Raw genomic sequence first — 229,904 nt, 5'->3', positions numbered from 1 at the left:
TTTGTTTTTATGAAAGTTATTTTAGTTTTTATTTTTGGAGTAAAGCGTTTTCATTTGTGATGGGAGTAGGTGTGTGTAATGTATGAACGTAATTGAGTCCAATTTAACGTCCCCACCAAAACACTCTTTTAATTTCATTTTTGTTTTTCTTATTTTGATATTTTTCGATCTTGTTAAAACCTTTTATTTTTGTTTTTGTCATTTTGGATATCATTTTAAATTTGATAAGGAAGGGTTTTTTTTTTTGTATTCATTTTAATTATTGTGTTTCTTATTTGTACTTTTCCGAAGTTGTAATAATTCGATTGACTTTTTTAAGTATTGACTTTGTTTTAAAGTGACTCTTTTTACACATTTTCTTTTGTTTATTTTGAGTACAGTTTATATGCACATTTAAATGATTATTTAACTCGGGGAAAAAACTTAATTTTAATGGGTTTTTTTCTGCAAAATATCTCCAAAACAACTAATCTGTACTTTTACTTTTTATTTTTGAAAACCTGCATGCCAATCTCGTGTTTTCAAAAGTAATATATATGCAATGTAATTTTTTTTATCACCACCGTCAATTTTGTAAAATTCTGATAATTTGTCTCATTCTATTCATGACAAAGAATCAGATTTCATACTTGGAACTTTTTAAAAAAAAATTCTTAATGTATATAACCATAAAATTCTTCAAATATATATTCATATATGACATTTATATGTGTATTAATTTTGAGTGAGTCAGTCACACTGTATTTTTTAAGGTAGATAGTAAAATTGTAAATAAGAGCAATTTGAGAGTTTTTTTTTTTCTTTTCTCCCTTTGCAGACAGCCCTTTTTGATTAAATGCTATAGGTATTAGGTGCAAGCAATCATTAGGTGAAAACTGAGAAATTGAAAGTAAGAAGTAAATAAATATTTAAAGCATGCATATATAGCAAAGTTTGATACGTAAAAGTTTCATAATTAGTAATGTCTTGATAGATAGAAGAAATGTACATGTTTAGTTGATTTTGTAATTGAGAAAGATAGATAATTATTGCGTGGATAGCTAGATTGCAAACGATAATACTCACGCGATTATAAGATTCTCAATAGGAGCCGAGTGACGCAACACGCCGTTTGCATGACAAAAGCAAATGTCATTTATATATAATTAATTACAACCCCCATTTTCGTATCTTATCCTAAGTTCATGAAACTATAAATATAAGCACAGATTATTTTATAGTGGACTTTAATGACTTATAATCAGTTTACAAAAAAAAAAAACTTAGAGTTAAGTGTTTATGATTTTTTTATTTTTCTTTTATGATTTACTATTCAAGGAGTATATTGTTATCTTATGTCATTCTTGTCAAACCAAGCATGGAACCATAAGCTAATAATTAAAGTATGAATTCATCATCAAACTCCATTCTTTGAATTAAACGCGTTATATTAATCGAAATGAGAAAATGTAATAGTCATAATCAGTGTCGAAACAAAAGAATAATAGAAACCAATGACCCGAAGGGAGTGCATGGTTGGTCGCAATGATATGGGTGGAACAGGAGAAATGGTGGGTCGTTGTTTAGGCAAGGCAGGCGCCTTCATTGAAACATTTGCATGTGCATGTAAGTTTCCTCCATCGTAGCAGCCTACGCCTAGCAAGCGAAAGTCTCCTATTTATATATTTTTATTATCAAAGGTTAATTATAATTTCGTTGTTTTATACTATATTTTGTTCTGTGTTGACTTCTTCCTCGGGGGAATGACTCAAAACACTGAAGAGTTAACTTGTGGTTTCCTTTTATAATTGACTTTGAGTTTGATTTCGGTTTATAATTTGTAAACTGTTTTGTTTCAAAGATAAGGGTCCAAATGAAAGCAAGAGGAAAGGAGCTTAGCTTCAAAGTGGACGGACTGTATTATAATATACAAGTAAATTTATTTGAAAATGCAGGTGGATTTGGGTCAATGTGAAAGGGAAACTTATGTCAAATATCCGATTTTTGGGTTGGTCAATTTATCCGGTTTACTCTATCTCTCTCTTTCTAGGCTTCTAGCTTAACTTTTTAAGATTTTGCTGTATATCTCTAACTCTTTTAGTGTTGATAAGAGATTAATCGACGTTTCTTCAGTTTTTTTTTTTAGAATAACAAATCGATCATCAAACAAAGATGGATACACGGAGATAGAGTAAAAATGTATGTAGAGTCCACAAATGATTATGGTCGGACGTTTTCTATTCTCCTCCTTGGAACTCGTTAAGGAATAAACCATCATCTCCACTACCCATTTCCTTACCAATAAAGGTGACTGAACATTTCTTCTGGTCGTTGCTTTGCCACTCCCGATCACATGCCAAATTTGCATTATTGGAGAAAACCAGTATATAGAGTTCAAATACAATGATAATGCATGATTTCGTTTCTTAGCTGAAAATGACGAATCCAATACCTTAGCCTTTAGTTGATTATGGGGCAGGTGTCTAGAAAAATTAATGTTTCATTACTATAAGATAGAGAGAGTGCATTCCATGCATGAAAATTGGGATATTTTGCTTTTCACTGTTGAAAACAAATGTGTGGGAGCGTTTGATCAGAGAGCTGTTGTCATTACGATTCACGACTCAACTAGTGTTTTAGAAATTTTCATAAATGCAGTTTCCTATTCTATTATTCATATTTTCTAAGAAACCAGATAAATCAAATAAAAAATTATATGACTTATGTCTTTATGTGTCTTCATTAAAATTAATTAATGATTCAAAGGAGTTTTTTATTTATTTGAAAAGGTTATTTTATTTGTTTATTAAACTGTATCGTTTCTACGTTATGTTTGTGGATTTTACAATCTTTTAAGCTATAATATGTAAGTCCTATGGGCTATGGTGAATTCTATCATAGGCTTTTCAGAACAAATATTTTTTCTAGTGCTAAGTTTGAAAAAAGCTGGAGTCGATCTTTGTCTTCGGTTTTAATGTTAAAGGTCTTTTAATGAACATATTGGTTTCTGTACAGGTTTCATTAATTTTTTTTTTTTTTTTTGAATATTTAAGAAGGTGGTAAGTACAATATATATAAGCAAAACATTTATTATAGAACATGGCGGGCCGATATAATTAAATACGTTATTTATCAGACTGATCTAATCAGAATGGTTTTCATATAGACACCAACCACACGTAAGTAAATCATGAATATATTATTTACATAATGCATTTTTCTCTTTGTGCCTGATCTAGCCAATCGTCTTTCACGAATGATATTGATATTGTTAATGGTTTATCGTATTCTTTACCGGGACAAAACATAAACATGGAAACTTTGTTTCATATCTAAGGATTCCTACATGAAACTATATAATATATATAGAAAACGTCAAGAAAGAATATTTGTAATCGGGAAAAGACAATATCTCTAGGGAACACATATACAGAATTAAAGTTGTTAAGCGAATTATTTGGTCGAAAATATTGTTATTTTAGTGGATTTTTTAGGATGTCATCATCTACATTAAGAAATGACTAATAATTTTTACTTTTTTAAATGGAGAAAAGGGAATGACTAGAATTAGGCCACCAAACAAACAAAGAGAAATGGAGAAAAGAGGGGTAACAACAACCATAGTCGCGAGGATCCATCGGACACCACTCGTCTCACCAAACCCTCTTTTTTTCTTGATCAGACTTCATCATTAGGTCCCACTTTCACATTTTCACCAAACCCCTTTCCTCTTTGCTGTCCAAATCATACTCAACTTACAACACCCCAAACCTAATCAATATGTACACGTCATATATCGAGTTATATCAATACATATATATTACTAATTAAGGAAGTTTAGAAAAGAAGATGGATCCAGTTCAATCATTTGAGTTTCAGGTATTACCCATATATATTCTCAAAACATGTGGTGATTAAGGCCCTCGTCGTTTCATCATTTGATATTTCCATCCAAATGTCCATCTAAATAATGCATCTGAATAATGCACCTGGATGTCAAATGGTCTAACGAACAAAAAAAAGTATAAATCATCTAGATAATGCATTTGAATGATGATGTGTTTGTTTGGTATAGTTTTATATCCATCTAGATGACTTTAATAAGAAAAATGATTAAAATACCTATGTTTTTCATGTTTTAAAATTTTCATCTCAACCATATTAATTCAGTTATTAATCTAAAATAGATTTACAACTACATAAATTATAAATTATTATTTTGACACTAATAAATTTTAATTCCTTTTTTTTTGTCAAAACCTTGTGCCCTTTTTCATTCAATATAAGTAGTAATTACAAGTACAGAGAAGAGGCAAGAGGCAAAGTTTGCAACAATACAAAAAGGGCATTCCCCAATGCCAACAAGTGATATAAAGTGTGATAAAAGGAACTCATTGATTGTAGAATCCAAGAGAGCTGTGAGCCACAGGCTTGGGAACCTAATGGTACATCGAAGGACTATCCTCGAAAGCTTCAAAGGACAGTTGAATGGTCACGGTCATCTGACGCTGTGACGTTGACAAAAGTATCAGTGCCTCAATGTCCACCGGGGCGATAGGAGCCCATAGTAACAGGACGGCAAAGAAACTGGAGACTATGGTGATGTAGTCGGTTAGGGATTGCTTTGAGACCCAAAGCATGAGGATTGGATCACTTTGTGAACTCGCGATAAGGACTGTTTGGTACAGGATCCATGATGTGGAGATGGTTGGGGGGTGATGCTTGGAATCATCAAGAAGCCAGCTTTGTTGGTATCCGTCAATGAACAAAATATGTTCAAGATCAAGGGTGCCAAATTTACTAGTGCAGTTTACAGAGCGAGGGCCATATAACCGTATACTTTTATAACCAAATCTCAATACCCTAGAAGCAGCTAAAGCCAGGTTTCGTGCAAGAGGAGTGAATAAAAAAAGCAATACTGTCATTACCTTTCTCCAATGGAGTCTTCGACCAAGGAGCAAAGGGAAACGAAGCAGAACTTGACAGTGGTGATCCATGAGCGATGAAAGGGCGGGCCCTGGCTTACTAGATTGACCAACCTAGAGAAATAGATGGATTTGATTTGATTTTGTACTAATGGGCTTGTTTTGAGGCCTAGGTCCACTAAGGGAAACCCTAGGTTTCCAAGAAGGCGCCACACATGAGGGTCTGAAAGTCGGCCACCCGAGACTGACGGAGGGATCTGCACTGCAGAAAGAGTCTCCGATAAGTGGGAGGACAGCGGGTTCAAATACTGGCTGTGGCAGGAGTCATCGTTGGTTAGTAAGTCCACTGGGGAGAATCCTAGTATCAAAACCGATTGCCGAGATGAAGTCTGGTTGCAGCGGCTGTCCGAAAAATACCAGAAGCGTTCTCGAAGCAGGAAACATCTCCGGTGAAAGGAAGTTCGGCGGAAGCAGTCGGTAGCCTCGATTTGAATCGATGACGGAAGATAAGTCCACTGGGGAGAATCCTATATTCACAATAATCTGCCATGGTGAGGGATGAGAATAACGGTTTCCCGAGATAAGCGAAGAGAAACTCTACGGTGGAGTGGGGGTCGGCGGGAGCATACAGCGGTTTTGGTTTAGATCTGGGGGAAATTTTTATTAAGGTTGGGGTAGGGTTAAACAAAAGGAAAAAACGGGGAAAAGCTTGAAAAGAGATCTACTAAAAAGAGCAAATAGTAATTGAGCAGGTAAATAAACAGATGGATCCCGACGCCGGCGAGCAGGAGTCTCACCAGCGCCAGAAGGATTGGTTGGAAAGGCCTCCTCGATAATCGTGTCTGAGAGAAAGCTTGAATCCAATTATACTTCCAAGTTTTGAAGAAGTTGGCTAGAATTGATTTGTTAGCAAACAAGGTAATTCGATTTTGACCTAAAACCAAATTGTTCTCAATCTGCTCTATGTATTTAATAAATTTTAATTCCATGATTTTTTTTTTGTGGTTTTAACTAAAATGTGGTTTTGTAGTTTTGGCGATTTTGCAATTTTCACTCAAATGTATATTTGCAATTTTAATGGAAAAATTGATTTTATATTTTAGGCGGGAAAATTGTAATTTCACAGGTCCGGTGAAAAAAATATGATTTTACGGTTTTGGTGGAAGATGCTAACGAACGAACTTGTACGGAAAGAAATGATCTTGCTATGACTTTTCTTTTTTGAGTTAACTTTTCATGGTGGATCCAAATTATTATCGTCCATAAACTTGTACACCCATCAAAGAGTGGAATGAGAAGCTTTAAACTTGTTGAAAGTTTATAGGATTGGACATATCTGACCTCTCTAGATAGATTACAATTGATTGACGCCCTAGAGATTTTTTCTTAGTTTAATATAGTAGGTGGTAGATAAGAATGAGACGTACGTAAAATTTTAATAGACTACTACTTGTCGTACTGGTATATATATATTTGATATAAGAACACAAACTAGTTAACTTTAAAGTTAATGTATAATGTATCTAAAAAAAAAAATTGAGCGAGGCGATTTTGGTTCTCGTACCGGTTCATAATTTCTTCGTGTCTCTTCTCTTTTGAGCGTCGATTTCGCCGGTTACCGGCAGTTTCTTCAGGGGTTGGTAACGGTAAAACGGTTACCAATGTTGTAACCGCCCTTCATCGAAACCTATATAAACCTTGCGTTGGTCTCTGGTTTCCACAGGTTGATCAGAGTGAAATTAATCCTTTTCCTTTGTTCATATTACAAATGGCGGATCGCATCAGACGCCAAATGCAAGAAATTGCTTTGGGTATTGAGGATACTAAGATTACTCTCCCCGCTGATCTATGTGCGAAAGCGATCCAAGCGACACAATTTAGTCTTATTGTGAAGCCGGTCAATCTCAAGAAGCAGAACCTGAGTGCGATGCTGAACACTCTACCCAGACTCTGGGGGAGTAATGATGATGTCTCTGGTCGAATTCTAGAGAATAAGAAGATTCAATTCCTGTTTCCTTCTGAGGAATCCATGGCTGCGATAGAGAGGAGGGGACCTTGGTCTTTTAACGAATGGATGTGTGTCACCAAGCATTGGCATCCTAATCTTTCTGATGAGGATTTGAATTCAATTCCCTTTTGGATTCAAATCCGAGGAATCCCGGTTCACTTTCTCACTCTCCGTATGATCACTTTCATAGGAGAAACCCTTGGCAACTTCATAGAGACTGATTTCGGTGGTGATGGAGCGGTCCTGGTAGATTATGTACGCATCCGTCTCCTCTGGAATGTCAATACTCCACTAAAGTTTCAACGTCAATTTCAGTTTGGAAATCAAACTTGTGTCCTTAAGTTTCGATATGAAAAACTTCGAAATTTTTGTACACATTGCGGTTTGATGTCCCATGATGTTGCTGATTGTCCTGCTGGGAATAACCCTCCCCCATCACCAGCGGATGAAGATGACGATGACCCTGATTACAATCCAGAAGATCAACCGGGAGACCGCAATAAAGATTTGCCAGAGCAAACAAGTGTAAATGTTAATGCCCAAAAGGAGTCTGACAACAACCCTTCTGCATCAAAGAAGCGTAAGACTGAGTCATCGTCTACTTCTGAATACACTGTGATGTATCCTATCTGCTATGATACACGTCACACCTTTGCTTCTGAGGACACACAACAATGTTATGCAAAGCGAAACAGACGACAATCTGAGACACTTGAGACTCGCAACTGGTTTTTGGTACAAACGGTACCAACAGAGCAGGAATCTGAAGACACACAGGGAGGAGTCCCGATCAACCAAGGTGAAGATACGGTGGGCCATAAGCCACCGGAGGCGCCATGAATACAGCCTTTTGGAACTGCCGGGGCTTGAAAGGGTCCCTGGTAGTTCGACGCCTCAAAGGGATTAAGGCAACTTACTCCCCGAACATACTCTTTCTGATCGGGACGAAGAACCCTGATGATGTAATCCGCGACGTTGCAGCTCAGCTGGGATATGAAGGTGTGAAGTGTGTATCTCCTTTAGGTATAGGAGGTGGTTTAGCTATGTTATGGATGAAGACTGTTTCTGTTTGTTTTTATGATGTAAACAAAAGGATCATTGACTGCAAAATCAATAATAAAGATGTTTCTTTCTACTTCTCTTGTGTCTATGGGCATCCAATACGCAAATTGAGACACCATCTTTGGGAACGTTTACAACGCATATCAATAAACAGAAATGGTCCTTGGTTAATGTGTGGTGATTTTAACGAGATATTACACAACAGTGAAAAAAGAGGAGGTCGTGTAAGAGAGAATTGGAGTTTTACAGATTTTAGAAACATGGTTAATATCTGCAAAGTCTCTGATCTTCCTTTTAAAGGTAGCAATATGACTTGGTCTGGTAAACGAAGGAAACATAGAGTTCACTGTTGGCTTGACCGTGCCCTTGCTAATGATCAATGGAAGGCTACATTCCTAGCATCTGAAGTTGAATACCTAGAAATGGTTGAATCTGATCATCGCCCTGCGATAATCAAGATTAAAAGAACAACAGACAGGGGTATGAAACCTTTTCAGTTTGATACAAGACTATGTAAGATTCAAGAATTCCAAGATGTAGTGCAGCAAAGCTGGAATGGTGCAGACTCAACAGATATGTCTCTCTATGAGCGAATCCGTCACTGTAGGAAAGATATCTCAGCCTGGAAACGGAATCACAATACAAACTCTGCTATTCAGATCAAGGAACTGACACAAGAAATTGATGCAGCTCATTCAAACCCGTCCATATCCACAGATCAAATTCACGAACTACAAAGACGTCTCAGTGCTGCCTACAGAGAGGAAGAAAGATACTGGCAATTGAAAAGTCGAAATCAGTGGCTACACCATGGAGATCGTAACACTCGATATTTTCATGCGTCCACAAAAAATCGCATAGCAAGGAATCGATAGACATCAATTCTTGATGAAGATGGCACAAGAATATATGGACATCGTCAGATTGCAACAGAGGCAACTAGATATTTCAGCAATCTGTTCACTAGTACTCCTACAACAGACATCTCCAAGACGATACAGAACATCAAACCTATTGTAACTGCAGAGATGAATAAACTACTTGTGTCAGACGTCACTGATGAAGAAATACGGTCAGCTCTGTTCTCTATTGGTGCAACACGAGCCCCAGGTCCTGATGGGTTTAACGCAGCATTTTATCAACACTACTGGGACGTCGTTGGTCCTGCAATAATATCAGAAGTCAAGAATTTTTTTACTACAGGTGAGATGCAGCAAGAATGGAATCATACTAATCTTTGTTTAATTCCTAAGAATGACCCTAAAACGATGAAAGACTTCCGTCCTATCGCTCTATGCAACGTCACATATAAGATTATTTCGAAAATTTTAACCAAACGACTGAAGCAAGTCCTATCCGAGGTGGTTTCTGAAACACAAGCTGCATTTATCCCAGGCCGATTCATCACAGACAATGTATTAATTGCCCATGAAGTACTACACTCCCTCAAGGTCAGACAAAGATGTGCTAATTCATACATGGCTGTGAAAACTGATATTAGTAAAGCCTATGACCGAGTTGAATGGCGGTTTTTGGAAGCAGTGTTGATAAAAAAAGGGTTCCACCCAACCTGGATCAAATGGATCATGGGATGTGTTGAGACAGTCTCTTTCTCTGTACTGATCAATGGTAGTACATATGGTTACTTTCGACCAAGCAGAGGAATACGTCAAGGAGATCCTTTATCTCCCTCATTATTCATTCTCTGTGCGGATGTACTCAGTTCTTTATTATCTCAAGCTACACGAGAAGGACGCATCCAAGGAATTCAAATTAGCAATGGTGGTCCAAGAGTGTCCCATCTGTTATTTGCTGATGACTCATTGTTTTTTCTCAAAGCGAATTACCGCAATAGTGTCAATCTATTACAGATTTTCAAAGATTATGGAGATGCGTCAGGGCAGATTATCAACTTTGAAAAATCTTCAATCACATTTGGGAGCAGAGTATATCAACAAACAAGAGATCGAATCAAACATATATTGAGCATTCCCAATGTGGGAGGAGGTGGTAAGTATTTGGGACTTCCAAAACAATTTGGAAGAAGAAAAAAGGAGATGCTACAATATATTCATACTCATGTTAAACAGAAAACAGATGGATGGCAAACAAGGTTCCTCAACACAGCAGGTAAAGAAACACTTATAAAATCTGTGGCATTTGCTATGCCTGTATACTCGATGAATTGCTTCGAGCTACCAAAGAAACTATGTTCTGAATTGGACAGTCTGATAGCCAGATTCTGGTGGGGTTCAACACAAGAAAAAAAGAAAATCTCATGGGTTGCATGGAAAAAACTGGTTACGTCAAAGAATGAAGGAGGTCTGGGTTTCAGGGATTTTCATCTCTTTAACCAAGCTTTGTTAGCAAATCAAGCATGGAAAATTCTCCAGCGCCCTGACAATCTGATTTACCGTTTGCTTAAAGCACGATATTTTAGAGATACGTCCTTCTTTTCAGCATCGTGGGGAACTAAACCGTCGTACAGTTGGAATTCACTTAGATTTGGACGTGAATTATTAAAGAGTGGCATACAATACAGTATAGGAGATGGACGATTAACAAAGCTGGGTGTGGATCCATGGCTACCAACTAATCCTCCTCGACCTCCTCTGTTGATCCGGGCAGAAGATGCTGAGATGCCAGTGAGTACTATAATTGATCCAGTTTCTTTTCATTGGGATGAACTTCAGGTCCAACGGTTTATTGATCCAAGGGATCACCATCTGATCTATAAGACATATCTCCCACAAATTCCAGCGTTGGACTCTTATATTTGGAGCGGAACAAAACATGGGATGTATACTGTTAAATCTGGTTATTGGAAGGCATTAAGTTTGGATAGAGATGATGACGCTCCTGTAGCGCCGCTTAAATCCAACCCAGATATAGCCGCTCAGATATGGAGATTAAATATAACACCAAAGCTTCAACATTTCCTATGGCGCCTTGCATCACACGCAATTGGTGTGGCTGATAATCTAAGACGACGTAATATCAATGTATATCCTTATTGCTCCCGCTGCTGTATGTCTTTTGAATCCAGTGATCATACATTTTTCTTCTGTCCTCAAGTGATACCGATATGGAGACTGATTGGTATACCTACCACCTTGATTGGAGACCCACATATAACCATTGAGGATAAACTGAGGTATTTGTTCCAGCTTCACCAAGATAATACTATTGGTCTGATACATCGTTACGCTCCATTTTGGTTAATGTGGAGAATCTGGAAAAGCAGAAATGATCTAGTCTTTAACTATAGATTGATAGAAATCACTGATATAGCCAAGAATGCGCTCACTGATACAGAAGAATGGTTAAATTGCATGGTAACAGAGGAACAACCTTCAGCAGGACAATCAACTGGTCAACAATGCCCTCGACCACGAAGAATTCAATGGAAAAAACCGAATGATGGTTGGGTAAAATGTAATTATGATGTTTCACATTACGAAGGAGACAGACACTCTGGCCTAGGATGGTTAATTCGGAACACCAATGGCATATTTCTTGATGGAGGGATGGGCAAATATCAAGGCCGAGCAACTATAGAGGAAGCAGAATGTACAGCGTTAATATGGGCTATCCAATCAGCTTGGGGTTTGGGATATCGTTCGGTGGAATTTGAAGGAGACAATGAAGTGGTGAATAAAATTATTAATAACCATGGATCCTATTCTCGACTGCAACATTATTTGGAGACAATCCGGGGCTGGTGCACAAAGTTTACTAACATCCGTTTTACATTTCAACGTCGAGAACACAATATCTGTGCAGACCTACTTGCAAAAACAGCTATTACTAGCTCTCATATGTATGCTCTTTATCATTCATGCCCACAATTTTTACTTGCTGCTGTAAACAATGATTGTGACTATGATTCTTAACAAAGTTCTTGGAAGGAAAAAAAAAAAAAAGTTAACTTTAAAGTTGTGCATTTATCGCGATACATTCCTTACCATAAAATGGATACTAGTTGTCGTCTTTTGTAGTATTCTATCCACCCTGCTCCCACATGCTGTCGCAATTTTGAACATTAATTATTAAATATTCGTTTAAGAACCTAAACGATGCGACCTTTCTATTTCGTTCGTTAGAGGTTGTACCGTTGTAGAGTTCTCAGTTTATTGGGCTTAGTTTAGTTATTCTTTTATTCCATGGGCTCTTTTTTGTAGATGGGTTTTTAAAGGTACACACCATTTTCTAATTGCCTTGCTTGTAAATCCAAGTTGATTTCTACTCTTATCACATGATTCTTAAAATTTCATCATAGGTCGCTAATCTAACTCAGGCAACAGGCAATAAACAAAGTAAAATTATGCTTCAGTTATAAATTTTATGTTGCCAATGTATATTCATTCGACGTTCATGAATATCATTTGTCACTTTATTATGATTATAAAATTTCTATTCTATCTCAAAAGACAAAAAGATTTGCTGTTAAATTATGGAGTTCATGTTGATTGACAAATATTGGCAACGGCCTGGAACTAGAAATGGCCAGGGAGGGAATCACTACGTCTCCACTGGGATCGTTCTTTTGAGATGCATCACTTTTAGATTAGAATGAGGCAATAAAAAAAAAAGTCAGATAAGAGAAAAAAGATAATAATGAGAATATTATCTTTATGAATACAAAAAGTTGGAGTTTGCTAAAGTCGATACACAAGGAGGCGATAAAGGAATTCGTCATTTGTCCACATTTTATACATAATAAGACCCATTTAGTCATCTTCCCATACAGATCATTTCTATTTATGCTAAGACTTGTTTTTAAAGTCTTTAAACTAAAATGATTAAACTAATTAAAGTTTCTTTTACTTTATCTACCAAAATCGAAATTAGAAAATTAGAATCCAACATTTTTGTTTTACAAACATGAAGAAAATGTGAAATTGGTAGGAATGTAGTGTTCGATCACGCTGTAAAGAAGACTAGAGAAGACTCTTGTCATGTTGTTTTGTCTCGTGACAAAATATACAAATAGATGATCCAAAGGAGAAAATACAATAACTGTAAGGAAAATAAAATAAAATAAGCATATTGATGATAACTAGGATACGAAAGAAACTAAACAAAAAAGAAGATGATATTGGAAAAGGCAAAGAAGAAGAATAATCCATTTTAATAAAGCAATAGAAGAGATTGATTCAAAAGCTCATTAGCCGATGCGATGATCGATGTTTTTAGGAAGACGATAAAACAGTAAAACAACACTCAGATCTCTAGTTTTTGTCTGCTCTCCCAAAACCCGATTATGTTTTCTTCTCAACGTTTTGACCGTTTCTCATCTTTGCCATAGTACAACTTAAGTTAAGTATAAACTAGTACTATATTTTGGTTATTAAAACACTATTTAGTACAGTATTTACTAATAAAATCTAATGAACATAGATGTTGTGGAGACCGAAGAAATATGTACTGTAACAATAAATTTTCATTAACAAGATCAGATCAATCAAACTGTATGTCATTAAACATTTGAAAACGATATTTTTGCGGAACTCTTGATCTTAATTTTGTTGAACTTATCTCTAAACCTTTAATAACTCTATATATTAAAATTTAACAACTCTAGACTATATCCATGCAACTTGAAACATAGTTATCTAATTATTTAAAGCTATCTCTACTCGAGAAAAATCTTTTTACAACTTTTATCCTCCACTTTATTTTGTTAACGCAATTTGAATTACCAATTTCCCACTATAATTATGATAAGATGTACACTTTCTTTTTGGGGTACAATATCGCTAACATTTTTTCTTCTTGAAAACAAATTACAAGTATCTTACTCTAATTACATTCAACATATCAACAAATAGTAACATGTGTAGATGCACACTAAAACACATAGACAAAAGCGTACGTGGTGGACTTATTTTGGGAATTTTGTCACATGTGTACAACTCGATTTATTTATTTAACGATTTTTTTTCCCCGGGTATATTTATGTGACATCCCTATATTAGTAAAAAAAAAGTACAACTTCTCCTTTGGACGAAAATGACCCTGAGACCAACGACCAAAAACAACTAAGCAAAGGTTAAATGTGACAATATATCTTATTGAGTCGGGTATAATTTTTGAATTAACCCGAAATTTTGCAATCGGATTTGCAATCGGATCTTTTAGTTAGATGACACGCGCGGATCCATTTGATATCCGATATATATGAATTCGGATCAGGTCTTGCTATTCGGATCTGGAATCGATACTCGGATCCAAACAGATTCCAAATCTGCAAAACAATTTACACAAAAAAAAGTTAATATAATCAATTAAGGAAATCTTAGTCCAAAAAAAACATTTAAGGAAATCAAAACCAAAACAGTATTCCTAACTTTTAGCTGAGAGATTCCAAATACTAATTTACCTCCCTATCACGAAAACTAAGCCAATAATTACGCTAATCAATCTCATCAATATACTAAAAAAGATAGCAATCTCTGAAGCAAAATTGGAAAACAACCAAAATCGCTTTCTTAGATTCCCTAATTCGAATTATACTGAAAATCGACCATTAACTATATCTATAAACAATATCAATATTGTCATTAATTGAATATCTGAAGAATATACTCTAGAATATACAAATAATATTTTACCTAATTCTTGATAGGTAAACTCTTCCTATAAATATGATTGTGCTATTCAAAGATGCAATTAACATACCTATTTTTAGCTTCATCCCTCTCCCTATTACCAAACCTTCTCCGATGGCTCCCACAATCACTCCTATCAGAGAGATATTGTCAAACCATTCAAAACTGGGTGGAGAATACAAGAGAAAATCATTCATTCTTGGAAGCAATATACCGTCTTTTCCGGATGGTCATTTAACAATCTTCTCTTCAGCTTCTGGATGGTCATTTAGATGAGGTATACTATCCATCCTATCATGATAGTTATACGAAAAACCAATTTATACAATATAACTGTTTTATATCATCTGTAGATCCAAGATCCAACAAACATCCCTAAAGGATTGAAGTCTTTGGTAGGCAAGACTTTTCAGTTTGTAGTGAGTATTGAGAAAGATAACATCAAAGATGGGAGTGATGTCTACAAGGTTGCTCATGCATGACTCCATCTAGCCATCTCAAGGTGCCGATAATTTAACTACTATTGTGAGTTTTGATCAGGTATAATCAGGTTTTAAAATCATTCTAAATTTGTCATCCTTATTTATCAAATGTATTTACATGTGAATAAACCTATTTTGGTTGAATATGTTAACAGGAAACAATAATGTTAACCAACTGTGCTGGACAACATGATGCATTATCACCACCTACCACTACTCCATCTTCTAAAAGGAAAGGAAAATGATGTCTTTGATCATTCCTCTTCTTCGAATATTTTCACATTTACTTTAGGCTTCTATAATACTTTAAGAAATCACAATTCAAAACGTTAAAATGCATGGCATCAAAAAAGTAAAAAGATTAGAAGCTAACCTTACTGTTTGTCGCTTCGTCTACAGGAAAGTACATCTCATTTGATATCCTGAATATCCTGAAGTCTAAAGGGAAACAAATTAAGCAATAAGTTTATATTCTTCATAATAAAACAATCTAATATTTTTTTTTAAAAACCACTACTCATCTTATCGATATTATGATGTCTTCGTATATATGCTTCGGTTTGATTGTATAGGCTTGCACATGTAATGCAAAAAATATATAATATATCAATTAATCATATACGGTATTGCTAATCAAAAGCCAAATCAATTTGGAATTCAAAAGAAAAAGGGAAAGTATTTGGAATTCGGGTTTGGTAATGAGTATAGACCTATAAAATTAAAACAATATAAACGAAAGCAATTCAAAATCAAAATCAACTTACCAACCTAATTGAATTGATTAATCAGTTCGAAAAACTCATGGGTCAAAACTGAATCATAAGATTGAGAATTTTATCAACCCCATTTACACACCGAATTGCTTCGACTAGCAGCTTCTCCCCTTTTCGGATTTAACAGTTTTCTCAAAAAGATTTTGTGTAAAGAAAAAGTAATGAATTTAATTATACCCTGTAATTCGAGAGTCAAAACTCACGAAGTAACTTAGATCGAATCAAAGATGGAGATGAATCGATGGTAGATGTTTTCTTGGATGGAAGAAATGAAAAAGAAAAAAACGATTCATTTTTCAGATATCAAGATAGAGGTTAAAAATAAAACTTACTTAGAAGGCCAACAAAGCCCAAATCGGAAATCTCCAAAAAATTAAACACAAACCCAATTGTTTTAAGTGTAGCAATTAAAAATATAGCCCAATTTCTGTTACTCAAAAATAATAATACATTTTGCAAAACCACAATTAAAAGTCATAAACTACAAATTAATTATATATACTATGATCAATACATTGGAGGAATATATTTCCCATGTATATGATGCATAGAAATATAAATACATATTATTATTATATATATTAGTATAAATAAACACAAACTTTTAAAATAATATTCAACTACTCATGTTTTGACAACCCCGTCTTAAATAAATTATTATTTAATTCTATTTATATACTGTCTCATTATATATTTCACTCATCTTTGTTCCTTTTAATAAAGTAAAATCTTTTTTTTTTTTAAATAGTGTACATAATCTCAAATATTGACGAAGACAAGATTGCTCTATTTTAATCTATTTTTTATAACAATAGCAAATAGGACGAACAGAAACAGTATAATAACCAGATATTATAACATCTTATTTATTTTTATCCGCTTTAATAATATCAAAATATTCCCCCACGCTATAGCGCGGGTCCGGTCCTAGTTAAATGTGGAACTTCCTTTTTTCGTTGGGTTCATTATGTTTGTTTCATAGTGTACACGTTATTGCCTAAATATAAATATAAAAAAGTAAATAAAAATATTAATAAATATTTATCTTTTCTATTGACAAAATAAAACCAAGTAAAGTATCTCCGAATAACACTTAACTGAATCTCGAATATAATAATTTAGGGATGAAAAACAGAAGCTCGAATATAGTTAAGATATTACCAGATTTATGTTTAGCATATACTAGAACTAGATCATTTAAGAACGTTATCGTGATCATCAATTTTCAAATTTCCTACTTGATTTCATTATCTTTTAAGTATTTTTCTTTTCAATAATAATAACAATGAGAACTTTCATGGGATGTATTTAACTTGATATCTTAAAGTGATTTGTGTAAAATTTACAAATCATAAATTTTTAAAAGTTAATTAAAATCTACTGTTATTAACTGATGATTTAAAAATCTACTTAAAAATCTATTGTTATTCAAAAACAGTGGGTAAATTTGGATTTTAATGATTTTGAAAGATTTGAAAGGATTTCTTTAGTTAAAAACACAGAAATCCAAATCTCATGGTTTCATGTGAGATTTGAAAGAATTTTACAATAAATCATATAAATTTCTCTAAAATCTATCAAAATTTTAAATTTTCTAATTAACATAAAATCTTCCAAAATCATTGTTTCAGTACACCCCTTAATCCCTTTATATCTTTCATGAAATTGTATTAATTTTCCATAAAAGATAAACATGCGGATGTAACTATAAATAATTAAATATTCTCAAGAAACAGAAGAGAATGTCACTGAATTAAACCTGAAAATATCATTATTAACTAAAATGGCACCGTTTCGCTGGAGACTGCGGGGGTGTGAGAATCCCCTACGACAACGCTAAAGGTGGACCACAAATGATCTGGACCATTAAATTAAACGTGAAAAGCCATACGAACGGTTTAGATGTAAGTAGTAGAGTCCAGGACTTGTTAAAAGGGTACATATGGACCCAACAATTGCAACTTTACCACTTACCTCCACTGCCTTTGAAGCTCCTTCTCTCTCTGCTCTCTTCTCTCACATCAGGCAAAAAAGCAAACACTTAACGAGGAAGAAACACACTCATTTCTCTCTCACGTTCCCCTAAATTTTTTAACTTTTTTGGTTTTGTGGTTAAACCATTTTCTCTCCTTAGATCTCTCTGTTGGGGAAAGTAATTATATTTTAGGTTGGACTACTCTGTTTCTGTGAATTTTCATTTCTTTTTTTTGCTTTCTTTCACTTTTTTTTCTTTCTGGGATCACATTTTGCTTTATCTCTTTTGGCTCTTTTATTTTGTAACGCCATTTATGTGTTGAAACTGTTACCAAGTGTTTGGTCTCTGAGTAGGAGATGGTGAGAATCTCGCTGCTTTTGTTGTGTCTACTGGTTTCTTCTACTTGTCTTTTCCATACTTCATCAGCACAAACTCCAGGTAAATTCACTGCTTCTCAGTACTTTTTTTTTGTTGGTTGTTTCCTTTTTTGAATTAGGATTACAGTTTTATGTGATGCAGTAGAGTAACAAGGGTTTTTTAAAAGTTTTGCCTTTTTGTTAGAGCTCTGGTGTTTGAGATTTGTGTGTATGTTTAGTTGGACTGTAGTAGGCAAAAAGTTTGAGTCTTTGTGGTATTTGAAGTGAGTTCTTGTTTTTGGGGTAAGAGCAGGTTTTGTAAGCTTGGATTGTGGAGGTGCAGAGCCATTTACTGATGAGCTTGGACTTAAATGGTCACCTGATAACCATCTTATATACGGGGAAACCGCTAAGATATCGTCCCTTAACGAAACTAGAGCTCAGTACACGACTTTGAGGCATTTCCCTGCTGATTCAAGAAAGTATTGCTACACACTCAATGTCACTAGTAGGAATCGTTATCTCCTTAGAGCTACTTTCTTGTATGGTGATTTCGACAACAGCAGCAATGTGTATCCCAAATTCGATATCTCCCTCGGTGCGACTCATTGGGCGACCATTGCTATCTCTGAAACCTATACAATCGAGACAGCAGAACTGGTGTTTCTGGCTTCTACTCCTACTGTCAGCGTTTGTTTGTCCAATGCCACAACTGGGAAGCCGTTTATATCTACCCTTGAGCTTAGGCAGTTGAATGGTCCAATGTATGGCACCGACTTTGAAGAGCGGTTTTACCTGAGTGTTGCAGCTCGGATTAATTTTGGTGCTGAAAGTGAAGCTCCCGTGAGGTCAGTATATATAGTTCATGTTCTGTTAGTTGTGTGAACAACATTGTGATTTTATCAGGATGAGTTAAGAAAACACTAAGTTGTTGGTATTGCAGGTACCCGGATGATCCGTATGATAGAATATGGGAATCTGATTTGTTAAAGAAGCCTAATTATCTTGTGGATGTTGCTGCTGGGACTGCACGAGTGTCGACTACATTGCCTATTGAAAGCAGTGTCCCTGAGAAACCGCCTCAGAAGGTTATGCAGACGGCTGTGGTTGGAACGAACGGGTCCTTAACTTACAGGATTAATCTGGAGGGCTTCCCTGGTTCTGGTTGGGCATTTACTTACTTTTCTGAAATCGAGGATTTGGCTGAGGACGAGTCAAGGAAGTTCAGATTAGTTCTACCTGATCAGCCTGACATTAGCAAAGCCATTGTTAACATCAAGGAAAATGCGCTGGGACCATATCGTGTTTATGAACCTGGCTATCCTAACATAACCCTTCCATATGTGTTCAACTTCCGGTTTGCCAAAACGGCTGATTCTTCTAGAGGACCCCTTCTGAATGCCATGGAGATCAGCAAATATCTGCGGAAAAGCGATGGTTCAGTAGACGGTGAGCACAACAACTAGCCCTTCCTCTTAGAGTTTGTGTCTTCTTCACATTTGATTCTAAGATGATTGCTTGTGTTGCAGCAACCATTATGGCTAATGTGGCATCTCTCTATTCTTCCACTGAGTGGGCTCAAGAAGGCGGAGACCCATGTTCACCTTCACCATGGTCGTGGGTGGAATGCAATTCGGATCCACAACCAAGGGTTGTTGCTGTGTAAGGATGTCTATCTTTTGTAGCTTTATTTTGCTATCGGTTGTTTGTGTATGTGCTTATATGTCATGCCTGTTATAACTGCAGCAAGCTTTCGAATATGAACTTGACGGGAAATATACCTTCTGACCTGGTGAAATTGACTGGATTGGTTGAGTTGTAAGTTGCTTTTCTTTAGACTTTTTGAATTTAGGAGTATACAACTGATGTTCTCATTATTGACGTTGCAAATTTTGTCAATGGTAGATGGCTTGATGGGAATAACTTTACAGGTCCAATACCGGATTTCTCTCGGTGCCCTAACCTGGAGATAATGTAAAATCACCTTCTTTGAAGTTTAAGTTTCTTTTCTTGCCTTCATTTAACTATAAATATATAATGAACTATTTGCAGACACTTTGAGAACAACCGACTAACTGGAAAGATCCCTTCCTCGTTGGCGAAACTCCCAAACCTGAAGGAACTGTAAGCTTTTTGAACATTAATTCATGTGGTGAGAACTATTTTATAATCTACATTCTTATGCACCTGACCTGCTTTATGTTTCCAGGTACCTGCAGAACAATTTTTTAACAGGAACAATACCATCAGACCTTACCAAAGATGTGATCTCAAAGTAAGTATTTTGTCCTATCCAACTACGGATTTAAAGTGCTTTCGCATGAATAGTTCCTAGCTAGAGTGTCTTAAACGTGCTCAATAACACTCATGCATTCTTACTTTTTGGTGGGTTTCAGCTTTTCTGGAAACCTTAATCTTGAAAAAAGTGGAGATGAAGGGAAGAAGCTCGGTGTTATCATCGGTGCATCAGTTGGTGCGGCTGTTCTGCTAATCGCAACCATCATTTCTTGCATCTTTATGTGCAAAAGCAAGAAGAATAACAAGATGAGGAAAACTTCAGGTATGTTATTTTTTCTGCTAGTATACCGGTTTCATAGTGTATCTTGATTCTAGTGTTTGGATGAATGTGCTTACCTTTCTTTCTTGGATTAAATTTCAGCGGAGTTAACTAATCGTCCCTTGCCGATTCAGAGAGTGTCATCTACCTTGAGTGAAGCTCATGGAGACGCCGCACATTGCTTCACACTTTATGAGATCGAGGAAGCCACCAAAAAATTTGAGAAGAGAATTGGGTCCGGAGGTTTTGGAATCGTATATTATGGGAAAACAAGAGAGGGTAAAGAGATTGCTGTTAAAGTTCTTGCAAATAATTCATATCAGGGAAAGAGAGAGTTTGCAAACGAGGTAAATATCAATATGCACCCTCAAGTACGAGTTTTTTATTTTCTATTTAGGAGATAATCCAAGTGATTGTGGTTTGTTCAGGTTACATTACTCTCAAGGATACATCACCGGAACCTTGTGCAGTTTCTTGGTTATTGTCAAGAAGAGGGGAAAAACATGCTTGTGTATGAGTTCATGCACAATGGGACTTTGAAGGAGCATCTTTATGGTAACATGTCTTTTTAAGATAGGAATGGTGTATTTTGCAGCGTTTTGGTTTAATGTTATGTTAAACAAGCGTATTTTAATCCAGGTGTGGTACCCCGTGACCGAAGAATCAGCTGGATTAAACGACTGGAGATAGCTGAAGATGCAGCCCGAGGTCAGTGAATCATACTAAACAAAACTGAAAGAGCTCTTGACCTCTGATCCTGAGGCCACTTCAATATTTCATTTTGCTGGTTTTGATTGTTTTTTGTAGGGATCGAGTATCTTCACACAGGGTGTGTTCCAGCAATCATACACAGGGATCTCAAGACGAGTAACATCCTCATCGATAAACACATGAGGGCAAAGGTTTCAGATTTCGGATTGTCTAAATTCGCTGTTGATGGGACCTCACATGTCTCTAGCATTGTCCGTGGCACAGTTGGATATCTTGATCCCGAGTAAGCTAGACTTAGCCAAGAACTTAACCCCACATGTCTTTATCGATAGTAACATAAATGTCAAGAACTCACATTTTTTTATTGTTTGATATTAAAGGTACTACATATCGCAGCAGTTAACAGAGAAGAGTGATGTATATAGCTTCGGAGTCATTCTTCTTGAGCTTATGTCCGGTCAAGAAGCCATATCAAATGAAAGCTTTGGTGTCAACTGCCGGAACATAGTCCAATGGGTTAGTTCATTTTCTTTTAGTTGTTGCTACTCTTTTTTTGGGGGTATATATAGATCATTCCTTTGATACCTTTTCTGTAGGCCAAGATGCATATAGACAACGGGGACATCAGAGGGATCATCGATCCAGCACTGGCAGAAGACGATTACAGTCTCCAGTCAATGTGGAAGATCGCTGAGAAAGCATTGTTGTGTGTGAAACCGCATGGGAACATGAGACCCTCGATGTCCGAGGTGCAAAAGGATATCCAAGACGCGATTAGGATCGAGAAAGAAGCATTGGCCGCAAGAGGTGGAGTATCGGACGAGTTTTCTAGGAGCTCGGCGCATTCGTCATCACTCAACATGGGAATGCTTGACCTGGCTGGATCGCAGAATTATGTCTCCATTGATGAATCTGTTTTGCAGCCAACAGCTCGGTAGTAGTAGATTTTGGCTTTTGTTTGTACAGATGCATGCACCACTTCCTTGTGTTTTTTTTTGACCGTTCACGTTGTCTGGTCTTTTTTACTTCATTAGGTTTTGAGCTTAACAGCACTTTTGTTTTAGTCTTTTCTTTTGGACTCGAGCTTACAAGAACTGTGCTTCGAGTTTGTTTGTTTTTATTTTTAACTTTTATTGTTTCTAGACTAACTCGGTGATCTATCTGGGGATTGTGATATTTATGTTTTCACATTTTCAACACATTTTGTGATCATATCACTTTTTATTACGTTCTCGTGGAAATGGTTCTATTGACACCTTTGAGAGGTGTAGTTTTTGTTTGCCTCTCCCAGTGGTTGAGTTTTTGTTTGCCTCTCCCAGTGGTTGAACGACTCTCACCAATCGCCCAAAGTAAAAGTCTCTTTAAAAGTTGTTTTAGATCAAATTGTCAGCACGATCAATAGTTGCTTCTTCCATTGAGGGGAAAAAGAAACTACAAGGCAGCAGAAGAGCAGAGCTAGCTGATACTTACTCTGAGGACGACCGATGCGTAGCCCGTTTTGGCGTTTTGCTACTGCTATTATTAGTCACAGAGATCATCATGACCGTTGTAATAACAACATATCGGATCTGGACAAGGACTAATGACATGGATTTCTATCTTTCTCAGTTTTATTTAAAATTTCTATTTGCGTAGACACGAGTCTTTCATGTTATTATTTATATATCAAATCTTCTCTAAATGTGAATTCGATTTTTTTTTTTTTAACATATCAAACCTATCCAATTGTGAATTCATTCATTTTAAAAATGTTTATGTTTCAATACAACTTTTAATTAATACAGTCTTTAAAACCTTATAAAAAATGTTTTTAAAAACCTGAAATCTACCCAAATATGTGTAACCTTGTAATCATACATAATTGTTTTTATACATGTGTAAAACTTTATAAACTTTATAAAGACTTGGATCGAGTCTCCGAACTCCGAGAAAAAGTTACCATCGAGAAGTACCTTACTTATTTGATATAAATTTTTTAGATTTAACGAGAGTGCGATATTTTTGAAAATATACAGCTAAGAGATGCATTTAAAAAAAAGACGCACCAAAAAGAATATTTCTAAAAATGTTCTATAAATAATATAATGCGTGTTTCACAAGAAAAATTAGTTATATTTGAAAAAAATTAGATATATGTTGTGTATTGAAAAACACATTATATGAGTAAATTATTTTGTCTCTTTGAATTATCACAATCTATATATTCTTGGCCCTTGGTATAGACAAGGTATTTAAAATATTAAAAATATCATAAATATTTTATAAAAAAAACTTTTACAAGTTACTATATTTCAGAGATATACATTTCTTTTGCATTTTTTGGTTGAAAAATTACAAATGGTAAAATTCAAAATAATCTTAGTTAATTAATTTCTTCTCTGGGTTTAATACAAAAATAAACTTTTAAAAAGAAAAAATTCCCTACTATTGAATAACAAGTACCACTAATCAAAATCAAAATCAAATTATAATGATTAGAAGTGAATTAATAATACATACTATATGTACCCTTGATAATAAAGATAAGAAGAACACGTGGCGAATCTGGATTTGGTAAAATAAGAACCAGAGAGAATAATAAAAAAAAAAAAAAAAACGAACGGTGATGATAAAAAGCTCATTAAAAGTGAAAAACCTAATCTCTCAAATCGCAGACGTCTCTCTTCTCTCTTCTTTTCTCAAGCGTCCGATCAATCTCTCCTCTCCCCTCGCTGCCTCCCTCCCCCAATCTCTTCCTCCAATCAACGACACCTCTCTGTTTTCTCACTCCCGCCCTTTTTTCGAATTCATCTCTGGTAAAATCATATCTTCTCTCTGATTTCATCTTCGATTTCTGTTTTTTCTAATTGTGATGTGTTTATGTTGATGGGTTTTGTCTGTTACGTGTTTGTTGTTGGGAAAGTTAGGTTTTTTTTTTGTTTGGGGTCTTGAGATGACGGAGTCACAGGCCAAGAGTCCCGGAGGCGGTGGAAGACATGAGAGTGGTGGAGATCAAAGTCCGAGGTCTGTACACGTTCGTGAGCAGGATAGGTTTCTTCCTATTGCTAACATAAGCCGTATTATGAAACGAGGTCTTCCTGCTAATGGCAAAATCGCTAAAGATGCTAAGGAGATTGTTCAGGAATGTGTTTCTGAGTTTATCAGCTTCATCACCAGCGAGTATGTCTTCTTTTTTTTTTTTATAACCTTGTCAACATTTTGATTTGCTAGACCTGTTTAGAGGGGAACATGTATGTTCACCACAATTTTCAAAAGTCTTAAACTTTAAGGTGATTAAAGTCCACTTGGGTAGTTTGAGATTGTTGGGTTTTCTTAATGTCTGCTGCTTTGGTTGGTTGGTTAAAATTTGATGTCTTTTAAGTCTTGACATTAGTTGGATTTGATGTAGCATATTGGATCATCCAGGTTAGGTTTCTAGTTTTACAAAGATCCTTTTGGTAATGGTGCAATGGGTTTTTATGACTTTGATGAGCAGAGCGAGTGATAAGTGTCAAAGAGAGAAAAGGAAAACCATTAATGGAGATGATTTGCTTTGGGCAATGGCCACTTTAGGATTTGAAGAATACATTGAACCCCTGAAGCTTTACCTGATGAGATATAGAGAGGTATGTTCTGGTGTCCCCATTTTCAGCTTCCATCTTATCGATTACCTAACTTTTTCCAGACCACGGAACAAAAGATACAATTTTGATTACGATGTTAATTAGTTCTGCTGGAAGTTTTTGGAGTTCACTCACTTACTCTGTTTTCTCCTTTTCTTGTTTCTTTTGCTACTACCTGAACTGGAAAAATCTCAGATGGAGGTCAGTAGCTTCTCATCTTTTATTTCTTGTTCATTCCTAATACTTGCAACAAACTTGATAGTCTTCGAGAATCATCTATTGTATATTTATCTTTTAGGCAACTAGTGTATAAAATTATTGATGCTTCCCTTATCCTTGTTAATGATCAATAGGGTGATACAAAGGGATCAGCAAAAGGTGGGGATGCAAATGCAAAGAAAGATGGACAATCAAGCCAAAATGGCCAGGTAGATAGATGTCTCAATACTTTATGCCTCATGTCTTTCCATTTATCTGCGCGTCTTGTCTCTTTCGGTTTAGCTATGAAGCGAGTTAGTCTTGACAGTAACGGGGTTTGTTTACCATTTGGCAGTTCTCGCAGCTTCCTAACCAAGGCTCTTTCTCACAAGGTCCTTATGGGAACTCTCAAGTAAAGTTTCCTCTCTTCTCTTTTCTTTCACACTCATTGCACGATACACATCCTTCTCTTCTTTGCTTAGTATACCTCCTTGAACCCTTGAGTGTTGTGGATACCGATAGGCATAAACAGAACTGAAAACTATTAGCTTAAGCAGAATCCCAAAACGTTACAGATGAGTGATTATTTCTCAGTTAACACAAATCCGATCAGTCATTTAACTGATGGATCATCTTTCTGAATCCCCTCCTTGAACCCTTGAGTGTTGTGGATACCCATAAGCATAAACACAACTGAAAACTAATTGTTACACATGACTCTTGGTATAATGTAGGCGCAGCAGCATATGATGGTTCCAATGCCGGGAACAGACTAGTGATGAGGATTTTATTAAACTGTGGTACCAAAAAGGGTTTTATCTTTTATCTGTATATTATTTGTGAGTAAGAGTTTTGCTATATTATATATGCAGAACTTGTGACAATCATCATCTCATTGTTTATTTCTTTTTTTTTTTTTTCTATGAATTTGTTCTGAATATGTTAAAAAGAAGTCATTTTTATATTTGGTTTTGTGGATTTTTATTGCATAAATTGATTCAAAATTTCAACATGTTCAAAGAATGATTTCTGATTCATTCAACCAATCAATACACAGCAAATGACAAAAATGAATACTTCATATCAAAAAACCTCGATGCCTAGTGCTCTACAGCAAAATGTTCACATAAAGTAGTGATTTTGTAATTTGTGAATTTAACCTTTTTTTTTTTCCTCGAGAAAATTTAGATGCTTATTGTTACATGTTGGTTACAGTTGTTTTTTTTTTTAAACACGGCGTTATCTGTTAAACCAAATTAGAGAGATCCTTTTCTACGAGAAGAAAAATAAAAAATAATAAAATCCAACGGTCACAAATTGAGAAATCAACGGATCACGTTTATCTCGAGAACGCACTTCGGTTATAGAAGAATTAAGACAAAACAAATAAAAAATGATTTATTATTGTAATTAAATAAGCAAATTAACAAAACCGCCGATTTGTTTCGTTTCAAATTCTTTGACATCTTTTTTTTGCTAAATCCTTTAGATTGGTAAAGGTACTTTCGTTTCTTTCTATGGGAGGAGGAGACAACAACAACAAGGAGAACTGGAGAAGCGAGGAGCTTGGAGACATCGATGGTCTTGCTCTCATTGATGTCTCCACCGAGGATGATAACCTCCTTTTCTTCTCTTCTTCCCTCCTCGATCCATCCACCTACGATAAATTCTCTGGTAATTTTATATCAATTCTCTTGCTTACAACATTAGATCTCTCAATCGGATTCTCAAAATTGTATCAATTCTGAATTGTCATTTTATGGTTCATGATTGTGTTCATTGTTGTTGTTATTGATTCTTAGATAAGGAAGACAGAGGTCTTTGTTTGTTTGGAGATACACATGATTGTTGTGATAATGATGAGGTTGTGGTGTCTTCTACTACTACTTTAGAAGAGAAGGAACCTCATACGATGATGAAGACTCATCTACGCAAGAGTCTTGCTTGGGATAAAGCCTTTTTCACCAATCCAGGCATGTCTTCTTTTTCTTTTTTGTTGCTGTTGTGTTTCTAATTCAGTTAGTGTGTGTGTTGTTTAGTTTTGATTGAAGATGCGTTGTTGCTGTTGTCGAATTTAGGTGTTTTGGAACCGGATGAATTGTGTAGCATGATGGAGAGGAAGAATTTACCAACCATTCGAGAGGATTTGCATAGATCAACAGAGTCCATATCTACATTGAAAAGTGACTGCACTGTTGAGGAGACTGGTTTGTTTGAAGATGTAAGAGCTTCAATCCAAAGGTCTGATATATCGTCTGATCCAGCAACACCTGACAAGACTAAAGAATTGGGAGCTAATGAGGCAACAACACCTAGCCCAAAAAGTAAGTTAAGTCTTTATATTTGGTTAAGACAAGAAAAGGAAAAAGCTTTACAATTCTAAGCATTTGCATCTCTGGCTATGATTATATTCTATTTGTTTTGGTGTAGATGGAGCTTTTAGTCTAACAAAATGGTTCTTCTTCTTTTTTTTTTTTATCTAACAGAAGAACTTATGGGAAGTGTTGTTTGAAACTGTATATAGTTAATTTCTGCTATCTATGAATCTCTAATTGACCGTCTTTTTAAAATTTGTAGCTACAAGTACAGTAGAGGATCCTGGCTCTGAGGAAAAGGTAAGTGCCAATAACAAATTTAAGCTATGGTTTGAGTTTTGCACTCTTTCCTTGATTAACCATGTCTTTGTTTTGTTTGTTTTCTCAGATGAAACTCAATCCTATTCGTAAAAGGCCAAGTATTAGGACACAAGGATTAGTAAAGGCGACAAAGCAGGTATGTTTATGACTCTCTCTATATGTGCTTGTCTTGTTATAGCATCTGACAGGATAAGTAAGAGAGATAGAAAATCTTGAGCTGTACTAATGAATGTTGTGATACATTTTCTACAGCCCATTGCTTCAAAAGAACATAATACATCCATTTCCAGGCCATCAACTGGACTCAGCAGAACTACAAGAGGTTCGGTAGATACTAACAAAGCCAAACAAGAAACGAATCCTAAATTATCTGGCTGTTAGTCATAACTCTTTCTTAAAGATGTCTTTAAATGTCTTTTACAAACTATCTCTTTCTTTACTTCTGCATCTTACTGTGATCTTACAGGTAAAGAGCCTTTCGCTTCCAGAGTTCCAGTTTCAAGAAGAACTCGACCATCAACACCTGTAGTGCCTTTTAAATCTGCTTTACGTTCTTCAGCTGCCTCCAAGAATGAACTGACATCTTCTTGCTCTTCACTTGAGAGCTGTCTCAGTGTTTCCTCAATCGCTTCTACCAACTCTGCTCTAAATTCAGTAAAGCAGAAGAAAGATCAGAGTTTAAGAATAGCTTCCCATTCTTTGGCAAGTAGACCAACATCCAGAGCTGGATCTAGAATTATTGGACAGCCTAAAGTGTCACCGCTCTCAGCCAGTAAGACATACAAGTCCAAGCTTAATGTATCACGTCTTAGTGCTAGCGTTGACTGGTCATTCGAATCACCGCGAGCTTCAACACCTAATAAAATGGCTAAAGGTATCAAGAAAACAGTCTCTGGTGAAAGCAGCCCTGCAGTTAATGGTACAACTCGGACTTTGAAGCCTTTTAACAATTCTAAAGATGCATCTGCTGTCCAAAACGACCCTAAGTTGGAGAAACGTGTTTCACTTGTCAATGGTGGCTCTATGCCTTCTGCTTCCGTGATGAAACCAACAGGACTCCGCGTGCCGTCACCCAAAATAGGCTACTTTGACGGAGTAAGTTCCCAAATTCAGAGTAACGTTGACAAAGAAATGTATCTAAGCCATTAAGTATATGAATGTTTTGTTGTTAACAGGCGAGGAGTAACATTGCACGAACACCCACTGGATCTTGTACTGGTATGGTAAGTGGCTTGGCAAAACATGGAGCTCGTACTCCCAATGGATCAACTGCTAGTAGAACCACGTCTGCAAAGTCCCAACCTACAATGTCTAAAGCAAAGGCCAGTCCTCTTTCAAGGAGTTCAAGGCTGAGTGTCTCGGCTTCACCAAAGGTTACCAACAAAATGTATTCAAAAGTCAGTGCAGAGGAACAACTTGGATAATATAGGTACGGTGATGAAGCCAAATCATTTGCAACTTGCTATAATTTACAGCTTTTAAGTAAAGAACAGATGGACAACAGGACAAGTGCTGTCATGTATAGTTTTGATTTGTACTTGCAGTCTGGTTTGTTATGGATTTTATAAAGTAAAAATATCAACTTGTATATCAAGTTATATTACCTTCTTTTGAGTAATACAGTATATTTCCATTATCATGATGTAGTAGCTTTAATATTTTCGAGCCTGTCAAATAGCAAGATGTGCAATCACGGGAAGAACAAGAGGAGAGGAGGTAGAAAGAGCTATGGAAAAAAGATAGGAGCTGGTTAGAGGAAAAAGCAAGCAATAGCAGTAGATGTGGAACAACTTTAGGAGCAATATTTTCTGTATTGGAAACAACCAAGCTCAGCTTCATAAATGTTGATCAGAGAGTTTCAGCTACGTCAATAGAAAAGAAAAGCAAAAGTAGTTCACAATACAACTTTCTTAGCAACAAAAACATGTCTACACATAGAAACTTATGAAAAAACAAGCGAATATTACAGACAGACAATGGTGGTTTCTTGTTTCCTGAACTTTCAAAGATCACTTCTGACTTTTCTTCAGTAACACACCAATTTTCTTCAGCATACTCCCATTCTTCTTCTTTGGTGATGACAATTCATCATCCGTTTCATCCATATAAGGCGACATGTTCACGTTCCTCCTCCTTAAAGGACTCTCTAGCGATCCTGTTCTCTCCACGTACTTCCCGTTACTGTTATTGTTGTTGTTACCACCAGAGAGCATAGTAGCTGCGGCTTCAGCTGCTTTCCTCCATTGATCACACTGAACCTTGAGTCTTCTCAGCTCAGCTTCTAGTTCTGTGTTGGTGACTTGTGCTGCCCCTAGCTGTTCTGTTGCATTTTCCGCTCTCTTCCCGCTCTTATCTGCTTCCTCTGTCAGACTCCTGAGCTTCTCTAAGGCCTCATTGATAGCCTTGTTCTTCTCGCTCTGCATTGTCTCCATTTCGCTCTTGAGACTCTCATTCTGCGACATTACGCTCTGCAGCTCCATCTCCTTGTCCATAAGATTCGCTCTCAACTCCATCACATCGGATTCTAGCTTCTTGAGTTCGTCCGTGTGCTCAGGCTCTTTCTCGTTCAAGCTATTCTCCAAGTTTAAGTTCACTTCTTCTTTTTCTTTGATTTTCAAGTTCAGTAACTCGTTTTCATCGATGAGTATCCTCAGCTTAGCTTCCTTATCCATCAACCGTTCATGCAAAGACTCTCTTTCAGCTTTGGTTCTCTTCAGTTCTTCCCCCAACTCAGCCTCTCTCTCCGCATATCCGGATTTTACTACCTCGACTTGTTCATAAGCTGTTCTTATCTGCAACGTGCTCTGGATATACTCTTCATGGTACCTTCTCTCAGTTACTTCTACTGCAGATTTCAATTGGCTAATCTCTTGCTTTGCAGCATTTATCTCTTCTTTGAGTTGTTCCACTGATGATGAGTCCTCGATGGTGTTTCCTCGGGATTCATTATCTTCCTCAAGCTGTCTCACAAGTTGCTCTAGTGACTTTACTTCAGATTTAGACTGCTCTAGCTCGGTTGTAAGGGAATTACAAGCTTCAGACATCTTCATCCCATCTGAGCGTAACATCTCAAGCGTCAAGTTCGCTATTTCTAATTGCTTTTCAGTTCCCGACACAATTTCATGTGCCCGAGCTTCCCCTTCCTTTGCATCCAACAGCTCACCTCGGAGTTCCTCAACTAGAGACAGTGTCTCGTTAAGTTCCATCCTCAAGTTTTCAATAGACTCAGATTCAGACAGCTGTGCTTTCAGTTTCTGGACCTCGTTCATGCTAGAAGCTAAAGCAGCAGAATCCATAGCGTGCTGTCTCTGCATTGCTTCAAGTTCAGACTGCCATGCTTTGTCTCGTTCTTGAGAGAGCTTACGAAGCTCATCAATTCTGGAATCCTCAGAGTCATTGATCTCCATCAAATGCTGCTTTGTCTCCTCTGCTTCATCTTGAGCTTCCTTCTTCAACGCTTCTGAAGCACTTAGCTGTTCCTTTGCCCTCTTTAGCTCCTCTTGCAGCTGAGATATCTGAGATGCCACTTCGGCTGTTCTCCCTGTCCGCTTCTTCTGAATCTTGCATACAGAAGCAACGAATATAAACAACTCAATTACGAAATGGATGCATTACATATCACATATACACATATCAGTTATTGCAAAGAGTCCAGATTCAACAACTTTCAGGTTTAATTAGTTGTTGTAAGATACAATACATAGACCAACTTCATACACCAAGAATAAGTACCAGGTTCTCGACAACACAACCAAGAATACACTTAACTGAGACCAGTAGGAGTCAAATCAAATAGGCATTGATTTACAAAGCATTGAACAAAGCTAGTAATACCTCATTTACAGGAGTTCTTGGAGAGCGGCGATCAGCAACTACTTTTGGGCTTTGAGTTTTAGGTGTCCTGATTTTCGGGTTGGGAGACGAAACAGGATCGGATTCTGAAGTTTTGAGCTTACGAGCAGTTTTAGGAGTTGCTGTAGGAGATTTCTTTTGAGGCACCTCCAACGATCCCGGCCTATCATAATCACAATGACTCTAAAACTTAGTCAAACAAACCAAGGAAGAATGACTAAGCCACCCCCAAGTACCATTGAAACAAATCAAGACTTCAAAAACTACAACCAAAAATCTCCAATGACCACATCAACAAAGACTCTAAAAGACACACAAAAAGAGAAAGCTTTGGACAAGAGTGAGGGGATTATCACCTAGGTTTTGGAGTCTGCATTGCTAGGGATTAGAGTTCTAAAAACACCTCCTCTTCTTTTGGGTCCTCTGAAGAAAGAACCTGACAAAAAGAACATGAAGAGAAACTGTGTGTGTAAGAAAGAAGTAACAAACACCAGTCCAGTATTATAAGAATATCATAAGCATATACAACAAACTCAACGGAAGTACAAAGCTTAAGCAAGTGTACAATAAAAACAAAAAAAACCCTAACAAACTAAACAATACAAATACATTAGCTTCAAAGAGACTCCATTTGAAACTACTACCACTACCACCAAACCAAGGCGGCAACAAGAGACAAACATTAAAAAGAAAGAAACTGTTCACAGTCAAAGCAAATAAAAAAGGAGAAGTTTTTATCAAATTGTAATTCAAACTAATGACAGAGATAAACCCAATTACAAGCAAAGAAAGTACAAATTAATATTCCACATAAAATCTTTTTTTAGTTGTCAAGTCATCAATCTTAGTTTTGTTTTCTCTATAAAAAAAATTTGGAATCTATTGAAGAGGAAGAAAATAACAAATTTCAATATATGTCATTTAGTTAACGTGGGTTCTGGTTTTATTAGGTGGATCTTTCCCTAAAATAGACAACAGATCTTAAAAGAAACTAACCAACTTACAAATTTTCAATTTAAACCTAAAACTAGAAAAAAATCAAAATTTTAAAAAACCCTTTGTTTTTAGAAAAAAAAACAACAACAACTATATTAATTTCTTTGGCTGAATCTTCAACTTGAATAACAACACAAAAAAAAAGAGAGTAAACAGAACAATTATAACCCAAAACCCTCAAAGATTTAATCTTTCTCCAATATAATAATGCATAAATAAATAAAAAAACCCAGAAACATAAGGAAAAGTTTAGGGCTTTTTCGAACCCATCAAAGGAACATCTTCTAAGAAACAGAGTTAAAAAAAAACCCATTTTTAAGTATTTCAAACAGATAAAGAAGAGAGAGAGAGAGAGAAGTGGTGTTGGGGGTGTTCTTCACCTGCACAGTGTGCTTTAGCTTTTTCTCTTTTGGTCTGAAATGTTTCTTAGAACAGAGCGATCGGAGTAACTAAGAAACGAAACGGAGAAAAAATGAAAGATTTTTAGAAGCTAAACCAATGGAGCTTCTTCGAACATCAGCTTCTTCCTCTCTCTTTGTCCCTAGTGTTGTTCTCTTACTGACTCTGCTCGTTTCCCAAGTCCTTTTTTTTTGTGTGTACCAGTGAACTGTCTATTTGTTTACACATTTAATATCCAGAAAGAGAAAAGAGAGAGACTGCGAACAAATTGAGAATTTAGGAGAAATCATGATTTTGCCCCGTTACTTTTTGTTTTATTTCAATTTAGTCCCTATTTTATTTACCACCTCTTTCCGACCAGGTAGGTCAGGTGATGTTCGTTATCTTAAGAAATAGTAATATTTGTTAATAGAATTTTTTTGAAAAGTTTAATGCCAACACCAATATATAGCATAATCAAGTTAAATACGCCAAAATTTGTATAAGTAAAATTCACACTATTAATGGTGTTTACAATCATTAACTCCATTAACCATAACTATGTTGTTTTAACATGTACCCACCCACCATTCAAAGCCTAAAAAGAAATGTAACGTCTACCTCTTTCTTTAATTCCAACTCACTACCTTACAACACAAATAAAACAAAAGTCTTATTGTAATTAAGAGTGATTTACAACAGTAATAATCAGTTACTATTTTCTTACGGCTTTGTGCTTGACACGTGCTAGCATGCATTGACACTCTTAAGAAGTTACTATTAGAAACTAAAAAAAACTAAAAAAAAACATTCAATAGACGTTCTAAATGTTGTTACTATTTGGCTGAAAAACATTATATGCACTACCAATACAATTCTAATCTAAAACATGACGGAAAATATTTTTACACCTTCACCATTAACCTTCTTCTATACTACGTACTGTTACTTTAAAATATAATTACTTCGAAAGGAAACAAATTTCTTGGGACTGGTAATTGCATCAAGTTGAGGAAACGAGAGAGAGGATCCTTGTACAATACAAACAAGAAAAGAAATGATAAAAGGCGTCGCTCTTGTTGACGCGCCAGTAGAGTCACGTGCCATTGTTCTGCCTCATGTTGCTGCTAGCTCTACTTAATTTCTAACGGTAATATATGCTAAGTTGCTAACGGTTATCTTTTTATTGTTTAAGTAAGTGAAGAAGAAGATACTAAGCATGCATTTATCTGTATACTTAAAACAGTACTTTATACTCCCTCCATTTCAAAATATAAGATGTTTTAAAGAAATTTTTTGTTTCATAATATAAGATGTTTTCAAGTTTCTATGCAACTTTTAGATTAGTTTAGTATTTTATATTATGCAGTATTGTTTTTGATTGGTTGAATTTGTTAAAAGTAAAGATTTCTTAATCTGCGTGTTTTAGTTAAAACATCATATATTTTGAAACGGAGGGAGTATATTTTAATTCCCATACTCCACCTTTTTTAACCCTCAGTACAGTTTCTTTCTCTATAATTAAACAAGAGTTTCTTTGAATTGCTTTTTCTCATCATATATGTATATTATATAGCTAGAGTTTCCTGAAAATACTTATATGTATCTTCTCTGATTTTTTTTGTTATTAGACAGAGACATCATTTTGAGTTTACTATTGGAATTAAAGTAGAGTAAGTAACGCATAATATAGACCTAGTCATCACGCAGGATTGGTAGAAAGTAAAAAAGTAGAAAACCATCTCAAACACACACGAATAAGTGAAAGATTATTCTACAAACTTGATTAGGTGAGTAATGGTATTCGAAATGGTGATTTTGAAAGCTCTTTTTTAGGTGGTAAACAAGTATCATCAGTAAAGATCAGCTATTGACATCAACCTTAGAACTGCACCAATTGAAACTATATATGATGCCGAAGTATTCGAGTAAGTCACTACTAATTCAAGTCCACTCTTCGAAAACCATTTTATCTCACGATTGAAAAAGCTGAGTCGACCTCCTAATGTCAAACTACTAAGTCAAAATAGACTATACTACCACTGACCAGCTAACAACCACATATAACTGCCGTTGAAAAAACAAAAAGTGGACTCCTATGTATATAGTATTAGCTAAAAAATGAGGTTAGATGTAAAAAAAAAAAATACCTAAAAGGTTCATCGAGTATGTTTTGGTTCTTTTGTTTTTGAATTATACTCATAGTTAATAATAGAGTTTGTGACTTTGTGTGGCCATTATTGTTTTTCTGTTTTCGGGGATCCTAGGAATTCCCAGTTGCCACCGCAATAGGTTACCGGGAGTTAAATGCAACCTGCATATTTATTATTTAATACATATACTATATGGTCGGATTATGTAATTAGATTTATGGACATTGATATCCCAAAATTTTGGTCGGTCCATGTCCCTTGCACTACATTTAATCAAAGAGTTTTATCGGGACTATTATTCCATGTGCACAAGCTAATCTGACGCTATTGACCTTGACAGGTCGTTTCAAACTATATCGGCTAGTAGATGCTACTTAGTTACAAAAACTATATATACTAGTTATGTTAATTGCATATAATAAATTTATTTTATTTAAATGTACTTTTGGCATTTAAAAATCTACACTTTAGATGGCTGTTTTGAAAAATGTGTTTGTATCTTGGTTAATATAAACGACTATTATTTTGTGATCTGTCTGGCGTTAGTCGTAAGTCTTAACACAAACAATATTTTAGAAAACATGTAATTTCGTAACATGGCTAGACTAAAATATAGGAACATGTATCATGTATGGATGATCTAGTGGTAAATGGTGTTCAATTTAGTTGTTGAACATCCATCTTGTTACCACTGCATGAAATATACAAACTTCTTAACCTTACAATGCCCTAATTCAATTTTTTTTTTTTGGTAGGATCATCCGGTTATCAAAAAGAAGACTTGTCTAAATATATTACCCTTAAATTGAATACATGAAAATATGTTTCAGTACTCGTAACTAAAACTTTTTGATAGTGGATGTAAAAATGTTACCTGATTATGTTACATGTAATGGATACCAAATTGATACCTTACTAAAATAATTTTTACAGTACTTACACAAATCCAACAAAATCATAAAAAAGGGGTCATATAATAAGAAGTTGTTCTTCGAGTTCTTTTAGGATCAGGATCCCATCCAAATCATTTTAGCACTCCAATACTTGAAAAATATATGGACACCGATCCACGAATGGTCGCCCTATGAACTCGTCAGGATCTTCATGACCAAACACTAGTGCATGCATGTGTCTTATTAAGATTAGACTAATGTACTTGTTGCTTCGCTTGGAAGATTCATATTCATGATTATATAAGATTATCCTTATCAATTGCATGTGATTAGCAATTGTTCAGACTAACAAACTAAAACAATTTAAACAAACACACGGTTTCAGAAATTTGGCTAAGGAAAGTATACCAAACTTATTAACATTATTTTGTCTCTGAATTTTTTTCGTTTAAGAGCCTTTGGAATACATGAATTAGGATTTGCTTATCTTCCCATTGTGTAGTAGATTCTGAATTCCTTTTGTGTTCTCAATTCTTTGTAAGTTCTAGCTTTAACTATTACTATAGACAGACGAAAATTCTTCAAGCTCTGTTTCATGACAGATCCAAATCCATTTTTTTTGTGGTTCCCTCTATAAGTGTTTCTTTTTCTGTGATGTATAAATCCGAAAAAGAAAAGGAAAAGGTCTAATTTGGATTAGAGAACAAAAAATAAAGCAAATCAGGTGCTTAAACGTGTTCTTGTGGGAAAATTGAGACGCCAAAGCATAATCTTGGAACAGTCTTGTGCCGGAAGCCCTTTCAACTTTGTATCGTCCTCCAAAACTACTTGCTTCACATATTTTATCGAATCCTATGCAAAATATAAAAAAAACACAATATACAGTATAAAAAATGTTACTTCAAATGAAAATAAATGTGAAATACAATGTTTATATACAGGCTATGAAATGCTATGTCTTTATAGACAAAACTTTCTCGGTAACGATCACAAATAAGGGGTAGCTTGTACTTCGTAGGTTTTAGTAGCTATTCACTGTGGATGGAAGACAGAAAGACGTAACAACCCTTCTGTTAAATGGACATGGGATGTTTCTGCTAAAGACAAATGCTATGTGTAATGTGTTTAATAAGCCTATTTCAATGATTAACCGAATCAATTGGTTATAGAATACTTTAAGACCGAACAACACTTACCAACCCATTCCACTTCCACATTTACGTCTATCTTCAACCTCAGTTTTTACACATTCATCACAAGCAAAAAGTTTGAATAGATATTAAACTTGGGGTTGAAGCTCAAATTACCTGTTTGGTGCCTTCAACAGAAGAAGGACGACCCCATCTCTCAGGGTCCCAAAGTATGGAACTATTGAAAGCAAAGCTTGATATATGAATCGGAGGCTTTGTCTCCGTCTCGTTATTAATTTTCCTCAAATGCCACCCCAATACTTGTGAAGATTCACAAACTGGCCCTTCTACTACAACTCGTTTCCTATTAGCCGATAGTAACGCCATTGGCCAAGTACCGAATACCCTACAAAACAAGAAAACATTTTTAAAAAAATCTCTTTATAATTTAATGGTTAAAGAAAATGTCGTTTAGTTTTTACGTACTCAATCTCTCTTATCTTGTCGAAAAAGTCAAGATCATATATGTTGTTTAGTCCCGCGAAATGAACTATCCCGCTTAATTTGTGATGCTCGATGTGTCTCAAAGCTAGATTCCTCTGATGATCAAGCTCTGATTCCATGCTAGTGAAATTCTCTTTAAAGACTATACGTCTATACATGATACCAGTCTTTCTTAACATTGTAGAGGAAGATTTTTCGTCGGAGTCCGAGTGTTTCTCCACAACTATCCACAATAACGGAGGTGGGACTAGTCTCAAGGTGTTGGCCATTCTCCTAAGAAGAACGTTTTTGTAGCGTTCTTTTGTCATTATCGGAGTTACAACAATCACTAGTCCTCTTGGTGTCACTTTAACTTGGCTCTCATCTTTTGTAGTCTCGGAGAGAGATCTGGTTTCTGCTTCGGCTTCTCGCGATTCTGCAGGAGCCGGGGCTTGGACTTGGGAATTGATCAAGGTTGTATTGAGGAGGGAATGGCGTGTGTAGGTAGAGTTTTCAAAAGGTTGGGGTGGATTCTGAGATTTTGTAGAAGTATAGGGTGTGGTTTCGGAATTAGAGAAAAATGAGGCCTTACCGGCAGGAGCAAAGCCAGTGAAGAAACCCATCACAAAACAAAGAGAGAAATGGATCACAGCTTTCTTCCATACTTGAGCTTTCTTCTTTGATCTCTCTAGAGATCCCATAATAAAAATTTTGTTTAAAGGAAGATGGTTTCTTGAATGAGTTCCTTTCTTGTTTTTGGGGAAAACAATATGTCAAGTTAGTGATATATAATTAAGAACTTTTATGAGAATTGTGTAGTTTTGGTGTGTGATTGAAACCGGTGAGCTACGGTAAGAGTATTTTGATGTTTGATGATTGCTTGTTTTGGTTGTCTTTTGCAACAACCAGTTGTTGGGATTGGAACACATTAACTGAAACATATTTCAGAAATTAATCAAAATCATTGCTAATATCAAATATATATTATAATAATCGATCGTTGCTTACTAATGAATCTTAATCCCATGGATTGTTTGCCATTTTGGCGGTGGATGTATATAGTAGTAGAGTAGATTGCTAATAATAAGTACTATATATAACCTTTGATGATTTCATTAACTAAGTAACTTACTTTAATCTTTTATCAGGTTTCACATTGTTAACGGTTTTGTACGAGTTATCACAATTAAGATATGTTATTTTATATATATGATATCACGTCATTTTATTCGGTAACACATTGTTCTACATGTAGTAGATTCATTGATTTGCAAATATTATTTTACTCGATGATTTTTTTTTTTTTTAAACTATCTGATCTACCTATTTTCTTAACCCTTGATTGAGAGTACCTAACGGGGACAATAGTCTTGAATGGTGAAACCGAGAAAGTGATGGGAAAAAATAAATTAAGAAACTATGCAAGGTCATACAACTTAGTAACATTTTTGGTCCTAAAAGTAAAGATAAAAATTGATGTTAGCTAGTCTTTGTTAGACGTAGAATAGAACTATAGATAAATTAATGACCTATTAATTCTACTAATTAAATGTAGACAGAAGCTCTGAATAAATTTATGGAGACCCCATTCTGAATAAACATATGGAATTTAGTACACTCTCCTAACGAAAAGGAGGTTTTGTCAAAAGATCTTAAATCGAGAACAAATTCTTTAACTTACAAAGATTTCTGTGGATATATAGAAACTTGTTAAAAGCTTTGAAACTGAAGTTTTCAACCTACTTTGGTTTAAAACCTGGCAATGGATCACATTGCTGTATTCTATATGATTCATGTTCATGGGCATATATATATTGGCTTTCTTGATTGATGAGCAAGGTCTCTAACTCAGTTTGAAAGTCCATTTGTATTTCAAATATCTCATATAGTCGCTTCACTTATAAGTTTTAACCTAGAGCCATATGCTTTTCTTATATGCAGTTTAATTTAATTGTTTGATTTTTGTGTATACTATCAAACATGTAATCTATCCACTACTGCATTGTTAAAAGGTGATGGTTTCCAATTTTAAATCACTTGTAAATGTATTAGCGCATGTTATTTATATTTTATATTCATTATGATAGTATTGCTAGCAAAAGCCTGGGTTCGGGAGAGTTTATGGCTTCACTTCAACAAAAGCTTAAACTCAAAGAGAAATAAAGGACTTCTTAGTTCTTATCATGTTTTAAATTTCATTGAGATGATGATGCTTATTGTTCATTTCAAACGAAATATTATTTGACAATTAGCAATACCCTAGGAATCTCTTAAGGTGTATCTAACATATCATATGATTATAAGATCAAAGAACATGGATCTTGCCTCGCTCCTAAGATCCATACCATATAAAGACATTACACAGCTTTCCAATGTAATGAAACAATAACTAAAAAATGGAAAAAGAAAACAACCAAAAAATTTACATGTTATAGATAACTGAGTAAACAAGTTGTAAGCAGACAGAGCAAAGACATCCATAAGGAGATTTAAGCTTGGTAGTCTTTTAGTTTTAAAGTAATTAGCACAATGCCAAGATACTTGACAATTAGAGAAGCACTAGCTAGTTAGAGACCAAAAACATTTATAGCGAAGAATTTGTTGTTTTTCCAAATGAAAAGAACTGATAAAGAGATAACAACATGTGATATATGTATATGCAAATTAGTTGGTGCCAAAGTTATTGCCGTATCACATACGAAGGTGAAGCTCAGATTTTAGTGGAAGCAATTTAGATTTTTAAACTGATATTTTCATTTGCTAGTCCACATACCTTTTGGGCGTCCAAGTGATGGGTAGATTTGTTTAAACGTCAGACTGAAGCAAGTTAAGCTGATATAGTAGTTTAGAAAAAAAATATACATACAAATCTCAAGTTTCTTGGCATATTTGTTTTTTTTTTTTTTTTGACAATCATTTCTTGGCATATTTGTTTATCAGTCTATCAGTCTATAAAATCACCATGTATTTGATAGATTCATTATGGAATATACCACTGTAGTACTATTAGCACTCTTTATTACTTTTTCTTCTTTTGACTCAAGTTCTCTTTATTATACTTAAAAGTTCTAGATCTATTAACTATATAGCTTCAAACATAAAAAGCAAGATGTCCCGAAAAGAGAATCCAGCAAGAGACAAAAAGTACAAATATAAAACTTCTTTGTAAAAAAGGATTCAGCCAAGCAGAACCGCCGATTTCCTCTTATAGAAAAGATCTCAGCCGTCAAATTTTCTGAACCCAACGTGTGAACAATTAACAAAACATAAAATAATAATAAAAACACAGTCTTCGATCTGAATCATATAGGGAGAGGGACCAGAATCACCAAAATAAGAGTGAGAGCTTCAAAAATCTTCACTACTGAAAAAAAAGATGAGGTTTTCTTCATCAAGACCCGTTTCAAGTCCGGGTCGAACCGAAAACCCGCCTCTACTGATGCGGTTCTTGCGGACCAAAAGCAGAAGCAGAAGCAGAAGCCGTTCTCGTTCAAGAAGACCAATCTTTTTCCGGCGGAAGAACGCGGCGGCGACGACTGAGACACAAGAACCGACTTCACCTAAAGTCACTTGCATGGGTCAAGTTAGGATAAACCGGTCAAAGAAAACCAAACCCGGAACTAATCGGGTCGTCGTCGGAGGCAGTGCAACAGGTCAAAGCCGTCGGTGCGGGTGGGTCAAGAACGCTTTTTCTTGTCATCCTTTCACCGGAATAATCAAACCTACTTGCTTTAGTCCCGTGTGGCGCAAATGGAAATCGTTTTCTAATGTAAGTTTCTCGAGAAAATCAGAAAAGAGATCAAGTTCGTCGCGAAGTGAACCTATCTTTGGCCGCTCCACGGTGGAGCCAGAAGAAACAGAGGAGACTCGTACAAAAGAAAACGAAGAAGAAGAAGCAAGTTCATGCAAATCTTTAACAGCTACACCACCAAGAAACGCATTTTTACTAACTCGATGCAGATCTGCACCATATAGATCTCCTTCATTGGCTAATAAAACTAGCTTCTTTGAAGATCAAGAAGAACAGAGCAGTGAAGTAAAAGAAGACCCTTTCAGACGACACGCATCGCCGGGAAATGTATTAGTATTGGTTTCATCAGGAGACTCAACGACTACGAGCGTTACAGAAACAACAACAGATGAGAGATTGGATGGTTCAAGAAGAGAATCAGCTGCGAGTGATGAACTACCAAAACGAATACACTGTGTGATCCTCACGCGCAGTAACTCGGAGCCAGCTAGAATCGGAGAGAAACTCGTTCCCGAGATGAGTTATCGACAGAACCGAAGGTTTGGATTTACGTAATCGGTTTACTATTATTATATTTATTTCTTTGTATTTTTACGAGAAATTTTATACAGTAATGAAATTACTACAGTATTGTTGGATTTACTTTGGGAAGTTTCACTGAAATTGATATAGAGCTTTAAAAGTTTTATTCACCCTAGAGAATCTTTATGGTTCCCTGACCATGTAATAATATTTTTCAATTGTAATAATTAAACAAAGGGAACCAGTTTCGTTCGTACACTTAATAATAGATTCGTGTTTATAGAATCCTAGATCTCTTCAGACAGATATTTTTCCGAGATTCATTAAAAAAACAAAAAAAGTCTACTCATAAATTGATGAGTAATGGGCTTTACAAGAATAAATATTTATGGGCCTTTATGAGGCCCAGATATTAATGAAGTAAAATAATTATTTTAAGGAAATGGGGATGAAGGTGTCTTTTTGACTATCTCTATTAGTTAATTATCTAAACGCGTACGAGACGCTCATTAAATTGGTTAAAGTCTCTCTCTTTCTTCTTTCGTCTCGAACCTTTTTTGCTTCCTCCTTAAGATCAATCAAAAGAGATCGTTTTTGTTCCAGAATTTGACCTTTGCGTTAAATAATTTCTTATCACAATATGGCGGGAGAAGATAACCGTGAAGCTCAAAGAGAGGAATCGAGTCCTCTCTTGCAAGGGAACGAGAACGACAGCAAGATCTGCTCGAAAGGGGATGATGATGTTAAGGTTAAGGCGGCGTCGGTTGTTGTGCCTCCTCCTGCGGCGACGGAGGAATACGGTTGGACGGCGGATGGGTTGCCTGTGAGTCATGGTAGCGTGATTGGCGAGCCTATTAGGAGAAACCAGTGGAATTCTGGTCTTTTCACCTGTCTTGGTCGTAATGATGAGTTTTGCAGCAGCGATCTCGAAGTTTGTGAGTAATTTTGAATGATTTGGTTTTTGAAATTTTGGGGTAATGGGTATGTTAATTTGGTTTAGATTGAATTGATTTCTGATTGAAAAATTTAATCTTTAGATCTGATTGAGTTAAGAGATAAATGGGTAAAGATGAGATATTTAATTGGGGTTTGTTATGTGTTTGATGGAACTTTTTAGTAATGAGGTTATTGGTTTTTGTAGGTCTTCTTGGAAGTGTGGCTCCATGTGTGTTGTATGGAACTAATGCAGAGAGGCTTGGTTCTGCTCCGGGAACATTTTCAAACCACTGCTTGACTTATTTGGGATTGTACTTTGTTGGTAATTCTTTGTTTGGTTGGAACTGTCTTGCTCCATGGTTCTCTTATTCTAGCCGTTCTGCTATTCGCCGAAAGTTTAACCTTGAGGTAATGGTTTATGTTTCCTTCATTTGAAATAGACAAGTGAACTTGGGATAATTAAAGATGAAATTGATCACCTCTCTGTCTTTATCTCATGATGATGAGTGGGGGACATAGCCCCAAGAGATTGTAGTTTGCCACTTCCACCAATTCCCTAGTATTTAGCACCCATAGAAGGGCTGGCTTGGTCTCGTAGATCTCCATTTTACAATAGTCTCGTTTCACAACCTTATTGCCGTTTTCGTTCTATATTTTGCCACTTTGTAAGGGCAAATTCCATCATCTTCTGACCTTATCTTTCATTTTGGTTTGGGTAAAAACAGGGAAGTTTTGAGGCAATGAACAGGTCGTGTGGCTGCTGCGGTAGCTGCATAGAGGATGAGATGCAAAGGGAACACTTGGAGACGACTTGTGACTTTGTGACGCATGTCCTTTGCCATACATGTGCCCTTTGCCAAGAAGGACGTGAGCTACGCAGGAAGGTTCTTCACCCAGGTTTCAATGCTCAGTCCACCGTGGTTGTGATGCCACCAAGAGAGCAAACCATGGCTCGTAAATGAAGCTTGCTTTCGAGTCGAGTGGTCTAAGTAGCACTTGTATTGTTGTGTACACGTTGGTGAAACAAGTGTCTTGTGTGGAACACGAACCATGATGTCTCTTTTGCTTACTTTTTTGTTGTTGAATAAAACCTAATCTGGATGTAACCTGTCGTGTGTCTTATCTTTTCTCTTGAAAACGAACGTATGTATATCTTTATTGTTACGAACTTGTTTTGATATGGTCTGAAATGTTCAATTGTTTCACAGTTCGCAGAACCTATAAATAACGAAAACTGGATTGGTTTGACGTAAGCAATTGGATCAACAAAGCCAACAATATATGGACAAATAATGTTAAAGTGATCATGAGAGACTCTAATGACAACTTCTACCAAATTTGTGAAGGGCAAACCAAAAAAAAAGCTGAGATTTAAATCTTGAAGTCTAACGAAAGCAAAACAGAGGTCGTTTGTACGGTCCCATATAAAAGTTTCATTGACATTTTTTTTCAATACAAAAAAAGAAAAGTAATCTGGTACTGACACAGTCGAAGAAGTAAGAAGTTGGAAATCTATTCACCGGGCACGGGAACTCCCTGCTTGAGCTTCTCGCGCTTGAGCTTCTTTTTGGAGACGGGCTTCTTCTTCTTTGGGGGTAGATTCTTCTGAGCATACATGTACATCACGTAATTGGCTATCAGCAATGTCACAAGCAAACCTCCAACAACAAGCAACACTATCAATCCCGGATTCAACCCTTTGGCTTCAACAGCCGCCTGTCAATACATACCAAAAGTGAGATTTATGGTAGCATGCAAACGAAACAAACACTATTAGTAATTCCAAGGGCAAAAGCTTTTGATTTTTTGATACACATTAGCATAATCATGTACAAGTTGTGAAATCTATCACGGAGAATTTGGGCATTGTGAAAGCTTAACACTTTTGACACTAATCCATGAGTAGTACACAATTGAAATTCTCTGTAGAATTCCAGATCATGTTTCAAAATAAACAAGGATCAACATGATCAAGACAATACAACAAGCTAACAGCGAAATTCAGATAATCAATATAAATTAGATCTAAACCAATTATGGATCATAAACACACACACAGCTCGATTTCACTGAAATTACAAAAAAAAAAAAAAATGGAGACGTACCTTTCCGGCGGAACCTTGACTACTCATACCTACGATCCGAATCTACGAGACCCGATGTGGCAAAGAAACGAGTCGGAGATTCTATAAGAAACTGAGATCTGTGTTTCCGACAAGAAGAGATTCAGACATAAGACAAAAAAAAAACAAAAAAAAAAAACATGTACACAGAAACAGACAAATATAATAAAATATAGTATTAATTCATTTGCATCCAAGTAAAGTAAATAGAGAGGCCCAATAAATAACAATCAGGCCACAATTGTAATGGATATAGCTAACCGACAAAAAAAATTACTAAAAAACAGTCAATTCAAAAGAGTTATTAATAAAAAGTACGAAGTTTGAATTCTTATTACAAATATTATACAAAACCATATCAATTCAACAAAGGAGGACTTGTTTTTAAGGTGGAATCCTTTTATAAAACCGTGTATGATCTGTCCATAAAAAAAGAATTCTTGTTTAACAAATGTAGTATATTCTCTATTATATTTTATATGGTTAAATCAGTCAAACTGTATACAGATTAAAAACTTTCAAATAATTTTTACGAAAAAAATTATGTAGTGAATGCTTAATTTGTTCTTTGGAGCAAGATTCAACAGAAAATGATCTGTATTAGTAAATTTTTTAAAAATTTATGAAAGCTTATCGATTAATTATTTTTCTAGTGATTTTTACCAGTAAGAATGAAACAGAGGAACGATCCAAAGTTGAACATGTCAGTTATTTTTCCTTTGGTTTATCTCTTAAACTACTTAGGAGCTCTCCAACAAGCTATCTTATAATCATCTTTTATGTACAAAGTTTAACCTATCTTGTGTACCAGGTAGATTACAAATCCTAAAATCACCAATTTTAGCGGTTAATTGGTTTTTACATCTTTCCTTATATAGATACGTTGAGAACGCAAGTTGCAATGCACTATGCATTATTCATGGTTTTGTGTAATCAACTGCTCCTAATACTTGGCATTATTCAAACTATTGTAACTATATTGTTCCTTAACTAAACCAATAATCACCATATAATTTGATACCATTTGCATTTGATTTTGATTATTCTTTTTAAATCTAAATTTGGTAAATAAGTACTTGATTAAGTTTACGTTTAATTTCACAAACCTAAGTTGTCATGGCCATGGTTTTATTATTTATTTAGCTATTTTTGTTATTTAGCTGAAATTATTCCTTAAATTCAATTGTTTACATAATTTCTTTTTATTTGTAGATTAGTAGATTTAGTTGTACTTTAAATAAATCACAGACTAGATTAAATAATATCTTTTTATTTGTAGATTAGTAGATTTAGTTGTACTTTAAATAAATCACATACTAGATTAAATAAACCTTGGCAATAATTTTTAAAGTAATTGATTTATTTGTATTTTCAAAGAACACTGTTAAATAGTAACAACTAAAATTGACAATCATATTTTTAGAACATCAGATATTAAATCAATATTGAAAAACAAATAATTAACAAAAACAAAAATAGGAATTGTAAGAAACAAAATTCTCTCGGCTTATAGTGTGTAAGATATGTTCATTCCATGTGATTCGGACCGGATATATATATATATATATATATATATATATATATATATATATACTTGTTTGGTTGCTTCAAAATACTCCTAACCTAAAATTTCTTATAGTTAGATCATTTGTAATAATAATTTGATTAAACTAGTGATAGTTTGACTCCATGAATTTAATTCGCATGTGATTTGACTTCAATAAATTGGTATTGAATGTAGATGAGTTTATAATTTTTTTTTGTGAAAGAACAATAGAGATCAAGATCTATATCTTGATATATTATCTTATCTGTTAATATTTTCCATTTTCTTATACAAAAATTAGGTCTATTAATTAGACCCCAAATGAGACTGACCAAATAATTCGTCGATAATTAAAAAGAAACAAATTTTTCAAAGCTCTTATCATAATGAAAATGATTGTAAAAAGATTCAACGGAGACACATGGAGAAGTACCCAACTCGTTTGGCATCTCACAACTAAACAAACACGATCATGATTTGGCTTGGAGCCAGCAAGTTGATGACACTAGCTAATTAAATTCCCCGAAATTGATATATATCTTGTTATTGTTGATAGGTATAAACTTCAAATAGCTCGACACTGTAGATAACAAAAAAAAGTTCGAAATTTTAAATATATGTATTAAGATAGGTTTGGATGATTTCAAATGTCTGGTTTTAGAGAATTTAAAATCTAACCGTTCTGCTTAATTAATTTACATATGGGTTGGTACTACTATTTATATAACTTAGAACTAAAATTCGAATAAGTCCGAATCGGTAGTTGCAAAATCACTCACGGAATACACCAACAAATGACAAAATATTAAAATACCATCGGAACCTTAAGACGATACAAACATATCTCAATCCACAACGGTTTTGGTGTTTCTTCTTCTTATTGAATCCAAAACATTTAAATACATACATTCATATGATTATTGTCTTTCACATGCATTTATAACCAATACTAGTTCACATAACGACAATCCTTCCTGATCTCCCCTTGGTCTCCGGTAAGCGGGTTGGTCTCGGACAAGAGCCTGACGCCACGTGAGAACTGCTCGTGGAAGTAACCGTTGTCCGCAGCCATCTTGGCTACAAACGGTGCAGTCCTCGGATCGGTGGCTAGCTCATCATCGATGACAAGAAGCCCCTTATGGGCCATGATGTTCTTGTAATACATGTTGTCCACAACCATAGGGGTCTCACGATCGTTGCGGGAGTACAAGACGGCGTTCGGGTCAGGTGTTGGAGTTGGGCAACGTTTTTTCAAGTAAAGAGCGTAACTTGGGTCGAGAGTCGGGTCAATCGTTGGGTATAGTCGGTGCACTAGATTAACGCAATGGACCCTACCCACTGAGTGAGCACCTACGGTAACATAAATTGACTGATCAATAACAATATCATTTTATCTAAGAATTCATATTTCTAAGAAAAATTCTATGATATATCTTTTTACTTCCGTCTCTATCGTTAGACATTATCTCAAACACCGAATCAATACCAAATTTATATAACAAAATAAATTTTCTTTACAATGATCGGAAACTTGCAAAATTTAACTATTAAAGTCACTTTCCAGATTAAAGATTATTGTATACTTTTCTAAATTTATAATTAATAAGAAAAAGATTAATTGTGATTAATCTCAAACAACCAAAAGATTAATAATCAAATATATATATTTTTAGATCGAACTAAACTCTTCTCTTTTCAAAATTTTCGTTTGAACTAAACCGTGGAAATGCCATCCTAGTTAAGTGTTCAAATATAGTGAAATATGTCGTTAAAAGGATACCTAAGAGAGCGACGGTGGCTTCAACATCGATACCAATGGAGTCAAAGGTGGAGAGAACAGAGGAGAGAGAGTCATTGTGGTTAGGGATAAGAGTCTCAACATCTCCCAAGTAGCTTCCTCTGCTGTCTCTCCTTCCTGTCTTAATCATCTCTATCTTTGGCCCTTTCAACTATTAATATCACCAGAAAATAATTAACAAAAAATTACTATATGCCAGCTTTATTATTAGAATTAAATGTAAAATGCATGTAAAAATTTGCCTAAAACGCACCATGACAATACCGTCTCTAGCAGAGAGAGCGACGATGTCAGCGCAAGAGACTGTGGAAGGACACTCTTTCTCGACGGCGTCTTTGATAATCTTAACGTACTTAAAGTTTCTCATACCGAAACTCCTCGTCGATTTCTGCTCAGACTCCACACCTCTCGCTGTCTCCAGCAGCAGCGACGCATCACACGACTACGAAATAAAATAAAAAAACACACGAACATTAATATATGTATTCGTATTACTTATGGTGAATATGTAAAACTAAAAGAGTTGATTAATTAACCTTGACGACACAGTCATGGAAGAGATTACGGAGCCAAGATACGGCTGTGTTGCCGTGTTTGTAGTAAAGCGTCTCGACTTGTTGTCTTATTATCTCTTCCGCTTTTGGACAACTCTCTCTGTAATAGTTCATCTCCAACTCCCCATTTCCTACATGTTTTATTATTATTATATATGTTATATGTGCGTTTACTAGCGATCACTAAAAATAAAAAATAAATGTTGATCAATTTTTAACGGTGGCATAACGTGATTAGATGAGGGAAGAATGTATTTACCGATATGGAAGAAGGAGAATAACTGTAATAACAGACAAAAGAAGCCGAGGAGGCAGAAGGGCTTTGCACTGGCCATTGCTCTCTTTCTATTCTCTCTTACTCTTTTTTCTACTAGTTAATTATTGGTGTGTGTCTCTATGTGTTCCAATGTAGGGTTATATAGAGTTTGAGAACCTCTCTTAATCGTGTATTATATAATTAAATATTTTTTAGTCATAGTGGTTGCAGTCGCTATTAATTTTTTTTTTCCTCAATAATCAGGGGTTTTCTTCATTATTCTAAACGCATATTAATACTCAAATATATAACCACTAGCTATATTTATCTGAAGTCTGAACTCAATAGTTGTTGGACACGTGAATTCAGTGAGACTCGATTTCAAAATTTTATTCGATAATAAATAGTACAAAAGTAGTAGTAGTAGTAGTACTAGTTTATTAGTTTGGCTATTCACTTTCTTCTGTTACATTTCTGTTCTATTTTTTCTTCATAAACTACATTAGTTAGCCATTATCTTTAAACAATTCCATGTTCCACGAGAAGTAAACGAAGAGATCTAATATGAACATTTGAAAGAGTTCTTAAAATCAAAATTATTACAGAATATAATTGTTTGCAAATGATTATGAATACTATACACGTCAACGTCCAACTTTCTTAATAACTAACCACCATACTAGTCTATAGCTTTATACTATATTTGGCCTATTATTTTCATTATGGTTATCATTAAGTTAATTAATTAAATTTACTAAACATAAAAAATCTCATAAGCCTTTGATGCTGCTACGGTGCTACCTGCTGAACTGGTAAAGTGTGCACGACCACAATTCTAAACATATTCAACCAGACTTACAGGCTTCTTACTTTCCGTTTAAGACATCGTTACAAATTTAGAATCATTAGCCTCACTTTAGAAACTTTATGTCTTCAGTACTGTTGGAGTTGTTAAAGTTAATTTTCTCAAAAATGAAACGAAAGAATTGGACTACTCATTAAAATATTTATGTGCATGGCCCAATTTGTAACACATCATGCCAAAAGTATCGAATAAAAACCTTAAACTCTTAAAAACTAGATGGTTGTCCACGCATTCGCAATGCGTGGATGATGTATTTTTAGTTGTTTACAAAATTTTATTGATTTGTGGTTATAATAAAATCATATATATATATATGATCAGATTTGATTTGATTGTTTGATATGTATTTAATTAATATCTTTCATATATTTTTTAAAAATAAATAAGTAAACTAACAAAACAATAAGCAAAACATATGTGAAATATAAACAAAACATAAGTAAAATACTTTTACATATGTATTTTTATAACAAATAAAATAGATTTTCAAATGTCATAATTGTCACGTTAGTATTTTGTTAGTTTATTAAACATATATCTTTGTATAAATTTTTAACACAAATTCTCAAGTTTCATGTGCTATGCCTTATTTAAATCATTTGAACCTCTTTAAATATAAAAATATGAAATATCTACAAACTAATTTTAATACAAATTCTCAAGTTTCATGTGCTATGCCTTATTTGAATCATTTGAACCTCTTATTTTAATATGTATTTATTTAGTTAAATTACATATTAGTGTATTTAAATTTGAGGAAAAAGACACATGTATTAGTCTATTACTAAATGATTTTAATTAATTTAGGACAGGTGTCAAACTCTCATGCGACATGTGTCAATCTCTAGTTAAAATCTTTTGGAAAACTCCCTACTTTATTATATAAGGGGGGGTTATTGGTTTAGGATTTAGAAAGAATTTGAATGATTTTAAAAGTTATGTAAAATATGTTGTTATTCAATCAAGACTTTTTAAAACTCTTTAAAAATTTGGTGTTATTGGTTGTGAATTTGTAAAAAGTTATCTAAAATCTTGATAAATCTAGTGTTATTGGATTAAGAGTCTTATAAAGTCATTAAAAGTTTTATGTTATTCAATTAAAACAAAAGAATCATGGATTGTTAATGAATTCAAATTTTGTGTTATTGGTTTAGGATTTTATAACATTTCCTTCATAACAAAAGTCATGAAAACTCTTTCATCAAATAGAAAGATTTTGAAAGATTTTATGAAATATTTTACAAGATTAGGAAACACAAATCAGCAAGATTTAAAATAACTTCCTAAACAATCTCTTATAGAATCCTTCATTTTTACTTTCTAATTTTCTATGATTTAAAAAATCAGCAAGATTTTTAAAAACACAAAGTCATTAAAACTCTTTCTAAATCCTAAACCAATACCTCCCCCTAAGATTATGTATAACATTAATAAATATTTTTTCAAATAAAGTTCAAGTGCCTCAGTACAACTTTCTTAATAGTATATCTAGCAACAGTTGAAATGTTTTGTTGGGAATTGGAAATTTGGATCTGATCTTACAAAAAACCATTTGTGTAGTGTATAATTTTTTGAAAAAAACAATATTGTTCTAATCTCGAGTCTGGTTGGATATGGTCTCAAACTCGGTGCCGCTTAAGAAAAAATGGTTAATCGTTATTCAATGGTTAAATATGAATTTTACGAGAAGTCTGATCAAATTTGAAAGATCATATAATTAAATAGCTGTTCAACGATCCTCTAGTCGACTAATGACAGGTATTAGCATTAATTATCTTTGTCACCCGACGCCATAAGGATGTTGCGCGGAAGAATACAGTCAGGGTCAGAGTGAGATACGATGTTGTGAAGGATACACCTCTTCCTGTGACATTTGATTGCATGAAGGAGCATTGCTTTCACCAGAAGTACATCAGCTGCATCTGTCTTCCTCTCATAAGGATCATCTTGAAACAGAAAGAAGATGAAATTCATAAGAAGAAAAACAAGAGATATCATGACGACATGACAAAAAATCATTCTACAAAGAGAAAGAAAATTTACCTTCCGCAGGATCTGATGATACTCGAACAACTTGTAGACACATATACGACGGTTTTTGTACGCACACTACAAAAAACTATTGTTTTGAATCATTTATTTTATATATTTGCATCAAATTTAAATGATGTGAAAATAACTTGCATCACTTTAAAAAATAATTTATCATTTGTTGATGCAAATAATTTGTATCAGTTTATTTCAAACCGATGCTATATTTAAGTCAGTTACAACAAATGATTTTAATTATTTGTGTCAGTTTTTTGTAAATAATTTTAAATTTTGGTATCATCTATGGATAACCGGTACTAACAAAATATTTTTTTTGTTTTAATAATATAAAAATTAATAACAGATTTTATAGAACAAATATTTTCGAAATTATTTTTAATATGCAGAAAATAGTTTTCAATATCTATAAAAATCTTTTCAAATCTTTACTAATATCTTTTATTAAAAATTTTATTTACAAAATAGTAAAAAGAAAAACAAATAACAACCCATTTAATATAGATTCATCATCGATTTACAAAAGGAAAAAAAAAGTGAGATGAACTTAGATTATGAATTCATAACCAAGCTATGGTTTTTTCTTGCTGAAGTGTTATATGTGTTTCTTCATCCTTAAGTGTTATATGAAACACTTATTACTTGTCTTCCATGCCTTTCTTTTCCAGTTTCTTGATGGCATTGTTGTTTAATGTTGAGATTTTCTTAGTATATAACCAAAAGTAATATAGAACAAAATTAGAATTCAACATGAGATAATAAAAGAAAATTGATAAAAAAAAATATGGAGAAGAAAATTACACTTGTCTTCAAATGTTCTTAGATGTGATGATAATATGTTGAAGATGTGTTGTAGATGCATAATTTATTTTACCATTAGTTGTCTTGTTGATAATCAAAAAAGAACTTATGCAAAAGTTGTTGTTTTGATCATTGCCAAATTTTTTGTTTGTTTTTGCTAATGGAACCACTTTCACCTTTAAATAATCACAAAGATTTATCTTTTTTGAGAAGTTACAAAGATCGTGAGTTGTGGAAATAAAATTTCAGATAAAAAAAAATAAATAGTTTTTATAACATATGTTTTTAATAAAACAAATAAAAATTAAGAAATTTTAAAAAAACAGAAAATATATGTTTACGATTTTTTGTTTATAATTATTAATTTGTGGTATATTGATTTATTGTTTTAAAAATATTTTAAGTTTTGACACATGTAAATTAAAATTGACTTGCACCAATTATATAAAACCGATATCTATAAATTATGAAATTACATGTATATTTTTTAATTCTGAATCGAGTATATATGTATTAATTGGCACTATTTTATTTTTGAGATCAATTTTGTATCATTTATTAATTCATATTTAATTTACATCATTATATTAAGTGATGTAAATTTATATTTTTGTTAAATATTTTTGAAATGATGCAAGTTAAAAAAACTTGTGTCATTTTTATTGAACCAATGTCAAATTATTCGATTACCATATCAATAATTATAATTGATATTAAAACACATATTATACATCATTTATTAATAAATAATTTAAATGGATATCATTTACTTTTGTGATATTATTTAAGCGATGCAATCAACCATTTTTTTTGTAGTGGCACCTCCTCATATCGAACCCATTGTTACCCAAAAGATCAACAACCGCTAGATTAGTGGATTTGAACACTCCATAGCTGATAGGGGGTATGTGTAGGAAATACTTAGGATTTAGGGTTTTCAATGCCATGTTAATTTTATCCCAAAGATGATCGAAAAAAAATATATGTGTTATCATCAAACCACATGTTCTCAAAGTCCCATAGCATAATAAACCCAAATAGTTCGATGTCAGATCTAGAAAGTCTCTGCAAATCAAAATGCGATGTTATATCAGGCTTTGACATGTACAAATGAACTCTAACACAACAAATCGGTCATTCTTTCAGCCAAATCTATCACTATCTATCTATATCGTCAAGATCAATCTAATAACCACACCAATTTTTGCTAATCTTATCCGATAAAAGTTGTAAGATAGAAACAAGACATATCGTTTTGGTGCATGAACTGTTCATGGTTGATGTATTTTTAGTTGTTTATAAATTTTTATTGATTTGTGACTATAATAAAATTATATATATATATATATATACATGATCAGATTTGATTTGATGGTTTGATATGCATTTATTTAATATCTTACATATATTTAAAAAAAATAATAAGTAAACTAACAACGCAATAAGCAAAACATATGTGAAATATAAACAAAACATAAGTAAAATACTTTTACATATGTATTTTTATAACTAATAAAATAGACTCTCAAATGTCATACCATCTCCTTTTAATTGTCATGTTAGCATTTTGTTAATTTATTAGACATATATTTTTGTACAAAATTTTAACACAAATTCTCAAGTTTCATGTGCTATGTCTTATTTAAATCATTTGAACCTCTTTAAATATAAAAATATGAAATATCTACAAACTAATTTTAATACAAATTCTCAATTTTCATGTGCTATGCCTTATTTAAATCATTTGAAATATTTAACAACAATTGAAATATTTTGTTGGGAATATTTCTTAATAGCATATCTAGCAACAATTGAAATATTTTGTTGGGAATTGGAAATTTGGATCCGATCTTACAAAGAAACGTTTGTGTAGTGTATATTTTTTTTGAAAAAAAACAATATTGTTCTAGTCTCGAATCTGGTTGGATATGGTCTCAAATTTGAATGTTAAGAGAAGTCTGATCAAATTTGAAAGATCCTATAATTAAATAGCTGTTCAACTATCAATAGAGTCGACTAATAATGAATGACAGGTATTAGCATTAATTAGATCACTTAGAAGAGTTTGGATTAGGATTATTGATGACTTTAAATTTAGCCATTTAGGTAAACGCATAGTAGTTTTTAGATCTGATTGGTAGTCAGGACAAATTGAGTCAAGTTTTATACGAGTTTTTCTGCGTGTTTAGCGGACTAATGCATACGTTTGATGCAAAAATTAACATGGCTGTCAATATTAACACATTCTCATTGAAATAGGATCGTATAAACTAAACTATAAACCAAAGCATTATCGTTAGCTTAGCAAATAAAAGATTCGTTGGTGTAATGTACATAATTAAAAGCCATTAAGTTTGACCTTTTAAGGCACTTGCGTAATCGCACGCGCATTCGCATTCGCATAACCACTAAAATAAAAATCAATTCCACTTTCTAAGTTATGGCGGCTGTAAAAATACTGATCTCTCGTCTTTAGTTTTGCCATTAACTACCGTCCAAATCCATTCACTTGCTGACATAATGCTTTGTTGCCAATTCACTTATCTTCAATATTCTTTGTGTAATGATTTCCTCGGATCTTTTTATTTCTCTACATCTAAAAAGGTTTCTCTAGAGGCTTATACATGTATAAGTATTATTTTGATCATCTTTCAACAATAGAATTTGGATCTGGACCATCACTTTCTGGCTCTCATCTCATCAAAGTCAAAAATATGGACCCATCTTGCTTCTCCCCGCAAAATGCTTGAAGCGTGTCGGAAATAATTTTGAGTTTTCCTACGATTCGTTCCGAAGCAAAATCAATATACAATATTTATATTATATCTTGTTTGGTAATATGTTAGTGTATTATTGCTTCATAATATTAGACAGAAATTTATTTCTTTTATAAGTTAGTTTATATATTTCGAGATATATGAATGTGACTTATTAGATGAGTTGACCCTTGTGACTATCCCCTAAAAGAGCCTTATCCGTTGCAATTAAATTTTATCTATTACCCTTATTGTATTTAATTGGGAGTGTGTCTGACGTACGTTTTTATTAATTTGTGTGGCTATATTTGTGTTAATAAAAAAACTATAGTTATGTAGTAATTATGGAAATTCAAGATCATAATCATCCTCGTCTTGAATTAGTTCTCCACTTGCTTTCACGTTTTCTTCGTATATAGTATGGAGTAAACAAACATTGGTTTCCCCTTCATCTTATTCCAAATATATTATCTAGTAACTCTAGTGGATATTCATAGTCACAAGTATGCGTATTTTATCATAGACAGCATCTTTTGTTTATCACCTAATTAAAGTACAGTTCAAATTCAAACAGTACTCCAAAGCCAAACTATAGCTATGCCATGTGAGCACAAGGAGGCATTCGATGAGTACTTGGAGATTGGTGGCGTGGTAGCGTCACGGTGTCAACAACGTACATACCAATAGAAAGCAGTTTTCTCTGTTTATTTATGACATATTGCTAGGGGGAAACTTACGCGTTGCTAAACTTTGCAGTTACACGACGACATAATCTCAACTTTTCAAGCAACATTATGGTTAATCATGTTTGAACATGCAAAATTATGGTTAATCATATATGTAGAGTGAGTGCTACGAACTACTACATGAAGCACTAATACGAATTAGCAACGAGGAAACATTTCTTTATGTATGGTCCATTATGTTCTAGTGTGTACAGTTGTCTCAGCTGCAACTATTTGCATCTCTAGGAAATCCTTGAGAGCCATTAGCAATAACATATATTATATAACCCTTGAGAAATAATCATGGAGTTCCTTCTATTTACAACTAATAAGCCAACTTAATTTTGTATTCTATATATATTAATATATAACATCCACACAGAAAAGATAACCTAAAAGCATTTGAGTATTTAAAAATCTAGAAAGATAATTTATGATGATGGGTTCTTCGAAGCATCAGGTAAAAGCAGGGGATTTGCAAATAGGGCAAGAGTTCTTCATCGACAGCCATTTCTTGATGCAGCTCCCATGGTAGTCATGACCACACCCCTTCACTTCCCCCAACTCTTCTTTCTCTTTGTACTCCTCCTATTTATTACCATTAACACATCACCATTAGCCTTTTTTTTACTTGCATAATGAATTGTTTTAGCCAAGCAAATCTTACCAGGCAGATAGCACATTTTCTTTGCTCCTCAGTTTGATACAATGGATAATACGTTGTCGCTAACAAGCAACTGGAGATAGCGCTGTCCGATAAACCTGTGTTGACACTCCCAATCCTTTCTCCAAGAGCAAGAAGATCCTGGATGGTGTCAATCACTCAATATATATCAGTAAGCCTATGTGAGGGGCTTCAAAACACAAATATTTGGCTATTATATTAACCTCATAAGTCATGTCATCGATGTCGAGCCTCATGTCTCTGTGGTAATCAGGCGAGTTTCTGGATCCATCGTAGTGTGGTTCTACGACCATGAATACCTGTTTTTACGCACAGCCCAAATATTTATTATCTTTATGTTTAATGTGATTAGGACAGACTTTAACTCAAAATAATGCAGCTGTAAGGGAACGCCATACCTCAGATGAAAACCGTTCATGGACAGCAACTTCATCGAAAGGAGGCTGAAACCTCTCATAGGAACTCCTGCGTCTCCCTGGGCGATCACCGCTACGCCATGAAATGTGTGGTGGTGGCCTTAGATGCCTAGAAGGATAAGTCTCATTGACCAAATGAGACCTGTCTCCAGATGAAGATGCTACATGTCCCAGTCGCGAACCATGCGAAGAAGATCTATAGGTGGGTGTTGACCTATGAGAGAAGCGGCTGCTGCTTGTAGATTGTGTTGAAGTTCCAGGAAAACCGTGGGAAACTGTAGGGTTTCTGTTTCCGGTAAGTCCATGGTGATAGCTGGAAGTATCAAGAGAAGTGCTGTTGGCAACACTTCTCGCAGGAAGAAAATTATTTGTCTCCGGACTAAAGCCTACAAGGTAAGAATTCATGTGGTTATAGAGACGGAAAAAAATTCAGAGCTCGAGACAAACTGAAAATTGCATACCTCTAGGAGCTGGGGGGGGTCTAGCACAGTTCCAGTCCTTATCTACGTGAGATGTATGGCCAGGAAATTGACCTGAGCCAGAATGCTCAACACTGTGGTGGTGTGCATAATGGGAATCAAGTCTCGGGGTTCTTGAAAAATTATTTCTATCAAAGCTGGTCTCTAAATCAAGTGTAGGACGACTCCGGACATTCCTTGAAGAACCCTCTCCCCTGATCAACGAATTATTACTTTGGTAAGTTGGATTCATGAGCCATGGCATGTAATGAGGATCATGATCATGCTTTATTGATTTTCCAAGGTGAAATTCCGCGGGGAATGGTGTGTCTGAAGAAGTTCTGTCACTGTGGTATCGGCTTGAACTGCCCATTTCATAGATGGAAGAACCAGACGGGCTTTTTCGCTTTTGTGCTCCTCTTACATTTTCCATAGATTGATCAACATAACTAGCATTTGACCATGTCTGGTTGTTGCAGTTCGAAGAAGCTGGAAACGTCACATAGTTCTCATGTGGAGCAGAGAAAGTTGCAACTGTCGAACTCACGAAAGGGTCATGAGATGGGCCCGAAGCCCCCGGATTGTAGTGTGGTCTCTCCACACTATGACCTGAGGCAGTATAGGCATTTGGTCGTGGAGAAGAGTTCCAATGAGAAGAACCTGACATTCCTTCATTCGATATGTTTTCTGCTGGATAAACATGCGATCTGTTCTCACTTGTCCCAGATCTTGCTGAGAAAATGTGGGGTGGATAATATTAATCAGAAAATCCAGAGACACTACTAAGGAAAAGGAGGGCATCAAAGATGATTATAAAACCCAGCCTCCTAACTCTCACTAGCTGAGGGTCTCCACTTATCAAGATTCAAATTTCGCCTAGTGAAACCCAATCTACCCATAGGTGAAAGCATATGGAACATCCTAACCTAGAAATAAACATGCATCATCAACCATATAGCTTTTACAAAGGTTGAATATCAATCTCTAAAACATGGAGATTGAGGTTATAAGATTGATTTCAAACAATTGAAAACAGTTTAAAGATCATTAGCAATGGAGAACTAGTTACCTAAACTCGTATATGGATGCTCTGGGTGTATATGATTCCATCCTTGATCATGTTCATCATCAAAATATTGGGATGAGCCAGGAAAATGTCTGTGCCCCATGATTACACAACACTTCAGGTCCAATTAAACCTGCACAGAAAAGTTCTCTCAACATTCAAAATTTATCCAGAAATACATTCAAAAATATTTATGTAATTACCAACCAAATTCAGGTTTCTTTCATGAATAGTATTTCTTAAAGTAAACCCAAGAAGCACTAAATGGTGACTGAAAACACTAATCTGTATTCAGTCTGATAGTCACATTCCAAGGTAATGTATAAGAAATCAGTCATAGCTCTAGTACGAATTACCATATTCTACCTCAGATCTCATGAAATCATAAGCAAACAAGTTTCTGTGGACTTAGGCTCTGTGCTGCAGGAAAGTTCATGATGCTTATAGATAAAATAAACCTTTACTAGTACAGATCTATTTCATAAGAATAACTTACATTTTGTCAGTAAAAAAGACACACAGTACTTGTTCTTAGTTTAGCCAAAAGAAAAAAAAGAGAGAAAGAGCAAACAAGATTGGGAAACTAAGAAGCCTTTGCATTTAAATCATCACTCTGGTTCTCGCCTCTACAAACCAGAGCCATCAAAACTTAAGAGTAACACAAGGAGTTCATAAAGTTACAAACTTTCAGAAAGTCAATAAGTTTTACAGAAGCAGTCAACTGAGAATCAAGTATGACATACAGAAGAGGAGGGAAGAATATACTGTATCCGAATAGAAGAACATCAAAGCAAGTCGATGCAAAATAGGTAACTATTAATATCATCATTTGAGCTTCTATCAATGCAGTGCTTCTTCGTTCATATTCACCAACAATGATTTTCAACCTCAAACAAAAGGCACTCAACTACTTAAGTATTGTTCTTTGTTACAAACAATAGATTTGACAGCTCTGGAGTATGTATACATTGTATAAAGGCCATGTACATGTCTTTCACTAAACTTACAACCATGATTGACTAACCAAGAAAACTACATGGACGATCCAATAGCAGGACATAAGCTTACAGTATTTTATAAACTACCTTCAAAAATGCACCTGCAGGCAAATAATTCTAGCAGGATATAGGTTTGGAAATCCTAAGCAAAAATACACTACACTACCCAAGTGAAAAAGCTGTTGTGCTTGATTGAGAAACTGAATCACCATCTCCACACACCTTTCAAGTAGACCAACCGGAAGCGATGAGGCCTGTGACTTCACTAATACAATAAGAACACCAAATTTAGTTCCTTTTCTTCGGATCCACAATAATACACTACAGCTTCCTTGGGTGAACGGTTTAGTCCACAAAAGTGCTAGCCAGTAAAGGCATACTAACTCATTTACTATTTCAGCGCTCTTATCATCCTAAACCCACCAGCACACCTTGATAGACTCCTGAATTCGGGACTTATGAGCACAAGGATTGTAAAACAAAGTACTGTAGGTTGTTTGAAAGGATGCTTGATGAAATTAGCATTAAGTTTCACATCATGGTGCATCGGAATAAAATGCTTGGTATGTGACAGCATGTCATTCCAGACACCATTGTAGGATGAATGTAGTCTTGTAAGAAAAAGTAAATTTCCACACTTGTGGATACCTTGAACCAGACCTCAAAGCATCTTCAAATGACTAGCACATTCAGGTACACATATGATGCCGGTTGGACTAGTTGTGATTATTTGCTTACTCCCATAAAGATGTAATCGGATCAGAATAAATCCTACGCCACTAAAAACTGGCGGAAGAACTGAATCGAATAAACTTCACAACCACAAAAAATTGGTCATTAGGAGTAGAACTAACCACGCTAATAACCTTTGGATCACTTATCTGTTTCTCTTATGCTTTGCCAATCAACCAAGAAGGTCCACAACTAGATCTGCAAATCAGAATAAATCAAGGATAGGCCAGCCAGTAGCCACTGATCCTATGTGTTACAAAATGCTAAGCATGAGAAACTAACATCTGTATGAAAAGTGTTGATAATTTGCAGTTTTAAAGAGAAACGATGCTATAATTTCAAAAGTTTTCTAAAAATTTCTGGTGGAAGATGAATTCTGACCTGAAGTCTATGGTCGTACTAGCTCTCAACTCTCCCAAACAACTTGATAAGGTATAAGGTATTCTCCAGTTTTCTCAACTACCCGAGGTTCATGGTCGAGAAAAGTATAATAGGTTTAGTAACCACCATTGCACCTAAACCTGCAGGATACAAACCAGCTAAGCCTAGGTTATGCTAATATATCCCAAACTACCTAGCCCGTCGCTGCAGCAGAGCATGGACAACTTTTACCAACAGCTAACCAAAACATCGTAGAAACTAATCCATGGTCTCTTCTCAGTTCTCAGCATCGGAACAAAGCTAACTAACAAAATTCTAAGTCCGGTATCCTCAAAACCGACTCCGATTTACAGGACATGATCGCGATCAAACCCGAAGTTTGCGTGAAAAGTCACCGATGTAGCAACAAAACCGGGAATAAACCGGATTAAACCGACAAAAAGCAAACAATCATCACACAATACACACACGCAATCCCAAAACAAAAAATGAAGCAAACAAAACAACGATCGGTAACGAGAGAAATAATAATGATAAAATTGCAATCATCATCACAACAAGGATCGGGAAAAAGGGACAATAATTTACAAACCTTACCACAACGTTTCCCCCCAGCGATGAGAAATGATACCGATCGGAGGAGAATATCAAAAGAGACGGTATGAATTTCGTATTAATGACGCAACTTTTTTCAGGAAAAAGAAAGGGTTTAGAGAGAGAAATTATATATGTTTTTGCTTCTCCTTTTTTTTTTTTGTTTCGGTGATTGGTACGAACGAACTAATAAAGCCGATGAAGAGGATCGGTTTATTAGAAGAAAAAAAAAATCAAATTAAAGCGGTTTGAGTACTTTTGCTGTGACAATTAATCCGCCTCTGACCAGTGACCACCTTCACCGCCTACCGGTTAAACCCGTTCAACATCTTTTTGTCGACTAACATGATGATTAGGCATATTTGTCGATGGCTTTTTGAACCTTAAATCTTTAAAAAAAACGTATTTGCTATTCCTTTCACGCCACCTCGAAGCTGAAGTAGGAAATTTATTTTTATTTTCGTTGCTGACTAGAATGGGCCTATATTTTGGACTGTGTATGGGCCTCAACACTGAAAGGTTCGGAGAAACCCAGAGATCCATCCAAAGATCTCTAGCCGTTTAATTACACCCACGGGATCTGGACCGTTGATTGAGATGACTTTTAATTTATCAATGAATAGTCCGATTTGATTGATGATGATGATGATGATGATTAAGAAAGCAAATAAAAGAAGCGAATCGGAATATACACACAAAAGTTAGAAGAGGAGAGGAGAGGACCAACAACAACAACAACATTGTATTCTTCTTCTTCATAGAGTTAAATCACCTAGCCATTGGAGAATCCAGAATTTGAAGTTCCCTTTTGATTTTTCTGGCGGACGATGAGCAGAGCTTAGAGTAAATTTTTGCATCCAATACGATATAAAGAGGGGATTTGTTGATTTTAGAGTGGGAGAAGAAGAAGAAACCCTAGCTAATGGATATGATCAGATGCTGCTAGTAAGTAAGTTAGAGAAAGAGCGAAGAAGATGATGAACACTTCGAATGGGATGATCTCCGGGCCTTCTTCTTCGTCAGCTTCGGCGGCGGCGAATCCTCCTCAGTCTCCCGGAATCAAGACGTATTTCAAGACACCTGAAGGGAAGTACAAGCTCCACTACGAGAAGACGCATCCTTCTGGGCTTCTTCACTATACTCATGGCAAAACCGTCACTCAGGTTATATATATGCTTTGATTCGCTTTTTGTGTTTTTGTGTTTGTGTGTTTGTGTGTGTGTTTTAATCTATGAATTGAAGTTTAATCTAATCTTAATTGAAGTTAAATCTAATCCAATTGTGATTGTGATGTGGTTTGCAAGTGATTTCTGAGGATTGATTTGGGATTTTTTTTTGGGGTGTCAGGTTACTCTAGCTCACCTTAAGGACAAACCTGCACCATCGACACCAACTGGTACTTCGTCAAATGTCACTGCTAGTAGCGGTTTCAGGTCAGCAACAGCAAGGTTATTAGGTGGTGGGAATGGTAACCGTGCGCTTAGTTTTGTTGGAGGTAATGGAGGGACCAAAAACGTGGGTGCAAGTTCGAGGATTGGTGCCTCATTCGCTGCCTCTAGTTCTAGTACCTCGGCTACTAATACAAATTTCGACGGGAAAGGAACTTACATTGTCTTCAATGTCGGTGATGCTATTTTTATTAGTGACTTGAACTCGCAAGACAAGGTACTTTACTTCTACTCCTTTAGTCTTTCTTAGGTTTTGATTTGATGTGGTTGTTTCTGGTCACAGTTAAAGAAATTTTCTTTGGTGTAGGATCCTGTAAAGTCTATTCATATCAGCAATTCGAACCCTATGTGTCATGCGTTTGATCCAGATGCTAAGGATGGACATGATCTACTTATTGGACTGAATTCTGGGGATGGTAATGTACAACTTTTAGATCAAGTTTGTTTACTTTTGTTCTAGATGAAAATTTTGTCTTGTTCTTTATTCTTTTGGTGAATTATTGTAGTCTACACCGTATCACTAAGACAGCAGTTACAGGATGTCAGTAAGAAGCTTGTTAATGCTCATCATTATAACAAAGATGGTTCTGTAAATAACAGGTAAGATTTTTTTTTCCTTGTAAACTTCTTTATTTATCTGAATTGACATGTGGTCACGTAGTTATCGTTGTTTTTTGTCATTTTACTGGATATATGCTCTAGGTAACGCTCAATTTAGTGAATCAGATTATATACATTATACTAGATTCCCCCTTCTTGGATAAAATTAGACTTAAGAAAAATCTGGCTGAAATATCCTTTCTGGAACAATATATATATTATTTGTGTCATGTGATAAGATAAAGTTTGTTCTTATCAACAGTCGCTGTACTAGTATTGCTTGGGTGCCTGGAAGTGATGGATCTTTTGTTGTTGCTCATGCCGATGGAAATTTGTACGTGTATGAAAAGGCAAGCACTGAATTCGGAAAAAAATATTGCGTTTGACTTTTCATTTACCTAATTTTCTCTAACTTCTGACCTGAGTAATTATTATACTTCCAGAATAAAGATGGTGCAACTGAATCTTCATTTTCTGCTATAAGAGATCCGACACAGTTTTCTGTTGACAAAGCAAAATATAGCAAGGCACCTGATTTTGCTAGTGTTTCCATTGGTTTCTTTTCTGTCTTTAAAATAATACTCATGTTTTCACTCCCACAAATACTCCTGCAGAGTAATCCAGTAGCGAGATGGCATATTGGTCAAGGTGCTATTAACTGCATTGCATTTTCAAATGATGGAGCATACTTGGCAACTGTTGGAAGAGATGGTATGATGCTCTTTATTGTTTTATCGCCGACTAGAGTTCTTTCTCTACATATATCTTTCTGTTGAACATTCGTTTTCTTTTTTTGACCATGTACAGGTTATCTTCGAATTTTTGATTTCTCAACCCAAAAGTTAGTGTGTGGTGTAAAAAGTTATTATGGTGCTCTACTGTGTTGTGCTTGGAGGTGACTGGATCTAATCCTTTGACTAATAATCTTCCCTAATGCATTTGAAGGAACTGAATTTTCGTTCACTCAAGCTGCTTTTACCATGGATTTGTTGTTGTATGCTAACATTGTGATCGGCCTGACAGTATGGATGGAAAGTACCTTTTGACTGGAGGTGAAGATGACTTGGTTCAAGTCTGGAGTATGGAAGATCGAAAGGTTGTAGCGTGGGGTGAGGGACACAATTCTTGGGTATGGTTTTCAAACTGGAGTATAGTGAATTTTGTATGTAACACAAACACTACTTGACTACTGTTATCTGCTTTCTCACAGGTAAGTGGAGTGGCTTTTGATTCGTATTGGTCGTCACCAAATTCGGACGGGTCTGGCGAGAATGTCATGTATCGGTTTGGTTCAGTTGGTCAGGTATATTTCCTTCCACGTTGGGAATTAGCCTTGACCTATTTCTATCGATTGAACAGTCTTAATATATTTACTCGAGAACAAGAATAGACCTCTGACCATCAAATGGAACGTGAATAAACTGCTGCTCAGATTCTTGTGTATTTAGTTTAATAGGATATAAGAAATGTAGAATAATCCTAGTGTAGGAGAGATAAATAGTTAGAAATTGAAATGAAATGTTTTCATGGAAAAACTCTTTTGATCATATGGGGCGATAGCATTGTCCATATAGTGTATCATGTGGAATTTGCTAGATTATGGGCATAGATTCGTTAATCTGCTCGGTAAAATTTGTTAGAAAGTGAGTTTTCCATTGCCTTGGCACACTTTGTGTGAATGTTGTGTCAGTAACTTATACTTTGATCTTCTGTTAAGTGTTCTTGGCTCGTCTTGCTTGTGCTAAACAGGACACACAGTTACTGCTATGGGACCTAGAAATGGATGAGATTGTAGTTCCGCTTCGGAGACCTCCAGGAGGATCACCCACTTACAGCACGGGGAGTCAGTCCGCTCACTGGGACAACATTGTTCCAATGGGGACACTTCAGCCAGCGCCATGCATGCGCGATGTCCCAAAGCTTTCACCAGTCATGGCTCACCGTGTTCACATGGAGCCCCTCTCGGGCTTGATCTTCACCCAAGAATCATTGATAACAGCTTGCAGAGAAGGCCATTTAAAGATCTGGACACGACCAGACAACCAGTCCAGTAGCAACACAGAAGCATCAAATCCAACCACAAGCAAACCCTCGCTGACCAGCAAGGTCGGTGTTTCTAGTTAAGTCAGACACCATTCGATCATATTGTTTCAGGTCCTGGTTTCGAAAGGAAGCCATGTGAATATCTCTCCTGATATTTAATCTGACTCTATTGATGTATGTGAGAGGCTGAGACATATCTCTGGGGATTGATGGAGAATACTAAAGAGACGAAGAGAATTTTCGGATGTAATTACAAGAAAACATTTATTTTGGATTTAGGGCTTATATCCAACAAATACTAACCAAAGAAACAATAATTCAAGATTGGTGCTTCAGAAGAAGACGCTAAAGTGTTTTTTCTGCACTGCAGTGATTTTTTAAAATTTTCCTATATTTGTTTCTAGTTATTTTAAACCATGATTTTTTATCTTGAATATATTGAGATACATTTGGAATTTTGGATAATTACACTGGATTGAACAACTTTATCGGGTTTTATTAATTTGTTTAATCTTTCCAAACGTGTGTCCATCTATAGGTCTTTTGTGTATTTGTTCAGGCTCTCTTTGATATAGTTATTTGTATATGAGACGACGATTTTACTAATTGACTTGTAGTTTAGAGAGTTTGCCAATATAACTAGGAGAGGGCGACAAGTCGACAACAAAGTGCCAAACATAAAACACAACTAAAAAGGGTTCAGAATGAGCTGGCGACTGTGCCTTTAAGAAAGAGGAACATATGTTTCTTGTACTTTTTTCAAGAAAAGCTGAACACTAGTTTTGTATTCTAATTTCTAAACCAACTAACTAACTACTAATGCTTTTTTTTATCTTTTTGGTGTAAATGTTAAGAACCTTTAATGTAAATAAGCTTTTAGGTAAACATCTGAAATTTTTAGTATGTGTGACATTTTATCAATAAAATTAAAAAATATTGACATGAAGGAAGAACAGAGGCAAAACAATTTGGTTTTCATTAATTGTTTTGCCGAGTACACAAACATTGACATTGGCACATATCAAAGCATTACACCACAATTAAAACAGATAATAAACAAGAAGAAAACAGGGCATAGTTTTAAAAAAGCAAAGTTGCCAATTTTTGTACATACATAATAACACAACTATTTTATAATCGTTGTTATCATGATTGTTGTTTTTGTGGCTAAATTCATACGTTGGCCGCACTTCTGAAGGATCCGAGGGACTTGGAACCTGATGCCCTTAGGACGAATTGGTGATAGAAGGCAGCAATCGCAGCTCCGATGAATGGTCCCACCCAGAATATCCACTGTAATTATATATAGACCAAAGAAATATATTGTTATTTCCATAAAGCCAATAGAATCATAATTTGATTAAGAGAGGTCAAAAAGGAGTAGGAACATACGTGGTCATCCCATGGCTTGCTCTCGTTAAAGATTACGGCAGCTCCGAAACTCCTGGCCGGGTTAATGCCTGTTCCGGTGATGGGAATAGTGGCCAAATGTACCATAAACACGGCGAACCCAATAGGAAGTGGTGCCAATACCTTTTTTTTTTTTTGCAAAAGTAACACAAAGTATTAATTATGTAACCATATCATGACAAATTTACTAATTGATAATATGAAGAAAATAATACTAACGGGAACGTGGGAGTCTCGAGCGTTTCGTTTGGGATCAGTGGCGGAGAACACTGTGTAGACAAGGACGAATGTTCCGATGATCTCTGCTGCGAGTCCGGTGCCTGTGTTGTAGCCGTCGGCTAGAGAGTTAGCTCCTCCACCGTAACGAACGTAGTAAGAGCTTTGAAAAGCCTTCACGAACCCAACTCCACAAATAGCACCCAAACACTGAGCCACCATGTAAAGCACTGCTCTAATCAACGACACCTTCCGGGCCAAAAACAATCCGAACGTCACCGCCGGGTTAATGTGACCACCTTCAAAAACGTTTTGGGGTTAATATCAAATAAACAAGAAACCAAAGGGTACGTTTATCATGTCACAATTTTAAATAACTAAACCGGTCCGGTGTGATACCTGAGATACCGGCGGTGCAGTAGACAAGAATGAAGATCATGCCACCAAAAGCCCATGCGATGCCGAGGATTCCAACGCCTCCACAGTCAACTCCACCAGCGGTTGTGTCGGACTGAATCTTGTAGCCGATAACAGTCAAAACAGTGACGTATAAGAAGAGGAGAGTGGCTACGAACTCGGCTATGACGGCTCTGTATAAAGACCACTTAGTAAGCTCCTCCGCGTCGAAAAACGGAGTAGGCGGAGGATCTTCGTAGTCCCTAGATTGAAATCCCTCAGGTCCTTCCACGTCTTTCGCCATTTCTTTACTTTTTTGTTGTTATGAAAAATGTGTTTTGTGGTTTTTGTTATGTGATTTGTGAAGAGATGAAAGGAAGGTTGTTTATATAGAGAGACTATAGAGTTCCTAGTGTGTGCTCTTATTAAATTTGCTTGTCCATGGTGAATAATTCATATTACGTATTATTATTTTGATTAGATTACAATAATGAATTACTTTTGGTAGGTTTATGGTTGTTCTTATTATCCGTTTCAATGAAAATGAATAGTATTATAGAATTGTCTGTGACGATTATGATTATTTTTGTGGAAGTTTTGCTTTTCACTAATTAATTACATAGCTAGCTGTGATGATAATATATAATCTAAACCAATCTAATCATTGCTTCATTATTAACAGAAATTGGTTTTGGTGTAATAATATAATCCAGTTTTTAAAAGCAGAATTTTCATATTCTCGTGTAGTTATTACAGTAAAAACCAACTGATCATGGGTAATATAGTTACTGTCTTTGTGAGGAAATTAGAATTCACATTTATTTGTGGTTTCAATTAATTTTCCAATACTTTAAACTAAAAGCTGAACGTACATATTTTGAGAGTCGGATTATTTAAAAGAATGATTGTGGAGCTATCAATAAGAAGAGCGACCTTTTTAATTCTAAAATTATTATGGTAGATAATGGAGTTTTATGGTTAAATTAACTTAGCCTCGCCGCCCCATACCTAAACGTAGTTTTCATTTGGACCGACCCTAACATTACTATATGCTTCTATTTTTTCTTTCTCTTGTCCCTATGTCATGAGCCTTGTCCTCTCCCTAGAATAATATAGACTGTCACTCAATTTTACACATTAAAAATTATAAATTATATGAATCTTATCTATTTGGGCATACTTGAAATTCGTTTTTAAAAACATTCGGCTATTAGATGCGATAACGTTAAAAAAATTCAGATAGGTAGATTTTATCAATGGTTGAAAAAACAAATCTAACTATGTCGATTCCACCATCTTCTTAATTTGCTACTTTAAACCTCGTATACAAACTCTCTAGAAGGACCTCCTCATGTTTTCAGTTTTTTGAATAGTACCATTAACATCAAAATAAAAGATCTACGAAACTAAATAAACTATATATTATACACTTCACTAATAGTCACTTATGAAAAAACTTGATTTCATATAATTACTAATTGTGAAAAAGAGTTATTACATCAAAATGAAATTGTTACTACACTACATATAGTACATACCAATTCTTCTTCTTCTTTTTTTTTTTTTGTTTGGAAAAGGTTAAGTAATTCTTCCTCTTGTTTGTGATTTATAACGGCTAAATCAATATAACTCCTAGACTCTTTGTGATTGAAATAAGAAGAGAAGAAAAGAAAAAAGAAAAAGTATTTTGAGCAGTAGCTCTCAACGAACCCTACCATTATATTTTTAACATAATTATTACATGGACAGGATAAAAGAAACGGCGTCGCTTCAGGGGTTCTGTTTCCACTAAATAGGTCGAAATATGATGAAACTCGGGTCCACTAGACCGCAGAGAAACCGCCCCAATAGAGATAGCTCCGACAATTGGATCGGCACCGTCCATACAGACTAAGTCCAACTCAGTACAGCCGTCGGTTCCACCCAACCACTCCTCTAACGCCACGTTGTGCAAACCCCACAGTCAACAAATAATCATTATTTGCTCTCTCTTCCAAAAGCAATTTTCTTACGTATGTATCCCACTCACTATTCTGTATACAAAATTAAACTAAATTAGAAAAACAAAAGTGTATACATACAGACAAAAGGAATGTGGTGTAGTGTTGTGTTCGTGGCCAATGTTTTGCCACATCACAGTAACCTTATCGTTTTAGCGACATTCCTCTGATCTCATTGGATTAGAGTTCCAACATCAGCTTAATATTTTTATTTGTCTCTTTCATTTGTAAAATAATGGTTACGTGTAATATTCTCTATAGAAAACATGGGCTAATTTATTCTGAATTCTGATTAATTTATATACTGAATAATACATTTCGTGGTTCTTTAAGATAACTCATATAAAATGACTCAAATATATAAATTCAAAATATTATTGGCTTTAATTGGATGTTCTACCAAACTATCATGGGAAAGATGCAAGAATGATCAAGAATGTGCTCGAAACGGCAGGAAACACACGAGTTTTTTGACACGATCGTGACAAATACTTTACAAAGTGATATAATCTCAATATTTGCCAAAAACTTTTTTTTAAAGTACCTATGCATGTGGGTAAAGCTTGTAGATAAGGTAATGTATGTAAACATAAATGCATTTCTGATTTATCATTGTTTATATATATATATGTTCACTTGTATAGGTTGCTCACGTTTTATTGGTTTTTTGGTTGTTTGTCAACGGTCAAATTTTTGGGGTGATATGCCTAACAAAATTTATTGACGTGAATTTGGGATGTTGATATCTCCAGTAAAAGTCAGTAGCAAATAGCAATAATTGAGTTATTTGGAATTAGTCACAGTTTTTTCTTCGTTTAATGTTTTCATGTAAAAATGTAAAATAACTAAATATAGTTTTTACTTAAAAGTTTACTTACATCCCACTCAAATTGGTTCACCAGGTTTGTGTACCTTTACAACTTATAACTTGACGTGAATTTGATGATTAAATAAGATTACTAACTTACTAAGTAGTTTAAATAAATCTAGAAAGAAATTAAAATTAGTGTAGATAAAAGAAAATGATTGCTCTTTGCATCTAATTTTTTTTTTCCTTGTACTTACTATATTCACAAACATATGTAATCGTTACAAAAATAAAACATTATTGTCTTTAACAAAAAAAAAATAACATTGTTGTTGTTGTAACATCAAATCAAAAGTGTCACATAAACCAAGAAGAGCTCACTCTCTATATAAAGAGCCTTTGCTCTTCATCTCTCACAACCACAAGTCCAACAACAAACAACCACATTCAAAACACTTCTCCTAGATAAGAAACTCTAGAAGCATCTATTAACTTATTATGGCTAAAGACGTGGAAGGAGCTGAGGGATATCAGGCAAGGGACTACGAAGATCCGCCACCTACTCCGTTTTTCGACGCGGAGGAGCTTACCAAGTGGTCTTTATACAGAGCCGTCATAGCCGAGTTCGTAGCCACTCTCCTCTTCTTGTATGTCACCGTTTTGACTGTCATCGGCTACAAGATTCAGTCAGACACAACCGCCGGTGGAGTTGACTGCGGAGGTGTTGGAATCCTCGGCATCGCGTGGGCTTTTGGTGGCATGATCTTCATTCTTGTCTACTGCACCGCCGGTATCTCAGGTATCATATATCAAACCGTACCGGTTCAGTTATTTTTAAAACTATGATATTTATAAACGTATCCTTTTGGTTTCTTGTTTATTTGATATTAACCCCAAAACGTTTTGAAGGTGGTCACATAAACCCGGCGGTGACGTTCGGATTGTTCTTGGCCCGTAAGGTATCGCTGATTAGAGCAGTGCTTTACATGGTGGCTCAATGTTTGGGTGCTATTTGTGGAGTTGGGTTCGTGAAAGCCTTTCAAAGCGCTTACTACGTTCGTTACGGTGGAGGAGCTAACTCTCTAGCCGACGGCTACAGCACAGGCACTGGACTCGCAGCAGAGATCATTGGAACATTCGTCCTTGTCTACACAGTGTTCTCCGCAACTGATCCCAAACGGAACGCTAGAGACTCCCACGTTCCCGTTAGTATTAATTTCTTCATATTATCAATTAGTAAATTTAATATGATATGGTTACTTAATACTTTGTGTTACTTTTGTAGGTATTGGCACCACTTCCAATTGGGTTTGCGGTGTTCATGGTACATTTGGCTACTATTCCCATCACCGGAACAGGCATTAACCCGGCCAGGAGTTTTGGAGCCGCTGTAATCTTCAACGAGAGCAAGCCATGGGATGACCACGTATGTTTCTACTCCTATGATCTCTTAAAACAAATTATGTTTCGATTGGTTTGATGGACAAATAATGGAATGTTTTTTTTCCTGGTCTATGTATCTACAGTGGATATTCTGGGTGGGACCATTCATCGGAGCTGCGATTGCTGCCTTCTACCACCAATTCGTTCTAAGGGCATCAGGTTCCAAGTCCCTCGGTTCCTTCAGAAGTGCAGCCAACGTTTGAACTTAACCACAAAAACCAACAATGTGGTCATCATTATTATATTTATGTAGAAATCGGGCTCATGGTTTTTTTACAATATGCCCTCTTTTCTTCTTCCTGTTTTCTACTTGTATTTGTGTGTGATTTTCCTTTTATCAATCGAGTGAACTGTTTTTCATATTCGCAATGTCTATTGAGTTTTGTGTATTGAGAAGACCACTACTTCGCTTATCCTTTATCTCCATCTACTCTATACAACGTGTATATTGAATCCCAATTTGCAGATTGAATGAACACAAACATTGCCATTGTTCTTTCCCATTTCTAATCCTAAAACATTTCTCTACTCTAACCAACATTTCAATACTCTGATTCCTAACGCAAATTCAGATTCCTATGACAAGTTCAAAGCATTTCGTATAAATTGAAAATAGCATAAAGATTGGGACTGGATAAATAAATAAAAGTTGCAATAACAATCCAAAACTGAGTTGAGAGTCGTTGTTGTTGTTCTCTAGAAAACACAAAACATAAGTAGAAGAAGAAGAAGAAGAAGAAGAAGAAACTAAAAGCTCAAATAGAAGAAGAAGTAAAAGAAACAAACGAACCATTACCCTCCTCTTCAATTCTCAGGAACTTCAACTTCACCTTCTTGAATCCCCTGTTGAATATCCTTTGGATCTTTACCATCCACAGTACACCCAACTGACACACAAGTCCCCAAGATCTCTCTCACTGTACCACTCAACTCTTTAGCAATAGATCTAGGCCTCATGATCCTTGCAATCTCAATCACATCTTCAAACGATATGTTCCCGTTATGCTTAATGTTCTTCACCTTCTTCCGATCTCTCTCCGGCTCTTTCAACGCCTTGATGACGAGTGCAGCCGCCGATGGAACAACTGTGACCTTAGCTTGACGGTTCTGCACCGTCAGCTTGACGGTTACACGTAGTCCTTTCCATTCTTTGGCGGTTTCTTTGGCGATGTCTTCTCCGATCTTCTTTGGTGCGAGACCTAATGGACCGATTTTGGGAGCTAGAGAACTCGCTGCTCCGACTTCTCCTCCTGTTACGCGGACGTATACGTCGACGATCTGACTCGGATCCAACTTCGGCGGCATGGTTCGGTGTTTTTGCTTTCTCGGGGTTTTCTAGGGTTTCTTTTAAGATCGAGTCCCGAAACGAGGAGGCGCTTGGAGATGACGATCCTAAGGTTTTTGAAGGAGGTTGTAATTAGGGTTTACGAAAAAATGAATTTACGATTTTAGCCTTATTCGTAGTCGGGCCTCTATTGGGCTTTTTTATTCTAAGGAAGCTTTCACTAACCCGGTTATGTTCGGTTTAGTTTGATTGAACCTGTTTCACTGAAAAGCAAAATCGTTGAATCTTTTGCTGGGAGAGTCAGAGAAGTGAGAGAGAAGAGAGGCTTCTTTGGTTTGGGGCAAGTTCGTCGTGGATGATTTAGAATGGCGGGAGGATCTGAGAGGAAGACGATACTAGTGGGTTTGGTTCTAGCTCTTGTTCTTGGTATCGCTGTTTACTTGAGGCTTTGGACTATCGATTATACTCTGTCTTCAGATGACACTGAACGCTTAAGGTTTGTTAAAATGATCTAATTCTGTATTTGATTCAGTTTGATCACTGTAAGGTCTGTGTTTTCGTGTTGTTGATTTGCTTAAAGTATTGGTTTTTCTGGATGGGTCTTCAATTTCAGTAGCTTTGGATTTTTCAACTTTTATGTGAATAGAGCTGCATTTTATGGAATTAGGGATTTTGTATGGTTAGTGTTATAGTAGTGGTTTATTAGGAATCATTCAAGTAAATGTGTATGATTTGAGATTTTTACAATTGGTGTAGGAAACAGTTTGATTTGGCTAATAGAGAAGCAATGGATGAATCTGCAGACTGGAGGAGAATGTTTGATAACGAAGCTGAGAAAGCTTCTAAATGTACAAAAGAACTGGCGCTGGTATTTTTCTAAGCTCCTCCTTGTAAAAATGTTTCTTTTTTTTTAGCATTTTATGCTTTTTTTCCGAATGTAATTGTCTTGACACTGAACTAGACTGTCACTAGCTAGTGATGTGGTTGTCTCTCTGCTATGGGAATTTACAGCTTTGTCTTCTCTACTTAGATTGCTTTCGCCGTTTGTGCATTTATATGTTTGAAAACCGTTGATCAAGAAGCATCAATGCATAGCACACTACCCTAAGTCTCTGAGGGTAGTTTTCTGTCTTTGTTTCTATTGGCTTTGAACATTGTCTTCTTTTCCTACAGATCAAAGAGTCATCTCGGAATGGAAACGGCAATCAAAAGCTGGAGTCATTACAAAAGGTGACATTCCCCACTCAAGAATTCAAATTCTTTTAGTATTGTCTTACGTTGGATGCTCATGGCTCATTAGTTCGCTGTCTCTCTCTTGAGTAGGAAAATGCGGCATTGCTCATTCAGATAGAGAAATTAAAACAAGAGCTTGAAGCTTCACGGTTAAAGTGTCGCTCACGACAGGCACCCCGTTAGAATAATCTTCATGATATGTTGTCACTTGTCAGTGATAGTCCACTGGTAAGAAAAATCCTGTATTGTCATAGATGTTTCTTAGGCTCTTTCGTGGGATAGCTTTCCAAAGAAGCACTACTATACAACACCAACCTCATAACCTTGTACTGATAATTGATAAATCAACTTTTGAAATTTAGCTATCAGGTCCTTTGGCTGAATTCATGTTGTAACTCCAAATGTTTATTTGATTCTTAGGTTTATAAATACTAGATAGGCGAAGAGCTGCACTTATAGTTTTTGAAGAAGGTTGCACTTGTACATCATTGTGGTTAGCCCCGCTTGTGTTGTGTTCTTGCCTCTTAGGTTCCGTGAGGGCACAGAAATAACGGTTTTATTTTAAGGTGTACAGAACGGAAACCAGAAACTATACCATAGTTGAGTATCATAAAACTTTCTGATTTCTCCTTGTGATCGTTTTATTGCGGATGGATTGTACCACAACTCTTTCTGTTTCCTTCATTGAACCGGTCTTTACATTAATATATGATTCACAAATCACCAAGAGACTAGTGGGTCTGTCACGCTAGCAAAACATGGTCAGAGGTGAAAATTCTAGTCAAGTATTGTCATTTATCGATTCATAGTAACCATCAAATGAAAATATTGATTTCATTACGTATCATGTGAAAATACCGTTTAATATTATTTTGGTTAAACGAATTGGTCAAACTCCACCATCAATTTTTTACTTTTTGGAAATGAAATGAAAACTATAAAACAAGAAGAGTTGCGTTACTGAAACCTGATTGATTTCATCATATATCTAACTTTCCTGTTGGTTACTCAACGTTGGACTCCTGACACTATGGAGAGAAGTTTAAGTTGCTACACTTCCTCAACTCAATACGAAAAACACACAAAATTAGCAAATCATGTCACTCCATATCATTTTGCATCATCCTTATCTAACTTGGAATCTACAAATAAGTTACGTTTCAACATCATCTATTCACCCAAACAGCCAAACCCAACCACTCACTCCCCTTCTCCTCCTAACTCGTATTGCCTCAGGATTCCACATAAATCACTATCTTGTTGATATAAACTAGATGACTCATGGAATAAATGACATGACTTCGCTTAACCGATAAGATCAACTACTATAATTTTCCAATGTAAATATCTGTTTCAAAACATTATACTCCATCCTTTGTTTACATTATATTAGGAAGATGGATTTATCTGAACTTATCCTGTGTGCTATATTTTAGTGAGTGGCTAAGGACCAGAAGTTGAGAATAAAGGAAGGAGACACAGCAAACCAGCTGATGAAGGCCATTGCTGTGGCGGTCTCGAACCTTGTACAGTGATTCACGTTACATTGTCCAAGATCGTTGATGAGTACAGTTATGCCAGCAGACGCAGATGCAGCTGCAAACGTAAGGGTTGATGTGACCTGCAAACAAATGAGAGATAGGGTACAATTGTACAAACAGTCAATCGCAATGCCTCTTAGTAAACTAATTAAAACATCAAACAAGAGATTGATCTTTGTAAAGGTCTTTTACTCCATCTCCGATTGTGAAACATTGAACAGCATACTGATTTCGAAGGCTTCTTCTCACCAGAAGAGCATAAGCATCTACAATAAAAAGAGATAAGCTCCACAGGCTTTGCAAACTAACCGCAAGAACCAAGCAACTGTCACAAATCATAAGAGAAGAGCTTGTCAGATTCATATTAGACTCTAAAACCAAAATTGCTCAAACTAAATCCTAATTCTCAAAACCAAGAAGTCTAATTTCATATCAAAACCCTAATTTCACGCCAACATCAAACAAATTTGATTCCAAAGACCTACTAAAAACCCTAAAAGTTAACAGAATCTTAAAATCATCGAATTTGCTAAAATCCTAGGGTCTAGAGTCAGTTTAGATTACCAGAAAGCGGTGGCGGAGCGGAAGTCGGAGGTGGTGACCATGACGGAGACGGAGATAAGAGCAGGGATGAATTGAGAGAGACGGAGGATGAGACCGCCGGTGGTTCCGGGCATGCCCTGCACATCTTTCATCCTTACTTGTGGTCTATCGATTGCTCCGGTAGTTGGAGCCATCGGAAGCACATCCACCGGGTGAATCGCCGGCCGGCTCACGTTCATCATAAGCAGCTTTAGAACAGTTCCCACCAAGAACTGCAACCTGAAAATGACGTTTGCGACTTGGCCAATACTTAAGAAAACAACAAAATGTGATGTGTTTTTTTAATCAAATTCACCCAAAAAAAATTACTATTATTGCTCTTAAACTTTATATATCAAATTTTAATATTTGACAAAGAGATATTCACTTTACTACTTTAGTGTAAACTTTAAAATTCATTAAACAGAGTAACCGACGTATTTTTAAAGAAATTAATAACTTTTAACAAGAACAAAAACATAGTATTAGTGTCGGTTTTGATTGATTAATCTTTTTAACGTCTATTTGAAAGATGTTGACGTCTAATTTTACATTTTTTCATAAATTAGGTAAATGTTTGACTCTTTATAGGTAAGTAAGTTATCCATAATTTTATTTAAATATTTGAGAATATGACCTATGATCTCACGTTAACTAATTTTTATCAAATTAAACACTCGGTTGCGTAGTTTATTTATTTATTTATGATGCAGATTTGTTGTATTTTGTTCGATAACATGTTATTTTTACTAAGCATCGCGTTATTTACCTAAAAAACACACAAATATATATACTATTAGTTTATTAAAAGCCAATATAGTTATTTACTTAATTTCTCATACAAGTTAGAATATCTCTCTAAATAAATAAACGTTTAACAGTTTATATTTGAGTTAGTATTACATTGGCTACCCAAAAAAACACACACTCAAATTTTTTTTTTTAAAACATTCCAAATATAGTAAAATTAAAAATGAAAAGATTTTATCATGCAATCTGAATTATAAAGAAAAGATGGTTGCTTTTTTAGATTTCCTTTTTTTCTTTCTCTTTTTCTATGACAACATTTTCAGATTTCCTTTTAGATAAAACTTTTCTAGATTTTTTTGTTGTTTTCGTTTGTTTTTTCTGTTGTTTTCTATTGGGTTAAGAGACAATCCCTGGCATTGAGTATTGACTATACATAATATATGTTTGTCGGTATTGATATCCTGTGAGGAGATAGATAATGTATGAGACGACACGAAAGTGTGAATTGTTTTTGTTACAAAGGAAAAGAGTTTTGGGCACTTACAGAATTTTAAAAAGAAAAAGAAAAAAAACATTTGGCTTGGAGTTAAAAAAGACTTACTAATAATAATTTACATAAATTAAGAACTTCCCCCGTAGTGGAAACTAATCATAACCTATTCCTTCCTTTTATAGTAAGATTAAAATCGTGAAAGTCTCCGACAATTTTCATATCTATATATATGAAAATATTTTAAGTAGTTTTTTTCTTTCTTAATATAGATAATCTTGATCTTAATCACTCTTCAGACGAGTAGCCAATCCGTTCCATCTCCCAACAAAGCTTAGTTGCAACACTTTCATGGCAAGGTGCATACTCCTACAAAACAACAAACACTTTTATGAGATTATGAAGAAATTCAGAAAATTACAATGATCCATATATGTATGTATCTTCAGTTTTCTACAATAATTACCTCTAGCATTTTCACCAGCTCTTTAGCAGTAGGTGCAGAGACTATGATCTCACGAGCAGTCGGGCTAATGAATCCTTCTTCGACGGCTTTGTCAATGAATGAGAGCAGAGAGTTGTAGTATCCATCAACATTGAGCAAACCCACCTGCAGAAAAAAAATTGCTATTAATCTTGAATATCTCAAGCCTCGTTTATTAAAATCTGAGAGGGTTTATTTATTTATTTTACCGGCTTGTCATGGATACCAAGCTGAGCCCAAGTTATGACTTCAAGCAACTCTTCAAGTGTTCCATAACCACCTACAATGTTCATACAAAACTTTTAGTATATTGGTTTGGTTAAGGAAAAAAATACAGAAGATTAATTAGTTAATTTGATATGGTCAATTCAACACATGTACAAGACAAACCAAAATAATAGAGTCTTCTCTCCTCTCTGTTACAAGTTTTGTAGTACATTGGTAAGAATATGATTGCAAAAGCAAGATCTTTGAAAGAACTTGACTTTCCATAATGATTTCAGGTTCAGTGTGGGCAAAAATATGCTATATGTGGGACTGTTTCAGGTTTTGTCTCTTACCTTGAAATAGGTAAGAAGAAAACTTTGGTCGCAGTAAGACTATACAAGCTCTATGGATAGTACCTCCCAAGTTAAAAGCAGAGCAATAAACAGAGTAAAGAGAAGAAAAAAATAAAGAGTCTAATTTTAAGTGCCAGATGTTGATGGGTCAAGGCCCTTTATCTTAGACTGTAGAAACTTTTAATTATTTAAAAGATTTTCCATACCAAAAAAAAAAAAAAAAAAAACTTTTCAGTGTAGCTTTCACACTGCAGCTTGACCAAGACAATTAACATGTTTTTTAGTTTTACCAATTTGTAGTTCTCTTCTCTCTTTGGCAAAATCAGTCAAACTTCTTTTTTCTTTTCATGAACAAATATTCCTCTTTTAAGCATTTTATTTCCCATAAATTTTACTTTTTAGAGGGTCTAAAACTGGTGTTCTTGAGGCTCATGTGTCACTAGAGTTTTGACCATTTTTTTTTCCTTAGATATCATCATTACTTGGTTTGAAAGAAAAGCAAATTTGAGGTTTATATTATTAATAAAAAAGGAAAGCAAAATAAAATGATGATAATTTGGGTGGAGGGGGTTTAAAAACACAAAACCTGGTAAGGCAATAAAAGCATCAGAGTGCTTAGCCATCTCAGCTTTCCTTTGGTGCATATCTGCAACTGCTCTTACTTCTCCTACTGTTTCACCAGTCAACTGTAAACAAAGAGCACATCCACCAATTTTATTTTTTTTTCAAAAAAAATATAATAAAAGGAAGTAATAATTAAAAGTAGTTAAAGAGGAAAAGCAGGTTTGGACTCTTCTACAGGCAAAAGCAATCATGGCAATGCAAGTAATCGTAAAATATTGGCTGTTTACATTTTTGAATCTCTTACATATATGCTTCAGTTTTTTTTTTTACAGAACCCTAATCTAATTTACCTCTTTTTCATCATTTTCTTTTCATATCCCTTTTTTATTTTGTAAATAAAATAATACAGACAAAGAAGATATTTTTAGTTTAGGGTACCTAATTGAATAAAAGGGAAAGAAGAGGAGGCAGAAAAGAGAAACTACTCATAATCATTAGACTTAAGAAAAAGGGTAATAAATAGAGAGAAGAGTAAAACTGAAGCAAAGACTGAAGATTAAATGGGTTTGAATGGTGATTTGGATAACTTATAGTTAAAAATTAATAAACAAATAAAAAAAACTTTAAATTTGTTTACCTCTCTAGGCATGAGGGTCTTGGGAATGATTCTGTAGAGTGACAACAAGATGACAAAAGCAGAGGTTTGTTAGAAGTTATTAAGACAAATTGTGTTCCATCAGAAACTCAAAAGACTGTTTTCTTTTGTATGATAAAGAAGATTCACAAAGTTGTTAAGAGAAGAGATTAAAGAAAGAAAGAAAGAGTTTTAACTAAAAACTGATTTGACTAAAAACAAAAAGTTTACCCAATAACATGACGACCACCATCATGAACGGCTTGTGAAACCAAACCCATCAATCCTATGCTCCCACCTCCATAGACTAGATCAATATTCCTTGAAACCTGCATAACCAAAAAAACAGAGTTACACATGAAGCTTAGATTTGGTGGTAAAAAAAAAAGTCTTTTGAGTTCTACATGAAGCATAGATTCAAACACATTTAACAAAAAACAGAAACTAGAATAATCTAAGAGGTTCTATCACTAGGCACGTTTCGAAGAAGCAAGCAAAAAAGCTCTGCATTTGCAAAAAGTTACACATCTAGTGAACATGTTTATAAAAAACCTTCAAAATTTACAGTTTTGCTGACCATAATGAAGCTAAAAAAGCACATCATCATCTTATTTCAAAACCCACTAGCGAAAATGAAAAACATAATTAAGTACGTAAAAGAAAGTTATATATGTATTACCAGTTCGTTGCCGAGATCAACAGCAGCATCTTGGTAACTACTCTTCTTGCCTTGGCTGCTTCCACAGAAGACACAGATTCTTCTGAACTTTGACTTTTGCATCGTTTCAGCTGTGATCTCCATTTCTAACTTAATTTAAGAAACTCTAAACTTTGGTCGGAAAGAGAAGTTTAAGGTTTCTTTGAGCACAAGAATCAAACTTCTTAAGACAGTTTTACGAGTGTCAAACAAACCTAATTGATATCTGAAAACTCTTTTTTTTTTTATATTTTTGCTGTTGTTTGTTGTAGTTTATCTTCACCACTAATGCTTTGGCTCAAGGATGGTTGTTAGTTATATAGTGCGTCTTCTCGTCATGCGTCATCGATTAATTTATATTTTAATAATTTACTTTACTTTTTATTTGGCATTTTCAAAAGTACGACACTTATTAAGAGATACAAAATTTTTAACGATTAATAAAGTTTAGCAATAGAAAATGTTTTCCTAATATTGGCAAATAATAAATTTTTTTTTTGGAAAAATACTAAAAACACTTATAAATTATCCTAACTTATGAAAGAAAAATCTATAACTGAGTTATGAAATATTGTTAAATATTTTCAGATATTAATTTTTCTCAGAAAATCAGAAAATTATATATATATATATATTCCTTTGGCATTCCTTAAATCCTCTTTTGTTTATATTTACTGAAAAAAAAAAGAAATTGATTTGTCTTCACACGTGAGAGATGAAAAGCACGCGCGTCTTTCCCCAACCGCTACATACAGTTCATCTTTGGCACGCGTGACCAAATTCTTCCTTGTGTTAACTCTCTCCTCTTAGTTATTGTTATGTTTCAACAAAATAAACGTATAACAATATTAGCTACTACCATAAACCTTTGTTGGTCGGAAGAAAAAACTTTGGTTATGGACCTTATGGGTTATGGGCTAGGCAAGTTGATGTATGTAGTGCTGACAGGAAACACTTGAACTCACGATATCCATATTACATAGTCGGAGACGGAGTCACACGAACCCCGACTATTTTTGAAGAAGAGAGCAAAAGATATGTGATTATGTAATCCTTTGTTTTACAGTAGTTGTAACACATAAGCTTGATTCATAGTAGGCTTGTAGACAACTAGAAGAGGCACGCTGATCACTCTTGGTATTACTGTATTAGTACATTATCGAATCGCAGCAGCCAACATGGAGACTTTGTGAAATTAAGTCCTTATTATTCAAATATATTACTTCTAATTTGAACGTTGAGGCTTAATTTTGATGTGGTCATCAGGTGGGATAAACATTCGCGTGTACACTATTACGATTTAATGTTCCAAGAAACGATACAATATTGCGTGTAAGATCTTATACATCTAAATATAACACTAGTTTTATTATACGACTACTTCATGAATGATTACAGTATAGCAGCAATGTAATATAGGAATGTTTTCCTAAACTGGCTATATATAAGAAAGACCCTATGCTTGGTGAAGATTCATTATAGGGTATGTACATGTGTGAGTATAAGATCTTATATCTAATTATCACAATTGCTTTGATATATACACCAACTTACCTTTTCATCAAATTTTAAATGATAAGAATAAAAATGTTTATGTTATATCGTTTGTTCGTTTGTAAACCGTAATATATATATATATATATATATATATATATATATATATATTTACAATGAGCTAGAGCACGATATTGTGGTACTGGTACACATATTTATAGTCGAAGCTAGCTAGCATTGGTAAAATAATAGACGCAGTCACGCAACTAGTACTAGTTATTGTTTTTATCGATCACATCACATGTTCATCAATTTCACCATCACTCAGATTTAAGTTCTTTCTAAAAATATGTCCAAATGAATAAGAACAAAGACATGAAAAATGGTATAGTCTCGTGTATATTTACTTCTCTAATATGCTCGTAACAATGTTATCTATGCTGTAATGTTCTTTTATGCATGTATATAGTAAAGCCCTCTTGCTATTTTTCTTTAAGAGAGCTCTCAATGAAACAAAAGAGACATTTTCGATTTTAAAATTGATTGATCAGTGATAAAGTTCCCTCACTTTTATTCCCTTGATCAAGAACAGGACAAATAATCCATTTTCAATACAATAATTTGGGGGAAACAATATTGGACAGCTTATTTCTGGACATAGTAAGATGGGTACAAACGTTATTTACTGATACTCATGCAAACAAAATAAAGAAAAAGGAAAAAAACCAAAAATAACTAAGACAAGAATAACCCACTAATATAGCTAAATGAAACCCATGGAAATGTTATGGGTACACCAATAGATATATATACGCACATTTATTTGTTTATATATATATATATGTATCGAGAATAAAGAAGTTAATGAGATGATGATGTCTGAGATATGGAGCAATGTGCCAATTGATGATTGAAATAAGAAACACAAGTAAGTTATGGCTTTTATTACCAATGTAGCCCAATTCACCCTCCCTATGTAGACAACCTTCTTCTTGTTCTTTGCATAGGAAACATTTCTTCTATTTTTTATTCCCCTGTACTCATTTTAACCTTTTTATAGGTTTATTAAACCACTTCTTAGCATTGACCCATCTTCTTGTGTAACTATGTTGTCTTTCTAATTCCACTTGGTCTTATCGCTCCACGTTTTATTGTGGTGTGAGACAGACAACGTGTGTATATAGAGTTTCGACAGATGATAATATTTTAACGTTTCGAATACTATTGGTGGGCAAAATGTTTTAAAAATCATTAGAAGTGGCTGTATCTATTTCCAACTCTAACTTTGCTAGTTGATAACGTTAGAAGTGGCTGTATCTTGAACGCTATCGAAGGATGAAAGATAACACCTCGAATGTTAACCAATATTATCAAAACTCTAAATTCACTAACTAACGTAAAAATTAATCATCATTAATAATCAGCTAGTCACATATTTTAGTTGGTTTATAAAGTATGGACTGATAACTTAACTTAAAGTGTTCCACTTGAAGAGAAATATTCTCTGAGATTCCATCGTTTCACCTAATAAATTCTGAAAGGATCTCCTATTTGATTCCATCCTAAGGTAGAGTGTCCGAGAGCTTTTTTTTTTTTAATTAGTCTTTTGGTCTTTTCTTTGATTAGTTTTCGCTTAAAAACGGATAGGAAAAACTCATAAAAATACTATATATAGTCTCATTCAAAGCATCTCTATAACCCTCTTGGAATTGTTGGCTTGGGATGACAGTAACCCCCCACATTCTTATACTTAATTAGACAGTTACAATATACAAATCATGTACTTTATTTGTTTATAATATATGTTTAAGCGTGTGAATATTTAACAAAGAAAAATAAGATAGTTGCAATCCCAATATCTGAGTAGATGCTGCCCATTCCTTCTATGTAGGGTTTATAGAGATTAGAAACACATAAGTAAGTTTGTAAATTACTGTGTTTTATTATCTGCATGCTTGCATGCGCAATATTTTGTTTGTTCGCTCTAGTTTGCCTCCACATTAATCTTCTTGGGGTTTTCACTTCCGACCCATTTTTTATTTTATTATAGTAACCATGACGATGCAGTGATATCACAATTCCATTCGACAATACTTATTCTGTTCAAATTGAAAGGATATATGAAATTGGGTACATGAAGTCTTGTAAGGAAACAAAGAAAAACAGAACTTCGAAAAGTGGATATATATTTTTTTTTGATAAAACGAAAAGTGGATATTTTTGAAGACTAAATTCTTCTTTTTAACACAAAAGGTTAATGTTTTTTCTTTAACCGGTTGTTATGATGTCAAAGTTTTAACGGAATTCTACATTACTTTAAAAAGACACTTTGGTTTTTTGTTGTTGTTTTTCAAAGAAAGTACTAGTTGCCAGAGATGTAGTTCATTTTGTTTTAAAAAGGGGCTATAAGTTTCATTATAAAGTATTCTTAATGTTCTTGGAATGGTCAACATTCGTTTAACATTTTTGAATTTACCAAAAAAGAAAAGTAAAAAGGTCAGTTAAACTTAGAGAAAAATCCGAAAGCTGAAACTTTAGTTCAAAAGCCAGTTAAATTTTTAGTGTAACGTTGACCGCTTTATGATTACTTCAGTTAAAACTTTGAATTTATAACGATATTCAATTCATATTTAAACGAATACTCAAATACGATTTTTGTGTAAGTAACTTTGTCAAAAAGCGAGTAAATTATATTACCGACAAAGAGGCACCAAGTTATTAGTATAATACAAGCTCATCTATTTATTATGCATGTATTATTATTGTATATATATATAGTACTGACGAAGCAGAAAAGTTTCCACACTTTCTATCTGACATGATATTTTTTTTTTGTTAAAAAGTATTCAATCCCGACAAATTGGAATGTTTATTTTAATTTGATTGAATGAATGTTAAGGCCTTGAATGGCTGCAGATTTTGAACCAGTTTTTAGTTTTTGATTTTGCAAAAACTAGTTAATTAGTCATTCATGATTCCAAAAAAATAGATTTCCTAAAAATTAGGAAAATTAGGGCCATGAATGTTTACAAGTTTTTAAGTGATTTTTGAATTCAAGTTTTTAGTTTTTAGATTTTGATTTATGGTTTTTAGATTTTGTGTTAAAAAAACATTTAAAAAAGAAAATAGAAAAAAGAATTCAAATCACGATTAAAAATGAAAAACTAGTAAAACATAGATTTTGGTTTTTTTTTTTTCTTTTCCAACCAAACATTAATAAATTAAAAGAGAACCCCAAGATTGGTTGCCCAAACAGAAAGAAAAGAGTTTACAAAAGTGGATTCAGAAATTAAACATCTTGAGGACCGAGCAAGACAATCCGCCCTTACGTTGACGTCTCGAGGGATTCTGACTAGGGTGAAGGAAGGATAAGAAGATCGGAGCATCGCGAACTCCTCCAACAAATTCGAGAAGGCGGGCCAATCCTCCGGCGTCTGCACCATCGCAACTAACTCTGCACAGTCCGTCTCAAAAGCCTGGCAGACTACTCCAGCCTCCATTAAGGAAGTCATAGCCCAGATCAATGCTTGTAACTCCGCGTGTAAGGGATTAAGGCCTCTTCTGTGACTTCGTGCTTCCAAAAAGATCGTTGAATCTTCTCCACTGCAACACCACCATCCCAGACCCTGCAAAGGATCCGAATTTTTCCAAGAACCATCAATCTGACAACGGGGAAAAACACCTTTGTCCTCCAATAAAGGAGGAGGATCCAGATAACGCGTCGAGTATGCTTTGGTCTCGTCCCACAATAATTTATCATTTATTGCTTGATTCAAGATTTCAATTGGCTCTACCTCGATACCTTGGAAAACCTTTTTGTTCCTATCTTTCCAAATTGACCAAATAATCCATGGAAGGCAAAGGGCTATATCTGGGACTCCGGATACCTTGGTTTTTCTTTGAAAATTTACAAAACGCAGTAAAATCTGGATTCCTTAATTATTAGAAAAACCAATTTTTGCATAATCTTGATTGGCTTAAAAGTAGATTTTTGTAAAATCTAAAATCAAAAACAGTTTTAAAATCCACAGCCATTCAAGGGGATTTTAAGTGATTTTTCTTATTTGTTCATAGAATCCAACAACCAAGTTTTGTGGGTTTAAAAAAAAACTTAAGTGACATTTTTAAAAAATTAAAATTAAAATCAAAACAATAACTAAATGTTTAACTATAAGAATTTTAAAATGTTGTTTAAAAATTAGTTATATAAAAACCAAAAACTAAATAAGTTACCATTTAAGATTATGCAAAAACAAAATCTATACCAAAAATCAAAAACTACAAAATTAAAAACCAAAAACTAAAAACCAATTATAAACTACAAAACATTCAGTGCCTAAGTAAGATGAAGAAGAATTATATTAGTATTAAATTTTTCGTTTTTCAGTTTTAGCTTTAGTTAATTAAATGTTGTTTGTTTATTTATTTTACCAACCTGGAAAAAGGTATATTTAAACTAATACTCCTTTCGTTTTATATTACTTGTCATTCTAGTTGATTTTACACATATTAAGAAAATAATTTAATTTTCTATTTTATCCTTCATTAATATATTGTTTCATTTGTTTTAAATAATTAATAAGCTAAAAGTTGGGGATAAGACTGCAAATTTGATTGATAAAATTGCATCGTAAACATAAAATGACAAGTAATATGAAACAAAATATTTACTCTAGAATGACAAATAAAAAAAACCGGAGGGAGTATATAGCTTTGTATTGATATTAAAAAGTGAATTTATTCTTTCAGAGGGTAATCATAGTTAACGAACGAGCTATCTGATATATATATTCTCTAAACAACATCATTGTATACATCAAACATGAAAGTAGAAATAGACATTGTAGTCTGTAGAGATCCTATCGGAAAATGTCTGTATGCTTATTACGTATCCGGTCAATGACAATTACAAATCTTGACGATCTATCTTTCATGAAAGTTGTCTACAAAACTTCTTTGTTTTATATTAGAAATATCAAGATTGATCCCTTATTACACGAATAAATGGAGAACAAAAAATAGTTACTGAAATATCTAACATTTATTCAGGTACTAAATTATTGGTTGGATCTTGTTAGATAAATGTATAGAAATATTACTATTTTTGGCTTCTATATTATGGTGTGAATTTAAGATTAATCCTGTGTATGATCTAGTTATAGGTTGAGGATATTGCTTGCTTCGTTAAAAGGTAAAACATGAACGGTTTACCGTGTGTGGTACACTCTAAACCAAATAACTTATTTTGGAGATTGAAATATTTCGGAAATATGATACCTATTTTTTTTTTTTTAATGTAGTTACTAAGTTATATTGTTAACATTTTAAAATCTTTTGAAAGGACATCCCACGTAAAATTCTGTAGGAGACTATGATTACACCCCGGCCGGGTAAAAATTCTTGAATGAACAAGACGTCAAACCTAATGCAAAACCATCTAAGAAAAGGTTGATATGATTCCGACAATATTTTTGAATTATGGCTTTTACAAAAAAGAACATGTACCGCCTCGAACCGAAAATAGAATTCCTAGCATTGTTTTTATCCCTACGGACCGACGCTAAATCCATAAATTAAGGAATAATAAAGTTAAGAACAAAAAAAGAGACAACAAAACAAGAAAGAAAAAGATGAACATGGATTTTAAATGGGTCAAAAGGGACCAGTCAAAGGTTAAGAAAGGGACAAATCCGTTGTTTAGTAGTTATCATAAAGTGTCGGACAGTTAATACCGTTGCATAAAAGTCAAATCTCTCTCACATTTTTTCACTTATCACACTAATTAATACTATAACAACTCAAATTACCCTCTCATCTCATCAATCAAACCTTACAAAGAATCAGTCTAATCGTATTGATTGAAAAGAGCCATGCTCTTATTTAATTTATTGAAACTTCTTTTCTTTCTTGGGTCAACAGTTTACAACATTTTGGTTTACGTAATATATATATATGTATAGTGAAGGGTATATTCTATAATATAATGAAGACAAAAGGAGAGATGAGCTAATTTGTAGGCAAGAAGAGTGGCGGAAGTATGATGGAGAAGAAGCAAAGAGACATTCATATGTTTTTATCTTTCTTTTGGGGGATTGAAGTTTGTCCTTTGTTTTTGGGGACATTATCTTACATTGATTTCAATTCCCTCAACCTTTCGGCCGTCTCTATGCCCCATTTGTTTTTTTTACACATTTTTTTTTGTTTTGTTTTTTATCAAGTTCATATTGAGCGCCTACAATTCCAAATATTTAGTCACTGTATACACATGTGAATCACACACATAGCTTTTCTTTTTCCTTAAAGAAACAGAAAAATGAATCACTTAGTTATATCTAAGTTTATATTATAAATATTTTTCTTTTCTTTTTGAGAGATCGATCGTGTTATAACGGCCAATCAAATAGTGTAAATATTGATTCCTAATATTGCATGTCGATCAAGTCCCCTTTCTGAAATATATAGTGCGCACTAGAAAAAAAAAAGATTGAAATAGTTAATAAAGACGTGGAGAATATGTTATTTCGGGGAAAAAATATCGACAAATAATTAGAAAAGCATGCATCGACATCAGTTTGCTACATAAATATGGTTAAAAATGTCTTGTAAAGGATAATGGATTTTATAGGATTCACCAAATGGAGCAAACATGGAACATGTTCATGCCTAATGAATGAGGTTCACAAGTCAAAGAGGGTCTACTTGCGCTGACCAGAGTTACAAAGCTGTGTGTGGCCCATAACTCACGGCTTGGCATATTCAAAACCCTAATATTACTTCATCTTTTCTTTTAGATATAAACATTTTACGAAATTCCCCATCACTCCTAATTATATACTATAGTATATTAGTATATATAGTGTATTTATATATATTTTCCTTCAAACTATCGACGAGAAGTATTCTTTATACTTTTAGAGATATGCATGTCTACATGTTATAAGAACCTCAAGGTATTTAATTTGCTAGCAGCAGTACTGGAGTTTTATTATTTCAAATAAATGGGGCAAACGTAAACTTATTTATTTTAGCTTTATAAGAATCTCCGATTCAAACGTAACTATAAGTCTTTTCGGATCGAGCTTAAGCAAATCTATATATCAGACAAAAAGTTATAACAAACAAAAGCTGACTACAAAAACATTTGCTTTCTTTTGTTTGGGCTTTCGGCTTTGCTTTCTTGTTAGGCTTTCGTTTGTCATAGAAGTTCAACTCCTTTGTGCTTTCTGTTCTGCATGCTACAATTTGAATAAGAATTACTCCTTTTAGTGTTTTATATATGTATATATAGTCCTCAGGGCCGCTTATGAGATAATTGTGATTCCATACGAAACACAAAACGAAGTCGAACCATAAGTAAACTGAAAACACAAAAAGAAGAAGTAAAAAGAATTAATTCAATGAAAAGAAACTGTTTGGCGTCACCTAAACACAAATTCATCTTCCTATATATTTTTATTATGTAGTTTGTCTATTACTTTTAACGACAGCTTTACTTTATTTACTACAATTTACTAATAGTTTTACTGTTACAGTTTAAAGGATCTCACTTTTGTTTGCCTTCTTAATTAATATGTTATACAAAAAAAAAATTTAGAAAACTTTTTATGACTCAAATGAGTAAATATCTTTTAAGTGGAGCCCCATAAAGTAGGAATCCTACGTAAATGTTTCATGCTAAGGTGTCTAAGACAAGGCCCCGATAGTCTATATATGATCATTGGGAGCTTTGTAAAAACTATCCTTTTAGCTGATTTAATAAAAGTAAACAATCTATCTAACAAAGTTTATGCTTTGCTTTTTTTTTTTTTTTGAAAAATAAAGTTTATGCTTTGTTTAAACCAAAGAAAAAAAAGAAAGTTTATGCTTTGTTGTTGTAACTTGTAAGAGATTGTACTTATGGAATGAGATTGGGACAACATCAACGTTTTGTGGGTAGCATCATTACCAACAGAACCACGTACGTCTATCGGCAATGGAAAGCAAGTGATGCCCTTCATCATCATAATTCATAAACTGCTTCCAAAGTGTATCTTTCACGTTTCTGCAACAACAAAAAAAATATTACACGTAGAAATCTATATTTTGACTTCAAATTGTGAATATATGAAAATAAGACATTTTTGTAATTTCAAATTGTGACTCTGGATCAACAAGAAGTCTCTCAAACAAAGCTGTTCTCAAACGGGCCAACAAGCTGTGCAGCAGCCCATTAACCAAAAATAACATTACAACTTAAACTCAAAACCCTTTATATTCGTATGTGCTACCTAAAAAGTCATATATACTATCTAACTACATTAGCTATGTTTCATGAAACTTGAGTCATATAACCAAATTCATAGGACAGAGTGACAGACCAATTGAACTCATCAAATGCTCAATGGTCTACCACCTAAATGGACCAAATGCTAAAAAGCCTATTTGATCAGTTGAGTGTGTTGACTTATCGGCTAAACGCAGGGATCAGTCTCTTTCCTTTTGAAGGAACAATATACAAATTGCAAACTCTGGAGATACTTTGTTCATTCCACCTCAAATTGTATTGGTTCCATTTTAGACATTGCTTGACTTTAGTATTTTACCGGTTTTCATATTCAATTTGCTCAGAGGATCGGAAAACAGAGAAGCATTAAGAAGACCACAAAAAAATAGAGAGAAAATTTGAACCAAAACCAAAGCGAAGCAGTCAATGGCAGCATTCAGACAGACAAAGAACACGGTCTCTCCGGTTTTATCTTAATTATATGTTTCTCAAAAAAAATAAAAGACCCATTCCTTTACGACCTTCGTGCATCCAAGGCAACAAACATAGGCGAAGCTAAGAGCTTAGTACCGTCTGAAACTGCCATCATCTCACAAATCCTCTCTGCTTCGAAGCACCTGTTACATTTCATAACTCGATATCAGTCATCAAATAGTTAAACGCAAAGAGCCCATCTATAAATACATTAGAGTTGAGTCATACCCTCCAGAATATGCGTTTTTGAGAATAGGAAGCCATAGATAAGGTGCTCAAAATTGGCGCCTTGGAGGCCTAGCCTCAGCTTCTGAGACTCTAATTTGTCTGCCGTCCAAATCCTATAGACCACAGTAAAAATATATCAAGACTCAAAACAGTTGTTAGATTTGATCACCTCTTGTTATATTGGTACAAGTAAGAGCAAAAAGATACTTACAGCTCCATTCAAGGAATTGATAGCATTTTGGACCTCTTGAGAAGAGTTGTATGTAACAAACCCAAAACCCTTGGATCGACCACTGTCCCTGTCATAGATGACTCTAGCCTCAACAACCTTTCCTTGCTCAGCGAACAAACTCTCAAGAGCCATGTCATCAACTCCCCAAGAGAGATTACCCACGTACACACGGTTTCCTGAACCACCACTAGAACCTCCTCCATATCCAGAACCTGAGCCTCCAAAGCTGCTTCTGGGACCTCTGGAGAAACCATCTTCCCTCTTTGGTGGAGGAGGACCCGCGTTAACTCTCAATGGTCTACCATCCAACTCCTGCAGTTTCAACATAATATCCAGAACATTAACTAAAGCAACTTGAAGTTTATGCAATGTGAACAACAACAACAACACAAAGGTTCAGGCTTTTATCATTACATTCACACCTAAGAAAAAAGTTTTAATTTCCAATACACTAACACAGCTTATCACAGGAATATAGAAGAACAAGATAAACACACTAAGCATACACCAAAACACAAACGCATACCAATCAACAAAGGAGAATTCATATCCAACAATTAACAAATTAGAGTCAGATAAAGAGTGAAGTGAAGTATCATTCTTACATAGCCATTGAACTGCTGAGCAGCAGCCTCAACTTCAGAAACTGAAGACATAGTCACGAATCCAAAACCCCTGCTTCGTCCTGTTATTTTGTCATAGATAACCTACAAAAAAACAGAGAACCAAACAACACAAATCAAACAAAGTTATCATCTTTATCTCTTCTCAGAATCTTACTGTAACCAGTAACCACACATTTGCAATATTGGAATCAATTGTAAACAAAAACCCTAAAAAGAACAGTTCTTAACTATCACAAAATTGAGTAAATAAAAACCCTAAATCAAATTACCTCAACCATCTCAACATTTCCAGCACTCTCAAAGAGCTGAGCGAGCTGAGCACTGTCAACGTTAAACGGAAGGTTACCAACGAAGAGTTTAAGGTCAGCAGAGAAAGATTGCTCCTGCTGGGGCGGAGGCGCGGCGTCATCAGCGAAACCGTCTTCTTCAACCTCGAAGTCTGAGGAAACAGCGACGTTACGAACGAAGCGAGAAGAAACGGGAGAGCTGCTCCATTTGGCGGAGATGGAGACGGAAACGGAATCGGAATTGAGTTTAAAGGAAAGGGAAGGAGGTAAGAGAGAAGCGGAGGCTGGTCTGGAGACACAGAAAGGAAGGGATTTAGGGTTGAAGGTGGAGAGAGCGAGAGAAGAAGCTGAAGCAGCCATGGGAACACTACTGTGGAAGAAGAAGAGATAAGGTTTAGGGGTTTTTTTGGGTGAAAGAAGGATTTGAGAGTGGAGATAAGATGCAGTGTCTTCGATATTTATGGGCAAATCGGAAAAAAAATATTAAACATTTTTGCATAAATATCTCAAACTAATTTTATTTTCTAAATTTCACCTCAAACTATAATTTGTCGTCTAAATATCCTGATTTCTGTTTTATGCAATACTTTTAGTTTCTCAAAATTCAGAAACATCTATAATTTTTCTGTATTTCTCTTAATATAAAAAGTTACATGTTAAAATATTATTTAGTTTTATATTTTAGTATGCTTTTTGTATTTTTACTTTCCCAAATATTTTTTGTGATTTTTTTTTTTTTTGACGATCTTAGGGTAAAATAATTTTTGTGATTATATGTGTGTTTTTTTCTCACTTAAACTAGTTGTGTGTTTGGTTGTGGTTTAATTGGGACAGTCTACTACTTGTCAGAAAATGAAGTTGTGATGATGGATGAGATGAGATCTGGACCGTTGAATTTTGGATGGACAGTGGAGATGGCACGTCTCGTGCTAAGGCAAACAAAAAAATCTATGAGAAGATAAGATATTTTTTTACTAAAAGCCAATGGAAGATGCAACACAACTCTTGTTTCCAGCACGGATCTTTCAACTTGCTTGCTCCAGAGCTAAAAAGAAAAAGTGAAAAATCTGTTTACGTACTTAAACGACGACTTCAAAACGGAAAAAAGATTCACAGTAGTTAAAAACTGTAAATCAGAAAACAATACAGTTCCCTACCAAAAAGAACTGATTATACAAACGTCTCCTTCAAAACAAGTTTCAGAACAAAGGATTTATTTGGATAACATAAGATTGAAGTTCTTGAACTAACAAACGAAAGAAGAGCTAAGAAAGAATCAATCACTTGTTTACGTTTCTATAAAGAAACAGTGTTTTGTTTCTTGATTTCTTGTCCCTTTTTGATCATTCTAGAGAGAACATCAGCTTGCTTTGTGTTCCCTTCCTGGTTCAAGCTCTTGATCAGTTCATCACAGCTCTTCCAATCTGTTGCACTTCCTTTCCCCATGATCTTACACAGAACCGAGTACGCATTCAGTGTCTTCCCAGCTCCTAAAAGCGCATCCAACACTTTGTCGTAGCTCGAAAACTCTAAGCTGAGATCCCTCTCCAGCCCGAAATCTAACAGCTTCAATGCTGCAATCGTCTTTCCTTTCTCGCTCAGGACAGATAAGAGGCTGTCCAGATCAGCCGTGTGTCCGTTTTGGTTCAGAAGATCTATACGTCCGAGGGCTTCTTCTACATGTCCTCTCATTAACAGAGCTTCCAAGATCTTGGCAATCAAATCCATGTTTTCTTCGATGCCAACGTTTTTATCTATCATGATCATCATCACACGGCTTGCTGTCTGCACCCTACCATCCTCAAACAAACTCTCAATCACTGACCTGGATAGTGATGAATCCGGGACATGCCCATCTTCGACCATGCTGTCCAGTGCGGTTTTCGCATCTCCAGGCTCACCTTTGCTCATGTAGCTCTTAATGAGCAGCTCATATGCGTTTGATTCTCTAGGGACACCTCTCCTCGACATAATCTTCAGAATCTCGTAACTAGAATCCGGGTTTCCTTCTTTTGCATGCCCACGGATTAGATTGTTTAACGCATCTTGGTCTTGAACACCTCTTTTCATCAGCTGCCTGAAAAGCACTTCTGCTTTCGACGTTTGGCCATTGTTGCACAAATACTCGATGATCGGGTTAAAAGCGCTGGGCTCCATTTCCAGAGTATCCTGATGCCTCAATATGATTTCTTTCTCAAGTAGTGTGTCTAAAAGCTTGATAGCACGATTGTATGCATTAGCCTTGCATTGATTCTCGATCAAGACACCGTAATGTCCTGCTTCTGCTGGAACATTCAGTGTAGCCATGGCTTTAAGCACCTCAGTGGCAGCTGCCATATCCCCAGCTTTGCTCTGAGCAACCAAAAGCTTAAGAAAGATCGAGTTATCTTTTGGAGCAATGTGTTTCGCCATCATACTCTTCAAAATACCCTTAGCCTCCACCATTTTCCCAGCATCACACAGTCCAGGCAACAACGTCGAATACGTCGTAGCATTAGGCTCAATACCAGAAGATCTCATCTCCTCAAAGATTCTCAACCCATCATCAACTCGGTCCACAGAAATATATCCTTTAATCATCGTGGTGTAACTCACAACACTAGGCTCAATATTATCCCCTTTCATCTCCACAAACAACTTCTCAGCCTCATCCATCTTCTTAAACCGGCAATACCCATTAATCATAGTATTATACGTAACAGCATCAGGCGAGATCCCACGAGTTTTCATATCTTCAAAGAACCTCAACGCAGTCTCTAACCTCAAAGACAAAAAGAACCCCCACAGCATTAGATTGTAAGTATGCCTAGTTGGCTCAACACCTTCACTCACCATCTTATTAAAATAACGTTTCGCCATCATATACCTACCACGTCTCAAAATCACCTTAAACAGAGTATTATAAGACTTAATCGTCCTCTCCACACCCAAATCTTTCATCTTCTGAAAGATCTTAACAGACTCTTGCACAATCCCAGCTTTGCCATAACTCTCAATAAGCACAACAAACATATCCTCATCCCAAGGAACACCCTTTTCAGGCATATCCAATAAAATACACCGAGCGTAATTAACCTTGTGAACCTCACCCAACATCTTAATCATTTTCATATGGTTATCTCTATCGTGACTAATCAAACCAGATCTCTCAGTCCATCGGAAAAACTGAAGAGCGTGCTCTAGCTTCTTAGCACCGTGTAACACGTTATAGACTAGAGAATGATCCCATTCAGGTACAAGATCTCGGATCGAGTTCTGTAAACGTGTCGTCCAAGCACGGTTATCCATCATTCTACATATTGTATCTTCTAGCTTTTCATGGTTTTGACGCTTACCTCGTTGGAACCTTTCTCTAATCGGCCTCGTCTCCGTCTTCGTCTCGGGGTTTGCATCTGTGGTTTGGGTTTCTGGGTTTGCGTCTCCTGATGTTTTGATGTCTTCGATTGAGCTGAATAAACGGGAGAGTGAGAGGAAAGACGAGTTTGACGATCTGGGAAGTGAGAGATAAACCCTAGCTTTTGATTGATAGGGTTTAGATCTGGTAATGAAAGCCATTTCCTGTAATCTGAAATGGAACCTTCGTGTATAGAATCTTTGTGTTTCGAATTTCTGAAAAAAATTTCAATTTGACATGAAAGAGCTGAGTGAGAAAGAAGGAAGAAGAAGACAGTGAAGAGAGTTTTAGTGATGGGTAGGGTTTAGGGCGGATCCGAGATCTTGCTCCGGGTCGGGTTGAATTTGAACCCGGTCCGTTTATTGTTAGTATAATCAAGCCCGGTTCAGGTGTATAATAGCATAGGCCCAAACCAATCTATATTTCATAAAACGAACTAGTTTTGAAATTGTTGTTGATCATATGAAAGTGATCAAATTTGAAATCATCTCAAGCTTTCGAGAAAACATGTTATTGAGTTGAGATTAACTTTTTCTGCAAAACTAGAAATGTATATATACCGTTTGTATAAATCTACTTCACCATGTTTGATTGTACAAAACATATTTATGATACATTGTGTTGTGACTTGTGAAGCAGAAGAGAAAGAAGAGAGATTTGATTCTATGGTAAGAAAAAGGATGCCTTTTGTTTTAAACTATGCTTATGGATTCCTTCAAGCGCAACACGCTTTTAAAATCTCTTGAATAGGTGGGTCATCTCCAGCTTCTTTGTCCTGAAATGTTCCCCAAATATATATAGTTTAGTTACAGTCATGAGCTTGGAAATTGGAGACTAGTCTTACATCAGTACTACATGACACGGTTGTAAAGCATAAAGATTTACAAAAAGAAGAAGAAGAAGAAATAACCTTGCGGATGTAAGAGATGTTATGTTTTCCAGGTCCAGCAACTAGGATTCCGCCTTGTTGCCTGCACGAGTTCCCCCGAGAACATTAATCAAACACATCGTTAGTAAAGTTATCCGGAACCAATTATTAACCGCACTCTTAAACCTACCAGCCGCCTCTTTCTACTGTATCTTTCATAAAAGAGAGTTTCCAGTCTTGGCGGTATCCTTCCATGTAAGACTCTATTATCTTCATAGCAGCCTATAACATTACCACAGCAGCTACTTAAACCACAAAAGGCATAACATTTTGGTTATCTAATTAATATCCCAAGTAGAAAGTCACTTTACTTTGGGGGTAAATGTCACAGTAACCCCTGAAACAAATTCAAGCGCCTCGTATGATGCGTGGTTTGGATCTGCATACACCTCTGAGAAACAAAATTGATTTGAAAATTAGATCATGATTCTCATAAAAAGCATTCACCTGTCTTTTACAAGTAGCCAAAAAGCGAAAACTGAGAATCAAAACATACCTCCTTTGAAATTAGTCTGTTCCACAAAAGTATTAGCCTGCATAGATGGTGGTTATAAACGTGAGACTCAACAGCTGAAAGATGCTTACAGTAACTGTTATATTCAAAAATGTGTTAATTACCTGATCGATACTTCCTGGTCCAATCAGAACAAGAGCAACACCAGATGCATCCATCAAATCCTAACAAAATCTCAAATGTATCACTACCTCACTCAATGACTTCAATTTTTATAAATGACCAATCTTTTTAGAAAAACCAAGATCAAACTAGCTGTTACCTTCTTTTCTGCAAGATAAGCTGCTCGTTTCCGACAGAGCACGCATCTGAAAAAAAAAAACATTAAACAAACCAAATCTTAGATAAGTCACTAAAACCAAATTCACCAAAACCTAATAAGAAAGTCCAAAACAAGTTTAAATCAAACCCAAAATGACGAGCAAATGCAACAACAGTCTTCCTATCTTTCCATAAATCAGAAATCGGAATCTCATTTCCTCTCAAATCCAAAACCTTCACTTTATTTAACAACTCAACAGTCTCTTTCCCAATTCCAGTTCCTGTTTCGATAAAATCGTCATCACATAGTAAGAAATCTGAAATCTTGACACTCAGTTTCATCTAAACACTTCAATAAAACTCACCTGAAGCGCCAGTAATGGCCGACACAACAGTAGCCCTACGCCGTAGAGAAACATTACGAAAGTGAGATTTGACAGAATAACCAGGAAGTACTGTTCGTAACCCATGAACCACCTTCACCTTTGGCTGTAAAGTTATAGAATTAATCGTCGATGACGATGGTGACGATAGAGAAACCGCCATTGTTGCTGCTTCCTGGAGAAACAAAAAATAAAAATCTCAACTTTAATCGAATTCGGATTTTCTCAAACCGTTGGTTAATCTCGTGGAGTTGGGTTAGTACACGTGTCTGATGACGTAAGCATGATCTGTTAGAAAAAAGTCATATGCCACGTCGGATAAGTTAAGGGCAAAACGGGAAAAGAATCTAAAAGATCCTTTAAAAGAGCATATGTTCTCTCGTGCACGTTCTTCTTTAGGGTAAAAAAGCTCTCAAATCTCAATCTCAATCTCAAGCTCACGCCAAGCCCAAGCCGCTGCTTCTATCTCTCTCTCTCTCTGCATTTCTATATCTGCAATGGCGAGAATAGTGGGACGTGTGGCGAGATCCTCCTCTCTCTTTGGCTTCGGTAACCGATTCTACTCCACCGAAGCTAGCCACGCGTCTTCATCTCCTTCGCCGTTTCTTAACGGCGGTGGAGCTCGTAAGGTTGCTGCGAAAGATAGGAATGTTCAGTGGGTGTTTCTGGGTTGTCCTGGTGTTGGAAAAGGTACTTACGCTAGTAGACTGTCGACCCTTCTCGGTGTTCCTCATATCGCTACCGGTGATCTCGTCCGTGAGGCGTTAGCTTCTTCTGGACCTCTCTCCCAAAAGGTGCGACCTTTTTCTCTTTTTTGACTTTCCCTGTGATTGAGATTTGAGACAAGATCTCTTCTTTGTTCGGTTTTGGATCCAAGTAGTCTGAAATTAACATCTTTTCATTGGATCTGAAGAATTTAATCTATCTCTTGACAGATCTAGTGAACTAAAGTGTTTCTGGTTACATTTGGTTACCATCATAACTGATCTATTCGTATAGATTAAAGTCAATGGCTTTGTTTTGTTTGTTTGCATAAGAGTTAAAAGACTCATCATTTTGATGTTTTTGATTGATGTAGCTATCGGAGATTGTAAACCAGGGGAAGTTGGTGTCTGATGAGATTATAGTTGACTTATTATCCAAGAGACTTGAGGCAGGTGAAGCCAAAGGTGAATCAGGGTTTATTCTTGATGGCTTTCCAAGGACCATGAGACAAGCTGTAAGTTAATCATTGGTTTCTACATTTTTAAAGCAAATTGAGCAAGTTTTGATTCTCAATCTCTATCAACGTTTTCTAATACTGGATTGTCTTTTTGTTTCAGGAAATACTGGGAGATGTAACTGACATCGATTTGGTCGTGAATTTGAAGCTACCTGAGGAAGTTTTGGTTGAGAAATGCCTTGGGAGGAGAACCTGTAATCAATGTGGTAAAGGTTTTAATGTCGCTCACATCAACTTAAAAGGTGAGAATGGAAGACCTGCAATTAGCATGGATCCGCTAATGCCTCCACCTAACTGTATGTCAAAGCTCATCACTCGAGCTGATGATACTGAAGAGGTTGTGAAAGCAAGGCTTCGTATATACAGCGAAACCGTAAGACCCTTTATCGTTGTTCTGTTTCTAGTGTATAAATATCTAACTTAATGAAACTATCAAGTGTTGATTAGTTTCTTTTTTCTATATATGCAGAGCCAGCCTCTTGAAGATTACTACCGTAGCAAGGGAAAGCTAATGGAGTTTGACTTACCTGGAGGCATCCCGGAGTCATGGCCAAGGCTATTAGAAGCCTTAAGGCTTGATGATTACGAAGAGAAACAGTCTGCCGTGGCTTAGTTCACAATCAAATCTCCCCGGTATTTAAATTCTTTGCATGTGGAAGACATATGCCTGAATCAATTTTGTGTTGGAAATAAAAGTATAAAAAAAAAAAAAAACATCTTAGATTTGTGTTTTTACCGCAATAGAAATAATCATACACACTTGCAAACTATTAATCTTTCCACGAGCCCGTGATTTCGGCTCCATGAGAGAAATTTTCTGTATCCAATGATTGTTTGAGCTTGCTAGTTGATAATACAGGATTGTATCAATACATTTACACTACTTGTTATGTGCTTCGTGATCAGTCTTTATGCTCTTGTGGTATGTTTTGTTGGCGAATGTGATGATATTGCGGCTGGCCGAGCTGGCTGGTTAAAGAACTCAACCAGACAGTAAAGTAAAACAGCCGCATACATTAAAAACGGGAACTTATAACCAGCTCTTGACTGTCCTAGAATTGGCGGTGCGGGATAGAATTGTTCCTTACATCATGGAATTTGATGCCTAATTATCAGCACTTTTGTATTATTTGCTCTTTTACTGTATGTGATCTCAAAACCTATCTTATGTTTTTCCGTTTGCTACCCTTGCGATTCTTCTTCTTATGAACCGGTGAAATAAGATTCAATTGAAAGGCCAAACCGGACGTAGCTAGTTGCAATTAAAAATGTTCCTTACATCATGGAGTCGATACTAATTATTGCCAGTTGTGTATTATTTGCTCTTTTTACTGTATGTGATCTCATAATCAAGCTTTTGTTTCTTACGTTTGCTCTCTTTAAAATTTTGAGTACAAATTGAAAGGCTAAACCGGACCTAACCCGGTTAAATAACGACGATGAGTCGATGACAAACATGTGCGCAAACCAACCGGGTTCTCCTTTCTTGTTTTGAAAAACTTTGATAAAAGAATTATTGTCAAGAACGAATAGATTATATTAATCTTTATTTCAAAACTTTGAAGATTTGAATTCTAATAGAGAAATGACTAATGCAAAACTATGAAGGAATCACAAGAAGACAATGAAGAAGTTGAAATGAGAGTATGAAGCCAGAAGAAGAAGTATGTTGCCTCGCTTTCACGGGATTTTTCGCCCAGTCTTTTTTGCTTTTTCCCGCACCGAGTTTTGGAGGGTCTCATACCTTCGGGGCAATCAGAGAGTAGAGTAGTAGTCACTCTAATTCCTTGTATAGGCTTTGGAGATGTTACATCAAAAAGTATGTGGCCTTGAATGGTATTCTTTCAGAAATATCATTCGCTATCCTTTGGATTGTTGCAATCCCCTATTTTTGGCATTGTTTTAGCCACTTTGTTTGTTGTATTTTGGTTTGGATTCTAAATTTCTGTGAATTCTATTTTAGGTTTACCCATATAAGTGGTATGGTGTTTGTAAGGCTTTCCCTAGAGGAGAATGGGTTTTGGTTGACAAAAAAAAAAAAAAAAAGTTGAGATGAGAGTTAAAAGGAAGAAGAGATTTATACATAAAGCTGTGTACAAGTTTGTTTATACATACATTGATTAAGCTTCAACAATCTTCTTAACTAAGAACCTAACAAATTAGTTAGACAATTAATAAATATCAACTCTAATATCTGTTGAAAGTCCAACATCGTTGAATATTGCAAGCTAACAACAAAGTAAAACAACAGTAGGTTGTTTACATAAATTATATTTTTTAAATGATCATTGGGCAGTGGTATTTAATAATATTTTACTTTCAGTTCCATTATATACAGTAAGGTTGGTAAAAAATACGAAAGGAGACGAGAACAACATGATTGTAAATAAACCGGATTTAATTTGGTTCGGTTTACTTTAAGATAAAAAATATATAGGTTGGTATGGTTCTGTTCACGTGTTTGCTAAGAACAAAACAAGTTGGCGCGCGTGTCAACAACCAATACGACATTTTTTTGGTCGCTGTGACCTTGTCTGTCAACTAAAAAGCGAAACGATGTCGTTTCTGTTCTGGCAACGTTTTCCAACTAACTTTCTAAACTCAACTAACGTTCAACGAGTGACCCACCATCTTATTCTTTCTCTCATCTCTCTCTCTCTCTTTCCTTTTCATGAGCTTCTTCATCATCGCTATAGACTAAACGGACCTTGATCCATCCAACCATTCCCTAAAGTGACACGTGTATACGTTACAGTGTCGGCCAAAGCTCAACGAACTCTCTCATCGTACGAAAGGGTATATGAATATCATATTGCAATCATCGTAAACCGGATTCGGATATGCTTCTTGGATCCTAACTCTCTTTGAAATAGGGTTTACTCTCAAATCCTTTTCACAAGTTCAGTTTCTTTTGGAATCTCACCGTGAGTACTACTTACTACTTCGATTTCTCTCTCTCTTTTGGGGTTTGTATTTTTTTATTGGTATGATTGTATCTTATGTGGGCACATATGTGTATCAGCAAGTTTCTTTTCTTATCTTATCTTTGCAACTATTTTTCCAAGTTTTATATATAGATCGAGAGATTTTTTATGATTGGATATGGGAATTGATGTTTCTTCAATCACTTTGTTTGATCTTTGATCTTGCTCCACCTTTTCCTTTCCTAAATTGGGCAAATGAGTTTTGTCTTTCATCGATTAACGAGTTGGTCATGAACTAGAATCATGAGAAACATCTCTAATAGAATGTGGAATATATGTTTTTTTTCAAGCTGATAATTAAGGTCGAGTAATGGAGGTGAAGGAGGGTGATAGAGTGGTAATAGCAAAACCTGTGGCCTCGAGGCCTTCTTCAAGTTCTAGTTTCAGGAATTTCACTGAGCTTCTCACTGATTCAATTACCGTATCTCCTCAATCTAATTGCCATGACATTGTAGACGTTGCTATAAGACCAAAGACTTTGAGGTTCAACCAGCCAGTTGCAGCTTCGGTCTCATTTCCACGGGTATCGATCGAGTTGTCTCTTTAATACTTGGCATTGCTATCTTCTTTCTGAATCTTCTGCATCTTGGTCTTGACTCAACTCTTTCTGATAATCTTAGGTTGAAGGAAACACTAGTAATGGAATTGGAAAGTCTTGTGATGATTCAGATAGCAAAAGCTACGTTGTTTATAAACCGAAAGCAAAGCTTGTCTCCAAAGCAACCGTCTCTGCATTGGCTAATATGGTAAGTCGCTTTCAAATATCTTCATGATTACTGATTTTGGGAAGTTGTTTTGACATATTTTTTTCTTCTCTATATTAGCTTCAAGGGAACCGGCAACAGACTTGGAGACAAACCGAAGCAGTAGGCTATGGGAAGAGTGTGAGCCAAGGTACATATCGATCCGGTCCTAATGTAGTCCAGAAAGTTCCAACCTTTACGGAATCAGAGACCTCTATTGGGGACAGATCTTCAGTGGACGGATACAACTGGAGGAAATACGGACAGAAGCAAGTTAAAGGAAGTGAGTGTCCAAGGAGTTACTACAAATGCACACATCCCAAATGTCCCGTGAAGAAGAAAGTAGAGAGATCAGTGGAAGGTCAAGTTTCAGAGATTGTGTATCAAGGTGAGCATAATCACTCAAAGCCGTCTTGTCCTCTTCCACGGCGCGCTTCATCAACAACCTCTTCAGGGTTTCAGAAACCACCAAAAGCGGTTGCTTCTGAAGGATCAATGGGACAAGACCCTACCAATAGTCTCTATTCTTCTCTTTGGAGCAATCAAAGCAATGAATCTTCTAAAAGCAGAACAGAGAAGATGAATGAGGGTTGTGTTATTACACCATTCGAGTTTGCGGTTCCCAAATCGACAAATTCGAATGCTGGAACTTCGGATTCTGGTTGCAGAAGTAGCCAATGTGATGAAGGCAGCAACGGAGGAGAGCTTGATGATCCAAACAGAAACAAAAGAAGGTAAGACTAGGGCTTGTTTCAAACTCTAGTTTATGCGTTTGTGTTTTTTGCATTTCTTGTATTGACTTTGTATTTTGATAACAGGAAGAACGAGAAGCAATCGAGTGAAGCAGGAGTATCGCAAGGCTCGGTTGAATCAGACAGTCTTGAAGATGGATTCAGGTGGAGGAAGTACGGACAAAAAGTGGTGGGAGGCAATGCGTATCCAAGAAGTTATTACAGATGCACGAGTGCTAATTGCAGAGCAAGGAAACATGTTGAGAGAGTGAGTGATGATCCAAGAGCTTTCATTACAACCTACGAGGGTAAACATAATCATCATTTGCTCTTGAACCCTCCAACTTCCTCCTCTACTCTTCCTTTTAACTCTCCACAGCTTTCTAAGTAAGAGACATTTTTTTATCCATTCATGCTTTCTCTTTTTTTCTTTTTTTCTTTTTTGTTAAGAAATAGAAAAAAAGAGAAAGCAAAATTGGTATACACAATCACCATTTGCTCTTTTACCCATTTAGCTTCATATATAACTTTCTAAGCAATCCATTTAATCCCATTCATGTATTTTTCTTTGATCTTTATACCACAGTAGTTAATTAATCGTGTGAATCTATTTTTATTTACATTAAGATTGTAAGGATAAAAAGACTGATGTTATTTTAACAAAACCAAATAAAAATGAGTGTTACATTTTAGGTGTCCTCATGATAGAATCAAGAAATTGGTGTTGTAACTTCCTACTACATGGATGGTATAACGTTGGTATCGTACTTCTTATCCAAGAAACAAAAGATAAACTCATAACCTTAATGAGCTAACCTATCTGCTGCTAGATGATTATATTTTTGCGGTCTGAACTGAAGGGATAAATAAACTACTAATACCTGGGGGATTGAAAAGGTCGGCCATGTCTTGATATTAAGAAGCCCTTCTGCGTCACTTGAGTCTGATTCGTAACATTCTCATAGTCATGCACGCATATATAAAACATGATTGGCACCATCCAGGAATGTTACATAAATTAGTGTCAGTCTGTCAAACGGAAGGATGGCCAACTAGTCAAGCAGCAACAATAAGCAGTGTTTAGTTGGGTCCTTAAAGATTCGAAATATTGGCCGAGTTTCAAAAGATCTTTTGTTGGGTTGGAAGTTGGAACACAATTGCACCAGTATTACATTTTCTATTTGAAGAATAGCTGCAAATTGGAAACTATAATTCTTGAAGATGGATACCATATAACAAACAATCATAATTATAAAACTTTAAAATCAGAAATATATAGATGAAATAGTTTTAAATATGAAACTGTTTGATTTAACAAGATTCCAAGTCGATTCAAGCGTCAAAACTTCATTAAAGATAAAGAGATCATCTGAAACATATCCAAAGCTAATGGAAACAGCACAAAAACTCTTTGATGTAATGCAAACATAAAGGAAAGGACGATCCCTTAACGATTGGCCTTGGCAACTCTCTCAATCTCATCTTTCTTCTTGATGGCATAGCTGCAAGAGAAGAAGAGCAGATAACAATTATCAGCTTCTAACTAATACAAATGCAAAGCCATGAAGAAACACACAATGTAGATGATGAGGTTGTGTTTTAATTACCTGTTGGAAGACCCCTTGGCAGCATTGATGAGTTCATCAGCAAGGCACTCAGCAATTGTCTTGATGTTTCTAAAGGCAGCTTCACGTGCACCAGTGGTGATCAAGAAAATCGCTTGGTTGACACGTCTAAGAGGAGAGATATCAACGGCCTGCCTCCTAACCACACCAGCAGATCCAATCCTGGTAGCATCTTCACGAGGACCACTGGTTCACACAAAGAAAACAAACCTCATGAGATTAAAAAAAAAACGTTCATAGAAACTACAGGTTGTTTCAATATCACCACAATCTTAAATTACCTGTTAACAATGGCATCAATGATAACTTGAATCGGGTTCTGGTCTTGCAAGAGGTGGATGATCTCCATGGCATGCTTGACGATCCTAACAGCCATCAACTTCTTACCATTGTTCCTTCCGTGCATCATGAGAGAGTTAGTGAGCCTCTCAACAATTGGGCACTGTGCCTTTCTGAACCTCTTGACAGAGTATCTTCCAGCAGTGTGGGGAACAAAGGTTGCGTGTTTCGCTGACTGAACACCAATGTAGTCAACAAGACTAATGTCTGTGACCTACACATACCACAGATACACAGATCGAATACAACAAAATTATCAGCCTCAATCATTTGCAACACACACACAAAATCATGACCTTTGAAGTCAATTTAGAGATCCCAAGATCCAAGTGAGTGTTATTATCAATAGTGAAGCAATTTGAACTAATTCAAACAATGAAGCCAATGTAAAGTACTCATATCAGAACAGAGCAACCATTTCAATGTCTATTACATGTCAAGAGATAGAATCATTAACAAGGCTAGATTACAGCTAAATCTAGATTCGAGAAGAAACTGCAAACGAGTAGATCGATTGGAACAGAACCAAAAGAGTATCACAATCTACGAGTTGTTGTTACACACAAGAGAGAGATGAGGAAAATTACATTAACATCATCAAAGCTCCAACGGTTGAAGAGCTTGACCTCGTTGGTAAGCTGTTGTTGAATCTCAGCGTCGATTTCTACGGCGGCGGCCATGACTGGGAGTGAGGATTGGAGAAGGAGGAAGAGAGAAGTAGGGATCTTTTTTAAGCCGCGGCTTGAAGAAGAAGAAGAAGAAGAGGAAGCTCTCGCACACGAATGAAGAAACCCTAGAAAACGAGTGAGGTATGAAAGTAATGTTCTGTTTATAAAATGGGTTTTTTGGGCCTTGATGGGTTCTAATATGGGCTATTGGGCTTTGTTTTTCTTTTCAGATTTTGATTAGAAGATAGTTAGTTTTGATGCTAATAAGAGCTTGACTGGTTCAAACGCTGCAGTTGCGGTTGCGATTGCGGGAGATTGCGGAAGCGGGAGATTGCAATTTCAAGCGTTATTAAGCGTTTTGAACGACTGGTTTAGCGGTTTAAAATTGGTGCGTTTGCGGGAGGTTTACGACTGGTTGACCAGTGGGTGCAATAGCGGTTGGAACATAAATAAATGTGATATATAATTATATAAATGTTTTAAAATATCAAAAACTTTATTAAACTTGATTTATAATTAAAATTCGTTAAAAATACTAAAATAATTATTTTAAAAACAAATAAATTTCATAGTGAAATACTTATTACTTTATGCATTTGACTTTTTACCAAAACTTTAATCAAGTAATTTGATAAATAACTAAATATATGTTTTAGATCGTAGATCTTCTTTCTCAAATCTCACACACTCAATAAATTCTGTGGGGCAGTATTTGCATCGGTAGTAATGATCAAGCGAGAGCTCAGAAGAGTCACTCGTTATTTGTTTTTATATTTTTCACAAATAATCTTATTTACTTAAATTTCTGATGAAATGTATATCTATTTAGATTTTTTTTGAACTTATGTGCGATGTGCCATTAAATTTACATCAAGTTTTCCAGGTTATTGTTAATTGAAATCTTATTTTCTTCCAATTGTTTATTTTTTAATATTCTCAATCGTATCCGTAGTTCATTTTCTCCCATCTTTAATGAATAAAATAGTTAGGTAAAAGATATATATAAAATATATTTCATTATTACTGATTTGTTTCAAGTTTTTCAAAAAAAAAAAAAAATTCCAAACGCAAACGCCCGCAACCGCAAACGCTTGCGGGAAGCAGCTTTTGGAATTCAGTGGTTGGGAGCGATTGGGAGCGGCTGAGAGCGATTGGAAGCGATTTGTATGATTGGCACCAATCGCTAGCAACCGCTACTACCCGCAAACGCAGCGTTTGCGGGAGGTAGCGGGAGAACCAATCGACACCTAAGTAGCCTAAGTTAGATGAAGATGTTACGCCCAACCAAAATATATAAATATAAATGTTTATTTTTTATATCTATCTATAATAATATATTAGTTTTATCTGCTAATCAAAAGTTTAAAAGCTCCGTTTTGCTAATTGAAAAAGCTCTTTGTCTTGTACAGTTTTATTCTTGTCTACTTAATCATCTATCATCATACGTTGGATTGAATAAGTTCTCAAAATGTCCACCACCAAACCTGATTTATAAGTTAAAAAAAGTACTATTATTCTTAGATACGAAGAATATATTTTTCTTCTTTGTAATGATGACCATACATATACAAATTATCATCTTCTTTTGCTTTATCGTCACACCATCATCCATAGATCATACTATCTTTTATTAGAACTGATTCTTTATTACTATCGACCAAAAACGCATCAATTAAGCCATATATATTGGCTTTAACGTGCGTCTTTCTTTAGTGAACCTTTAATCATTATTACAAAGGAGCGTATTAGCGACACGTCGTCACACACCAGCGCATGAGGTTTATGATTTACTAGTATTAACTTTAATTTTAACTCTAAATCTTGATAGTTTTCTTTTTTAATCGGAGACTAGCTAAAGAGCCTAAAATAAAAAGACACTTTGATAGTTATTTTTTTCAATCTCTAGAGTCAACAAATGCAGTCTAATCCAAAGGAAACTAGAATTTGATAACAGCTACAAAAGAAACACATCATATACCCTTTAAATCTTAACTAATCCGCGCGGTCTCACATCTCACTACCTCTAGGTGTAAATTGTAAACATGATCGTTATTAAACTATATATTTTTCTGGACCATAGTCCATTATAAACTGCCTAACTATAGTGTCCCGTATATATAAACAAAATTACTACTAGTAAAAGGGATAATCTGAGGTTCCTCAGCCGGTCCACATCAGATTTTTAATCTTCACCCCATGTCAGCAGATTAGGCTCAGCATAATTTATTTTGCCACGTGTTATAGATTTTAAGGGTTTGCTATCAAAACTCTTCGTATCTCTTCTTCTTTTATCACATTTTCTACAATTTTCCTTCGTCTTACAAAACCAACGTTCCAATTAATTAAATCAAGCCACTAGGCATTCTTTTTATTATGATTATCGTTTTTTATTATCTTAACTCGAATTCTTCTTCATACCATAATTTTTCAGTGTAGCCACCACCCTAACGTATATTTTATGGGAGTACTATACTTGGAGGTATTATTTTCAGTTTAAAGCTTCGTTTAGATGCGTAGACAATTAAACATTGATTGGGCTTGTATGGATATATGTGTTCGGGTTTCTATATATGTTCTGATCATTCATGAATCATGATCACTTTGATTGTGACGACTTTGAATCATTTATTTTTCGATCAATCTTTGACTCACGATTTTGGACAGCAATTGTGTGATTTTATGATTCGTCATTTTTTGACACCTTGACCTTGCTTCTCTTCCACGTGTTTCTCTCTCTTTTATTTGGATATAAAATAGGTTTTGTAATTTATCTCTTTAAAGCAAAAAAAATGGATTACTTTGCAAAAACCTGTGTCTCTCATCTCATGATGCATGGCTTTTTCGATTGGGTTGCAAAGAGGTCAAGGATTTTACACAGGTTTGCATGTTATTTTTAATGATTGCCAGTACCTAATTTTGTTTATTCTCTTCTTTTGAAGAAACAAAAATAAAATCAAATGATACTTGAGCTTCTATAGCTAATTTAACGAGGCATACCACTGTAAAGCCAGGGAAAAAGAAAAAAGGAACAACTTCAATTGGAGTACGCTTCTTATTATAACGAGTTAATTAGCTCTTTCTACTCACCAATTTGCTGATTTTATGTTTCAGAGCTTTCAACAATGTGCAGAAAAAAGTGACAAATCAGACTATGATTTTCAAGTTAGAGGATATTAATACATGTGGAATGGACCCAACATCTCTGCAAGATAAATCAGGTTACGTCCCAATTATAAAAACTATTTAAGTTAAATAAAATCATACAAGTTTTACAATATAGTATGTTGCTACGAAAAAAAAAAATCTCATAGTGGTAACATTACAAATGTGAAGAAAAGTAAAACCTTACAAACAGTTCTAAAAAAATGTTCTGAAAACAAAAAGCAATGGTTGTTCAATGTTCATCCAAGATACAAATCAACTTCCCACCACAAAAATGAAACGAATCGAAGGACAGAGCTGTTTGAAATTGCATGAGGTGGATAGCTAGGTGTTTGAGGAGCAGGAGGTGGAGAATGTATTCGAAATAGCATTTCAAGACTGTTTAATGGAGAAAATTTGATTTCTTATGGTATTGTTCGGTTATTATCTTCAAGTTCATATCCATGTGGCGAGAATTAGACTAACTCTTAACAAGAAATCTTTCACATTAGACTAGGCCACAAATCTTTCACATTAGATATGCTTTCCTAGGTTAATTAATCTACATTGTATAGACAATATATAATGAAAATATTTACTTTCTTACTCATGATATTTCTGTAATATTTTAAATTCTAGAACGATAATGTAGTGAGTCTAAATATACATCTTTTGTTGGATGTTTATACAAAAAAAAATCCATGAATATGTTTAGAGAGAGGGTAGTGTAAGAGGCAAAGCTTGATTATCATTATGTGCAGCATTTACAATATATATAGTCTTGTACACAAGGGTTTTGCGAATGATTAATTACACATATATTCACTTTCTATATATCTCCTTTACACACCCCCTCAAGATGGAGGCAGTAACCTGACGCTAATCTTGCGGTTTAGTTCTTGAATCCATGGACCAGGTAGTGGTTTTGTTAAAGCATCCGCTAGCTGATCATGAGTGGAGACGTGAGTAACTCGAAGCATGCCTGACTGAATGTGTTCACGGACGAAGTGATAGTCGATCGCAACATGTTTCATCTTCGAGTGGAACACCGGATTGGCACAAAGGTAAGTGGCACCAATATTATCACAGTAGATAACAGGAGCAACTGGAAGAGTGATTCCCATTTCAGTTAAGAGAGAGCAGATCCAGCGGAGTTCGGAGGCAGTGTTGGCAACTGCTCTATATTCCGCTTCTGTAGATGAGCGAGAGACACTCTTCTGTTTCTTTGAAGACCAATAGATTGGACTACCACCAAAATAGATAAGATACGCATTTGTAGAAACATAATTACCCTTATCGCGACCCCAATCTGCATCAGAGAAGGCATGGACCGTTAACGGAGCATCACGGCGGAGAAAAATACCAAGGGACTTGGTACCAGCAAGATAACGTAGAATGCGCTTTGCCGCCTGCCAATGTTCGTTTGTAGGTTGATGCATGAACTGAGACAATTTGTTGACTGCAAAAGCAATGTCTGGCCGTGTGAAGGACAGGTATTGGAGACTGCCAACAACCATTCGATATTCCTTGGCATCAGATAGAGCCGTGCCAGAGTAAAGTGTGAGTGGTTTTTGTGTCATGGGAGTGGGAACCGGCTTCGCGTCCAGCATGTGTGTCTTCGCCAAGAGGTCAGTGATATATTTTCGCTGCATTAGGTGAAGGCCACTGGCGGTGCGGGTAGCCTCAAGACCTAAGAAATAACTCAAAGCACCCATGTCCTTGAGTGAAAAACGAACCGCGAGTGATGCATGAAAGGCACGAACCAGAGGAGCTTCACCAGCGATGAAGATATCATCGACGTACACAAGAACATACATGTAATCACGACCATTGTGATAGATGAATAAGGATGCATCAGCAAGAGAAACTTTAAAACCTGATTGAAGGAGAAAATTCCTCAGTTCTTGATACCACGCGCGAAGCGCTTGTTTAAGTCCATATAAGGCCTTATTCAGACGACAGACGTGATGAGGACGGTCCTTGTCGACAAAACCTGGAGGCTGACTGACATAAACCTCTTCATTGAGAGTGCCTTGAAGGAATGCGTTGTTGATATCAACTTGTTGAATCGCCCAATTTCGTTTGACCGCAACCTCCAGAACCAACCGTACCGTCGTGGATTTGATGAAATGGCTAAAAGTCTCAGTGTAATCGATACCATATTGTTGATTGAAGCCACGCGCAACCAACCGAGCCTTGTACCTGTCAATGGATCCATCAGGTTTGTATTTAAGGGTGAAAATCCACTTACAAGGGATAACTTGGCGGTTTGGTGTTGGAGGAACTACATCCCAAGTATGTAGACGGAGTTGAGCATTAATCTCGACAGCCATAGCGTTCCGCCAATTCGGATCCCAAAGTGCCTCTGCCACAGTCGTAGGAATCACAGGAGAAGTGGACACGGTGAGGTTGAATTTTTGTTTTGGCTTCGTGATATGGTTTTTAGCGCGGGTTTCATAGGATGTAGGTTTTGAGGAAGAGGTGGAGGGGTTGGCGACGGTGCTGGAGAGTTCGCAGGGAGGATTGGGGTGTTAACAGTCGATTGTGAGGAAGAGGACGATGTCGGAGAAGTTGTCGAAAGAGGGGAAGGAGATGGAGACGAGGGTTGGATTGATGTTGTTGGGCTCGAGGTTAGTGGGCTTGTGGTAGGAGTTGGGCTTGTAGGAGGTTGTGAATGTTGTGGTTGTGATGGGCCTGAATGAGAGTGGGCCGGATTAGGAGGATTATCATGAACCCTTTTTGTTCGAGTTTCATGATCGAGATCAGTGGAGGCTGAGGGCGATGACTGTGACAAAGACGACGACGATACTGGTGACGGAGATGCAGCTGACCGTGGTGGAGATGTAGACTCAATGACCGGCGAGTTGGGAGGATGAGGACCTGAACACGGAGGGGATGAATAAGCTGATGACGTGGGAACATGCAACACAGAGGTCCATTCTTGTGGAACAGCGACCGAAGATGTGATGGACGAGTCGGAAGACGAAGGTGGCATAGCAAACGGAAAACTGTTCTCAACAAACTGAACGTGACGTGATATATAGATCCGACCAGTGGGAACATCAAGACAAATATACGCACTTTGCGTAAGAGAATAGCCGAGGAAAACACAAGGTGTAGAGCGAGACTCGAGTTTGTTCTTGCGGTATGGGCGAAGCCACAGGTAACACACACAACCAAAGACGCGAAGCTTCAAGTAATTGGGTGAAACGTGAAAGAGCTTCGAGTACGGAGAGTCACCTCTTAAGACATCAGTTGGCAAGCGGTTGATTAAGTTAACCACGGTAGCAAAGGCGTATGGCCAGTATCATTTCGGAACAGACGCATGATCAAGAAGGGCGAGTCCGGTCTCAACGACGTGGCGGTGTTTCCTCTCGGAGATGCCATTGTGTTGAGGCGTATGTGGAGGTGTGGTGAAGTGTGATATCCCATTAGCCACCAAGAAAGAGCGCAAGGCAAGAAACTCTCCTCCATTATCCGAGTATAATGTTCGGATCTTACTCTGAAAGCGATTTTCGACTAGAGCCTTGAAGGCAATAAAAACCTCTTTGACCTGTGATTTTTGTTTTAAAGGATAGAGCCAGGTATATCTGGTGAAATGGTCAACAAGAATAAGATAGTATTTGTGATTATCTGTGGATATAATTGGTGAAGACCAAACATCAGTGTAAAGATATTCAAGTGGCTGTGAAGAAACAATAGTGTTTGAGGAGAAAGGCAACTGATGACTTTTATTGATTAAACAGTCAGAACATGAGAATTGTTTTTGGGGAGAAGGAGAAAGAGGTAAAGAAAAGGTGGAAACAATGCCTTTTAAAACAGAAAAGGATGGATGCCCTAGTCGAAAATGCCATGAAGAGAGATCGGTCTTGGAGGATGGTGTAACCGAGAAAATGGAGATGGTGTTGGATGTGACCGGCCACTCATACAGCTCATTCTTAGTTCTGCCTTGGAGTAATTTGACCCCTGTGCTCAGATCCTTCACCTGAAAGTATGCCAGATAGAAATGAACGGACACTTGATTAGCATTGCACAATCGATAAACCGATATATGGTTTTAGCAATATTAGGAACATATAAAACATCTGTAAGAGCAAGTGAGCGAGATGGGGTAGGGAGTAAAGCGGAACCGGTATGTGTGATCGGAAGACCAGACCCATCTGCAATGGTGACCTCTTTACCTCCAGTATACGGTTGATGAAGCGAGAGATTTGCAAGATCAGATGTGATGTGGTGTGTAGCACCAGAATCACAAATCCAAGGGTTGTGCGATGACACGGCTGCAACGTTGGCTCGCGGCTGCCATGGTGTGTAGCCACCGCTCGAAGGAGAGTAGCCGCGACCCGAAGCTTGAAGTTGTGAACACCGCCGTGCACTGTGACCAAACACACCACAAATCTGGCAACGACCCTGATATCCACGGCCACTAGAGTCACGTGAACCGGTGTTTGAGGAGTTCCACTGTCCACGAGAAGCACCACGATGTTGTTGACGAGAGTTGGAGTTGTTATGACCACCTTTGTTCTTATATGCCACCACATTTACAATAACCGGAACAGGGGAAGACGCATTAGCAAGCGATTGAAGCTTCAGTTCAAAGTTGATCAGCTTCTCATGGATCTCTGTCAACGATGGTGGTGTGTCACGGCCATCAATCTGATCAATGACAGGTTTGTAATCATCTGGAAGACCACCAAGCACAAAATCAACCTGGTCTTCATGATCCATCGGCTTTCCAAGCAAAGCGAGTTGGTCGAACCTAGTGGTGAAACCCTGAACATATTCATCAGCAGATCTGGTACCCTTCTTCCACTGTTTGATTTGTTCACGAATCTGTTTGATGTGTCCCCAACTTGGTTTGGCGTAGGTGGAGGAGAGAGTGCTCCAGATCTGAGCAGAGGTTGTTGTTTTGGAGAGAAGCGGCTGGACTTCAACAGCAATGGCACCAAGAAGACCAGAGTAGATGAGCTGATCTTGTCTCTGCCAAAGAGCATAGTTCGGATTTGTAGAGGTGACTCCATCAGCAGTCACGGTAGCAGCAGGAGGAGAAGTTGTGCCGTCGAGATAGCCGGCAAGATCATAACCGGCAAGCAAAGCCTTGACCTGATGGTTCCACATCAGGAAATTTGAAGCCGTGAGCTTAGTAACGTTAGACATATTAACGTTGTGGAGAGAGGATGCATCAGAGGTAGCAATGATCTCACTCTGAGAAGAAGACATAGTCGAACAAAGGGTAGCGTGAAAAGCAAGTTTGAAGAAAAAGAGAAGAGAAAGGAAAGAAAACAAGAAGCGGCGGAGAGAAAGAAAAATTTAGGTTTAGGTCTTTGGATCTACTGCTCTGATACCATGTAAGAGGCAAAGCTTGATTATCATTATGTGCTGCATTTACAATATATATAGCCTTGTACACAAGGGTTTTGCGAATGATTAATTACACATATATTCACTTTCTATAATCTCCTTTACAGGTAGTACTATGTAAAATGCATACCGGGCGTAGCCCTGATTTTTCTGCTAGTTGTCTGTATAAAGAAGGCCAATAATAGTTTATGAACTGACCATTTGATATAAGCTTTAACGACGTGCGTCACTTTAATCACTAAAAAGAAGCGTATAAATTAGCGATAGCCAAAAGCATGAGGTTTATGATAATTATTGATACTGCCTAACTGTTAACTTTTAACTCTAAATCTTGATAAATTTTATCAAATCCGTGCGCCCACTCAATCAGAGACTAGCTTAGGCTGCTTAGCTAAGAAAGACACTTTGATAGTTTTTTTTTTTTTTTTTTTTTGTGAGTCAAGAAAGGCTGTCTATCTAAAGAAAACTAGAATTTGATAATAGTTACAAGAGAAACACAGCATATACCTTTCTTATTAGACTAATCCGCGCAGTCACATCTCACTTACCTTTAGGTGTGAATTGTAATCTACTTTGTACCTGTTTACTTGTGTTGCTTCTGCTGATTAAAAATGTAGGTACACAATATAATAGTAGTAATTATCATTTTTCAACGAAAGCGTCCATTAAGTCACAAAGTTTAATTAGGCAAATTACTCGGTTAGTCTACTTTTTAAATATAATTTTTTACTTTATTGGTTGATTTCTAATGTCATTTGCTACTTTAACAACTCGAGTTCTTCTTTATTTAGTCGGCTACAAATCGAATTTGTTAATTGTTGTTTATACAAATCTTTAAAAGATCCCAAAAAAACACAAGTATGTTGTGTTGAATTTTGACAGTTAGAATGTTACAATCCTTTCTTCCACCACCTAACAATTTGAAAAAAAAAACACTTTACATATTCGTATATTATATTATACACGTAGTCACGTACATAAGAAGTCAGATGCATCTATCCCATAAGGCCATAATTGACTTGTGAGCATCTCAAGATAGAATTTTAGCCTTTAGGGGCTCGTTGAAGCATGGTTCAGATGGGTAGAGAAACAGAGCAAACGTCAATGAGAATGGAGCTTGCAGAGATTGGAAAAAGCAACGGAGCTTGTTCCAGGAGCAGCTCTTCAAGAAAAGAGCGTGAGGATGGTGTTGATGAGGCAGAGCATGCTCTGCAATGGGCTGAGATCCAGAGATTGCCCACTTTTAAACGGCTGCGGTCTTCTCTGGTGGACAACAACGCCGAGGCTGGGGAGAAAGGGAAAAAGGTTGTTGACGTCACCAAGCTTAAAGACATGGAACGTCATCTGATGATTGAGAAGCTCATCAAACACATTGATAATGATAATCTCAAGCTGCTCAACAAAATCAGAACAAGGATGGACAGGTGAAATATATATTATATACGATTGTGAATTTGCTTCTTGAAAGTATGAGACCTTGAGTTTAAGAAACCTGCAGGGTCGGTGTGGAGTTTCCAAGCATAGAGGTAAGGTATGAGCATTTAGGTGTAGAAGCAGAATGTGAGGTCGTTGAAGGGAAGGCACTTCCAACTTTATGGAACTCCTTGAAGCGTGTTTTCTTAGTGAGTAATATATTCAAGAATGTAATGTGGAGTTTAACTTTTGTAGTGGCTGGGATTGAATCACATTCTAATATTTTTTTTTTTTCTTCAGGACTTGATGAAGCTGAGTGGTGTAAGAACACGTGAAGCCAAGATAAACTTACTTCATGATGTTAGTGGCATCATTAAACCGGGAAGGTTAGTTGCAGGAGGAGCTTTTCTTTTGATGAGAGTCGTGTAATGCACTGAACTAATGTCTCTTCTTGTTTCTCAAGGTTAACATTGTTGCTTGGTCCTCCTGGATGTGGAAAAACTACTTTTCTCAAGGCCTTGTCTGGAAATTTAGAAAAGAATCTAAAGGTTTCAGATCTTTTTTCCTTTTTTTGAATGCTTATGCTGCATATGTGTGAACTCATGTCTCCTTTATCTTCTATAGATTTCTGGTGAAATATCTTACAATGGACACGGACTGATCGAAGTTGTACCTCAGAAAACATCAGCGTATATAAGTCAACATGATCTTCACATTGCAGAGATGACTGTGAGGGAAACAATTGACTTCTCAGCTCGTTGTCAAGGTGTTGGTAGCCGAACAGGTACATATCTTCATGCTCTTTTCGAAACAATCTCTAAACGGTTTTCGTGATAAAAAATCTTCTCTGCTGAAACAGATATTATGATGGAGGTCAGTAAAAGAGAAAAGGATGGTGGAATCATTCCTGACTCAGAAATAGATGCTTACATGAAGGTCACTACTGAGGCTTACGTTAAAACTGATATTTTTGAACTTGAGCTATTGGTTTTAATTCCTTTTGTAATCTCATTTTGCAGGCAATATCAGTTAAAGGAATTAAAAGAAGTCCCCAAACAGATTATATTATGAAGGTACGTACGTAGTTCTTTTCTCTAATACTGCTTAGATTTATAGTCCTCTAGATTAGCTACTTAACTATGTCTTGTATGAAATCTTCAGATCCTCGGGCTTGACATTTGTGCAGAAACATTGGTTGGAAATCCGATGAAAAGAGGCATATCCGGCGGACAAAAGAAGCGTCTTACCACTGGTTAGTTAGTTCATAGCCAAGAATCCTCCAAAACAAGTCATCTTTTAGTTTGCATGGCATGTTTTCTAAGAAAGTAGTGTTTACAGCTGAGATGATGGTTGGTCCAACCAAAGCTTTGTTCATGGATGAAATAACAAACGGCTTAGACAGTTCCACGGCATTTCAGATTGTCAAGTCTCTTCAGCAACTAGCTCACATTACCAACGCAACTGTGTTTGTTTCCCTTCTACAACCTGCTCCAGAATCATATGACCTCTTTGACGATATTGTGTTGATGGCTGAAGGCAAAATTGTGTATCAAGGTCCACGCGACGAGGTATTAAAATTCTTCGAGGCATGTGGATTTCAATGTCCAGAAAGGAAAGGTGTTGCAGACTTTCTCCAAGAGGTAAAAATCCAAAACTCTGTTCCTTAACATTTGTTCCCATGCATGGTCCTGAGTTGTTTTGCTTTTCAGGTTATGTCTAGGAAAGACCAAGGACAGTACTGGCTGCACCATGACGTACCCCATAGCTTTGTCTCAGTAGACACATTGTCAAAGAGATTCAAGGACTTAGAGATTGGAAGAAAAATTGAGGAAACCCTCTCTAAGCCATATGATAAATCAAAAACTCACAAAGATGCTCTTTCATTCAATGTGTATTCTCTTCCAAAGTGGGAGCTGTTCAAAGCATGCATCTCAAGAGAGTTTCTACTCATGAAGAGAAACTATTTCGTCTACCTCTTCAAGACATTTCAGGTTACATTCTTTCTTCCTACAGATATCTCTCTAATGTTAAAATCTGAAGGATCCTTCTTGTTTTTGTTGCACAGCTTGTTATATCAGCAATCCTCACAATGACTGTGTTTATTCGAACACGTATGGACATTGATATCATTCATGGGAATTCTTACATGAGTTGCCTCTTTTTTGCAACTGTTGTGCTTCTGGTTGATGGTATTCCAGAGCTGTCTATGACTGTTCAACGCCTTTCCGTGTTCTACAAGCAGAAGCAACTGTGTTTCTATCCAGCTTGGGCTTATTCAATCCCTGCAACTGTATTAAAAGTCCCTCTATCGTTCATTGAATCTCTCGTTTGGACTTGCCTCACTTACTATGTCATCGGATACACTCCTGAAGCTTACCGGTGAGATTTTGGAATCCTCTCATGCTTGTTCCCTAGTCACAATCCAAGCTTGTAATGATATTCTTTGATGTTATAGGTTCTTCCGACAATTCATTCTGCTGTTTGCTGTTCACTTCACATCGATTTCCATGTTCCGGTGTATAGCTGCAATCTTTCAGACAGGAGTTGCTTCATTGGCAGCTGGTAGCTTTGTCATGTTACTCACCTTTGTATTTGCCGGTTTCGCCATCCCCTATAGTAAGACTTTTACTCTTTTACTCTTTTTTTTTTTTCAATCTTGTTCCAAAGGTCCATTTACACATGACATTGTTTGGTGCAGCTGATATGCCGGGGTGGCTGAAATGGGGATTTTGGGTAAATCCTATAAGCTACGCCGAGATTGGGCTCTCTGTAAACGAGTTTCTTGCACCGCGGTGGCAGCAAGTGATTCTCTCTTCCCTTACTTGTTTCTCTATAAATCATCCAATATACTCTTCATTCTCCAAGACTTAATCGTTATGTTTGTAGATGCAACCTACGAATGTCACCTTGGGAAGAACCATACTTGAAAGCAGAGGACTGAATTATGATGATTACATGTATTGGGTCTCATTATGTGCCTTGTTTGGTCTCACTGTTATCTTCAACACCATTTTCACTCTAGCTCTGAGTTTCTTGAAATGTAAGTTTCAAAATATCCAAAGATTGCCACAAGGACAAAACCACATAAAAAACTGACGAGCTTCTTTAACACATGACAGCTCCCACATCATCTCGTGCCATGATTTCCCAGGATAAGCTCTCTGAGCTGCAAGGAACAAAAGATTCATCAGTCAAGAAGAACAAGCCACTAGATTCCACAATAAAGACAAACGAGGATTCAGGTGAGATATGTTGTCTTTCTTACTCACACAAACTTTTTCTTCTCCATTTCCATCAACCTAATAAAACCTAATTTTCTGATCAACAGGGAATATGATCTTACCTTTTAAGCCCCTCACCATAACATTTCAAGACTTGAACTATTACGTCGATGTCCCTGTGGTAACAAGCTTCTCTTCGTTCTTGGTTAATAATCCCAATGACCATCAAAGAGAGAGTAATCTATTATCCATGGATATTTTTGCTAATCTCAGGAGATGAAAGGTCAAGGGCACAATGAGAAGAAGTTACAGCTTCTCTCAAACATCACCGGAGCTTTCAGGCCTGGAGTTCTAACGGCGTTGATGGGAATCAGCGGAGCCGGAAAAACCACTTTACTAGACGTTCTCGCCGGAAGAAAAACAAGCGGATACATCGAAGGAGAGATCAGAATCAGCGGTTACCTTAAAGTACAAGAAACGTTCGCAAGAGTCTCAGGCTACTGCGAGCAAACGGATATACACTCACCAAACATCACAGTAGAAGAATCCCTAATTTACTCAGCTTGGCTCCGCCTAGTTCCAGACATCGATCCCAAAACCAAAATCGTAAGCCCTAATTCTACAAGGGATCTGTGACCTAGAAATCGAAAATAAAGAAATCACCTGAAAATTCTTGCAGAGGTTTGTGAAGCAAGTTTTGGAGACGATCGAGCTTGAAGAGATCAAAGATGCGTTGGTTGGAGTGGCCGGAGTGAGCGGATTGTCAACGGAACAGAGGAAGCGGTTGACTGTAGCGGTGGAGTTGGTGGCGAATCCGTCGATCATATTCATGGACGAGCCGACAACAGGGCTGGACGCAAGATCAGCCGCCATTGTAATGAGAGCTGTGAAGAACGTAGCTGAGACTGGACGAACCATTGTTTGCACAATTCATCAGCCTAGTATCCACATCTTTGAAGCCTTCGACGAGGTCAATGTTTCTAATTTTTTATGATTAAACCTTATAAATATTTAATTTTAGGTCTTGTTTTTTTGCTAATTTTCTTAATATATTTAAATCATATGTTTTATTATGTTCAGTTGGTTCTTCTGAAGAGAGGTGGTCGCATGATTTATACTGGACCACTCGGACAACATTCATCTTGTGTCACTGAGTATTTTCAGGTTACCTTTCTACACAAGTAACAAAAGAAAATGATTCTGGTTGTTTTGTTAGTAATCTTTTCAGTTTTGTTGGGGGTAAATAACAGAACATCCCTGGAGTTGGTAAAATTAGAGACAAGTACAATCCAGCAACATGGATGCTAGAGGTGACTTCACAGTCTGTAGAGACTGAACTCAACATTGATTTTGCAAAACTCTACAATGAATCAGATCTTTACAAGTGAGTAGTATAGATCTCAGTTATGGCTAGATTTGTGTGTTTCCTTTTAAGATGTGACTAATGAGCTTTATGTTTGATTTTTTCTACAGGAGAAACTCGGAACTTGTTAAAGAGCTAAGCAAACCGGATCCAGGGTCAAGCGATTTGCATTTCAAGAGAACTTTTGCACAAAACTGGTGGGGACAGTTTAAATCTTGTTTATGGAAGATGTGTTTATCTTACTGGAGAAGCCCTTCTTACAATTTGATGCGAATTGGTCACACTTTAGTCTCTTCTCTCATCTTTGGTTTACTCTTCTGGAATCAAGGGAAAAAAATGTAAGTTTACATAAAAATATTCCAAGTTTCATTATTACTATATTAAGTACGTAATTCACTTCTCTTTGTATGTTTCTGCAGAGACACTCAACAGAGTTTGTTCACAGTTCTAGGGGCAATATATGGTCTAGTCCTTTTCGTGGGGATAAACAACTGCACCTCAGCTTTGCAGTATTTTGAGACAGAGCGTAATGTTATGTACCGGGAAAGATTTGCAGCAATGTACTCTGCGTTTGCCTACGCATTAGCTCAAGTTGTGACTGAGATTCCTTACATATTCATTCAAAGCGCAGAGTTTGTGATCATAATATATCCTATGATTGGTTTCTATGCGTCTTTCTCCAAAATGTTGTGGAGTCTCTATGCAATGTTCTGTAACTTGCTCTGCTTCAACTACCTTGCATTGTTCCTCATCTCCATCACTCCAAACTTCATAGTGGCAGCTACTCTCCAGTCGCTTTTCTTTGTTACTTTTAACCTTTTCGCCGGATTCTTGATCCCAAAACCAGTAAGATTTTTTTCTTCTTTCATCATCTTTGATCTTTTACCTTATTAGATACTTAATAGTGCTTTCTTGATGTTGAAAAAATTGCAGCAAATCCCAAAGTGGTGGGTATTGTTATACTATATAACCCCTACATCTTGGACGCTCAACTTGTTTTTCTCGTCTCAGTATGGCGATATTCATCAAGAGATCGATGCATTTGGAGAAACCACGACGGTTGCGATATTCTTAGAGGACTATTTCGGACTCCATCATGATCGTTTGATGATTACAGCCATTGTTCTCATTGCATTTCCGATTGCATTGGCTACTATGTTTGCTTTCTTTGTTGCCAAACTCAATTTTCAAAAACGATGATTCACATACCAACACAAAGTTTTCTTTAGACATGGTCAAAAACTTGTATACCCAAGACCACACTAGCATATGATAGACAATGTACCATCCTCTACAAAAGATATAAAATATACTTAAATATGAATTGTTTGTTTTTTTGGTGACAGTTTTAAACTATTCTATTTATAACTGATCGAGAAAATTGAGCAAACATTGTTTTGGAGTTTTGGAGTTTTGCAGGTATCAAGCTCCTGAAGATGAAAGCCTTGAGGAAGATATCTTTAGCAGCTTCAAGATCCTAAGGCAAGCTTTGAAAAATTACCCTAAATATTTTGCAGTAATGTCTCTTACTCGGTTAGCGTCTTGTCTCAGGATTTAAAAGATCTTCGGTTTTGCTTTCTTTTGATACATTGCTTTCCTGCCCTGAAACACTATCTTTGGATGGAGATTTGACTTCAGATGTTGCATTACTAGTGTTATCACTATTTGATTCTTCAGACTGTTTTGCCTGTTACAAAAAACATTACATTGATCAAAGTTAAGATAAGATCAGACATATCATCTAAGTTTGTGGAAATGTAAAGATGGAGAGGAAAAACAATGTTAAGTCTAAGCAGAATATTTCATTAGCTCGACGATGGCATTAAGCACTTCACCTTGTTCCTGTCGCGCCAGCCTAGCCCAAATGATAGGAAGCCTGTCCTCTTTTTAGGGCTCTCCGGTGCAGGACGAAGAAACCTATACAACGTTTGAAGAGGAAACAATATAAGAATTATCTTCTTAAACAGCATTGACTTGAGCAGTAGTACAATAACACATCAAAACAAATGTAAAACTGAGTGATGTGTATCTATAGAAACAGGTGGATTATCTTTTTGGTATGTTACAGAGTTTTTGAAAGATTTATACAGAATCAAAGCAGCCAAATAAAACATAAAGATAGGATCTGGTTTTTAGAGTACCTTGGAGATGATAATGCTTTATTTTGACCTGATTCATATTGCAAAGTAGCTTCGAGAGTTGATTCTGCTGTAACTAGTTTCTTCTCCATTTGAGCTAGTTGAGTCACAAGCTTCTCATTTTTTTCCTGTACTTCCAAGAATATCATCAAGCTAGGATAAAAGATGATGTATCTCTGATTGAATGTTTGAAGAAACAAAGTGAGATGGCCAAAGCACCTGAAGCACATGTACTGCATATCTTTGTGCAGCTGCATCCTGCTCTGCACTTATCCTAGCATCTTCTGTAAGCTTTTGGTCTTGTTCAACTTTCATCAAGACCTGAAGCACGCGTCACAAGGTAGATTAAAACACCGATAAGTGTAGCGTGCGCTTTGCACTTGTGGGTTAAATACATGAAACATACCTGAAGCATTGCTGTTTCTTGTTCTTTTTTGTCAGAAAGAACTTGTTTTAGTTCTCTCACTTCCTTTTCAAGTTTTTCAATCTGTAAAATTAAAGGTTTAGTTTTTAGTTTAATCAGTATTCATAGATAAAATCCCCGGCCCTCCCACTAGGTCCCAAAAATAGCATATATTCAATCTGACCAAGAAACATATTTGTCAGTCTTTAATGTTCATCAGCTTAAGATCATTTAGAGCCTAACGTTTGGAAATCTACAGTGTCCTATTGAATGCATTATAGGAGAGATGAAACAAATTTCTCAAGATACACTAAAAACAATCAATGATAATAACATTGTTTTGAGAAGTCTAGATTTACCTTTGCACTTAATTCCAATCTGTTATCTTCTTTGACCATCTCCATCAAAGCTATCTCTAGTTCATCAGCTCTACAGAAAGGAGTAATACATATTATGATTAAACTAGTATCAAAAACAATAAAGTTTAAACTCCTTGAATAAAGAAAGAGAATGTGAAGTAGAGTAACAATAACCTCATCACAGCTGATCTTTTCTCCTCTAACAGTCTGCATAGTTCAACCTTCATCCATACCACCTACACAATAACTGTTATGGGTGAAATTTAAAAAGAGTTGCATATTGCTCATACTTAATCAACTACAGAAGAACATGAACTCAACCATATTACCTTGAAATTTACTACCAAGAAACAAGAAATAGTATATTGTATGAAGCATATGACTATCATGAATTATTAGATGATTGGCTCTAAAGGACAGAACATAAACAGAGAGTATTGAACAAAAAAGTTACCTGTTCTTGAGGATCTGGTAAAGAGTCTACTTCGGAATCAACATTTACGCCATCAAGATTCAGAGAACAACTAGGCGAACGAGATTCATCATCACCATCAGTTCTTTGAGTAGGCTTTTGTTCATCTATTATAGAGCCTTCATGTTTAAAACTATATAATTTAGAAGCCAATCCTTTTTTATCCTTCCAGACTCGACCTTTCTGTATTCTTTCCTCAACAATCTCTAGTATCGCCGGTCTATGTCTTTTCCTCAGCTCCTCTAGTCTAGCTTCATTCGTCGACATATAACCCATGCATGCAGTCAAAACAAGTTGACTGCTATCAAATGTTGAACTAGCAAGGCTTTGTAGTGAAGTAATAGCATCTCCTGCATCTTTTGTAGCCACTATTGAAGGACCTAAAGAAAACAAAGAGTGAAAATGAAACTTGTTTCCTTCAAACACACACATTTGATACATAACAAAAGTATCAGCTATACCATATAGTTCCATTAAAGCAAACGCTGTTCGAAACAACACTACACGGTTTCCTTCAAAGAGAAGCACATCCCACATCCGCAGAACTGAGACCAAAAAAAAATTAACAACACATCAAAGGTTAAATAAAACTTCATTCCTTTGACATAACATGAATGTAGAAACTTTTTTTTAAAGAACTCTCACCACATTCCCAAGGAATAATGTTGACAAAAATAGATAGAAACCAAGGCCCAGAGATCCAAGCTACCTGCACTCCCAAGTAATCCAGATGATTAACTGCATCAGGAGGATTATTGGAATAGAAGAAACGATCACATTGCTCTGTATAAGGTGGAAATATATATATGAAGAGAAACTTGAATATAAAGATGAGAAAAACGAACCGAGTTTTGGAAATCTTTCTCGCATCAACTCTTCAAAGACTAGTTGATCAACCTAAGAGAAGTAGATTCACAATGGTAAAGTAGAAATGTTGTAAGAAGACATAACCATAAAGCCTTTAGATGAACTGTTTACCTGAGATTCTATCATCTCTTCTGTATAGTATCCATCAAAATAATCATCAATAATCCCAACCAAAGTCCTGAGAAATTTACAGTAAAGCAAAAATCAGCTCATTGTGACACTCATACCAATGCATGACATGATTCAAATACAGAGAAACAAAGCTTTATCACTTTACCAAAATGCATTTTCCTCTGGCATCAATAGAAGCAACAGTCCAGCAAAAAAGTTCATAGCCTGCAATTTTGACAGGATCATTGTTAAGTACTATAAAAAAAGGAGAATCACTACTAGAACTATAACATATTTTTCAAATTATATACTCAAATATGCTTTCCTAGCCCAAGTCACCTGACAGTAGCCAACAGAAGGGTTGTGACAAGCATAAGCTAGAAGTATCCGTCTTAAGGAATCTCGACCATTTTCATTCAAAGCAGGGTGGCCTGGGAATGTCCGAGGTATATCCTGTATAGTAACCATGATGGCATATAAGAAAACTTCCAGATTCAAAAGACTGAGTGCCAAAGTCCAACATGCATTTATCTAAAACAAACCTTTTCAATTTGTTTTTTCCATTTTCTTTGAACATCAGATGAGCTTTCATCGGAGTTAGTTATTTGGGCTAACAAATCCTGATAGTACCTCTCAACTCTTCTTGCTTTTACACCTACAAAGGCTTGCCAGACCTGTGAATGCAAAAGTTAGAACAAGAAAAGTCAATTTATTCTATTGAGATAATTAAGTATTAAACTTTACCTCCCCTCTGAGATCCTTTGGCACACCCAAACGAACAAGTACCTCAAGTTCTTCATACCAAGGGAAAAATGGCTCTTGAGAAACACTACCCTGAGCATCATGTTCTTCTTTTATCGAATGAGATCTACTCGTGGAAGCCTCACTGTCACGGTCATTCTCCCCGGAGTCTTGCTCAGACTCTTTAATGGAAGCTAACGATTCGTGTGTCGGTAAAGCATGGTCCCCTACTGTACTCTTCTGCTTGTTTTGCATATACTTAACATTCTTTACACGAGAACACATCATAGTCTCTATGGACGCAAGACAAGGTCTAATATGAGCCCATTCGATAACTGAACGAGACTTTTTTTCCTTTTGTGCTTTTTCATGATCCAATCCACATTTATCTGCTTCTTCCACAATCTTTTCTGCCTCATTCTCTTGTTGGATGTGTACATGATCAACAGGTTCTTCTACTGGTTGAGATTGTTTCTCTTCATCAGATTCACTTTCAACTGAAGACTCCTTCTCTTTCTCAGATTCAAATCGCTCATCCACATCTCTCACAGACTCACTTTTAACTGAAGACTCCTCTTTCTCAGATTCAAATCGCTCATCCACATCTCTCACAGATTCACTTTTAACTGAAGACTCCTTCTCTTTCTCAGATTCAAATCCCTCATCCTCATCTTTTACAGATTCACTGTTTCTTCCAAGACTCTTCTCCCTCAAATATTGGCTCTCGTCAACAACATTTGCCTCCTCAGCTAGCTCCTTCTCTTTTGAATGCTCACCATCTGTTACAGTACTATCTTTTTCAAGATACTGCACATCTAAACCACCAAGATTACAAGAACCAGAATCATGTTTTTCATTTCTTGAATTGTCCTCTGAAGCACTCTCCTCTCCAGAGTCGGAACCATCACCATCAGCCGGTAATGTATCCTGAAACTCCTCTTCTGAGGAACAATGTTCAACGGCGCTGTCTTGCCTGTCAAGAAAAATTTTCCATTTCTCTGCTCTCTCTGTCTCTTCCTCCTATTCCATTAGTATACAATTTCGTAAGTTGTAAGGTAGACACAAACACAAGCCCCACATACCATTTTGATTAGACATACCGCATACATAAATTCTAACGCCAAGTTTTTCAATCTAATAAATGATCTGAGAAAGCAAATGAAGATGAGAAAGAAGAACTCAACTGTATAAATGCTAAGGTATTCTTGATATCTCTTAACGTGTTGAGGTCTCAAGGCAAATCCATAGGCGTCCCTGCAGTGCCAATCAAAATAAAATAACGTATACATGAAAATAAGCACAAAATTAGGGAATGATTTGAGAAAGTAATTACCTGGAATCTACCTCCAGTGAGCGTTTGCTCACCAAAGATAACAACATAATATTTCACAAAGAAGCCTATTCCTAATTCCCATAGCTTTTACTTTACATTACCACACCGCACAGTACTACTACGCACAAATCTCAAATCCATACACAGTTTCTAATGATTAATTCTAAGATTAAATTAACAGCAACATTAAACGATGATATAAGATGAAAAGAAGAAAACAAAAGCTAGGATCATCGGTTTCGTTTGGTACGGCGATTGAAAGAAATCGTCAACGAGAGAGCGAGATTACCGATTAATCAGGGGATAATTAATAAAAACATATATATGGATTAAAAAAAATTGTCACCTGTCTCTTAGATAGTTGTGGACGACAAACAAGTGTTTCTCCGTCATGATCGGTCATGCACGATCAATTTGTTTTTGTTTGTTTTCCAACAAAACAAATAAAAAAATATATAGAAAAAAGTTAAAATAAAATGATGAATTTCTAAACGATTATAGAAATTATATCTTCATAACTTTCATAGTACTATCATATAATTCATAACGTTAATTCCATATTTAATTTGGAACAAAAGTTTCTGTCTGTTTCTTACAAAAAAAAAACTCAAAAAACCTAGCTATAATTATCTACTTTTATCCACGTGGCGTATTATTATTGGATATTAGTTAAGTTTGTAAGTCCACCTACACATGACGTGGACAAATAAAAATAATAATGTTTTTTTTCTGAACAACCTCTTAAAATTAAAGAAATTAAGGTTGTAATGAAAAATATGAATTATGTAAATCCATAAAAATATGAACAATATGGCAATTGCAATGAAAAATATGAATAATTTGAACTCATTTTTCTTTGACCATTGAGAAATTTTTACATGTTATTAGTCCAAGTTTAGATCCGACATGCAGAAAACTGAGAAAAGATAGAAGACAAGAAACACGATTGCAATGAAAAAAATATACTGCTTCTTCCTTTTGTTCGGTCTCATCGATAGGTTCCAAGAACGTCACTTTCGTTCTTTGGTAACAAAAAAACACAAGAAGAAAGAGACATAACATTATGTCATGTGTGTCGTGTCGTCCTCCCCAACTCTACTAACACTTTGAATTTATTACTATCAAACTCTACATGTGTCCTAAAGCCCAATCAAGTAATCAATCCCTTTATTCACATGGCCACTCTCTTTTCATTACCTTTTTGTATCAATCAACCCACATTTGTCTTTGATCTTGGCTTCTCTCTTCTTGTTCTTGTTCCATTACTATCTAATTTACCACCAATCTCCTCTATGTACTGGTGATTAACAAAAGTAGTACTATATAGTATTAGTAACTTTATGATCCATGCCATGAGAAACGGTTATGATTCAAAGTTGTTTAGGGGAGGAGAAATGGATATTCTTGATTCTTGAACTCTTAAGTTGCATCTGAGCACCAAGAAAACTCATTACCGGCTTGTGATTCTTCTTCATGACTTGAGGTTGAAGCAACAACACTTGCTTCACCAGAAGAAACATCTTTGAGCTTTGAACCTGAATCATCTTCCATAGAGGCAACACTGTCAGTTGCATGATCACTTTTCTTTTCTTTCGCAGCTCCCTTTTCAAGAGTTTCTTCTTCTTCTTCCTTGGAGGCCGAAGTGCAAACCGATGATACACAAGAAACTTCAGATGAACTCAATTGATCTGATCCCTCCGAACTGTGTGACCCTTTAATAAATTTAAGTTTCTTCATCAGATGCTTTAGTCTCTTCTCTGCTTTTTCCCTTAATCTGATCTCTTCTTTCAGATTACGCTCCAACTCTTCCATCTGTTTCCATGAGATCAGTAAAGGTTGTCTCTTGAGATAAGAGTAATAATCAGCTTTTTACCAAAGCCAGATCAAAACTAACCACTTTAAAACAACACTTTTTTTGGTCGTCCAAGAAACAAGAACAGAGTAATTAGTGATACTCTCTTGATGGTTAACTAACTAGAATGACTCATGTTCTTGATCAAACACAGTTTCTTAAAAAGGAATGAAACTTAGGATTTTATGAGTTACCTTTCTGGTAATAATCTCTGCTTCTTCTTTTGCAGATCTTGAAACTTGCCTCTCTGCAAGTAGTCTCCCTCTTAAACATTCCACAGTTCTTAGACCTTCCTTTTCTTCTTCTTCTTCCATCTTCTTACTTGCAAAGTTTGTTCTTAATCGGAAAAAAACACACAATAGTAATTCCTCAATCTCTATATAAAAGCTCTCAAATCACATATATATATGATATATCTATCTATATAAGTAGAGAGAGAGAGAGTCACCTGCATTTTGTGTTGTAAATGGAGTGATCAATGGTCATACTCATACTGTTTTTATCATTCAACAACCAAAACCAAATTGGTAAAATCTTAAAGTTCAACTTCACAACTAACTGCAAAAAAAAAAAGGAGAAGAAGACCAATGTGTTGTTAGATCATGTCATTTAATGTTACATTCAATAAGGAACATATCAACATCATACTTTAAAATCGACTTACCTCGACACTCTTCAAAAGAAATATTTCAAAAATACTTCCGAGTTGATACAAGAAAGAAACAGATCCAGATTCAAATCCAAATCCCCTGAGACTTGAAGATAGGAGGGAAATGAACCTAAAAACCCCCCCAAAATTTTGAAAAACAAAAACAGAACCTGTCGTGTAGGGACAATAAATAAGTTGATTTGTAAGCAAAACGACAGTGTGGGCTTGGACTTTTGTTGCCTGCAGCTCCCGTGAGTTGGTAAAAATCTCTCACTTCTCAAGACCCTTTTAAAAGCATATCACTGTATTATACATTTTTTTACTGCATAGTTTGCATATATTATCTTACAAAGACAAATATACAAATGTGCACATGAGGAATCATCCTGGTTGTTTATGCTAAGATTAAGATATATAAATCCATAAACCATAATGTTGTACTTTGACGTTAATTCCAAGGAAAAAACCAAAAGTCTTCACTGTTTTTGTTGTGACGATTCTAGTTTTACCAAGTGTCACAGAACTCTTTGTCAAAAACCAACTTTTCGTTTTTGTTTTTAATGTATCGGTTGCATTTATATGCCTACTTTATTTCTGTGTTCTGATTCTTGTGTTGTGCGGCATTGCACTATTTGTTGATGTAAAATTTCGAAAACAGAAAAAAAGTTTCAGACAGTACTGTAATCGAATAAAATTAAGGAGATGGGGAAATTCTTGTGACCCTCCATAGATCTGAGAGTAAACCATTAGAGGTGGTCACGCTGAAATATTAATGCTCCCAACCTTACACTATATAACTGTTTTTGGTTTACTTTACAAATTAGATATGCTTAGCAACACGCAAAGACAAATTAAAGTGATTACTGATTAGTAAATAACATAGAGCTCGCGTGTACTTCACTCTGGGACCAAAAATTAACTACCAAAACACCCATTAATCATAATAATGCTTACTTTGTGAACCAAACTAATGAATCATATAAAAGTGATGTTCTTATTCTTATTAGCAACCCTACCACTTCAATCAATATCACTTCATTTATTCTCAAGTTGAAGCTTGGGTTTGCTGCTTCTATCAACTATTCAACCCCATGTTCGTTCAATCACAACTACAAAAATCATGGGGAACAAAATCATTAAATAGCAACTCTTTGAAAAGCCCCCAAAAAGAACAAATCATCACTTACTGTAGCAGCCATCAGGAAAAAAAAACTTTGAACATCATGGCAAGAAAATGCATAGGAGATGTTTAAGAAAGGATCAATAAGTTACATCAAGCTCTTGTTTCATGATATACTCTTTGTCGCTCATTGACTCAATCAAACCCTCTATTACATTATACATCTCTTTGCTTCTCTCACAAGAACTGTCTTTTGCTATGAAACTACGTAATCCTTTATCAGTTTCGATCCAGCTAGTTCCAGGGATTTTCTTCAATCCGATTCTGGTCATCTTATCCCTAACAATTTCAGCTTCTTCCCATCTCCCTGCTTGAGTGTATAAATTCGCCATGATAGTATAGTTCCCTGTATTTTCAGGTTCCATCTCAAACAAGCGATCACAAGCGAACCTAGCGATCTCCACATCACCAAGAACTGAAGCCCCATTCAACAATGCACCCCACACTTTAGCAATTGGTTCGATTGGCATCCTAGCAATGAACTCAATTGCATCCGAAAGTTTTCCAGCCCGGCTAAGAACACTTACCATACAAGCATAGTGCTCAACTCCAGGCTCAATGTCATACTTTGTTACCATAGAATCAAATATGTCCTGCGCCTTATCCGAATCTCCAGAGTGCGCAAAAGCTGAAAGAACAGCTGTTAGTGTGACATTGTCTGGCCTAGTTCCAAGACATTGCATTTGGTCAAACAGTCTACAAGCAGAATCAGAGTCCCCATGAACAGCATATGCTGTTATAATTGCAGTCCAAACGATCAAGCTCCTATCTTTACAGTTATCAAAAACCCTCTGAGCTCCTGGCAAAAAACCTAATTTGGCATAGTTATCTACGATGGAGGTGGTCACATATATATTGCTGTCAGCACCATTACGGATAGCAAAAGCGTGGATTTCCTTACCCCCTTTCAGATTTGAACTATATGTCAAAGAAGGAAGAAGGCTCGAAAGAGTCACTGTGTTTGGCCTAGAGCCACCTCTTATCATCTCCCTAAATGAACTTATAACCTCCTCATGATGATTGTTCTGCATAAGACCCGAAATCACAGCATTCCACGTACTTAAACCAATGTTTTCCATATCACCAAATAAATCCATTGCTTCGTTAACAAGACCATGAGCCATATAACCTGAAATTATAGCCCCATGCGTAACAGAGTCTTTCTCACTCATCTCATCAAACAATGCTCTTGCATAATCCAAGCTACCACATTTAGCATAAAAACCAATCACAGCATTACACAATGATAAATCCATCTGAATATGATTCTCAATCATCTTCTTGTGAACTTCCATCCCGAAAACAAGATCACTCGATTGTCCACACGCCTGCAACACGCTTATTACAGTGACTCCATTAGGCTTCAAATCAGGGCAACGTAACATCCTTTTATACAACTCTTTACAGTTCTCAAAAGACCCACTTTGAGAATACCCAGAAATCATAGAGTTCCACGAAACAACATCTCTCTCAGACATTTCATCAAACACTTTCCTCGCAGACTCGATGTTATCACACTTTGTATAGTACGTGATCATCCCATTGCCAACGAACACATCGGAATCAAACCCACCTCGAATAACAAACCCGTGAACTTGTCGAGCCAATGAACCCAACAAAAAACCATCATAACCGGACAAAGCCTTCAACACACAAGAGACACTAACAGAGTCCGGTCTGGCGGCACCGGAAGAAGAGCCAATCCAAGACAAGAACAACGAAAAAGCATCGAAATACATCTCACGCGAAGTATACGCGATGAGAAGTGCGTTGTAAGAGAAGGCATTCTTAACGGTAATTTCGTCGAACACATGGAGTGCTTGGCGGAAGCGATTCTCCCTTGTGTAAAAATTGATGAGCTTGGAAGCGAGGAAGTTGTCAGGCGTGACGGAGAAGACAACAATGCGCGCATGAAGCTGAAGCGCGTGTAGAGGAAGTCGGTGACGGGTAGTAAAGTGCTGGATGAGGTGACCGTACGCGCCGCCGTCGACCGCCGCTTTGTTTAGCAAGCCTAGCAAGACTCGTTGAATTTCGAATCCCAACTTCATTCATATCTAAACCAAAAAGCTAAACCGGAGAAAATAAACATCTTCATTATATACCAAAGCAAATTAATGGGCTTTCCTTAAAGCCCATATGTATATACATATTGACCGATGGAATCGACAGGTCTTTTTTTTCAGTTTCATGTCTTGTCTGAGAAAACATCATTGTAGAGCTTTCCGTTATATTCAATCTCGATCTAGTTACAGTCGATCACTGAATCGTGATTTAACCAAAGAAGCAACTGAAGTCGAGAGACGAGCTCGTGCACTGAGAGTTTTAGATATCATATCTTCGAAATCTGTTGGAGCATCATCGAATCGTCAGAATCATTTTGGTTTCGTTCAGGAATTTTTACAAATAGATTCGAGGCGATACATAGGTTCACCGATTTCAGATGATTTTGACCTCTCAAGAATCAAAAATGGTGTTTCAAGCGTGCTTAAAGAAGTTATGTTGGAGGATTCTTCAAGCTCTGTCAATGGCGGTAGGCAGCACCGTGATGGGTGGAGTTTCGATGGTTTTGGTTTGTCGTCCGCCGTGAGGTCTTGTGGGTCGAGTGGTGACTTTAGAATAGGTTATGGGTTTCACTGTTTGGCGATTAAAAGTGGGTTTATCTCAGATGTCTACGTTGGAAGTTCTTTAGTTGTGTTTTACAGAGACTCTTGTGATGTAGAGAGTGCACATAAAGTGTTTGAAGAAATGCCTGAGAGGAACGTGGTTTCGTGGACGGCTATGATTTCAGGGTTTGCGCAGGAATGGCGTGTGGATCTCTGTTTGAAGCTTTATTCAAAGATGAGAGATTCAACTTCTGATCCAAATGATTATACATTCACGGCTCTTTTGAGCGCTTGCACGGGAAGTGGCGCTCTAGGGCAAGGAAGAAGCGTGCATTGTCAAACACTCCGAATTGGTTTCAAGTCGTATCTTCATATATCAAATGCTCTCATATCGATGTACTGCAAATGCGGTGATTTGAAGGATGCTTTTCGTATCTTTGACCTGTTTTCGAACAAGGACGTTGTCTCTTGGAACTCTATGGTTGCTGGTTATGCTCAGCACGGCCTTGCAACGCAAGCAATCGAGCTTTTTGAAGTAATGATGCCCAAAAGCGGAACAAAGCCTGATGCAATCACATACCTAGGAGTCCTGTCATCGTGTAGACACGCGGGTCTGGTTAAAGAAGGGAGAAAGTTCTTTAATTTGATGGAGGAACACGGCCTTAAACCAGAGCTCAACCATTACTCTTGTCTGGTAGATCTTCTCGGGAGATTTGGCTTATTGCAAGAAGCCCTGAAGCTGATCGAGGACATGCCAATGGAACCAAACTCAGTCATATGGGGATCTCTGCTTTTCTCTTGCCGTGTTCACGGCGATGTGTGGACTGGAATCAGAGCTGCAGAGGAACGGCTGATGCTTGAACCTGAATGTGCAGCCACGCATGTTCAGCTGGCGAATCTTTACGCCAGTGTCCAATACTGGAAAGAGGCGGCGACAGTGAGGAAGCTGATGAAAGATAAAGGACTGAGGACGAATCCAGGTTGTAGTTGGATTGAGATCAACAACAATGTTTTCATGTTTAAAGCCGAAGATGGTAGCAACTGTAGAATGCTAGATATTGTTCTTGTTCTTCATTGTCTTGTAGATCACATGGAGTTCCTCTAAATTAGTCTTATAGTATATATACCAGATACAGATATTTTCTTTATATATATGTGCATCTATTTTGGCCATTAACGTTTTCAACAAGACCTAGTACTAGTGAAAATAATTTATAATTACGTAATGAACACACATTAGTTAAATTAATCAACTAGGTAATCAAATGAATATAGCTGTATAAGGCGGTAAAATGCACCAAGAGTTCTCTCAAACCCTCTCAACTCTTTTGACTTTTGTTCTATATGACGTATTTTCTTGAATTATTATACTGAGTTTCTTGAAATTTTCTTTGGTTTATTAATAAAATTTCTATGGTATGAGTTCGCACGATTGATAAAGGAATCGAATCTATAATTTTTTTTCTTTATGAAAAGGATCTTAAACATAAGCTGAAGATATAAAGAAGAAAGTGTTACTCTTTCCAACTGGTCCTCTTTTAAATACCCCTTCTCCACTACTACCGCACTACTCATAAGACGACGACAAAACAAAAGTAGAGGAACACAGTGAGAGCGACATGGATCTGGACTGGGAAGATTTTCTCAAGGATTACGAATGGCTCATCGTGTTTCTGAAAGGCATGGTGAAGCCTGCGGCGGCGCTCGCGGTTGTGCTTTTGGCTGTGGTTCTTTCCTACTCGCAGAACCTCTCTTTGGAAGGAGAAATGATATACTCTGTTTTCAGATCGTTTGTTCAGCTCTCTGTTATTGGATTTGTTCTTCAGTTCATCTTCAATCAAGAAAACTCCGGCTGGATCATCCTCGCTTATCTCTTCATGGTCAGTAGTTGTCTGTTTTTCTATATTTTTATTTTATTATTTCAAAACGTTTTAACCATTCCGTACAGGTCTCTGTCGCCGGTTACACTGCCGGACAACGTGCTAAGCACGTGCCACGTGGGAAGTACGTGGCTGGAGTATCTATCCTCGCCGGAACTTCAATCACGATGTTCATGCTCGTTGTCCTCAACGTCTTCCCTTTCACTCCGAGGTATATGATCCCTGTGGCCGGAATGATGGTCGGAAACGCCATGACGGTCACCGGAGTTACAATGAAACAGCTTCGAGATGACATCAAGATGCAACTCAACCTGGTAATAATACAAAAATAAATCCTTTTAATAACCTAAACCGAACCAAATTCTCGGTTTAATTAGATTTTCCGGTTCAATCGGTTTATTTTTAGGTGGAGACGGCATTGGCACTAGGAGCAACGCCAAGACAAGCGACGTTGCAACAGGTGAAGAGAGCATTGGTGATATCTCTATCTCCGGTTTTGGATAGCTGCAAAACCGTTGGGTTGATCTCTCTACCAGGCGCAATGACTGGTATGATAATGGGTGGTGCGTCGCCTCTTGAAGCTATTCAGCTTCAGATCGTAGTCATGAACATGATGGTTGGAGCAGCCACGGTTAGTAGCATAACCTCTACGTATCTTTGTTGGCCATCCTTCTTCACTAAAGCTTACCAGTTACAAACTCATGTCTTCTCCTCAGATTGAAGTTTTTATAAATATCCATTCTCTTAACAACAACCTTTGAAAACTTGTCTGAAACAGAACACATCCAACATTATGTCTTAAATAGAAAAACTCTTGATGAACTTAAAGGGGTCCAAAGCAAACACACTTAAACGAGAAAGGAAGTATCTAGCAGTCGGTCGATCCAATAGTACAAATACTAACACCTGTAACCTGAGGCCTTGTGCCATCAGAGTTAAGGGGACTCGCTTCCTCTAGGGGAAGCACGGTTTGGCTCGTAATCATCATCAACAGGGCTACGGTCCTCCTCTCTTGGGCTGTCACCGCCGGCTCCAGAGTTTCTGCCATTCTCATTGTCTTGGGGGCTACCACCATCACGGTCTGAACCATCTTCCTTTTGAAGCTTTGGAGATGGTGGCGGGCTCCCATCAATGATCTTTGGGCTGCCTTCATCATCAAGAACCGGACTACGATCTCGGCCTCTTGGTGAGAGAGAGTCATCCATTCGCTTTGGACTGCGTGATCTCTCTTCCACACTCCTATCTCTTCTTCTCACCGGGGATCTTGATCGGCTGACCATAAAGAAAAGAAGAAGTCAATCAGAGTGCTATACAATTAAAACCATACACAAAGCTATAGAAAGTAGTTACTCAGATTCATGCAATTAAGTTCATATCAAAAATCTAATGCCTGTAAATATCTACACACACCAAAAATCTAATGCCTGTAAATATCTAATGCCTGTAAGAGGGAAAAGACTAACCTGTAGCTTCGGCTAAGACTCCGGCTTGGGCTTCTTCTACGACGAGGAGGAGAACGGGATCTTACAGGTGACCTGGAGTAGCTTCCACTCCGCCTGCATACAATTCACAAAGAGTTATAAGAAACCGGAAGGATAACAAAAATTTCACTTTTTGACAAAAAAAGGTTTAGTACCTAAGCTTCTTGGGGCTGTTTTTGCAGTTTCTCTCAATGTGTCCTCTCTCTCCACAACGGTAACACTTGTTCTTCCAGTCACCTGCTGTGCAGTCTCGAGCCCAATGACCGTCAACACCACAGTTAAAACAGCGACCAGACCCAGGAGGTGGGCCTCTGCTATCATAATCCCGAGAACCACGAGGTGCCTATTCATGATATCCTTAATGTTAGCAACAACCATACATATAAACAAACAATAGATCATGAGAATAGAGAGCCAAAAAAGACTCACCCCTCTGGAAAACTCCACAGTGATGCGACTTCCATCAAAGTCGCGTCCATCCAAGTAATGTCTTGCGTCATCAGCATCACGGGGATCACTGAATTCCTGTTTCAAAATTGTTACGACGAAAACCGCATGCACAGTGTGAACTTTCTCAAAAATTATACTTACTTCTTAGTATTAAACAAACCACAAGACTATTTTTGTAGGCCAACCAAAAACATCAGGGTAAAAAGAGATTTCACTTACAACAAAAGCATAGTCTCGCTTCATATCCACATCGCGAACTCTGCGGAAGAAATTGTTTGCAGAAAAGTAAGGCCATCATAAGTACTTGGTAAACACCATTTAGAGACTTGAGTCTCCGTTTCCATCAAAACACAGACACAAAAACAAAATCAACAAACAGAATCGCCAAGGCGGCCCCCGCCCCTATACACTTGGCAAGAAATTCCACCAAGTCCACCCATTCATCAAACACCTCCAGGTTAGGCATAATCCCAGAGACCTTCAATAAGATCATTCAAGTTAAATACATAACACTAAACCTAGACTTCACAATCTTCCCCTTAAAGATCCAAATCCCAAATTACAGTGTTAACTTTCTGCGTTTTGTTTCCTCACACAAAAGCAAACATATTCTAAGTACTTTCAAAGACAATACGAAGAAAGCAAACTGAGATTTTCATTTAACCCCTATCACGTAGAAATCAGATTACTTTCATAATCATCAAGTTGAGAGAGATAGAGAAGAGTTCTTCAATTACCTTCCGAATCTGTCGAAAAGACGTTCAAGGTCTCGGGTACGAGTACGAGATGATAAGCGACCAACGTAAAGACGAGTGTTCCCATAGCGATCATCGTAGCGAGGCATTGTTCAAACTACACAAAACAAAAACAAAAAAAAAAAAGAACAAAGAAACCATAAATCTTGAGCATTACCAACTTATAACAAGAACATGTAAACAACAACTTCCCTAACTCAAGACCTAAACAAAAACCGCCCAGAAGATTCAAAATTTCAATCGAACGTGACTCAATCAAGATTCATTAAAGACGAGAAGAAAAATTAACCGGACGGAAAGACATGCACCGCAGATTCATCAAACCAAAGTAAAAAAAACGTAAAATTCGAGAACGGAAAACACTAAATCTCAAATCGAATCATCAAATTCAACACAGATTTACGATACCTGGGGGGGATTGAAGGAGAGCACTGCGTTACCCGGAAACCCTAATTTCGAAACGAAAGGGGGAAGAACAGCGTTTGGTAAGCAAAAAAAAGTCTGGTTTTCATAAAGTATATAAATGGGCTTCAGACAGGACCGACTAGATCCAAAAACGGTAGTGATTTCGTGTTTGTCTCCTCAACCAACCGGTTTAAGGCGTTTAACCAAAAGTAGATAAGAATCGCTGGTGTTACCGATACTTACCAATTTTGCAATCTATTGGGCCTTAAACTGTATTAAGCCCATTTATAGCAAAACAATTTTTTGGAAAGTATACAATTAGATTTTCAAACCAAGGCGGTTTGCAATTTTTGTGTTAACACACACTTGTTACAAGATCACATTTTGCTCGCGCCTTTAATTAATTAATTAATTATAAGTTTACGAGAATGAGCGTACCGGACGGACCGGATTAAATTCGATCGGATAGACCGAATTGAATCCGACCGGAAATCAGATGAGTGGTGGTAGGATTGGACTTTTATTACAAAATTGTGCAAAATTCGACCAAGAGTCTTGTGAAGCATTTTGATTCAAAAGAACTTGTTTTGACTTGTTTTAAAATACTAGTACTAGATTTTAATCTATGATACACGACAGCCTATATTTTTATTTGTTTTAGTTATTTTTAATTTATAATTTTTTTTTTGTTAGTTTTTGAAAAAGCTTTTTTTTTAAATAGAAATGTGTTATATTCAAAGCGTATTATAGGTTAATTTCTATACTGATTTAAAATTTTCCTAATCTCTAAATTATTGTTATATATTGTGTCAAAACACAATTATAATAAAATTTGCTGGATTATAAGTAAAATGAACATATATATATAACATTAGGGAAGAACTTTTGGTACTAATAATTGTTAAATATTTAATGGTCGATTTACCATTTTTAAGTTTTTGGTTTTTTGATAATTTTCTAATGACAAATTGTAAAAAAAAAAATAAGTAGTCATAACTAAAATGGTATAATACAAAACCTACTTCAAAATCTTATTTTATAAATCTTGATTTTCAAAAACAAATAAAATAAAAAAAGTTAACATTTGAAAAACTACTTAAGATTTCACATATTGTTTTTATACCCGCGTAATTAACAATATACCAAAATTTATATAACAAAATAGTATTTTATGAATCTTGCTACATGAATATTGAGATCAAATCAGGTATCTATATAAACATATTTTGAAGTAGATTTTGTGTTCTACCCTTTTAGTCATTAATGTTGTTGTAATTTAATACGAAATAATTTTGATACTTTCCAACTAATTTTAAATAAAATTATACTAACATTATCATAAATTAATCAAACCTTCATATAAGTTTATTATTTTTTGTCACATATTTTATGGTATCCTGAAAATGAGAAGAATAAAAATGTAAATTTAATAATCCCAAATTAATAAAACAGATTATATGCATAATACATAGATATATGTTTTAAGTTATATAAACATATTAACTTTTTGAAAAAGTGTTGCCTCATAATTAAATCTGACCTTAAAATTAAAGAAAATATGGAATACATTGTTTACAAAAATTTTGTGTACATTACTTTACAATATAAAACATCCCCGTGAACTTCTTTTAGAAAGAAACCCTAGATCTGAGAGATGAGTTTCATAATGGGAGAAAGATTCATCATGAACACCACCTGGAGTCGAGGATGAATCTCTCTTTTTTCTTTCCTTTTTTTTTTCTTTGGCTTGTTAATATCTCCTAATGTCAGTTCTAGTTTTTTTCATGTCTTGACCAGGTTCTATGCGGATTCTGTTGACACTCATCCCGCCATCCTTGTCAAGAAAGGTGTGTACATGCTTGACCTCGATGCAGTGACAAACGATCAAGTTCGCATACTTCTGTCGAAGGTTATCTCTCTCAAACAAGCACTTGATTGTTAATTTATGATATTGATGGACCATATTTTTATACTGGATATTTAAAATATATATATATATATATATTATTTTATTATTGTATCGAAATATGTCATTTTTTACACCGACCCAACTCAGATAGAATTTATTAATTTATAACGAGTAATAATTTAAAGAGTATTAATTTACAGAGATTCTACTTTAGGTGGGTGTTTAATTTTTTTTTCTTTTAGGATAACTGACTATATAATTATTTTCGTGTAACTTTTTATTATAAATTTCACTTGGTTTGGATACATATAAGAATTATCATTTTTACATTTTAAAAATTGTTTAAATTTTTAGTTTTCTTATAATTATTTTTTAAAATATTTTTAAAAATAATTCTCTTATATATATATATATATGTTAGAATTAAACTTTAATGTTTTAATTTTTTTTGATTTTATGATTATCTTGTAATAATCTTTTCACTTTTTAAAAGTTATTCAAAACAATAGTTTTGTTTATATGCATACTACATTTATCTTTTTACAATATTGAAAACTTGTGTAAAATTGCTATTTTCTTATAATTATCTTTTACTTAAAACAAAGTCTTTTTTCTAATACATGACAAAAGCTTTAATCGTTAAAATTGACACATGCCACGATTTATTAACTTTGAAAACCAAGATTTATAAAATAAGATAATGGACGAAATACAAATATATAGGTGGTAAAAAGAAGAAATAAATTACATGTTTTATTTTTTCCCGAAATTTCACAAAACAATCAAATCACCTCCGTTTGTTCTTGCTCCCAATCAAGAGTGCAAAATAAAACAAAACCCTAAAGAAGAAACCCCAAGCAACCGTGATCCACAAACAATTCCATTTACTAATATCCGTAATCCCTTGTTGCTTCAATATATCAATCCCAGTCGTCACACACGTCTCCGCCGTCACATTAATCCCCAATACACCGCTCATACTCTTCAACAGAGTCAGTTTCATCGCCTCCGGAACCTGCCCCAGCGGCGAGTTGTCAAATATCTGAACACCTCTAACGAAGCATTTCGTCGGATCTTCGAATTCGTTCTGCAACACTCCTTCGTAAGGGTATTTCACTAAGGAGAGGTAATGAAACCAGATCCAGTAGAGTGGGATCCGATCTCTGGAGATGAAGAATCCGGAGAAGAGGAGGAAGTAGGCTAAGATCGCTACAACGACTGTGAATCCGAGCATCACGTTGGATACTACGCCGGAGAGGAACGTTACGAATGAGCTTCCTGCCCAGAACGAAGCGAGGATTGTGAGGTAGAAGAAGAGGAAACCGCTAGAGCCACCGGCGAGTCCAACGGCCCAAAACGTTGTGGCGGCGAAGCTCGCGGAGAGGAAGATTAAAGCAGGGATTGAGATTATGGATTGAGAGAGGACGTATGATGATCTTCTGTATGCGTTGTAAGCTGTTTCTCTCATGAATATGTAACGTTCTTGTAAGAAGACTGGGATTGCTTCAGCACATGTGTAGAATGTTGTGGACATTGCGAATGCGAAGAACCCTAGACGTTCTTGGACTCCTTTTGGGGAGTTGTCTAGATTAGTGAACATTGTCGCTAAGATGATTCCTGTGACCATTACTGCTCCTAGTCTCATTGCCAAGAGCTCTGGTTGTCTTCTTGAGTTTAGTATAGCACGTTTCCCTATGACGATCATTTCGATCCAGAAAGGGTTGGCGAAAGTTTGGAATGAGGTTGTTAGGTTTGATGTGTTGTTTGTTGCCCCTGAGACAAGTTTCCCTCTAGAGATACTTGCGGTTATAGCTTCTTTGAGGGTTACGTTGTTGTTTCTGTTGTTGTTATAGCTTGGTGCTTGCTTTGCTCGCCATTGCTTGTGGAACTCGACGAGTGTTTTGGTTCCTTCTGCTGAGTTTTCTAGCTCACGGATGAGATCTAGGGCGAACTCTGTTTTGTTCTCGTTTTCAGGAATCGGGTGCTCGAACTCTGAGAAGAACTGAGGGAGATGTGTTGGTGAGCCGCTGTAAACCGTGTTGCCTCTGGAGAGGAAGATTAACTTATCTAGCAAACCCATGATTCTGTAACTTGGCTGATGGATGGACATGATAACTATGCTACCACTTTGTGCGATTCTTTGAAGCACTTTGATAACCATGTAAGCACTTGTAGAGTCAAGTCCCGAGGTTGGCTCGTCGAGAAAGAGGATAATAGGGTCATGGATTATGTCGATTCCAATTGAAACTCTTCTCCTTTCTCCTCCAGACACACCTCTGTGGCCTTCATCACCAATCACTGTTTTTGCAGCGTTTCTTAAGCCTAGTTGGTCAATCAGAGCTTGAACTCTTGCTTTCTTCTTTTTCTTGGAGAGTGAACGAGGGAGTCTGAACTCTGCAGAGAACATTAGAGTTTCCTCCACTGTAAGCATCGGGAAGAGAAGGTCGTCTTGCATCACGTAAGCTGATATGACTTTTTGTAGGCGGGATTCAAGAACTTCTCCGTTTAAGGTGATAGAGCCTTTAAGGCTGTCTTTTGCTATACGGTTGGCTAATGCATCGATCAGTGTTGATTTACCAGATCCACTAGCTCCAAGAACCGCCATCATCTCTCCTTCATGAGCTTCACCTGAAATACTATTCAGTAGTATCTTAGTGTTCACCGAGGAACCATTTCGTGACTTCCCGTAGCAAGCAAGGGGATTAAATCTCTTCTGGTTCTTCACGCTATAGGTCAAGTCCTTGAAAGAAAGAACAAACGGGGAAGATGATAACGAAGAAGCTGGAGCGGAGGTCCATGTATCGAAAGATGATGTAGAGGAAGTGATAGGTGAGGCCATTTCCAATGTCCGGCGAGTTGTACTTTGGTCATTCCTTGCATCCTCCACATTCATAAGAAGCTCGGCGAATGTGACAGAGACTCTAGGCGTGTCCCTTCTTTGAGGCTCCATGGACGTCTGGTTCACATAAAACAGAGGAAGATCATTGTTGCTAGTTACACGTTTGGCTGGAGATAATTTACCGAGCAAGCCAGACATTTTCTTTTTTTTCTTATACTTATCAGGTTAAATGGGTTTTACAACTCATACCCACAAAGAAGATATGAACAAGAATGATGAGAGAGACTATATAAGGCAAAAAGCTTTCGTTAGAAGAATGAAAAGAGATACGAAATGGTCAAAATAGTTGGTAATCTATCTCTAAGTATCTAACGATGTCTTTTTGGTTTTTGTATATATTTTTGATGTAATGTATTAACCTAAAAGTATTTGGGTTGGTGAGAAGTTGTACAAAAACCCCTTCTCTGTTTTTCGTCCCCTTTGTGTTTATGTCTATTAGCTTAAGCTACTTTGAAAATTCGCTATTTTTTAGTGTTTGTTTAATAACTTGGGTTTCGTTACACGGGTTTTATGCGGTTGGAAAGATAATAATTCTAATAATAGTACACATGGTGTTGATGGTTGAGACTTATGTACATCAAAAATTTCATTGCATGCTAGTTAGTAGATGTCCAAATCGTGTTAATTAAACCAGCAAACTTGTACCTATCTTATGATAATAACGATATAAAATTGTCGTTTTTTCTTCTATTAACATCTCACCACTTCTCGAAGACTGTCTTGTATTTTTTAGCTGACATTCCAAAACTAAAGAAAAAAAATGTTTTTGGTCTAGCAAACAAAAAGTCACCTTCCTTTTTCTCAATCAAAACACATTATAACATGTTATAAATAAATAAAAATTGTTGAGCTAATTGACCTATTTTATTTATAAAACATAAAATAATCTCCTAACTTATTATTTGTAGTTTAGTTTGTATTTGGTTATAACTAATAAGGTAACATTTATTGTGTTAAGTCTATGTATATTCATTACATGTTCAGAATCAATCACATGCATGCGTGGCAAGATATTTTATTTTAAAAACTGCAAAAAGACTAGACCTTCAACATGTTCAAAATAAAAGACAGGAAAAAACTGATTTAAAAGAAACAGAATTTACAATTCAAAATCGGATCAACCAAATATGAATCACTCCTCTCATTAGTCAGTACTTCTCAAAAAAACATAAGCTTTAAAAGTCTAACATTATTACAGTAGGTGTCATGTGCAACATGGCCATATTAGTGGTAAGCATATAATATATATCCCACCCCCCCCAAAATGCGTAATATAAGCCTAACGTGGAGAAGTAGGCATATAAAGGTTTGGTATGGCTGTTATATCTGTTTTTGAAGACTTTATACTATACGCTTCACAAATAGGACCTAAAATGACGAGTACATTCCATTTACCTATTCTTACAAGAAATCTCATAACCTTCAGAAAAAGAATTGTCTTACATATTAATTGTTGAATCAATGAGTTCTCTTATTAACAAAAGTTTCACATGAGAGTCAATGCGTTCTGGTAGGCTCTATTGGTCGAACTGTAATGTTATTAGAAAGTTTGATGTTGATACTATACAAACTTTATGATTTATATATTAACTGTAAATATCTGTTTTGTGATAATCACCTTCATTATCTATCGCTTATTATCAAATAATTAGCTCAAGGTAAGAAAAAGTTCAAATCGTTAATGTCATGAAAAAGATGAAGGTAAAGTTCAGATTGATAAAGATTTTGATGCTAGTTGACAATATAAAAGATATATGATCTGCCTCGTCATGCGAATACTACCTTTTTAAATCCAAAAATCTTTTTTTGAGTATAGATTGCTAAAATAGGATGTATAAAAAGTCAATGCTAAAGTTGAAATCACAATTGCCGAAAAAAGCAAAACATCTAGCAAACATTTTATAACTTACTCACATAGAGCGCTTGCAAGCTACCATTCTAAGCCAAGTGTTTGTCATTTCGACGTGCGAGGGATAGAATAGTTATAGAACTATATCAACCATCAAAACAAAACACCTTCAACCAAACATTTTTCTAGTTTTTGTTATATACAAAAAAAAAAAAAAAAAAAAAAAAAAATAATAATAATAATAATAATAATAATAATAATAATAATAAAGCAAACACTTTCTAAATCTTTTAATTTGAATGGTCTGGTCTTCTCACGGCCCAAATTATAATTTTCAAGTGGTAACTACAAATTAAGTAAAAAAAAGCATTAGTCAGAACTCAGAAACATCAAGCATCTAATCTGTCTCACTTGCTACCAAAACCACAATTTCATGCACTACAGACTACAGTTATTTTAAAAGCGTTGCTATAAGACAAGACCAAGACGATTAGTAACTAGTACTCGAAATACATGCATTAATAGATTCTTGTCCAAGTTGCATCCACCGATTTTTGTGTGTATAAAGTTATATATATATATATATATATATATATACACAAATAATCATAGTACTCGAAATTAAGTTAAGACGAAATTAGCCTGAATTGTGTACGTAATAAGCCTGATACGACTACAACGTAACAGACCAACATTTTTCTTAGCCTCCAACATCAATCTATATGACATACTGTATAAATTATAATCTGTAGACTATAATTTTGACCAGACTTCCGATACGTGTTATGATTAACGCAGACGTATAGAACATATATAGTATATATTAATCCTGCGCTATATATATGACTACGACAAGCTTGCTTGATTCTTCTTTGATTTAGGTTGACTTTTATGTAATTTTTCATGACTATGACATATCGATACAATAAAAGTACAATACGTTTCTCTCCGATGCTTACACATCAACATTTTGGTGGAATATGAAGCTCACACATCAACTTATTTGTTTACCAATAAAAACATTTCATTAATACAGCTCATATCTCTCAGCCAATAATAATTATTTTTTTTTGTTCCAAATCAGTTTTCCAGAATTTTAGAAACTAGCACATCATTTAAATTGTGTAATCAATTAAATTATAAAAAATAATAAACATCATCAATAATTTTTAATAAAAAATGTTTAAATTTATAGCCTAAATTTAAACTAAATTAATAAATTATTTACAACTTTCAAAAATATAATAATATCAAACAAATATATTAATTATTGTATGTCATAGCAATATTTTTCAAAAACAAAGGTTTAAAATTATAGCTTAAATTTAAAATAAATTAAGAAATCATTTACAACTTTTAAAAATATACTAATGTTAACCAAGTATAATAATAAAAGCAATCAATTCATATTAGTAAAATATAAATATAATACAAAAAATATAATACAAATAGAATATAAATTAAGAATAACCACAAATAACACAAAACCAAACTAAGTATGTGTATATTGACTTACAAGGAATTATTATCAAACAAAACATAACAAAACATAACAAAACAATTAGATTCTTAAAAAGGAACAAAAAGAAAGAAATAAATAACTTCTCTAAGAACCAAAGAAACTATATAAAAATTATGTGATTAAATTTGTATAAACTACAAAAATAATACACCATAAAATCAAGCTACACTAATATATCTCCTACAACAAGTAAATAAAATAAAATTTGAGATTAGTGTTGATAGTGATTTTATATATAAGAACACCAACTAATGATAAATTGAACAATATATAAGTTCCAAAATTGAAGGTTTTATATTATAGTTTAAAATCAGTGACTAAAAAATTACTTTGACAATTAACCTAATCGCTCTGCTAATAATATGAGAAATTGTTAGTAATATATATACCATTTTTCAAAAATAGCATTTTTTGGTCAGTTTCATTTTTGTCCTTTTTTGCATAATTACAATGTGTTAAATTGATTTGTATAATTTTCTTTTTAGGTTTGGATTCTCTGTTTTACTTTAGGATATAGTTTTAAAGGGTAGGATTTAATATTTGGAGTTTAGAGTTTAGAATTTAGTCATTTTGTATATTGAAAGAATATATTATTAAAAATGGACAACAAGAGTTATTTTTGCAAAAAGGTAATGAAAAATTGGTATTTTTGTAAATGTCCTTAATAATATTAAATAATACACAAAACGAGACTAAAGTAAAAATATGTCTATGTACTTTTACAAATAATAAGTTTTATAACAATAAAAATACTATATAACAATTATGTTGTTAAATTTGTATAAAATACAAAAACAAACACCAGAAATTCAAACTACACTAATATATCTCTCACCAAAGGTAAAGAAAAGAATAAAAGAACATACATTAGGGTTAGTTAGACTATTTATATAATTAAGTCTACCCGATTTAAAAGTAAACATTTATATATCATCCTAAATTTGAGATTTCTTTATTTTTTATTTTATTAGTACATTTTTATATTTTACTGTATCGATAAACCATAGTTTTACAATTAATCCAATTCCAAAAAAATATATATTTTTTAATAATTCAAGTATCCCGCAGCGTAGCGCGGATTTAACCTAGTTTACTTAAAAACTCTATGACTATATAATATATGTGATCATTCGTGAATTAACATACACAAAGTTGGCCACAAAACTATCTTTAACCATGCATGATGATGACAAACAAAAGCCGGCCACTGTATAAATTTCTGGCCATTTTAACAAACAAGTTATAATATAATCATGAGTTTGTTTTGTTGTAAGTAATAATAATTGAAAACTTTTTTTTTTTGGGAAAAGAAAACTAAAGTTTATTTGAATAAGCAAATCTGTGATGGGTAATCTTTTTCTTTTCTTTTTAGCTTTTTTATAAATGTATTATTTAATATATTTTTTTAAAAAAGATTACAACAATTTTCTTTTTTGTTGAAAGATGATATTCTTGAAACATTTTTTTTTTTAATTAAATGATTTTGGTACTGGAAGTCTGGAATACGTAATTATCAAATTAATCCAAATTGAATACCTACAAATTAAAATAAATAATAAAGACACCTAAGAAAATGTTGAAAAAAGAACACGTCTGACTTGTTCTCCAAATCTCTCCTCCATTTGCATTGCACTCTGTTTTTTTTTCTTCCATATGCGATCTTATTTTTTCTCGTTTTAGAAACACCAGAACGAGACCCTAATTTTAGACAAATTTCAAAATCCGATCATCTAAAGCTTGTAAAATTCTTCGGGAAGAAGAACAAATAAGAATCTCTCGGCGATGTCGTGGTTGAGATCGGCGGTAAACAAAGCAGTAGAAGTCGGCGGGAAGAACAACATCACACGAACCGTTCGCAATGTCGCCGATTCCGTCGTCCTTACCGCCGGCAATGCCGTTTCCGAAGGCGCTAAACTGATCCAGGATCGCATCGTACGTTTCATTTTTTTCCCTGATCTCGTTTTTAAATTTCGTCTTTCCGATTCTAATTTCACCGATGATGATGTGTGTTTTGTTTTTGGATTTGAAAACGTAGGGATCGAGGAATGTGAAGAGCTTTAGTCTCGCGGTGAAGAGGTTAGAAGAGGTTTCGGTTTCTTCGAGAGGTATCGAGAGAGTGCAGTTATTGAGAAGATGGCTTGTTGCTCTCAGAGAGATCGAGAGATTGTCTTATTCGTGTTTTGAGCATAGCGAACGTAACAATCACAAAGCTGATCATGAACCTAATTTTTCTGATGAAACCTCTAAGGATTCTCCTAAAAATTTCAGCACAGTGAGTAATGCAACCCACAATGTCTTTGATCATCATATATCGTTATTATAATCATTGTATTGCTTATCATTGTGTAACTGGATAGGTTTATTACGTTGATCCTGGTCTTGGTGAGCCAATGACTTTTCGTGATGTGTTTCTTCATAGTGAGGCACTTGAAGGGATGGTATTATCTATGGTAAGCATTGTACTGCTTCTCCTGTTGTGCGCATTGTAATAGTGAGTTTAACGGTAGGTTAACTCTTTTGTGTGAATCAGATTTTGGAAGCGCCGAATGAGGAAGAAGTGCAGCTGCTTCTTGAACTGTTTGGGTGATGTTTTTTCCCTTACCGTTGAACCTTTATTTTATCAGTTTATTTTAGACTGAACGTTAAACCTTGAATCTGGACTCAAATGTTTATGATTTGTACATACAGGCTCTGTTTATCAGGAGAGAAGGAAGCTCACGAAGCAGTGATTCAAAATGTTCAGGACTTAGCAACGGTGTTTTCGAAATACAAGGATGAAGTTCTGGTAAGGATGTGCTGGATATTGCAAAACAAAATGTTCTGTTTCCTAGACTCTGTTCCTTGGAACAGAGTTCTTGTCTCGTCTTGCTAGATGATAAACTGTTGGAGGTCTTGCACCTTGTAATGCTTTTTTTCTGTCTTTTTTAGGCGAAGCGTGAGGAACTGCTTCAATATGTTCAAGGTGCTATTGGAGGGCTAAAAATCAGTGCTGATCTTGCAAGGTATTCTTGAATCAGAACCTTTTTATAAGCTTTGTGTGGCAGTTTAAGAATGTTCAGTCATAAAATTTTACTTCTGTTGGTTTGGTTCTCGTTTGTAACTGAATCAGAATAGATACTGAAGCCCATACTCTGATGGAGAAACTCGATAAGACGAAGCTCAAGGTTCTCGAGCAGGCTTCAAATGAAGATGCTTCAAAAACCGCTGGAAACACTGCTGCATCAACAGAGGTAATAAGACATTCTCTCCTACTTTTCACTGCCACATTGTTCACTCTAAAGCTTTGGTCACATTAGATTTGGTCTCATATTTCCAACTATTATATCATTTACTTATCTTGTATGGAAGAGTTCTTAAACTGTAATACATAGCTTAGTTTTGTTAAACAACTATATATATAATATCCTTGGATCAATCCCCTGTGAGATGTACTGAAAGGCTTGGGTCGCTGCAGGCTCTCCGAGAAATTCTTGAGCAAGTTCGCACTTTTTCGAAGCTAGAAGCACTCTTGCTTAGGAAAAAATCATTAGGCAATGTTGATTCTCTTCAACGCCACAATGAGAAGGTGAGAATCTGCAGACGATCTAGAACATTCACCTTTTTTGTTGGTTTGTTCTTAATTGTTTCATAGAGAAGATTATTAGCTTCCTAGTTTCTCGAAATATTTGAAATACAGAGATCTATTTCGAAAAAATTACGTTATTCAAATACTTGCAGGTCGATAAACTTAAAGTTTTGTCAGAATCTTTACTCAATTCTACCTCGAAAGCCGAAAAGCGAATCGTGGATCATAGGTGAGAAGATGTAACATGCAAACTTCAAATTTTATCTTTCATGTTTACTACCATATTTTAAGACTTATCTTTTTCCACATGACAAAGTAGAAGCCAAAAGGAAGAAGCTCTTAGCTACCGGGTTTCAAAAACTAATGAAGTTAGTCAGCTGGAAAAGGTTTGCATCCCCTTATCTCTTTGGCTGCATTAATGAGATACTAGATCAGTACTTTGGACTTCTGTTTTCATGTATCTTATCATGAGCTAAGTACAAATGTGATTTCCAGGATGTAGCCGCAGAGTTAAAGAAACTTGAGATTCTGAAGGATGATCTTGAAGCTGAGCTGAAAAGGGTAACTTTCACAACAAGTTTCATTCCAAAAAATTTAGTGAACTGGTTAGAGATTTAGATTTGTGGGTCATATTACAGATTTTACATTTATTTTTGAAGGTCAACACCTCAATAACTTCTGCCCGGGCTCGCCTTCGCAATGCCCAAGAAGAAAGAGAGCAGTTTGATAATGCAAGTAATGAAATTCTTATGCACCTGAAGTCAAAGGTACTTACTACTTCTCGTTCGCCCCTTGCATTAGCTAAGATGGAACGTAGGCAGGGCCATAGTAAACAAACTAGCCCATAAGAATAGTTTGTGATGTTTGGCTGGCATACGTTGTAGGAAGAAGAGCTGACTCGTTCGATAACTTCATGCCGAGTAGAAGCAGATGTCGTAAATAAATGGATCAAGTTTTTGGAAGATACTTGGATTCTCCAGTCTAAATTTTCTCAACAAAAAGAAAACCAAGTGAGGTATGTCTTATCTCCCCACTATGCAAATATCTCAGCAATTATGTTGCTTCCCTAATTACTTTGCATTTGATCCATCTGTTGCCACCTTCCGTCATGGTTCAATACTCAAGTGGTCAGATGGAGAGATATAGTGACCATTTCATCGATCTGATTGTTCAACTCCTCTCTTTCTACAAGGTAATTCAAAATTGTTATTTCAAAATTAGTGCCAATTTTCTTATGATACAGTAAACTACAAAGAAACTGCCTACAATTTTTTGAAAATATAAAGAAACTGATTTCCAAATTCTATCATGACTATAAAATATCTCATATTCATATTCTTAACATCAAATCAGGAACAATTGGATCCTTCTATACCCAAGATCCGAGGAGTCGTGGAAAGTTTGGAACCAAGTAATGGGTAATATATACACGATTACTTTCTCTGTTCTTGTAAATTTTATTTAGCTGTACTAAGTTAGGCTGATAGCTCTTATGTGCATATGGGAAAATATTAGGTTAGAAGCAGATAAAATCACAGACAGTAAGGATACCAAGCCAATCGATTCTAGAAAACAGCTTGAGAAGGAGTATCTGGACCTCGAAGCTAAGGTAAATGGCTTTAAAAAATAGAGACATCTAGACAACTTTTCTGAACGTCCATTACAAAATAGAACATTCCTAAGCTTGATTCCAAGTGCAGAGCCAGAAACTTGTGTGGCACAAGTTTCTACTCTGCCTGTCCTTTTTTCCATAACATCTCTTCTGATTATTTATTAGCTTTAGCAGTTTGTAACAACATTAAGTGTGGTGGATGCGATGAAAAAGCCATTCTATTCACAGACAGAAGGTATCTCCAGGTAAAAGTTACAAAAAACATGTCCGTTCTCATTTAGAAGTTGAAGTTTGAGATTATAAATGCACTTTTATTATGAGTAACAAAACATTACTCTGCCTTGTTTGGTGTTGTTTTGGATTCAGGAAAGACGATAAAAGAGTGAAGGAACTATTTGAGGCATTGGACAAAACAAAAGAAGAGTTTGAGGCTATTGAACGTCCGCTTCTGGATATTGAGTCTCCTTCTAGAACCTCTGCTTCACGCTCACCGTCCCTGAAAGTGACGCACGAGACTCCACTTTCGGATACAGTCCTGAAACTATCCGCTGATGATGATTCGCCAGACAGTAAAAAAGGATCCCCAGAGAAGGAAGAAGACCCGGCAAAGAAACAACTCGAGCTGGAACTAGACGACGGAGAAGAGTTCTTGGCAGATGAAATCAATGATTGGGAATTCGACGCTCTTGATGACACTCTGACCACAAAAACCAGTAGCTAACCCAAATTTTGCAAAGGTAAGCAACATGAGCTTATACTTAGCTACAAGAAGCTTGCATTATTCACATGCTTTTAGGCAAATATGTCAGAACGATTGATCTCGGGTATAATGTCAAGTTAATAAAAAAATTTGTTATGTTGTTTGTGTAGGAACTGATGGAGGAAGAGAATGAGTATATCTTATTTACTACTATCTAACAAAAATGTGTCCGAGTTCCAAAGTATACCATAAAAGGATATTGTAAGTTAATTTTCTTTCTTCTTTTTGAATTTCTAATATGAAATATGATCAAGTGTAGATAATTTTACAGCCACCCAATAAGTTTTGTAAATACTCTTTCCCGGCAACATTTTTTTTTGTTTTTCTTCGCCGGAGATTAGATATTACTTAATATTATATATTTATTTTATTTGTCTATTAGTGTTCCTATGTGATTGATAACTATGTTTTTTAAGTAGAGGATACCATCAATGCATGATGACTGTGATTCATGTTTTGCCTTGAAATATTTTCCTAGACAAAAAAAATTATGAGTGCAATTGTTCTTGGGCATATTATATTAGTTCAAAATTTGAATGGAAATGCATTCACTGTGTCAGTACGTTCAATATAGATATAAATGCATTTGTTACCTCACTCAGAAGACAGAACAATGTGTTTATTGCTTCTTATTGAACGCACTAAGAAAAAAGTTTGAAGCACTTTTTTTTTTGTCGTGCCAATGCCAATGCCAATGCGAACGGCCACCACGTAGAAAGTATATGTATAATATACTCATACAATTTGATCTATGATTGTATTTGAAGTTAAAATGTCGATTTGCCGTTTTCGTCAAATATAAACTTCGCTATGATTAAACTAACAAATTTGTCATTCAATATTATAAGAGGGACTATATTTCTTCTTTGTACTGACACACAGCTTGTTTGCTTCAACTACTGAATCACAGATCCTTGAAATTGTATTTTATGAAAAAGTCAGACAACTCAAGAGACCCGATTTGAGTTGATTGACATTTTTTTGGTGGAAGCTATACAAATTACAAAAGCTGACGAATGGTTTTTGTTGTTATCATTTGGTGTCTTGGCTTAGTCCTCCTACCTCATGAATAGTTCATTTCCCCTTATATTTTAACAATATTTCAAGAGGTTCAAATTCGAATTACGTGGTAGCTACGGATATGAATGCACACAACAATTTCAAGTCCACTTGTTGAAAGGAGAAGTAAAATATAGAACTATAAGAAAAAATAAAAACAGGTAGGTCCACATTATTATGAAGTGTGGTGGTCTTATGGTGTGCAAATGTTTTGACTGAGAGAGAGGCTTCCCACTACACACTCCATTAACTCATAATTAGTGGGATCTAACTTAATTAATGATTTGCTTACAACTTAATCTAAATCTTATTCCCACTTTGATTCTCTGTTTTATCTATCCTAATTTTCCTTTCTTTACTTATTCAAATCATATATAAGTTAGAGAAACTTTGGATTTTGGATTACGTCATTGGCATTATTATTATTAGGTCATTCACAGTGTGGGATATGTAAGGAAAAAAAGTTGAAAGTGTAGTTGTTCTCATCATTCCACATCTTTACCACACTATGTATATATATCAGAAGGAGTGCTAAAATTTTAAATTCTTGCTGGAAAAGAAGTTAGAAATTAATTTACAAAAACAATTTGGGAAAAGGGAAATAGGAAATGGTAGGCATATTTACTTTGTGAGGTGTTTGTCAATGATTGAAACAGAGAAGAACTAACTCACTCTGCCTTTTTAGGTACTTCGCTGTGTACGACAGAGTTCCCACTCCAATTCTCTCCATTACCAACCAACTAAGACATGATTTGTACGGAATTACCAACTAAATAGTACAAATTAACTAAACCTTCCTTTCTATATATTACCATGATTTATATTTTGTATCATCTTTCATTAGTAGACTAGTAGGTAAGATGGTGGTTTTGTATTCCTTAAAATATATATGTTAGATTCAACTACCAATGTTGCAAATTTAACGAATTTTTTTTTTTTTTACCGTTTTTTGTAGTCATATGACTCATATTAAGATTTTCTAGTTCATATTCTTTTTTTATTGTTAATCTAAAAACAATTTTGGCCAATTTGTCATTTCGTGCATGTCGACATTTATTCATGGTCATGGACCATGCTAATCTCGAATATCTATCGTTATAGTTTTATCAGAGGATGTATAATAAAATCATTTGAACGATCTGATTCCTAAATTCGTGACTCGGTAAAAAAAGAAAAGGAAAGCATATAATGTTGTTTTCATGTGATTATATTATGAATAAAGAAAGTAGAAAGCGAAAAGACTTGAAAAAATATATAGTATTGGAGTGTGGGGATGATAGTCACAATCCACTTACCCACAACCTGCAACAATTATTACCCTTTTTGGATTAAAAAGATAAACTTTTCTGATATATATGTGGAAACAAGAATGCTGCATTTAAATTTGTAATAATAAAAAAAAAAAACAATAGTCAAGTAAATAATGTAAGAAAAGATTGTGACTTTTGTCATCTACCGTTTGTGCTCTTTTACCACTTCACGTGACCGTTGTTATTGTGGCCAATGAGACACGAGGGTAAGGATAAAATAACGATTTTATTTCTTCTAAGATTTAAACATTTTTATCATCTTTTTAGTAGATTTTTATTCAGTCTGATCATGCTGAATCTTATTGCTGATCAAACCAGAAACAAACAAAACCAGAAATAAAACCGTTAAGAAGCAGGACTTAACTCAGGCGATCATGATATCTCGTGTGTGGTGTTGTGATGACTGCTGAGCGATGCTGGTTTTATAAAACTTTTACATTTATTCACGGGACTATTGTCATTCACATGTTAATTAGTATGTATATTTCCCTATACAAATTACTAAATTAGTAGTGTTCAAGTTTGTTCGTGGTTGTGGAATTTAGGTTTAGAGTGAAATATCAACAAACAAAAAAAAACATTGAAATTAGTGAAGTTAGTATAATTAATCCTTTTGTATATATAAGATCTTTTAGTAATTTAGATCTATGTCTCTATGTATCTTGGAAGTAATTGTAATATTTTTAGGTTTAGTAATCTTGGATCACGGTGGACAAATTCAAGTCGAAATTAGTGAAGTTACTAGCAAAATGGGTATTTTATCGAGAACTAATAAAATCGAAAAAACAGTTCAAAGGTTTCGAAGGGCAAACATGAGTACGAGGAATGGGAACATAATCTATATATTGGAGACTTCAAAATAGATCCACAAACTCATTAGTTGATTTAATTATTTTAAATGAAATATAAAATAAAATATTTGTTTATAAGTTTATATCAAGTCATTCGTTGATCATTTAAATTTGTATATAAATAAGAGCATACACCTCCATTAATATTTTACTGGCTTACTGGTTCCTCTCTATTATAATAGGCCATCAAATCAATCATGCATGTAGTGAAAAGAAATAACCAATGCAACTTCACACGCTCCAACGGTAAACTTGGGGGGGATCATACATCGTAGTATCAAAAATAAGGGAACCCCCTAGACAAATTGGTGACCCTAGACAAATCTTTTAAAAGGAAAATAAATAAATTACATAATTTGGATTTATAATAGTACAAATCTTTTTCTTGTCTACAAATTAAAATCAACTATTATAAAATTGAAAGGAAAAAGGTGTAGTAGTAGCCACCTAGGCATTTATTTATTTTTTTAATAAAAGAAAATAAAATGAAAGAAAAAGATCACTTTAAAAGATGCTCTTTCCCTCTTCTCATCAGTTCTCTCATCAGTCCCTAGAAGTAAGTAAAGAAGTAAACCACAGAGAGAAATATATATATACACACACAGACAGATACATACACAATCTTTAACATAATTAAAGAAAGACATGGATTTGCATGAATCAGAATCAAGAACACATGTTATGTCTAACGATGGTGATGATGATGGTTACATTGACTTGGAGGTCAATCTCTCTTCTTCTTCTTCTTCTTGTCCGTCTTCCTCAAGCTTCTTCACCTTCAACGTAACCTCCTCGCCGCCGCCGCAAAGCCGAGAGTTCGAGTTTCAAATGTGCTCAACCGCCGTAGCTTCCGGTGAATCAACAACATCTCCAGCCGACGAGCTTTTCTACAAAGGTCAACTCCTTCCTCTTCATCTCCCTCCTCGTCTCAAAATGGTACAAAAGCTTCTTCTCGCTTCCTCCTCCGCCGCAGTAGCAACAGATACTCCAATCTCTCCACGCGCCGCCGCAGCTGTATCTTCCTCGCCAAGGAGGTTTAGTAGCAGCGAGATCGGAACAGACGAGCAATGCTACTTCGAGATTTCGACAGAGCTCAAGAGATTCATAGAGAACAACGAGAACAATCTCGGAAACAGTTGGAGCAAAAAGATCAAACAGTCATCGATAACGCAAAAGCTCAAAGCCTCACGCGCTTACCTAAGAGCTCTGTTCTCGAAACCAGGGTGCTCAGATTCATCAGAGATCAACCCAAGATTCAAAACAGAACCTTGTAAAACCTCAAGAAAGAAGAAGAACCCATTTGTGAACAGTGATCAGAATCCTCAGTTGATTCATAGGAGATCGTTCTCAGGTGTGATACAGAGACATTCTCAAGCCAAGTGTTCAACATCTTCTTCTTCCTCTTCCTCTGCTTCGTCGTTGTCGTCTTCGTTCAGTTTTGGATCAAACGGGTCGTTGGATCTGCAGACTCTGATGAGAAGCAGCAACGCTAGTGATAACTCCATCGAAGGAGCGATTGAGCATTGTAAGCAATCATTTACTACTAGAAAGAGCAATGTGGCTGAATCTGAGCTCTGTTCTTCAAGAACCTCTGTTTCTACTTGTGGTGAACTTGATAGAGATTGAGATTCATCAGATCCGTGACAAACGCTCTCTCTGATTCTCTCATTCCAAAAAAAAAAGGACATAAAAAAAAGTTCGAAAAAGATAACTTTTTTCTTCTACTCTGATTTTTTTTTTTTTTTTTACTTTTTGTAATTTTTAGATTCTTTTGTGTGCCTTTTTTGTTTTAGAAGTTTGCTGAATTCGAGGTTTCTTTATGTGTTATAATGTTAATGCTACAAAAATTACTAATTTCAAGGTTCTTAAAAAAAAAAAAAAAAGGGTCAAAACAAAATTTATATTAATTGATTGTCTAGCTACAAAATATTTACAGACTTCTTGTTGACCGATAGTTAAAAGGGATACGTTTGACAGCCGATTTTAGAAATTGGTGAAAGCCAACATAGTAGTAGTAAACTAGTATCTAGTTTTTGTAGTTTGATAAATTTAAGTAAAGTATCAAGTATCGCAAATCATAAAAAGAAATACTGATAGGCATTAGTAATGTTATTTAAAATTAACGTTCGATTCAACGTTAATCGTGTTTGACTTTGAACCATTATTTTTTGCATTTATTGTTATCAAGGTTCTTGGGTTTATTTTGTGAACAGAGCACTTGTTCTTTTTTCAATAGGTAATGACTAAAAAAAAAAAAAAAAAAAGAAGTCAAAACAAAATTTATATTAATTGATTGTCTAGCTACAAAATATTTACAGACTTCTTGTTGACCGATAGTTAAAACGGGATACTTTTGACCGCCGATTTTAGAAAGTAAACTAGTAATAATAGTACTATCTAGTTTTTGTAGTTTGATTATTTAAATAAGTATTAATCATGACAAATCATAAAAAGAAAGACTGATAGTCATTAGTCACCATAACTAAGATTTGAAATAACGTTCGATTCAACGTTAATCGTGTTTGACTTTGAACCTTATTTTTTTGCGTTTAATGTTATCAGTAGATGTAGATTTTGTTCCGTCAATATGCTTTTATGACACATGACATGACGCAGTTGAAGATTTTAGTACACATCAAAGTGTTGTACACTTGTACTGGTTGAACGAATTTTCAATTCACTGGATCCATTTAGGTTTTACAATGCTCTCATTTTCGTATGCATATATACATATTCGTGCATACGAGTTTGTGTTGTTATGCTAACAATAGTAATCTCGTGTTGTTCTCAATGGTACTAAACTCCTAAGACCTTTTGCATTTATGCAGCTCATCAGCTAGTAGAGCCTAGAGGAGATGATCACATGTCACTAGTTTGTGGCATTTACTACGATTTTTTATTTTATTTTTATAAGCTGTTAATAAAATTAAGAATTTATATATACCTTGCACAAAAACTTACGGTATAATGGTTTGTGTAAATATCATTATTATATTTAGATCTAGTATGATGCATGTTATTGACAAATCAACAAGTAACACCAGCAAAATATAATGACTGGGTTGTTTTTTTTTTTTGTCAAGGATGACTGGGTTGTTAAGAAATAGATAAAATAGGAAAAAATGTCAATCAAATAGTAAAATCAGTTATAAAATCATATCAAAAGAAATTGAGGTAGTAAAGTAAGAGGATACAACTTGGATATATTAATTTATTTTGGTTTTAGTGGAATGACTTTGGGTTTTAGTATTAAACCCATAATTCTAACTTTAATACGATTTTCTTGGATTTAATATTAAGGCTTAAAGTATGTAAAGCAGATTTCACTTGTGGAAACAATGAACAACTAACAAATTATTAGACTGAAGTGTCTCCAATACAGTATTTGAGTGAAACTGAATAATAGAAAAGTTAAACATTTATAGCGTTGGCAACACCGTATTATACAAACTCGAATTTCACAAAGAATACAGTTCCAATCTATTTACGTAGTACGTAGCAATTTTTTTCCACTTCACATAACTTCTTATGTTTCATTAAAATTTAGGTTTCTCCACTAATTTCAAATTATTACGTACTTCTTAACATACACAAAGTTAAAACTTTGGTGAAACTATGAGTTACAATATCTCTTTTAAGCCATTAAAAATAATAAAAAAATTTGAGTAGACCCAAAAGAAAAAGGACGAAGCAAACTGAATAAAAGGGACTTTACAGCAATAGTGAGGATCCTCTCTATCTCTCTCTCTCTCTCACTGAGGTGCCTTTTTATATGTATTAAAACTACAGGTTTGTATATTACGTCAAACCTAAAAAGAATTATATTTTCCCAACAAATTTGTAATCATAGGGATACCATGCAAAATAACTATTGGTCAATATGGTATTTCGTATATTTAAATTGTATAGTAAGTAAAGATAGAAGAAGAAAAGTGAATTTAGGCCCATTTTTTTGGGGTCCAACTTTTACATTCATATAAATCTCATATGTAGTAACCCCACAAACAAAAAAGGGAATAACTCAAAGTATCTTTTCATAAAAATATTTCAAAAACGAATTTTCAATGATTATGAGCTTCTTGAAGTTTATCACTACAAGAGATATATGGTCCCATTATGATTTATTCGATTTATTCAAAGCCATACATTAGATAGTGTAAGATTTTGGATGATAAATATTTGAGCAGTGAATGCAAGCACATAAATATAGTATTTGTTTATGGATGAATAAAGGGTCTTCTTTTTGTTGCATTTTGTTTTGGAATCTACAGTGACAATAACAATACATCTATTCATTTTGGTTTTAATGTTGAAACTTCTATTATATATTAGTATAATTTTACTGTATCTACTTACACATAGTTTATTTTAAAAAATTTAAAGATTTAAAATAGAGATGGGAATACATGAGGAATATCAAGTGGTTGTAAATATAGCTTTGTAATGTTGGATAATGGATAAAGTCGAAATTGAGTATGGAGGTGGACAAATTTAGTTTATGAGTTACAAAAAAACTTACAGCAGCTACACAAATCTCAACAACAATCTGCGTTCAGAACATAAAGCTCTGATGAAAAATAAAATAAAAAGTACCTACACAGAAATCTTGTAAAATACTAATTTGAATGCTTAATAAACTAATAAAAAAAAGGATAACAAAATACATACCCTAGCAGTCTATACACTTTTAGCAAAGAAAAACACATTTAAAAAAAAAAATCATATAGTACTGTTTCGATTAGTTAAATAGACTAATATAAATCCGCGTGGAGGGAAAAAATCTCTGTTGAAAATCTTTTAAGAGTCCATGGGAAGCATGATGAGTGTCAGCTGCATGAAAGTGTGTAGCTTTCGTTTTCCATGCATCAAAAAAGTTAAGCTTATAAATATGTCATTGATTTGTTTAATTAATTTACATAAAAGTAATGATTTAAAGCAGCTTGTAATTATTGAAAACATAAACTTAAAATTGTTTTCTAAATGCGACTAATCTCAAAACAATAAAAATAAATACGTAGAAACTAGAAAATAAACTCCTCAATTTTACACGTACGACACTAAGAAAATACTTTCACTTAGTTTTTTATTTTCTTCTTTTTTAAATTTTTTTCTTTCACTTAGTTTTCTCTTTTTCTGTAATTAAAAACCCACATATTTGTTCTATAGAACAAAAAAAAGTTATTTTTGTTTTATCTTTTTCTATAATTAAAACCCACTCTATTCCAAGAAGGATCGAGGTAATTTTCTTTCTACCTATAGCTATGCACATTTTTTTTGCAACTTATTGTTTTGGCTGAGCTTAATTAGTGTTAATTACAAATTTTTCCAATCCTTGTACGTTTTGCTTCTGACTGAATCTTGTGGCTCTTAAAATGTGTTTTCCCTTAATCTTGGTTTTTAAACAACCTATGATCCAATCCACTCGAATGGGTTTTAAAACAACATATGATTCATTCCACTGGAGACTTCGAATTTAGTCATGCTAGTTAGGCGACATTGACATATGAGCATGCCAGTCAACTCAAGTCGGTGAGAATAGTAGATTACTAGTGCATTTTCTAAGTTACATGTATTATTAACAAAGACTTTTTGTATATTTTTTGTTTGTTTGATAAAAGCAAATTAAAAAAAATATGAAAAGTGTTTTGTTACATTTTTGTTAGATTAATATAATATTGTAAGTTAATAAATGATACAAAATTTCAAAGTTTGTTTAGAATATATATCCAATAAAATTTATTTTCTGTATATAATCAAATCGAAAACTCTTTATTTTGTTTTAGAAGAAAGAAAAAACTTCTTATTGATTTATTTTTGTAAAAAATGCCACCTAAATTTGACTACCAACCTAGTGATTATGTGCTACTACTACTAGTAGTAGTTCTATGTCCTCAAGATCGATTAGTCTTAAAATCTAAATCGAAAACCGTAAAAGTTAAGCATAAAATTATACCATGGTCATATCATTACACGTTTATCAAAAATATTTCGAAATTGTATGTTGGCAAAAATAAAACAAAACTAAAGCTAAGAACAATATATGCATCGTTTCTTATCAAAAAAACAAATATGCATCGTATTTGTACCATTCTAACATTATCAACTTCATATATATTATAGTAAAGTCTTATTCGTGCCCCTGCATATCAGTAAACTGTTCCCCTCGTAGTAAAGTCCAAAAATCCACATGATCTAGAACAGGAATCAGAAGATGAACTGAGCTTTTCCACAGTTTCGTTGACCCATCGACGACTAAATCTTGTCAGTCTATTGGTTCAATTAAAAAAAAATTACAAGATTCAAACATGTGACACAGACTCATTGAAACTACAATGATAAATTAATATATTATTTTAGGGTACATTTCAGAAAAGCTAAGACTCAAAAAGAGTTATCCTGTGTCTCCAACTAAAATGGAAATAAAGGAAGAAGATCAATCATGTCTGCAACGTGGAACCCACGTAACTGGTTTTAACTGTTTATACACTTCTCAACTCTCTAAACAGTAAACTCTAACTACTAAAATCCATGTCACTTCTAGAAAATTTCTTATTATGTTTCTGGTTCTCAATCATCCATTCTCATAACCTTTAGATCAAATACGAGCCACATTTCTCGCGTGATGAATTATTATGTGAGATATTAATATGTGATGTGCAATGAGACCACAAGTTAACGGGACCTCGTCAAAAATACTGGAAGCAAATAGACGAAGACAGAGAGACAGTGACAAAAAGAGAGAGGGCATTTCGTAATGAGAAGCAAGGTATGAGTACTTTTCGGACCACCAACTTGTCTGTGGATAGCTTGTCTTCTTCCCTAATCCGGAAAGCTTTTTCCACTCTAATGGATTGCTCCGCCTGTTACTGTAGCTTTTGTCTAGAGTCCCGACCCAACACACCTAACCAAAGAAAAAACATTGAATATGGATTACAATCATAAGATGTCCATTTCTTTGTTATCCTCCAAGCTGGATTGTAAACACTGAATATGCCCATTAGATGAATTCTAATGTTGACATCTCTTAGTTAGTCAAATTCCTGTAGAAAAGAGTTGGACAAGATCAAATTTATACAGTTGCAATGAACATATGTAGTGGGGGCTACTTTGTTTAACTTACTTATAATAACGTAATTTAGCGTAAGAAAGGACACCTCTTTCTAATTCTATCATTTGGTCTTTAATAATGCATGTTGAAACATTCCTCAAGAAGGGATGTGATGGGGACAAAAGCAGAAACCAATGTCTACAGAACTGGTGCCATTTCGGAGAAAAATTTGGTAAACATCATCCAAATGATCAGCTTACTTTTGTATGTTTTGGGAAGGACAGAGAGACGACATAGATGAAAAGTAACACGATGTCTAATGTCACATCAGTTTGCCGAAAATATTATCTTGAATCAATAAGGCATCCAAAAGAAGAGAACCAACAACGTGCATGAATATAGATAGTAGTGTGATTGAAATGTTTACCAAACAAGTCTGTACGTTACAATCACAAGTAAAGCAAACCTGTTACCTGCTTCTTTGTGAGCTGTTTGCAAATAGGTGAGACATTACAGTTAGTATCTTCCTAACTTACTACATTAACAAAAGTTACAAATTATTATGCAAAATTGACCAGATTTGCCTCGAGATCATCATTATAATACACTTAACTTTCAAACTCTGATCATAGGTTGAAGCAGCATGCATGCATAACGTACGTACGATATCAAATTTGGCTCTCAAGTCAATATACAGTATTATCGGAACTTTAATTAATCCAACGTATAGCTCTCTAATGAAAGGCGTAAACGATCGAGCTGCTCAATGCAGAAATGCAACGACGCATGTATTCATAATCATAAAATAAAAATAACAAATTTCGAAACCACGACGCAACCAATATTAGCGATCAGTCTCTTTTTTCTTCGAGGCTCTCTTCGGCTGAAACATTAGAACCTGAAAGCCACAATCGCCCAATGGGCTTAATAAGTGCTTAACCCAAATTGTGAATAACCCTCGTATCTAACAAATTAATAAAGCCCACCATACTCAGCAAAGCCTTAAGGGATATGTATTTTCTTTTTACACATCAGGGGATTTAACAATGATAGTTTAGTATCAAACTATCAATATATGACTCAATTTAAGATAAAACTAGAAAATATATTAGGGATAGTTGAGAAAAAATCAAATTAATGAAATAAAACATACTCTTTACTCTTTAGGTTTGAGTCTTTTAGAGTTCAGGTGTGTTTAAGGTTCAGATTTAGACTTTTAGCTTTTAATGTTTGAGGTATATTGAACTTAAGTTTAGATTTTAGACTGTTTTGTTGATTTTAAAAATCTAAAATATTTGATATATAATTGTTACTACAATGTAATTCTTTCAAAGTAATCTACTAGATGTTGACAAAAAAAAAGTATATAAAATATGCCCTGTCTACACGTTATGCGCGACAGTGAGTATTTTAGTATCACGTAGGAGGTTTTGAACTGAGTTAAACTTTAATATAGTGAGAAATTAAAGGTTAAAAGCCTGGATACACCCTCACTTGATTTGTACCTCCAACACAGAATATTCCTCGTGTCAATTGCGTCAGATCTCAATAAACAATCCAAATTACTTAATCAGTGAAAATTTGAGAAGAAGATAGACAAATTATGGTAATCGTCAAAATATCTCTGACCGGCTCTAACATTTAAGCATCACGTTGTCCATTTATAATGAAAGCTCCATTAATACTCTTTTCTCAACATTATATATATGTTTTCTTTTTCGACCGTTACCCTCTCTGACACAGTTAACAGTGTTTCATTTGGAATAAAAAAACTAAAAGATTAGTAAAGAAGATAAGTGTGTAAATAGAAAACAAAATCCTCGTGAAGGATGATGCCCCACACGGTCCACGCCCAACATCTTCATCCAGTGACAGTGACCCAGTGAGCATGCAATTTATTTACAACTAATGAAAAAACACTTTAGGAGAAAACGTATTTTTTTAAAGTATTCTGTTAATACATAACGTTTTTTCTCAGATTGTATAAGGTTTTTCCTTAATGATATTGATTTTGTTATTTTATTTTGTTGGGGGAAAAACAAAAGGTACACATTCTAAACTCCCACGTGAAAAGTAATTTACTCTCTCCAAGTTGTGGTTCGGAGTAAAGATCATATCATCATGACATGAAATGAAACTAGCTAGCTAACCTTCGAGTACTATATATGTAGCATATTAAGTATAAAATAATTATGAAGTTGAAGATGCACTTGCATGTTTATAACATCGTAATAGTTGTTAAAGACGAATGATACAACTACAAAATAATTCTAGCTAGGAACACTTTTAATTAACTTTGAGAGAATGGATGCTTTGGTTATAAAACTATGTTCTCGAGAGAATGTACAACTATGTTCCAAAACGTATTTGTACTTTTGATATCAAGGGATCCAATGATATGGTCAAGACTTGAAAGTGTATAGCTAGCAAGTGTGATCCGTGATTGGTATCCGTCCAAAAATCCAATTATATACTATATATCAAAGTTAAATAGTCTTATTTTTTTATTGTTTCTTTCATATTTGTAAGTTTGTAACCATGTCTTGTCTCTTAGACTTTATGCATAAAATTCCAAAAAAATAAATAAATGGTAATGTAAATACCATACGAAAAGAGAAATAGTTTTAGTAAACTTTTGCTTATAAATAAATAAATGGTAATATTGAGAGTCGCTGGAATCGACGAACTTATAAAATCATTAATTCAAGAAATATAAACACAACAACATTGATTATTATTTTTGTTTACATAAGGTCGATGAATGTAATTTTGGTTAAATATAATTGCATAGATATTTTAAAAAGACAAAATGTAAGAGTAAATTACAAACGCCACCTTGACAACTTATTACATATATGGACAAAGAACTCTTTATCATATGAGCGTTACACTCCTTAACTTTTCTTTGTCTCTATTCCAAACCACTTCTCTCTCTCTATATACGAGTAACATAACATCTTCAGTCATATACATATTACCATTCTCATCATCAAGATTTAGTCACATACTGTCACTTCTTGAGCTCTCTTTAATTCTCCATATAATGAAGGGACGTATGTTTTGTGCTTCGCAAGCATCGACAGCCATATGTTCAAGCATGGACCACGTTGATCACAAACAAACCACCACCGTCGACGATGAAAGAACAAGCGGCCGAGCTATAGACCGCCACAATCCTATCATTAAAGATCCCCGGAGATCATTCGCCGACGACTTCATCAAACTACCTCCTTCCGGCGCCGAAGACGGAGAGATCAGTAACAAAAAGCTAGAGATCTATAAAGGCAGGAGGAGCTTCACTGGACGGAGAAGTACCGGCAGTGGTGGTGGAGGCGGAGCAGCTGCGTTGCTGAAGCTCATTACCAGTGATATCAGCCTAGCGAGGAAGAGTTTCAGCTGTGTTGCGAGACCCGCATGTGACTTTATCAACACCCCTGTGGGTTCTACGAGGTTTCTTTTGGGATCCGACTCGGAATCTAAATCCGGAGGGTCTGCGGGTCAGGATCCGGCTAAGACAGTAGAAGCTGTAGCAGTAGCTCCTGCTGGCGAAGATATAACTTTGACGGAGGAGAAGAAGACTACTTGTGATATTGGTGGTTCAGACCAGGTAAGTTGTTTTGTTGTTCGGAATGATATGAGTGGCATAAATGCAAATAAATGGTGACAAGAGTGTGATGATGATTAGAGTTGCAATATTGTGAAGCAGCAGGTCGTTGTTCTCAAAGTGTCTCTCCACTGCAGAGGCTGTGAAGGCAAAGTAAGGAAACACTTGGCCAGAATGCAAGGTGATTAAATGCCATTCTTATATCCCTCTTTTGGCTTAAGTATCGGTTAAGTTTCAAAAAGTTCCGGTTCAGAAAATATATGAACAACAAACAAAATATATTATTGGCTCGGATTTGGAGTATGAAAATTACTCTTTTGGCTCATTTTGATTTGGTTATATATTGTCCATATCAGAGCTGGTCTGGTCTATTAATTTAAATATCGGTTTTGGTCTAAAGATGGTTTTATAACTAATGAATTTGATATCTTTGTAGGTGTAACATCCTTCAACATAGATTTTGCTGCAAAGAAAGTGACTGTGACCGGAGATATCACACCCTTGGAAATATTGGATAGCATCTCAAAGGTTAAAAATGCCCAATTTTGGACAACTCCTACAATCCCAAAGCCAAACGTGAACATTCAAAATCCCTAATTTACTTTTACTCTTTTTTTTTTTTTTTAAATGCGACAATTTACTTCTACCGAGCATGTTTGTAAAATAAATGGTAAAGTTTCAAAACCTTACTGCCATAAGAGCCCCCCCTTGGTAGGTTTCATTTTGATACTATATCCGATCCAATCACCTCGTCCTAAGATTCTTAAACTTGTCATTGTTACATTTGCGTTTTCCACAAATGCTTTAGACTTCATATAACTTGTAGAATAGTATGTAACTTTCTAAAACAAACAGACTTTTCGTTTAATATTAAATCTGATATAGTGCTATGAGTTCATCTGTCAAAATTTATTTATTTCTTCAATCTCCTTGCTTACCTATCACTTCATCAATATCATCTTTTCAAGTTCGGCTACTGCCTTTGTACCTCTACTTGGTTTTACGTATCTTATGTTAACTTGAAAAATAACCTCTGTATCCATGGATTTTTCCTGTCTATCTTATGCCTCGGGTAAGATTTTATTAATCAGAGCAAACATGTACAAATCAAGAGATTTTTTACCCCCAAAAAATAGAAAAGATACAAATCAAGAGCTTAAAAAGCTCCTATTCAAACACACCTGAGCTTTAATTTTTGAACCTATAACTATCTCAGTACACTACTATGTGAAAAAAACAAAATGAGTCCAATGAGCTCCAGAAAGATTACACACCAATAGAAAGTCAAAAGTTCTTATCAGCCTATGTTTTTTTTTGTTCACAACTGACGAGACAGCTTCTCTTAAACACCCTTCTTAACCTCCTACAAAATGGACAATTAATAATTCATCATTAATCACATTAGTATAAAATAAAAAAGCAATAAATGACACAAAGAGAACAATTCTACTCAGTAGTACTCACAGTGGTTTGACGACGTCGTTCATAAGATTGTTTCATTGTATTATCATATGCAACTAGTTCATCTTGAGAGAGCCTGCTTTTTATAAAAGTGTCTAATATACTTCCAACAGCCAAGCACCGGACAAGTTAATCTCACTTCACCATCAACTACTTCACAATTGATGTATACTTGAAAAAAAAAAAATAATAATCCTACTCGGTTAACTGAGAAGTACATCTATAAAAATAACTTTAAAAGTGTAAAAATTACATTAAAATGCCATTAGAACTAGTAAAAAAAAGATCATTAAGGATAATGAAGACAATTTAACTAGTATAGATAAAAAAATAGTATATTAAATATAAGATATTTAGAAATATTCATTCTAAACAACTAAGATTTCTATAGATATTATCTGATTTTATACAATTTTTTTGGATAATTTAATTGTAAGTAGCCTAGATGAATGGCTAAGATTAGATTTTTAACATGTCTTGATATTTTGACAAGCCCATTTGAATGGATCGTCACAACTGAGAGTGTAATAGAAAAGTGAACCAAGATTGAACATCAATTTTCGAGCTGCTTGCCAATTCTTGGGTTTTGAGCTGTTCAAGAGCTCTCCAACCATTGGTTTTTTCTTTATCAAAGAGATTTAAGAGGGAATAATAACTTTATATGTTTTATTTGCACTAGTAAATTTGAAACTATTTTACACCCTTTAATATATAACTCAGTTATGAAAATTTCAACATAAAATTGTGGTTCAATAATACTAAAATAAAATTAAATAATGAATAAAATAAATTAAGAAGACAAATTACATTGATTTTGCGTTTATCCCGCTAAATAAAAAATTGGGGAATATAATCATGTTTTTGACGAGAGTTAGGTTAGGATCGACTAATTCTAGTAAGAAGATGAGACTTAATGTTCTCCAAGTATTTTTGATTGTATATGTTTTTTACTTACGTTGAGAATTTGGTTATACTAGTGTCTTTATATTCAATAATGGTACAATCTTTCTTAGTATAATTAGCTTTGGCTATAAAAAAAAGTTGATTTTAAATCATGAAATATGACGCTATGTTTGGTCTCTTCTAATTTTCAGAGGAGATTAATTAAGTCACTATAAGAAAGTTTAAAAGTTTTGGCTTTTGACTCTAATTTTTATATATAGAGTTTGAGAGACTAAAGTGGGAAACGATAGTCCTTGCTAATTTTCAGGTTTTGAGTCAATGGGGACAACCATCAGATTTTTTGTGGTGTAGATATGTGGTTTCGATGTACAAGACACTCAGACATAAAGACTATAGTCGGTTAATTGTTGATTAGGTGGAGAAGGAAATCTATGTATATACGGCCGATGGAAATAATCTATGTATATATATTATATATGCACACAGGCTACAACGAGGAGGTTTGCAGGAATTTATCCCTTTTTGAAGGCTGTGGTGCACAAGAAAGCGTGGCAATGAAGCAATTCATTAAAAAGATATATCACTTTTTCCTTGAGATTAGCTGGAGAAGGAAATCTTGTTTTAGAAGATGATCTCTATAAGAAGAACCTAAAAGCTGTTGTTGCTCTTCTTAAAAAGCCTATAGACAAATGGAAGGATCATTCCCTCAAACAATTATACCACGTAGTGAAATTCTCACTCTCACTCTCACTCTCAGTCGAGCTCTGAAGAGCTTCTGGCTAAAGGTCCTGCCTCTTTACTCTTCTGTGGACATATAATTTTAGTCATATAGAAGAAATCCGACCTTGTTTGGTGTGCTTACTAATACTCCCGTTCACATTCCCCATAAGGACAAGAAATTCAATTCAGCACATGAACAAGAACTAATTCTTGAATTTACAACAGAGATAGTTGAGAGTTCAATGTCTTGGAAGCGACTCAGACATCGAGCGAGGGATTTTGGAATCGTTGAGTCAACTCATAATATTCACCTCGGGTAAACACCAAGTCCTTTTGTCTCTGAACGCTTGGTGTAGAAGGAGGTAGCTAGTCAGGGAAGGAGCCGCTTGAGTTCCTCTTGTTTTGTAGTCTTGGAGACCAGTGAAAATCATGTGAGTTGCTTCAACTGGCCATAATAAAACTGACCATTCATAGAAGATCACAAGCTGATGAGCTCTTTTTTTTCCCCTACGAATTCAAACCTCATGGTAGGAAATGATGAAGATAAGCAAAGTTTCTAAGCAATTCTCACAGGAATATTGTCCACTTTACACTCGTGATGTGTGCATTACACATCTCAATTCTCAACAACAACAACAACAACAAAAAAAACTGCAGGAGATTCAAGATTCCAATATTGAGTATTCAACAGATGCTACAACAACACACGATCTTGATTATCAAATCCATTCTCAAACTACCTACTACAAAACCATCTAATAAAACCATAAGCAGCAGAACAAAACCAACAAAAACCACATTACCTATTTGTGTAAGACAACAATCATCAGAGTTCCAAATTTTCTTAACTCTTTGATCCAGCCATCTCACTTTTTGCCTTCTCAGCATAGAGCTTAGTAGCACCAACATTATCCATAAAATACTGTCTGTAAGGATGATTCTTAGGAACAAGTCTCCTAAACTTCTCAAACTTCTTCTCAGCCTCATCTTCCTTCTTCAACACCGTATATATAATCCCTTGACATAGATACGGCCTAAAGTCTCTCGGCTCTTCCTTCACTAACTCCTCATACAGCTTCAACGCCTCGTTATGCTTCCCTTCAACAACTCTAATCTGCGCTACAAGTAACTTAAAATCCCTCAAGTCCTTAAGATTCTTCTCTTTCTTACACCTCACCATTGCTTCCTCAATTCTCTTCTCCACAGAACTCAACTCATCACCAGAATCTGAATAAGCCATAACTAAGCCGTGGTAAGCCTCGACACGAAGCGGTTCCTTAGCTATAATCTCTTCGAATCCATTTTTAGCAGAGTCAAAATCACCACTGTGAATAAAGATGTTAGCTTTAAGAATCGGCCACTCTTTCTCCTCTGGTTCAAGTTCAAGCAACCTATCGATCAACTCTATTGCTTCTGTTAGCTTCTGAGATTTGATCTTTATCTCTACCAAACCTCGTAGACATTGCACGTCTTCAGGGTGAGAAACGAGATGCTCTTCGATCGATCTCTCTATGTCTTGGTAAGTGTAATGCTCTCCGTTACTCTGTTTGTGAGATTCTACAGACGGCGTCGGTGTGACGGGAGCTGCAATCGCCGGGGAAGGTTTGAGGTGGAGATTCGCAAGGAAGAGCGCTGCTGCGGTGGTGACGGTGACGCAGGTGGATTTGAGGAATGAGAGATTAGGGTTTTGAGATTTGGATGAGGAAGCTTTGATGGAAGCGTATTTGAAGGATGGAGTTGATTTGGGTAAGGATCTGAAAGAGATGGAGGATATGTTTTTTGGGAAAGGTGAAGAGAAGTGAGTGACAGAGAGGTGATTTGGTTGTTGATGAAGCTGTAACTTTCCTAGAGACTCCATGATTGCAGAGAGAGAGTAATAAGTTTAACCCCTAAAAACCCTACAGTGAGATTTGAGGAAGACGAAGATCAAAGCAGCCTTCGAGTTCGAGAGTATGCTGTAAGATACGACGACGTTTATGGCCAATAATTTGGGCCTTTATAGGGCCGGAGCTAGAAGATTAAACGTATTTTTCACAAATTAAATGCTAATTAATCTCTTCCACGTTGGTATCAGTGAACCAGTATCGCTGAGGATATATATGATTGTAGTTTAGAATCGTTCATCTTCTTTTCAATTTGAAGATTCTGCAAACCACTTGCCAGTAACTTGCTTGGTCTACATAATTGCAGTGTTTTGAGTTGTTGGATAGAGAACACTTCTAAATGACTCTACGATGTGATGACTCTTAAAACTTGGACAAAGGGATTCCATTGAAGCTCTCAAGGGATTCATGTTCACTACTCAAAACACATTCCCACCAGGGAATCTAAAACTACATTATTTAAGAACCAACAATATCTGTGGCATGGTTTCACAACGATAAATATTCCTAGATTGAGTACATAAACTCATTAAAACATAACCATTAGCGAAAGGATAGAGGACATAGTATGCTGATTCTTCCATGAACAAGAAGAATTCAGCAGAGCACGAGGACAGACAAAAAAACGATAAAACGGAACTGATTGTTGAGGCAGCAGGCAAACCATTGGATGACAGAGAGATGTCCACAAGCTTACTTGTACTCAAATGATGGCACTGGAGGAGCATCAAAACTCTCTAACACCTCTGTTTTACTTCCGCTGCCTGGTTGCACCTCCTCATTTTTCTTACCAAAAAGACCTCCAAACCATGATGATGATGATGATGACGAAGCTGTATTCTGGTTTTGACTCTCTGACATCATCTGTGCTTGATTCTGCATCTGCCCCATTTGCATTCCAGCCCTTCCTTGCATTCCAGGCATTCCTTGCATTCCTTGCATTCCAGGCACTCCTTGCATTCCGGGCATACCAGGAGGCATGCCAGGGACAGGCTCCTCCATCATCATATGCTGAGGCTGAGAGAGTAGCTTGTTCAACATGATACCAGCTCCTTCAATCAAAGCAAGCAAAACACCTCCAAAAACAGCTGATCTAGAAGCAGCGCCCAACCCTTGTCGCATGGACAGAAACCCTCCAGTTGCAGCACCAGCAATGATGGAGTTCCAAGGATCCTCCTTCTGCCTTAAGTAGACCATGGAGCAATCAAATGTGGAGAACAAACCTCCCCAAACAGCAAAACTGCCTCCAGTACGAGGAGCATTCATGCTCACTGATTGTGTTCCTCCAACAAAGCGACTACCTTTGGGAGAGTTGTAAGACCCTTTAATGAAATGAAAAGCAGATCCTCCAACAGCTCCCATACCAAAAGCACCACCGATATCATCAAGGATACGGTCAGGGCATGGCTCTCGAGATGTCTCTGGTGTTCCCATTAATTTATCCCCACCAATAGATTCCTCAGGCTATGATCCTATCGAACCTGCAAGTAAGAGAATCAAAATGAAGACTGATAAGAAATTTCATCATTTCATCAAGAAATTAGGGTTACTCTTAAGTCACTGTGATCAAGCAATTAGATCCCTAAATAATTCCGATTAGATAAATACTGAAGTATCTATCTAAAATTGAACGAAGACGATTAGGGTTTATCAAAGCTCGGTACTTTACGATTGACACGAACCCCTTTGGGGAAAAAGGTGGAGACTTTATGATTAGAAATGAAACTATCGGAAACGAGAAAGCACTGATGTTGATATAAGAGTGAAGATCGAAGAAGCGTACCTGAGAGAGAGACTACGAGGAATCAATCGGCGGATGAGCGACGAGTAGTTTTGAGAGGAGAGGAGAGAAATGAGAAAATGAAGGAGGCGCGACGAAGTGAGAGGAAGAGAAAGAAGCCACGGCGCGTGAAGGTTTTTTTTATTAGGGTTGTTTGGTTTGGTAGAAAACAAAAATAATTTTGTTGCTTAGTAAAATCTGACAGTAACATATACATACGAATTTAAATCTACATACATTGTGATGCTCAGTTATGTACCAATTTAGAGAGTAAAAGGATCATATAGAATTATGCTTATACGTATTAGTAAAGTATTGATCGATTCTAATATAATAATAATAAATTTCATATAATAATGCTAAATTTCATAAATTCAGTATAATTGTTAAATATTGTCATGATATTTTTTTTGATTTTTCTTTAATATCTTGATACGAAATTTACTTTACAACAAATGTTTGAGTTTTAAGTTGGATAAATATAGCCACAAAACTTATTCCAACAATATCTTCAAAACATAGAGAGATAGAGAGAGTGGTTAACCCATTAGCAAATCTTGTACTAAAATTAATATTTTTTAAAATTTGTTTTATTTTGTTGTGTAAGTTTTCAAAATGTAAAAAATCAATATCTTAATCTATTATAAAAACGATTTAAAAAAAATAGAAATGAATACACATAACATCTTTGTTATTCACGAGTTGTTCATTGGCTTTGAATTCTTGTTCCAACCTACAACTATTAATAGAATTCTGATAACAATACATCCCACCACTTTTCGATAATATCTTATCATTCGAAATATATATATATATATATATAAGACACTAATATCTTACCTTTTGAAATATACATAAAAATACATATCAGTAAAAATGTTATCGATAATAATTCATAGAAATTAACCGCTTTTTGGAATCACAATTAACTTTTTAAATTTTTATTATTCAAAAAGAAAACAACATAGTAATATTTTAACTTTTAAAATATAATATACATATCAATAAAATGTTATCAATAATAAAGATTTAATTCAAGCCTTTGATTTTTGACGCCACAATCGAATTTCACAATGGTGAGGAGACGATAATATCTCTCAGGTATGAGCGGTTATTTGGATACTGTAGGTGGTGCTACAGTTTTTGTCACGACGTCTCCCGCTGTCCACTCTTTGGTGAGAAGGGGAAGCAGCGGGTGGAGGAGGGTTTTGAGCCTCGGCCAGAGGATAAGCTCCAGAGCTACAAGGGAGCAACGGTGAACGGTATGCCTGCTGGGAGTGGTTCGGGTTTGAGTGGTGGTAGTTCAGGGGGGGACAAATCAAGGCTCTGTTAATGGGAATGGGCGTGGTGTGGGTTCTCAGGCTGTTAATCATCGATCTGGTCAGGGTTTCAGTGGTAAGTGGAGGAAGACAAAAAGGGGTGCCCCTGCGGATGAGCGGTATGTGAAGAAGGTGGTCCCTGTCGTCCCTGTTTCTGCTTCAACTTCTCAGGCTCCTGTCTTGGGGAAGGATGAAGTTCAACATACTACAAGTAATGGTGGGCTTACCTTTACTGCAGAGGAACAGAAGATGCTTGATGATTTTCTGAGTCCTAATGTTGAGGAGGTTGTTGTTATGAGTGAATCTTCGGTGGATTCTTTGTCAGCTCTTGCACAAGGTGCTGACAAGAGGGTGTGTAAGGCTCTGTTTCCTGTTTCGGGTGATGCGAGTGTAACGGAGCCAGGGTCCATGGCCTTGGCGCAGCAGGAGGAACTTTTTTCTGATGATCTCAGTGCCTTGTTAGGTCCGGAATTTCCTATCAAGGATGCTCACACCTTGGGATTTATGGATACCATCATGGAGGAGCAAGGTGCAGTGTCAGAGGGGCTTTCCCAAGAGGATATCTTATCGGAGGACCAGGTTGTGGAGGAGAGCTCTGCTGCGGTGGATCTCTCTGATCAAGCGGCAAGTGACACGGTAACTGACAAGGCTAGTGCGGCGGTGGACGAGGTTTCTGGGGATAAGTCTCGCAGTGATGAAGCGGAGGGATTAGTGCCTCCCCTACGGGTCAAACAGGTTAAACAAAAGGGGGTTCTCCCAGGGGCTAGTACTAAGAAACGGAACTTGTGCTCCTTGACATCTCCGCGCAAGAAGGTTGTTACAAAGGGTGCTGGACTGACTGGGAAACTTGGTTCTCACCAAGGAGGAAAGCCTCCAACCCCATCGGTTGATTAATGTGGTCAGTACGTCAAGGCCTGCAAGCGTTTGAGGATTCTGGTCTCCTCTCTGGGTCTTTCTCTCTGAAGAAAGTTTTGTTTTTTCTAGTTAATTGGTTTTCTCCTATGTTTGTTTTATGGAATAAGTTGTTAAAGGGAACTCTGCTTGGTTGTGCTTGTTCTCTGTTTTCTTTAAGCTTTTTGTTTTTGGTTTGTACTGTTCAGGGTTGTACCCGATATCTCTCTTTTCCCCGAGTAATAATATTTCCTTGCTGGCCTTCTTCTCGTTGTAGTTTTGCTTCTAAATGCTTGATCGCTTTTTGGGATTTTCATACTTGTGTTCAGTTCTCGGTTATGGAATGTATGTGGGATTTCAGTCTTGGGCTTTTATTGGGCCTGCTGTGTTTTCCACAGCGGTTAATGGTTCTTTATAATTTTCGCATGGCCCAATTTTTAATAACTTGGAGTTTCGTTTGTCGGATGTCCTATTCGGGGATGGACTATTTTGCCTTTTTGGGCCTTGGCCATCTACGGGTTTTTTTGAGGCCTGTTTTAATGTTTTTCCCTTTGGTTATATAACATATATGCCTTACGTTTTTTTCGGTTATATTAAAATTTATGTAGGAGGCCTTATAAGCGTGGGCCTTGTGGAAACGGTTAGTGTGTGGTTTCTTTTTACTATTTCTTCAAGGGCAGGGGGAGATGTATTTGGAGTTTTTAACTCTTTTTTTTTTCATTTTAATTTATGAATATTGTGAGTTGGAATTGTCAAGGCCTAGGTAATAAGGCCACAAGTGGTAATCTTCGGGATTTATGGTCTAAACATCGACCGGATTTTTTGTTCCTCATGGAAACTAAACAACCATCACCTATTCTAGAAAAGTTTGTTGGTCATTTTGGGTATAAGAATTTAAAAACAATAGATCCTATTGGCTGTAGTGGTGGTATGGCTCTGTTCTATAATCAGGATGATTTTCAGGTCTCGGTTTTATTTGAGTCAAACAGGTTAATCGATATTGAAGCGGTTTTCAAAGGGCGGATAATTCATTTAACTTTCGTTTATGGAGATCCTGTCCCCAACAAACGGGATCTGGTGTGGGAACGTATTTTAAGAATAAGTACTAACCGGTCCACCCCTTGGTTTTTGGTTGGGGATTTTAACGAGCTGACAGGAAACCATGAAAAAAGGGGGGGGGGGGGAAGTTACGTCATCCTTCCTCTTTTCTCGCTTTTAACGGGATGATTCGGGATTGTGGTTTTTTGGATTTTCCTTTTATTGGTGATTGTTTGTCTTGGAGGGGTTGGCGGGATAAAAAACCTATTCGATGTCGGCTGGACAGGGCTTTAGGGAATGAGGATTGGCATGATTTGTTTCCAGACATGGTGACGGAGTACTTACCAATGATAGCCTCTGATCATAAGCCTCTAGTGGTTAAAATTGGGGCTAAAAGGCCTCGGGGGAACAGGAGTTTCATGTTTGACCGCCGCTGGATTGGTAAGACGGGGCTGATGGATGCGATCGCATCAGGGTGGGACGGGGGTTTGGATCAGGTTTCAGATACTTTCACCTATAAAATTGTGAATTGTCGAAAGACAATTTCTCAGTGGCGTAAATCACAAGTCCCATACGGTCGGGAAACCATTGACGATTTAAAGAGACAGTTGGAGGTGGCTCTAGCGGATGATTCAATTCCTCCTGCTACAATTTCGGATTTACAGAGTCGTTTACGTCAGGCTTATGGGGATGAAGAGATTTACTGGTATCAAAAAAGTCGGAGTAAATGGATGCGATTGGGGGATAAAAATTCAAAGTATTTTCATGCTTTAACAAAGCAGAGACGGGCTCGTAATCGGATTAATGGTTTGTTTAATAAGGATGACATCTGGTCAACTGAGGATGTGGGTATTTGTAATACGGCGGTATCATATTTTGAGGATTTGTTTACTTCAACAAACCCGACCAATTTTGAGGAGGTCCTACGGGAGGTCCAGACGGTGATTACAGCTGAGGATAATGAGCGGTTGACAAGACCCGCAACGGAGGTTGAGGTCAAGTCTGCCTTATTTATGATGCATCCGGATAAAGCACCTGGCTCAGATGGAATGACAGCTCTATTTTTTCAAAAAGCATGGGGTATAGTTAAGACGGATCTTGTAGATTTGGTTAATAGATTTCTGGTGGAAGGAGTTTTTGACAAGGGTCTAAATCGAACTCATATTTGTCTTATCCCGAAGGTGGCCAAGCCAACTCGAATGGCAGAATTACGTCCGATTAGTCTGTGTAATGTTGGCTATAAGATCATATCTAAGGTTTTATGCCAGCGACTAAAAGGGGTTTTACCTGGCCTTATATCTGAGACTCAATCGGCTTTCGTCCCAGGTCGGCTGATTTCCGATAATATCCTTATTGCTCAAGAGATGTTTCACGACTTACGCACAAACCCGTCTTGTAAAGGGAAATTTATGGCCATCAAAACAGACATGAGTAAGGCATATGATAGGGTTGAGTGGGATTTTGTGGCAGCTTTGCTACAGAAGATGGGTTTTGCAGAGTCATGGGTTTCATGGATAATGGTTTGTATCACTTCGGTAGAGTACCGGGTTCTTATTAATGGCCAGCCAAATGGTTTGATAGTTCCAGAGAGAGGGTTGCGCCAGGGGGATCCTCTCTCCCCTTATTTGTTTATCTTATGCACAGAAGTTTTAATTGCTAATATACGGAAAGCAGAGAGGGATAAACTTATTACAAGGATAAAAGTGGCGAACAAATGCCCGCCCATTACGCATTTGTTATTTGCCGATGATAGTCTTTTCTTCTGTAAGACGGACAGAGGACAATGTCGGGTTATTTTAGATATTCTGAAAAAGTATGTGTCGGTTTCGGGTCAACAAATTAATTTTTCAAAATCTTCTGTCCAATTTGGACACAAGATTGATGATCAGACAAAAACCGAGCTCCAGGGTGTCCTCGGGATCACGACTTTGGGTGGCATGGGGTCATACCTAGGGTTACCCGAAAGTTTGGGTGGGGCAAAGACAAAGGTTTTCTCTTTTGTTTGGGAACGGATTCAGAGTCGGACAAATGGTTGGACGGCAAATTTGCTCTCCAAAGGGGGAAGGGAAGTGATGATAAAATCTGTTGCTACTGCGGTTCCAACGTTTGTGATGTCGTGTTTTCGTTTACCAAAAACAATTACATCCAAGCTTACCAGTGCGGTGGCAAACTTTTAGTGGAGTACTAATGGTCAGTCAGGGGGAATGCATTGGCTTGCCTGGGAGAAATTATGTGTAAGCAAACAGTTGGGTGGTCTGGGTTTCAGGAATGTGGATGACTTTAATTCGGCATTACTGGCTAAGCAGTTATGGCGTCTCATAGACGCTCCAGAATCGCTGTTTGCCAGGGTTTTTAAAAGTAGGTATTATCGGAATACGAATCCTTTGGATCCGATAAGGTCATACTCTCCCTCCTATGGATGGAGGAGTATATGTTCTGCTCGCTCTCTGGTAAATAAAGGGCTTATTAAACGGGTTGGCTCTGGGGACACTATTTCTATATGGTCTGATCCTTGGGTACCAGCTCAATTCCCTAGACCAGCTGTCAGTAAGGGTCCGTTAAAGGATCATTATCTTCAAATGAATCATTTAATTGATCGACAAACTAATACTTGGCGTATGGATATGCTTAATGAGCATTTTGATCCACTTGATGTTGCATTGATAAGGGCTATACCATTGGGTGGTAACCAAAATGATGATCCTTTCGGTTGGCATTTCACAAAAACAGGAAAGTACACAGTCAAATCAGGCTATCACACTGCACGTCATGATGTGGTTCGGACTTTTGCAGCCACTGGTTCAGGCCCGGACATTACCCCTCTACTCGCTAGTGTGGAGGGCCCGTTGCCCACCCAAGATTCAACATTTTATGTGGCAGGTTTTATCTGGTTGTATTTCGGTTTCGGCAAATTTGGGACGACGAGGTATTGCTTGTGATTTACGGTGTGTACGATGTGGTGCGGACATGGAGACTATTAATCATGCCATCTTTGTGTGTCCTCCGGCCCGCTAGGTTTGGGCCCTAGCACATGTACCGGTGGGACCAATTTCCTTCCCGACAGAATCTGTTTATGCGAATGTAGATCATTTTTTAGGGAAACAGAACCCTGGGGCTCATGTTGCGGCTTTCCCATGGCTTATGTGGTTTATTTGGAAAGCAAGGAATGCACGTGTTTTTGACAATATTGTCGATCGGCCGGAGGATATTGTAAAGGTAGCAGAGGGAGAAGCTGCAGCGTGGCAGCAGGCTCAGGAAGAGGATGCTCCACTGACAACTATTCCAGTAGTTTCGGGGATACCAGTTAGGGTGGCTACTGCTTCCCTCCCTTTGGTTTTTTCGGGATACCGCTACTTCACTGATGGATCTTGGAAAGCAGGGGATTTGTATACAGGTGCTGGATGGTGTTGTACCTCGGCCCAGACAGCGTTGCCGTTCTTGGGAGCAAAGAATTTCCGGCAGAGTCTATCTCCATTACATGCTGAAGTTGAAGCGTTCCTTTGGGCGATGCGCTGCATGATCGGGCATGACTTTAGAGACGTGGCTTTCTATACCGACTGCTCAGACTTGGTGAAGATGGTGTCTTCCCCTTCCGACTGGCCAGCGTTCTCGGCGTATCTTGACGACATCAAGACCGATAGGGAAGAATTTTCTTCTTTCTCTTTATCTTTAATATCTAGAAATGCTAATGTAAGGGCGGATTCCTTGGCACGCCAAGCGCGTACATCTCCGCACCAAGTTTTGTTTGTAAACGATTTTCCTACCAATTGGCTCGTTTGAGCTGATCTTTTGTTGACAAAAAAAAAAAAAAAAAAGATTTAATATCTTTATAGAAGCTAACCGCTTTTCTGAATCACAATTAACAACATGTCCAAATCTTTATTTTTTTTGTTATCTAAACTAACCGCTATTACTCAGTCCACTCTTAATCTATTGTTGCTGATGTATTTACTTTATCATTCTCTTAAGAAATGTTAACTATTGAAATATACATAAAATCAGAAAAATTAATCTCTTAAAACAATAAGTTATGAAATTCACAAATATGATAAATTTGAATTTGCATCAAAAATGTAATGATAGTAATATCTTAAATGTAATAAATATAGAATATAATATGAACATATTGGTTTCACAAAAATATTGATTAAAAATGAGATATAATGCACATTTCAATTTACAAACAAATGTTCAACTCTATAGTAAAGGCCTACAGCTTGGGAAACTTATTTTTGACATGTGCCATGAATATGATTGGAAACTAAGAGAGATCACATGAAACTTAATTTTTTTCTTATCTGTCAATAATGTTTTTAGTAATTTGTTCAAACAAAATTTCTTTCTGCTTTTGGTATGAACATTATGTTTGTCTTCAAATCATATATGAGGTTTAGGAGATTTTGTACCTATTTAATTCTTTTTTTTTTTTTTTTTTGTTAAAGGATTTTCTTGAATTATATATAAAGAGTTTACAAAGGAGCCCAGATGAGCACTCATCTAATAGAATTTTGTACCTATTTAATTCTATTGCATTCTCTTAAATTCCATCCTATCTTATTATAATCTAGATATAATAATGGCATCCCTATAATAATACAACTATTGTAAAAAAAAAAAAAATACAACTATTAGAATCGTTATTGATTTTTGTTTTGACACCACAAATATTAGAATTAAATTATGGAAAAACCCTTTTTATCAATCTCCCATTCTCCAATAATGTTGATTTCCAAATTCTTTCCAAAGCAAAAAGTATAAATAAAACTGAGACCAAAAAAAAAAAAACTTTAAAACGACTTTTGATATTTGCTACTTTTGAAATTCGAATTTAGAACCTCCTCCCCCACACTTCTTCTCTTTTCTCACTACGCTCCGATCCCCGAGGTCGTCGTCACACACACACTCCCAACGGTTACTTTACCCTAACTTTTTTTTCTTTCTTTCTTTCAAATTTCTCATTTCAATCTCGAAGATCCCTACGTCTATTTCGGATTCTGTAAGTTGAATTTTAATTTAGTATTCGAATCTCTGAGATTCCAAATCAAATTGATCATTGAACATCGCTTTTGATCTCATTCAATTTGAATTTTACAGAAGTTGATTTTGGAAATCGAAAGATCAATTCAGTTGAGGAAGGATGTCGTTTACGCCAGAGGCTACAAGGAAAAGTGGAGTAGGAGGAGTGATCCCATCACCGGCACCGTTTCTAACTCCTCGTCTTGAGAGAAGACGACCTGATTCTTTCTCTACCCGTCTCGACAGAGATAACAACAACAAAGAGGTTAACGTCCAGGTGATTCTTAGATGTAGACCATTGAGTGAAGATGAGCAGAGATCTAATGCTCCTAGAGTCATCTCTTGTAACGAGATTAGAAGAGAAGTCAATGTTCTTCACACTGTTGCTAATAAACAAGTCGACCGTCTTTTCAATTTCGACAAGGTTCGGATTCTTCATTTCTACTTTTGATAGTTTGGTATTGAAGATTGGTTCGTTTTGGTCTCTCTGATGGTGTTGAATGTTTATAGGTCTTTGGTCCTAAATCACAACAAAGGTCTATATATGATCAAGCTATTGCACCTATTGTTCATGAAGTCTTGGAAGGTTTTAGCTGTACTGTGTTTGCTTATGGGCAAACAGGAACTGGAAAGACTTACACTATGGAAGGTGGGATGAGGAAAAAGGTATGTATAGAGATAGGGTGGTTCCTCTCTTGTAAATTTGTTTTCTGGTTGTTTGTTTTATGATTCGTGTTTTTGTTTTTGTTAAGGGAGGGGATTTACCTGTGGAGGCAGGGGTGATTCCAAGAGCTATTCGTCATATTTTCGATACTCTAGAGGCACAAAACGCTGATTACAGTATGAAAGTAACATTCTTGGAGCTTTACAATGAGGAAGTTACTGACTTGTTAGCTCAAGATGAGTCGTCAAAATCTTCTGAGGATAAGCAGAAGAAGCCCATTTCTTTGATGGAGGATGGGAAAGGTTCTGTGGTTTTAAGGGGTCTTGAAGAAGAAGTTGTGTATAGTGCTAATGATATATATGCTCTTCTTGAACGAGGCTCATCTAAAAGGCGCACTGCTGATACTTTGTTGAATAAACGAAGCAGTCGGTCTCATTCAGTTTTTACTATCACTGTTCACATTAAGGAAGATTCTATGGGAGAAGAAGAGCTGATCAAATGTGGCAAGCTTAACCTTGTGGATCTAGCGGGATCTGAGAATATTTTAAGATCAGGATCTCGGGATGGTCGTGCGAGAGAAGCTGGTGAGATTAACAAGAGTTTGCTCACTCTAGGTCGTGTGATTAATGCCCTTGTGGAACGTTCTTCCCATATACCTTACAGGTAGGTACTTACCCTGTTCGACAACTATTTATGAGTCTTTTGTGATAATGTTTGTGTGTCTTGAAACATGGTTATGGATCTTCATCTTTGCAGGGATAGTAAGCTGACGAGGCTTTTACGGGACTCTCTTGGAGGAAAGACGAAAACTTGTATCATTGCTACAATCTCTCCATCTGCTCATTCCTTAGAAGAAACCTTAAGTACGTTGGACTACGCCTATCGTGCCAAGAACATCAAGAACAAACCCGAGGTTTTATTTACGCTACCATATCTCATCTTTATTTATCACTTTATCCCTTTTTTTTTTATGCTTCTAACCAAACGTGTCTCTGCAGGCAAACCAGAAAGTATCCAAGGCTGTGCTGCTTAAAGACCTCTACTTGGAAATTGAGAGAATGAAAGAAGGTTTTCACACATAATATTATGTCAACAGTCTCCAGTTTCTGTTTTCTATATTGTCAAGTGAGGTACTGGATTAGTGTATAATTGTTGTACAATCGATGCAGATGTAAGAGCGGCAAGGGATAAAAATGGTGTTTACATTGCACATGAAAGATATACACAAGAAGAAGCTGAAAAGAAGGTATGTTCAAATGACGACACTTCAAGTTTATATTTATTTTATCATCAGCTTAATGATTCTTTTGTTGCAGGCAAGAATGGAGAGAATAGAACAGTTGGAGAATGAATTGAATCTCAGCGAAAGTGTATGTTTGCTTTACCTTTTCTCTTCTAACTGTTAGAAACTAAACTAATCTTCTCCTGTTGGAACTTAAATGGCTTCTCTTATGCAGGAAGCTTCCAAGTTCTGTGACCTTTACGAGACTGAGAAAGAGAAGTTACTGGACGTAGAAAGTGACCTTAAGGACTGCAAGGTGAGAAAAACTCCAGTAATTGACTCTCTAGATTATGCATGCTTTGAATGAGAGTTTTCTTGACTTTTAAATTATTCATGATCCAGAGAGACCTGCATAATAGTAACAAAGAGTTGCTTGATCTCAAAGAGAATTATCTCCAAGTTATCTCAAAGTTAAAAGAAAGAGAAGTCATCATCTCAAGGATGAAAGCTTCAGGTATATTCTAGCTCATAATGAAATTTAAGTCCTTCATCTTTCTTGTGTTAGTTTTATTGAAATTTTCTTGGACAGAGACTTCTTTGATCGACCGCGCAAAGGGGTTGCGTTCTGACTTGCTACATGCATCAGACGATATAAGTTCGTTGTTCACGAGATTAGGTACTTCTTATTTCCTATGTCTAGGGCTGAAAACAAGATCTGTCAAGTGCTGATTTTACTTGTTTCTGCAGACCAAAAGGATCAGCTGGAATCTGAAAACCAGAGCATGCTTCTGAAATTTGGTTCACAGCTTGATCAAAACCTTAAGGATCTGCATAGAACAGTTCTTGGATCAGTCTCTCAGCAACAGCAACAATTAAGAACTATGGAGGAACATACCCACGCATTTCTTGCACATAAAAACGATGTAAGAAAAGACCATACCATAATACCATGTCAGTTCACTTTTTGCTTAGGACCATTTGATAACACTAGTGATTGATTTACACACACAGGCAACACGCGATCTGGAATCAAGAATTGGGAAAACAGCAGACACATATACTTCAGGAATAGCAGCCTTGAAGGAACTATCTGAAATGCTACAAAAGAAGGCCTGCTCTGATTTGGAAAAGACGAACTCCTCTATAGTATCACAAATAGAGGCGGTTGAGAAAGTATGAACAAGATCTAGCTATGAAATATTATCACCTCTTGCTGTGAATTTCTATTTCTCAGCATTTGTTTTGGTAATAATTCAAGTGCCCTTCTGTTCTCAGTTTCTCACTACATCAGCAACAGAGGCTTCTGCAGTCGCTCAGGAAATACACAATACACTTAATGATCAGAAGAAGCTCTTAGCACTTGCCGCAAGACAACACGAGCAGGTGCTGTAAAAATTATTTGCTGGTATCTTGTTAGTTTAATTATTTTTTTCTGAAAATTTAACTGTGTTTTCAACTTATCCAGGGCTTGATCAGAAGCATGAGATCTGCACAAGAAATTTCCAGTTCGACTTCAACCATTTTCAGTAACATCTACAACCAAGCCCACAACGTGGTGGAAACCCTTAGAGCAAGCCAAGCAGAGAAATCAAGACAGCTTAGTGCTTTTGAAATGAAGTTTAAGGTGAGCTAAAAACTCTTAAAGACTTCAATTGGATATGTTCTGAGAGTTTCACACTCACAGACAACTCATCATCTTTACCAAAAACAGGAAGAGGCTGAAAGAGAGGAGAAGCAAGCCTTAAATGATATCAGTCTGATATTATCAAAGTTAACTTCAAAGAAAACTACAATGGTGAGTCTTTAACCATTAATAGCTCCACTAGGCTTTAATTTGTTCATTTGTTGAATCAAACCTTAAAGACTGATGCTCTACGTGTTTCTAGATCTCTGATGCATCAAGCAATATCCGGGAACACGACATACAGGAAGAGAAGAGATTGTATGAACAAATGTCTGGTATGCAGCAAGTCTCGGTTGGCGCAAAAGAGGAATTGTGTGACTATCTAAAGAAAGAGAAAATCCACTTCACAGAAAACACAATAGCTTCAGCTGAGTCTATCACAGTCATGGATAGTTACCTTGAAGATTGGTACAAATTCCATCTCCCCACTGCTTTCGGTTCAAACGTCTCACTTAGTTTACATTCTATCTTCTCACACAAACATTGTATTTACTGCAGCTTGGGAAGGGCCAATGATTCTAAAAAGTTGTGGGAGACCACTGAAACAGGCATAAAGAGCCTTAACACGAAGTATCAACAAGAACTTAATGTCACAATGGAGTAAGTTTTTTCCTTCTGTATCCATGCTTAATCTCTGTTTCAACATCATAACACTGAATTAAATCTCTACGTATAGGAACATGGCAAAAGAAAATGAGAGGGGGCAAGATGATTTAGCATCCACGTTTTCCTCAATGGATGTTAACTTTGTTACTAGGACTAATGAACTTCACGCAGCTGTTAATGGTAACCTTCCCTACTCGAAAACCGCTTTTGGCCTCTGGAAGAAAACCTTCTAATCCTTGGTTTTACTCTTTACAGACTCGTTGATACAAGACCGTGAAAACAAAGAAACAACGGATGCCATAGTTCAGACTTGCATGAACCAGGTCACATTATTGCAAGAGAGTCATGGACAAGCCGTATCAAACATCAGAAACAAAGCAGAACAGTCTCTCATAAAAGACTATCAGGTATTGAAGCAATCATAACAACATAAACTTGGAAAACACTAAAAGCTCTATATGTGTATATATATTAACAGCAAAGCTTTTGATACAATGACCAGGTTGATCAGCACAAGAACGAAACACCAAAGAAACAGTCCATAACTGTGCCAAGCCTGGCTTCAATTGAGGAGATGAGGACTTTGTTTTCGCAGATTACTCTCAGCGAAGATCACACAAGTTTGGAGAAAAGATCAACAAAACAGGGACAGGACGAAGCTAACAACAGAACTCCATTCTTGGAAGTAAACATATGAGTGAAAAAAAGATTAAGCTTCGAGCTCTGGCAGTTAAGTTCATTAACTAGATGAGTTTAGAAGAACGAGAGTGTGTAAAGTACGCAAACTTATCTTTTACATAAAACCCGGTATGCATATTAATTGCTGAAATCTCAGATTTTGGAATGACGTCACCGGTTATGGTTGATTTGGCTAATTTTCTCATTTGAGTCAACCAAATATGAAAATGAAAAGTAAAGAGAGAACAAAAAGAAACCAAGACTTCGCATTGCTTCTACAAGAAAAAACATAATAAAGTCAAGAAAATAAGCACATATTTCTAATTTATCACTTTTTAAAATACAATTGCTGTCATCAAGAATCCGTCACTGATGACGATCTCAATTCAATCTGACTGCCTTTGAGCTCTTAACCATCTAGGTGGAGAATATTTTATATACATTGTATTAAAAAAGGATTTAGGTTGGTCTCTAGTGCATTTGTTTGACCAAATTGAATTTTTCTCAACGAACATGGCGATGATTTGTATTAGAACTTGGATCTGAAGATTAGTTTTGTAATATTTTTGCTTTGCACAAGTTTGAAGGTTTAGTAGTGTTTTCTTGACTATACATTAAAATATGAAAAAACAGTTTACCAAAAAAACAAATTTTATATCACTTATTTTTCCAATCATTGATTTAAGAAAATATGATTAGGATACAGTTTAAACTAAATATATATGGATGGGTTAGGTGTTTGATATTAATCATTTAAGTAATGACTGTGTGGCAAGCAAGTCCATGAGAAACCAAGTTGCTAGATTTATTCTGTGTTGTGTACATTTGTTGACTCTACTACTTTTTGTCATATTCACACCTCAGAAGTTTCTAAGAAGTGAGAACAATGTGATGATGCATTACTCGAAAAGACGATATTACCCTTGTTATTCAACCCTCGTGGTATTCATTGTGCCGGCGGTCGAAGGGTGATAACTGAAAACGTCAAACAAAAGCCGCACTACTTACTTGTTTGTTGTTAGAATATTAGTTTAGACGACTTCTTGTGGTCAAACTACTAGAAAGTCCTACTTTTAGTTTTAGGTATTGACGTTATATTATAAATACATTACTTCTGAGTTCTCAACCTTCATTACAAAATTCTCTCAGTTCAGGTTTCTTTTTTCACAAGCAAAATCTCAAACGTCTACTTCTTTTGTTTGTTTTTTTTTGTAACACCTCTCAAATCGTAATTTACTTTGCTTTCTTAGTTCTCAAAATCTTACCAAACCAAGAAAAAAAATAAGTATGAAGAGAGAAAGATCTGATTTCGAAGAATCCATCAAGAATCTAGACATTGCAAAATGTCTGATGATATTAGCACAAACTTCCATGGTTAAACAGATCGGTTTGAACCAGAACCAACATACAGATAGCCATATGAGCAACCGATTCGAATGCAAAACGTGTAATAGGAGATTTTCTTCGTTTCAAGCCCTTGGTGGTCACCGGGCAAGCCATAAGAAGCCAAAGCTCACTACCGTTGAGCAGAAAGATGTGAAACATCTTAGCAACAATTATAGAGGAAATAATCATTTGCACGAGTGTTCGATATGCGGTCAAAGTTTTGGGACCGGACAGGCTTTAGGTGGTCACATGAGACGGCATAGGTCAAGCATGAAAGTCCAGCCATCGTTCATATGTCCCGTGGTTCCTACCATGCCTGTTTTGAAACGATGCAGTAGTAGCAAGAGGGTTTTGAGTTTGGATTTGAATCTGACTCCGTTAGAGAATGATCTTGAATATATTTTTGGGAAGACATTTCTCCCAAAAATAGATATGAAGTTTGTTCTTTAGATTTTTTCTTTTCTCATTCATTTGTATTGTAATTCCCATTCTTTTAATTCTTCAAACGTTAATGTCAAAAAAACTTCATGGTATATATGTTCGTTCTTGGTTATCATGTACTGTTAAAAAAAAATTAAACTAAATTATAAATTTCCATTCCTGGAAGGCTGGAACAAGTACAACGTATTCATTAACGGGCCAAAATTTGGGCCCATCTATGCCTGATTAGGAATTGTAAAACGTATTATTTCTTGGCTTAGGCGTATAGTACATAATACATATACGCTATGCAAAAAAATATAGATGATAAAATTTAAGACTTTATCATTTTACAGATTTGCTTATATTTATAGTAGTAATGAAAATATAGTACGCATAATTTAGGACTACTAATTTTATTTCCTGTAAAAGATAACACATTAGTCTTTCTTCCCAACCTATTAATTAAGCGGATGTTATATGTCTTAGACTATCCTCATTGGTAGTCCTTAGATGTTTCTTAGGAAATTTCTTAGGTATAGATATTAATTATTAATAAAAAAAAGTTAAGGATTGTAAGAAATATTTCTAATTTTAGAACCAAAAAAAACGTTTCTTAGTGGACAGATGGCGCGATATAAATGGTGAAATGAGATTAATGGGGTAAATTTTTTTTGGCATTTCTCTTTCATTTTCGTGTGTTCTCTCTTCATGTTGTGTGTTATGTTTTTATTTTTTAATGTTTTGTGTTTTAATTTTAAATGTTGTATATTATTTTATGTTTTTATTATTAAAATATGTTTCTATGAAATATAAAATAATTTTGAATATTTTAAGTTATTAATTATTATTTTACTATATTTATTACTAAGAAACACCTTAACTTGGTGCTACCAATAATCAACAAATTTTTCCTTTTTTCTTAACAAAGTTTCTTCTTCCCTTTTTATTATTAAAAATTATCTTAAAAAACAACTAAGAAACACACTAATAAGGATAGTCTTAGTTTTCTTAATAATATAATATCTTATATTTATTTAATTTATAGTACGTTTAGAAAATTTGTATAAGCGTTCAAGAAAACATATTAACAAAAAATTTCAACAAAGTCAATCAAATCATTATAAAGGTAATAGTCTAGTAGATACACATAGACATAGACACATAAATTAATGAGAGAACCATTGTTTTGTCTCTAGTAATTCTAATTTGTGACTCCAGCGAGCCTGGTAATTGTATAGCAATTAATATTTTGTAATTTCAAATCAAGTTAAATGATAATGGTGTACAATTGTCCTTTGCACTTTAACTTATTATGGCTAAACGGGAAGTTAGTATTTAATCAAAAGAAAAAGGAAAACGACAAGTACTCTTGACACTATAGAGTACAAATTAGAACGGTTTAATAAATCTGGACTGAATACTGAAATAGTATCGAGTTCGTCATTAATTGACAGTTAAAAGAATTTGGTGGCTGCGTGAGATGATGATATGGGGTTGTAGTACAACAATTCTAATTAAGACGGTTTAAATTTAATTAAGCCATTGATTAACATAACGAAAGTTAAGAGTTCAAATATAAAGATGGTGTAGTTAGGGTTACATACTTGTCTCTTATGAGATACTAGGAGAGTTACCCGCACACCTGTGTGGGCAAGAGTTAAATAAAATAAAAATGTCAAAAAAAAACTATTTCCAAATTAGTTTTGTGTTCTTTTTAATTATGTTCAAATTATAATTAATTTTATATTTTAAACTTTTAATCTGACATTTCTAAATGGACTTTCAATATATACTATCTTGTTTAAAAAAATTTTAAGCCCATTTGGAAAATGAGAAAAATCCATTGAGCGTGATCCATATTATGTGGTTAATTTAAATAATGTAGAAGTTGGGTCAGAATAATTTAATATTTCGTTTAAACCATCAAGAAAATTTGGAAAGCAACCCTTAAAAGGGTTTATAGTACTTGATCATACAAACCTTCAAAATAATTATAAAGTTAGCATATACAAAAAGATTGTTAACAAATATGCCTTCAGCTTAAACTTCTCCAGATTACCCTTCATGCTGCATTATGTGCTTAATGTAATAACGTCCAGCAAATTCCGAGCTAAAAAAATAGAAAACACATCCATAAGTTAGACCCTAACATGATACACCACTTGATATTTTTGAACATTACAAACTTACATAGCCTTGTGATTCTCAAGTCCTACAAACTCCGGTTTTAAATAGATTTTGGAGGAGGCCAATGTGTTTACAATACACGGTTCACCTAGGGATGTTTTAAGTGTTTAAAAGATTATTAGATGAGTATACAACCTACTCTTAAGAATTTATTCAATCTAGCAAGTTCTATTAATAGTACATACCTTCGTACTCTCCAACCCTCCAGAAACGCAGTACACAAAACACCGGTTCAGTTTGATATGTGAGATGGCATCCAGTTGACACCCATGAAGACATGAAAAGGTTAGCATAGTAATCCATTGCACGACACTTTACAGTTTCATTCCTACAAATGAATATACTTGTTACACTCTCCAAAATAAAGTCAGACTTATAAATCTTAATATGAGTAAAGATGCAATAAATGTGACTTACCTGCCATTTAATAGTGTCAATACAACTTCATAGACACCATTTCCATGATTTCTTCTGTCATCAACAGCTACTATACATCCGCAAACATCTATTTTTGGAAAAAGTCAAAAATATTTTTTACAATGTTTGTATCCAAAGCTTTTTGACATTCACATGAAACTATTTTGGTAAAAGTTCAATTTGTACTTTTCTATTGAGGTACCAATACACAAAGTTCCAAAATTCTTTTAGAGTTTCTAGATAACTCAACACAAATCTAAAAACAATACATTCCAATATGTTATACTATGATAAAATAATTTGATTACAATTAAATTTAGAAAAACGTACCGAAAGATATGTGATGATTGATCCTTCCACGATATATATCATCCAAATCTTCGAATCGGAAGTAATTTTTGGAGTTGATTGATTCGAGCAGGAACATGGTAGACTCATCGGTAAACTTGATCTGAAAAGGATGATGAGTATTTCTCTCCCTGAGGGTTGGATTGATGATTTGGAAATTCCGAATTTGATACCTTTCGCCCTCGTAAATATACTTCCGGAGCTTTTTAGGTATAGTTGGGACAAAGGCAACCTCAATCGTGTCACCCTTCAAAGTTTGTTAAAAATTGTGTAAGTAATCTAGTATATAAACACTACTAAATTAAAATTTATGTAAATCGATTTTCGATTAACTGCTCTAACCTTCGTATCCACGAGAAGAAGAACACGTTTTGTGAAGAACTCGGTGACATGCCAAGAATTCAGGACTTTAGCGTGAATACACCAATTTGTTCTTCCTCGATGAAGATCAGAAATGTAATCGATTCTCATGATCTTACCAAATTAGGGTTTCTTACTCTTCCTTCACTGTTTTCGAAGACGAAATGGGAATTCGGATTTGTAAGAATGTAAACAGTCACGATTAAACGTAGCGTTGCGTCTTAATCGTTTGAGTGTCTTTTTTTTTTCTTTTTTTAATATTTTAAATTTTAATAGGTATAATTATGATTATAATTACAGATTAGTAGTATTTACAATGGTCTAAGCGTTTTAATAATTCCAAAATACATTTTATGATACAACAAAAATATTCAACTGCAAAAAAAAATTATGTACCTAATTTATCTTATCAATTTCGTCATTTTTCTAACAGTCATCATTGTAGTTTATAAATACACATTATGATACAGTTAACAATTAATTAATTTCATATAACATAATCGGATGAATTTTTTCAATATGAATTTATATATTTTAATTTCATTGAAATCTTATGATTTGTGATATGTTACATGCAACAAAAAATAATGATGAGGATAATGACCAAAATGCAATGTTAAATCTACTTTTTTGATTTATTTTGAAAATGAATACATTTAAGATCTTTAATTTTTTATAGTAGCTAACATGCTAAGACATTGTTAATATAATAAGAAACTACGACTATTATGTAATTATAATTAAATAATTATATTACATAATATTTATTTACCGCATATATTAACTGATATCTTTCGTCAATATTCGTATACCATCTTGGGAAATTTTATCTTGATGTAATGATTTTGGTAAGGAAAACAAAAAATATAAACTATGGGTATCGAACTTACTATTTTTAAAATGTTATGTTTTTGGTATTAGAATTTTAGTCAATTTTTTTTAATTTTATTTTTAAATAGCATGCATCTGTCATTCATGAAAGATACTCTGTCAAAAGTATCTTTAAAATTTGATATTATGCATAAATTGTTTAAAATATATATTTGAACATAAATTTAATTTCCGAAAAGAGTTTTTGGCATAAAACACGAAAATATAGGTTCAAGATTAAAACAACAAACAGCTGAAGTTTCTCGAATAATAACAAATTTTAACATTACATAGAATCATTAGAATCACTCTCATCTTCTTCCGAGCCGTTGTAATCTTCATCGTCTGATGTATCATGAAAACAAAGTCTGCAGAAAATAAAGGAACATAAGAGCTAAAACATCTTATAGTAATGACTCCAAATTAATATTCTGTCATAGTATATGGAAATTATGAACTTACAGTGCCGGATCTGTAGTGAACGCTCTTGCTTCATTTCCAAGAAGAAATTTAGAACATCTTATTTGAGACATTAGACAACGCCGACCTTTTATTAAAAAAAAGTAAGTTCCAAATCTTAAATTTGATATATTGGCTTATCTAAAACAAATGCTTATATATTTCTTAATACCTTCAAAGACAGAGATTCTCCAAAATGTAAGCAGACATAATACTGGTTCACTTGCATAAGAAGGACTTGAAACATGTTCTTCCCATTTTTCACGAAATTCCGAACCTATATCACCCACGGCAATACATTCAATCTGTTCGTTACTTTGCAGTTAAAAATCAAAAATTGACAACTTCAGTCTTAATAATTATGTATTATTTTCATTGGCATAAATAAACCAAAATGAGGTAGTACTTCTTTTAAAATTTTAAAAACTATTTACTTACTTGATGTCAATTACAGTAAAGGGGAGAACAACTTTCAGACCATTGAATCCAACTTCATTTTCTAAAAAAACAATCTGACGATCTTGCCTTACTCTTACCACCATTCCACAAAAATCTGAAATTGATCGAAAAGAAGAAATAAATCAAAAAACTAAGAATCTAAGGAAATAATGATTTATTTAAACTGTAAGTTAAACAGTATATTTAAATTTAGTTACCAACACAACAATTTCTCTCATCTTCTACAGCATTTTCAACTGTGAGTGCATCTATTAGATGGAAAAAATTGTCTGAACATCTAGGAGGTATTGAAGTAATGCGAGTTTGGACAGTGATCAATATTTCGTTAGAATTGTTACAATTCCTGTAAATATTCTGATTTTCAATAACCCGGAACTTGTAAATAAGAAACCATCGTCCTTCTTGCAACACGTCTGTGTACTCAGCAAAGTAAAGCTGACTTCTGAGTTTAGCTTGAATTCATTTTCCCTAAAATTTAAGAAAAAAATAATTTCAGATTTAAAATTAAGGTGATGATGGATATAAATTGATTGTTACCTTTTCATCAACCAAGATCAAACAAATGTAGTTAGGCTGCATTATAACGATTTCGGGTATCCACAGCCTCAGAACTTTTACAGCAACACTTAACCTATCTGTTGATGGATTCAAATCCTCTATGTATGCAACCATCTTTTTGTTTGGAACTTGGTTAATTTTTAGAAAGAAGAAAGAGGATGAAAGGTGAGAGGTTAGAATAATTTATCTTGGATATATCTTCAAAAGAGGAATATGAAGAGTAATTGGAAGTTACGTAAAAAATTTATGACAGTTTCGTATTGTCAGTTCGAAATTGATTTAATCAATGCGAAGACTTTGAAAATAACATTTTTTTTTTGTTTTTGTACTTGCATCCATACATGCATCGGTTAATTTTGATAATATAATAAAATTATTTAATCGAAATTATAATACATTTCAAGCTGACAGTTTAAGCCGACAGATTGTTTCAAGCTGACAGCTTAAGCCGACAAATTCTTCTTTTTTGATGATGTACTCTTTCAACATATCAATAATCGCAGTGTAATGTTTCGTCGTTTCCTTTAGAACCACGTCTCTCGATTTGCGGAAGGCTTGTTTAACTATGTCGATTGCTCCATCTTCCCAGCCGAAATCTGAAATAGGCTCTTTCCGTTTCCTAGAAATTTCACCTTCCATCTATGATTTTGAAAAAAAAAATATAAAGATCTTTAAACTTTCAAACAAAGAACTGCTGGTACGAAAAATTTAATGAATATCGTTTCGGATCTTACCACAAGTTTATGGATGATAATAAGCTTTTATTTTTATCTTTCTTTCTTGACAGGGGTAAACAAAAAGTCACGATAATAATATTAATATAAAGACTTAGAATGCTTAAATATTAGTTCTAATAGTCGCGAAGGTTTTCTAATCGGCATCTATTAAGGCCAGGCCCATATAATTTAACCAAGAAAAACATTTGATCCTCTCTGACAAATTTTATTAGATTTTAAATTAATTAAATTCACGTGAGACTACTTGTGAAGATAATTGTTATTTAAGAAAATACTTAATAAAAATTAAACAAAAATTCAGAAACATTTTTAAATAAATTAAATAATTATTCATGCCCAAAGTTTCAACAAACTATAGATTGATGATCGTATGACGAAATTATTCATCATCATCATCTTCATCATCTTCATTTTATATCAAAGCAAGAATTTTTAAAAATCCAACTACTAACTAAATATAAAATAATTAAAATCCCATAAAATCCCTAGAACGCCATAAAAAATTCATGGAAGCCATTCTTCTATCCGCGAGTCCTCTTCCTCGATCTCCTATAATTCAATTAAGTAGAACGTGAAAAAGTTTATGAACGAATTTCGTTTTCATCTATTTTATAGGATGAACAAAGATGTTATTCTTACAATTCCATCATTTTCGCAACCTCAGAATTGCGAGGATTGAGTGTCATTCGCGTACAAACTGTAGAAGATATACTTCTTTTTCCTACAAAGTTATAACAACATTTATTCCTTTAAATACACGATCATCATAAATATGCAATAACTATTACTAAATTAATTGTATACCTTGGAAATATTCAATAACACCCCAACGAATAACACAAATTAAACGTTCACCCTGGAATGTTTTAAAAGCATCGTAGAATTCCGCAGCCGTTTTTTCGAATAATTCACACCTTAGCAGGGTTCCACTAAAATTAAAGAATTAAAATTTGTGTGATTTAAAATAATGGATTTAAAGTATGATTATGTATAATATATAAATATATATGAGTTTTAAAATTTACCTGAAATCACGAAGATCAAATGAGATTTTGTGGTTAATTGAGATATCCTCTCCTTTTTCTTTAATTTTAAGATTATCTTCAGTACTTTCCAGCTCATCATCTTTTTCATCTTCTTCAAAATCTTGGACATAATCTTCCTCATCTTGATCATTGTTACCACTGTTATCTGATTGGTATTCGCTATCATCATCAGTTTCTTCCTCAGTATCATCCTCTTCTTCATCTTCTTTGTAATCATCATCGTCTTGATCTCCAACATCAATGTCATCATCAGAGTCTTCAAAGATCGTGCAATCTGTTTCATATTGATCATGAAAAGTAATGTTTTTCTTTTGATCTGAACCATATCGAGTACAGTACTTAAATAACATACGGATATTATCACTTTGTGTGACATCCTCATGTTTTCCATTATTTTCCACCCCTTTGATTTCCTCTTTTTGTTGTAATTCTCTGAAATTACATTTGAATTCACCAACATGTACAACCTCACCAATAATGTCTGTATAAAATTTAATTTAGTTCAAATATAATGAATCTCAAATAGTATTTGAAATTTCTTTTTAAAAAACTGAATTATTCCCTTACCGATTAAGTAATCTTCACATTGGGTACCATCATGGATGAGTTTGAAATCGACGAAATCATAGAAATCTTCCCCTCCAACAATTGTCCGAGAACATAGATTTAAGATCACGACCATGTACCAACTCACCTGAAACATGAGAATTAGTATAATCGTTTTTACAAAACATTTAATAAATCAAGAAACCTATACAATATAATATAAGAAGTATTAATGAAACCATACTCAAAGTTTTGGTAATGCTCGAACCTGCGTTCCAAACAAATACTACAGAAAGAGGACATGAATCATTAAAACACGAACACGAATACAAAGAACTATATAAGGGATCATCAAAACTATAATACATATATAATTTGAAGAACATGAGAGAAATTAGGGTTTTCTCTATTTTAAAGATTTCGGATTATGGAGAATGATTAGGGTTATACCTATATATATATATATATGTTTACAACCTATAATTTTAGGGTTTCAAATAGGTGGGTATATTTTGGTTGGGTTTTTTTGAAAGCCCATTATTTTAGGTTTTAGCGTTTTAAAATTTATTAAATCACGTTTTGACGATTATATAGATTAGATATTTAATTATTTAAACTTTTTATAATTTTCTAAATTAATTTGAAGGGTAAAAACGTCCAGATTGGAATCTCATTAATGGCAAATTAGTAATCTTAAGTCTGAGGATGAATGTGTGCGTTTTAACAACTTAAATAGAGAGAAAAAGCTTGTCCGAAATATTTTTAGGGGTAATTTTCATTAAGGGCAAAGAAGGTCAAATTTTGTGAGAGTGGCTCTCAGCCCTCTCGACTTCTCCTATAAAATATGTAAAAGTACAATATGATAGTATACTAATATAAAAGTCGAAAAAACAAAAAGAATATGATTATTACATGCACATGCCCGTTGTTGTTGTTGTTGTTTTTCCTTCTTTTTTATTGTTATTTGGATATCTGGATTGGAGTAATGTGTCTCAGCCGTGCCATTGACAAATAACCAAACTGCGTACACGTTTCTTTTTTTTTCCGTCGGTCAAAGATCAGAACAACTTGCTTTCCAAAAGGAAACGTTGGAAGATTGGATTTTTAGTCTGTGGAACACTTCACTATTATACTTATCATGATAGTAGACCTTATATATATGTATATATTGTAAAGGTCCAAATATAATGTTACACTTATATAGAAAATTTGTCTGACATCATATATTATTAAATTTTGAAAAGAAGAAAAGGTTTGATTTTTAAATAATAGAATTGTGTGTGGTTTTATACAAAAAGTACATGTTATTAAGTTAATTATGTAAAATAATAGTTCCAGCGTAGCCTTTATATTCATACTGATATGAAGCTTATGAATGATTCTAGCTATTTGGATTATCAAAATTAAAATAAAATAATCTACATAGATATATGGGGTGTATTACATTGAAAAACACAGTAGTAATTATGTACTAAAAATTGCTCATTTTGAAGTGCTCTCACATTATTTTGCAAAGTTGTTCTGCTTTCTTAGTGTATAATAACACAGTCATTGCTTTATAACCAACTATATAAAAAATAGTAACATGTTAGAAAGAAAGAAATTCGTTTTTGTTCGAAAATAAGTTTTACTTGTCAAAAAGGTCACAACAAAAAAATTCTGTCAAAAGTCACACTCAAAATGTCCAGCTCAATATTTTTCGTTATTCTTACCTTCTTTTATTTGATAGTTTAATATTCTTTTGGTCAAACTTTGAATTGCATATATATTTAACAGAAGAATTGAGCTAAAAAAATGAAAGGGAAAAGAAAACTAAAGGACTTAAATGATAATTCTCGATAGCATGTGTTTTCTTTTCTTTTGGGTCGTTTTGTCTGTCAGCTAGGGTTGATGTGGCTTTCGTACGAGATATATATTGCCATCATTTTGGGATGAACAGACAATTCTGACAACAGAGAGAGAGAGAGAAAGAGAGGTTTGTTTTATCGAAAAGAACACCATCACATCCTACATGCCACACAAGAAGCCACAGAGATATGATTTGCTTTTTGTTTTTATCTTCATACTATATTAAATATTAAATAGGTACATGTATATCATCAACTCTATGAAAACTTTGAGCAAAATAGTTGTTGGATATGACATACGAGGAAGGAAGCGAAGAAGAAGAAACTTCATTTTCTAATTCCTATAAATAAAGAATGTTTTGTGAAAAAAAGTTCGAGTTGGATGGCAACTTAATTCATATGATATGTACATCTTTAATTTCTAGCTCGAGTTAGCTAGCTAGTGACTGTAGTAGACAAAACTAGGTAATGTGAGCCTTGATTATAATATCACGTTAATATAGTATTTGACATATGATTTAATTATTGTTAGTGGTCTTTTTTGTCAGTAGCTTTTAATTGTATTATGTTTAGATGTTGAGCTTTGTTTAGTATAATAAACTGGTTTACTCTCTGGTTACTTAAATATTACTCTGTCGTCAGTCATCACATCACTATCTTCTGCTAACTCAGCGTCAAACCATTTTTTCAGTTTAGTCTCCTTCACTTCAATTTTTGACAAATGAAAAAGATTATGACCGTTCGAATCAAAGGGAAAAGTACGTACGACTTTAAATAGAAAACAGCAAAGATTAAGCAACATAGATCAACAAATAAAAGATTATTAGATCGATAAATAAAATATGTTTTTAATCAAGTGAATGTGAATGTAGGTAAGGTATTATACTATTATCGATCTTGTGGGGTCTTGTTTTCGCCAAACATTCTTCGTGGGATGAATATTACTATTACCTTGGTCCCAATACACATACAATAAGCACATCAGATAATCATTGTTGGTTACACACAATATTATTTTATTTGCCAACAAAAGGAGTGCTGTTTGATTAAATATGAGTTTGTATAGTATCCCAATTATAGGATGTGTGATCATGTATATATATTTAAAAACAAAACACAGGAGTAGTTATAGTATTGCTAGTTAATAATATTAGTACCGTTTAACATTCTAAAATATTAGTACTTTTTTGTAACAGATAAAAAAATATATATATACTACGATACTATTAGAGTATTAGTTGTTTACTAATTGAAGCACCACCAAAGATAACAAGCACTAGTTTTACTTGGCGGTGTGATCTGCTGTGACGCGCTTTTCAAATTTTCCATTTCCCTCCCCAAATTTCGTATTTATTTTTTGTGATTTTATCTGTTACTCTCTTTTAATCTACCGAAAGCAGTATAAAATTTCGTTACAGTATAAAATTAATTGATTCATGGCCCTGATGGTTACACGTGAAAGGGTTTGTACCAAAACAAATACAGTAAGTAAAAAGATACTCGTAACCGTGTTTGTTGTATTCTAATAATAACATCTTCTTAAGTTTTCTTACCATAATTTTATCCGACATTTCTTAAATGAACTACAAAAACCATGCAAACATCCTCGTGATTAAATTATTTTAACATGCAAATGATTGGTGTTTGAAACAATTCCAAATTAAGTTTAGCCAATTTAATATTCAGATATGCTAATTTACACAACCATATTACATATACTATATTTTCTAAAAAAACAAACAAAAACAAAATATGAATATTTTATCTTTACTTGTAACATAGTTACAAATAAAATTCCAATCAAAACTAGTGTAAAGAAATTCAAAAGTGGATGAAATTGAACATGTGAGATACTAAAACAAATAAAGAAAGAAAGAAAAAAATGAAAAAAGGGGACACAAAGTATAATATTATAACTCACTCTGCACAAATCAACATCACACAGGGGAAGAACGACCGCAAAAGCTTTGGGAAAAGCTCTTTTTGTAGCTGCTGATGATGACGATGATGACACGGTGCAATTTTATTTTTTTTCTTATGTATATTAGTGCAAAATCAAAAGTTAATAATTCCTAATTTCTAATACTATAAAATTTTTAACTATTTTATTCTATATTTATACAGGTACCTTCTGAACTTCCGAAGGTATAATACTTTATTTTTATTTTTTTCGGTATCGTTCACTTACATTTAGTTTTTTTTTTTTGGACATATTTATTGTTAACTCTTTGGATTGTTTCTAATTTCAGGATTTTCCTGAAGGTTTCTCTTACAAGTTTTGTTGGAACGATGTCCAAAAAAATAAAAGGGTGGTTTTGCTGGAAATCGTAATGCAAGGTTCCAAGGGTGAGTCTTTTCTTACTTTATATTTTATAAAAGAGTTAAGAATATATCATAATTATATCAGATCTTCATGAAAACTAAAAATTCATATATTAAGATAATTATAGTTTACTACTTTTAAAAAAACTAAAAATAATAAGTGAGGTAATCTTATTACTAGGTTATTGTTGGACGATCTCGATCAACAGGATGATAGGGGCTCATCTCTTTATCCATGGTAAAGTGAGACACCTTTTGCGATTGTCTCATAAACATCTATATGCTCATATAGAAGAAAAATTCTCAAATGGATTTTCAAACAACTACAAGTGTGAAGATGCACTGTAAATGCACTGTGGGAAAAGAGAAAGGATGTGATAGTACAGTTGCATGCGACAAAGTAAAGGTTAGTACTAACTATAAGTATATTATTTCATTATTTGTTAAGTTAAATTAATATTAGGATAAATTTTCTAAATCATTTATAGTTTACTTTTTCCAGAGGTTAGAAAATGAGATTTTCTAAGTTTCATCATACTTTAGCTTACGTTAGCACATCTCATAATTAATTTGTCTATTCTCCACTTGCATGTTTTTTTTTCTTTTCGATTTGGTTGGTTTTTGAATGTGGGAAATGTTGTTTAGTTTTGAGGGTATCAGTTGATGCGTTTTTCTTTTTATTATGTACTCCCAAAAATTTGTCTATGTTGTTCCAAAAATAGATATGTAGTTTGTTCTTTAGTTTTTTTTTTGTTTTGTTTTCTCATTCATTTGTATTGTAATTCTCATTCTTTTAATTCTTAAACGTTAATGTCAAAAAACTTCATGGTATATATGTTCATTCTTGGTTATCATGTATATTGTTAAAAAAAAGATAAACTAAATTATAGATTTCCATTCCTAGAAAGCTGGAACAAGTACAACGTATTCATTAACGGCCAAATTTTGGGCCCATCTGTGCCTGATTAGAAATTGTAAAACGTATTATTTCTTGGTTTAGGCGTATAGTACATAATACATATACGCTATGCAAAAAAAATTAGATGATAAAATTTAAGACGTTGTCATTTTACAGATTTGCTTATATTTATAGTAGTAATGAAAATATAGTACGCATAATTTAGGACTACTAACTTTATTTCCTGTAAAAGATAACACATTAGTCTTTCTTCCCACCCTATTAATTGAGCGGATGTTATATGTCTTAGTTTTCCTGATAATATAATATCTTATATTTATTTAATTTATAGTACGTTTAGAAAATTTGTATAAGCGTTCAAGAAAACATATTAACAAAAAATTTCAACAAGCTCAATCAAATCATTATAAAGGTAATAGTCTAGTAGATACACATAGACATAGACACATAAATTAACGAGAGAACCATTGTTTTGTCTCTAGTAATTCTAATTTGTGACTCGAGCGAGCCTGGTAATTGTATATCAGTTAATATTTTGTAATTTCAAATCAAGTTAAATGTTAATGGTGTACAGTTGTCCTTTGCACTTTAACTTATTATGGCTAAACGGGAAGTTAGTATTTAATCAAAAGAAAAAGGAAAACGACAAGTACTCTTGACACTATAGAGTACAAATTAGGACGGTTTAATAAATCAGGACTGAATACTAAAATAGTCTCGAGTCCGTCATAAATTAACAGTTAAAAGAATTTGGTGACTGCGTGAGATGATGATATGGGGTTGTAATACAACAATTCTAATTAAGACGGTTCAAATTTAATTAAACCATTGATTAACATAACGAAAGTTAAGAGTTCAAATATAAAGATGGTGTAGTTAGGGTTACATACTTGATGCTTCCCAGCTAATCTTGTCTCTTATTGTGAGATAAATGTAAAAGTACAATATGATAGTATACTCTATACTGATATAAAAGTCGAAAAAACAACGAATAAAACAAAAAAAAAATATGATTATTACATACATAAGCCCGTTGTTTTTGTTGTTGTTTTTTCTTCTTGTTTATTGTTATCTGTATATCTGGATTGGAGTAATGTGTCTCAGCCGTCCAATTCACAATTAACCAAACTACGTGCACGTTTCTTTTTTTTCCGTCGGTCAAAGATCAGACCAACTTGCTTTCCAATAGGAAATGTTGGAATATTCGACATTTCCCCTTAGACCACTTCTATTGTGAATTTTTAAAATAGGAAATTTTAAGAAATTTGATAGTAAGTGTGATTGTTTTCCATTATCATTAGTATATATATATATATATATATATATACACGTAGGACACAGTGCGATGTGACTTTATCATTTTCCATTTTTTTAGTTAAGTGTTGACATTCTTCTTTTGAGTTGACGTGTATCAAACATCATGACCTAAAAAGATTCGAAGAATTAATTACATAGGTTGAAGTCCGCTGGAAGTCAGAGATTTGAAGTCTGCTGGAAATCAGAGGTTTGAAGTCCGCTGGGCAGTCCTAACAAGTCTTTACTCTTATCTGCTAATTGTATATCAGTTAATATTTTATAATTTCTAATCAAGTTAATTGTGTACAGTTATCCTTTGCACTTTAAAACTTATTATGGCTAAACGGAAAGTTAGTATTTAATCAAAACAAATAGGAAAACGACAAGTACTCTTGACACTATACAGTAGTAAAAAGTAGGACGGTTCAATAAATCAGGACTGAATAATGAAATAAATAGATTAATAGTTAAAGAATTTGGTATCTGCGTGAGATGATATATTGTAGTTCAACAATTCTAATTAGGCCAGTTCAAATTTAATTAACCACTGAATTAACATAACAAAAGTTATGAGTTCGAATATAAAGATGGTGTAACTAGGGTTCCATACTTGTCTCTAATTGTGAGATAAATGTAAAAATACAGTATGATAGTATACTCTATACTAATATAAAAGTCGAAAAAACAACAAAAAAAAAAACAAAAAGAATATGATTATTACATACACAAACCCGTTGTTGATGTTGTTTTTTCTTCTCTTTTATTGTTTGTGTGATATAAGTATTAGTAATGTGTCTCAGCCGTCCGATTGACAATTTACCAAAAACTACGTACCTTTTTTTTTTTTTTCCATCGGTCAAAGATGAGAGCAACCTGCTTTCCAATAGGAAACGTTGGAAGATTGATTTTTTAGTCTGTGGAACACTGCACTAATAAATAAAACATAGTATACACTAATCAGTTATCATGATAGTAGACCCATATATATGTATATATTGTAGAGGTCCAACTATAATGTTATACTTATATAGAAAGTTTGTCTGACGTCAGTATTATTAAATTTTGGAAAAGAAGAAAATATTTGATTTTTAAATATGTGTGTGGTTTATACAAAATACAACGTATTAAAGTTAACTATGGAAAATAATTAGCCTGTAGTAAATAGTGAGTATTTCACAAAAGGTCAAGGAATTCGAAAATGAAGTTTCTTCTCCCTTCCTTCCTCGTAGGTCGTATCAAACAACAATTTTGCTCAAAGCTTTCATAGAATTGATGATATACATGTACCTATTTAATATTTATTGTAGCATAAAAACAAAAAGCAAATCAAATCTGTGGCTTCTTGTGTGGCATGTAGGATGTGATGGTGTTCTTTTCGATAAAACAACCCTCTTTCTCTCTCTCTCTCTCTCTCTCTCTTGTCAGAATTGTCTGTTCATTCCAAAACCATGGCAATATATATCTCTTCCTATATCTCCCACGTTAACCCTACTAGGTGACAGACAAGACCAAACAAAAGAAAAGAAAATTATCATTTAAGTCCTTTAGTTTTCTTTCCCCTTTCATTTTTTTAGCTCAATTCTTTTATTGTTACGTTATTTTAAATCTATATTCTTTTGTTAAATATGTGATTCAAAGTTTGACTACAAAAATATTAAACAATCAAATAAAAACATTTTGAGTGTGACTTGGCAGTTTATTTGTGACCTTCTAACAAGTAAAACTTCTTTTCGAACGATTTTTTTTCTTCTAATAATTGGCTGTAAAGCAATGACAGTGTGTCATTATGACACTAAGAAAGCAGAACATCTCTCACATAGTACTTCAACCAACGATAAATTTTGAGTAAATAATTACTACTGTGTCTTTCTATGTAATACACTCATACACCATTATATATATATGTAGATTATTTTATTTAAATTTTAAAAATCCAGATAGCTAGAATCATTTATAAGTTTCAGACCAGTATGAATAACCTCCTTAAATTGTTAATTATTCGAGTATGAAAAAATTAGTATAAAAATTTCAGTTGGATGGTAATCTAATTCATATAACATGTATGGTTTTAGCTTCTAGCTAGAGTTAGCTAGCTAGTGACTGTAGTAGACGAAGCTATACTATCACGTTAATATAATACTTGACATATGATTTGATTATTACCAGTCTTTTTTTCTTTTTTTTTGTCAGTGACTTTTAACTATATTGTGTTTATATGTTAAGGCTTGTTTAGTATAATAAAATGGTTTCTTCTCTGGTTACTTAAATATTACTAACTTTCGTCAGTCATCACATCATTATCGTCTGCAAAGTCATCGTCAAACTATTTTCATCAATTTAGTCTCCTCCATTTCAATTTTTGACAAAAGAAAAAGAATATGAACGATCGAATCAAAGGGAAAAGTACGACTTTAAATAGGAAACAACAAAGATTAAGCATCATAGATCAACAAATAAAAGATTAGTAGATCAATAAATAAAATTTGTTTCTCCTCAAGTTGAGAATGTGAATGTAGGTAATGTATAGTACTATTATCAATCTTGTGGGGTCTTGTTTTCACCAAACATTCTTCCTGGGATGAATATTACTATTTCTATTACCTTGGTCCCAATGCACATACAATAAGCACATCAGATAATCATAGTTGGTTTGGTTACACACAATATTATTTTATTTGCCAACAAAAGGAGTATTGTTTTATTAAATGTGACTTTGTATATAGTATCCCAATTATATAGGCTGTGTGATCATGTATATATTTTTGAAAAAGAAACACGTAGTTATAGTATAGTGTTTAACATTCTAAATAATATTAGTAATTTTTGTAACAATTTTTTAAAAATACTATACTATTAGTTGTTTATTAATTGAGCACCAAAAGATAACAAGTAGTAGTTTTTATGTGGCGGTGTGATTTGGTGTGGCGCGCTCCTTATATTTTCCATTTCCCTCTCCAAATTTCGTATTTTTTATTATTATTTTTGAAAAGCATTCTTATGATCTTATCTTTACTCTATTTTAATTTACCAAAAATATCGTTACAGTATAAAATTAATTGATTCATGGCTGTGATGGTTACACGTCCAGGGGTTTGTAAATTGTACCAAAACAAATACAGTAAGTGAAAAGATACTCGTAATCATGTTGTATTTTAATAACATCTTCTTAAGTTCTTACCATAATTTTATCCGATATTTCTTAAATTATCAACAAAAAAAACCCATGCAAACATTCTCGTGATTTTAATAATTTTAACATGCAAATGATTGGTGTTTGAAATGATCCAAATTAGGTTTTCTCGTTTAATAATATTCAGATATAATAATTTACACAATCATATTACATATATTTACAAAAAAAAAAAGGAATCTTTTCTTTTTTTACTTGTTAAAATAGTAACAAATAAAATTCAAAAAAAAAAAACGTAAACAAATTCAAAAATGGATGAAATTATGTGAGATATAACTAAATACGTATTGATACTGAAACAAATAAAAAAAATGAAAAGAGAAGGGGCCACACAGGATGCAGCACCGCCATTATAAACTATTATAATCTCACCACAAAGATCAACATCCCACAAACAAACAAACAAACAAACAAAAACCCTCGGATCCTTTCTCAAAACCCTAATTGTTCCTTCATCTAAGCTCTCTTCATTTCTCCTTCTCTTTTCTTCATTCTTACAGATCTGTAGAGATGAGAAGAACCACACCCAAATCAAGAGGAAAAGCTCATGTAACTGACATGGTAAACTTTCGTTTTCTTCTTTTTTTTCTCGTTGATATTAACGATCTACATATATATATATAAAGTCTAAGAACTATTGTTAATATAATTTTTTTTTCATATATACAGACTCCTTCTGAACGTCCCAAGGTATAAGATTTTTCCCCCATTTCTACTGTATATTTTGGTGTTAATTTATTTTCAATGTGAGTGTTACAAGTTTTGTTTGTTTAAAATTTCAGGATTTACCTGAAAATTTCCCTATAGAATTTTCCTGGGAACTACCCCAAAAGAATAAAATGGTTTTGCTGGAAATCATTCATCAAGGTTCTATGGGTAAGTCTTATTATAAATCTATAAAATTATTTTTTCTTAGAGGCAAATATATAACAGATCTTTGCTTCATTCTTCATAGATCTAATCGTTTTCTTCACTTCAAATAATATGTATATAGTTTTCACGTTTTTATACCAATAGGAAAGGAAAATATACATTTTTAAAACGAAAACCCAAGTGAGTTTTAGGCTTAGGTTTTTAAAAATATTTGTGTTAGGTGTAGCTTAATCAATTACAGATCTATTTTTGTTTTGGTTACTTTTTGAATAAAATTTAATGGGTCTCGTTTGTAGGATATTGTTGGACTATCAGCTACAATAGAATGATAGGTGCTCACTTATACATTCATGGTAAAGTGAGGGTACTTTTGAGACTATCGGCCAAGCATTTATATGCACATATAAAGGAAAAGTTCTCCAATGGGTTTTTAAAAAACTACAATGGTCTAAAGATTTTTCTCAAAGATGATGGTTTAATAAGAGAGGAAGACTGTAAGTGCGTTTTGGTAAATCGTGAAGGAGAATATAGCAGTTTGGCATGTGACAAAGTGAAGGTTAGTACGCTCTATTGGTTTTTTTTTTTTTTTGTTAAGTTGACTAGTTAATATTTCAAGTAATTTTTTGTAGATCTAAAATCAGTTACAACAATTTCAGGGTAGAAAGACCTTCAAAATTCTGGAATTCAAGGTTGTGGAAGGAAAAAATATTGATGAAACAGAAATCATTCGTTTGTTGAAGACCATTGGACTGATAGCTGTCGAGATTGAAGTCACTCAAGCCTATTCAACCGATTATGTGAGTCAATATTAATAATTCTTTTAAATATTTATTTGGCATATTTTAGATTTGATTTCTGATTATTATTATTATTATTTTTTTTTTTGATGAATAGGTGGATATGTATTATGGGGCACCCAAAAACTCGCTCAAATACAACCACATCGTGTTACTAACTAAATATGCAACCGACTCGAATGGAATTTCATACTTTTAAGTATCAAAACACATGGGGACGTAAATGGGGAGAAGATGGTTATGGGAAATTCGCAAGGAGAATTAGCCTGCCTCCGGGGAGTCCATCCCTCATTAAGTCATATATGTACCCTGTGGTATGTAAACTGTCTTCTATCTAACTTATTATCATATTGCTATTTCTTATTATTATACATATAACAAATCTCTTATTAAATGATGCAGCTTCTTGACGAAGTCATCGATGTGTAAGAGTGAGAAGTGAGAACCGCTAGTAAGTATGTAGTTTTGTCCCAAAAATTATTTATTTAATTTACTAGATTGGTATTGTATGATATGAGTACTAGCGAAAACATTAATAGGTTGCAAGAATGAATTTATATATATGAGATTGATTAAATGTATGCGATGGGTCATTAAATGTATGCGAAAACATTATGTATGCGATGGGTCATTAATTGGCACAAACAAAACAATAAGGCCAAACGCAAATAGTTAAAAACCTAGAGGGACTGCAGTCCAATTTATAAAGGGGAGTAGCTGAATGCCTGAATCTTATCTTTTGGTTTGATATCCCTCTCCATTCACTTGCCGAAAAAAATTATAGGGCTAGGGTTCTTGTATTTTTGTTCATAAAACACGCAAAGCTCCTTAGTTCGATGGCGGATGATTTTCCAGGTACGAAACCAGATCTGTAATTTTTTTTTTTTCTTTTAATCTGGAAGGAAGGACATACATATATTGGATGAAATCCCTAAAAGTAGTTAGTCGGTACGGTGTCAGATTGGAGAACGATGGTGCATCCTGTATATTTGCTATACAGGGAAGGTGAGTTTTCTCGGGAAATCTATTATCCTTCTATAAGACGCTGTGCGGATGAAGACAAGGTATCGGCGGAGGAAGAGTATCGCATCTTAAGGGAACAAGTCCATGAGTCCGAGGTTTTTTCATCTTTCTTTTATTTTCTTTTTGTGTATGTTTGATTCTTTCTTTCTTGCTTGCTATTATAAAATCTACTACTCCCTCCGTTTCAAAATATAGGATATTTTAGAGAAGTTTGTTATTTCATAATATAGGATGTTTTCAAATTTCAATGCAACTTTTAGATTAATTTAGTAGTTTATATTATGCAGTATTGTTTCTGATTGGTTGAACTTATTAAAAGTAAAGTCTTTCTTAATCTGCGTGCTTTGCTTAAAACATCTTATATTTTGAAACGGAGGGAGTAGTGTTTAAAAAAGTCAGTTTAATTTCTTGGAAAATGATATTGATTCATCATCATCTTGGTGTGTGTATTGTTTTAAATAATAATCATTAGGGGTTTGACATAGATTTCACCAAGTTCCGCTGCGCTTTCAATTACCTACCTGTTGATCTCGATGGAGACGACGTGTTTGGTGGTCCAGGAACCAACCGAGACTTTATGGACAGGCTGTCTCTGGGTTCCCTAGAGAGTTTCAATGATCTTCACAGTACAAATTATGAATTTGTCAAGGTTATCAAAGTCAATCATCACTTATCTGCTGGCATGATGTTTTACATTACCTTTCAAGCTAAGCTGCCCTCCGATGATGTCTCTAAAGAGTTCCAAGCCAGGCTCTGCTATTGCAGTCGTACCCCCGATTATATCTCATGCCAACTCAAACCTGAGAAAAGAGGTTACTCGACATGACTGGGTCTATCTTTGTTTTCTTGTCTGTTGTTGAGAAATCATTTTGAAACTGCTTATAATATTGTTTTTGGCAGTCCACTCCATTGAGGCTGCAGATAAAGAAGATCCCAAGAAACCAAGGTATATATCTATCTATCTTGTCTTTTTAATTTACTTTGATGAGTCTTTCCCTTTCTGTTCTCTCCTATGTTACTAGTGGTTCTTTTACACTCTGCTGAAAGTTGTTTTCTTGTTGTATTTATATCCTCAGATTGACTTGAGTGGAGCCATCTAATGTCTAATACTGGATCAGACGCAAGCACTCTTGTGATAAATTGACCGAGTCTATGGTTATGTAATGACACTTGCTACTACTACCCTTTTGCTATTTCCCCTGTTCGTTTCTTGTCTTTAGAATCCCAAGTTCTCATCAGACGCTTATCTTATCTTATTATATTTTAATCAATGTATTGACGGAGTCTATGATATGTAATGATGACACTTGCTACTACTACCCTTACTATTTCCCCTGTTCGTTTCTTGTCTTTAGAGTCCCAAGTTCTCATCAGACGCTTATCTTATCTTTTTATACTTTAATCTATGTATTGACGGTGTGTTTTAATTTAATTAGTCCAACAGCGAATTCAAAGTTTGTTAATCCCTTAATTATGATTGAGAGCAACGGTTCTCTCAGTCCAATTTTTCTTAAATTGTCTTCAAATCCCATTTTTGAGCCGTCCTTATAGAACTGGATACTTTCGGTCCAGTTGGATTGGATGTTTAAAATGCTCTTGATAATTTTTTTTTTTTTTTTTTTTTTTTTTTTTCATCCAAAATTCATTATATTAAACTATGATCAAGCAACTCTCCTCTAGGGAAAGCCTTACAAACATCATACAACTTATATGGGTAACAATAAAACAAAATACAAAATACAAAAGTAATATGGGTTCACGGGAATTTAGAACCCGGACCAAAATACAACAAACTAAATGGCTAAAACAATGCCAAAGATAGGGGATCTAAATGGCTAAATGCTCTGAATTTTGATAAAAGATTTTTAAAAAGGTCCAAATGACATTATTACTTTTGCTTTCTAATATTGTACTCTTACAGTCTTTTTTGTCTTCTCATTCTCCTTTCTCTTTCTTTTCAAGTTTCACTCGTTCATCTCTTGTCTATAAATTAATCATTTAGCAAACAAACCGAATCCCTTAAACCAATTGTTGAGCCAACTAAGTCAGGCCTAATGGATTTAGCTTCTTGTAATAATACTACACTAGGATTTAACCCGCGGGACAGTAGATAACAAGCACTAGTTTTACTTGGCGGTGTGATCTGCTGTGGCGCGCTCCTCAAATTTTCCATTTCCCTCCCCAAATTTCGTATTTATTTTTTGTGATCTTATCTGTTACTCTGTCTTAATCTACCGAAACAATTAAAAAAAACATTCGTTACAGTATAAAATTAATTGATTCATGGCCATGATGGTTACACGTGGAAGGGTTTGTACCAAAACAAATACAGTAAGTAAAAAGATACTCGTAACCGTGTTTGTTGTATTCTAAGAATAGCATCTTCTTAAGTTTTCTTACCATAATTTTATCCGACATTTCTTAAATGAACTACAAAACCCATGCAAACATCCTCATGATTAAATTATTTTAACATGCAAATGATTGGTGTTTGAAACAATTCCAAATTAAGTTTAGTCAATTTAATATTCAGATATGCTAATTTACACAACCATATTACATATACTGTATTTACACAAAAAAAAACAAAAAACAAAATAGGAATTTTTTAATCTTTACTTGTAACAAATAAAATTCCACTAAAAACTAGTGTAAAGAAATACAAAAGTTAATGAAATTGAATGTGAGATACTAAAACAAAAACAAAGAAAGAAAAAATGAAAACAAAAGGAAGGGGCTAGAAAGGATAATTAATGTATCACTTTTGAAAAATCTATTTAAAATAAAAATTTACATCATTTAGATAATTAATGTATTTATTCATATTTGGTATAAAATTATTTTTTAAAATGATATAAAATTTACATCATTTAAAAATGATGTTAAATAAATATATCAATATCATTTAAAAATTACATATATATATATTTTAAAAAGAATAAATTTAATTAGAAGATAAATATTGAAAAAGTTGATCGATCAAAAATTATGCGAGATCATCAGCTAAAAAAACAAACCTAGCTGTATCTTTATTTTCTTTTGCCCAAAAAAATAAAAATGCTGTATCTTCATTTTTGTTGGATTATTAAGGATCCTTATTCATCATCATCAAGTAAGTTGTAGGATGAATTGATCATTGATTTTGATATTATCCATTTTGGTAATCAAAGAGAGAATTAATAAACTAAAATGTAGTTACTTATTTTTATATGTTGCTGATAATTGTTTATATTTAATAATATATTTTTTTCCTTTGTAAACTAGATGTTCTAGTATCCAACATCGAGACTTCTTAAGCTTTGATGAGACAATATCTTTACTAAATACCAAATTAGTTTACTTATTTCTAAGTTAACTGGTTCCATAGGGTTTATTGGTTCTATGATTTTAATGGATTTGGAAATCCAGACAAAAGTCATATGTTATTCAATCATTGATTTTAAAATACTTATCAAAATGAAGTGTTATTGGTTCTATGATTTACAAATACTTGTTAAAATACCATGTTATTCATTTAATGATTTGTTTTTGGATTTCAAAATCCACATTATGTTTTAAATGGATTTGAATGGATTTGAAAGTGTAAAATAGAAAGATTCAAATCCAAGGATAAAACATGTTATTTCAAAATCCATGTGTTTTGATTTCTAGAATTTACAATTCCATATGGATTTAGAAATCAACTCTCCAATAACAGCCCAAATCAAGTAATTAATTAAGTTTGTTATTATCAAGTTAATTTATTTGAAAGATTCTAGTTAGGAATATACTAAAAAACGATTGAAAGTTATAAATAATTAAATATTACTCAGAAAAAATATTTTTCATATTATTTATTATAATGTTGAATTTTACATCAATTTTTCAAATGATATAAATATTTTACATTAGTTTTGAGAAATGATTCAAATATTTATATCAATTTAGTAAAAATGATGTAAGACTTATATCAGTTTTTGTAATTGATGTAAAAGAACATCAATTTTATTAATTGAAGCAAATATTTATCTCAATTGATACAAATTATTTGCATCAACAAAATGTAAATCATTTATTAAAGTGATGTAAATTATTTTTGCATCATTTAAAAATGATACAATATATAAAATAAATGATGTAAATCAATCATATTTTTGTAGTGAACTCACTCTGCACAAATCAACATCACACACACACACACACACCAAACAAACAAACAAAAAAAGCTCAAAAACCCTCCCTTTCTCAAAACCCTAAATCCTGCTTCAACACTTCATCTTAGTCGCCGTCTATCCAAAAACCAAGATTTCTTTTTCTTTGTTTTACGAGGAAAAACCAAGGTTTCTATTCTCTCATTTTATATGCTCCCTAGCTAGACTCTAGCTCTCGCTCCCATTTTTTTGTTTAGCTAAACCAACGTTCTTATGTTCTTTCTCTCTTTAACCTCTGTGTTTTTGAAAAAACCATCAGTTCTTCACACCTATTACTTTCTGGGGTTTTCGATACAACAATTAATAGATCGGTCGATGATATAGGTTTGTTTGTGTTCATTTTAAATTATTTTTTTTCACTGCACTACAGATCTGATGGCAAACAGGAGAAGAACGACCGCAAAAGCTTTGGGAAAAGCTCTTTTTGTAGCTGTTGATGATGACACGGTAAAACTTTATTTTTCTTCTTATGTATATTAGTGCAAAATAAAAAATTATTAATTCCTAATTACTAATACTATAAAATTTTAACTATTTTTTTTCTATATTTATACAGGTACCTTATGAACTCACGAAGGTATAATACTTTATTTTTATTTTTCTCTCAGTATCGTCCATTTACATTTAGCTTTTTTTTTTGGTGAATATTCATTGTTAACTCTTTGAATTGTTTCTAATTTCAGGATTTGCCTGAAGGTTTCCCTTACAAGTTTTGTTGGAACGATGTCCAAATAAATAAAAGAGTTGTTTTGCTGGAAGTCGTAATGCAAGGTTCCAAGGGTGAGTCTTTTTTTACTTTGCATCTTATAAAAGAGTTAAAATTATATAATAATTATATCAGATTTTCATCAAAACTAAAAAGTTAGTTTATCTTAAATGCCTTCAAACGTTAAAATTTGGCCTCGAGAATGATCCAATGGAAGGAAGACCCATTGCCTTGCCATAAGCTCCCTTGGGACTTTTCAAAAAGGTAGTATGGGTTGCGTGGTTCCTCACGCTGTGAAAGTTACGACGTTCTGTATGTATTACAGTCTCGCGGAACAAACCAAAAGAAAAATAAAAAAAAGAGAGAGGGAGGGATGCAACACGAGGACTTCCCGAGAGGTCACCCATCCTAGTACTACTCTTACCTAAACACGCTTAACTGATGAGTTCTGATGGGATCCGGTGCATTAGTGCTGGTAAGATACTAAGATGTAACGCCACTAGCAGAAAAAAACAAATTAATGTATACTATTATTTATAACTCTGCACAAATCAACATCACACACACACACACCAAACAAACAAACTAAAAAAGCTCAAAAACCCTCCCTTTCTCAAAACCCAAAATCCTGCTTCAACATTTCATCTTCGTCGCCGTCTATCCAAAAACCAAGGTTTTTTTTTCTTTGTTGCAAAAACTAAGGTTTCTATTCTCCTATTTTATATGCTCCCTATCTAGATTCTAGCTCTCGCTCCCATTTTTTTTTTATAACAAAACCAACATTTTATGTTCTTTCTCTCTTTAACCTCTGTGTTTTTGAAAAAAACCATCAGTTATTCATACCTATTAATTTCTGGGGTTTTCGATACATCAATTAATAGATCGATCGACGATATGGGTTTGTTTGTGTTCATTTTAAATTCTTTTATTTTTACTGTACTATAGATCTGATGGCAAACAGGAGAAGAACGACCGCAAAAGCTTTGGGAAAAGCTCTTCTTGTAGCTGCTGATGATGACACGGTAAAACTTTATTTTTCTTCTTATGTATATTAGAGCAAAATCAAAAATTATTAATTCCTAATTTCTAATACTATAAAATTTTAACTATTTTTTTCTATATTTATACATGTACCTTCTGAACTCCCGAAGGTATAATACTTTATTTTTATTTTTTTCTCGGTATCGTCCATTTACATTTAGCTTTTTTTTTGTGTATATTTATTGTTAACTCTTTGGATTGTTTCTAATTTCAGGATTTGCCTGATTTCCTTACAAGTTTTGTTGGAACGATGTCCAAAAAAATAAAAGGGTTGTTTTGCTGGAAGTCATAATGCAAGGTTCCAAGGGTGAGTCTTTTTTACTTTGCATCTTATAAAAGAGTTAAGAATATATAAAAATTATATCAGATCTTCATCAAAACTAAAAAGTCAGTTTATCTTAAATGCCTTCAAACGTCAAAATTCGGCCTCGAGAATGGTCTAATGGAAGGAAGACCCATTGTCTTGCCATAAGCTCTCTTGAGGCTTTTCAAAAAGGTATATTGGGTTGCATGGTTCCTCACGGTATGAAAGTTACGACATTCTGTATGTACTATAGTCTCGCGGAACATACCAAAAGAAAAAAAAAAGAGAGAGGGAGGGATGCAACACGAGGACTTCCCGAGAGGTCACCCATCCTAGTACTATTCTCACCCAAGCACGCTTAACTGCTAAATTCTGATAGGATCCGGTGCATTAGTGCTGGTAGGATGCAACACCGCTAGCAGAAAAAAACAAATTAATGTATACTATTATTTATAACTCTGCACAAATCAACATCACACACACACACACACACCAAACAAACAAAAAAACAAAAGCTCAAAAACCCTCCTTTCTCAAAACCCTAAATCCTGCTTCAACACTTCATATTCGTCTCCATCTATCCAAAACCAAGGTTTATTTTTCTTTGTTTTCTGAGCAAAAACGAAGGTTTCTATTCTCCCATTTTATATGCTCCCTAAGTAGACTCTAGCGCTCGCTCCCATTTTTTTTAGCTAAACCAACGTTTTAATGTTCTTTCTCTCTTTAACCTATGTGTTTTTGAAAAAACCATCAGTTATTCATACCTATTACTTTCTGGGGTTTTCGATACAACAATTAATAGATCGGTCGACGATATGGGTTTGTTTGTGTTCATTTTAATTTTTTTTCCACTGTACTATAGATCTGATGGCAAACAGGGGAAGAACGACCGCAAAAGCTTTGGGATATCAGTATATTAAAGCAAAATCAAAAAATATCAGTATATTAAAGCAAAATCAAAAAATATTTATTCCTAATTTCTAATAGGAAAAAAGATGGCTGCTACATGAAGTATAGGAAAATGTATGGTCACACATGCCAAGTATAATATTGTATCCTTAACTACACGAAGTATATGTATTGCATGATCACATGCATGAACTATATAACGTTATGTGGTCAACACCATAGACATACAATCCGGTACACTGGCGAATAATTCCGGCGAAGACCAATGTTAACTCCGGCGTTGACCAACATTGACCAAAAAAATTATATTTTAATTATTTCTATTAAATAACAAAATAATAAATTATTATATTATTATTTATGATTTTTCATGATTAGAAAACATTCTATTCAATATCTAAATATCTTAGGTATCTCTAATGTATTTATTCTTATAATTAATTAATTTTTATTTTTAAAGCTAAAATAATAGTTAAATAAAAATAATTAATAATTATTTTCAAGATGTATATAAATTTTATCTTGATTTTAGGATATTTTTGCAAAAGGATATAGAATAAGAGGATTTTTGCAATTGCCCTTATATTATATATTGAAAATAATTATGTATCTTTATATTTTATCTGTTAAAAGTAATTAGTGTTAATATTTTTGTTATTGTTTACATGTTATTAGGAGTATGTAAATTTTTTATACCAAAGAGTATCTAAAATTTTGTATACTCTTTATCATGCAAATTTTAAAGTAAAGAGTCATATACTCAAATCTTTTGCATATTATTTTCTAATGAAAGTAGTTGAATTTGATTTTATTGATTCTTGTAGTATTTAAAATTTTAAATAAGATGATGATCAGAGATTTACATATATAAAATCATTAATAATTACATATGTTATATATATATATATATTTCTTGAAAATAATTATTAATGATTTTATTTAACTATTAGTTTAGCTTTAAAAATAAAAAGTAACTAATTATAAAAATGAATACATTAGAGATATATAAATAATTAGATATTGAATAGAATATGTTTTCTAATCATGAAAAACCTTAAATAATTTATTATTTTGTTATTTAATTATAATTTTTTGGTCAATGTTGGTCAACACTGGAGTCAATATCAGTTTTCGCCGGAATCATTCGACCGGGGTACCGGATTGTATGTCTATGGTGTTGACCACATAACGTCATATAATTCATGCATGTGGCCATGCAATAGATATATTTCGTGTAGTTGAGGATACAATATTATACTTGGCATGTGTGACCATGCATTCTTCTATACTTCATGTAGCTAGCCATCTTTTTTCCTTTCTAATACTATAAAATTTTAAATTTTTTTTCTATATTTATACAGGTACCTTCTGAACTCCCTAAGGTATAATACTTTATTTTTATTTTTTTTCTCAATATTGTCCATTTACGTTTAGCTTTTTTTTTTGTGCATATTCATTGTTAACTCTTTGGATTGTTTCTAATTTCAGGATTTGCCTGAAAGTTTCCCTTACAAGTTTTTTTGGAACGATGTCCAAAAAAAGAAAAGGGTTGTTTTTCTGGAAGTCGTAATGCAAGGTTCCAAAGGTGAGTTTTTTCTTACTTTGCATCTTATAAAAGAGTTAAGAATATATAATAATTATATCAGATCTTCATCAAAACTAAAAAGTAAGGTTATCTTAAATGCCTTCAAACGTAATTTTATTTTGAATATATAATAAAATTTGAATTTTGAAAATCGAATATAAATCAGGCATTCAAACTTTAAAAACTTTTTTTTTATTATTTTGGTTCTTTATAATAAAGATTTTTAAAAGGTTAAAATATGAAAAATATTTTAAAATTTTAAAAAGTTAAATATGAAAAATATTATACCGTAGATACACAATAAATATTAAAAAATTAAGATGATATAGTGTGAGTTGAAATATCTCGGGACGAGATTACATAGGAGAACATGTTTTATCGATATTTATATAAATTAAAAATATCATTAATTCGGTGTTACATGGGTAAAATATCATTTCATTATTTTGTTAACACTGGTATCAGAGAATAGACATATCTAATTAACTGATTAAGTAAATATTATATAAAAAATAAATTATATTACAGAATTATATAGTTTATTTAATAATTATTATATAATTATAACATATTTAACCAACAAATACAACTTATAATTTAAATATTTTAGTTACAAATAATTTTGTCCCGCGGTGTACCGCGGGTTCTAATCTAGTGGTTCAATAAATAGAATAGAAAAGCAAGGGATCAAAATTCTACATCAAATATAAAATAAGTGGTAGTCTAAGTATATATTATTAACAAGATAAAATTGAAAAGTATGGACATTTTTACTTATAACTATATTCAGAGGGGTAGTAATGCAACAAAGAAAACTATAAGACCAAATGCGAAGAGAACAAAACCTAGAGGGACTGCAGAAGTAATAATAAAGCTACTGATTTATAGAAACTTAGATCATGATTATTGAGAGTTCTCTTAGAGATTCTCTTAACTAAAAGCTTAAAAGTAATAATAAAGAAAGAAAAAACTGAGGAACGTTGCTTTCTAAAGAAACAAAGAAACGTTACTTAAGACACAGGTGGCAACATCTAATTAGTTAATTTTTTATTTTTAGATTTGTTATTTAAATATATAATCTATATATAATAGCAAACCCATTTTTTTGTGTCAATTTTTAATCTAACGGATAAGATTAGTTCCACTTTTAATCCAACGGTTTAAATTTATTAATCGTGTCTTTCTGTCGCACCCTCATCTTTCAAAGATCACACCTCTTAATTTTTGCATCTCTTTGTTGTACCTTATGATTTCAAAAATCACATCCATTAATTTTTACACCTTTTTATTTAACACCTCTATGTATTACACCTCTTTGTTGTACCTCCATGTTTCACATCTATTAATTTTTACACCTTTACAATTCACACCTCTATGTCTTACACCTCTTTATTTATTATATATTTTTAATCTAACGGATGAGATTAGTTCCACTTTTAATCTAACGGATGAGATTAGTTCCACTTTTAATCCAACGGTTTAAAATTCTTAATCGTGTCTTTTCGTCGCACCCCCATCTTTTAAAAATCACACCTCTTAATTTTTGCATCTCTTTGTTGTACCTTTTGGTTTCAAAAATCACATCCATTAATTTTTACACATTTTTATTTAACACCTCTATGTATTACACCTCTTTGTTGTACCTCCATGTTTCACATCTACGTATTACACCTCTTTATTTATTATATGTAAACTTTTCTTGACTATATATTATATAATCTATATATAATAGCAAACCCACTTTTTTGTGTCAATTTTTAATCCAACGGATAAGATTAGTTCTACTTTTAATCCAACGGTTTAAAATTATTAATCGTGTCTTTCCATCGCACCCCCATCTTTCAAAAATCACAACTCTTAATTTTTGCATCACTTTGTTGTACCTTATGGTTTCAAAAATCACATCCATTAATTTTTACACCTTTTTATTTAACACCTCTATATATTACACCTCTTTGTTTTACCTCCATGTTTCACATCTATTAATTTTTACACGTTTACAATTCACACCTCTATGTCTTACACCTCTTTATTTATTATATACTTTTAATCTAACGGATGAGATTAGTTCTACTTTTAATCCAACGGTTTAAAATTATTAATCGTGTCTTTTCATCGCACCCCCATCTTTCAAAAATCACACCTCTTAATCTTTGCATCTCTTTGTTGTACCTTTTGGTTTCAAAAATCACATCCATTAATTTTTACACATTTTTATTTAACACCTCTATGTATTACACCTCTTTGTTGTACCTCCATGTTTCACATCTATGTATTACACCTCTTTATTTATTATATATAAACTTTTCTTGACTAAATATTATAGCAAACCACTTTTTGTGTCAACTTTTAATTCAACGGATGAGATTAGTTCCACTTTTAATCCAACGGTTTAAAATTATTAATTGTGTTTTTCCATCGCACCCCCATCTTTTAAAAATCACACCTCTTAATTTTTGCATCACTTTGTTGTACCTTATGGTTTCAAAAATCACATCCATTAATTTTTACACCTTTTTATTTAACACCTCTATATATAACACCTCTTTGTTTTACCTCCATGTTTCACATCTATTAATTTTTACACCTTTACAATTCAAACCTCTATGTCTTACACCTCTTTATTTATTATATACTTTTAATCTAACGGATGAGATTAGTTCTACTTTTAATCCAACGGTTTAAAATTATTAATCGTGTCTTTTCATTGCACCCCCATCTTTCAAAAATCACACCTCTTAATTTTTGCATCTCTTTGTTGTACCTTTTGGTTTCAAAAATCACATCCATTAATTTTTACACTTTTTTATTTAACACCTCTATGTATTACACCTCTTTGTTGTACCTCCATGTTTCACATCTATTAATTTTTACACCTTTACAATTCACACCTCTATGTCTTACACCTCTTTATTTATTATATATTTTTAATCTAACGGATGAGATTAGTTCCACTTTTAATCTAACGGATGAGATTAGTTCCACTTTTAATCCAACGGTTTAAAATTCTTTATCGTGTCTTTCCGTCGCACCCCTATCTTTTAAAAATTACACCTCTTAATTTTTGCATATCTTTGTTGTACCTTTTGGTTTCAAAAATCACATCCATTAATTTTTACACATTTTTATTTAACACCTCTATGTATTACACCTCTTTGTTGTACCTCTATGTTTCACATCTATGTATTACACCTCTTTATTTATTATATATAAACTTTTCTTGACTATATATTATAGCAAACCACTTTTTTGTGTCAACTTTTAATCCAACGGATGAGATTAGTTCCACTTTTAATCCAACGGTTTAAAATTATTAATCGTGTCTTTCTATCGCACCCCCATCTTTCAAAAATCACACCTCTTAATTTTTGCATCACTTTGTTGTACCTTATGGTTTCAAAAATCACATCCATTAATTTTTACACATTTTTATTTAACAGCTCTATATATTACACACCTCTTTGTTTTACTTCCATGTTTAACATCTATTAATTTTTACACCTTTACAATTCACACCTCTATGTCTTACACCTCTTTATTTTTTATATACTTTTAAACTAACGGATGAGATTAGTTCTACTTTTAATCCAACGGTTTAAAATTATTAATCGTGTCTTTTCATCGCATCCCCATCTTTCAAAAATCACACCTCTTAATTTTTGCATCTCTTTGTTGTACCTTTTGGTTTCAAAAATCACATCCATTAATTTTTACACCTTTTTATTTAACACCTCTATGTATTACACCTCTTTGTTGTACCTCCATGTTTCACATCTATTATTTTTTACACCTTTACATTTCACACATCTATATCTTACACCTCTTTATTTATTATATATAAACTTTTCTTGACTATATAAACAAGTTTAGAAAAATTGTTTTCTGGGTACTAAATAAAACTAAAGAATTGTTATATTGAAGTGTTTTTTAACTAACAAACATCAATATCTAATTCAAGGTAATTTTATATCTTTTCACTGCAAATGACCTATTAATGTTTCTTATATATGAGTGTACATGGCTTTTTAATATTTTCGCTATCGACCGTTAGTGTTTCTTCGGTTAGATTATTATTATTGTTAGTCGACACTACTAAGTTCATACATTAATCTTGGTTTTGTAAACTTGTAGTCTCTTATAAAATTTTAACCTTTTCTGGTTTTCCTAAGCGTACCATATTTTTTGCATGGCTAATGTTTTTAATTCTCAGTGTAAAGAATTATCATAAAGTTTTCACTCGAAATGTGAAATTAACAATGTTAGTCATTCCAAATGTTTTTAACAATGTTAGTCATTCCAAGTAACAATGTTAGTCATTCCTCGGAGCCATTCAAATGCCACTGATGAGGACGCTAGAGAAGCATTGCCATAAGCCATCTCGCCAACACTATATGAATCCATGACCACTCTTAATTATAGCCATCCAAAAGCTTTGGTTTTGAAATGACTGCAGCATAGATTGAAAAAGCTTATTATTACTAATCTTTTAATCCAAATTTGCAAACAATTACCAGATTCAAACTAACAAAGTCAATCAAAATTAGCTCAATTTCCATGATCTTTTACGAATTAACCTAAAAACATTCATTTAGTATAATCATTATACATTTATATATCTGAGGGTATTTACGGACATACAAAATTATAAGACCAGAATGCGAAGAGAATTAGACCTAGAGTGTTAGGGTTCTTGTTATGTTCATAAAACGCAAAGGGGGTCTGACTTACCAGGTATGATTCCAACTCTGTAAATTATTTTGAAGGCTCTATATATATCCCTAAGTTGTATAATTTTCCGGTCTCAGATTGGAGAACTATGGTTACACCTGTAGAATTGCGATACAAGGATGACGGTGATGTTCCTGGCAAACATTATCCGCATATAAGAAGCCCTAAGGATGAAGATTCTACGATCTCAGCGAAGGATGAGTATCTCCTCATGAAGAAACAAGTCCAAGATTCCAAGGTTTTTCGATTTATATGTTGATTCTTAGTAAATTTCTTTTATCTGCTTCGAGAATAATATTGGTTCATCATCTTGGCGTGTGTTTTTTTTTTTTTTTTTTTTTTTAAATATCTCTAGGGGTTTGACATCGATTTCACCAAGTTCCGCTGCATTTTCAATTACAAACCCGTTAATCTCGATGTCAATATTAAGCTTCCTTTGAAACTAGTACCAACCAGAGACATCATGGACAGCTTATCTCGGGAATCACTAGAGAGATTCAATGAAATAAATAGTACAAAATATGAGTTAGTCAAGGTTATCAAAGCCAATTTTCACGTCTCTCATGGCATCATGTTTTACATTACCTTTCAAGGGAAACTACTTAATGGTTATGACTCCAAAGTGTTCCAAGCTAAGGTCAGCTATGGTGGTATCCCTGAGTTTATCTCATGCTAACTCAGACCTGAGAAACTATGTAATTCGTGATACTTGGTCTATCTTTGTTTTCTTGTCTATTGAGCTGAATTAGAAAACTGGTAATAATATTGTATTTGGATTTGTTTTTGTCTTTTTAATTAGTTTGATGAGTCTTTTCCTTTGTGCTCTCTCTCTCTCTCTCTCTCTCTCTTAGGGTAGGCGGTTTTGACACTCTGTTGAATATTTTTTGTTACATTGATATTCTCAGATTGACACATGAGCCATCCAATGTCTCAGACACAATCTAGTACTTATATAATACAAGACCCATGCCCAAGCATGGAATTCTCATCAGCCAATATCTAGTACGTATCCTCAGAGTTTTTGCGTTTGTAGATGATTAAAACTATCAAAATCCTTCACCTGGCTAACTTTCACTTTTCTGGTTCCAAATAACAATCGCCGTACGTAGCTCAATACATATGATCATTATACAAAAATTCGAAAAGCTCTGACAAATTGATACGCATGTAATTCGAAAAGCTCTGATAAATTGATACGCATGTAAATTGATCTTTGGGATCGAAATCCCTAAGTTTAAATAATTTACGGTCTCAGATTGGAGAACTACAGTACATCCTGTATACTTGCTATACAAGGATTATGATGGTTCTCGGCAAGGTCTTATCCTAATATAAGACGCTCTAAGGATGAAGAGCCTAAGATCTCGGCGGAAACAATTAGAAGAATCCAAGGTTTTCATCTTATATATGTTTCATTTTCATGTTTGACCTCTTGGTAAATCTAGAGTTAAGAAAGCCACTTTTTTTTTATCTTTAGGGGTTTAACATAGATTTCACCAAGTTCCGCTGCGTTTTCAATTACCAACCTACATCTTGATCTTGATGACGACGACGTGTTTGGTGAACCAGAAACCACCAGAGAGTTTATAGACATGATGTCTCGTAAATCCCTAGAGGGGTTCAATGAAATAAGTAGTACAAACTATGAATTTGACAAGGTTATCAAAGTCAATCATCACTTCTCTGCTGGCATCATGTTTTACACTACCTTTCAAGAGAAGATACTTTCCGATGATGTCTTAAAAGAGTTCCAAGCCAAGGTCTGCTATTGCAATGATATCCCCGATTTTATCTCATGCCAACTTAAACGTGAGAAACAAGGTAAGTAGTGATGATTGTTTTCTTGTCTGTCATGATCAATTTGAAAGTTGAAGTTCAGACTCCATGTTTTCACAAAACATTTAATTTATTGACTGACTGTGACATGTATTTTAAAAGTTGAAATGCGAATTTGAGTTCGTTATATGTCCGTCCGTCGTCACTTGTAACGAGATTAAGCTCCAATTGTGATAGAGCAATGATTCTCAGTCTATTTCTTTTGCAAAGAAACAAGGGTTGTACTAGACCTGGACATAAAAATCAGACTCGAAAACCCGACCCGAACTGATTCGAAAAAAACTAATAATAGTTCACTGGACCCAAAAAGGTAAAAAAGTCTAGATGAAACAGTTGGTAAACTCTGTAATGCCGATTTGTTACTCGTAGGTCTTAAACTAGTCTTGTAAATCATGGTCGTTTTCTATTCGAACTAGGAAACTGTCACTAATTCATTGATCGTTATGTTTGAAGACAACTGATGCTAGAGAAGAGTGTATCTATTTGCTCATAACATTGTAACTAATCAAGATCACAAGCTAATTTTAAGTAAACAGCAGCACAACGGGTATCCATTATCCGTCTTGAAAAGAAAGAAAAAACTCGTTTCTTTACAAGTACCAAAAATTTAGCAATTACAATATTGAAATCTAGGTCATATAGTTGACAAAAAAAATTAACACTGTAATAAAGTTGACTTCAATCAAAAGTTTAACTTTGCGTGTTGAAGAAAGTCAAAGGTCCTCTGTTTTGAAGCATGCAATTAATTACCACTTTTAGCGACCAATTTAAAAGAGTTTTAATTACTAAACATGTGATAGCCACCAATATTTCTCATCGACCACTATGACCATTCACCACATGGTCCACATCTATAGTTTTATTAAATATATATTCATGCGAACAAATACAGATATATAGAGACAAACATGTAACATATGCATGCGCGGCTTCAAACATGATGAATCATTTTATAATATTGTAGAATGTATAGTTCGATGTATCGAATTTTGGTTCTGAAAATTTGGTGACTTTATTGAAGGTTTATGTATTAAAGGACCTACTGGTTCAGCATATGTGCATGTAGATGTCGATCCATGCATGCCTTTATTTGAGAAGTCTCACTTTTTCATCAAATTTGGATGAGTTTTGGAATCGCTAGCTACGGGGACAATCGTATATTCGTATAACCATATATAACAGTATAACACATAGGACATATATAGCCAAACATGGATTCATCATCATGTGTGCAAATATATATGAGATATTTCTCACTTCTCAGCATGGTATATTCGTATATATGCTATGCATAATGCATACTCCCCACTCGCTAATCTGTCAAATGCTCGTTTTTGCTCAATTCTATTGGTTAGTAATGGGCCAGAATTGTGTGTGACCACCACTAAAACTGCACAATCATAAACAATGCATAAATAAATTGAGGAATTTCTTTTTTGGATGCATGAAAATATGAAATGCTCAACTCTTTTGATGCATGAATCACGTATATCACACTAACTTCTATATATCTATACTTACTAGCTAGAATGCATAGCCCCTACTAATTAATACGCGGAATATCCCAATTATTTCAGCAAATCATTGGTTAATATTTAATTACGTCACAATATACTAATACTAGATGAAGACCCGTGCTAGAGCACGGGTTGAATTTTATTTTATTTATATTATAAATTTTTTATAAAATATAATTTATGTGATTGTTTTTAAAAGTTTTTTTGGATAAAACATTATGCAATAAAATCATATGCTAAATATAAAGACTTGAAAAAGACACATATTTTGTAAGTTTTATATTGTTAATGGTTCTAGATAAGTTTCGTGCTATAATACTGGTTAAATTTTATTTATTAATCTATCTTGTAACCCACTATTTAACTTGTAACCAATCAATCTATCAATTTTGTAATCTATCTTTTGTTAACGTTATGGTCTATTGATAAAATCTAGGGATAATATAAATTTGTAATATTGTGTTTAAAGATCTTTGGAAACAATGTCTGGTTATATAGAACTAAAATCTTCCAAAAATACAGTTTAGAATATCCATGATTTTATTTGTTACTATTAATATATCAATTATCCATTTGGAATATCCCTAATATTTATGTGTAACCAATTAATATTAATATTAATATATGGATTAATCTATAACTTATCTATAACATATTTGCAACCATTTGTAACCATTTATTAAAAATATAAAGTTTACAAAAATTATGTTGTGTACTTCCCTTTTTTATTAAAAAGGGGATTTAAGTAATACTTACATACTTATTTATCTATATATGGTTTAGGTCGGTGGTAGTGCTTTCCAAAATTTTAGGACTCTAGTAAAGATGGAAATCAATCCCAACGAACCCGATGGTCCAAATTCGATTAATTGTCTGCATTATAGATCGTAAAAGCATTATTTATTGGTCTAAGTGGGTTGTTTAGTCATCAAAATAACTAAACTAATGATATTAATGTTATGTTCTTATATTAACTATACACAGTATATAATATAATTAATTAATATCAGCATAATGCTTGATTAGGCGAATCATAAGAGAGTTTAAATCACACTCTGCTTGGCATGAAGTGCATTTCATGTGATTCTCGTGAATGGGAAAAAGCGGGGGATCATTCACGTCATTGCTTAGCTAGCTAGTTACTATTAACCGAGTGTACATGTCAATTAAAAGCTCAATGGAACTCCTAATTCAGTATAATAATTATTACTGGCCATGGATCACGCATATATATTTTGATAATCATATATATATATATATATATGATCATATAAATGTTATAACGGTAAATTAAAGCACGGCTCTGCTCGGGTGCTAAGTAAAGTTATATCATCTTCACGTGTAGTCTATATATGCATACGTACTTGGAATGTCTCATAACACATACTGTTGTATTAGTTAAACTAACTTCGAGCCTTCGAGACTACCCAACCCAAGGCTCAGCAGTTACTTGCGGTTGCTTCCAACTTCCAACCATAACCACACTCATAGCAATGGAGGTCCTACCACAATCACTCCATTTAGTTAATTAGTATGAAATTTATGACAACTAAAAATAACAATAATCTTCAATCATATATTACTTAGAGCAGCTCTATCGGTTTGATACCGTATAAGTATGCTAAATATAATACTTTAATCATCTTATAATATCTAAATTTTTAAATTTTAATTTTAATTAATTCAAAAAAAGAGTAACCAATCATATCAAGCCAAATATGAGAAACTTATTGTCAATAGTTTCCCATTGTTTCTCGCAGTTTTTCTCATTATTTCTCCTGCGAGAAACGTTTCTGACCTTCTCTCCTCTTCTCTCTTCCTTTTTTTTAAAAAAAAATTTCTAATGGTGAAATTTTTTGGCGTTTTAGCATTTCTGGCATTGTAAATGTTTTATGAAGTTTTTAACGTTTTTGCCATTCTAAATGTTTTATGAAATTTTTTTTCCCTTAAATTAGTAATCTTATAGATTATGTACAGCCTTGTAGTAGTTTATATTATGTTTGTTCAATTATTTACAATAGCATAAATTTATTATTCCTTTCTAACTTAGTACAGTAGTAGTTTCTTATTTTTATCATTAAAAGAGTTATTTCAAATTTTGGCTAAAACGAAATATTTTTTTTTAATCTATAATCATTAAATATTTGCAATCCAATACAAGTTTCACTATATAAGTTGATTATTTTTATATTACATATATTTTGCAATTTAAATTTCGTAGTTTTTTATTCACAAATTTATCCCATAGTGCGCTTCAAGGCTAAATGATTTTTCCAAGTAGAAACTTCAAGGGGAAGAAAAAAGTGTAGAGTCTTAAAATATGATGTTTTACCTAAAACACACAGATTAAGAAGTCTTTACTTTTAACAAGTTTAACCAATCAGAAACAATACTGCATAATATAAATACTAAATTAATCTAAAAACTGCATAGAAACTTGAAAACATCTTATATTATGAAACAAAAAACTTCTCTAAAACATCTTATATTTTGAAACGGAAGGAGTATTGAAAAACGGCCATATAGTTTCCATCTGGAAACTTCTAAGAATAACGTGGATTAGAATGATATCATACTCTTTGATCAAAAAAAAAAAAAAAAGAATGATATCATACTCAATTAGAATGAGAGCTATATATATATATATTAATCACGATTCACGCAGATTAAAAGGGGCTAACTAAGAAATGTGGGTCACTCACTTGCCTGCCAAAGCTGGCCATATGAGAGCACTTTCTAGGAGAGTAGTGGTACCAACTTCCCTCTCTATACAATATTTCGATCCAAATCATTGGTTTCTCAACTCTATCATCAAAAGAAACATTCATTATTTAGGTTTTTTTTATATAAATTTATTAAGCTATTGTAAAAAAATAATAAGCTTTACAACAGAGCCGTAAATTTGTAATGAGCATTTAAAAGTATTGGACTTATAACACTTTTTAAAGTACGATAGACTAAAAGAAATGCAAATCTTTTTCGAATGGTCATGTATCGATAGCAATCGTTTGCTAGTTATTTTTTTTTTGGAGTATTAATTAATATATATTTCGCTAAATATATTTATTTTTTACAAACATTTTATGTGTGGTTTATAATATATTTTCAATATCTGATTTCTAAGTTAAACATGTATCAACGTACGTTAACACATGTATATGGTGTTGGTTGAAATGGACTCATCATATGAATTGGACGCAAACGTGAATTTATCATATATAAGATAATCAAGGACATGCATAAGTTTGGTTGTTATGATTTTAGCGCTTGTTTTTACATGGTTGCGTGATATTAAGATTCTGGATTCGATATTTCACATCCACCTTGTACAGTTTTAATTCTGAATTTTCTTCTGCAAAATATGATCATGCATGGCATGGCATTTTTACATGCTTCTCATCATAGGCATTCGATCATTATTGTTTTCCAGTCTCTCTTTATAAAATATAGATCGGACATGTGCATCTATTTGGGAACTTAACTTTTAGCAAGTGAGTTTAATTATTAGAACACTTGATTGTAGTCACTAATCACTAATCATATCGTTACAACTCTAATAATTGGACAAAACTTTCGTTGTATAGCCTTTTTGTGATTTTTATTCTCCTTTTGTAGATTAACTAACCAACCCCACTTTTCTTTGTTCCACTCCATCTTAAAACGCTCGTTGGCTTTTTCGATATTTAATCAAGTAACATATTCTTCCAACCATATTTTATTATTGTCAGGATTTTGTTGCTATAATAAAATATAAACATATATATTTGGTAGTGATCTTAAAAAAAAACTTCAGCGCTCGTAATTAGAAGTTGAATGATCAGTAGTCAAATTTGCAAAAGACAATTCTTGATTAATGTATACTAGCAGAGAATTCGTTGTTGTCATTGGTCATGTATTCTCGGTTTATTAGTCGATAACCATTCAAACTTCGTTCAAGAGTTCTGAAACCCATTTTCTTCCTTCTCACCCAAGATGTTACAATATCATGTCAACTACGATGGACTAAGATCTACTGGTTTAAGTTTGAACATGCATGTGGTTCTTTTCTAACCTGAGCATAATTAAGTTATTACATCTTTTAACATAATCATACAGAAAAAAAAATACTCTCTAATTTCAATGCTTAGATTCTGGTTCTTGCTAATTGTTCCAGTCTGTTATAACTTAAATTTCTTGTTGTTGGCAAAAACAACACTTACTTTCTTGTTGTTACTCGGATCTAAATATTTTCGTTAGTTAAGATTAGACGACACCTGTAATTATCTGCCTTCAATTGTAGCTTGAGTAACCGCCAACTAAACTTATAGAATTTGTCTTATAATGAACTTCACTTGTTTTAGCCCCTTTTCTTTTTTGTGTCGACCACCTTGGTTTATTACTTAATGGCTGAAAATATGACTTTAATGACACATGCATGTTATCAAGAATTTAACTTTTATTACTAAGATTATATAATATTGGAAACATTTTTGTTCTTAAATTTCATGTCTGTACGTTGAGGACAGCTAAATTGTTCCCATGGGATAGTTTTATATGCATAATGTCAACACTAGATCACGTCAATATAATCTACCTCAAGAAGAGAATATATATATTTTCATCAATACATATAAATATAGATGTCTTAATCCTTTACCTCCTC

The 229,904-nt window shown here is 34.7% G+C and overlaps 40 protein-coding genes, 3 long non-coding RNA genes and 4 pseudogenes across 91 annotated transcripts; 25 read left to right on the top strand and 22 right to left on the bottom strand.

The window, feature by feature from the left end:
- Positions 1 to 6,672: 6,672 nt before the first annotated feature.
- On the top strand, positions 6,673 to 7,752 carry LOC147943304 (uncharacterized). The gene has a single exon (XM_087512203.1). It carries the CDS (start codon positions 6,673 to 6,675, stop codon positions 7,750 to 7,752), a length of 1,080 nt encoding a protein of 359 aa, XP_087368329.1.
- LOC104788940 (uncharacterized) lies at positions 7,749 to 12,167 on the top strand. The gene is made up of 3 exons (XM_010514700.2): positions 7,749 to 8,793; positions 8,869 to 11,624; positions 12,156 to 12,167. Exons 1-3 carry the CDS (start codon positions 7,749 to 7,751, stop codon positions 12,165 to 12,167), a joined length of 3,813 nt encoding a protein of 1,270 aa, XP_010513002.2.
- Positions 12,168 to 13,710: 1,543 nt separating this feature from the next.
- Positions 13,711 to 16,145, bottom strand: LOC104785813 (uncharacterized). 6 transcript variants are annotated; one of them, XR_767415.3, is made up of 5 exons: positions 15,832 to 16,145; positions 15,441 to 15,505; positions 14,800 to 14,876; positions 14,656 to 14,718; positions 13,711 to 14,221 (listed from the first exon to the last, which is right to left on the bottom strand). It is a non-coding gene; the product is annotated as an uncharacterized LOC104785813 (long non-coding RNA). The 6 variants fall into 6 exon arrangements; XR_767416.3 differs by having other exon boundaries at positions 15,836 to 16,142; XR_002037935.2 differs by having other exon boundaries at positions 15,441 to 15,640; positions 15,832 to 16,131.
- On the top strand, positions 14,727 to 15,686 carry LOC104785812 (uncharacterized). The gene is made up of 3 exons (XR_767414.2): positions 14,727 to 14,862; positions 14,939 to 15,125; positions 15,223 to 15,686. It is a non-coding gene; the product is annotated as an uncharacterized LOC104785812 (long non-coding RNA).
- A 1,435-nt stretch (positions 16,146 to 17,580) lies between the features above and the next one.
- Positions 17,581 to 22,666, top strand: LOC104785811 (putative LRR receptor-like serine/threonine-protein kinase At1g67720). Its single transcript, XM_010511097.3, has 15 exons — positions 17,581 to 18,253; positions 18,485 to 19,019; positions 19,115 to 19,620; positions 19,701 to 19,833; positions 19,918 to 19,989; positions 20,077 to 20,145; positions 20,224 to 20,295; positions 20,381 to 20,446; positions 20,568 to 20,731; positions 20,831 to 21,075; positions 21,157 to 21,283; positions 21,368 to 21,436; positions 21,536 to 21,722; positions 21,820 to 21,955; positions 22,036 to 22,666. Exons 1-15 carry the CDS (start codon positions 18,172 to 18,174, stop codon positions 22,375 to 22,377), a joined length of 2,805 nt encoding a protein of 934 aa, XP_010509399.2. The 5' UTR covers positions 17,581 to 18,171; the 3' UTR covers positions 22,378 to 22,666.
- Positions 22,667 to 24,052: 1,386 nt separating this feature from the next.
- LOC104785809 (nuclear transcription factor Y subunit B-8) lies at positions 24,053 to 26,203 on the top strand. 5 transcript variants are annotated; one of them, XR_015558246.1, is made up of 6 exons: positions 24,053 to 24,234; positions 24,346 to 24,598; positions 24,915 to 25,054; positions 25,395 to 25,469; positions 25,595 to 25,651; positions 25,974 to 26,203. XR_015558246.1 is itself a non-coding variant. In XM_087452045.1 (6 exons), the coding sequence occupies exons 2-6, from the start codon at positions 24,372 to 24,374 to the stop codon at positions 26,013 to 26,015; spliced, it is 531 nt and encodes a 176-aa protein (XP_087308171.1). In that variant the 5' UTR covers positions 24,070 to 24,234; positions 24,346 to 24,371; the 3' UTR covers positions 26,016 to 26,203. The 5 variants fall into 5 exon arrangements, 2 of the variants coding, with proteins under 2 accessions (XP_087308171.1, XP_087308172.1); XM_087452045.1 differs by having other exon boundaries at positions 24,070 to 24,234; positions 24,915 to 25,044; XM_087452046.1 differs by having other exon boundaries at positions 24,080 to 24,234; positions 24,342 to 24,598; positions 24,915 to 25,044.
- A 41-nt stretch (positions 26,204 to 26,244) lies between these two features.
- LOC104785808 (uncharacterized) lies at positions 26,245 to 29,511 on the top strand. Of its 2 annotated transcripts, none has more exons than XM_010511093.3 (8): positions 26,245 to 26,913; positions 27,042 to 27,212; positions 27,318 to 27,563; positions 27,817 to 27,854; positions 27,943 to 28,011; positions 28,128 to 28,251; positions 28,342 to 28,970; positions 29,051 to 29,511. In XM_010511093.3, exons 1-8 carry the CDS (start codon positions 26,757 to 26,759, stop codon positions 29,297 to 29,299), a joined length of 1,683 nt encoding a protein of 560 aa, XP_010509395.1. In that variant the 5' UTR covers positions 26,245 to 26,756; the 3' UTR covers positions 29,300 to 29,511. The 2 variants fall into 2 exon arrangements, with proteins under 2 accessions (XP_010509395.1, XP_010509396.1); XM_010511094.3 differs by having other exon boundaries at positions 26,646 to 26,913; positions 28,128 to 28,197.
- A 155-nt stretch (positions 29,512 to 29,666) lies between these two features.
- LOC104785807 (interactor of constitutive active ROPs 2, chloroplastic) lies at positions 29,667 to 33,532 on the bottom strand. Of its 2 annotated transcripts, none has more exons than XM_010511091.2 (4): positions 33,104 to 33,532; positions 32,084 to 32,163; positions 31,710 to 31,890; positions 29,667 to 31,435 (listed from the first exon to the last, which is right to left on the bottom strand). In XM_010511091.2, exons 2-4 carry the CDS (start codon positions 32,101 to 32,103, stop codon positions 29,885 to 29,887), a joined length of 1,752 nt encoding a protein of 583 aa, XP_010509393.1. In that variant the 5' UTR covers positions 32,104 to 32,163; positions 33,104 to 33,532; the 3' UTR covers positions 29,667 to 29,884. The 2 variants fall into 2 exon arrangements, with proteins under 2 accessions (XP_010509393.1, XP_010509394.1); XM_010511092.2 differs by having other exon boundaries at positions 29,667 to 31,429; positions 33,104 to 33,355.
- A 3,192-nt stretch (positions 33,533 to 36,724) lies between these two features.
- LOC104785806 (beta-1,4-xylosyltransferase IRX9) lies at positions 36,725 to 38,613 on the bottom strand. Its single transcript, XM_010511090.3, has 3 exons — positions 37,764 to 38,613; positions 37,455 to 37,683; positions 36,725 to 36,999 (listed from the first exon to the last, which is right to left on the bottom strand). The coding sequence occupies exons 1-3, from the start codon at positions 38,459 to 38,461 to the stop codon at positions 36,868 to 36,870; spliced, it is 1,059 nt and encodes a 352-aa protein (XP_010509392.1). The 5' UTR covers positions 38,462 to 38,613; the 3' UTR covers positions 36,725 to 36,867.
- A 2,523-nt stretch (positions 38,614 to 41,136) lies between these two features.
- LOC104785805 (uncharacterized) lies at positions 41,137 to 42,318 on the top strand. The gene has a single exon (XM_010511089.3). The coding sequence runs from the start codon at positions 41,137 to 41,139 to the stop codon at positions 42,064 to 42,066; it is 930 nt and encodes a 309-aa protein (XP_010509391.1). The 3' UTR covers positions 42,067 to 42,318.
- Positions 42,308 to 44,176, top strand: LOC104785804 (cell number regulator 8). Its single transcript, XM_010511087.3, has 3 exons — positions 42,308 to 42,968; positions 43,175 to 43,377; positions 43,695 to 44,176. Exons 1-3 carry the CDS (start codon positions 42,674 to 42,676, stop codon positions 43,929 to 43,931), a joined length of 735 nt encoding a protein of 244 aa, XP_010509389.1. The 5' UTR covers positions 42,308 to 42,673; the 3' UTR covers positions 43,932 to 44,176.
- Positions 44,177 to 44,306: 130 nt separating this feature from the next.
- Positions 44,307 to 45,310, bottom strand: LOC104785803 (DNA-binding protein S1FA2). The gene is made up of 2 exons (XM_010511086.3): positions 45,075 to 45,310; positions 44,307 to 44,685 (listed from the first exon to the last, which is right to left on the bottom strand). The coding sequence occupies exons 1-2, from the start codon at positions 45,099 to 45,101 to the stop codon at positions 44,482 to 44,484; spliced, it is 231 nt and encodes a 76-aa protein (XP_010509388.1). The 5' UTR covers positions 45,102 to 45,310; the 3' UTR covers positions 44,307 to 44,481.
- A 2,123-nt stretch (positions 45,311 to 47,433) lies between these two features.
- On the bottom strand, positions 47,434 to 49,524 carry LOC104782135 (peroxidase 21). The gene is made up of 5 exons (XM_010511085.2): positions 49,250 to 49,524; positions 48,973 to 49,121; positions 48,690 to 48,878; positions 48,419 to 48,587; positions 47,434 to 47,988 (listed from the first exon to the last, which is right to left on the bottom strand). Exons 1-5 carry the CDS (start codon positions 49,323 to 49,325, stop codon positions 47,588 to 47,590), a joined length of 984 nt encoding a protein of 327 aa, XP_010509387.1. The 5' UTR covers positions 49,326 to 49,524; the 3' UTR covers positions 47,434 to 47,587.
- Positions 49,525 to 56,705: 7,181 nt separating this feature from the next.
- LOC104785800 (uncharacterized) lies at positions 56,706 to 62,200 on the bottom strand. Of its 16 annotated transcripts, none has more exons than XM_087452032.1 (10): positions 61,771 to 62,130; positions 61,179 to 61,318; positions 60,714 to 61,043; positions 60,288 to 60,508; positions 59,071 to 59,200; positions 58,005 to 58,733; positions 57,526 to 57,929; positions 57,331 to 57,426; positions 57,110 to 57,247; positions 56,706 to 57,030 (listed from the first exon to the last, which is right to left on the bottom strand). In XM_087452032.1, exons 5-10 carry the CDS (start codon positions 59,168 to 59,170, stop codon positions 56,899 to 56,901), a joined length of 1,599 nt encoding a protein of 532 aa, XP_087308158.1. In that variant the 5' UTR covers positions 59,171 to 59,200; positions 60,288 to 60,508; positions 60,714 to 61,043; positions 61,179 to 61,318; positions 61,771 to 62,130; the 3' UTR covers positions 56,706 to 56,898. The 16 variants fall into 16 exon arrangements, with proteins under 16 accessions (XP_087308158.1, XP_087308164.1, XP_087308154.1 ...); XM_087452038.1 differs by having other exon boundaries at positions 60,714 to 61,037; positions 61,776 to 62,130; XM_087452028.1 differs by having other exon boundaries at positions 60,288 to 60,995; positions 61,771 to 62,192.
- LOC104785799 (uncharacterized) lies at positions 62,137 to 66,246 on the top strand. 2 transcript variants are annotated; one of them, XM_010511071.3, is made up of 11 exons: positions 62,137 to 62,935; positions 63,120 to 63,437; positions 63,528 to 63,636; positions 63,727 to 63,820; positions 64,083 to 64,170; positions 64,264 to 64,347; positions 64,435 to 64,531; positions 64,628 to 64,715; positions 64,844 to 64,949; positions 65,031 to 65,123; positions 65,570 to 66,246. In XM_010511071.3, exons 1-11 carry the CDS (start codon positions 62,747 to 62,749, stop codon positions 65,942 to 65,944), a joined length of 1,641 nt encoding a protein of 546 aa, XP_010509373.1. In that variant the 5' UTR covers positions 62,137 to 62,746; the 3' UTR covers positions 65,945 to 66,246. The 2 variants fall into 2 exon arrangements, with proteins under 2 accessions (XP_010509373.1, XP_010509374.1); XM_010511072.3 differs by lacking the exon at positions 64,264 to 64,347 and having other exon boundaries at positions 62,408 to 62,935.
- Positions 66,247 to 66,814: 568 nt separating this feature from the next.
- On the bottom strand, positions 66,815 to 69,465 carry LOC104785798 (aquaporin PIP2-2). The gene is made up of 4 exons (XM_010511070.3): positions 67,889 to 69,465; positions 67,493 to 67,788; positions 67,256 to 67,396; positions 66,815 to 67,156 (listed from the first exon to the last, which is right to left on the bottom strand). Exons 1-4 carry the CDS (start codon positions 68,187 to 68,189, stop codon positions 67,037 to 67,039), a joined length of 858 nt encoding a protein of 285 aa, XP_010509372.1. The 5' UTR covers positions 68,190 to 69,465; the 3' UTR covers positions 66,815 to 67,036.
- Positions 69,466 to 70,307: 842 nt separating this feature from the next.
- LOC104785797 (aquaporin PIP2-2) lies at positions 70,308 to 72,498 on the top strand. The gene is made up of 4 exons (XM_010511069.3): positions 70,308 to 71,492; positions 71,603 to 71,898; positions 71,979 to 72,119; positions 72,220 to 72,498. The coding sequence occupies exons 1-4, from the start codon at positions 71,192 to 71,194 to the stop codon at positions 72,337 to 72,339; spliced, it is 858 nt and encodes a 285-aa protein (XP_010509371.1). The 5' UTR covers positions 70,308 to 71,191; the 3' UTR covers positions 72,340 to 72,498.
- A 251-nt stretch (positions 72,499 to 72,749) lies between these two features.
- Positions 72,750 to 73,794, bottom strand: LOC104785796 (large ribosomal subunit protein uL11y). Its single transcript, XM_010511068.3, has one exon. The coding sequence runs from the start codon at positions 73,439 to 73,441 to the stop codon at positions 72,941 to 72,943; it is 501 nt and encodes a 166-aa protein (XP_010509370.1). The 5' UTR covers positions 73,442 to 73,794; the 3' UTR covers positions 72,750 to 72,940.
- On the top strand, positions 72,864 to 75,377 carry LOC104785795 (uncharacterized). 3 transcript variants are annotated; one of them, XM_087452043.1, is made up of 5 exons: positions 72,864 to 73,917; positions 74,185 to 74,289; positions 74,595 to 74,651; positions 74,745 to 74,882; positions 75,075 to 75,377. In XM_087452043.1, the coding sequence occupies exons 2-4, from the start codon at positions 74,209 to 74,211 to the stop codon at positions 74,835 to 74,837; spliced, it is 231 nt and encodes a 76-aa protein (XP_087308169.1). In that variant the 5' UTR covers positions 72,864 to 73,917; positions 74,185 to 74,208; the 3' UTR covers positions 74,838 to 74,882; positions 75,075 to 75,377. The 3 variants fall into 3 exon arrangements, with proteins under 3 accessions (XP_087308169.1, XP_087308168.1, XP_010509369.1); XM_010511067.3 differs by having other exon boundaries at positions 73,714 to 73,917; positions 74,178 to 74,289; XM_087452042.1 differs by lacking the exon at positions 75,075 to 75,377 and having other exon boundaries at positions 74,745 to 75,037.
- A 582-nt stretch (positions 75,378 to 75,959) lies between these two features.
- LOC104785794 (CASP-like protein 5A1) lies at positions 75,960 to 77,263 on the bottom strand. The gene is made up of 3 exons (XM_010511064.3): positions 76,760 to 77,263; positions 76,388 to 76,520; positions 75,960 to 76,275 (listed from the first exon to the last, which is right to left on the bottom strand). Exons 1-3 carry the CDS (start codon positions 76,978 to 76,980, stop codon positions 76,087 to 76,089), a joined length of 543 nt encoding a protein of 180 aa, XP_010509366.1. The 5' UTR covers positions 76,981 to 77,263; the 3' UTR covers positions 75,960 to 76,086.
- Positions 77,264 to 78,024: 761 nt separating this feature from the next.
- LOC104785793 (cytokinin riboside 5'-monophosphate phosphoribohydrolase LOG3-like) lies at positions 78,025 to 81,246 on the bottom strand. The gene is made up of 7 exons (XM_010511063.2): positions 80,939 to 81,246; positions 80,491 to 80,588; positions 80,263 to 80,293; positions 79,648 to 79,747; positions 78,711 to 78,781; positions 78,484 to 78,627; positions 78,025 to 78,386 (listed from the first exon to the last, which is right to left on the bottom strand). The coding sequence occupies exons 1-7, from the start codon at positions 81,059 to 81,061 to the stop codon at positions 78,306 to 78,308; spliced, it is 648 nt and encodes a 215-aa protein (XP_010509365.1). The 5' UTR covers positions 81,062 to 81,246; the 3' UTR covers positions 78,025 to 78,305.
- A 9,815-nt stretch (positions 81,247 to 91,061) lies between these two features.
- LOC104785792 (RNA-binding protein CP29B, chloroplastic) lies at positions 91,062 to 93,355 on the bottom strand. Its single transcript, XM_010511062.3, has 5 exons — positions 92,543 to 93,355; positions 92,253 to 92,354; positions 91,627 to 91,959; positions 91,416 to 91,528; positions 91,062 to 91,330 (listed from the first exon to the last, which is right to left on the bottom strand). The coding sequence occupies exons 1-4, from the start codon at positions 92,918 to 92,920 to the stop codon at positions 91,463 to 91,465; spliced, it is 879 nt and encodes a 292-aa protein (XP_010509364.1). The 5' UTR covers positions 92,921 to 93,355; the 3' UTR covers positions 91,062 to 91,330; positions 91,416 to 91,462.
- A 321-nt stretch (positions 93,356 to 93,676) lies between these two features.
- LOC104785790 (large ribosomal subunit protein mL102 (rPPR5)) lies at positions 93,677 to 96,115 on the bottom strand. Its single transcript, XM_010511061.3, has one exon. It carries the CDS (start codon positions 96,113 to 96,115, stop codon positions 93,857 to 93,859), a length of 2,259 nt encoding a protein of 752 aa, XP_010509363.1. The 3' UTR covers positions 93,677 to 93,856.
- Positions 93,710 to 98,267, bottom strand: LOC104785789 (thioredoxin-like protein AAED1, chloroplastic). The gene is made up of 9 exons (XM_010511060.3): positions 98,023 to 98,267; positions 97,806 to 97,938; positions 97,659 to 97,704; positions 97,501 to 97,560; positions 97,379 to 97,415; positions 97,194 to 97,273; positions 97,013 to 97,104; positions 96,865 to 96,925; positions 93,710 to 96,729 (listed from the first exon to the last, which is right to left on the bottom strand). The coding sequence occupies exons 1-9, from the start codon at positions 98,201 to 98,203 to the stop codon at positions 96,670 to 96,672; spliced, it is 750 nt and encodes a 249-aa protein (XP_010509362.1). The 5' UTR covers positions 98,204 to 98,267; the 3' UTR covers positions 93,710 to 96,669.
- A 122-nt stretch (positions 98,268 to 98,389) lies between these two features.
- LOC104785788 (adenylate kinase 1, chloroplastic) lies at positions 98,390 to 100,145 on the top strand. The gene is made up of 4 exons (XM_087452025.1): positions 98,390 to 98,834; positions 99,119 to 99,259; positions 99,363 to 99,635; positions 99,732 to 100,145. The coding sequence occupies exons 1-4, from the start codon at positions 98,538 to 98,540 to the stop codon at positions 99,873 to 99,875; spliced, it is 855 nt and encodes a 284-aa protein (XP_087308151.1). The 5' UTR covers positions 98,390 to 98,537; the 3' UTR covers positions 99,876 to 100,145.
- A 1,738-nt stretch (positions 100,146 to 101,883) lies between these two features.
- Positions 101,884 to 104,409, top strand: LOC104785787 (WRKY transcription factor 44-like). Of its 2 annotated transcripts, none has more exons than XM_010511057.3 (5): positions 101,884 to 102,186; positions 102,537 to 102,769; positions 102,867 to 102,992; positions 103,071 to 103,723; positions 103,808 to 104,409. In XM_010511057.3, exons 2-5 carry the CDS (start codon positions 102,557 to 102,559, stop codon positions 104,109 to 104,111), a joined length of 1,296 nt encoding a protein of 431 aa, XP_010509359.1. In that variant the 5' UTR covers positions 101,884 to 102,186; positions 102,537 to 102,556; the 3' UTR covers positions 104,112 to 104,409. The 2 variants fall into 2 exon arrangements, with proteins under 2 accessions (XP_010509359.1, XP_010509360.1); XM_010511058.3 differs by having other exon boundaries at positions 101,934 to 102,186; positions 102,549 to 102,769.
- A 587-nt stretch (positions 104,410 to 104,996) lies between these two features.
- LOC104785786 (small ribosomal subunit protein uS7z) lies at positions 104,997 to 106,556 on the bottom strand. The gene is made up of 4 exons (XM_010511056.2): positions 106,272 to 106,556; positions 105,627 to 105,898; positions 105,328 to 105,531; positions 104,997 to 105,222 (listed from the first exon to the last, which is right to left on the bottom strand). Exons 1-4 carry the CDS (start codon positions 106,362 to 106,364, stop codon positions 105,168 to 105,170), a joined length of 624 nt encoding a protein of 207 aa, XP_010509358.1. The 5' UTR covers positions 106,365 to 106,556; the 3' UTR covers positions 104,997 to 105,167.
- An 8,710-nt stretch (positions 106,557 to 115,266) lies between these two features.
- Positions 115,267 to 122,175, top strand: LOC109124734 (ABC transporter G family member 33). The gene is made up of 23 exons (XM_010511053.3): positions 115,267 to 116,278; positions 116,353 to 116,476; positions 116,568 to 116,653; positions 116,731 to 116,815; positions 116,892 to 117,051; positions 117,127 to 117,203; positions 117,287 to 117,340; positions 117,429 to 117,519; positions 117,606 to 117,907; positions 117,977 to 118,258; positions 118,333 to 118,646; positions 118,723 to 118,883; positions 118,966 to 119,069; positions 119,154 to 119,307; positions 119,387 to 119,509; positions 119,596 to 119,669; positions 119,762 to 120,094; positions 120,168 to 120,458; positions 120,569 to 120,652; positions 120,739 to 120,872; positions 120,962 to 121,189; positions 121,271 to 121,697; positions 121,785 to 122,175. The coding sequence occupies exons 1-23, from the start codon at positions 115,923 to 115,925 to the stop codon at positions 122,049 to 122,051; spliced, it is 4,311 nt and encodes a 1,436-aa protein (XP_010509355.1). The 5' UTR covers positions 115,267 to 115,922; the 3' UTR covers positions 122,052 to 122,175.
- On the bottom strand, positions 122,071 to 127,871 carry LOC104785785 (uncharacterized). 8 transcript variants are annotated; one of them, XR_015598421.1, is made up of 18 exons: positions 127,276 to 127,871; positions 127,127 to 127,196; positions 125,946 to 126,962; positions 125,744 to 125,875; positions 125,541 to 125,654; positions 125,368 to 125,426; positions 125,202 to 125,268; positions 125,069 to 125,120; positions 124,869 to 124,932; positions 124,685 to 124,768; positions 124,206 to 124,603; positions 123,926 to 123,987; positions 123,752 to 123,821; positions 123,396 to 123,476; positions 123,209 to 123,310; positions 122,993 to 123,117; positions 122,687 to 122,768; positions 122,071 to 122,538 (listed from the first exon to the last, which is right to left on the bottom strand). XR_015598421.1 is itself a non-coding variant. In XM_019245726.2 (18 exons), exons 1-18 carry the CDS (start codon positions 127,666 to 127,668, stop codon positions 122,386 to 122,388), a joined length of 2,808 nt encoding a protein of 935 aa, XP_019101271.1. In that variant the 5' UTR covers positions 127,669 to 127,716; the 3' UTR covers positions 122,071 to 122,385. The 8 variants fall into 8 exon arrangements, 2 of the variants coding, with proteins under 2 accessions (XP_019101271.1, XP_010509357.1); XR_015598422.1 differs by having other exon boundaries at positions 127,622 to 127,811; XR_015598420.1 differs by having other exon boundaries at positions 123,926 to 123,998; positions 124,869 to 124,961; positions 127,622 to 127,798.
- A 236-nt stretch (positions 127,872 to 128,107) lies between these two features.
- LOC104785782 (uncharacterized) lies at positions 128,108 to 130,271 on the bottom strand. The gene is made up of 4 exons (XM_010511052.3): positions 129,792 to 130,271; positions 129,576 to 129,685; positions 129,322 to 129,463; positions 128,108 to 129,087 (listed from the first exon to the last, which is right to left on the bottom strand). Exons 2-4 carry the CDS (start codon positions 129,617 to 129,619, stop codon positions 128,695 to 128,697), a joined length of 579 nt encoding a protein of 192 aa, XP_010509354.1. The 5' UTR covers positions 129,620 to 129,685; positions 129,792 to 130,271; the 3' UTR covers positions 128,108 to 128,694.
- A 729-nt stretch (positions 130,272 to 131,000) lies between these two features.
- LOC104785780 (pentatricopeptide repeat-containing protein At2g37310 pseudogene) lies at positions 131,001 to 133,004 on the bottom strand (annotated as a pseudogene). The gene has a single exon (XR_015598417.1). The product of XR_015598417.1 is annotated as a pentatricopeptide repeat-containing protein At2g37310 pseudogene (transcript).
- Positions 133,005 to 133,049: 45 nt separating this feature from the next.
- On the top strand, positions 133,050 to 134,732 carry LOC104785779 (pentatricopeptide repeat-containing protein At2g37320 pseudogene; annotated as a pseudogene). The gene has a single exon (XR_015598418.1). The product of XR_015598418.1 is annotated as a pentatricopeptide repeat-containing protein At2g37320 pseudogene (transcript).
- On the top strand, positions 134,732 to 136,193 carry LOC104785777 (protein ALUMINUM SENSITIVE 3). Its single transcript, XM_010511047.3, has 3 exons — positions 134,732 to 135,439; positions 135,508 to 135,753; positions 135,846 to 136,193. The coding sequence occupies exons 1-3, from the start codon at positions 135,179 to 135,181 to the stop codon at positions 136,158 to 136,160; spliced, it is 822 nt and encodes a 273-aa protein (XP_010509349.1). The 5' UTR covers positions 134,732 to 135,178; the 3' UTR covers positions 136,161 to 136,193.
- On the bottom strand, positions 136,163 to 138,911 carry LOC104785778 (serine/arginine-rich splicing factor RS2Z33). Of its 2 annotated transcripts, none has more exons than XM_010511048.3 (7): positions 138,534 to 138,911; positions 138,108 to 138,222; positions 137,590 to 137,629; positions 137,350 to 137,445; positions 137,076 to 137,263; positions 136,903 to 136,995; positions 136,163 to 136,711 (listed from the first exon to the last, which is right to left on the bottom strand). In XM_010511048.3, the coding sequence occupies exons 2-7, from the start codon at positions 138,212 to 138,214 to the stop codon at positions 136,375 to 136,377; spliced, it is 861 nt and encodes a 286-aa protein (XP_010509350.1). In that variant the 5' UTR covers positions 138,215 to 138,222; positions 138,534 to 138,911; the 3' UTR covers positions 136,163 to 136,374. The 2 variants fall into 2 exon arrangements, with proteins under 2 accessions (XP_010509350.1, XP_087369328.1); XM_087513202.1 differs by having other exon boundaries at positions 137,590 to 137,848; positions 138,534 to 138,650.
- A 2,189-nt stretch (positions 138,912 to 141,100) lies between these two features.
- LOC104785776 (ABC transporter G family member 2 pseudogene) lies at positions 141,101 to 143,612 on the bottom strand (annotated as a pseudogene). The gene has a single exon (XR_015598416.1). The product of XR_015598416.1 is annotated as an ABC transporter G family member 2 pseudogene (transcript).
- A 4,601-nt stretch (positions 143,613 to 148,213) lies between these two features.
- Positions 148,214 to 153,024, top strand: LOC104785775 (uncharacterized). 3 transcript variants are annotated; one of them, XM_010511045.3, is made up of 19 exons: positions 148,214 to 148,641; positions 148,745 to 148,981; positions 149,067 to 149,159; positions 149,240 to 149,292; positions 149,398 to 149,494; positions 149,638 to 149,711; positions 149,819 to 149,939; positions 150,164 to 150,274; positions 150,427 to 150,503; positions 150,594 to 150,660; positions 150,770 to 150,835; positions 150,934 to 151,041; positions 151,159 to 151,289; positions 151,400 to 151,466; positions 151,628 to 151,692; positions 151,790 to 151,883; positions 152,061 to 152,131; positions 152,253 to 152,623; positions 152,757 to 153,024. In XM_010511045.3, the coding sequence occupies exons 1-18, from the start codon at positions 148,492 to 148,494 to the stop codon at positions 152,605 to 152,607; spliced, it is 2,037 nt and encodes a 678-aa protein (XP_010509347.1). In that variant the 5' UTR covers positions 148,214 to 148,491; the 3' UTR covers positions 152,608 to 152,623; positions 152,757 to 153,024. The 3 variants fall into 3 exon arrangements, 2 of the variants coding, with proteins under 2 accessions (XP_010509347.1, XP_087369323.1); XR_015598415.1 differs by having other exon boundaries at positions 148,310 to 148,641; positions 152,052 to 152,131; XM_087513197.1 differs by lacking the exons at positions 148,214 to 148,641; positions 148,745 to 148,981; positions 149,067 to 149,159; positions 149,240 to 149,292 and having other exon boundaries at positions 149,455 to 149,494; positions 149,824 to 149,939.
- Positions 153,025 to 156,313: 3,289 nt separating this feature from the next.
- LOC104785774 (putative membrane-associated kinase regulator 3) lies at positions 156,314 to 157,693 on the top strand. Its single transcript, XM_010511044.3, has one exon. The coding sequence runs from the start codon at positions 156,512 to 156,514 to the stop codon at positions 157,490 to 157,492; it is 981 nt and encodes a 326-aa protein (XP_010509346.1). The 5' UTR covers positions 156,314 to 156,511; the 3' UTR covers positions 157,493 to 157,693.
- Positions 157,694 to 165,774: 8,081 nt separating this feature from the next.
- LOC104785773 (protein SODIUM POTASSIUM ROOT DEFECTIVE 2-like) lies at positions 165,775 to 167,213 on the top strand. 2 transcript variants are annotated; one of them, XM_010511042.3, is made up of 3 exons: positions 165,775 to 166,521; positions 166,624 to 166,699; positions 166,955 to 167,213. In XM_010511042.3, exons 1-3 carry the CDS (start codon positions 165,793 to 165,795, stop codon positions 167,113 to 167,115), a joined length of 966 nt encoding a protein of 321 aa, XP_010509344.1. In that variant the 5' UTR covers positions 165,775 to 165,792; the 3' UTR covers positions 167,116 to 167,213. The 2 variants fall into 2 exon arrangements, with proteins under 2 accessions (XP_010509344.1, XP_010509343.3); XM_010511041.3 differs by having other exon boundaries at positions 165,795 to 166,521; positions 166,621 to 166,699.
- Positions 167,214 to 170,245: 3,032 nt separating this feature from the next.
- On the bottom strand, positions 170,246 to 171,566 carry LOC104785771 (protein SLOW GREEN 1, chloroplastic). Its single transcript, XM_010511039.3, has one exon. It carries the CDS (start codon positions 171,458 to 171,460, stop codon positions 170,447 to 170,449), a length of 1,014 nt encoding a protein of 337 aa, XP_010509341.1. The 5' UTR covers positions 171,461 to 171,566; the 3' UTR covers positions 170,246 to 170,446.
- Positions 171,567 to 171,901: 335 nt separating this feature from the next.
- LOC104785770 (mitochondrial import inner membrane translocase subunit TIM17-2) lies at positions 171,902 to 173,505 on the bottom strand. The gene is made up of 2 exons (XM_010511038.2): positions 173,269 to 173,505; positions 171,902 to 172,966 (listed from the first exon to the last, which is right to left on the bottom strand). Exon 2 carries the CDS (start codon positions 172,917 to 172,919, stop codon positions 172,179 to 172,181), a length of 741 nt encoding a protein of 246 aa, XP_010509340.1. The 5' UTR covers positions 172,920 to 172,966; positions 173,269 to 173,505; the 3' UTR covers positions 171,902 to 172,178.
- Positions 173,506 to 174,368: 863 nt separating this feature from the next.
- On the top strand, positions 174,369 to 175,478 carry LOC147943303 (uncharacterized). Its single transcript, XM_087512202.1, has 2 exons — positions 174,369 to 174,440; positions 174,627 to 175,478. Exons 1-2 carry the CDS (start codon positions 174,369 to 174,371, stop codon positions 175,476 to 175,478), a joined length of 924 nt encoding a protein of 307 aa, XP_087368328.1.
- A 5,656-nt stretch (positions 175,479 to 181,134) lies between these two features.
- Positions 181,135 to 186,580, top strand: LOC104785769 (kinesin-like protein KIN-5B). Its single transcript, XM_010511037.3, has 21 exons — positions 181,135 to 181,509; positions 181,608 to 181,953; positions 182,040 to 182,195; positions 182,282 to 182,856; positions 182,950 to 183,106; positions 183,192 to 183,261; positions 183,363 to 183,439; positions 183,510 to 183,563; positions 183,651 to 183,731; positions 183,818 to 183,929; positions 184,005 to 184,091; positions 184,163 to 184,338; positions 184,427 to 184,588; positions 184,691 to 184,798; positions 184,881 to 185,039; positions 185,127 to 185,210; positions 185,302 to 185,507; positions 185,598 to 185,699; positions 185,776 to 185,885; positions 185,961 to 186,112; positions 186,208 to 186,580. The coding sequence occupies exons 2-21, from the start codon at positions 181,651 to 181,653 to the stop codon at positions 186,400 to 186,402; spliced, it is 3,126 nt and encodes a 1,041-aa protein (XP_010509339.1). The 5' UTR covers positions 181,135 to 181,509; positions 181,608 to 181,650; the 3' UTR covers positions 186,403 to 186,580.
- A 945-nt stretch (positions 186,581 to 187,525) lies between these two features.
- Positions 187,526 to 188,302, top strand: LOC104785768 (zinc finger protein ZAT11). The gene has a single exon (XM_010511036.3). The coding sequence runs from the start codon at positions 187,671 to 187,673 to the stop codon at positions 188,217 to 188,219; it is 549 nt and encodes a 182-aa protein (XP_010509338.1). The 5' UTR covers positions 187,526 to 187,670; the 3' UTR covers positions 188,220 to 188,302.
- Positions 188,303 to 193,247: 4,945 nt separating this feature from the next.
- LOC147943302 (uncharacterized) lies at positions 193,248 to 194,009 on the bottom strand. Its single transcript, XR_015557331.1, has 3 exons — positions 193,830 to 194,009; positions 193,490 to 193,760; positions 193,248 to 193,386 (listed from the first exon to the last, which is right to left on the bottom strand). It is a non-coding gene; the product is annotated as an uncharacterized LOC147943302 (long non-coding RNA).
- Positions 194,010 to 206,066: 12,057 nt separating this feature from the next.
- LOC104785767 (uncharacterized) lies at positions 206,067 to 209,781 on the top strand. 4 transcript variants are annotated; one of them, XM_019245725.2, is made up of 11 exons: positions 206,067 to 206,314; positions 206,423 to 206,443; positions 206,536 to 206,629; positions 206,923 to 207,182; positions 207,283 to 207,423; positions 207,521 to 207,737; positions 207,826 to 208,278; positions 208,384 to 208,541; positions 208,919 to 209,258; positions 209,347 to 209,392; positions 209,523 to 209,781. In XM_019245725.2, the coding sequence occupies exons 1-6, from the start codon at positions 206,264 to 206,266 to the stop codon at positions 207,620 to 207,622; spliced, it is 669 nt and encodes a 222-aa protein (XP_019101270.2). In that variant the 5' UTR covers positions 206,067 to 206,263; the 3' UTR covers positions 207,623 to 207,737; positions 207,826 to 208,278; positions 208,384 to 208,541; positions 208,919 to 209,258; positions 209,347 to 209,392; positions 209,523 to 209,781. The 4 variants fall into 4 exon arrangements, with proteins under 4 accessions (XP_019101270.2, XP_087369324.1, XP_087369325.1 ...); XM_087513198.1 differs by having other exon boundaries at positions 206,085 to 206,314; positions 207,826 to 207,874; positions 208,326 to 208,541; XM_087513199.1 differs by having other exon boundaries at positions 206,085 to 206,314; positions 207,826 to 207,878; positions 208,326 to 208,541.
- LOC147943301 (uncharacterized) lies at positions 208,395 to 209,532 on the top strand. Its single transcript, XM_087512201.1, has 4 exons — positions 208,395 to 208,541; positions 208,919 to 209,258; positions 209,347 to 209,392; positions 209,523 to 209,532. The coding sequence occupies exons 1-4, from the start codon at positions 208,395 to 208,397 to the stop codon at positions 209,530 to 209,532; spliced, it is 543 nt and encodes a 180-aa protein (XP_087368327.1).
- A 3,230-nt stretch (positions 209,782 to 213,011) lies between the features above and the next one.
- Positions 213,012 to 222,615, top strand: LOC104788938 (uncharacterized; annotated as a pseudogene). Its single transcript, XR_015598038.1, has 8 exons — positions 213,012 to 213,083; positions 213,193 to 213,213; positions 213,320 to 213,416; positions 214,288 to 214,364; positions 216,958 to 216,978; positions 217,085 to 217,110; positions 221,913 to 222,147; positions 222,265 to 222,615. The product of XR_015598038.1 is annotated as an uncharacterized LOC104788938 (transcript).
- Positions 222,616 to 229,904: the final 7,289 nt, after the last annotated feature.

Source organism: Camelina sativa, chromosome 5, assembly GCF_030686135.1.
Source record: "Camelina sativa cultivar CO46 ecotype springtype chromosome 5, ASM3068613v1".
NCBI classification, from domain to species: domain Eukaryota; kingdom Viridiplantae; phylum Streptophyta; class Magnoliopsida; order Brassicales; family Brassicaceae; genus Camelina; species Camelina sativa.
This window is presented reverse-complemented; position numbering and strand designations above follow the sequence as displayed.

Bases quoted from the DNA above. Each gene is read 5' to 3' on its own strand.
- LOC147943304 (XM_087512203.1), top strand. From the start codon at position 6,673: ATGGCGGATCGCATCAGACGCCAAATGCAAGAAATTGCTTTGGGTATT.
- LOC104788940 (XM_010514700.2), top strand. From the start codon at position 7,749: ATGAATACAGCCTTTTGGAACTGCCGGGGCTTGAAAGGGTCCCTGGTA. The intron at 8,794-8,868 runs GTAACACTCGAT...TTCTTGATGAAG, and splicing joins GTGGCTACACCATGGAGATC to ATGGCACAAGAATATATGGA.
- LOC104785811 (XM_010511097.3), top strand. From the start codon at position 18,172: ATGGTGAGAATCTCGCTGCTTTTGTTGTGTCTACTGGTTTCTTCTACT. The intron at 20,732-20,830 runs GTATGTTATTTT...ATTAAATTTCAG, and splicing joins CAAGATGAGGAAAACTTCAG to CGGAGTTAACTAATCGTCCC. The intron at 21,284-21,367 runs GTAACATGTCTT...ATTTTAATCCAG, and splicing joins TTTGAAGGAGCATCTTTATG to GTGTGGTACCCCGTGACCGA.
- LOC104785809 (XM_087452045.1), top strand. From the start codon at position 24,372: ATGACGGAGTCACAGGCCAAGAGTCCCGGAGGCGGTGGAAGACATGAG. The intron at 24,599-24,914 runs GTATGTCTTCTT...TTTGATGAGCAG, and splicing joins ATCAGCTTCATCACCAGCGA to AGCGAGTGATAAGTGTCAAA. The intron at 25,045-25,394 runs GTATGTTCTGGT...AATGATCAATAG, and splicing joins ACCTGATGAGATATAGAGAG to GGTGATACAAAGGGATCAGC.
- LOC104785808 (XM_010511093.3), top strand. From the start codon at position 26,757: ATGGGAGGAGGAGACAACAACAACAAGGAGAACTGGAGAAGCGAGGAG. The intron at 26,914-27,041 runs GTAATTTTATAT...ATTGATTCTTAG, and splicing joins CACCTACGATAAATTCTCTG to ATAAGGAAGACAGAGGTCTT. The intron at 27,213-27,317 runs GCATGTCTTCTT...TGTCGAATTTAG, and splicing joins AGCCTTTTTCACCAATCCAG to GTGTTTTGGAACCGGATGAA.
- LOC104785807 (XM_010511091.2), bottom strand. From the start codon at position 32,103: ATGCAGACTCCAAAACCTAG. The intron at 31,891-32,083 runs GTGATAATCCCC...TGATTATGATAG, and splicing joins ATGCAGACTCCAAAACCTAG to GCCGGGATCGTTGGAGGTGC. The intron at 31,436-31,709 runs GTATTACTAGCT...TCTGTATGCAAG, and splicing joins CAAGAACTCCTGTAAATGAG to ATTCAGAAGAAGCGGACAGG.
- LOC104785806 (XM_010511090.3), bottom strand. From the start codon at position 38,461: ATGGGATCTCTAGAGAGATCAAAGAAGAAAGCTCAAGTATGGAAGAAA. The intron at 37,684-37,763 runs GTACGTAAAAAC...CTTGTTTTGTAG, and splicing joins GACAAGATAAGAGAGATTGA to GGTATTCGGTACTTGGCCAA. The intron at 37,000-37,454 runs GTAATTTGAGCT...TATTTTGCATAG, and splicing joins CTGTTGAAGGCACCAAACAG to GATTCGATAAAATATGTGAA.
- LOC104785805 (XM_010511089.3), top strand. From the start codon at position 41,137: ATGAGGTTTTCTTCATCAAGACCCGTTTCAAGTCCGGGTCGAACCGAA.
- LOC104785804 (XM_010511087.3), top strand. From the start codon at position 42,674: ATGGCGGGAGAAGATAACCGTGAAGCTCAAAGAGAGGAATCGAGTCCT. The intron at 42,969-43,174 runs GTGAGTAATTTT...TGGTTTTTGTAG, and splicing joins CAGCAGCGATCTCGAAGTTT to GTCTTCTTGGAAGTGTGGCT. The intron at 43,378-43,694 runs GTAATGGTTTAT...GGGTAAAAACAG, and splicing joins GCCGAAAGTTTAACCTTGAG to GGAAGTTTTGAGGCAATGAA.
- LOC104785803 (XM_010511086.3), bottom strand. From the start codon at position 45,101: ATGAGTAGTCAAGGTTCCGCCGGAAAG. The intron at 44,686-45,074 runs GTACGTCTCCAT...ATGTATTGACAG, and splicing joins GTCAAGGTTCCGCCGGAAAG to GCGGCTGTTGAAGCCAAAGG.
- LOC104782135 (XM_010511085.2), bottom strand. From the start codon at position 49,325: ATGGCCAGTGCAAAGCCCTTCTGCCTCCTCGGCTTCTTTTGTCTGTTA. The intron at 49,122-49,249 runs GTAAATACATTC...TAAAACATGTAG, and splicing joins ATTCTCCTTCTTCCATATCG to GAAATGGGGAGTTGGAGATG. The intron at 47,989-48,418 runs GTATCCTTTTAA...ATGTTACCGTAG, and splicing joins AGCCACCGTCGCTCTCTTAG to GTGCTCACTCAGTGGGTAGG.
- LOC104785800 (XM_087452040.1), bottom strand. From the start codon at position 59,170: ATGGGGCACAGACATTTTCCTGGCTCATCCCAATATTTTGATGATGAA. The intron at 57,930-58,004 runs GTATGCAATTTT...CTTACCTTGTAG, and splicing joins ACCCCCCCCAGCTCCTAGAG to GCTTTAGTCCGGAGACAAAT. The intron at 57,427-57,525 runs GTATGGCGTTCC...GCGTAAAAACAG, and splicing joins ATGAACGGTTTTCATCTGAG to GTATTCATGGTCGTAGAACC.
- LOC104785799 (XM_010511071.3), top strand. From the start codon at position 62,747: ATGATGAACACTTCGAATGGGATGATCTCCGGGCCTTCTTCTTCGTCA. The intron at 62,936-63,119 runs GTTATATATATG...TTGGGGTGTCAG, and splicing joins ATGGCAAAACCGTCACTCAG to GTTACTCTAGCTCACCTTAA. The intron at 63,637-63,726 runs GTAATGTACAAC...GAATTATTGTAG, and splicing joins TGGACTGAATTCTGGGGATG to TCTACACCGTATCACTAAGA.
- LOC104785798 (XM_010511070.3), bottom strand. From the start codon at position 68,189: ATGGCGAAAGACGTGGAAGGACCTGAGGGATTTCAATCTAGGGACTAC. The intron at 67,789-67,888 runs GTATCACACCGG...ACGTTTTTGAAG, and splicing joins CTGCACCGCCGGTATCTCAG to GTGGTCACATTAACCCGGCG. The intron at 67,157-67,255 runs GTATGTTCCTAC...ATATAATTACAG, and splicing joins GCAAGCCATGGGATGACCAC to TGGATATTCTGGGTGGGACC.
- LOC104785797 (XM_010511069.3), top strand. From the start codon at position 71,192: ATGGCTAAAGACGTGGAAGGAGCTGAGGGATATCAGGCAAGGGACTAC. The intron at 71,493-71,602 runs GTATCATATATC...AACGTTTTGAAG, and splicing joins CTGCACCGCCGGTATCTCAG to GTGGTCACATAAACCCGGCG. The intron at 72,120-72,219 runs GTATGTTTCTAC...ATGTATCTACAG, and splicing joins GCAAGCCATGGGATGACCAC to TGGATATTCTGGGTGGGACC.
- LOC104785796 (XM_010511068.3), bottom strand. From the start codon at position 73,441: ATGCCGCCGAAGTTGGATCCGAGTCAGATCGTCGACGTATACGTCCGC.
- LOC104785795 (XM_010511067.3), top strand. From the start codon at position 73,787: ATGGCGGGAGGATCTGAGAGGAAGACGATACTAGTGGGTTTGGTTCTA. The intron at 73,918-74,177 runs GTTTGTTAAAAT...CAATTGGTGTAG, and splicing joins GATGACACTGAACGCTTAAG to GAAACAGTTTGATTTGGCTA. The intron at 74,652-74,744 runs GTGACATTCCCC...TCTCTTGAGTAG, and splicing joins AGCTGGAGTCATTACAAAAG to GAAAATGCGGCATTGCTCAT.
- LOC104785794 (XM_010511064.3), bottom strand. From the start codon at position 76,980: ATGATGAACGTGAGCCGGCCGGCGATTCACCCGGTGGATGTGCTTCCG. The intron at 76,521-76,759 runs GTAATCTAAACT...GATTTGTGACAG, and splicing joins CGCTCCGCCACCGCTTTCTG to TTGCTTGGTTCTTGCGGTTA. The intron at 76,276-76,387 runs GTAAAAGACCTT...ATTTGTTTGCAG, and splicing joins GTTTCACAATCGGAGATGGA to GTCACATCAACCCTTACGTT.
- LOC104785793 (XM_010511063.2), bottom strand. From the start codon at position 81,061: ATGGAGATCACAGCTGAAACGATGCAAAAGTCAAAGTTCAGAAGAATC. The intron at 79,748-80,262 runs GTAAACAAATTT...CTTTGTTTACAG, and splicing joins AGACCCTCATGCCTAGAGAG to TTGACTGGTGAAACAGTAGG. The intron at 78,387-78,483 runs GTAATTATTGTA...GTTGTTTTGTAG, and splicing joins AGCTGGTGAAAATGCTAGAG to GAGTATGCACCTTGCCATGA.
- LOC104785792 (XM_010511062.3), bottom strand. From the start codon at position 92,920: ATGGCTGCTTCAGCTTCTTCTCTCGCTCTCTCCACCTTCAACCCTAAA. The intron at 91,960-92,252 runs GTAAGAATGATA...TTGAAACTGCAG, and splicing joins CTCAGCAGTTCAATGGCTAT to GAGTTGGATGGTAGACCATT. The intron at 91,529-91,626 runs GTAAGTATCTTT...TGTGGTCTATAG, and splicing joins TCAATTCCTTGAATGGAGCT to GATTTGGACGGCAGACAAAT.
- LOC104785790 (XM_010511061.3), bottom strand. From the start codon at position 96,115: ATGGCTTTCATTACCAGATCTAAACCCTATCAATCAAAAGCTAGGGTT.
- LOC104785789 (XM_010511060.3), bottom strand. From the start codon at position 98,203: ATGGCGGTTTCTCTATCGTCACCATCGTCATCGACGATTAATTCTATA. The intron at 97,939-98,022 runs GTGAGTTTTATT...TTATCGAAACAG, and splicing joins GGCCATTACTGGCGCTTCAG to GAACTGGAATTGGGAAAGAG. The intron at 96,926-97,012 runs GTAGGTTTAAGA...GAACTCGTGCAG, and splicing joins ACAGTAGAAAGAGGCGGCTG to GCAACAAGGCGGAATCCTAG.
- LOC104785788 (XM_087452025.1), top strand. From the start codon at position 98,538: ATGGCGAGAATAGTGGGACGTGTGGCGAGATCCTCCTCTCTCTTTGGC. The intron at 99,260-99,362 runs GTAAGTTAATCA...TTTTTGTTTCAG, and splicing joins CAAGGACCATGAGACAAGCT to GAAATACTGGGAGATGTAAC. The intron at 99,636-99,731 runs GTAAGACCCTTT...CTATATATGCAG, and splicing joins TTCGTATATACAGCGAAACC to AGCCAGCCTCTTGAAGATTA.
- LOC104785787 (XM_010511057.3), top strand. From the start codon at position 102,557: ATGGAGGTGAAGGAGGGTGATAGAGTGGTAATAGCAAAACCTGTGGCC. The intron at 102,993-103,070 runs GTAAGTCGCTTT...TCTCTATATTAG, and splicing joins TCTCTGCATTGGCTAATATG to CTTCAAGGGAACCGGCAACA. The intron at 103,724-103,807 runs GTAAGACTAGGG...TTTTGATAACAG, and splicing joins CCAAACAGAAACAAAAGAAG to GAAGAACGAGAAGCAATCGA.
- LOC104785786 (XM_010511056.2), bottom strand. From the start codon at position 106,364: ATGGCCGCCGCCGTAGAAATCGACGCTGAGATTCAACAACAGCTTACC. The intron at 105,899-106,271 runs GTAATTTTCCTC...TGGTATGTGTAG, and splicing joins GGAGCTTTGATGATGTTAAT to GTCACAGACATTAGTCTTGT. The intron at 105,223-105,327 runs GTAATTAAAACA...CTTCTCTTGCAG, and splicing joins GCCAAGGGGTCTTCCAACAG to CTATGCCATCAAGAAGAAAG.
- LOC109124734 (XM_010511053.3), top strand. From the start codon at position 115,923: ATGGTTCAGATGGGTAGAGAAACAGAGCAAACGTCAATGAGAATGGAG. The intron at 116,654-116,730 runs GTTAGTTGCAGG...TTGTTTCTCAAG, and splicing joins GGCATCATTAAACCGGGAAG to GTTAACATTGTTGCTTGGTC. The intron at 117,052-117,126 runs GTACATATCTTC...CTGCTGAAACAG, and splicing joins AGGTGTTGGTAGCCGAACAG to ATATTATGATGGAGGTCAGT.
- LOC104785785 (XM_019245726.2), bottom strand. From the start codon at position 127,668: ATGACGGAGAAACACTTGTTTGTCGTCCACAACTATCTAAGAGACAG. The intron at 123,477-123,751 runs GTAAATCTAGAC...TTAATTTTACAG, and splicing joins GATTGGAATTAAGTGCAAAG to ATTGAAAAACTTGAAAAGGA. The intron at 122,769-122,992 runs GTACTCTAAAAA...AACGTTGTATAG, and splicing joins AAAGCATTATCATCTCCAAG to GTTTCTTCGTCCTGCACCGG.
- LOC104785782 (XM_010511052.3), bottom strand. From the start codon at position 129,619: ATGAGTATGACCATTGATCACTCCATTTACAACACAAAATGCAG. The intron at 129,464-129,575 runs GTGACTCTCTCT...TTTCCGATTAAG, and splicing joins ATTTACAACACAAAATGCAG to AACAAACTTTGCAAGTAAGA. The intron at 129,088-129,321 runs GTAACTCATAAA...TCATGGAAACAG, and splicing joins CAGAGATTATTACCAGAAAG to ATGGAAGAGTTGGAGCGTAA.
- LOC104785777 (XM_010511047.3), top strand. From the start codon at position 135,179: ATGGATCTGGACTGGGAAGATTTTCTCAAGGATTACGAATGGCTCATC. The intron at 135,440-135,507 runs GTCAGTAGTTGT...CATTCCGTACAG, and splicing joins TCCTCGCTTATCTCTTCATG to GTCTCTGTCGCCGGTTACAC. The intron at 135,754-135,845 runs GTAATAATACAA...GTTTATTTTTAG, and splicing joins TCAAGATGCAACTCAACCTG to GTGGAGACGGCATTGGCACT.
- LOC104785778 (XM_010511048.3), bottom strand. From the start codon at position 138,214: ATGCCTCGCTACGATGATCGCTATGGGAACACTCGTCTTTACGTTGGT. The intron at 137,446-137,589 runs GTAAGTGAAATC...ATTTTGAAACAG, and splicing joins AGCGAGACTATGCTTTTGTT to GAATTCAGTGATCCCCGTGA. The intron at 136,712-136,902 runs GTTAGTCTTTTC...CTTTATGGTCAG, and splicing joins AGTCTTAGCCGAAGCTACAG to CCGATCAAGATCCCCGGTGA.
- LOC104785775 (XM_010511045.3), top strand. From the start codon at position 148,492: ATGTCGTGGTTGAGATCGGCGGTAAACAAAGCAGTAGAAGTCGGCGGG. The intron at 149,940-150,163 runs GTAATAAGACAT...GGGTCGCTGCAG, and splicing joins ACACTGCTGCATCAACAGAG to GCTCTCCGAGAAATTCTTGA. The intron at 150,836-150,933 runs GTAACTTTCACA...TTATTTTTGAAG, and splicing joins TTGAAGCTGAGCTGAAAAGG to GTCAACACCTCAATAACTTC.
- LOC104785774 (XM_010511044.3), top strand. From the start codon at position 156,512: ATGGATTTGCATGAATCAGAATCAAGAACACATGTTATGTCTAACGAT.
- LOC104785773 (XM_010511042.3), top strand. From the start codon at position 165,793: ATGAGCGTTACACTCCTTAACTTTTCTTTGTCTCTATTCCAAACCACT. The intron at 166,522-166,623 runs GTAAGTTGTTTT...GTGAAGCAGCAG, and splicing joins ATATTGGTGGTTCAGACCAG to GTCGTTGTTCTCAAAGTGTC. The intron at 166,700-166,954 runs GTGATTAAATGC...ATATCTTTGTAG, and splicing joins ACACTTGGCCAGAATGCAAG to GTGTAACATCCTTCAACATA.
- LOC104785771 (XM_010511039.3), bottom strand. From the start codon at position 171,460: ATGGAGTCTCTAGGAAAGTTACAGCTTCATCAACAACCAAATCACCTC.
- LOC104785770 (XM_010511038.2), bottom strand. From the start codon at position 172,919: ATGGGAACACCAGAGACATCTCGAGAGCCATGCCCTGACCGTATCCTT.
- LOC147943303 (XM_087512202.1), top strand. From the start codon at position 174,369: ATGAGCGGTTATTTGGATACTGTAGGTGGTGCTACAGTTTTTGTCACG. The intron at 174,441-174,626 runs GTGAGAAGGGGA...GTGGGTTCTCAG, and splicing joins CTCCCGCTGTCCACTCTTTG to GCTGTTAATCATCGATCTGG.
- LOC104785769 (XM_010511037.3), top strand. From the start codon at position 181,651: ATGTCGTTTACGCCAGAGGCTACAAGGAAAAGTGGAGTAGGAGGAGTG. The intron at 185,040-185,126 runs GTGAGCTAAAAA...TACCAAAAACAG, and splicing joins CTTTTGAAATGAAGTTTAAG to GAAGAGGCTGAAAGAGAGGA. The intron at 185,508-185,597 runs GTACAAATTCCA...TATTTACTGCAG, and splicing joins GATAGTTACCTTGAAGATTG to CTTGGGAAGGGCCAATGATT.
- LOC104785768 (XM_010511036.3), top strand. From the start codon at position 187,671: ATGAAGAGAGAAAGATCTGATTTCGAAGAATCCATCAAGAATCTAGAC.
- LOC104785767 (XM_019245725.2), top strand. From the start codon at position 206,264: ATGAGAAGAACCACACCCAAATCAAGAGGAAAAGCTCATGTAACTGAC. The intron at 206,315-206,422 runs GTAAACTTTCGT...TCATATATACAG, and splicing joins AAGCTCATGTAACTGACATG to ACTCCTTCTGAACGTCCCAA. The intron at 207,424-207,520 runs GTGAGTCAATAT...TTTGATGAATAG, and splicing joins AAGCCTATTCAACCGATTAT to GTGGATATGTATTATGGGGC.
- LOC147943301 (XM_087512201.1), top strand. From the start codon at position 208,395: ATGGTGCATCCTGTATATTTGCTATACAGGGAAGGTGAGTTTTCTCGG. The intron at 208,542-208,918 runs GTTTTTTCATCT...AATAATCATTAG, and splicing joins AACAAGTCCATGAGTCCGAG to GGGTTTGACATAGATTTCAC. The intron at 209,259-209,346 runs GTTACTCGACAT...TGTTTTTGGCAG, and splicing joins ACTCAAACCTGAGAAAAGAG to TCCACTCCATTGAGGCTGCA.